Source organism: Lepidochelys kempii, chromosome 7 (genome assembly GCF_965140265.1).
Source record: "Lepidochelys kempii isolate rLepKem1 chromosome 7, rLepKem1.hap2, whole genome shotgun sequence".
Taxonomy (NCBI): domain Eukaryota; kingdom Metazoa; phylum Chordata; order Testudines; family Cheloniidae; genus Lepidochelys; species Lepidochelys kempii.
In genome coordinates, this window is record NC_133262.1 from 120,421,372 (window position 1) to 120,658,738 (window position 237,367).

The 237,367-nt window shown below is 44.2% G+C and overlaps 3 protein-coding genes and 1 long non-coding RNA gene across 9 annotated transcripts; 2 read left to right on the plus strand and 2 right to left on the minus strand.

Moving 5' to 3' along the window:
• Positions 1-1,338: 1,338 nt before the first annotated feature.
• On the minus strand, positions 1,339-21,805 carry LOC140915056 (uncharacterized). The gene is made up of 3 exons (XR_012160077.1): positions 21,763-21,805; positions 21,377-21,495; positions 1,339-1,495 (listed from the first exon to the last, which is right to left on the minus strand). It is a non-coding gene; the product is annotated as an uncharacterized lncRNA (long non-coding RNA).
• On the plus strand, positions 2,221-103,374 carry CFAP43 (cilia and flagella associated protein 43). 5 transcript variants are annotated; one of them, XM_073354439.1, is made up of 39 exons: positions 2,225-2,377; positions 9,789-10,042; positions 11,757-11,853; positions 15,210-15,377; positions 17,976-18,126; positions 22,182-22,341; positions 24,492-24,554; positions 25,325-25,401; positions 26,232-26,363; positions 27,359-27,475; positions 28,724-28,804; positions 32,167-32,315; positions 33,569-33,672; positions 37,321-37,461; positions 40,769-40,938; positions 42,021-42,173; positions 42,704-42,834; positions 45,913-46,078; positions 46,759-46,869; positions 50,952-51,029; positions 53,037-53,162; positions 53,718-53,822; positions 55,256-55,372; positions 55,882-56,094; positions 75,229-75,435; positions 76,955-77,044; positions 82,361-82,438; positions 84,855-84,980; positions 86,357-86,476; positions 86,551-86,658; positions 87,750-87,836; positions 88,304-88,392; positions 89,830-90,037; positions 90,913-91,025; positions 91,691-91,853; positions 94,206-94,370; positions 98,948-99,028; positions 100,223-100,376; positions 100,950-103,374. In XM_073354439.1, the coding sequence occupies exons 1-39, from the start codon at positions 2,316-2,318 to the stop codon at positions 101,120-101,122; spliced, it is 5,088 nt and encodes a 1,695-aa protein (XP_073210540.1). In that variant the 5' UTR covers positions 2,225-2,315; the 3' UTR covers positions 101,123-103,374. The 5 variants fall into 5 exon arrangements, with proteins under 5 accessions (XP_073210544.1, XP_073210540.1, XP_073210541.1 ...); XM_073354440.1 differs by having other exon boundaries at positions 45,916-46,078; XM_073354441.1 differs by lacking the exon at positions 86,357-86,476.
• SFR1 (SWI5 dependent homologous recombination repair protein 1) lies at positions 102,045-112,553 on the minus strand. 2 transcript variants are annotated; one of them, XM_073354446.1, is made up of 4 exons: positions 112,484-112,553; positions 109,010-109,125; positions 105,205-105,597; positions 102,045-104,031 (listed from the first exon to the last, which is right to left on the minus strand). In XM_073354446.1, the coding sequence occupies exons 2-4, from the start codon at positions 109,103-109,105 to the stop codon at positions 103,840-103,842; spliced, it is 681 nt and encodes a 226-aa protein (XP_073210547.1). In that variant the 5' UTR covers positions 109,106-109,125; positions 112,484-112,553; the 3' UTR covers positions 102,045-103,839. The 2 variants fall into 2 exon arrangements, with proteins under 2 accessions (XP_073210547.1, XP_073210548.1); XM_073354447.1 differs by lacking the exon at positions 112,484-112,553 and adding an exon at positions 112,245-112,463.
• On the plus strand, positions 103,465-221,594 carry COL17A1 (collagen type XVII alpha 1 chain). Its single transcript, XM_073354444.1, has 59 exons — positions 103,465-107,076; positions 108,630-108,717; positions 109,208-109,265; positions 164,257-164,322; positions 165,638-165,682; positions 166,878-166,973; positions 168,621-168,752; positions 169,210-169,257; positions 170,339-170,374; positions 172,301-172,348; positions 173,404-173,547; positions 174,673-174,828; positions 175,638-175,709; positions 176,767-176,838; positions 177,489-177,557; positions 179,327-179,491; positions 180,160-180,249; positions 182,897-182,941; positions 183,506-183,655; positions 186,024-186,239; positions 188,997-189,035; positions 189,497-189,523; positions 192,051-192,077; positions 192,777-192,839; positions 193,036-193,140; positions 194,308-194,370; positions 195,087-195,122; positions 195,262-195,315; positions 195,682-195,717; positions 196,443-196,478; positions 196,955-197,017; positions 197,391-197,426; positions 198,138-198,209; positions 198,508-198,534; positions 200,243-200,278; positions 200,818-200,853; positions 201,100-201,180; positions 202,639-202,674; positions 203,426-203,506; positions 204,850-204,903; positions 205,057-205,098; positions 206,032-206,094; positions 206,293-206,343; positions 207,157-207,183; positions 207,279-207,320; positions 207,523-207,597; positions 208,004-208,054; positions 209,284-209,406; positions 209,993-210,130; positions 210,952-211,038; positions 211,975-212,103; positions 213,062-213,151; positions 214,012-214,149; positions 214,461-214,613; positions 215,414-215,821; positions 216,804-216,935; positions 217,670-217,732; positions 218,001-218,072; positions 219,114-221,594. The coding sequence occupies exons 4-59, from the start codon at positions 164,268-164,270 to the stop codon at positions 219,161-219,163; spliced, it is 4,581 nt and encodes a 1,526-aa protein (XP_073210545.1). The 5' UTR covers positions 103,465-107,076; positions 108,630-108,717; positions 109,208-109,265; positions 164,257-164,267; the 3' UTR covers positions 219,164-221,594.
• Positions 221,595-237,367: the final 15,773 nt, after the last annotated feature.

A 237,367-nucleotide genomic window follows, 5' to 3' on the forward strand; every position in this document is an offset into this window, starting at 1 on the left:
AAACGATGAAAGCCACATAAATATGTAGATAAAGATTGCAAATCTATACATCTGGTGGTTCATTTTTTCAGCAGCTATCTTTACTTGAAACATTAGAATCACCACCAAATTTTGGGAGTGCAGGCTCTGGCCAGGAGGCGCCTACCTGCCCAGGCTCTGGCCAGGATCCCTGCCTGCCCTGGCTTCACGCGGCTCTGCTCCCCGAGGTCGCCAGCATACCCGACCCCTAGACAGAGGGGCCAGGCCACTCTGCACTCATACCTGGCCAATGGGAGCTGGGGCAGCGTGCAAAGATTCCCTGAATGCCCGTCACCATGGAGACTTGCCATGGGCTGGATGAAAAGAAGCAGTGGGCCGCATCCAGCCCACGGGCCTGCAGGGCCCCCTTTAGCCCAAGGCTCTAGGCTGCAGCCCCTAAAGCCCCTGCATTAATCCGGCCCTGCCCACACGCTGCAAAGAAAGGCCAAAAGCCTCCAAGGTCACTGCCAACCTGACTTGGGGGGAAATTCCTTCCCAACCCAACATATGGTGATGAGTTAGACTCTGAGCACGTGAGCAAGAACGAGCCAGCCAAACAACCAAAAGACAGAATGCTCAGTACCACCTCAGAGCACTGGCCCACCCCCTTCCATGTACCATCTCCAGCTACCACCATCTCTGTTGCTTCAAAGGAAAGAGACCAAAAAAAAAAAAAAAAAAAACCAACCAAACCACCCAACAACCCAGAATACATTTAGGGATGGGAGGAATCCCTTCCTGATCCTTGCAGGGGCTGGCAATAGTCCTGAAGCATGAGCTTTTAGGAAGAGAAGACACAAACTAGAAGTGAGCCCAAATGTTGCTAAGCTCTGCCCCCTACCATCACAAGCAATCTCATCATACAATTGCATTCATACTTTTCTCCAGCTTGCTCTTAAAACTAATTTAAGTTGTTTGCCCCTACAACTTCTATTGGGAGGCTGATCCTGAACCTCACATCTCTGAAGGTTAGATGATTTCCTCGGACATGTTGGGCAAAGTATTCATTGATGTTGGGCCATACCTATATTTATCTTTAATCTCCTTCCCCATGTCGGCTCCATAGCAGCCCAGACATCCTTCCTTATTCGTTTTTTATTTATATAACAAACCATTTTATTATTCAGTTTCCTTAGCAACAGCTAATTCATCTTGACTTTTAGCAATTCTAACTTTATTCCTGCATTATCTAACCTCCAAGATGTAGCTTTCTTTGCTGTTCCATTTAATTCCCTATAGGCTCTCTCTCATTCCTGATAGGCTCTCTGGTTACTCCTACTAAACTTTTTGAGGTGGTTATTCATCCACTTGGATCTCGTGCCTTTCCCAACAAGTTTTTTACCTTACTTGGGTTGCAAATTTCCATTTTTGTATAGTTGATTTGAAGATATTCCAAGCCTCCTCCATATTTATGTTCTTGAGTTCTTCAGCATGGCTGACACCTTTAACTAATTCCCTTGGTTTCCCAAAGACTGCCCTTTTCAAATAAAAAAAAGAGGATAATTACGTTTTGGGTTAGGATTAACCCTAATCAAGTTTTGATTATCCTTCCATTTAATTTAAACTGAATCATCTCATGATCACTTAATCCAAGATTATTTCCTATGAGCAGCTCTTTTATGATATCCTCTCTATTTACCAACACCATGTCTAACTTGCATCATTTCTTGTTGGTTTGGTGATGATTTGAAGAAAACGTATCAGATCCAGCAATCACAGGGCCCTACCACTGTAATTTGCTGTGAAGTTAAAGTCTCCCAGTATGGCACAATTCCCAATAGTATTCATTGCTCTGATATTATTATAGCAGTCTCTAGCCATACCCAAGTGGGATCCTGGGGATCTATGGCAGACCTCTGTTCCAATTGACCCTCTTTTACAATTCAAAGTGATTTTGACCCAAACTGGTCCTGTTTTGTCTACACTATCAGCTCCTTATTTCTCAGCTCTGCTGCTGTGCAAAGCTACCCGCCCCCATAGGAGTGGCTGGTAGAGGAGAGGGCAGATGTTGGGGTCAGTTGCCAGGCAGGGGATAAAGGACAAAGACCCAGGGCTCTGGGCCCCACCGTAGGGCCCGCCTACAGCCTCTCCCTCCCAATACTGCACTGGCCCTTTAACTGCCAACCCATCGCTCATTGGTTGCTGCCGGCAGTGAGAGTTTAGCCAATCAGCTACATGTTTGGAAGTTGGCGTACGGGGGAAGCACCGCAATAGCCAATGGCAGAGGCTGTTCTTGTTCCTAGGAGACCGATGTAAACGGTGCGGCCGCGGGGCCCGTGTTGCTGGGGTTGGGGGCTATGGAGTCTGACGCGGAGAACGGGGAGGACATCGGCCGCCGCGTAGCCGACCTGGAAGTGAGGTGGGGGAGGCCGCTCATAGCCCGCCATGACAGCCCCCAGAGCCGCCTGTGCCCTGCCCAGCCCCCCCCCTTAACTCTCAGGTGCCTCCCTGAGCCCCCTATGCCCCGCCCCTTAGCCCCCTGTGCCCAGCCCCCCTTAGCCCCACGAGCCTGCCTGAACGGCCTGTGTCCTGCCCCCATGTGCCCCACCCCCCCCCTTAGCCGCACGCGCCTCCCTGAGCTGCCTGTGCCCCGTCCCCTTAGCCCCATGTGCCTCCCTGAGCTGCCTGTGCCCCGCCCACTTAGCCCCCATGTGCTCCATCCCCAGCCCCCCTTAGCCCCACGAGCCTGCCTGAGCCCTACCCCCTTGACTCCCATGTGCCCCACCCCCCCTTAGCCTCACGTGCCTCCCTGAGCTGCCTGTGCCCTGCCCCCTTAGCCCCCATGTGCTCCACCCCCAGCCCCCCTTAGCCCCACGAGCCTGCCTGAGCCCCCTATGCCCCGCCCCCTGTGCCCAGCCCCCCTTAGCCCCACGAGCCTGCCTGAGCCCCCTATGCCCCGCCCCTTAGCCCCCTGTGCCCAGCCCCCCTTAGCCCCACGAGCCTGCCTGAACGGCCTGTGTCCTGCCCCCATGTGCCCCACTCCCCCCCTTAGCCGCACGCGCCTCCCTGAGCTGCCTGTGCCCCGCCCCCTTAGCCCCGCCCCCAGCCCCCCTTAGCCCCGCCCCCAGCCCCCCTTAGCCCCATGTGCCTCCCTGAGCTGCCTGTGCCCCGCCCACTTAGCCCCCATGTGCTCCATCCCCAGCCCCCCTTAGCCCCACGAGCCTGCCTGAGCCCTACCCCCTTGACTCCCATGTGCCCCACCCCCCCTTAGCCTCACGTGCCTCCCTGAGCTGCCTGTGCCCTGCCCCCTTAGCCCCCATGTGCTCCACCCCCAGCCCCCCTTAGCCCCACGAGCCTGCCGGAGCCGCCTGTGCCCCGCCCCCATGTGCTCCACCCCAGTCCCTCTTAGCCCCATGTGCCTCCCTGAGCTGCCTGTGCCCTGCCCCCTTAGCCCCCATGTGCTCCAGCCCCCCTTAGCCCCACGAGCCTGCCGTAGCCGCCTGTGCCCCGCCCCCGTGCTCCACCCCAGTCCCTCTTAGCCCCATGTGCCTCCCTGAGCTGCCTGTGCCCTGCCCCCTTAGCCCCCATGTACCCCTCCCCTAGCCCCTCTTAGCCCCTCTTAGCCCCATGTGCCTCCCTGAGCTGCCTGTGCCCCGCCCCCTTAGCCCCCATGTGCCCCACCCCTAGCCCCACGAGCCTGCCTGAACGGCCTTAGCCCGCATGTGCCCCACCCCCATTCCCCCTTAGCCTCACATGCCTCCCTGAGCCATCTGTGCCCTGCCCCCTTAGCCCCCATGTGCCCCACCCTTAGTCCGCCTTAGCCCCATATGCCTCTCTGAGCCACCTGTGCCCTGCCAGCTTAGCCCCCATGTGCCCCACCCCCAGTCCCCCTTAGCCCCATGTGCCTGCCTGAGCCCCTCAAATAACCCCCGTGTGCCCCACTCCCAGTCCCCCTTAGCCCTATGTACCTCCCTGAGCCTCCTGTGCCCCACCCCCTTAACTCTCATGTACTGTACCTCTCAGTGCCTCCAGTGCCCAGCCCAATTAACCTCTCAGTGCCTCCAGTGCCCTGCCCTCAGCTCCCCCAACCTCCATGTGCCCTGCCCCCAGAGGTGCCTATGCCTCCACCCCCTGAGCCCCTCAGCACCCCATTCACCCCATGTGCCCTGTGCTTGAGCCCCTCAGCACCCCATTAGTCCTGTCTGCAGCCCAGCCATTAACCCCATGTGCCCCCACCTGTATTAACCCCTAGGTGTTCTGCCCTCAGCCCCTGTTCACCTCCATGTGCCCAGCCCCCCATTAACCCTCATGTGCCCTGAACTCTCATGTGCCCCACCCCCATCCTCCTATTAGCCCACAGGTACCGTGCCTCCCGAGTTCCCTATTGATCCTCATGTAGCCTGCCCCCCAAGCCACCCTTGTGCTCCAACCCTGAACCCCCATTAACACCTACATGCCCTGCCCCTCAGTCCCACCCCATGCATCCCACCCCTTAAGTCTCTCATCCCTACCCCATTAACCACTATAAAAAGAAAAGGAGGACTTGTGGTACATTAGAGACTGACTAATTTATTTGAGCATAAGCTTTCATGAGCTCAGAGGTGTTAAAAATCCACATCTCTGAGCGGCATACTTAAGCCAATTTAAATCCCTGTGAATTCTTCCATCGACCTAGCTACCGCCTCTCAGGGAGTAGGATTACTTGCACCAGGGCAGGAGAATCCCTCTCGTCAGCATAGATAGTGTCTACACTGAAGCACCATAGCAGCTGCAGCTGTGCCACTGTAGTATTTCAAGTGTAGACAAGCCCTAAATGGTTATAAACTAATATAGTCACTGTAATATCTTAGTACTGTACCTCATGGACATGCATGAATTTATATTCATCCCCCACGCCCACCCCATGAGATAGGAATGCATCATCATCCCCATTTTAGACTGAGAACTGAGGCGCAGAGAGATGAAGGGTCTGATCTTTGGAGGTCCTGAGTATCCAGAATGCCCAATCTAAGCCAATGGCAACTAGAGGTGCTTGGCCCATCTGAGAATCAAATGCATCCGATGAAGTGAGCTGTAGCTCACGAAAGCTTATGCTCAAATAAATTGGTTAGTCTCTAAGGTGCCACAAGTACTCCTTTTCTTTTTACGGATACAGACTAACACCGCTGCTACTCTGAAACCATTAACCACTATGTATCTCACCCCTCAGCTCCACCCCACTCGTCATCCTCATGTAACCTGCCTCTTAGCCCCACCCCATTTATCCTGTTTCCGAGCCCCTCAGCCCCCTTGTTAACCACCTGTACCCCACCCTTTAACACCCCCATTAGCCCCTATAGACCCAATCCCGTCAGCCCTTTCCCATTAAACCTCAAGTACCCCACCCCTGAGACCCTCTTCATTAACCCCCGTATACCACGAGCCCCTCTCATCCCATTAACCCCATGTACCCACAGCTCAACCCCCTGTACCCTACGCATAACTCCCATGTGCCCCAGCCCATTAACCCCCATGTACCTCACCCCTCAGAGCCTGCCACCTCACCCTCAGCTCCTATCTCACCTGCTGACCTCCCTATCCCTGAACCCACATACTCAATCTGTCCCCCTCCCTCAGTTCCATCCTGTCCAGAACCGCTGAGCCCCAATCCCCTAAATTTCTGTAATCCCTCTATATCCCCTGAACTCCATTGTTTCCCACCCCAGTGGCTCTCAACCTCTTTATCTCCTTCCCTCCGCCCTCTCTCCCTGTCTCTGCCAGTCCCTTAAAGATCAGAGATTTGGGATTTTTTGATCCCCACAGACACTACAATTGTCCCACCTGTGTGCAATGAAAATCTTTTTCCTCTCAAAGCATATGACAGTCCCACAACATCCTTTTTGGCTTTGTGCAAAAATGAATTACAGTCAAATTAATCTATTGCACATGTATATTGGTTGAGATTTCCAAGGGATTTACATACATTTTCTGTTTGATTAATGGAAAATAAGTGTTTAAAACCCCTTTACTGTTTTGAGTATCTCAGCCATCGTGTCTACCATTACTGATATTTGGAAGCAGAGCCTGCAGTTAGCTTCAGCACTTATTGGAGAAGATAATCATTTAACACTTTATCATCTTCTCTCTCAAAAGCCTCACATTGCAACCACAAGCCTTCTGATCCTCAAATAGTAATATTCCTCTGTCTCTGAAGCTGGCCAGTGCTGTCGCCACCTTCAATCTGAGATCACTCAAAAGACTTGAGGTGACCTCTAGAGCTGGGTGGGAATGGGATTTTCCAATTCATGGAGAAATCTGTGATTCTGAATTTTTTTTCCTATTCTGAACTGGAATGAAAACAAAAAAAATTGAAAATTTCTATGAAACAAAATTCCAACTTTTTCTTTTAAATAAAATTGAAATAGTTTGTTCCAGTTTTGACTTGTTTTATATTATAATATATTTTATATTATATAAAATAATAAATTCAAATGAGAAGTAGTTTTGAAATGGAACATCATAACATTCGGTCTTGAAAAGGTCAAAATGGAAAGACCTTATCAGAACACTCCATTCTATTTTTTTTCAAAAACAAAGTTTTTTGGAAAACAGCATGTTGCCATGAAATGTTTCGCTTTTGCTGAATCTGCATTTTCTAACAGAAAACCACTTCATCTGACCAGATCTGTCACCTCCCTCCACTGAAATTGAGCTTGTTTGCAGATTGTGACCTGAAATTGAGCTTATTTGTAGACTGGTCTGATTGTGAAACGGCTTATGATACTTGTGGGTTCTATAAGAATAACATGTACTGCCATCATAGTGACTTTGTGCCTGCATATATGTTGAGACTTTTTTTTTCTCTACGCAGACATCAAAATGTTCTTTTTGATCACTGGTCCAGAACCAGTGCTGGGTAAAAGTGAGTTACTGGTCCTCTGAGCATTCATACAGGTCTGCCAACCTGCCCTGGCTGGCCATAAATCTGGTGCATCTGTAGAGGGCTCAGGAAGAAGCTTACGAGCTTAACTTCTCTTTTCTGATGCCGTGTTGCTCAGCTGATCTGTGAGCATGTGTTGATTCCTCAGGGGAGCACAAATGAACTTCTCAAGGAGCAGGTAGCCCTCTGGTGAGTGGGACAGAGAGTAAGAGAAAGCCATCATGTGGGGAAGGGGAGGAGAGCCCTCCACCCAAAAGAAACACTACAGAAAAGGAAAACAGAAAGTAGAAAAATTCACAGAAGTGCTAAGAGAAAAGACCCTGGCGTTGTCTACACTACAAACTTATGTCAACCTAAGTTAGATTGATATACAGCCACCACAATAATTACTGCAGTGATTCATGTCCACACAATGCCTCCTCTGTTGGTGGTGCTCATCCTCACCGGGAGCACTTCCACTAACTTAACTGTGTGAGGCATAGTGAGGCACTGACAGCTAGAGCCTCCCCACCCACCCTGGTGCCAAAAGCTTGAGCTGTGAGCCACATGCAATGGGTTTCACAGCCAACAGGTGATGTAAGTAACACAGTGTCTACACAGACACTGCATCACCCTAACTACATCGATCTAAGTGCTACACCTCTTGTGGAGGTGGAGTTATTAGGTCAGTGTAGTGGGCAATTTATATTGGCGGGAGCAATGTTGTAGTGTAGACACTTACAGAGTTAGGTCAGCATAAGCTGCCTTACGTTGACCTAACTCTGTAGTGTAGACCAAGTCTTAGAAAAGGACAGAAGAGAGGGAGAGATTAGGCACAGAATAAAGAAGAGAAGGTGCTAACTGTGGAAGGTACTACACAAAGGGTTAATGGGACAGTGAGGGAACCCGTCTGCCAATCTGTCACAAAACCTTATGACAAAAGAGGCTGAAGAATAAAGATCACAAGTATAAGGTATGTATTTCTAGCTTTAGTACAGTGTTACCCAAACTTTTGAAAGTTTTAAAGCACATACCCTTCAGGAAAATGAAACCAATTCTATCCTCATTGTAAGCCTAACCTGTTGCTAAAGGTCTACCTATCTTAATGTATGCATCTTCCCTGCCTCCACCCTGTGAAATACTTTAAATGTCTACACTGTTAACTATTGTTGGCATTTGAGTTAGCATGCATTGAAATCAATGGGGCAGTAGAGCTATTGTTTTAAGTCGTCTGTAAATTCGGGCAGATATTGTTGTCAATTACACTTGGATCAAATTTTAAAGGTTTTTTTTCTGATTGTAAGAGCTAAAGACTAAGGCCTTGTCTGCATTCAAAAGTTGCATCACTTCAACAATGCCGGTATAGTTGAAGTGGTATAGCCACCCTAATGTGGACACAGTTATACTGGGATGAAGGTGCTTTATACCACTATAACTGACTCTTGTGGGAGACCAGAGAGATTGAAGTGTTCTCCGACTGGTTTATGAATGTTATAATTCTTGACATCTGATTTGTGTCCATTTATTCTTTTACGTAGAGACTGTCCAGTTTGACCAATGTACATGGCAGAGGGGCATTGCTGACACATGATGGCATAGATCACATTGGTGGATGTGCAGGTGAACGAGCCTCTGATAGTGTGGCTGATGTTATTAGGCCCTGTGATGGTGTCCCCTGAATAGATATGTGGGCACAATTGGCAACGGGCTTTGTTGCAAGGATAAGTTCCTGGGTTAGTGGTTCTGTTGTGTGGTATGTGGTTGTTGGTGAGTATTTGCTTCAGGTTGCGGGGCTGTCTGTAGGCAAGGACTGGCCTATCACTTTAGATAAGCTATTACCAGCAGGACAGTGGGGTGGGAGGAGGTATTGTTTCATGATTTCTGTGTGTATATAAAGTCTGCTGCAGTTTCCACGGTAAACATCTGATGAAGTGAGCTGTAGCTCACGAAAGCTCATGCTCAAATAAATTGGTTAGTCTCTAAGGTGCCACAAGTACTCCTTTTCTTTTTGCGAATACAGACTAACACGGCTGTTCCTCTGAAACCAGTCTAACTACAAAGGCTTTTCCTATATAGCTGTAAGAGCAAGTCCTCTAGTGGAGATGCAGCTGATACCAATAAAAGGAGTCCTGACCTTCCCTGCAGGAGCAGTCCTAGCCATTTTGCTGGCCACAGCAGGAAAAAATTTCACCCCAAGAGGCCAAGCCAAAACAACCCCCACAAAGCTGAGTGGCACAGCAGTATGGTGCCACCTGGAAGTTGGCACTCAGGGAGACTGCCCTGCTTACCTGAACCTAGAACTGGTCTGCCTCCCTGAGTGACATAAGCTATATCAGGAAAGGGACTCCTATCAGTATAGCTGTGCCTACGCGGGTGGGGAGGAGGGTGAGGGGGGAGGCGTTGCTAGCATAATTATGTCAGTTGTGGTGTGATATTTTTCCCCCCCACACACTCCTAGCGTAGTCATGCCGGCAAACTTTGCAGTGAAGGTGGCACCTTTATTCTGGCATAACTGCATCTACACTGGGGGCTGTGCCATTATAACTCTTTCAGTGAAAAATCACACCCTTAACAGAAATGGTTATAAGCGCTGTGTGTGGACCAGGCAGATTTTTTAAGTGAAATCTGAAACTAGAGAAAAATGCAGACATCTGTCCCAGCTCCTCTTGCTGGTCTTTTGTGCCTCCCCAAATGGGGCATGCCTCATGCTTTGAGAAGTGCTGCTCTAGTGATTCGTGATTATGGATCGTGAAACTGTCTCTGGCCCTCCTACTGGTGTTTTTCTGACACGGGTCCAGGACTGAATATAGCAAGTCTCAGGCCTTGGATCACTATAATTTCCGTTTGCTGCCATCCTCTTGTTTCATGTTGTTTTTTTAAATAAAATGTATTTATGTCCAGTGTATAATGCTCCCTTGTTTTTTCCCCAAAGATGGGTTCAGGGATTCACAAACAGGAATGTTGGTTTTGTCAATGACAAGACTATCTGCTACCCCTGTGGCAACTACATCCTTTTTGTTGACATTGAAACAAAGAAGAAGACAGTGCTGAAGTGCAAGAATGGTCACGTTGGAGCCTTTGCAGTGAATGGGAAAAGTCAAGTGGTGGCATTTTCAGACCAGAAGCTAAATCCTGTCATCTATATCTACACTTTTCCAGGACTGGTTAAACGGTCAGAAATAAAAGGTAGTGATGGGGGTTTCCTTTCCTGGTTCCTATTCCATTAAAATAAATACTAAATCATCATCTCATGAAGGGCATTTTGGTAAGAACAGAAACCTCTTAAAATAGCATGGCAGAAAGGTATCTAATGACAGGAGAGATGCAGGGAGCACTATAAAGATCCCTGGACTGCTTTCAAATAAAGACCCAGATCTACAGCCCTTAGATCCACTACAATCCCACTGAATTTGTAAGCGTGGCTAAAAGCTGAATGAGAGGGCAATATTAAGGGCTTATGCGGTGCCCATGGAAGTCAGTGAGATCTTTGCAATGGATTTCAGTGGGAACAGGGACTGAGTCAGCAGTGCTAGCAGCTTGATTAAAATACCTTGTATTAATATTTGGTCTTTTCCTTCTGAATAAGACAATTAAAGAAACATGCACAATGATTTTCTCAGTAGGCAAGAAAATTCTCAATTGAATTGGGTTTTTTAGGGCATCTGCATCTGAAGAAGTTGGTTTTTAATGTTGTCCTATCCTGACTAAGAAGACTCCATATTTCTTACTCCGTAGAAAGGAACATTGGTTTTGCCACGTCTTACCCTGTTTTATTGCTGGGTATATTACTTTGGAGTACCATACTTCATGGGCTGAGTTAATCACTTGAAGAATGATGTCAGCCTCTCTGTCCTCACAATGGATTCTTTCAAACTATAGAAATCTGAATGGCTCAGCTAAATTCTTTAAAATGCAAACATAGCAGGCAAAAGGCAACCTTTCTTCAGTTAGAGAGGTGTATTTTGCTTAAGCCTTAAGACTAAGAGCCTAAAGACTCTTCCTTAAATTTGATTTGGTATGCTATGCACAGACTCAACCAGTTGATAATCATTTAGGAGTAAAAACACATACATGTATAGCTTGGTTAACAACTAAAGGGGAATATGGCAGTAAACATTTAAGGAGGAGGGCTTTAATGGGATGAAATTAATTAAAGGAAAACATAGGCTGAATAACGGGGAAAATTTCCTACCAATGAGATTAATTAAACTGGAGCAGTCTCCCAGGGAAAGTGGTGGGAAACATAGAATATTAGGGTTGGAAGAGACCTCAGGAGGTCATCTAGTCCAACCCCCTGCTCAAAGCAGGACCAACACCAACCAAATTCTGTTATTTGAGACAGCTCAGTTGATGGTCTTCTGGTTAAAGGGTTGAAAGTTAGGAAATTTGGTTTATATTATTCCCCATTCCACAGTCTTCCTGTGTGATCTTGAGCAAGTCACCTAACCTCTCTATGCCTCAGTTTCCCAATCTGTTGAATGGGGATCTTAATACTTCTCTACTGCCGGGGGCAGCTGGTGAATAAATAAATGTTTGTAAAGCACTTTGAGATCCTTGGAGGGAAAGCACCATAGAAGCACAAAATTTTAATAAAGCAAGGTGGAAAAGCCCAGGAGAATGTTCCATAGGGGGCAGTCATGTGTTGGCTTGGATTGGAGGGGTGAGTGGACATAGATACTTATGAGGACTATTCTATTTCTAGAACAGAAGTATAGAAGCAGTTTTATATCTTCTTTTTTTTGTTTTGTTTTTTGTTTTTCTTAAAAACCGTAATGAAAATTGTCTTTGTATGATCAAATCAAAGTGAATAATCATGGATGGAGCAAAGCATCAAGCTTGTGGTTGTCCAAAGTGAAGCCGAAGGCTGACTAAAATCACTGCTATTAATTTTATATTTTAGGGCAGGCTCAGCTGGACTACTCTTTACTTGCATTCAGTTACACGGGTCCTTATCTGGCCAGTTACTCTTCAGTCCCCGAATTTGCTCTTTCAATATGGTAAGTATCAGACCTGTATCTTTAATAATGGATACTCAGGTGAAGGTTTTTATATGTGCACTCCTTGAGCAGAGCTTCAATTCACTGACTTGCCAAGAGAAACCAGTAAGGCCAAATGATGCTTTGGCTTCCTCATTCCTCTCTGATCTGCCACTGTCTGCAAACATTCTCTGCCTGAATTGCCTTGCATTGAGTAGGACTTCATAAAAGATTTATTGTTATTTTGCCATAGCTAATTTCCAGACTGTTTTCTTCAAGATTTTACATTTTGATATATTTATAACAGGAAAATAAGCCTTTCCACGACTTAATTATGTGAACAGTCCTGGAAGCTGACTGCAGTGGTAATTGTGAGTGAAAGCTGCCTGCTAGCTAGAGCACAGGACTGGTAGCCAAAAATTGCTGAGTTCTAATGCTGACTTTCTCGATGGTCCTAGGCAAGCCATTTAACATCCCTGCTCAGCTACTCCCTCTGTAAAATGGGGATAATGAATCTTAATTACTTCATGGGGCTTATATGAGGATTAATTAGTTAAAGTTTGTAAAGCAGATAGGGGATATAAAATGCTTTTTAAATGCTACATATTTGTTTTCCAATAAAAAGTCTCAGCACTCCTATCAAATCTCTGAGAGTTCCCAGTTTCTCCCTCCTTAAAACACCACCATCCTTGTCACAACTTCCAGCTGAGAACAGGAAAGGGGCTTTAAAGCCCCAACCACTCTTTCATTGTCCTGAGGGTCACATGTATCCATTCAGTCACCTCAGCAGGATCAACCTCCCCAGCATTCACAGCTTTGGGATGAAGAGACCTGGACTAGCCCTTGAAGCCAGGTGTCTTTCATAGCTGTGCCAAACAGCAGCACTACATGAGGTGCTTGAGCCACTTGGGCTGATTATTTGAAGCTTCAGTGCCTTGAAAAGACATATGGTGAGATAGGTTGAGGATAATGAAGTAGAACTCATTGTTTATTTTTTAAGTTGATCTTTGTGAGCCACTTAAATCCTGCCCCTACCTTTGTTTCTGGAGTGGTTCCACAGCACAGGGAGGGAGGATCATGGGGCAAGCAGGCATTCACAAGAAGTGTCTATCCTGTGTACGGCTCAGCTCCAAGAGACCCTTGCCTGTACAGGGGCATGTGAGGGGTGAGAAGGCAACTGCCCCCTTGAGCAATTGGTCCATCAGCCCTCACAGATCACAACACATTGTTTGTGTTATTCTAGCCAGTCCTTCAGCCACCTGCTGGCCAGGCTGTCAGTGGCACTGGACACCGGATTGGCATAGAGCACCGCAGCTCAAAACCTGTGAGCAATCCGCCAGCCTCAGCCTCCCAAGTAACTGGGATTACAGGCGTGCACCACCATGCCCAACCTACTGCGGTGGTAATAAATAATAATGATTCTTCTTCTCAGTCCCCAATGGAGAAGAATAACATGCATCACGTACTCTAGCTGTGTGATTCAGCTCAGGATTTAGGCTGAAACATGCTTTACACCAGATAAAGTATGCCAATCACACAACTGACTCTCTGTCTTGAAGAGCAGTCTAAAAGGCATGAACAATGACCATTCAGAACAGAATTAACATGGTTGGCCCAGTTTATGCCTTGCGTACACTTTAAAAGTTCCACCAGTTTAAAAGATTCTGCCAGTCCTGTAAGATAGGAAATTCCACTGGAAATGGTGGAACCTTTCACAGTAGTGGAACTTTGTAAGGTCATCTGCTTTAAGTTTATTTAATCAGCAAAGTGACCCCAGAATGCATTTGACCCCGAGCAGCTAGTTGTCACAATGGAATGACCCACAATTCAAGTCTGAAACAATTTAATAAAGAAAACCAGGATGTTGTTATAATATTAGGCTTTGGTCCTGCAGTGAGCTCCAGTAAGTGCACCTGTGTGAAGTTCATTACAGAATCAGGGCCTTCATCTAAGCAGTCTGATTACCCATCAGTGTGCATTCTTCCTACTTTGAGAACACAGAAATAATATTTTACAGGGTAAAATAGAGCAAAATATTTTTAGTATTTGTTCTGCGATTTCAATATGATGATTGTACAATGTCTATCTGTATTGTAATCCTCAAATTGTTTGCTATGCACAGATAAAAGGGATTTTTTTAAAGTTAGCCTGGGCTTGAAGTATAGGAAGCTTGTGGATAATGAAAAGCTGCTTTTCATGACAGACATTTTATGCCTAGATCTTTCTTCTGTTCAAAGCAATGGCTTAGTGCCAGATGCTTTTTCAGACACATATGCCATATCACATCATATCTTAGTAAATTAGCTACAACAAAAGAAGCTTGGCACAGCTTGCTGTGTATCAGAGCACACGGACAGATCTTTAGGGAGAGAGCTACACTAACATCCTTCTATGCCAGAATTTCACCTTCTAACTTCCTTTAATATTAATGGGAGCTACTGAACATGTGTTAATACTAGTGCATCAAGATAAAATACACCCCTTAAATCATGTTTTATTTGTTTCCCAACACCCATTTTTTTTCCAGTGTGATATTAATATTAATAATTCTCTTGCATCCTGATCAATATCTATAAATGAATTTGTCACAAGCTAAACCAGCAGGATTATACTAAACTCATACACAGTAGCATGTACATGCTAGAGTTCTTCACTTCAACCTTAGTCATACATAATAAAGCTGAAATTCCAACTCCAAGTGACATGCTTTATCAATATATTTTTAAATTGCAAATGTTCATAAGACGTTAGTGTCAAGTATGATGTTCAGGAAATGGTGACTGTTCTCCTTCAATGATGCTAAGCAATTCCAAGGATAGCATGTGAAAACACAAATGTTTACCTTCTTACCTATAATAATTATAGGATTTTTATCCATACATCTTAAAGCTCTTTTTCAGAGGCCTGTAAGGATTATGGTCCCTGTCCTATAGATAGGAAGACTGAGGCACAGAGCTGGGTGGAGGGAAGTGACTTGTCCAGGATTACACAAAGAATAAATGACAGAGCTAGGGATAGAACCTATGTCTCCTGACTCCCAGCCTAATGCCCTGTCCGCAAAGCATAGCTGCCTGTGATGCACAGCAGCTCTATTTGTTTTGCATATTCTTGTAATGTTTCCTCTTAGTTAGTAGCAATCTTGGTCCTAAACAATATTCATTTTACATATGATTGATTATCCAGCTTCTTCTGTCATTCCCACCAAGAAGAATTAACTTGACTGACAGTTTTTGTGTGACAAGGTGCCAGATTCCTGAGGCGTGGAGCATCTGCTACTGCCATGGATGTCAATCGGCACTTCTCAGGATCGAGTCTAAATGGTCATTCTGAATTTTATGACTTATTTGATACGTTTTTTTAAATTCTCCTTTTTGAAGGGACTGGCAAGAAAATATCCTTTTGTGCAGTAAATCTCAACCAGGTGTGACAGTGACCTCTATGAGCTTTAACCCCATGAACTGGCACCAGCTTTGTTTGTCCAATGAAAACTCTCTTACTGTCTGGAATATCGAAAGGAATGATCAAGAGCATCATCTCAAGTCAAAGTAAGTAACAGACCTTCCAGGCTAAAAGAAAACTATAGAGTTAACTTTATTTTACTAAAAAGAAAAGGAGGACTTGTGGCACCTTAGAGACTAACAAATTTATTTGAGCATAAGCTTTAAGTGAGCTGTAGCTCATGAAAGCTTATGCGCAAATAAATTTGTTAGTCTCTAAGGTGCCAAAAGTCCTCCTTTTCTTTTTGCGGATACAGACTAACACGGCTGCTACTCTGAAACCTTTATTTTAGTGTTTAGGATCACTGACGTATATCCATTTACAAAGACCATGGATCCAATGAAGATTAACTGACAACCCTTTAAATCACAACCAATAAGATCTTTAACTGTCTGTCTCTTGAGTTTTGTGTGTTGAATTTGTGATAACATTTCCTAGTGCTCCGGTCTCCACATTACAACCATCACTATAGCTGATATGAATGGTCAGATTTGGTATCAGTCTTTGCTAAGAGGCCAAGTATTGAATGCACATGGAGATGGGACTATCTTCCCACTCCTGCAGGTGGCTTTGCCATTACAGGACTGAGGAATATTGACAGGGCAATGTAGGAAAGCTTGCACTGCTGCTGTTGCATGTGATTACCATGTTTAGATAGAGTTTCTTGCCTGCAAAGATCATTTAGTAAAGTGGAATGTGTGTATTTTAAAGCAGATGTGGTCACAGACTGGTCTGCAAAAAAAAAAAAACCCAGGTTGGGTCCAATGCTTGTTCTCTCTGTGATTAACATATCCTGTGTGATGAGTTTACAAGTCCAAAGGTGACTTTTCTAATGCTCACTGTAATTCGCCCAACACTACAGACTCAGGGCTTGTCTACACTTAATAGTTTTGCTGCTTTAACTATACTAGTTGTGTGAGTGTGTGTGTGCGTGTGTGTGAGAGAGAGAGAGAAAACAGCAAACCTTGTCTAGTGTGGATGTATAAAAGTGCTTATACTAGTATAGCTTATTCCAGTTGAAAACTGAAATAAGTTATACCGATAGAAGGTACCATTATATCATTATCGGGGGTAGCCGTGTTAGTCTGTATCCACAAAAACAGCAAGGAGTCCGGTGGCACCTTAAAGACTAACAGATTTATTTGGGCCACTAAAGCCTATGCCCAAATAAATCTGTTAGTCTTTAAGGTGCCACCGGACTCCTTGTTATTGTATCATTATAACAGTCTACACTAGGGCTTTTACCAGCATGCCTATGTCAGCAAAACGTGACAACCCTCACAGACACAGTTTTGCTGGTAAAATGTGTAAGTGTAGACCAGCCTTTAATGTGGGATCTGAAAATCAAGCTGGATTCTTTTTGCTTTTTATCACTATAAAGTTTACTCAGGAAGATGTATTTATTTTTCTCTCTCTTCACTCCAGTTGGCAGGAACTGAATTTGGTTGAAGGATTATTATTTATTTATACATTTTTACATAAAATTTCATTGTCATAAATCTGCATATTCCCCAAACTATTGCAAACTCACCCTCCCTTATACATTTTAATAGGTACTCTGCTATCTGATTGGTGATCATACACAAAAGACACTTTCTGAATACCACTCAGAATGCAACAGGAGAATAATATTTAGAGCATTTTTCATCTTTAAAGCACTTTTCAAACATTAGCAATGAATCTTCACAACTCCCTGCTGGGAGGGTAATTATTAACCCCAATGCACAGATGGGAAAACTGAGACCCAGGGTATGACTATACTGAAATAAAAAACCTGCAGCAGCAAGTCTCAGGGCTCAGTTCAACTGACAGTGGGCCTAAACATAGCAGCGTAGCTGCTCGGGCTGAAGCCAAGGCTCTCAGACCCTCCCCCCTCACAGGATTTCAAAGCCCAGGCTCCAGCCTGTGTCCAAACTTTTTACTGCTATTTTTATCCCTGCAGCCCAAGCGCTGTGACCCTGAGTCAGTTGACCTGGGCTCTGAGACTTGCTGTCTCTGGTCTTTCATCACTATGTAGACATATCCCAAGAGTGATTAAGTTACTTGCCCAAGACTAAAAGGAATCAGTGTCAGAAGCAGACATTGGGATAGAATACAGAAGTTCACCACTGCCAGTTCTGTGCTCAGACCTTCTCCTGAAGTAGAAAGATTATGTGTATGTCTACACTATGGAGACTATATTGGCATAGCTATAGTGGCACAGCTATGTCCACTTAGCCCCATAGCATAGACTCAACCTACACTGACAGAAGGAGTCATTGTAGGAACACTGCCTCCCTGAACGAAGTTAGCTATATTGACAAAAGCCCTCTTCTGTCTACATAGCTGCACCTATACTAGGGATTTTGCTGTCATAGCTACAGTGCTCAGTGGGGGTGTTTTTTTCCATGTCGACATAGCTATGATGATGTAACTTTTCAGTGTAGACCAGGCCTATTATTCTTTATTACAACAGTATCTGCCATTTAAACTGGTTGTTTACGTCACTCTTTCATTATTATAATAGAGGTAAAGTGTTTGCATTAGAACGTCAACTAAGGGTCAGAGTCTCCAGGTTTTGAAAACATACTTCCCAGCTATGTATGAGTGTTTATTTTCTGTAAGTGCTTCCTCAGCTCATATGCTATTTCTTTTCCTTTCTGCAGGCCTGTCAGACTCCCTGCCGAAGATGGGTCTCTGATGTATAACCAGGATGTCTTTTTTTCACATCCTGGTATCCAAGACCTCTACTATGGTCCTGTGCTGCCAATTTCAGCCATTGCGGGGCTGGCAGGGGATGAAGCAGAGACATTTAGGGTAATTACCCTCTGCATCTAACTGCTAATATAAAATGTTATGATTGTAATGATACTGACAGATATGAACACAATTCATAATTGAAAGCCTATTAAACTTGCCTGGTCTAGGAAAGGGATATATTCTCTCAGCAATGTTTGTGAAACCCATATTAGCATTAGAATTATAATCACGGGGATGGCTCACTATTTTGTCAGGTCTGAAACACCTAGAATCCCAGATAAATCACATGAGGGCTGACATAGCCCATTTTAACTTTCCAAAGTACCTTGTAGTTCTTTTTCAAGTGGCCTCTGTGTATTCCTGTTTGTGGGATATAATGCCTCTGGTGTCAAGCTGCCGAATTTTTCTATGCCCACTGGGGCCATTCACCCCACTCTTGCAGAAGATTTCAAGGGTATAAAAGGGAAATGAGGGGTGGGGGTCTCCATGCACTTCAATTCCATTGTGACCGCAGAAGGTGCAGAGCGATTGTATCACACACACTGTCCTCAACGCTTTCCTCATTGATTTCTTGTAATTTTGCCCTTTGGGGCTATTGTCTTTCTAGTTAGTTAAATTAGCAAATTGTTAGCAAAGGCTGCCTTCAGTCAGAAGAATAAAGAAGAAATGGTGCCTATTGGGCACTGGTACCCTCCGGAAATGCTGCAGGAGTGGGAGGGTCTCACATATGCCTACTGACGGGGGAGGCACCTCAGCCCCAGTCGATGAAGTCTGTAAATGTGTACATCCAGCGTTGACTTGGACATCCACTAGCCTAAGTGGCACTGTGCGGAAGATTTGTGCTCACCAAGGAATTCCCTTCTTACCTCCCTTACCATCTAAAGTAATATTTACCTATGGCAGATTGCAATGGTCACCTTGTTCTCCAGCCTTTTAGGGCCTCCAGGCTCTGGTGCACATAAAAGCTTCCCCACATAGGGTTCTGGAATAGACAGTGATTTGTTTAGCCGGTAAGACTTTCTCCCATTGATCAAGACCAGAAATTCATCTGCAGAAAAGCACAAATGTCTCACTTTGACAAATACTAAGGAATTTTTTCCTCTCTACTACCTCATATTCATTCATTCAATAAGGACATGTTCCTCCTCTAATTTAAGTTTGTGTGAGGTTTTTCAATTGAATTCAGAGGGAGCAGGAGCTTGCCCTCAAGGAAACATTCAACAGACAGGATTCAACAGAAAGGAAGATTTATGTCCTTTGTCAGTAGGTCTGAATCAGATGAGAGGACATTCTTAATATTTATATTTATAGACAACCACTTGCTCCAACTATGCTTCAGAATATGTTGTTGTGGCTGGAGTTGTAACCAAGTGATGCCAAAAAGAGGCAGCAGCATGAAGTTTTTAACCCTCTCTCTTCTTGCACAAGGAGATATTTTCTGTTTCAGTATCTCATATAGCTAAACCCTGAGTTTTCTGCAATTGCTCAGACTTGGTTTCCAAACATGACCCCTCTTTGTCACCATGCACTGTTAGAGGCCATCAGCTTTCCACAAAATGTTTCATGTCTAGGCTTCTGGGCTTTTCCTCTAGAGAGTGCTATTTAAAGGAACAGAGCTTTAGAAAGCTTATGAATGATTGTACAATTTCACAACACAAACAACAAATGGGAGTGCTTCCTGTGACTCCCTTGTCCTGGGTATGCACGGTGATGGTCCCATTCTGGAATCAGAGCTCTGTGCCTATTATGTATGTTGAGTCATGACCATGATTAGAAATTGACTTTATAACAGATGGCGACTGGACTTGCATAGGAAGCCTCTGAGTCAGAGTAACTCAGCTACTATCTTGCAAAAAAAGATGGGTGGATGTAAAATCTCACAAAATATGTAAAAATACCTGTCTGAAGTCTATGTCTGGATGATATAATGACCATTTCATTAAAGAATCACTAGCATACTCTAGAGTTTATTAATCTCATTTGATTTATAAAATAAATGAGTCCATTGTATTTCTGAAACATCTTCCCTCAAAATGCTTCATAGAGAATAATGGATTGAACCTGACAACACACCTTTGAGGTAGATAAATATCCCATTTTAGAGAGAGAGAGAAAGTGACTTAACCAAAATCACATAGTGAGTCTCTGCCAGATCTTAGAAATAAAACCTAGATACTTCTGATTCTCAGTTCTGTGTTGCCAGCAGAAGAGTATCCATCTTTCCTCTTCCTATACCTTTTGCAAGACTCTGTGTTTCGCAGAATTACAAACCAAGCATATTATTTCATTCCCCACTAAAATGAAGCTACTTTTGGAGTGGGATGTGATTGCTGTTATGGTCTCACAGCAATTCTACATAGGAGTTTTGGGCAAGAAGTGAAGAGTGAAACAACAGTGGAATTTGGCTAGGCAGGTAATCATTGACCAGTGTGGAATTAGGCAAGGAACCCAGGAGTAACACTTCCTACTTTCCATTGAATCTAGAGATGAAAAAGATCTCTTAGGTCATCCTGTCCATCTCTCTGTCAACATAGGATTATTCTCTATTTTACATTTGCTAGTGTTCTGTGAAGATCAGCTTTTCATGTGCCAAGCAGCAGGGTTTTTGCAACTTCTTTGGAGGGTTTATCTCACAGATAATATATATCACTCCCAGGAAGCTTCTCCTACTATTCATTTTAAATTTGTCCCACTACAATTATCTATAATCTGTTTTATTCTATTAAATACTTTTCCTCCTATTAAATACTTTTCCTTCCTTCATGCTTACACGTTTCAAATTCTTGTAGACTACATTGCATTACCTGGACTGCAGGATTCAAGCTACTATCCCTCATTTAATCACCACTTAGCCAAGCTATTAATATTTAATTCTTTTAATATTTTCTCTTAAATCAGTCCACCTAATGGTCTTTGTTGCTTTTCACTGAATTCACTTCAACTTAGGAATACCCATCTGTCCATACTTGTTGGCCCAACTAACAAAGATTCTGAGGCACTCACATACTATAACGCTCTTCTAATGTAGGGAAGTAATATTATCCCCATTTTATAGATTGAGAGCTTAGGCACAGAAAAGCTAGGTGACTTGCCCAAGCTTGCACAGGAAATCTGGCAGAGATGTGCCCAGAATTGATTTGCAGATGACACAAAGATTGGCAAAATGGTAAATAATGATGAGCACAGGGCAGTCTAACAGAGCAGTCTGGATGGTTTGGTAAGCTGTGCCCATGAAAACAAAATACATATTAACACTGACAAGTGCAAGAACATATGTATAGGTATAAAAAATGTAGGGTGTACTTACAGAATGGAGGACTGTGTCCTGGAAAGCAGTGACTCTGAAGAGGATGTAGGTGTCATAGTGGGCAAACAACTCGACATTAGCAACGGTGTGGCTAAAAGGGCTATGCAATCCTTCGATGTCTAAACAGGATAGTAGTGAGTAGAGGGAGAAAGGTGATTTTAGTTCCATAGATAGTATTGGTGAGGCTAATACAAGAATACTACATCCTGTTCTGGTGCCCACATTTTAAAAAGGGTGTTGAAACATTGGAAAGGGTGCAGAAAAGAGCCACAAAAATAATTGAAGGGCTGGAGAAAATGCCTTATAGTGAGATACTTAAAAAGCTCTGCCAGGTTAGTTTATCAAAAAGAAGACTGAGGGGTGACTTGATTACAGGGTATAAATACCTTCACAGGGAGAAGATACCAGATACTAAAGGACTCTTCATTCTAATGGAGAAAGGCATAACAAGAACCAACAGGTGGAAATTAAAGCCAGACAAATTCAAAGTAGAAATAAGGGACAATATTTTAACAGTGAGGGTGATTAACCATTGGAACAAGCTACCAAGGGAAGTAGTGGATTCTCTCTCTCTTGGGTCTTAAAATCTAGACTGGGCCCTTTCTGGAAGATATACTTTAGTCACATGCAAGTTAATGGGCTCAATTAAGAAGTAAGTAGGTGAAATTCTCTGGCCTGCATTATACAGGATGTCACACTAGATGATCTAATGGTACCTTCTGGCCTTAAAATCTCTGAACCTATATATTTATGTATACAAACGTTTGCCACTTTTAACTGAAGCTTGCTGATTTTTATATTGAAGCCTAAAGATGACATCCAGCCTTCAGTCCACCCTACTGTCCACTGCTGGACTGCGACGTCTGACCTGTATATGGGCTGTGAAGAGGGACATTTTTTGGCAATTAATGTTGAGACACTCAAAGCTTCTCTTCTCTATTACAAACCTCCACGAGACACTAAAGGTAACAAAGAGCTTCACTGAAGGTTTTTATAGAAATTACATGTTTCTCTTTGTATGTGGTTTCTTCCCTTTTCCATGGGCTTCAATATCTTTTTCCTCTGGCAAAAATATACAAATGCTTCAATGTTGTTTGGTCTTAAAAATGAACAATAATGCTGGTATTGCAGATCTCATTCACAACCCCACAGAACTGATGTAAAAGCACTAGTAGGCCAGACATATACAGACTTATATTATTATTGTTTATTAATGTATTGAGCACCAACAACATGTTTGATGTTGCACAAAACCCAGGGCTTGCCTTCACTAGAAAATTAGGTTGTGTTAGAACATGCCCTTGAGGAGTCATGCTAACTAACATGATACGTAACACTACTTTGCCGTCAGTGTAGACAGGGAAAGCTGTGTTTAATGTCATGCCAACTGTTCATGTTAACCATGTAGTTACAGACATGGAAAACATGTCAGTCATTGTCTACATTTACTGCAGAGTTGTGTTTAGCGTTAAGTTAGCTAACATGATTCTTCAAGGTCCTTTTCTAATGCTGCACCGAGTATTCCTGGCTTTCCAAAGTATTGTCCCTCACTTAAAGTGTGGTGATTAATCCAGATACAGAGGGTATTGTTTTGGAGGGTTTTTTTAACAAAAAGTGCTGTGTTAATCCCCTGGCTGTGATCTCATTATTTATTGTCACAAGTCAAACAAGGTAAGTATTTGGAGTTCTCCAAGAAAAGTTCGGGATTTGCCAATTCAGGAGGTTGCACCTTTCGGTGCTTCAGTTGGCCACAGTGTTCTTCTTTGCTTCCTGTTCTAAACTATTGTGCAGTGGTGTTATATGCTCTTAGGCCCCAATTCACTTTAAATTAAGCATGTGCTTAAGTAATTTGTATGTGATTAAGACCTTTGCTACTTAGCAAAGCACTTAATTACATGCTCAACTTTAAGCACATGCTGAAGTCCCATTGAATAAAAAAAAAACATTAAGCACGTGTTCAATCAATCCCTTTAACAGCTGCCACATTTCACCTGAACGTTTTTGGGGTAGCTGAAGTTCCTCTATCATAGATTAATCAAATATGATAACCTAAGTAAATAATAACAACATTTTCATTAGAATATATACTGATTTCCATCTATAGATCTCAAAATGGTGGGCAGAGACCTGTCAGGGATTTTCTAGACCAGGGGTGGGCAAACTTTTTGGCCCGAGGGCCACACTGGGGTGCGAAACTGCATGGAGGGCCGGGTAGGGAAGGCTGTGCCTCCCCAAATAGCCTGCCCCCCGCCCCCTATCTGACCCCTCCCACTTCCCACCCCATGACTGCCCCCCTCAAAACCCCTGACCCATCCAACCCTCCCCTGCTCCTTGTCCCCTGACCGCCCCCTCCTGGGACCCCTGCCCCTAACTGCCCCCCGGGACCCCACCCCCTATCCAAACCCCTTCTGCTCCCTGTCCCTTGACTGCCCCTCCCCCATCCTCACCTCCTAACAGCCCCCTATCCAACCGCCCTCTGCTCCCTGTCTCCTGACTGCCCCCCTGGAACCCCTTGCCCCTTATCCAACCCCCCAGGCCTGGCCCCCTTACTATGCTGCTCAGAGAAGCATGTCTGGCAGCTGCGCCACCCGGACAGAGCCAGACACAGTGCCGCACTGCCCTGCATGAGCTCGCAGCCCCGCCGCCCAGAACGCTGCCCACGCAGCGGCATGGCTGCAGGGGAGGGGGGCCAGCAGAGGAGGGGCCGGGGTCTAGCCTCCCCTGCTGGGAGCTCAGGGGCCAGGCAGAATGGTCCCATGGGCCGCATGTGGCCCGCAGCCTGTAGTTTGCCCACCTCTGGTCTAGACTCTAGATAATACTTAGTCCTGCCTCACTGAAGGGACTGGACTAGATGCTGTCGAGGTCCCTTCCAATCATATGTCTATGATTGTTATTCTCATTTTACTGATGGGGTAACTGAGCCACAGAAACATTGTGACTTGCCCACAGACACACAGATGAATTAATTGGTAGAAACAGGAAAAGAACCCAGGTCTCCTGATGCCTAGCTCTGTGTTCAGTAGACTAGGCTACAGCTAGCCCTTAGTGCAACATTCACATATTCAGTACATGCACTGTAGTTAACACTTTAATTTGTTTCTTTTTCTTTATGCAGAACGAAGGCGAACACAATTTCATTCCTTACCACTTCTTTCTGATGATAGTTTGAAAAACGAAGGTATTTACTTGTTTAAATGCAGTTGGGTTTTTGTTTGTTTTTGTTTTTTTAAAGGCTGCACCAGTGGCTGCTGAGAGTCATAATACATGTCAGTACAACTCCATCATAGGTAGAGCATTGGCTCTAGAAGGATACTGATGTTCAGTGACCTGCGAGAGACAATTTAATGGCATGAGGTCAGGTATCTAAATCACAAAAGTCATCAACACGATTGGTACTAATGGAAAGCCATTTTGACAGCCTCAACAGAGACAATGAAACTGGACGTATTTGTTTTGTGTTGATTCTAATTTACACTGATGTGAGATCAGACTCAGGCTCCTACATTTTGTTTAGAACCACTGAAAATTATTTGTTGTTTATATAGCACTAACTTTGTACGAGGCACTCTTTCTCAATTACTATTGGGAAACTTAAAAAAAATCTGTTTTGTCTTGGTGACTGTTCAGTGGCCTATACAAAATAAATGAATAATCTCAGTTCAGTTTGTAATGGACAGGTGTCCACATCACTAAAGCCACAACTGACACTAATTGGCCTTCTCCTTGCTAGACTGAGCTACTTCCTCACCCATAAATGTAATCCCTCTCAAATCAAGGTTGAGGCACATCCTGGGGAGTGTGGAGGTAACTAGCCCTGTGACTACTTGTGCTATAGTTTTTTTCAGCCTCCCAGGTTGTCAGTCTGTCATATTTCACAAGCAGTACATTCAATGAGATATTTAAGAGCTAAGCCATTTTCAAAAACATGAAATGTTTTTGCTTTTGCAGAAGACAAACGGAGAAAACAAAAACCTGTTCTGCTTGCTATGGCATATCATAAGGATGGACTATATGCAGCTGGAAGTGTAAGGCATCCCTCATTCTTTGAACCAGGCCTATTGTGTGAAAACCTAAACCGAAGCATATTCGAGTGAAATGCGCTCACAGAACCCCTAGCATGGGCAGAAGTGAGAAGAAGAAAAGAGCTGTAGAACTAGGAAATGTCTCTCTAGTGTTGTACGTACTTTGCTGTTTAAGATTTGGGACAACAAATCTGGAGGGGAAGAATCCATTTTTTCATAGTCTAACAAGCAAGTAGTGACTAAGCTCCCAGTGTTTAACAACGATAGGCAGCAAATAAAGAGCTTTTCTTTGGAGAACTCGTAAAGGGTTGTAAAGAGATATGAAAGAATTAGAATGGACGTAGAATGGAAGAGGAGAAAGAGAATTTCCAAGATAACTGCCCAGTCGTGTTGTGCTCAGAAGTCTGCTCTGCCTTTATGTATGATATAACTTAACGATACATGTCTTGGTTATTCTTTAACAAAAACCCATTAGGCCAAATTCAGCTTGTGTTACTCCTGTGAGATCTTAGTGAAATCAAATGGGGTACGTAGTATAACTGGTAACAGAATCTGACCCATTGCAATTAAACTTGAATTATTTTTAAGTCTAGATTTTTAAGAAATATTTTAGTTTATCTTCATTTCTGGCATCATGCAGTATTTCAGTCTAGGTGTCCCATACTCAGGGACAAGATAAAGGTTAATAAGACCAACAATGACAGGAATCAGTGGAATCATCTTGACCCTTCCCACAGCGTTTCTTAGATGTTTACACAGTGCAGTTTTGCTGTAACTGGTTAGGATAAGTGGTCTAGATCTGATGTGCATTTGCATTTATCTTTTCTGTTTAGGATGGTATTGTGCACTTTTACCAAATCAAAGGCACACACTATCAGATGGATAATTGCTTTGATGTATCAGAACCCATAATCAGCCTCGTTTTCTCCCCTGACTACAACATATTACTAGTAGAAACAGACAAGGTACAGTATTATGTAATGAGGTGCCCATGTCAGGTTACATAGCACCTGCATGACATTTTTAGTATCACTGAGCTAAATTCATCCCTAGTGTAATCCCACTAAAGTCAATGGCATTACACCAGAGGTGAATTTGGCCCAATGTGCATGTGTGAGAGAAGCACAAACCAATTGATTTCTGAAGATGGTGGATTGTACCATACAATTTTTACCTGACTCTTATGTATGATTCTGTGACTTACTGGTCAGCACGGAAGTCTGGAAGCCAATGGGATCACTTGAACTATGTACAAAAATCTGTGCAGAATTGAGGCCTAAGGGAATAATTCAATTCCCTCAGAAAAGGAAGAGGAAAATTTAAGTTCTCTCTCTTCTGAGAAGTCATATTTTCCAGTCATATCATTTTAGTTGGCTTTTTTATAATTCTACAAAGTTTTAATATTTTTAATGTGAAAACCATAATAGCACAGGAGAGAGAAAAAATAATATCCTGGGTAAGAGGATGGAGCAAGAGATTGGAAGTCAGGATTTCTGGGGTCTGTTCCTAGCACTGGCACAGTGACCACGATCATTCACTCGTCCTCTCTACGCCTGAGTTTCCCCTTCTGTAAAATGAATTAATATTGCATCCCTATCTCACTGGGGTAATGTGAGGATTAATTAATAAATGTTTCCCAAATGCCTTGAGATATTCAGATAAAATAATATGCACTCTAAAAGGTTTATGTTTTGTTTTGTTTTAAAATACTTTATTGGTTCTTGAAATAAATTAAACAGAGTTTGCTTTAATTTTATTTCAGTCATTTTCTGAAATTGTCCACTAACTTTGGGGGAACTACATTGATTTACATCAGCTGAGTCTTTTTCCTCAATTCGGAGACATCTGTAAAAGTTTAAAGAGCAAAGTTCAGAAAGATGGGTGGTTTTTGTTGGTGTGATTGAGGACTCTTACGGAATGCTTTATAGCCAAATGATGGATTGTCATTTATATTTGTCAGGGATCAGTCTATGTCTATAAACCTTCACAGAATGAGAAAGTCATCAAACTCTTGGATGCATGCAATGATCATTTCCTGTCAGCTGATTTTCTTACTCCAGGGAACAAGTATTGTGTGGTAAGGAACTCTCTCCTTTGTTATACATAAGTGGTTATCCTCAACTAGGAATAATAGATAACCAAAATATTGCTATGGCAACCTACATAGCATAGAAGCAGATGTGCTGCAGAGGCTGGGGCTCATATTCTGATATCAGTCACATCAGTGTAGATCCAGAGTAACTCCATTAAAGTGAGTGGAGTTATTCCAGGTCTAGGTTAGTGTAAACGAGAACAGACTCTGGCCTTGCATTCTTTGAAGAAATGTGGTTAAGCCACAGATTGTTCAGTTCTTATCTGGACTCTCCTATTGATTCACTATGTGGCCTTGGAAACGTCACTCTGTATGGGCCAAGTTCATAACACGGCTGGAGATGGGCTCAGTACAGAGAATGGAAGTTGAAGGAGGTAGCTTTCTAGCTCCCTAGCCACCACACCTGTGCTGGGACTCCCACTGGCCTCTTCAGCCCTCAGTGCAAGTTTGAGCAGCCTGAGAGACTATCTATCCTGTGCCGAGCTATCCACAGCCCCCAGGGGCCTTTTCCACAGCCAGGGCATAGCAGTGCCATGACCATGCCTCACTCATCATGAAAACACCCTGACATTCCCCATGTGGCAGGGACTTTTCCAGGAGATAGTGTACAGCCAGCTACCCTGATTCTTTACCAGCCAAGGAAGTCCCCAGAGAGCCAGCATAAAGGAGCCTTGAGGTGCTGATGAATCAGTTGTGTGGGTCTCCTCATTTTTAGCAAAGGGATGATAATCCTTACCTGCTTCATGGGAGAATTATGAGTTAATTAATTCATATTTGTACAGTACTCTGAAGATTTAAATAATTAGATGCAAGGTGCTGAGCACTTTTATGACATAAGTCTCTTCTTGTCCAAAGACCAAGTCCTCTTTTTCAGGCACGTTTACCAGGAAAAATTGTGAGCGTTTTTCTACACTGCTGGCTGAATGGTGGAGGTGGAAGTGCTAATGTAGATCAGGCACGTATGTTACCAGTGCATCATCTAATCCTGCTCCGAGCACCATCGCTGGAGCTGCACTGGTGCGAAAATGCTTACAAATTTTCTGAGTATAGATGCATCCCTAAAGGAACGTGATTAATAGCACTGTGTGTGACACTGCTGTGATCGTTCAAAACTAAACCAGCATCTTTTTATCTGCTATGCCCTGTCATCAGCCTGGTTAATTTTCCATAGAAAGCCACTGCCCACTTCATGTCCATTTTTTCCACTCTAATCGGTCTCTTCTTCTTTAACAGTCTGTAGCAATTTCAGGGGAAGTGCATGTTTGGCTGCTGGAGGATGGAGCTTTCATCAGCAAGCTCTGCCTGAATACACAGGTACTGATTACTGGAAATTGAGGTTTAAACCTTTTTTAGTCATCAAATAAAAATGAGAATATTTTTTTGCAAAATATACCAAAAAATGCCTTAGATTTACCATTTTAATAATGCTGAAAATTTGTTTCTGAAAAGCCCAGTGAATCATTAATATCTCCTGAATATGGGGATCTCATACCCAGGGCCCACAACTACAAAGATGGCCAAATTTTTTATATTGTTTAAAGAAAATAATTTCTAAAACATTGGTTGTGGTGGTACCGCAGTACCTTTCAGTCACTTCACCCAATTCATCTGTGTGCTATCTCCCAGGATTCTCCATAGCAAAAAACCAGAAGTCTCTTCAGGTTTAGTTTAGTCTAATAGATAGAGTGCTAGACTGAAATTCAGGAGATTTTGATTCTTTTTCTTGCTCTGCCACTGTCCTGCTGGATGATCTTGCCCAAGTCAGTTCATCACTCTGTTCCATAATGTCCCCATCTGTAAAATATGGGGACTTTGTGCTGACTTACACCAGCAGAGGAATGGCTAGTGCATTTCACTTGACTCCAGCTGGCCATATTTTACAAAATATCTGAAAACTGAAAACCATTCATCAGCAGTATTCTAGGCTTGTCCACCATTCAGCTGAACTGTTCCATGACAGTCTTTACCAAGAAGACCACTGGAAAGAAAATTATATTTTTTAAAATTTTAATTAAGATAATAATCCCAAAGGATTATTAGTAATAAAGGCTTCATATTTGCTGTGAGACAAAAGCCTTTGCACATGGTCTTTAGTGATCAGGATCTTAATAATTCTCATTCAGAGCAAAACGCTTTCTATGCATGAAGAAACCTCTGAGGATTTCATGACACTTTAAAAGGAGTTTTTGTTAACCAAAAGAAATGCTGTCCTTTGTGAAGAATAACCAAAATTCTTGCTGATAACCAAAGAATGATAGCATTTAGTGTTGAATTCAGACCTTTGTTTCATGCTTGGTGTTCTGCTTTCTGGCAGAGAGACCAAAAATTTCCAGTCCCACTTTTTTAGAATCTCAAGGTTGTAACTTTGTTAAAATACAAGACAGTGATAATTGCATTTTAACTATGATTATTTTGACTTTTTTGAAACTTTACAAAAGTATTTTGGTCTTTAAAAAACCAAACCAGCCAACCAACTTTACCATTCATCTTTAATTTAAAAATGTTGAATCAACTAATTTGATCCAAAGACCCTCTAGGTAGGGACCCTGCCTTCATTTTCAGTTTGGGAAGAATATACACAGTGTGAGTGCTACTGAAAATAAGTACTACTATCACTAATAATAACAATAAATTAATTAATGTTCTTGTAGAGATGCCAAAATCTCAAGCCAGTGGTCTATTAGAAACATGCCCAAAACACCCCTTACTGACAAGACCTGTGGACCCTACACATGCCTATCACAACACGTGGTGTACTTCATCCAGTGCACTAAATGGCTCAATAACAATTATGTGGGTGAAACCAGATAATCTCTATGCTCTCAAATGAACTCATACAGGAAAATGATAAAAGACAAGAACACCACCTGTAGGTGACTGCTTTTTACAAAGCGATCACTATATATCTGATCTCTGAGTCCTCATCCTCAAAGGAAACCTGCATAATACTTTCAAAAGATGGGCCTGGGAGCTTAAATTCATTACTGTGCTAGACACCAAAAATCATGGACTGAATAGGGACACTCGATTTATGGCTTATTACAAGAGTCTGTAACCCACTAATCGCCCTTTTTTGTTCTATGACTGCAGAGGAGTAAGCAGGCCGCTCTACCTTGAATGGTCCCTTACAATATGTGCTAACTACTTACGTTGAACAATCTGTTCCACCTTGCATTTAGCTGTGACACTGGGAGTTCCTTTCCCAGACCTGAAGAAGAGTTCTGTGTGGTTCAAAAGCTGTACATCAGCATAACTTAGGTTGACTTAATTTTGTGGTATAGACTTGCCTGAAGTGTATTCTGTACTAAATGAAAAGCAAAAAGCTTATATTTACACAGCACCTTCAATATGAGGGGTTTAAAGTGATTTATAGCCATTACTGATATCTCCTTAGTGCCTGAGTTTTACATCTGACAGAATGGAAGCACAGAGAGGTTAAGTATGTCCAAAATATTAGTATCAGAGCCAGGAATAGAACCTAGAAGTCCCATGTTCTAGACATTGGAAAACACTTCCTTTCTTTTAAACACCACTGTGTATGTTAGATTTGTTTTGTATTTGTTTTTGAATAATTCCATTTTACACTGATCTTTTTAAAGACTGATATATAGCACCCTAATTTTGCATGGGTCTCGAGTTAAAAATATCAGAAGAGTCAGGTTGCAAATCATGTAAGTTTCATGTGTAAAGTTATCATAGAACATAAGACTGTGACAGTGTAATCAACCAGTCCAACTTTTCTTTTTGATAGCTGTTTATTATTTTTACTTGTGTAGTTCTCTCCTGATATTTCATTTAAACTAAGCCTGTAGCATCTTTGCCCCAACAGTCCTTGACTCTGGCAAAGGGTCTGATGGTTTGATTGTACTAGAAAACTCCTTGCATGAACTGTTTGTTTACCCATTTACAGGAACTGCTCCCATTTACAGGAAAAGTGTTACTTAACCCCTTACAAAAATTAACAAATTAATCTACTCACTGGGCAGAATATTAAGTTCTTTGCCTTCACTGTGGGTTCCTACTTACTCTATCTGATCACTACTAATGGCGCACCAAAGACCACATACTAAACTACAATTTTGATTTTAAGATGTTTCCTATTTTACAACTGTGTTTTTGCTTTTTTGCATTAAAAGGATCTTAAAATACCAATTAAATTGTTGCATATTCTTGCATCAGCCTTGTACTAAAGTGTTGGACTACTATATAGGGTGCTCAGATTTGAGTCCTAGTCGCTTGCTTTCCTGGACTGGAAGTGCTGGGCAAGCTGCACATTATGCTCTGGTGGTTCTGATTTCATATAAATTTTTTTATTTTGAAATCTCAAAATTTTTCATGGATGGCAAAAAAGTTTCTGACTTGCTCTACTCATTAGCCAACCTCTCTGATCCGTTTAAAAGCACACTGACTGATTGTGGATATGATGCAGGGCCTTAAGGATGGGGGTATATAAACCTTGGGATGGGGATGGTCTTTAAGAATCTAGTACTGCATTCATGGAGAAAAGGGGGCATAATGTTTTTAATGACCCTTTTTTGTGACTCTGATTAAGTCAAAATTTTCTTTACATAGATCACTTATTGCTATTTTTTAGATGTGAGAGAACTTTGCATAATAGAGCAAGTTTCATAGTAAGATGTTGCAGTACAATTAAGTGTATTTTACTATTTAACTAGGCAACTGCTATGGTTTGCTGCCCCTCCTCATATAGTGTTGCTGTGGGGACCAAAGTGGGTCATGTCTATTTCATTGATGTTACCAAAGTTGAAACGCCACGTGTGGTTCACAGAGTTCTTCTTTCCAACTTACCTGTGCAGCATCTGCAGTAAGTATGTAGTAGCAGAGGGAAGAGGTATTGTCAGCAGATAGCCTGAACAATGTGTGTGTTGAGAAATCTATGTGCACTTTTTTGTGTATTCCTCAAGAGAGTTGTGCATGTCAGATGAGACACTGTGGACTAGATTCATGAAAAGAATAATGGATGACGATATAACATGCTATGGTGCTCATCATCCTGTAGGATCCAAAAGTGGCTTACAACTACAGACATGTAGCAACCACTTCATTGTTGAATGAAGCCACTTCTGCCAGAGTTGGAGTATAACAAACAGGTGGACAGCCGATGCAGACACACTACACAATAGTAGGTGGGGCGGGACTTTGGTTGAGGGCAATGGAATAAACCCATGTTCTTACGAAAAATGCCACAAAGAGCAGGAAATATATTAATATATAAGGTCCTATCTGACAGCTTCGCCACACACTAAGTTCCATGTAATTACATATCTAACTTGGGAGGATGAAGGGGTGAGTCAGTCCTGCAGTGATTCAGACCTGTGGTTCCAGGAAATGGAGACATCTCTAATCTGATGCTTAAAGCTCTGAGCTATCCCTTCTCACATGATGGATGTTTTTATTACTATTTATTATTATTCTGTTAACATTTCACAAATGTAATTATTCCTATACAATTAGCACTAGGGATTGTTGGATTTAAAAAAATGTCAATATTTAATAGTGACCCGTAGAGATAATCATTAATCTACTTTAACATTTTAATAAATGGGATTGATATTAGATTTGTTAAACATTAAAAAAAACTATTATTTGAGAGATCAATTGTGACATCTCTTCATTATTATCTCTAAAGTAAAACATTAACAATTCATATATTGAGTAAATGATTTTAAAGGTGTATCAATACATATAGAGACAGAGAGCATATAATATAAAAAGTCTGCTTAGAAATCTCTGAAAAAGAGGTGGATTAAAAGGAATGAAAGATTTTATAATGTAACCAAACTATTATGTAATATTACTAGGTTTACATCAAACGCCCACTGAAGTAAACAGAAATGGCTCCCATTGACTTTAATGGGCTTTGGATCAGGCCTGAGCCAAGTAAACCCTACAGGCTAAATCTCTGTTACAGTATGGACCCCACTGAAACCAGTAGGGTTACACGAGTGTAACTCAGAGCAGAACTTGGCCTTTTGAATTGAATTGTATCAGGTGAAATACTGTGATTAGACTATAATGGACAAAAACTGTGTTAAAGTGGAATTCTGTTTTGTCTAGATATGATCAGAGTGGTCAGTACCTCATAACTGGAGCTGCAGAAGGACATATCTTTATTTTAGATGCCCGGCCCTCAAAATTATTCCAGGTTCTTGGATACTTAGGTAATATATGTAACAGAATATAATATCTAATATTAATTGCATTGTATTTTGTTTATGCTGTTATTTAGAAACTAAAGTTTTTAATACAAGGATGGAATTGGGGTGAAGGATTGCAGCCCTGGTGACTTTACTTCTTTAAATGGTGCTCTGTATTTTTTCCCGATAAATGCCATTTTGTTGTATTGGCTTTTTTTTTTTCTTTTTGATGACTTTCTACAACAATCTCTCATGTGCAGTAGTCTTTTGTTTGGCACCTTATCACACTATAGCACTCTTCTGAACAAATACACTTTACAAGATACTGTTAAACAACAGAGTTTGTTGCAGTTTTAAATCCTGTATTCTGGGAGCTCCTCCATAACCTAGACACCTTTGCCTGAGGGTGCACATGTACTGCACTTGCAAATTCAGATATAAGCCATTCTGCATGAATGTTGTGTTTTCATCTAGTTGGGACTGGCCCTAACCATTTTTTTCCTCTAATTTTCGTTCCCACCAGTGTGGCTTCCCCATCATAGGCCAGAAGAGTTACTGGTGAGCAGAATAAAGCATTTGTTCCAGCTTCCCACCCAAGAAGCTGAGAATGGTGCCAGCAAAGCACTCCCAGTCTCTTATGGTCCAGTAAGTGAGGGACTGGGACTGATAGCAAGTCTGGCTATCATCTGTCCAAAGGCCTATCCCACATCACTTGAACATGGGGACTGACGGAACTGTCAGTTTTGTTGATTGATACTGAAGAAGACAAAATGATAGACTGGAGAACTACAAAAGTACAATGTGTAAATGCTATTCCCTTTGTTCTCAAATGCTTACAGCAAGTCTTATTCATCCAGTGATAAAGATACATGTAAGCCTAATGCTCTTACTTCAGTGATAAACTCTGATTTAATGCTTTGCTTTATTCATGTACTTAAGCTGAAATGTTCAGTCTCAGTTGACCTCACCCTGATATAGACTTGCTTCCCTTACTTTTTCTTTTGCTATGAAGGGTGATTTTTAATAAGGATTAGCCACATGCAATAAGCAAACACAACCTTTTGCAGACTGGCCGTGTTAACTTTTTCTGTTGATAAATCATCAAGGCCCCAGTGCTGCAGAACACATAAGCACATGCTTTACTCTATCCCTATTCAGCACTTAAGCATGTGTTTCAATTTAAGCAGGTGCTTAAATCCTTTTAAGTCTAAGTGAGCAATTAATTCAAGGTTAAAGATGAAATTTCCACCATGTGTCTTTGAGTTGGTTCTTTACGTACTTTAACTCATGAAAAGGATCCTTCTGAAAGCTGAAACCTTATATGTATATAACCCACTGGTGGTATTAATATTTTTAATGGTGTGGTATCCATGTCTTAATTTTGAGCCTAAATATGTTATGGTGGTGGTTTAATTTAATTTGAATTCCATTGTGGTGGCATTTGGATGGATCATATACAAAGTAGGGCTGTCAAGCAATTAAAAATTAATCGTGATTAGTCGCGCAATTAAAAAAATTAATAGAGATTAATTGTGCGATTAATCACACTGTTAATAATAGAATACCATTTATTTAAATATTTTTGGATGTTTTCTACATTTTCAAATATAATTATTTCAATTACAACACAGAATACAAAGTATACAGTGCTCACTTTATATTTTTTATTACAAATATTTGCACTGTAAAAAACAAAAAAATAGTATTTATTTACCTAATTTATTTAGTATATAGTTATTCACCTAATACAAATACTATAATGCCATCTCTTTATCATGAAAGTTGAACTTACAAATTTAGAATTATGTACAAAAAAACCCTGCATTCAAAAATAAAACAATGTAAAATTTTCAAGCCTACAAGTCCACTCAGTCCTATTTCTTGTTCAGACAGTTGCTCAGACAAACAGGTTTGTTTACATTTGCAGAAGATAATGCTGCCCGCTTCTTGTTTATAATGTCACCTGAAAGTGAAAACAGGCATTCTCATGGCACTGTTGTAGCTGATGTCGCAAGCTATTTATATGCCACATGTGCTAGAGTTTCATATGTTCCTTCATGCTTCAACCACCATTCCAGAGGACATGCGTCCATGCTGATGACGGGTTCTGCTTGATAACAGTCCAAAGCAGAGCGGACCGATGCATGTTCATTTTCATCATCTGAGTCAGATGCCACCAGCAGAAGGTTGATTTTCTTTTTTGGTGGTTCGGGTTCTGTAGTTTCCACAGTGTTGCTCTTCTAAGACTTCTGAAAGCATGCTCCACACCTCATCCCTCTCAGATTTTGGAATGCACTTCGGATTCTTAAACCTTGGGTTGAGTGCTGTAGTTTGTCTTTAGAAATCTGACATTGGTACCTTCTTTGTGTTTTGTCAGATCTGCAGTGAAAGTGTTTTTAAAATGAACCACATGTGTTGAGTCATTATCCGAGACTACTATAACATAAAATATTTGGCAGAATGCAGGTAAAACAGGGCCAGAGACATACAGTTCTCCCACAGGGAGTTCAGTCACAAATGTAATTAACACCTTATTTTTATAATGAATGTCATCAGCATGGAAGCATGTCCTCTGGAATGGTGGCCAAAGCATGAAGGGACATACAAATGTTTAGCATATCTGGCATGTAAATACCTTGCAATGCTGGCTACAAAAGTCCCATGCGAACCCCTGTTCTCACTTTCTGGTGACACTGTAAATAAGAAGTGGGCAGCTTTAGTTCCCATAAATGTAAACAAACTTGTTTGTCTTAGCAATTGGCTGAAAAAGAAGTAGGACTGAGTGGACTTGTAGGCTCTAAAGTTTTACATTGTTTTATTTTTGAATGTAGTTATGTAACAAAGAAAACTATTATTAAGTTGCACTTTCACGATAAAAAGATTGCACTATAGTATTGTATGAGGTGAACTGAAAAATACCATTTACCATTTTTACAGTGAAAATATTTGTAATGAAAAATAATATAAAGTGAGCAGTGTACACTTTGTATTCTGTGTTGTAATTGAAATCAATATATTTGAAAATGTAGAAAAACATCCAAAAATATTTAATAAATTTCAATTAGTATGCTACTGTTTAACAGTGAGATTAAAACTGTGATTACTTGCGATTTAATTTTTTTGAGTTAATCGAGTGAGTTAACTGGGATTAATCAACAGCCCTAATATGAAGTTTCATTGATTGTAATATCCCTGAGAATTAGATTTGGTCTTAAATGGTATCCCCTGGAATAATTTCAAAATTTGCATAATCACAGTCCAAATATGGATGGCTGACCTTTTCCATGTCTTGTCACGTTTCACCCAATGATTATCAGCAACATCTCTCCAGAATTGTTCAAATTTGCTCAAATTGCAAGTCACTTAACCTATCAGATCAGCTTAAGTCTCAACATTTCAGTGGGATGAAAAGCCTGAGCTTTTCAGAGGTGCGGAGCATCTGCAGCACCTATTGACTTTAGTTGGAATTGTGGGTATTTAGTATTTTTGAAAATCAGTTCCCAGCAGTGCTGATTTTCTCAATTTAAATAAAGTAACTTAAGTGCAAGTACAATATGATTATGACATGTTCTGAATCTTCATTCCCCAATGTGCTTCACGTGGGAGCTCAACAGAAACGAATACAACTTGATGCAATAACTGGCTTAAGTGTTGGTCTCCATCTACTTTCAGTGATGAGTAGTGAAGTCCTAGGCCTTTCTACAATATATGATGTGGAGAGTGAATTAGTTGAGGTGATGGCACTCCTTTGTCCACCAGACCTCAGAAGAGCAAGACTGGAAATCTTTTGTCTGCCTTCAGCAATCACAATAGGTAAAAATGAAATATGTTTCTTGTGTGATATTCCTTGAGACATGTGTACACTTTTGTCATCCCTTGCATAAAGCACTACTGCTCCAATCTGTTTTTTCTATCTACTTTATAGACCCTCCCAGTGTACCATGTCTAGTATCCCTTAATCAGCTGACTCATTTAACAAAATAGTACTGCAGTATGCAAATGAATTAAGGAGTGCGGGAGGCAAGAAAGAAGCGAGGGAATGGTGATTTACCTCTGGCATCACATTGCCACCACCCAACAATAAGATGTCCATAGGGCAGCAGAAGGAGAGGAAGGTGGAAGAGAGAGGTTAATCTCACCAGTCTGTCCGTGAATTACTATGGGTTCAAGGTGGCTTAATAGTGAAAATGTCAGCGGTTAATATATTAATAAATAATAATGACTGTCTTTCCCATAGCACCACTAGATAAAAGTTCATAGCAAAAAACCCAACAATTTAAAAAAAATCTTAACTTATATCCTAATTTAAGAATATTACAAAGAAACGTGGTGTGAAACAAAAGAACAGCATTGAGGGCAGGAGAGAGAACTAGAACTTACTTTATAGGCAGACTTTAGGGTTCTCAGCCATTGTAAATCAGCATAGCTCCATTCACCAGCTGAGGATCTGGCCCTAGATCTCTGCAGTCATAGATTTTCAGCAGAGCGCATATTGGGGCATCACACTGAAAGGGAACCTGGTGATTTGTGGGACGGGAGGAGGTTAGGCCTTCAGTAAACTGAACAACCATCCAAAAAGAGTTTTCAAAATACACCCCAGCCTTATTTTAGCTCTGTGAGAATTTATAAAATGGTCAGCACCGGAATACGAGTGATTTTTTTTTTTTTGTAACTTCGCTCATAAATTCATAAGGGTTTTTAATATGGCCAGAAGGGACCATTGAAATCATCAGTCTGACTTTCTGCACAACAGACGCCATAGGAGTTTCATATATTTGTTTGTGGAATTCAGCATGTATCCTTGAAGTTAAATTTTTTTAAGCAGGTCACTTCTTTCAAGTACCACAGATTCCAAGAATTGGATGCAGCATGACAAGACTGATCATTGAGCCCTTGGTTAAATGTACATATGAATTAAAAGATCTAGACAATGTTCTAGACAAATGCATATTCTTCATCACATTTTTCTTAAATATTGAAAATTAATTGAATGGCCATGAAAGTGTTTTAGTGGATTAGTGCACTATAAGGTGGGTAGAAAGCTGGCTAGATTGTCGGGCTCAACGGGTAGTGATCAATGGCTCCATGTCTAGTTGGCAGCCGGTATCAAGTGGAGTACCCCAAGGGTCGGTCCTGGGGCCGGTTTTGTTCAATATCTTCATAAATGATCTGGAGGATGGTGTGGATTGCACTCTCAGCAAATTTGCGGATGATACTAAACTGGGAGGAGTGGTAGATACGCTGGAGGGGAGGGATAGGATACAGAAGGACCTAGACAAATTGGAGGATTGGGCCAAAAGAAATCTGATGAGGTTCAATAAGGATAAGTGCAGGGTCCTGCACTTAGGACGGAAGAACCCAATGCACAGCTACAGACTAGGGACCGAATGGCTAGGCAGCAGTTCTGCGGAAAAGGACCTAGGGGTGACAGTGGACGAGAAGCTGGATATGAGTCAGCAGTGTGCCCTTGTTGCCAAGAAGGCCAATGGCATTTTGGGATGTATAAGTAGGGGCATAGCGAGCAGATCGAGGGACGTGATCGTTCCCCTCTATTCGACATTGGTGAGGCCTCATCTGGAGTACTGTGTCCAGTTTTGGGCCCCACACTTCAAGAAGGATGTGGATAAATTGGAGAGAGTCCAGCGAAGGGCAACAAAAATGATTAGGGAACTGGAACACATGAGTTATGAGGAGAGGCTGAGGGAGCTGGGATTGTTTAGCCTGCAGAAGAGAAGAATGAGGGGGGATTTGATAGCTGCTTTCAACTACCTGAAAGGGGGTTCCAAAGAGGATGGCTCTAGACTGTTCTCAATGGTAGCAGATGACAGAACGAGGAGTAATGGTCTCAAGTTGCAGTGGGGGAGGTTTAGATTGGATATTAGGAAAAACTTTTTCACTAAGAGGGTGGTGAAACACTGGAATGCGTTACCTAGGGAGGTGGTAGAATCTCCTTCCTTAGAGGTTTTTAAGGTCAGGCTTGACAAAGCTCTGGCTGGGATGATTTAACTGGGAATTGGTCCTGCTTCGAGCAGGGGGTTGGACTAGATGACCTTCAGGGGTCCCTTCCAACCCTGATATTCTATGATTCTAGTTTAAACAATCACATTGCAGGCTGGTGCTCTATCAAGCATCCTCCACACCCCAGGAGTACATCCCAGTCCTGATATGCAGTCACAGTCAAAATGGGGCTTTGTGCCACAATGCTGTCATTTGATTTATATCTATGTATGAATTGTTAGCAAAACCTCTTTTGGAGAAGGCTTTATTGTGTAAAGTTGTAAGAAAATATGGTGCAAGACTTTCTTATCACTTAAATCTAAATTCTAAAAGGAACTCGTTAACCGATTTAAATTTTTTATTAAAGTTTAATGTTTAAAAACAAATTTACACAAGTTAAGGAGGAAGGTACTGTACATCTGGGGTCTGGCTTGGGTTATGAGGGATTACAAGTGTCGGTTACAAGGTTCATAAGATATATACATAGCACATAACCAGCATAGACCCAGATTGGGGTGCAGGAGTTTTTAAAAAGTCAGTGGATAAGTGATCTTGGGTATGCCACCCACAGAATGTAGAGTCTAAGTCTGTATTGGTGTAGTGAATAAGTACATGGGTGGGGTGCATCCCCTACACTTCACATAGTTACTTTCACTGAGGCACAGATACTGAGGCAAATATTTTCTTTAAATGTCCACTGACGTTGGATGTCTCCAGTTGTGGGTGCCTAACTTTAAACACTTAAAGTAGGGCCTGATTTTCAGAAGTGCTGGCCACCTGCAACTTCCATTGACTGCAGCTGGAGTTGTGCGTGCTCACACCCTTTGAAAATCAAGCCCTATTGTAGGTGTCTCATGTTGGGCAGCCAAAAAATGGAGATGCCCTGGTGAAAAGTTGGACTTACGTAACTTATCCAAGGTCATATAGAGTCAGTGGTAAAGCTGAGACGCCAGACTCCCAGTCCCCTGCTCAAAATATTAGACCACCCACCCTCCCTGCTGAGATTAGCTGGTACATTAAAATTTGCTTTTGTTTTTCACAGCTACCATATTATTTTTAAAGGTGAAATGTCTGCTCTAGCATCAGTGATGTCTTTTCCATCTTGTCTCTTTCAATCCGATAGACAATGATGAGTGTATTGATGAAAGAGGGATGCTAAAGAACAGTGTCATTCAGAAGCACCAGTACGAACTAGAATACCCCCTGTCCTCAGCAGTCAGACAGAAAGGTGACACTGTGTATGGCTACTGCAAACACGCACCTTTCATCTGTAAATACCATCTCACCAAAAAGGTATTTCTCTGATGCTGCTTTTTGGGTGGAGTTAAATATTGTAATGTTGTCAACACAAGAAATGTGGGGCATGAGCACAGCAGTAAGTAAGCAAAATCTCTTCTACCTATCCCTGACACATATCAAATTGCATCATTCTCCACTAGCTTAATGTAAAATAGGTCAACCCTATTTGGAACCTACATGGTGCTCACTGCAGTTCTCCACCTCAGAAGTGTGTATCACAGGCATTAGATCAGCACGCCAGAGCAATGACCACAATGTGGCAGCATTCTTAAAATGGTACAAACCTGAAGAATGGCTGACACCTGTACTTCGAATAGCAATTCTTTCTCAAGAGCTAGAACTAGACATTAGGCCTCTGAATCCATGGATGTCTAGGGAATGTGTTGCTCTCTACATTTCCTTCCTGAGCCAATCTGCATAATTTCTGTCTGGCTCAGTCTCAGGTAGTTCTGAATCACTCAATTTCAGATTTCTGCAATATTTATTTGGATCTATAGGACACATGAAAAGGTGCATGTCCAAGTCTCTAGGTGACTTTTCACATATGTTTAAACATACAAACAGCTCCCACCACCCAGAAAATAATTATCCAAAAGTGAAAATTTCACTTCCTCCACAAAAATACCCTACTCCACCCACAAACACCAATCTTCTGAACTTCCCGACCAACCCAAAACCCTGCAGAAAGAGATGGACTCTTATCTAATATGCCTTGAGGGTCAACAGATCTGTGCTATTTCAGACCAAGTGGGAGAGTAAATCCTCATGGAGAAAACCTTGCTGGCAGGCTCTTCCCTTTTAAGCAGAGGGGCTCCAGCTTAGGCACCTCCATTGATTGCAACTCCTAAAACATCTACTATATCCCCTTCTGCAACTAGAGAGGATGAGATAACGTATTATCAGCATAGCAATGATATACCCACCCCCAGGCCCATAACTCTTATAAATAGCAACATATGTGAAAGATAATCCAACAAGCTATTTGTACCTGCCAGCATTATCACTCAGTTTTATATGGCCAGCTGTTGATACTTCCATCATCTCAATTGCTGTTTTGTATTTTGTTTGGTTTATAGAAAACCTGGAAAGATGTGTCAGTTACTTTATCAGAGAAGAGGATTCCAAGCCACCAGTTTGCACCAGGGTTCCTCCATTTGTCACCTAACAGCCAGCTGTTGGCATCAGTGGCTAAGGATGGAGTATTGTTTATCCATGATGCTGTTACTTTGGTAGGCATCAGTGCACAGGTCTCATTAAACCTATGTTGATCAGAGCAGTCGGGAGTTACTGCATGGATCAGTGTAATGAAAGCAAATATATACATTGCTACAGAAAAAGACTTGCTACACTTGAAGAGAAAAGGAAATTGTATTATACAATTGACTAGTCTGATGTTTATTTTTATGATGGATGCTTTTATTTTCAGAGGTTGTGTGTGTGTGTGATCATTTGCCGCTTATTTTCTTCTACAGTAAATCTTCTAGTAGATAATTTTGCTGTGCATCACAGACATCTGAGAAATTAACCTAATGGTTCAGTCCTAGGAACTTATTCCAAGGCCTGAGTCAAAACTTGGCCCACCTTTTAAAACCACACATTCTAGTAGTTTTTATACTCCTTAATGACATTTTGGATAAAGTTTTATCCTAATACAAAGGAGCATTTTAAACAAGGGAGCCTATTAACAGAATTTAGTGACATATTCCTGTAGAAAAACATATTTGCTCCTGACCTGATATTGTTTCTGTAACTCTTTCAGGAAACAGTTGCTCGGGAGCATTGCCATTCTTACCAAGGACAGGGAATTGGATCCTTGGCATTTTCATTGGATGGCCAGTTCCTGCTTGTCAATGGCATGGATGATGGTACCCTTGTATGCCTAAAATGGAAGTATGTATAAGTTTAACTGATTATATTGATAATATGAATACTGGTGCCCAAACACACTAATTTCTGCATGCAGTTAAAAGCTTTAGGCAATATGTTGTATTATGTGGAAGTTAGTTTTATTGTCTTCTGTACAGACAGATAGTATACAACCTAACAGCAGCAATCTGTGATTACCAAACCTGGGCAGTTAATCAGCTGAAATCACTTGACTAAGCTGATCAGCCCAGCTATGGCTGCAGTTCAAATTTAGGATTATCTTTAGGACTTAGTTATGTAGAGCATCTTAAGGCTAAAATAAAAAACTCAGGGAAGACAGACTTTGATGAATAAAAGTAATTAAAAAGAAAAAATGAAGGAAAATTTCCCCTTTTAAGAAATTATTGGCTTTAGGCCATTTGTAAGCTATTCTGGGGTAAGTATTAGAAAAGTGGTTTCTTTCCCATGGTGGAAACTGCAAACAGATATTGTTGTTTCACAGAAACATATTGATGCTGCTACTTGTCAGTCACACCAGAGAGGCTTTGGATTGAATGGGCTTTGGATATTGACTTCCCTTCCTCTCACCCCTAGAGGTTGTCCCACCAGATCATTAAGAATATAAAATCATTAAGATTATGTACATACACATAGTGACCAGTTCCTCTACATCTTGGACATTCGCATCCCCTACTGCATATTGTCTGTACTTTGTCTGTTGTCTAGACTACAAGATCTCTGGGCAGGAACTGTCGTAATATTTCTGACTAGTACAGCCCTGAATATATTGTTAGAGAATCCTATCTAACTGTGCCATATCCATCCTGAGAACTTCCGTCTCTGGTGCTGTAAATCTGACCCCTTTATCAGCCTTAAAACAAATAAAAGTTTAAAGACAGAATAATATAGTTCATTGGTCCTTGGCCTTTCCCATAGTGTGACCCCATATCACAACAGAAAAAAGCTTTGGGATCCCCATTCCATCTAGTTATAAAGAAAGGAAAAGTAGTTGTAACTTATAAAAAAAACTTGATCCCCCCCGCTTGAGAATTTGTGATATAATTGTGTTTACTTAGCTGTTTGCAATAATATGTGGTTGTAACTAAGCTTTAGAAGGAGGCATTCAGAAGCATTGAAAGGTTACAATGGAAAAGTTACTGGCCTAGTCGCTAGGGGGATAGCTGTAGATGTGATATATGCAGATTTATGCTGTATGTTCATAGTAAGACATTTGACATAGTCCCACATGACATTCTCATAAACAAACTAGGGAAATCTAGTTTTAGATGAAATTACTATAAGGTGGGTACACGCCTGATTAAAAGACCACACTTAGTACTCCTTTTCTTTTTGCGAATACAGACTAACACGGCTGTTACTCTGAAACTTAAAGCCTAGTTCGCTGTCAAACTGAGAAGACTTATCTAGTGATATCCCGCAGGGGTCTGTCCTGGGCCTCGTACTAGTCAACATTTTCATTAATGTCTTGAATAAGGGAGTGGGGTGTGTGCTTATAAAACTTGCAGATAACAACAACCTGGGAGGAGCTGCAAGCACTTTGGAGGACAGGATTAGAATTCAAAATGGCCTAAATAAATTGGAGAACTGATCTGAAATCAACAAGATGAAATTCAGTAAAGACAAGTACAAAATACTACACTTCAGAAGGAAAAATTAAAGGAATAAATACAAAATAGGGAATAATTGGCTAGGTGGTAGTAGTGCTGAAAAGGATCTGAGGGTTATAGTGGACCACAAATTGAATACGAGTCCAGCGTGATGCAATTGTGAGAAAGGTTAATATAATTCTGGGGCATATTAACAGGTGTATTGTATGAAAGACCTGGGAAATAATTGTCCCGCTCTACTCAGTGCTGGTGAGGCCTCAGGTGGAGAATTGTGTCCAGTTTTGGGTGCCACACTTTAAGAAAGCTGTGGATAAATTATAGAAAGTCCAACGGAGAGCAAAAAAATGATAAAAAGTTTAAAAAACCTGACCTAGGTGGAAAGGTTAATAAAACTGGATATGTTTAATCCTGAGAAAAGACGACAGAGGGGTGACCTGGTAACAGTCTTCAAATATGTAAAGTGCTGTTATAAAGAGGATGGTGATCAATTGTTCTCTGTGTCCACTGAAGCTAGGACAAGAAGAAATGGGCTTAATCTGCAGCAAGTGAGATTTAGGGTAGATATTAGGAAAAACTTTCTAACTATAAGGATAAGGTTAAGTACTGAAATAGGCTTCCAAGTGAGGTTGTAGAATCCCCATCAATGGAGGGTTTTAAGAACAGGTTAAACACCTGTCAGGATGGTGTAGGTATACTTGGTCTTGCTTCAGCACAGAGGGCTGGCCTACATGTTCTCTGAAGGTCCTTTCCAGCCCTATATTTCTATGATTCTATGATTAAAGATTTAACTTGAAATTCAACGCAACTCAGAGAAGATGCTCTGTTCACCTTATGGATGCACTTAAGACTTGCATAGAGAGTGGCAGGTATAGTAGCGACACATAGGGATCTCTTTATGCCACTGAATACCATACATGTGGGCTCCCTGCCAGCCAGCCCCAAATAGGCCATTTGGAAGAGGCTCACTGGATCCATACTTATATGGATTCACATAAGTCCCATGTAGCACTGCAGTGGCTCAGCCACAGGGATAAACCACCGTATATCAAGGGAGGTGAAGTCCAGCTGGGGAGCAGAGCACATAGTGTGGAATGGAGTTATGAGGCACCTGGAACTACAACTCCCATGAGGCACCACAGAGGCAAATGCAAGGATTAATGTTGACCCAGCTTGAAACAAAACTTTTCAATTTGGAACTGTTAAAACATTTCATTTTGATTGAAAATTTCAAAACGAAATGTTTTGATGTTTCCAAATCGTAATTTTTCAGAATTTTTCATGCTGTGAAAAATTTCAGTAGTTTGACCTTTAGTCCCACTTCGGGGTGAAAACGCTGAAATGCCTGTACTGGAATTTCCTGTGGGACAGAAACTCCAAATTTCAATCAGCTTAATATATTGTAATAAAAGGTTTTAAATTCTTCAGCCTTTTCCATAATACACAGAAAAACATGTCAGTTCCTCCTTTTTCCCAGTAGGACTGGAGAAGATGAAATTAAGGAAGCTACTGATGATTGGCGACTCATTCTCGCCTTTCTGAACAACTCAATTTACAATGAAAATGCTGTTTTAAAGTCCATGGAGGAGTGGAACATTGCAACAGAGTCCCTACTGGAATCATCCTTGGAAATGGAGTCTCAGGTCTGAAACTTTTTAAAAATTTGAAAAAAAAAATTATCTTTAAAGGGGTGGGGGAAAAGATCGAGATAATTCTTGAGACGAAATTTGATCCACCATTACAAATGTACAAAGTTTACCGTATCCTGAGACAGTGCTCTTCCCCTAGGAGAGTTTCTAGGCGAAAGGGGGAAAATCCTGAGAATAAGTGGTCTTTGTTTAATTATTTTACTTCTGGGATAGAATTCTCATGAAAATAAGAATAGTTTTAGGGACCAAGGTGTTCACATGTCCTCAGATTTCACTAAATCTATTCAAATCTGCCCTAGACAATTGAATTTATTAACGTCAGACTTATTTTTTATTGTGATGATGCAAAACAGTTTTTCCAGGTGTCATCTGTACTATAGTACATATGCACGGTAGCAAGGGTTTGCAGGTTCAGACCCTAACACAGAAGTTGCCAGGGAGATGAGAAGAACATTGTAATATATCTTCTGATGAAGTACTCCTTAAGAATTTACCTGAATTTTTCAATCTGCTATCTTAAATTTTCTCTTGTTTTCTCTGAATATTCATATTTGAGGCAGTTTTTATAAAAAGTGTGAAGTATGAATAAAGGATTGAGTGGAATATGTATTGTCTGAACTAGGCATTTTGGAAATAGATCTGTGTAAATGCCTGGCTTAAAATTTGAATGTCAGGAAATGCTCCAGAAGAAACCAAGTGTGGAAGTGATGGATGAAGATAGCTACCTCAACCTGAACATACTCAGTACTGATGAAATGACCTGGCTCAACCAGAAAGTACAGAAGGTATTTTTACAGAACAGGCACCAACCAGGGACAAAATATTCAAAAATGACGAGTGATTTTGGATGCCTCGCCTTGGGGGCCTAATTTTCAGAGTGGATACTCAGCATTTTCTGGAAATCAGGCCCTGTGAAGGTGTTGAAAGTTGAGCACCCAAAATCACTAATCAGTTTTTGAAAATCTTGGCCCAGGATTGTAAACTCTTTGGGGCAGGGACTGTTTCTTTGTTATATGTTTGAATAGTGGTAGCACAATGGGGCGTCTACACATTATTGCCATAAAAATAATAAAAAAATAAGACTCTTCGACAACTGGAGCCATTGAGCAGCAGGCTGATTATCCTGAAGCCCAGAAAGATTTTCTAAAAATATAACTCAGAAACTTGCACAAATGGATCAGCATCAGAAACCAAGCAAATGTGCTTCCTTCTTCCCATGAGCCATCATACCAAATTTCACTGCATTGTTAAATCAATACTTAGGATTGTGAGGTAAATCTGAAAGACCCTGGAGTTGTTCCAAGCCATTGTTGGAGTAAGACTCCTGTGCAAAGAAAGGACCACATTTTAAAAAGACAAATGCCTCGCAGGGCTAAGAAGGGAAGAAAGAAGATGTAGAGCTTTGTGACCTTGGCAACTGCTGATTTTATTGTTAGTACATATATTTTTCAAACACACAAATATGTGGCTGGTGAATGGTCCTCATGTAAGATAGAGCTCTATGTATCATCTGTGCTTTCAGGTGAAGGGTGGGGAGAAAACAAAGGAAATGCCTGACAATGTAAGGAGAGTGGTCACTTTGGATAAGCTATTACCAGCAGGAGAGTGAGTTTGTGGGGGGGGGGGGGGGGCGGGGGTGTGTGAGAAAACCTGGATTTGCGTTGGAAATGGCCCACCTTGATTATCATACACATTGTAAGGAGAGTGATCACTTTAGATAAGCTATTACCAGCAGGAGAGTGGGGCGGGAGGAGGTATTTTTTCATGCTTTGTGTGTATATAATAAGATCTTCTAAACTTTCCACAGTATGCATCCGATGAAGTGAGCTGTAGCGCACGAAAGCTTATGCTCAAATAAATTGGTTAGTCTCTAAGGTGCCACAAGTCCTCCTTTTCTTTTTGCGAATACAGACTAACACGGCTGTTACTCTGAAACCTGACGAATATCATTGTCTTCCTGGGTGATCTCAGGAAAGCGCACCATTCCTCATAGGGCTGACTGAGGGCTTTCAGACTATGGAGTCCATCTCGCATCAGGATCACATCCATCCAGTTGCCATTAATGGCAATTGGGCTGTGTAAAGTTTCGAATCCACTTTGAAGAAGAGGAAGGAGGGAGCAAATTCCAGAGTCACTGAGGTGCAGAGGAATTGTAAAATTTCCCCTAAGTGATCAATCTGCAAAACTTAGAACCCAACAGGCCACCATAGCTTTCAGAATGGGTATGATCTGTTAATTCACTTCACCTTTTAATTAGTCCAGAGGAAATTTTTTTTTCCCTTTCGAATCCACTAGTACAAGGCTAGGTTACGCTAAAAGGACTTGGTTCTAAAACCTTTGATTATTAGATCAGATAAGATGCTCCTATGCCTTCTGACACCTCAAGCAGCCCAATGTTTTCACCTCTGTATGTCAGTTCTCTGTTTCTTGCTGCATCATAATCTGTTTCCATGGCATTGGCATCTTTTTCAATAGTTTTCTCGTGTCTTCTGTTGTCTTCCTCTTTTCCATCTTCTAACAGGTAGTATCCAGACAAGGGCTTGTCTAGGAATAAGTTTTTTTGATATCTTTACAACATCTCCAAACCACTTCAGTCTTCTTTCTCAAATCAGTTTCTCTACAGTCTGTTGACCAGTCCTTTGTAACACTTCAGTGTTGATTATTTTATCCTGCCAGTGGACACCAAGTATTCTCCACAGATATCTCTGATGGAATGTATTAAGCTTCCTGTTGTGAGCTTCTAGCATTTGCCAAGTTTCAGAAGCATACAACAATGTAAGTATCACAAGTGACATCATATAATTTTATCTTGGTTCTTGTGTGAATCTCCTTATTTTTCCAGATATTTGCCGATCTTGAAAAGGCTCCACTTGCCTTTCCACTTCTTGCTTCTACCTCCTTATGGAGTTGCCCACCAGCACTGAATGTGCCTCCAAGATATACATGCTTGTTAACCATGTCTTACTTTTCACGATCAATCACATACCCACCATCATTGCTGCCTCCTCATTCAGCGATCATGACTTTAATTTTCTTCTGGCGGATTTTTAATCCTACTTTGGCAGACTCACATTTGACATTGATGGTAGTCTTTTTTCATGGCACCGTCACCTGTGTCCAACAGAACAGTGTCATCTGCAAAGTTTAGATCTTGAAGTTTTACTCTGTTCCACATAACTCCTGTATCTTCCTTTGATATTGCTATTTTTATTACATAATCTATAACAATGCAGAAAAGAAGAGGTGATAAAATGCAATGTTGCTGTACTTCAGTGACCATATCAAACCAATGGTCTCTCTACCTTCAGTCCTTACACAGTGTTTTGAATCTTCATACAGCATTGTGAGTGGTCACACTGTCTTTCTAGGAAGCCGATATTGTCTCAAGATCTTCCATAGTGACTCTCTGTGAATGCAGTCATAAGCTTTGGTGAAATCTATAAAATTCAAGACTAATCTTCTCTGGTAACCAAGCCCTTTCTCAATCAGTCATCTCAGGATAGAGAGGTGATCTATACATGATCTTTTTGGTTTGAAGCCTGCTTGCTCATTTTGCAATTTTTCATCTATATATTGATTCTGTTCAATAGTACACTGCAGAACACTTTCCCACATACTGAAAGTAGTGTTATTCCTCACCAATTATCGCACACCATTTGTTGGTAATTTACAGATCACACCTTTCTTCCAATCCTCTGGATAGAATTATTTTCTCCCAAACTGTATTAGGAAGTTTATGCATTTCATGTAGTACCACATCCTCCCTAGCTTTAAGCATTTCAGCGGTTGTCTTATCTTGACCAGGTGCTTTGCCATTTTTCAGCCGCCTAATTGCTTCTTTTATTTCTGCTTCTGAAATTTCTAGCAGTGACATATTTAATTCTTTACCTTCTTTGCATTCATCAATTAGTTCTGGTGGCTCTGGCTGGTTAAGTATTTCATTAAAATGTTCTCACCATCATTTATTTTGTTTTACTTTCATTGTTAACAATCTTTCATCTTTTGATTTTATAATACCACTGTGACTCTGTAACCGTGATGACAAATAGCCTACACATCTGAAATAGTTTCTTAATCATCGCTCACTGACGCTTCTTCAGCTTCTCTCGCTTTTTCATCAAGCTATTCTTTCTTATCTATCCAACATGACTTTTTTACTTCATCTTTCTTCACATATTCCTGTTGTAATGTACATTGTTCTTCTTGTCATGTTGCCTGTACGTTCCTCTTTTTTAAGGCTTTTCTTTCCTCAGTCAGTTTCCATGTGCCTGATCGTATTCACTCTTCTTTCCTTGATCCTCTTGGTCCGAATGAAGTTGTGGCAGCTTCCCAAAAAACATCTTTGAAGTGAGCCCATTGTTCCTGTATATCATCATTCATTAACCATCACTCCTGAAATCCCGTTATGAGCTGGATTTTAAAAACCTTCCTGATTTCTGGGTCAAACATCTTCTTCACATCAAATACCATCTCTCTTTTCTTCTTGGAATAAAGCTAAAAAGACAGGCTAACTGTTCCGATGAGAACGTAGTGGTAACTTCTTACATCAGCACTTGTAAAAGATTGAATATCTAGCAGCGATCTTCTCTGTGGTCTGCTGACGGCAATGTGATCCAGTTGTTTCTCAGTCATTTCATCATTTGACTTCCATGTTAGTTTGTGTTTTCTATGATGTGGGAAAAGTGTCCCTCAATGCACAGATTATACATGGTGCACAGTTTAATGAATCTTTTGCTGTTGTCTATCCGCTCCTTAATTCCAGGTTTTAAATGTGTAAAATGTTTGTATCCAAAGTTTAGTCATTTCTTTTCTTTTCTTGTTCTCCTCATCTACTTTTTTCCTTCAATCATATATTTATTGCACCCAGGCCATCAAAGAAGAGATCAAGAAGTTTGCTGATAAGAGGAAAGAACTGAAAAAAGGAATTAAAAAGCTCCGTAAAACTGTGAGTGTTTGAGACTGTTCACAAGTTGCTTCCAGGGAAATTGGTTCCACCTGCCACTTTTAGTTTGCTTCCATGGATGCTTTAATAATACCGACCAGGTCTAGGCTCCATTTGCCACAAGCCCTGAGCAAGGCATAGCACATAGGTGCACTGCACTAGGAACATACCAGGAACCAGACTTGAGTTCCCCTTTTACTTCAAAAGGGGAGTAATTTGTGTCAGCCCTATATCTTGTGTAGATTACGTCCCCTAGTATACTGGCCCCTGCATGTCCTCTCACCACCCACATGCAGAGGCTGCTGTCCCCTCCATGTTGCTGTCTGTAAGGCAGAGCCTTACTAGCTGGCCTTTAGTTTGGTTCACTAGTGTACATGTCACTGCCCCTCTGCTCTGCCTGACTTCTCAGGCTGTGAAGAGTTAGGATACTAAAATAGAAATGAATCCTGCAAACAAAGGCCCCATCTGGCAAGTTGATGCCTGCCTCCTCTGAAGTGTTCTGTGCTCTCAACTCCTATTGATGTACATGGGAGTCAAAGACACTGGAAACTCAGCACCTTGCAAACTTGATCCCGAAACAATCACCCTGAATTGTTTTGGCTGTGGGTTGTTCAACATCATAGGCCCTGATTCAGCAAAGAGTCTAAGCAGGTTCCTAACTGTAATGAAACTAAGAGTATATGATGTCTGCACTTCAAGCTAGGAGTGAGAGTCCCAGGTTGAGGAGACATACATATGCTAGTTCTGATCAAGGTAGCATGCTAAAAGTAGAATGTAGCCATGGCAGTACAAGCAGCGGGAAGAGGTAGCTGCCCTGAGTACTTACCCACCCGAGACCCTAGCCACATACTCGGGGTGGCTAGTCCTTCCTAACACTTGCACTGCCATGGCTACACTCTGTTTTTAACATGCTAGCTGGATGAGTGGGAGTATTTGTCCTTGAGCTGGGAATCTCACCCCAAGCTCAAAGTGTAGACATACCCTAAAGGCCTGATTCAGGAAAACACTTGAGCACATGCTTAACTTTAAGTTAACTTAAAGCATAACTTTGAGTTCACTGGGACTTAAATACATGCTAACACTAAGTACATATTTAAATGCCTTTTCTGAATAGGGATGCTTCACTGCATCAATGCCTAAGTGCTTTGCTGAAATGGATGGATTTAAGCAGGTGCTTAAAGTTAAGCATGACCTAAAGTGCATTGCTGAATTTGGGTCACAGTCAGTAGTATTTAATTAAATTTTACAGGCCTTGTGATTCAATGATTCAATAAGCTCTGGACTGGGAAATGGGAAATCCAGGCTTTTGTTCCTAGCTCTGCCACTGACCTATCCTGTGATCGTGGGGAAGTCACTACACACCTGTGGCTTAGCTCCCTGCATGTAAAATGTAGATAATAATATTGATAATTCAGGATCAAGATTTGCAGAAGAGAGTTTCACTTTTAGGATAGGTTAAATTTTGGGTCTGTCACCTTTGACAATGTCTCTTTAAAAATGCCTGCTGTCAAATAGAAGAAATAGATATTTATTATTATTAACATTTATATAAGTGATTTTCACTGTACTAAAAACAAAGCATCTCCCTCTTTAGAAAGTTGGCAAACTCATACTCATGTTATGAAAGGTATTCAAGTTACATGAATTAAGACAACCATACAAAAATGCAAATAAGCTATTTCTTTTAAGCTTATAGCCAGAATACTGAGTGTGCTGTACAATAAATAATCATGCTGAAAAGGAACTCAGACACTTATTTTCAAATGTCACCTCTAAACCAGCATAAAGAAAGAGGAAGAAAAATATTTATGTATATATAAACCCCCATGTATATATAACCCTCTTCAGCTGAGATTGTGAAATCTACATGAGAGTAGTTAAAAGTTTAATAATTTATAGAACAGCTCTTATCTGATACACAGTCTAATAATGTGCTAGAAAATAGTATTCCTTCTATTCATATTCAGATGAATTCACTTTTGCTCCTTGTACGTTTTAAATAAAATTCAGATTCAGGAAATGATGTATGAAAATGAACAGGCGCCTGATATTGAGAGACTGGATCAGCAGGAATTCAACCTGGACATCGAAGAACAGGAAAGGCTGCAGGTGGAGAGTGAACAAGAAGTGGCCAAGGTATGGTAGTATGGCATGAAAATGTTTTAAATGATAGGAATGGAAGGGAGAGAGAATTAGGTAGGAGGAAAGGAGAGAGAGCACGAAAGGAGCAAATCCAAGCAGCAAAGTTTGTAAGGTGTTAAATTAAGTAGCAGCATAAATGTGATTGCCCAACTGTAAATAAATAAATAAATAAATAAATTAGCATTATGAAAGATCTTGAAATGAACGGATCAGGTTGGTTATTTAACCTATCTTGCAGTTAAAAACCAAATTTGTGTAGAGAATATGGTCTGTGCCAAGAACTGCTGAGTTCTAATCCCTGACATTCCCACAGTGACCTTGGGCACATCACTTAACCTCTCTGCCTTTTTCTTCCTTGAAATGTTAGTTTAATATTTGTGGTGTGCTTTGAAGATGCAGAGTGCTACAGTGTTTTTAGTGCTGAGTACTAGTAATGCAGAACGTCTGTGGTGTTTACTTGAGGGACCCATTGAAAATTGCTTTATTTTGCATCCCATCCTTCTTTCTCCCTCTGCTCCCCCTCCCCGCCCCCGAAAAAAATCCCAAAAGATAAGGAAGGAGATTGAGATGGAGAATCTAGCCAAGTGCTATCTGCGTGACGTCATCAAAAAGGAATGCTGGGACTCCATGTCCATAAAAGGTCGTGCAATTAAGGTAACTTCTACTGTCACTTTATTTCATACCTTTCCCCTGTAGTTTGGGACTCATAAAGGTATTGAGGTTAAGTATGCAGGAAGCTTACCACAATTTGGGCTTGCAGAGCATATGGGAAAGAACTTGCTGCTTCCCAAAACACATACAACCAGAGCTGGGTGAATATTTTCAGTTCAGCCAGAAAACCAAAAAATCAAAGAAAAATACTCTGTTTTGAAAATGTTTAGAATTTGTCAACAAAGTCTGTTCTGAGCCAGCTTCAGATAACATGTATGCATACATTTCCCCCTTTTAATCTTTAGCCTAGTAGCTAGAGCACCTGCCTGGGATGTGGGAGACCCAGGTTTGAATCCCCATTCTGTAGCAGGAACTTTAACTTGGAGCTCCCTCCCGCCAGGTGAGTGGGTTATACTGGGGTGGGTTGCTCTCAGTCTCTCCTGTTGAACCTGTTCCACTTTGTATAATTGTTTAAATATTCATTTGGCCTGAGAATGACTGTATAGTCTAGTGATTACACATCTATGAGGCAGGAGATGTGGATTCAAATTGAATCTAGTTATACAGTTCTAATAATGTGCTAGAATATAGTATTTCATCTATTCATATACAGAAACATTTACTTTTGCTCCTTGTTCTGTTTTTAATTTGTATTATATGAATCAACTAATCTATTCACTCATTTTTTCTAAAGGTTGCTCTGAAAAACTTTTTTTCAACTAAAATGATCAGGTACAATTTCCAAATAATTTTGAGTCAACCAAAACTGCATTTTTCAGTGAATAACTATTCATGTGAAAAATTTTACCCAGCTCTCCATAGAAACCCTTAGATATTTTCCCCCCAGAGGTTGCAGAACTGCACAGCTCTGAGTTGGAGGAGCATTGGGTGTTGATTTGCAAACAAGCAACCCTGAAATTCCACTTAGTTACAGAATTCCTTTGTGCAGCTTGCTAGAACAAGGAGCTTCTGAAGTAGATTAGCATTTACCAAGGCTAACTGCTATTATATTTGTATTATTTGTTAAGTACTACTAGAAACACAAAGAAAGGCAAATCCCACCCCAGCTGAGCCTATAAATTAAACAGAAGGACAATGACTGGACAAATAAATGGAAGATCTCAGAAGATCCCGAGGATAGGGCAAACCTAAGCCTCAATCCTGCACTCTAATTCCAGTAAAACTCCCTGAGTAAGGAGCACAGGGTCAGGTTCTTGAGGGGGTTTATATTTTTTTTTTTGAAGACATTTTAAATCAATTTTTTTTAACTTCTAAAGACCCTCCAATATTTTATATTGCTCATGATTACTCCTCGGTGTTATTCATAGCAATAAAGCCGAGTCACTGTAACTGTTTACCAACTTGGAGTACAGCTGAACTGAATGCTGTTTTAACTGGGGAAATTTTATTCTAGTCTTTTTATCTCATTTTACAAGTGCTTCCATGCAGCCTATGAGGTGAAAAATTACCCAATGAAAGAACGTAGTAAAGAAGAGTTGGAAGCTTTGGAAAGGGTCCTGCAGTTAAAGAAGTTCGAGTCAGCTGATTTTAAGGTACAATCTCACTCCTCCCAATTCCCCAAAAAAGTAGGAAGAGATGTTAACTCCAGGCCTTCTTCAAGAACGTCTTAGCTATGCTTAAACAGGTAGGCGTTTGTTTCTAAGCTCCATTAGTATCCCAGATAAAACTTAAAGAAGAAACTAAAACAAATGGCATTGGTTATTTTAGTACAAAAATATATTCAATTTTAAGCATTTTGTCTACATCCTAGAACTAGGGGTTAATTGTAGAATTGGACCTCTTGAACTGATTACTTTTTGGAATCCTATTAGCTATAAATGGAAGGACTAAGGGGCCTTTTCTACGCAAATGATTCTGAGATAATGTATATAGTTGATCGACTTGACTTCAGGCTTGACAAAGCCCTGGCTGGGATGATTTAACTGGGAATTGGTCCTGCTTTGAGCAGGGGGTTGGACTAGATGACCTTCTGGGGTCCCTTCCAACCCTGATATTCTATGATTCTATGATTCTATGACCTGCTGTGTTTTTGGATATTCAGATTCGGAAGGAGATTGTTGAGTTTCAGCCTCAGGCTGTACCACCTAAGGAGGAAGGGGAGAAGGTGGAAGAAGAACCTGCGACTGATGAGGCCCCCTCCAGTTCCCTGATTGGGAGCCTGAGTGCTCAGTTTGGGGGAGACACATCCATCTTATACCACCAAATGGACCTGCACACTAGGGAGCAGAAGATTAACCAGATCATATTACTGCAGGTGACCTCTTCATACATTTGTGTTTCTGCATTGATACCACCAGATGTGCAGGTTCTCAGCCAATCAGAGTTGCTGTTAGATACTCTCTCAGCAATGTACTTTTCTGCTGAATGAAAGAAAGTTTTCCTTTTCCTCCCAGCTCATTACTCCACCCTTGTTTAAATCCCTAGATATCTCTGTTATTTAAGAACTCCTTACTAGATGCCTAAAAAGTCACAATCCCACAACTGAGGAAGAAGGCTTTGCTGGTTATGGTTTAGACGGGAAGTGAAGGTAGCTATAAAAAATTAAAATAGAATATATAACAAATGGAAGAAAGGGGAAGTTGATAGAAATGAATATAAATTATATGCTAGCAATTGTAGAACATTGATAAGGGGAAACAAAGAGACACAAGTTGAAATCTATGGCCAGCAGAGTTAAGGACAATGAGAAGGAGTTTTTAAAATATATTAGGAACAAAAAGATCCTGACAATGAATTATATTGTTACCTTACTAGATGGAAATGGTAGAATTATCAATAATGATGCAAAAATATAGAAATGTGCAATAAATATTTCTGTTGTGTATTTGGGGAAAAACAGATTATATAGTCTCATCACATGGTGATAACACTCTTTCCATTCCACTAGTACAGGCGAGTCGCATCTTACGCGGGGGTTAGGTTCTAAAGTCAGCGCCAGAGGCGAAAATCGCCTATAGTCAAAATTACCCTTGAAAATCCCTTAAATCGCCCATAAAGTACAGTACAGTATACTGTACATGGTTTTGTGTATACTGTACAACCCTGTACAGCAGGGGTCGGCAACCTGCAGCACACATGCCAAAGGTGGCACGCAAGCTGATCTTTGGCGGCACTCTGCTGCCAGCCAGGGTCCTGGCTGCCGGCCCCGCTCAGCCTGCTGCCAGCCTGGATGAACGGAACCCCGGGCTGGCAGTGGGCTGAGCGGGCCAGCGGCCGGGACCCCGGCTGGCAGGGGCCAGCAGACAGAACCCCAGACCGGTAGCGGAGGGTCCCGGCTGCCAGCCCTGCTCAGCCCGCTGCCAGCCTGGATGAATGGAACTCAGGGCCAGCAATGGTCTGAGCAGTCCTGGCTGCCGGCGCCGCTCAGCCCACTGCCAGTCTGGGGTTCTGGCCACCAGCCCAGGTAAATGTAAAATGTATTATTGGCACACCAAACCTTAAATTAATGAAGACTTGGCATGCCACTTCTCAAAGGTTGCCAACCCTTGCACTAGAATCCACTCAGCGCGGCAAGATGCTCACACTATGTCTACACTACCCACCGGATCAGTGGGCAGTGATCGATCCAGTGGGGATCGATTTATTGCATCTAGTCTAGACGTGATAAATCGACTCCTGAGTGCTCTCCCGTCTACTCCTGTACTCCACTGCTGAGAGAGGCATGCGGGAACTGAGACCAAAAGAGGGAACAGCAGATTCACGTCTCCCATCTCACGCTCGCTCTGGAGCATATGCTCATTGAGTGGAATGGTGGGCGGAATCATTCTTTTTCTTTTTTTTTCTTTTTTTTTTGCCAAGCACGTTGAATTCGCATAAGTTAAATGCGCATATGATGCGACTTGCCTGTATCTCTCAGAAGCAACTAAAGTTAGGCGTTTTAAGATCAGCAGGTCCAGATAATTTGCATCCACGAGTTTTAAAAAAGCTGGCTGAGGAGCATGCTGGGCCATTAATGATTCTTTTCAACCAGTCTTGGAGCACCAGGGAAGTTCAAGAAGACTGGAAGGAAGCTAGTGTGTGAAGTTTTTAAAAAGGATAAACAGGATGACCTGGGAAATTATAGTCCTGTCAGCCTGACATCAATCCTGGGCAAGATAATGGAGTGGCTAATATGGGACTCGATTAATAAAAAATTAAAGGAGGGTAATGTAATTAACCCAAATCAACATGGGTTTATAGATGACAGATCCTGTCAAACTTGCGGGTTTTTTTTTAATGAAATTACAAGTTTGGTTGATAAAGGCAATCGTGTGCATGTAATATACTTAGATTTCTATAAGGCTTTTGACTTGGTAGCACGTGACATTTTGTTTAGAAAACTTTAGCTGATAGGTCTCAAAATGTAATTGTAAAGGGGAAATTATCAGATGTTTTTCCGGTGGAGCCCCACAGGGGTCAGTTCTTGGCCCTATCCTATGTAACATTTTTATCAATGACCTGGAAGAAAACATAAAATCAATTATAAAGTTGCAGATGACACAAATCTTGGAGGAGTGGTAAATAATAAAGAGTTATGGGTCATTGATTCAGATTGATCTGGATCTCTTTGTAAACTGGGTGCAAGCAAACATGCATTTTAATATAGCTAAATGTAAATGTATATACATATATAAGAACAAAGAATGCAGGCCATACTTGTAGGATGCAGGACTCCATCCTGGGAAATAGTGACTCTGAAAAAGATTTGAAAGTTGTGGTGGATAATCAGCTGAACATGAGCTCCCAATGTGATGCAGTGGCCAAAAAAGCACATGGGATCCTGCAATGCATAAACAGGAATCTCAAGTAGAAGTAGAAAGGCTATTTTATCTGTTTGTGGCACTGGTGCAACTGCTGCTGGAATACTGTGTCCAATTCTGGTGCCCTTAATTCAAGAAGGATGTTGATAAACTAGAGAGGGGTCAGGGAAGAGCCATGACCCGACCCCCCTCAGTTCTTTCTCAACTATCATCGGCCTGAGATGAATCTCCCAGCAGTGTGATAGCTGATATCTTTATTTACTGTGTAGAATAGTTAGAGCAATTGTTTGTTTACTAGTTAGCATTGCCAGCAGATCAAGGGAAGTGATTATTCCCCTCTATTCGGCACTGGTGAGGCCACATCTGGAGTATTGCGTCCAGTTTTGGGTCCCCCACTACAGAAAGGATGTGGACAAATTGGAGAGAGTCCAGCGGAGGGCAACGAAAATGATCAGGAGGCTGGGGCACATGTCTTACGAGGAGAGGCTGAGGGAACTGGACTTGTTTAATCTGCGAAAGAGAAGAGTTAGGGGGGGATTTGATAGCAGCCTTCAATTACCTGAAGGGGGTTCCAAAGAGGATGGAGCTCGGCTGTTCTCAGTGGTGGCAGATGACAGAACAAGGAGCAATAATCTCAAGTTGCAGTGGGGGAGGTCTAGGTTGGATATTAGGAAACACTGTTTCACTAGGAGGGTGGTGAAGCACTGGAATGCGTTACCTAGGGCGGTAGTGGAATCTCTATCCTTAGAGGTTTTTAAGGCCCAGTTTGATAAAGCCCTGGCTGTGATGATTTCGTTGGTGTTGATCCTGCTTGAAGCTGGATGGTCTCCTGAGGTCTCTTCCAACCCTGGTCTTCTATGATTCTATACTTACCCTTTTTCTTCCTCCATTATATTTCTCGAAAAAAATTTCATGTATTTCTTACCCTTACCATAGTTTGTGCTCACACGGAGGGCTCAACTGTCATAGTTCAAACCATTTTTGATTCACCGGGCTTCAAGTGCTGCTTTTCTTGCCAGGAACCAATCCCAGTATTGGACGGTCACTTTCTATGTGTGCGATGCTTAGGTGAGACACACATCCCACAAAAGTGTTCTCACTACAGCAATGTAAAGGCTCACCAGGAAGGACAGAGACCTGCATCTAAAACTTATCCTTATGGCAAAGATTCTGCGCCCGGCATCTGATCCCAGCCAGCAGACGCTCTCTGGACAGAATTCTCCAGAGACTTCACCCTCCTCTCAGAGGAAGGCTCATTCCTCAAAAAGAGTAACAAGGAAAAGAGCAGCAACTTCTCCTTGGAAAGTGCCACTGAAAAAGAAGCAGTCTCTGGCTCATTCTTTATCCTCAGTACTGACTGCACCACAGCTGAGTACTTATGAAGCACCAGAATCCTCTGGTACTGCCCGTGCTGTGACATCTGACAAATCCAAGCCTGCAGACTCTGAGTCAAGAGGCAAACAAAAGCTCATCTCCTCCGTTGCGGTATCAATGGAACTGCCAAAAGACGCAGCACTGAGACTCTCCCCCGGGCACCACCACCTGTTCCGACAACGCAGAGCACACAGGTGTCCAGCGTCTGCAGCTGCAACAGCACTGTCGGAACTGAACACTTCAGTGCCAAAACTATCAGCAGCATGCCATTTTCTGCAACACAAGGACTTCCTTATATCATCAGCACCTGAATCCCTGCCTCTTTGGCATTGACATATCCTCGGTATGCACGATCCCAGGCAGGCCAAGCTGCTTCACCACTGGCCCCTCCATTTTCCTGCGAGGAGGAGGATAATGAGCAGCAGGGTGTTTTCTCATCGCACCACTCCTCTCCTGTCCAACCTACCGCAATAGGGTCACCTGTATGGCCGAGACCTCATCCCAGACCTGACATCCAGACCTGGTATGGACACCTGTGGATCCCTCCACCTGGGCCGTTCCCAACACCCTGGCCTTATTGGGACCCCTGGGCTGCATACAGGAGGCAATATCCCAAGCCCCTACAGGGAAAGGATTAGTTCTCCTCCACCATCCTCTGTGGGTGCATCATTAGAGCCCATTGAGGGAAAGCTTTGAGGAACAAGAGGAAGCCCTGGAACAGGACAGGACAGGACACCACCTGCCGGTATTTCCTCCTCTTCCCCAGTCGAGGCCATAATGCTCCACCACCCACAGGTGCGGACGATTTCAAACACTTTCAAGAACCCTTCAGGAGAGTTGCAGATGGCCTAGAGATCCCTCTAGAGGAGGTCCCAGAGTCCCAACATAAGTTGCTAGACATTCTGCAAACCTTGTTGGCTTCAAAAATAGCACTTCCAATAAACGATGCGCTCATGGAACTAGCCAAAACCATATGACACGCCCCGGCAACAATGCTGCCTACCTGCAAGAGAGCTGATAAAAAGTATTTTGTCCCCTCAAAAGGGATGGACATTTTATTTTCCCACCCAGCACCAAACTCTCCAGTTGTCAACCACTCAAGCAGCAATAACATTATAGATTCACCCCATATGACAAGGAGTGGAAACAACTAGACCTTTTTGGCCACAAGGCCTACTCATCAGCAACCCTGCAATTTCGAATTGCCAGTTACTCAGCATTAATGGTAAAGGACAACCATGTAAACTACTCCAAACTTGCAGAATTTATTAATGAGATCCCAGAAGAGAAAAGGGACCAAATCAAATCCTTTTTAACTAAGGGTCAGCTTCTGGCCAGAACCGTCCTGTAGGCATCCCTAGATGTGGCAGATGCAGTGGCATGATCTGCGACCACAGTCATTGTTATGTGCCGAGCATCGTGGCTTCACCTGTCCTGTTTGCCCAAGAAGTACAGTCCACAGTGGAGGACCGCCCCTTTGATGGCCAGAAACTGTTTGCCTCGAAGAGAGATGAAGCCCTCCACACCCTGAAGGACTCTCGGGCATCTCTCTGCATATTGGGGATATACACACCTGCAATGAACAGAAAAAAGGGTAGATATTATCCCTACCAGAGCACATGATATCATAGGTGCCAACTTTTGCAGGTGCCGGTGGGTGCTTGCTCCTGGCTCTGCCTCTGCCCTGCCCTGCCCCCATCCCAAACCCTTCCCCAAAGTCCCCTCCCCAACTCCGCCCCCTCCCTGCTCCTATTGGACCCCTTCCCCAAATCCCCGCCCCGGCCCCACCTCTTCCCGGAGTGCACTGCGTTCCCCCTTCTCCCACCTCCCTCCCAGCGCTTGCCGCCGCAAAACAGCTGTTTCGCATGGCAAGCGCTGGGAGCTAGTGGGAGAAGCAGAGCAGCAGCGCGCTCAGGGGAAGGCAGAGCAGAGTTGAACTGGGATGGGGTGGGAGCTGCCAGTGGTGCAGAGCACCCACCAATTTTTCCCCATGGGTGCTCCAGCCCCGGAGCACCCACAGAGTCAGTGCCTATGCATGATATGCCCCAGACACTCAACAACAGATACACTACAAGACACAGCAACAGAGGCAGAGATCTTTGAGGTGTCGACCACATCCACCTCAATCATCTGCTTCTCAACCATCCTCTGCTTTACAACAATTTTGAGAGTTTGGTTGAGAGTCCGAGCAACCTCCTCCACCCGCCAGTGCTGACGTCATTGTCCATCCCCCATTTTGGCCACCATTTGACCCCTTTCTCTTTGGCATGGACTTCCATCACCACAGACAAATGGGTCCTAGAAATAATCCATAAGGCTATGTGATACAGTTAATCTCCATCCCTCCCCAGTCCCTCTTTAGGGACCCCTCTCACAAACAACTTCTACGGCAGGAAGTAAACCACCTATTACATCTGGACACCATAGAACCAGTACCATCTCAACACTGAGGGAAGGGCTTTTATTCCCAGTACTTCTTAACCCAGAAGAAGAACAGAGGATGGAGGACTACTATAGACCTCAGAAAACTCAACAGATTTGTAAAGCTCCAACGGTTCCAGATGGTCACACTAGCAACAATAATACCAGCACGGGAACAGGGAGACTGGTTTTCAGCCCTCAACCTCCAAGACCCCTATTTCCATGTTACCATATACCCCACTCACAAGAGGTTTCTCAGGTTTACTCTGGGAACAGAACAATACCAATACAAAGTTCTGCCTCTCAGGGTATGTCTACACTACGGAATTAGGTCAATCTTATAGAAGTTGATTTTTAGAAATCCATTTTATACAGTTGATTGCGTATGTCCACACTAAGCGCATTAAGTCGGTGGAGTGCGTCCTCGCTACCGTGACTAGCGTCGACTTTTGGAGCGTTGCACTGTGGGTAGCTATCCCACAGTTCCCGCGGTCTCCGCTGCCCATTGGAATTCTGGGTTGAGCTCCCAATGCCTGATGGGGCAAAAACATTGTCACATGTTGTCAGTTGCCCCTCCCTCCATGAAAGCAATGACAGACAATCGTTTTGTGCCTTTTTTCCATGCAGACACCATACTGCTGACAGCAGATAGTGCAGTAGGACTGCTAACTGTCATCATCATCCACCGCTTTCGCTGCAACTATGCTCTCCTGGTGCCATGAATCCACCTTGCAGATCCTCTTGTCGTTCTGTATAAATATCTATTCTTGTGGCATCCGTCGTCATCCACCACTTCTACTGCAACTCTGCTCTCCTGCAGACACCATACCACGGCAAGCATGGAGCCCCCTCAGCTCACTGCTGCTGTTGTGAGCATTGAAAACACCTCGCGCATTATCCTGCAGTATGTGCAGAACCTGCAAAAGCAGGCGAGGAGGCGACAACAGCGCGAACACAATAGTGATGAGGACATGGACACAGACTTCTCTCAAAGCATGGGCCCTGGCAATTTGGACATCATGGTGGTAATGGGGCAGGTTCATGCTGTGGAACGCTGATTCTGGGCCCGGGAAACAAGCACAGACTGCAAAAAGAAAAGGAGTACTTGTGGCACCTTAGAGACACGGCTGCTACTCTGAAACCAAGCACAGACTGGTGGGACTGCATAGTGTTGCGGGTCTGGGATGTTTCCCAGTGGCTGTGAAACTTTCGCATGTGTAAGGGCACTTTCATAGAACTTTGTGACTTGCTTTCCCCTGCCCTGAAGCACAAGAATACCAAGATGAGAGCAGCCCTCACAGTTGAGAAGTGAGTGGCGATAGCCCTCTGGAAGCTTGCAACGCCAGACAGCTACTGGTCAGTCGGGAATCAATTTGGAGTGGGTAAATCTACTGTGGGGGCTGTGATCCAAGTAGCCAACGCAATCACTGAGCTGCTGCTATCAAGGGTAGTGACTCAGGGAACCCCACTGCAGCAAAGCCATGCACTATGACCTGCACATTTCCAAACTGTGGTGGGGCGATAGATGGAACGCATATCCCTATCTTGGGGCTGGACCACCTTGGCAGCCAGTACGTAAACCACAAGGGGTACTTTTCAATGGTGCTGCAAGCACTGGTGGATCACAAAGGACATTTCACCGACATCAATGTGGGATGGCCGGGAAAGGTGCATGATGCTTGAATCTTCAGAAACTCCGGTATGTATGAACAGCTGTAGCAAGGGCCTTTATTCCCAGACCAGAAAATAACCGTTGGGGATGTTGAAATGCTTATAGTTATCCTTGGGGACCCAGCCTACCCCTTAATGCCATGGCTCATGAAGCCATACACAGGCACGTTGGACAGTAGTAAGGAGCAGTTCAACTATAGGCTGAGCAAATGCAGAATGGTGTTAGAATGTGCATTTGGACGTTAAAAGCTCGCTGGCGCAGTTTACTGACTAGGTTCGACCTCAGCGAAACCAATATTCCCATTGTTATTGCTGCTTGCTGTGTGCTCCACAATATCTGTGAGAGTAAGGGGGAGACGTTTATGGTGGGGTGGAAGGTTGAGGCAAATCGCCTGGCAGCCGATTACTTGCAGCCAGACACCAAGGTGATTAGAAGAGCTGGGTCCCCTGCGCCTCAGAGAAGCTTTGGAAACCAGTTTCATGACTGGCCAGGCTACGGTGTGACAGTTCTGTTTGTTTCTCTGTGATGAAAACCCGCCCCCTTGGGTGACTTTACTTCCCTGTAAGCCAACCAACCTCCCTCCTTCAATCACCTCTTTCAGAGGCAATAAAGTCATTATTGTTTCAAAATCATGCATTCTTTATTAATTCATCACACAAATAGGGGAAAAACTTGCAAGGTAGCCCGGGAGGGGTGGGTGAGGAGGAAAGCACCAGGTGGGGTGGTGGATGAGGGGAGGCGGGAAGGACAAGGCCACACTACAGTTCAAAACTTATTGAATGCCAGCCTTCTGTTGCTTGGGCAATCCTCTGGGGTAGAGTGGCTGGGTGCCTGTAGCCTCCCCCCCAGCGTTCTTGGGCGTCTGGGTGAGGAGGATATGGAACTTGGGGAGGAGGGCAGGCAGTTATACAGGGTCTGCAGTGGCAGTCTGTGCTCCTGCTGCCTTTCCTGCAGCTCCACCAGACGCCTAAGCATGTCAGTTTGCTCCCCCATTAGACTCAGCATTGCATCCTGCCTCCTTTCATCACGTTTCTGCCTCCTCTCATTGCGTTCATTTAATGCTTTCCTGGACTCTGCCATTGTTTGCCTCCACGCATTCTGCTGAGCTCTGTCAGTGCGGGAGGACCACATGAGCTCTGAGAATTTTTCATCGCAAGTGCATTTTTTTCACCTTCTAATCTGCGCTAGCCTCTGGGACGGAGATGATAGGGGGAGCATAGAAACATTTTCAGCTGTGGGAGGAAAAAAAGGGAGAGTAGTATTTAAAAAGATACATTTTAGAGAACAAAGGAAAGACTATTTCACACTTAATCAAGCAATTCATATTACATAGCACATGTGCTTTTGGTACAAGGTCACATTTTGCCTCTTGTATTGAGTGCTTGCCGGTTTGGTGTGAGACATCACACATGCTCGGCTGGGCAACAGAATTCGGCTTGCAGGCAGCCATGGTAAGGCAAAGGGTTTTGACTTTTTCACCCTTCTTAACATGTGGGAACGGTTTCAAACAGCAGTGCCCTCCTTTCCCATACCAAGCAAAACCTGTTGAGTTGGCCATTTAAAAGGAGGGGCTGTGGTTTTAGGGTAAATGTGCAGCACAACCCAACCCCCACCCTCCAATTCTCTGGGGTGATCGCTTCACACACCACCACCACCCCGCATGGCTAGTATCAGGGAAGATCCCTGTCAGCCCAACGCGAATAGCTCAGCATGAATGGGCCTCCCCCCACCGCGTGGCTAACAGCAAGGATGATTTCTTTTCAGCCAAATGCAAACAGCCCAGCAGGAACGGGCACCTCTGAATGTCCCCTTAAACAAATTTCCTGTATTTCAACCAGTGACCATGAATGATATCACTCTCCTGAGGCTAACACAGAGAGTACCTCTAGAAGAGCTTCATGGAGATGTCCCTGGAGGATTTCCGCTCCATTCCCAGACATGTTAACAGACTTTTCCAGTAGCTATACTGGCCGCAAATGCATCCCAAGTCTTCAGGGCAAACTAATCATTAAACACACTTGTTTTTAAACCCTGTATTATATTTAGAAAGATACACTCACCAGAGGTGCCTTCTCCGGCTTCATGGTCTGGGAGTCCACCTTGGGAGGGTTGGGAGGGTATTGGCTCCAGGGTGATGAACAGTTCCTGGCTGCCAGGAAGAAGGGATTCTCTGCTTGCCTGGTGTGTGCTATCCTCAACCTCCTCCTTCTCATCATCTACAAAATCCTCATCCCTGTTGCATGAGATTCCCCCCTTGCAGGAGTCCACAGACAGTGGTGGAGAAGTGGTAGGGGCTCCCCCTAGAATTGCATGGAGTTCATCATAGAAGCGGCATGTATGGGGCTCTGATCCAGAGCGACCGTTTGCATCCTTTGTTTTTCGGTAGGCTTGCCTCAGCTCCTTAACTTTCACGCAGCACTGCTGTGTGTCCCTGTTGTAGCCTCTGTCCATCATGCCCTTGGAGATTTTGGCAAATATATTGGCATTTCATCTTTTGGAACGGAGTTCTGCCTGCACAGATTCTTCTCCCCATACAGCGATCAGATTCAGTACCTCCTGTTCAGTTCATGCTGGAGCTCTTTTGTGATTCAGGGACTCCATGGTCAGCTGTGCTGATGAGCTCTGCATGGTCACCTTTGCTGATCAGCTTGCCACACTGGCCAAACAGGAAATAAAATTCAAAAGTTCCCGGGGCTTTTCCTGTCTACCTGGCCAGTGTATCTGAGTTGAGAGTGCTTTCCAGAGCGGTCACAAAGGAGCACTCTGGGATAGCTCACGGAGGCCAACACCATTGAATTGTGTCCACACTACCCCAAATTCGAACCCACGAGGTTGATTTTAGAGCTACTCCCCCCACCGGGGAGGAGTTCAGAAATCAATTTTAAGAGCCCTTTAAGTCGACAAAACAGGCTTGGTCGTGTGGACGGGTGGAGGGTTAAATCGACCTAATGCTGCTAAATTCGACCTAAACTCGTAGTGTAGACCAGGGCCTAGTCTCTTGACAGCACTGCGAGTGTTCTTCAAAATTCTCGCGGTGGCACATCTCCGCAAACAAGAGGTAACAATACTCTCCCATCTGGACTATTATCTATTAAAAGCTCCCACTTGGACGCCCTTAACATTACTCAGAGGACACTCAACCTCTTCCTGAGACTGGGTTTACAGATAAGCATACAAAAATCAACTCTAAACCCCATACAGATGTTAGACTTCATTGAAGCCCAGGTAGACTCTCTGGAAGCCAGAGCATTGTTACCAACAAACAGGTTCATCACTCCAACCAACCTCATTTCTTCGTCACTGAAGTGTCCATACATATTGGCCCGAACCTGCCTCCAACTATGAGGACATATGGTGGCAACCACATTCTTGGTACAACATGTGCATCTTCACATGCGCTGTCTTCAGGGCTGGCAAAGAACCATCTATGTACCACATAAACACAGCCTAAACAGACGCCTGGCAATGCCGATTAAAGTCAGACTCTACACGGCTGGACGCAAACCAACTTGTGCGCAGGAGTCCCTTTTATCCAGACTCCTCCTTCAATAATAATCACAACCAATGCCTCCTTGATAGGCTGGGGAGCCCATCTACAACACCACACAATTCAGGGCAGGTGGTCTTCCTCCGAGACTCTGTAACACATAAACCTCTTACAATTGCATGCAGTTCGCAACGCAGGCTTGCATTTCTTGCCATTGATCAGGAACGAGAATATACTGTGGCAAAGCACCTCCAAGGCACTTCCCACTCTGGCGATGATGGGTCTCGGGTAAATCAGTCCCATGCTGGGCAGTGTTTGCCTTCCCTCTTCTGTGCTCCTTTGGCTGTGTTTTCAAGGTAGGTCCCAGGGTTGGCCTACGGGGCGATCCTTCACGAAACAAAAAGGAAACAGTCCTATAAACACAAAAACAAAGGGGGATATCTTTCTCTGACCCCTTGCTGGGGCAGGGTGTTGTTCTGCTGCTTGCCCTGGGCTGTCAGTCCTTCCCATAGCAGGCACTCAGGTTTGGCTGTTCCCCTATGGGAAGGAGCACAAACTGTCACCTTGGAGAAGCTTATTTCCCTGCTGACACTAGCCTGGCAATAGCTTGTCTCTCTCTCTCTCCCCGCTTTTTTCTGCCCAGAGGAGGGGTTTTTAAAGGCCTCAGGCAGCCCTTAATTGGATTCAGGTGTCCCTAATTGATCTGAGGTAACCCCTTCTCAGCTTGTAGGAAAAAGGGCCTTTAACATTCTAGGGCTAACATATCAGCCTTCCAGGACCCTTTTGCAGCTGTCCAGCTTGACTTTGTCACAATACAGATAATGACAGACAACATTGCCTGCATGTTTTATATAAACCGACAGGGAGAGGCCATTCGCACTCCCTATGCACCGAAGGTATGAAACTATTGTGCATCCGGCACAATGTCAGAATCTCAGCCTCATACTTTCCAGGTCGTCAAAATACTACAGCAGATACACTGAGCAGAGAATTTTCCCAGGATCATGAATGGGAACTAAACAATGTGGTCCTGTGGTTGAAGAAACATATTCTTCAAACACTGGGGTCACCCATCCATCGACCTCTTCACAACATCCCAGAACTACAAATGCCCACAATTCTGCTCAAGAGCAGGTTTGGGGCCCCAATCCTTGAGGGATGCCTTCCTCCTCAGCACCCTTGTGATACGCATTCCCCCGATCTCTCTGTTATCAAGGGTGATACACAAAATATGTACCAATGAGGCCAAAAACATATTGATAACCCCAATGTGGCCCAGACAGACTTGGTACTCGTACCTATTGCAGATGATGGTATACGCATCACACACCCTTCCACCTCTGCCAAACCTTCTATCACAGGATGCTGGACGAGTTCACCACCCATACCTGGAGAGACTTCATCTCAGAGTATGGCTCCTATATGGTTCCATCATGATGAACTGGCATGTTCGGAACAAGTTAAAGACATATTACTAAACAGTAGAAGGACAACCACATGCAATACTTACCTTCACAAATGGAAAATATTCCACATATGGTGCCAGAATAAACAAATTAGTGCCATTTCTGCACCCCTACCCTTGGTATTGGACTATATTTTAGGACCAAAGACATCTGGACACTCCATTAGCTCAATCAAGGTACATCTCGCAGGCTATTAATGCTTTTCGCCACAAGATAGGCAAATATCAATGTCCTGTCAATCTGATCACCAAACATTTCCTTACAGGTATCAAGAACTTTTACCCCGAAGTGCGTGTACCTACTCCACCTTTGGGTTTGAACTTAGTGCTATGCTGCCTCACCGGACCCCCATTAAGACCCTTAGCAACATGCTCTCAGATGCATCTATTGATGAAGGTGGTGTTTTCATTGGCTATCACATCAGCCCACCGAGTGGGCGAGTTATGGGCCCTCATGACACACCGACTTTACACCATCTTTTTCAAGGACAAGGTCACACTAAGACCCCACCCAAAATTTCTACCTAAAGTATCTTCCTGCTTCTACATAAATCAGCCAGTCCATCTTCCCTCATTCTTCTCCAAACCTCATGGGAACATGCAGGACTCAGTACTACATACTCTAGACATCGGGTGCACACTAGCATTCTACCTCGACAGAACCTTTTCAGAAAATTTCCAAGGCTTTTCATTTCCACTACATAACGTTCTTACAGCTCTCCAAATTGATCTCTGGGTGCGTCCACCTCTGTTATCAACAAAAGAATCTGCAATCCCCTTCAGAGATCAGAACTCACCCTACCAGATCCCTTTCAACTTCAGTGACCTTTCTAAACAACGTACCAATCATAGACGTATTTAGAGCAGCCACTTGGGCTTCCACACACACGTTGGCACAGTGTTTTGTAATCGACCAGCGTTCAAGATCGGATGCATTCCTAGGTCTTGCAGTGTTATCATCACGTATACAGGCAACTCTGAAGCCCCTTCCATCCAATGTGGGGTACTGCTCAATAGTCACTTGAAGTGGAGCACCCACAGAGATATGCCTCAAAGAAGAAGAGAATGTTACTCACCTTGTTCAGTAACTGAAGTTCTTCAAGATGGATGTCCATGTCCATGTGAGTGCTCCACTACCTCCCCTCCATGTTGGAGTTCAATTTCCAGACTCTACAGAAGAAAAGGAACTGAGGGTGGTTGGTTAGCACATGCTAGATAGGTGCTGACAGCGCTGTGAGATGGGGACAACGCATGTGTGACCCGGACGGACACTGCTGCTGAAATTCTCCGATCAAAGGCATAGGGACGCACCAACACCTGAAGTGAAGCACCCACAGAGACATCCATCTCAAAGAACCTCAGTTACTGCACAGGGTAAGTAACCTTCTCTTTCTGACAGGTTTCAGAGTAACAGCCGTGTTAGTCTGTATTCGCAAAAAGAAAAGGAGTACTTGTGGCACCTTAGAGACTAACCAATTTATTAGAGCATAAGCTTTCGTGAGCTACAGCTCACTTCTTCAGATGCATATCGTGGAAACTGCAGCAGGCTTTATATATACACAGAGAATATGAAACAATACCTCATCCCACCCCACTGTCCTGCTGGTAATAGCTTATCTAAAGTGATCATCAGGTGGGCCATTTCCAGCACAAATCCAGGTTTTCTCACCCTCCACCCCCCCACACAAATTCACTCTCCTGCTGGTGATAGCCCATCCAAAGTAACAACTCTTTACACAATGTGCATGACAATCAAGTTGGGCTATTTCCTGCACAAATCCAGGTTTTCTCACATCCCCCCCCACCCCCATACACACACAAACTCACTCTCCTGCTGGTAATAGCTCATCCAAACTGACCACTCTTCAAGTTTAAATCCAAGTTAAACCAGAACATCTGGGGGGGGGGGGGTAGGGAAAAACAAGAGGAAACAGGCTACCTTGCATAATGACTTAGCCACTCCCAGTCTCTATTTAAGCCTAAATTAATAGTATCCAATTTGCAAATGAATTCCAATTCAGCAGTTTCTCGCTGGAGTCTGGATTTGAAGTTTTTTTGTTTTAAGATAGCGACCTTCATGTCTGTGATTGCGTGACCAGAGAGATTGAAGTGTTCTCCGACTGGTTTATGAATGTTATAATTCTTGACATCTGATTTGTGTCCATTTATTCTTTTACATAGAGACTGTCCAGTTTGACCAATGTACATGGCAGAGGGGCATTGCTGGCACATGATGGCATATATCACATTGGTGGATGTGCAGGTGAACGAGCCTCTGATAGTGTGGCTGATGTTATTAGGCCCTGTGATGGTGTCCCCTGAATAGATATGTGGGCACAATTGGCAACGGGCTTTGTTGCAAGGATAAGTTCCTGGGTTAGTGGTTCTGTTGTGTGGTATGTGGTTGTTGGTGAGTATTTGCTTCAGGTTGCGGGGCTGTCTGTAGGCAAGGACTGGCCTGTCTCCCAAGATTTGTGAGAGTGTTGGGTCATCCTTTAGGATAGGTTGTAGATCCTTAATAATGCGTTGGAGGGGTTTTAGTTGGGGGCTGAAGGTGACGGCTAGTGGCGTTCTGTTATTTTCTTTGTTAGGCCTGTCCTGTAGTAGGTAACTTCTGGGAACTCTTCTGGCTCTATCAATCTGTTTCTTTACTTCTGCAGGTGGGTATTGTAGTTGTAAGAAAGCTTGACAGAGATCTTGTAGGTGTTTGTCTCTGTTTGAGGGGTTGGAGCAAATGCGGTTGTATCGCAGAGCTTGGCTGTAGACGATGGATCGTGTGGTGTGGTCAGGGTGAAAGCTGGAGGCATGCAGGTAGGAATAGCGGTCAGTAGGTTTCCGGTATAGGGTGGTGTTTATGTGACCATTGTTTATTAGCACGGTAGTGTCCAGGAAGTGGATCTCTTGTGTGGACTGGACCAGGCTGAGGTTGGTGGTGGGATGGAAATTGTTGAAATCATGGTGGAATTCCTCAGGGGCTTCTTTTCCATGGGTCCAGATGATGAAGATGTCATCAATATAGCGCAAGTAGAGTAGGGGCTTTAGGGGACGAGAGCTGAGGAAGCGTTGTTCTAAATCAGCCATAAAAATGTTGGCATACTGTGGGGCCATGCGGGTTCCCATAGCAGTGCCGCTGATCTGAAGGTATACATTGTCCCCAAATGTGAAGTAGTTATGGGTAAGGACAAAGTCACAAAGTTCAGCCACCAGGTTAGCCGTGACATTATCGGGGATAGTGTTCTTGACGGCTTGTAGTCCATCTTTGTGTGGAATGTTGGTGTAGAGGGCTTCTACATCCATAGTGGCCAGGATGGTGTTATCAGGAAGATCACCGATGGATTGAAGTTTCCTCAGGAAGTCAGTGGTGTCTCGAAGGTAGCTGGGAGTGCTGGTAGCGTAGGGCCTGAGGAGGGAGTCTACATAGCCAGACAATCCTGCTGTCAGGGTGCCAATGCCTGAGATGATGGGGCGCCCAGGATTTCCAGGTTTATGGATCTTGGGTAGTAGATAGAATATCCCAGGTCGGGGTTCCAGGGGTGTGTCTGTGCGGATTTGATCTTGTGCTTTTTCAGGAAGTTTCTTGAGCAAATGCTGTAGTTGCTTTTGGTAACTCTCAGTGGGATCAGAGGGTAATGGCTTGTAGAAACTCGTGTTGGAGAGCTGCCGAGCAGCCTCTTGTTCATATTCCGACCTATTCATGATGACAACAGCACCTCCTTTATCAGCCTTTTTGATTATGATGTCAGAGTTGTTTCTGAGGCTGTGGATGGCATTGCGTTCCGCATGGCTGAGGTTATGGGGCAAGTGATGCTGCTTTTCCACAATTTCAGCCCGTGCACGTCGGCGGAAGCACTCTATGTAGAAGTCCAGTCTGCTGTTTCGACCTTCCGGAGGAGTCCACCTAGAATCCCTCTTTCTGTAGTGTTGGTAGGGAGAACTCTGTGGATTAGTATGCTGTTCAGAGGTATTTTGGAAATATTCCTTGAGTCGGAGACGTCGAAAATAGGATTCTAGGTCACCACAGAACTGTATCATGTTCGTGGGGGTGGAGGGGCAGAAGGAGAGGCCCCGAGATAGAACAGCTGCTTCTGCTGGGCTGAGAGTATAGTTGGATAGGTTAACAATATTGCTAGGTGGGTTGAGGGAACCATTGCTGTGGCCCCTTGTAGCATGTAGTAGTTTAGAAAGTTTAGTGTCCTTTTTCTTTTGTAGAGAAGCAAAGTGTGCGTTGTAAATGGCTTGTCTAGTTTTAATAAAATCCAGCCACGAGGAAGCTTGTGTGGAAGGTTGGTTTTTTATGAGAGTATCCATTTTTGAGAGCTCATTCTTAATCTTTCCCTGTTTGCTGTAGAGGATGTTGATCAGGTGATTCCGCAGTTTCTTTGAGAGCGTGTGGCACAAGCTGTCAGCATAGTCTGTATGGTAGGTAGATTGTAATGGATTTTTTACCTTCAGTCCTTTTGGTACGATGTCCATCTGTTTGCATTTGGAAAGGAAGATGATGTCTGTCTGTATCTGTACAAGTTTTTTCATGCAGTTGATAGATTTCCACTCCATACGGCTAAATGCAGTGCCTTGCATAATGACAGGTTTCAGAGTAACAGCCGTGTTAGTCTGTATTCGCAAAAAGAAAAGGAGTACTTGTGGCACCTTAGAGACTAACCAATTGAATTGTATCTTATCTGCCACACAGGTTTGTTACTGATTATACCAGAAATGGTTAGACGATTATGAACAAAAATATTTATCGTTACACACAAATTGTACGTGGCTAGGTATCTTGAAACATGCATTTTGAATAGCCTAATTCAACCACTGATTGTTTCATTCTAGTATAATAGGCATAATAGGAAAGATGCATATTTTTCTTCTTAATAATCCAGTTCCACTTAGAATACAGGCTTTTAAAAATCATTATTTGGCCTCTGCTTTGTTTCATACACTTGAAACACTTCCTAATTTCATTGGTACTTTATGTGCATAAATATGTACTACAGGAACTCCTCACTTAATGTTGTAGTTCTGTTCCTGAAAAATGCGACTTTAAGCAAAACGATGTTAAGCGAATCCAATTCCTCCATAAGACGTAATGTAAATGAGGGGGTTAGGTTCCAGGGAAATTTTAACACTCACACTCTACAAGGCAGAAGGAAAGGAGGGAGGGCAGACAGAGACACCCACCCTGTGTGTGTTTGAGAAATAGAAATGTGCATTTTCCCTTTAAGTATGAAGCGTGGGGTCAGAAGTACACTGCCTTGTTAATTAGATCTCTGTCCATGTGTCCCCCATGCTCTATGGAAGATGGGGTAAGTGGGGTGCAGGAGCAGGGGGGAGGGGGATACTCTGCCATTAGCACCCTTCTTCTTCCCCTTCCCCCCCCCCACAGCAAGCAGGAGTCTTGGGGAGCAGCTCCAAGGCAGAGGGCAGGAGCAGCACATGGCAGTGGGGGGAGGGATAGCTGAACAGCTAGCAACTGATTGCCTGCTGAGCAGCTGCTGCACAAGGAATTTAGGGGAGCGGGGAGCTGACAGTGGGGCTGCCGGCCCACCCTGGTTCCAACCACGCACCAGCTCGCTGCAACGGGCTGCTCTTCCGGCAAGCAGTGGACAAAGCAGGTGGCTGCTAAAGGACTTTAGAAGGGAGCACTGCACAACTTTAAATGAGCATGTTCCACAATTGATCAGCAACGTAACAACGAAACAACATTAACCGGAATGACTTTAAATGAGGAGCTCCTGTATATAATGCTGTTCCATTCAGAAGCAATTTTAAGTTTGCAGACTACAGCACTCAAAAGCAGGAAATAAAATTAAGATTACCCACACATCCTAAACTCTGCTGCTTTGTGTGTATGTCTTATAATAGTCTCTCATCACAGGTTAGAAACCAATGTTTGCCTAATTTTCTTAATCTGTTTTTGACAGTGTGTTATTTACAACAGCAGCTTTGCCAGATGGTATTGAGGATCAGAAAAGGCATGGATTAGTTCTAAGAAATCAGAAGAAATAAGTTTTAGCTCTGCCTGCCATTTTTCCCATCTCAGTTAGCATTTGCATGCTTAATACAACTAGAATTTTGCATTTAGGGTTATTATGAAGGAGGTGTGGTAGTTTACACACACAGGCACACACAGACACACTTGGTTTTCTGTCTTCTGACTTGTTGGTGAGTGGTGTCCAGTCAAGACGGATGTGACCCTTGCAGTGTTTCCATTTTCTTGTGTGGTATTTCAGGACATCATTTACAAAGTGAAAACTGCCTTTAATAAGGAGTTTGACACCGTCGCTCGACAGAAGGAGCAGGAGATTGCCCGTGTAAAGGAAAGGAACCTGAGGATCCAAGAAATCGTGGAACAGCTCGAACTCCAGGAGGAGGTCTGGGAGCCAGCTCTGACAGATGATGAGATACCAGAGCGAGCTCTCACTGTCCAGGATTCAGAGGTATTTGAAAAATAAATCATTCCCTTTTATACGCTTGTGCAGACTTAGTTCTCTGGTTCTCCATCATTTCAAGCCATTATGTCAGTATACAGAAAGTAGCCATAAAACTGATGTGTCCATGTACACATTCACCCTTTTTTGTACTCTGCATTACCTTGGATTTTCCAGGTTTTGGGGGAAGATTCTGAATAATTCTGTCTGTAGAGTGGAAAGAAATTTGCAAAAATCTTTGAAGTTAAATTTGGTGCTTGTAAAGATGCTTGACTAACATCTCTGGAAAACAAAGCCTTCTGTTTATCCATAGACCATGTCCAGCATGGCATGGACAGTAGACTCATACAGTTACCCTGCCCAGACATTGTGCCTCAACCATGACCTGGAGGGAACACTTCTGTGGCAGTCAGAGCATGGTTTAGTTTCTCTGTTCATCTGTGAGTCGTCCCCCCCGCCCCCCATGCAGTAGTGATCAGTAAGGGTGTTAATTTTGAAGTGGATACCTAGCCACTAGAAACTGGACTGAGATCACAACTTTGTTTCATATACATCATTGAACAGCCATCAGATGGTAACTATGGATGGACTGTGATGGGACTTAGAGTAAGCGTCTCTTATGTAGTTTCACACATTTGTTTTTTCAATGTGATCTCTTCATAGGCAATCATCTGCCTTCTGTACAGTGTCTGAATTTATCCCAAATAGGCAGTTTTTGCAGGTGTTAGTGTCTATCATTTTGGTGTCAAAGCATAGATAGCATAGTACCTCTAAATTTAATTAGCAAGTTATGAATCATCACAGAATTCTTGGCACACGCTACGCTATTCATCTGATCTATACTTTTTCTCTCTGTCTTCTCTCCCAAAATGAGATTTGGTTGCAGGATCCTCTTTCATTTCAGATTCATGCATTCCTCTACATCATGTCAGTCCTGGAAACACACATGCCATCACCTTGTTTTGTGTGACGTACACACTAGTGGTGGTATTTTTGCCAAATGTAGAATGTACTAGGAGTCCGTGGGTTCTAGACCTAGAACAGAACTTGAGCCTTTTAATGTTTAACTTAAGCGTTGCTCTATAACTGGAGGCAAAGTAATACAAAACCTTGAAGGTGAGGAGACAGGGAGCTTGAATCTACAGGAAATAAAGGAGTCAGTGAAGGGATACAAGGAAGGGAGTAATGTTAGTAGTGTGGTTTTAGATAGATTGATTAGTTGAGGGAGATGTTCCAATCCCCTCCATTCCAGTACCATAAAACCCAGATGCATAACACACAAAACACAATCTACAGGAGAAAAAATGGGAAGAGCTTATGTTTTATTAGTTTAGAGCATGGCTATGTGCAGAGAAATCTGTACTGAATATTCACAAGAGAGTGAACATTTTGAGGAGTATTACTTAGATACAGAGAGCAGCGATACAAAGAAATAAGCATGCTAGCCCATATTATGATGTTTTTCTAAAAATTCTGTGAAAGAACCTACCCAGAGGAAAACCTGAGCTGAGTCTCTTTGTCTTCACAGATTAAAGTTGAAAAATACCTTACCCCAGAGCAGAGAGCGAAAGCGGAGATGATGGCTAAGATTGAAATGGAAAGACGTCTTGCTTCTCTGGTACTTTTGTTGAAGCAGTATTTTCCTTGCTAACTCACTTAGCATTGGGGACTTATTGCAATTATAATTAAATATATTACAGTCCATTTCCCTCACCATCCTTTACAATCCGAACTAAATAGCGATCTTATGGAGGAAGGAAGGGTTTAAGTTAGGGGTGCTATTTTAAAAAATATTTAGTGTTGGTGAAAGTCTCAGCTTGACAGATTTTAAGACTGGATAGTTTTCTAAAAGATATGCTCTAGCTCAATCAAAAGTTATGGACTTGATGCAGAAATTTGGCGGTGAGGCTTTTTGGCCTGAGTTTTGCAGGAGTCAGACTAGATAATCACAATAGTCCCTTCTGGCTTTAAAAAGTATGTATCTGCAACAGCCTGGAAGAAAGATCTGGCCACAGAATAGGTACACCATAGGCAGTGATAATGGAACCTTCCCAGTAAGTAAGTAGGTCATGTCTGTGCATCCATTGACATAACAGTTACTAACCTTTCCGTAACTTGTTCTTCGAGATGTATTGCTCATGTCCATTCCACCTTTGGTGTGTGCATACTGCATGCATAGTTGCCAGAGTGGTATCTGTCAGGCTGGCTCTAGTGCCCTCTAGTGGTGTGCACTCATGTGCCGGTATAAGGGGCTCAGCCAGTCTGCAACTTCTCAGTTCCTTCTTGCCAGCTAACTCCGACGGAGGGGAAGGAGGGTGGGTCATGAGCAACACATCTCGAAGAACAAGTTATGGAAAGGTCAGTAGTTGTTTTTTCTTCTTTGAGTGCTTGCTCATGTCCTTTCCACGTTAGGTGACTCCCAAGTGGTACCCAAGGAGGTGGGTTCAGAGTTCATGGACATGTGGTTTGCAACACTGCTCTGCCAAATCTGGCATCATCTCTAGCCTGCTGGGTGATGGCATAGTGGGAGGAGAAAGTATGTACCGATGACCACGTCGCTGCCCTGCAAATGTCCTGGATCAGGACCTGGGCCAGAAACCCTGCTGATGAAGCCTGAGCTCTCGTCAAATGAGCAGTCAAGATGGCAGGTGATGAAACCTGCCTATTAATAGCACGTGCAAATGCAGGAAGTGATCCAGGATTAAATTCTCTGGGCTGAAACTAGTAGGCCTCTCATCCTGTCTGCTACTGCCACAAAGAGCTGTGTGGATTTATGGAATGGCGTGGTCCTTTCTATGTAGAAGGCCAGATGTGAAGATGCTGCTCCTCCACATTCTTATACAGTTTTGGGAAGAAAACTGGCAGAAAAATAGCCTAATTACGATGAAACTGCAAAACTACCTTCGGGAGGAATGCGGAGTGGGGGCAAAGTTGTACCTTGTCCTTAAAGAACACCATATACAGGGGTTGTGATGTAAGGGCCCTGATCTCTGAGAGCCTCCTGGCCGAGGTAATCGATACCAGGAAGCCGGCCTTTCATGATTGATACGACAAAGGGCACAATAGCAGCAGCTCAAAGGGAGGACCCGTGAGCCTTGATAGGACCAGGTTTAGGTCCCACGGGGGAATGAGTTCACAAATTTGAGAGTAAAGTCTCTCTAACCCTTGAGGAAGCGTATCGACATTTCATGCAAAAAGACAGACCTACCATCCACCGGAGGGTGGAAGGTGGAAAAGGCTGCTAGGTGTACCTTAATCGACGAAGTGGCTAGGCCCTGTTGTTTCAGATGAACCAGATACTCCAGCACAGACCTAGTGGGTGAGAGGCCTCGTTGGGACGACCACACGGAAAAACACTTCCACCTGGCAAGGTAAGTCACTCTAGTAGATGGTTTCCTACTACCTAGCAATACCTGGTGGACTTGCTCCGAACAGCCAGCTCAACCATGGAACTTCCATGTGGTCAGGTGGAGGGCCTTGAGGTTTGGGTGGAGCAATCGGCCGTGATCTTGTGAGATCAGGTCTGGAAGGGGAGGGCGTGGCAATGGGGTCACTACTGACAGGTCCAATAACGTGCTGAACCAGGGCTGGTGTGGCCACGCTGAGGCTATGAGAATAACCTTTGCTTTGTCCCACTTGACTTTGAGTAAGACTTTATGCACGAGAGGAATGGGAGGAAATGCACAGAACAGATGCTTTGTCCAGGGGAGCAGGGAAGGCATTTGTGAGCAAGCCTGGGCTGCACCTACACAGAGAGCAAAATTGCTGTCTCTTCCTGTTTTGCTTGATTGTGAACATGTCTATGAGGGGAGTCCCTCACCGCTGGAAGATGATCCTGGCTATATCAAGGCAAAGGAACCACTCATAGTGAGAGGAGAAAAATCTGCTGAGGTGATTTGCCAGATTGTTCTGGGCTCCCAGAAGGTGAGAAGCTTCGAGATGGATCGAGTGCATCACACATATTCCCACAAGCGAATAACCTCTTACCAGAGTGGGGAAAAGTGTGCACCTCTCTGCCTGGTGATGTAAAACATGGCTGCCATGTTGTCCATAAGAACTTGCACAACCTTGCCTGCAATCTGGGGTAAAAACACCTGGCACGCTAGGTGGACCACTCTGAGCTCTCTGACATTTATGTGCAAGGAGAGCTCCTCCAGGGACCACAGACCTTGAGTCCTGAGGTGCTCAAGGTAAGCCCCCCAACCTAGCTCGAATGCATCCAAGATTAGGGATACTGAGATTTGGAGACTGATGAAGGGAATGCCCAAGCCTACCAACCAGGGATCCCCTCACCAGTCGAGGGACATGAGGACCTGTGTGGGAACTGTAAGCACCAAGTCCAAATGGTGATGGCTCAGCGAGTATACCGAGGACTGCCAAGCTTGAAGGGGTCTGAGTTGCAGTCTCGCGTGCTGCACCACGTACTGATCATAATGGTCCCTTCTGACCTTAATATCTATGAATCTATATGCATGTGGCCATGTGACCTAAAAGCTTGAGGCAGAAATGAGCTGTCGTGACGGGGTGGGCCTTGACCTGCTATATCAGAGATGACATTATCTGGAAGCGAGCCTCTGGGAGGAAGGCTCTGGCCCAGGTGGAATCGAGCACTGCACCAATAAATTCTATCGTCTGGCCGGGAATGAGAGGTGACTTCTGCTCACTTATCAATAGCCCCAGGGCTTGGAAGGTAGCTCTCACGTAGGCCTTGGACCAGCACTTTGATCAGCCAGTCATCGAAGTAAGGGCAGATTCATACCCCTTACCTCTGAGGAAGCCACCACCACTGCTATGCATTTTGTGAAAACCTGAGGGCCTGATGACAGGCCAAAGCGGAGGATGGTGAATTAGTAGTGGGTCAGGTTCACAATGATCCTGAGGAACCGTCTGTGGCCCCAAAAAGTGAAGATGTGGAAATAGGCATCTTTCAAGTCGAGGGCAGAATACCAGTCCCCTGGATTCAGGGAGGGAACAATGGACACCAGGAAGACCATGCAGAACTTCAGTTTCTTGAGATAACTGTGGAAGCAGTGCCGGCCTAGGATGGGTCAGAGACCCCCTTTGGCCTTCAGGATTAGAAAATAATGGGAGAAAACCCTTTCCCTCTCAAGTTCTGAGGCATCTCCTCCATGTCCCCTGGGAGGGCTTGCACCTTCTGTACTAGAAGTTGCTCGTGAGGAGGGTCCCTTAAGAGGGACAAAGATGGTGGAAGAAAACTGAAGGGTGTAACCTTCCTTCACCATACTCAGCACCCATGGTCCAAGGTGATGAGGGACCACGCTGGACTGAAGTAGAAGAGTCAGTGTGAAAACAAAGGGGAAGCAGGATCTGGTATGTGAACTGACATAACACCCTCGGGCACCCCTTCAGAAGTTGTGCTTGGAGCCTCCTGGATATCTGTGAGGGCCCAGTAGAGAGGCTGAAGCGGATGGGGGCAGTTGCCTATGCTTATAATCCCTGCTTCATTTCTTAAACAGGTCCAGACGTGGTGGCAGAGATGAGAAGCTGACCGGTTGCTGAGGTTGGAAGTGCTTCCTCAAAGGTGTTGGAACACAAAGGCTAGAATCCTTCAGGCCATGGAGCTTTGCATCTGTCTGCTCAGAGAAGAGGGAAGTTACCTCAAACAGGAGGTCCTGAATGGACAGCTGAATGTCTGGTGGTAGATCCAAGGCTTAGAGCAAAGAGCTCTTTTGCATGACTACTGCCGATGCCATAGCCATGTCAGCTGTGCTTAGGGCCATCTGGAGGGGGGCCCTGGCTATAGCCCGCCCTTCCTCCACAAGACTGCAGAAGTCCTGTCTGGACTCCTGGGGCAGCGAGTCCTTGAATTTTGACAGGGAATCCCAGACGTTATATTTATACCTTCTAGCAAGGTCCGCTGGTTGGAAATGCGGAGCTGTAACCCCCCCAGTAGGAAAAATCTTTCTACCAAACAGGTCCAGCTTCTTTGAATCCTTCACCTTGGGGGCTGCACCCTGCAGCCGTTACCTGTCTCTTTCGTTGGCTGCTACAACCACAAGGGGTCCAGGAGGGGGATGGGAATATAGGTACTCCTACCCTTTTACAGCAACAAAGTACTTTTTCTCTGCTCTTTTTGAAGTAGGGGGCAGAGAGGATGGGGTCTGACATTGGTTTCTGACTGGACCCGTAACAGTCTCATTGAGGGGTAGGACCACTGCAGCCAAGATGTTGATCAGGCTGTGGGAGGATTCTTTAAGCACCTCCACTTCCAGCCCTAGGTTCAGAGCCACCCTTTACAGTAGCTCTTGGTGAGCTCTGAAGTCACTTTGAGGCGTTGAGCCACTCAACCCCGACTGCTTCATTTGGGGAGGAAGAGGCCTGCACTGGCGGGAGCCTTCCCCCTCTTTTTCTGCACTGACCACATCATGTAGTCCCAAGTCCTGAATATTGGTACTGGGCTCGGTACCGAAGTCTGGGTCGGGTCGTGGTCACTGTGACAGAGGAGCCCATCTCTGACACCACCAAGTATGAGCATCTGGAAAGCAGGCCCGGTGCTGAGGGAAAACGCCTTGGATTCCAAAAAGGCCATTGAACCTGCATAGGCCATTGTCCAGTGGGCCAAGCGCCAGGAGGGACACCTTCACCAGGATCCCACCGGTGGATGCCACTGAGGAAAAAAATCTCCAGCGACTGTGCACAGCAAACATGGAATGGAAATGAGCAAGCACTCTAAGAAGAACCTCCCTTCTGAAAAAACTAGGTGCCCATTGTAGTGATAGTTACTTGATATGTGGGCATCTGTCCACCAAAAATCAGACTGAGATTGCTAGTGTATTTCCCATAGGTCACCAAACAGCATTTCATTCACTGGCGACATATCACAGATTCTCATTGGCACCGTAGAGGTGAAAGGCCTGAGCCATCCAAGTACCCTGTTCTGCAGCATTTTCTTTTCATTTGTTATCTTTTCCAGAACAGCGCAAGACAGCGTGCCCTTTATGACATGATGAATGGGGTCCTAGAAATCAAAAAGGAAGACATCTTGAAGATTGTGAGTTGTTTCTCTCATATGATTAAAGTAACAGTTGTTATTAGAACTGAATAAAATTCACCATTTCTGAATTCTAACTGGAATTCCAAGAATTACAAAAGGACAGAAATGGTGAAAATTTGCCTTAAGCACCACTCTTGAGAAAATGTTTTGTCATAAGAATTGTGTTGAAAGAGGAAACCTTTGATATTTTTGTATAAATACGAACTTTCACTAGCAGTGCAAATCTTTCTAAAGGAGTTAAGCAATGGAACAAGATAACCCAAGAGGTTGTGGAACTCTTATAATTGGAGCTATTCCAGGTGAGACTACACCTTGCTAACAGGGATGATTTAGGGACACTAAATCAATTCTTCCACTGTACAGGAGAATGGATGGGAAGATCAATCCACTATAGTTCCCTTTCAAATCAGATTTCAGAGTAACAGCCGTGTTAGTCTGTCTTCGCAAAAAGAAAAGGAGTACTTGTGGCACTTTAGAGACTAACCAATTTATTTGAGCATGAGCTTTCGTGAGCTACAGCTCACTTCATCGGATGCATACCGTGGAAACTGCAGAAGACATTATATACACACAGAGACCATGAAACAATACCTCCTCCCACCCCACTGTTCTGCTGGTAATAGCTTATCTAAAGTGATCATCAAGTTGGGCCATTTCCAGCACAAATCCAGGTTTTCTCACCCTCCGCCCCCCCACACACAAACTCACTCTCCTGCTGGTAATAGCCCATCCAAAGTGACCACTCTCTTCACAATGTGTATGATAATCAAGGTGGGCCATTTCCAGCACAAATCCAGGTTCTCTCACCCCCTCACCCCCCTCCAAAAACCACACACACAAACTCACTCTCCTGCTGGTAATAGCTTATCCAAAGTGACCACTCTCCCTACAATGTGCATGATAATCAAGGTGGGCCATTTCCAGCACAAATTCAGGTTTTCTGACCCCCGCCATCCCCATACACACACAAACTCACTCTCCTGCTGGTAATAGCTCATCCAAAGTGACCACTCTCCCTACAATGTGCATGGTAATCAAGGTGGGCCATTTCCAGCACAAATCCAGGTCACTTTGGATGAGCTATTACCAACAGGAGAGTGAGTTTGTGTGTGTATGGGGGTGGGGGGGGTCAGAAAACCTGGATTTGTGCTGGAAATGGCCCACCTTGATTATCATGCACATTGTAGGGAGAGTGGTCACTTTGGATTAGCTATTACCAGCAGGAGAGTGAGTTTGTGTGTGTGGTTTTTGGAGGGGGGTGAGGGAGTGAGAGAACCTGGATTTGTGCTGGAAATGGCCCACCTTGATTATCATACACATTGTAAAGAGAGTGGTCACTTTGGATGGGCTATTACCAGCAGGAGAGTGAGTTTGGGGGGGGGGGGGCGGAGGGTGAGAAAACCTGGATTTGTGCTGGAAATGGCCCAACTTGATGATCACTCTAGATAAGCTATTACCAGCAGGAGAGTGGGGTGGGAGGAGGTATTGTTTCATGGTCGCTGTGTGTATAATGTCTTCTGCAGTTTCCATGGTATGCATCCGATGAAGTGAGCTGTAGCTCACGAAAGCTCATGCTCAAATAAATCGGTTAGTCTCTAAGGTGCCACAAGTCCTCCTTTTCTTTTTGCAAATCAGATGATTCTAGGAGACCCAGATTAAGCAGTGGCCATAGGAATTTAGTGTGTCAGCTTCATTTGCTTCAGAGGTGATTTGCTAGTGCTGTAAAGTAGCAAGTATAGATACCTGACTTGGTGTTACTTCTTTCATGGCCATTTCAGAAATGGGTTTTGGCCTGGATCTTAGGAGAGGCTGCTTCGCTCTACCTTCTACAGCGAAGGAAGCCTGATCAATAATAGAGGGAGAAAACATTTGCTGTCCAAGTACAATGGTGCTCTAGAATGAAAAAGTAAAAGAGACCCAAGTACTCTATCTAAAGCTGATATGTTTTCAGGAAATGAAAGTTCATCTTGGCTTAGGAGTTAATTAAGGGATTTATAATGGAAAAACTGATCTTTTAGCAATAGTAGTAATACTGAGCTTGCTGAAAAATCTCACTTGTATTTTATTGTATCTGATGATTTTCTGTGAGAGAATGAAAGCAAAAATGGCCATGTTACTCACACCATAACCATTGGTGCTGCTAGGAGGTGTAGTTAGTGCTCCATCCCATGCAAATGCTGCAGGTTCAACACTGGTATTACTCCAGGAAGTCAAGGAACATAAAATAGGGCCAAAGCAGAGATATACATTCTTTGGGCGCAAGACTTGTGCAGTTCTTCCAGCTGCTACTAAGATGAAGCTCACAATAAACGTTGAGAGGTTTATTGCTGGTGCTGTACGTTCTTTTTCTCAGTGCTCTTTAATGGAGAATTGATGTTGCTCATGAATTGCATGGCTGTTTTGATATCTTCAGGAGATTCCCCCACCTCCTTTTGTTTCTAAACCTGATACCCTTTGGAATGAAGAGGAAAAGAAAGTATTCAAAGAATTTGAGAAAAAAGTTAAGGAGCTGAATGAAGAAAGGGAAAAATACAGAAAGGTAAAATAAAATGAGAAAAGGAGTGATTTTGTTCAACGTCCTTACACACAGTTTCTCTTTTTTCTCAGGATTTATTGACATGACCTCTTGGTTTCTTAAAGGGGGAAAACCCAGATCTATTTTAATAAAATAAAAAAATGCCAATAAGTGTTAAAAATTAACAAAGTTACCTGTGGCATTGTAGAAGCCCCAACTTAAAGCAGAAAACACGAGGTTTACCTGTGATAACTAGCACATTCTGAGTCTGATTAAACTGCTTTATTGCTTTCCATCACAAATGTACAACTATTTCCAGAAAGATGTTTGACATTCCATTAACAGAGCTGCAGGGAATATGGATATCAGATGCACATAATTTCACAATTTTTATTCTTCAAAGAGAAATTTGGGCAGCAGAACAGTCAGCCTTGCCACACCCTCATTCCAAATGTGTCATTTGTTGGGCCCTTTTGGCTGAAACATCCTTTCTTTTTCTACTGTCTTATAGCATTGTCTCTGATACTTTTTACTCAAATACAGCTTTTATGTGATGGTGGAAATAAAGGGCTTGATCCTATGAAGCGCTGCACGCTCCAATACCCATCATGCCTAGTTTAAACAAATCTTGGCTCCTTCTGTCTGTAATATTATCAATAATGTAATGACTCCCCAGAATTTAGCTGAATTTGATAGTTCAAAATAGAACCTAGCTAATTCTGAAACTACTTTCTCAGCTCAGTAATGCTAACTGGAATAAAAACTAATCTTTGGGTAATATTTTCAAGTGCCTACATGATTTAGGCTCCTGAGTCCCATTTTTAGGCTCCTCAGTTTCATTGCATGTCAATGGTCAAAGCTATTTTATGTAATCTCTCTTTTTAAACAATAAAATAAAAAACCTATAGCCACACACTTTGAAGTTTTGATTTAAATGACTAGGTTTGGGTATGATTCTCAGCTCCCATTAACTTCAACAGGAGGAGAAGGAACTCAGCACGTCATAAGACAGTCCCTATATTGTCAGACCAACATGACTAAAATTTGTTTTTTCATAAACCTGGGATTTCCACCTGAGCAGAAGATAATGAAGCTGGCATGCATGGCTTCTGAAGGGTAATGGTCTAATGATGTAAATAAATGAGCCATCATCAGTTTTTATTGTCTGTTTTCTAGATATGTCATCACTGAATTATATTATATTATTATTATTTATTTATTTATATTGTGGTAGAACCTAGGAGCATCAGTCAAGGAGCAGGATGGCACTGTACAAACAGAACACAAAGATGGTCCCTACCCAAAGTGCTCACTGTCTGTGCACCTCTCCAGCCACCCACACACTTAAAAGCATGCACGTTCTTTTAGCTTTCATATTCCTCCTTCCCATTCCCCCGCAGACACTAGAAACTGAACTGAAGAAACTTCAGACCTCCATTCAGGAAACAACACAAACTTTTGATGACACTGTGAGCAAGCTGTTTGAGCGGAAAGTTAAATCAGAGATGGTCATATACCAGGTAAGGCAGAGATTTTTATCTCCATCTCCCAAGCTGCAAGCGTGCTGATCTTTCCCCTTACAATCTTTCCACAGGAGGAACTCAAAATAAACAACCTCCTTTACTCTTTGCTGTTGGATGAAGAGCTGAGCACAAGAGAAGCTGGACTGAACCACTTCCTTGACAAGAAGCAGAAGGAGAAGGTGAGTCCAGTACTTGGACTATAAGGCTCCAACCATTTTCATATGGAACCTGCTCTTTACAAATAAAAATGTTGCCCAAGCTGCCACAGATAATTTCCCTCATGATTTACACAGCTGTTGATCTTTTTTTTTTTTTTTAAGGGTGGCAGAAGACTCCTATACTAAAGGCACCTCTTCTTGGGAATATACTTCTCTCGGCTTGTCTGGAATTACATGTGTAAATTTCCATACACTGAGGAAAGCATGACATTATCTGTCAAATACACTATTTTAGTATCCTGTGGCAGTCTGTAATTTGTCTGGTAGCACTGATAATGCCTTTGCTACAAGAACCCTGCACAAAAAGATATCTAATGTTGCCGTCTTTCTTAGAGAAGAAAATGGAAAATTCGGAGAAATTTGAATTAATTTCCTGAAACTGAAGTTGTCAGGGTTTGCCCACCACTGATGAGCCATGTATAAGCCAACATAGTGACTTTGGAGTTCAAAACAAACATTTCTGCACTTGTACACAAGTATATACAGGACTACAAATGTTCTATAAGATTCTGATTGCTTTATTCTGGAAGCTCACCTGTAAATCTGTTGTTGGACCAGTTCTACAGATATGCAAACCTAGGGACCTCTTGCACTAGCTGATCTCACCTGTCATGCTATTCAGGGAGAGAGGCAGACATTCAGGTAGCTGGGGACCACTATCATCAACATATTACATTGCACCCTGAATTGCATAGTGAGCCATTGCAGTCTATAGAGCACTTAAATAATGTGCTCCTTATGACAAACCTCATTAAGCAGCTGGGTAGCTAAATTTTGCACCTGCTGACCCTTTTGTGTGGTCTTTACAGGTAGCCCCATATAGAAAGCCTTGCAGGAATCCAATTTAGAGATCAGACAGGCACATGACATATTGAGTGCTGTCTGTGGTGTCTGCTTTGGAGCATGTTACACCAGAGGTGAATTTAACCCAATTGTTGTATCTTAAGCTGAGACAAGACATCTCTTCAGCATGTGTAATACATTTGAATAGCATTCCAGCAGCTGTGTTTACTTTTAGTTCTGTTTCTGAAATCCATCTGGTTTTGTTACAGCTCAGTACTGCACAGGCGGTCCAGGTTGCACGAGCACAAGATGATGCTTACAGGGAGACCTATGACAACTTAGCAGCTGAAGACAAAGTAAGAGTCCTAGTCATATGTTCAAGCAGATGCAATTGCAAAAAAAAAAATAAAAAGGGGTTCGGTGCTACACCTCCAGAATATACAGTATTTAGGCCCCAGTTCAGCAGCACACTTAAACATATGAGTAGTTCCATACAGATTGATGAAACACTGAAGTCAGTGGGAATACTCAGATGCTCCAGTTCTTGGCTAGGTCAGGATCATGCCTCAGTAAGTTTCTTGGGCAAGAACTGCGTCTCTTGCAAAATGCCAAGACCACTGTCTACGCTTAACCTGCTAGTCTCACTTTTTGTAGACACTTCTCTGGGTTTTAAAAAGCACAACAGACATGGTAAATTGTCATCTCTGAGAGAGGCAATCTATGAAATAGCCCAACTCCACCTAGCACCTTTTAGCATGCGTCATTATTCTATATTTCTAGGATATGTGCATGCTGAAGTTTTGCTGATTATTTTTCCTGCTAGATTCTGGAACGTGGCTTTAAAAAGGAATTTTCTGATGTTCCGGCGCATCACATTGATCATCTTTTCAAACTTTACAAACGCCGACCACGGTAAAATTCCCTTTGACTCAAACCATTTTCTACATGTTATTGTTTTTAACTTTATGATGGGAGAGGAGAGTCTATTTTCTAAGCTCTGTGAAGTATCTTAGTTAGCAGTAGGCCATTGATTACTAACCTGTTTTTAAAACTGCACCTCTGTAATGACGATGGTCATTAACCATTGTTGATGACCAACTATCATATGGATGACTGACAGACATTTTAAAGCAATCTTCTCCTCTCCCCACATTATATATGCTATTTAAAATGGAAAAATCATGGAGCAGGTCCTCAAGGAATCAATTCTGAAGCACTTAGAGGAGAGGAAAGTGATCAGGAACAGTCAGCATGGATTCACCAAGGGCAAGTCATGCCTGACTAATCTAATTGCCTTCTATGACGAGATAACTGGCTCTGTGGATGAGGGGAAAGCAGTGGACGTGTTGTTCCTTGACTTTAGCAAAGCTTTTGACACAGTCTCCCACAGTATTCTTGCAAGTTAAAGAAGTATGGGCTGGATGAATGGACTATAAGGTGGAGAGACTATAAGGTGGCCAGATTGTCGGGCTCAACGCGTAGTGATCAATGGTTCCATGTCTAGTTGGCAGCCAGTATCAAGCGGAGTGCCCCAAGGGTTGGTGCTGAGGCTGGTTAGGGGGAGGGTTAGCTCAGTGGTTTGAGCATTGGCCTGCTAAATCCAGGGATGTGAGTTCAATCCTTGAGGGGGCCGTTTAGGGATCTGGGGCAAAAAAAATTGGGGATTGTGTCTGCTTTGAGCAGGGGCTTGGATTAGATGATCTCCTGAGGTCCCTTCCAACTCTGATATTCTATGAAAATCTTCTGGAGGATGACGTGGATTGCACCCTCAGCAAGTTTGTAGATGACACTAAACTGGGAGGAGAGATAGATACGCTGGAGGGTAGGGATAGGATAAAAAGGGATCTAGACAAATTAGAGGACTGGGCCAAAAGAAATCTGATGAGGTTCAACAAGGACAAGTGCAGAGTCCTGCACTTAGGACGGAAGAATCTCATGTACCACTACAGACTAGGGATCGAATGGTGGTGAAGCACTGGAATGGGTTACCTAGGGAGGTGGTGAAATCTCCTTCCTTTGAAGTTTTTAAGATCAGGCTTGACAAAGCCGTGACTGGAATGATTTAGTTGGGGATTGGTCCTGCTTTGAGCAGGGGGTTGGACTAGATGACTTCCTGAGGTCCCTTCCAACCCTGATATTCTAGGATTCTATGATTATAATAATTAATAAATAACCACCCAAAACATGCCTTTTTATGTTTTTTAAATAATATTTCCTGGTTGCATGCTGAAAGAGATTAAGACAATGGTGAGAAGCGTTTTTAGTGCTACAAGACCTTGTTCTATGTAGCAAGTAAGAAGAAAGATAAAATATTTATTTTACTATGTATGCCATGGTTGATGACACCAGAGCCCAGAAGATCAAGATGCACCTTGACACTGCTAACCCTTATGGAGATCGGCCAGGCTCAGCCAGAGCTTACAAAGAGGCACTTGCCCATTTAATGAAAGCCATAGATGAAATGGATGACCCTGAAAACATGCCTGAGGGATTAGACCCGACGGTCTGGGAACGTTTCTGTTTGGCTAGACGAACAAAAGTGGAAAGCGAACAGCTGGTACGTCAAGCTATTTCCATCAGATTTATTTTGCTGTTGATTTACTGTTTTATACTCTTTGATGCTTTGGGATCTTAACCTAGAGCATCAAGTTCTGAGGACTAAGCAAGTGGCAGCACAGTGTAGGTGATCTGTGAGTCCCTAGCTCACTTCCAGAGTGTGAATGAGCTGAGTAGTCATCACACTCTAGCAAAGCTCCCTCTTTCAGCAGATACAGAGCAGTATGAATGGCTTCCGAGGAAGCCACATCCTGCTCTCCTCTAAAGAAAATAAGTGGGAAGTAGGAGCTGTCTCAAAGTATCCCTCCTCATTCTCCTTCCCCCATCCCCACCAAAACAAAAGCAAACCATCAAGGTGTATCCTACCATTCTGCATCTGTAACCTACGTGTAAATCTGCTGCATTTGTTTACCCTGATGAATGCTTTTTCCTTCCTAACGCATCAAGAGAAAATCCTAACATGTTGATAGAAAGCCCTGTTACACTATTAATTGATGTTAAGGTATATTAATATATTACATTAAATTATATTCTATTATACTAATATAATTAAGGTCACCAAGATATAAACCTTAAATATCCAAAGATGTAGCTAAGATCCGTTTTGCTTTGCTGAAGTGAGAAGGAAATGAGACCTTCCTTTCATAGGAAAAAAATATGCATCAGTAAAGGGTAAACTTTCAAAGAGCAGCTAAGGACTACAATTGTGGACTTGCGTAGACTTTAATGGGAGTCAGGAAGGTAGCCAGCTCCCTCATTCAGATCTTAAATATCTGTTCTTGTGAAGAATGAGCAAAAGTCTGTCTACCATAAAAGGTTTTCCTCTGTATTTGCAAAGTTCAGTGTGTTCAAGTAGTTGTGATGTTGTTTGTTTAGGTGAAACGGAAAGCCCTGACGCTAGCAGAGATGCAGGCCTTTCTCCAGAAAAGGATTGATGATGATGATAAGATAAGGATGGACATTGAAAAAATTTTAAATGAACTCAATACGTAATTTTGCTTATTATTCTTACATTCACATTCATCTACACTTTAGCACTCTGCTGACACAGAATTAAGTCTAGTGAGAAGTGTACAGTTCTGTACTGTATCACACTTCTCTCTAAAACTCATCTAAGAGACATAGAGCCCAATTCTGAAAGAGCCTTGACTTCAATGAGAGGTTCAAACACGTAATGCTGTATTTTTCTTATTCTATCAGCTACTACACCATCTGGTTCTCACCACATTTGAAATGGGAGTGTTATTTGGGAACAAACTCCAAGATAATTAAACAAAAAGAAATGTACTTGACTAGGGTGGGGGAGGTTTCTGTCATGCTTTTACAATTATTGATAAAGTTTTTCTTTGTTCAGTAGGGTCTTTCTCCCTTATAACTTCTGCTTGACCTGGGAGTGAAGACAAAACACAGTCTGTGTAGAAAGAAGCACTCACTGTAGGAGCAAATAGGAGAAAACAGGGTGTGAGGGAGCAAACCCTTGCTGAAACATGCATTTGGTCATTAGCAAACCAAAGAATTATGAAAATTGCAGTGACCCTTTCTGTTTTTCAGATGATTTCCTAATCTTTCTGTTACCCTCTGATCATAGAGAAGATTTAAAATACAAGCATTTTATCAATCACTAAAAACTACTATTGATTCTCTGCAATTTTAGGCTACGAGAGGAAAAGATGAGGTTTCAACTGGATTTGACTATCCAGTTTCTGCTTAAACAAGGACAGGTGGAATTGGAGAGTGCTGCTGAGCTAATACCAGATTATACTGATGCTATTCTCATTCACAAGAGTGTTATTGAAGAACTGAATTGCACAATCCGGGTAATTTACATTTTCTGGAGGAAATTAAGGGCTTTAAATGAATGGATTTTCCTTTGGAGACTGCAGCTTTTATCTCGTTTGACATCTCTGTAATACTGATTTAATCTCTTTTCATGCACTTCCATATACCAATGGGCTCAACTGTCACCTTTGTTTTGAAAGGTCCTTGAAGCTATTATGAGTTCTGTAACATCTCTAATATAAAGGCTACCATCCTGAGCACTGATCACTGGAATCCTGATCAGTGGAAAGGCAGCATCTTTAAGCACTATGTCCATGCTGTTTATAGAGAATTAATATCCTATACACCACTCCTACATTCCCCAGTTGTGCAATCATGTCAGGTAACTGAATGTTGGGTTACAGTGAAACTTCCAAAAATTAAGCGATTCTCCTTTTATATAAAGGTGAAATTGTGGGATCATACATGGCACATTTCATTTTTCATACTCACAATAAAGGTTATTTTCTTGCCATCCCAGCTGCATAAAAATTTGCTTTTTATTGCTACTGCATACAACCTTCAGTGGTAACTGCAAAATACCTGAAACTGGGACAAGTTCAAATATTGTAGAGCAGGGGTCGGCAACCTTTGAGAAGTGGCGTGTCAAGTCTTCATTAATTTAAGGTTTGGCGTGCCAGTAATAAATTTTACATTTACAGGGGCCCCCAACGGAACCCCAGACTGGCAGCAGGCTGAGTGGGGCCGGCGGCTGGGACCCCAGCTGGCAGGGGCCGGCAGACGGAATCCCAGACCAGCTGCCGGCTTGGATGGACGGAACCCTGGGCCGGCAGCGGGCTGAGCGGGGCTGGCGGCCAGGACCACGGCTGGCAGGGGCCAGCAGACAGAACCCCAGACCGGCAGCGCGGTTGGCAGACGGAACCCCAGACCGGCAGTGTGCTGAGCTGCTCAGCCCGCTGCTGGTCTGGGGTTCCATCTGCCAGCCCCTGCCAGCCGGGGTCCCGGCCGCCAGCCCTGCTCAGCTGGGGTTCCGTCCATCCAGGCCAGCAGTGGGCGGAGCGGGGCTGGCAGCTGGGACCCTGGCTGGCAGCAGAGTGCCACTAAAGATCAGCTTGTGTGCCGCCTTTGGCATGTGTGGAGGAAAAATGCTTAGGCCTACATTTTTAAAGGTATTTAAGCATTGCTGAGTTCACCATTTCAATGCCTACCTCATTTAGGAGCCTCAACGTCATTTCCAAAAAGGATTTAGGCACTTAGGAGCCAAAATTCCATTGACAGTTGATGGGATTTAGGCTCCCAAATCACCATTGAGAATGACAGGCTCCTAAATCAGTTAGGTGTTGCAAAGCTAAGCTCAGCAATGCCTCAATACCTTTAAAAACATGGGCCACAGCACTTATATAAGGTGGGAGAACAGATAGCTATTGACTGCAATTTGTTTCACCCTCATCTGTGATACAAGGCTGAAGCAGTAGCGTTAATTTAAAGTGTCAGCAACAGGCAACAAGTTCCATAAAAAAGAATATAAGAATGGCCATACTGGGTCAGACCAATGGTCCATCTAGCCCAGTATCCTGTCTTCTGACCGGCCAAAGCCACATGTTTCAGAGGGAATGAACGGAACAAGGCAATCATCAAGTGATCCATCCCGTCATCAACTCCCAGCTTCTGGCACTCAGAGGCTGGGGCTGCATCCCTGACTATCTTGGCTAATAGCCTTTGATGGACCTATCCTCCAGGAACTTATCTAATCTGTTTTTTAACCTGGTTATGAGTTTTGGCCTCTACAACATCCCCTGGCAATGAGTTCCACAGGTTGACTGTGCATTGTGTGAAGAAGTACTTCCTTTTTTTTTGTTTTAAACCTGCTGCTTATTAATTTCATTGGGGGACCCCTGGTTCTTGTATTATGTGACTGACTAAATATCACTTCTTTATTCATTTCCTCCACACCATTCATGATTTTACAGACCTTGATCATATCTCCCCTTATTCATCTCTTTTCCAAGCTGAAAAGTGACAGACTTTTTAATCTCTCCTCATCCAAAGCTGTTCTATACCCTTAGTCATTGTTGTTGCCCTTCTCTGTATCTTTTCTAATTCTAGTATGTATTTGAAACAGGGCAACAAGAACTGCATGTAGTAGTCAAAGTGTGGGTGTACCAGAGATTTATATAGTGGCGTTATGATATTTTCTGTTTTATCTCTCCCTTTCCTAATGGTTCCTAACATTGTTAGCTTTTTTGACATGAAGTCTGTCTGGACACCAGCCTCTGAAAATGATTGCAATGTAGCACATTAAAATTACTGAAATTAGAAGTCCTGTTCATCCTGTTACAGGAAAAATTATTCTGTAATCCATAAATTATGCTAAAATTAATCTTTTTCAGGCTCAAGGAGAAAAGAAAATTGCTAGCATGGTGGAAAGTAAAGACTTCTCTAAAGGGATATTTCAGCTGGAATGGGAACATAAAAAAATGAAGATGCTGATGGAAGATCTAAACCAGAAGGCTCGGGATATTCAAAAACTGCATGTTTCACGCGATCGCCAGCTCGTAAGTAACTCTGAAATTGAGATTTTATCTGGAGAAAAGCTGCTGCCCATGTTTGTACCATTATTTGTATTCTTCAGTTGTCCTACATCTATAGGGAAACCCAGCCCAAGCTAGGACAGCAATTTAACCTTAAGGACTAAATTTTTCTTTGACATTTGTGTAATTCTGAAGTCTTTGGAGTTGTACAGGTGTAACTAGGCTTGGGAAGATTCAATTAAAATCATTAGTCATTGGTAAATGTCAATTTCACCTGACACTCAGAAAGAGAACCATGCATAATGACAGGTTTCAGAGTAACAGCCGTGTTAGTCTGTATTCACAAAAAGAAAAGGAGTACTTGTGGCACCTTAGAGACTACCCAATTTATTTGAGCATAAGCTTTCGTGAGCTACAGCTCACTTCACTGGATACATACTGTGGAAAGTGTAGATCTTATTATATACACATAAAGCATGAAAAAATACCTCCTCCCACCCACTCTCCTGCTGGTAATAGCTTATCTAAAGTGATCACTCTCCTTACAATGTGTATGATAATCAAGGTGGGCCATTTCCAGCACAAATCCAGGGTTTAACAAGAACGTCCGGGGAAGGGAGGGGGAGGGTAGGAAAAAACAAGGGGAAATAGGCTACCTTGCATAATGACTAAGCCATTCCCAGTATCTATTCAAGCCTAAGTTAATTGTATCCAATTTGCAAATGAATTCCAATTCAGCAGTTTCTCGCTGGAGTCTGGATTTGAAGTTTTTTTGTTGTAAAATAGCGACTTTCATGTCTGTAATCGCGTGACCAGAGAGATTGAAGTGTTCTCCGACTGGTTTATGAATGTTATAATTCTTGACATCTGATTTGTGTCCATTTATTCTTTTACATAGAGACTGTCCAGTTTGACCAATGTACATGGCAGAGGGGCATTGCTGGCACATGATGGCATATATCACATTGGTAGATGCGCAGGTGAACGAGGCTCTGATAGTGTGGCTGATGTTATTAGGCCCTGTGATGGTGTCCCCTGAATAGATATGTGGGCACAGTTGGCAACAGGCTTTGTTGCAAGGATACGTTCCTGGGTTAGTGGTTCTGTTGTGTGGTGTGTGGTTCCTGGTGAGTATTTGCTTCAGGTTGGGGGGCTGTCTGTAGGCAAGGACTGGCCTGTTTCCCAAGATTTGTGAGAGTGTTGGGTCATCCTTCAGGATCGGTTGTAGATCCTTAATAATGCGTTGGAGGGGTTTTAGTTGGGGGCTGAAGGTGACGGCTAGTGGCGTTCTGTTATTTTCTTTGTTAGGCCTGTCCTGTAGTAGGTGACTTCTGGGATCTCTTCTGGCTCTATCAATCTGTTTCTTCACTTCCGCAGGTGGGTACTGTAGTTGTAAGAATGCTTGATAGAGATCTTGTAGGTGTCTGTCTCTGTCTGAGTGGTTGGAGCAAATGCGGTTGTATCGCAGAGCTTGACTGTAGACAATGGATCGTGTGGTGTGGTCAGGGTGAAAGCTGGAGGCATGTAGGTAGCAATAGCGATCAGTAGGTTTCCGGTATAGGGTGGTGGTTATGTGACCATCGTTTATTAGCACTGTAGTGTCCAGGAAGTGGATCTCTTGTGTGGACTGGACCTGAGACAGACACCTACAAGATCTCTATCAAGCATTCTTACAACTATAATACCCACCTGCGGAAGTGAAGAAACAGATTGATAGAACCAGAAGAGTTCCCAGAAGTCACCTACTACAGGACAGGCCTAACAAAGAAAATAACAGAACGCCACTAGCCGTCACCTTCAGCCCCCAACTAAAACCCCTCCAACGCATTATTAAGGATCTACAACCTATCCTGAAGGATGACCCAACACTCTCACAAATCTTGGGAGACAGGCCAGTCCTTGCCTACAGACAGCCCCCCAACCTGAAGCAAATACTCACCAGCAACCACACACCACACAACAGAACCACTAACCCAGGAACGTATCCTTGCAACAAAGCCCGTTGCCAACTGTGCCCACATATCTATTCAGGGGACACCATCACAGGGCCTAATAACATCAGCCACACTATCAGAGGCTCGTTCACCTGCTCATCCACCAATGTGATATATGCCATCATGTGCCAGCAATGCCCCTCTGCCATGTACATTGGTCAAACTGGACAGTCTCTATGTAAAAGAATAAATGGACACAAATCAGATGTCAAGAATTATAACATTCATAAACCAGTCGGAGAACACTTCAATCTCTCTGGTCACGCGATTACAGACATGAAAGTTGCTATTTTACAACAGAAAAACTTCAAATCCAGACTCCAGCGAGAAACTGCTGAATTGGAAGTCATTTGCAAATTGGATACAATTAACTTAGGCTTGAATAGATACTGGGAATGGCTTAGTCATTATGCAAGGTAGCCTATTTCCCCTTGTTTTTTCCTACCCTCCCCCTCTCAGACATTCTTGTTAAACCCTGGATTTGTGCTGGAAATGGCCCACCTAGATTATCATACACAATGTAAGGAGAGTGGTCACTTTGGATAAGCTATTACCAGCAGGAGAGTGAGTTTGTGGGGGGAGGGAGGGAAGAAAACCTGGATTTGTGCTGGAAATAGCCCACCTTGATTATCATACACATTGTAAGGAGAGTGATCACTTTAGATAAGCTATTACCAGCAGGAGAGTGGAGTGGGAGGAGGTATTTTTTCATTCTTTGTGTGTATCTAAAAAGATCTTCTACACTTTCCACAGTATGCATCCGATGAAGTGATCTGTAGCTCACGAAAGCTTATGCTCAAATAAATTGGTTAGTCTCTAAGGTGCCACAAGTACTCCTTTTCTTTTTGAGAAAGAGAACCCCCGTTCTCAAAAAAAAATCCATCAATAACAGTCAGCAAGTGCAGACCGCCCTGGAACTAGGCCCACAGGGCCCACTCAATTACTCAGCATTGGAGTATGCTGGACTGTCCCCAGGAAGCAGCCATTCAGCAGCAGGGTGGTATGCCCCATAGCTGGGGGTCTCTGCTCTGCTGGATGGGGACCACAGCCTCCCCCGCACTTGGGTGTCTTGGGCCCCCCAGCCATACAGGGAGCCTCTTGCAGCACTTCTATCAGTGCTGCCCTAACCCCTCACTTAATTTGATAAGAACATGAAAACAGCCATACTGGGTCAGACTAAAGGTCCATCCAGCCCAATATCCTGTCTTCCACCAGTGGCCAGTACCAGGTGTCCCAGAGGGAATAAACAGAACAGGGAATCATCAAGTGATCCATCCCCTGTCACCCATTCTCAGCTTCTGGCAAACAGAGGCTAGGGACATCATCACTGCCCATCCTGTCCAATAGCCACTGATATTGTCAAAATTATTTAAAAAAATTGAATTTTGTTAAGCCTAGGTGTAACTGCAGGCACAATTGGTTCTAAACTTCCGAGTATCAATATTGGCAGTTAAAGCAAGGAATCAGGATTTCACAGCCTTTAGTAATTCATCTTTAAATAAAACATTCTTGATCTTATAGAATCATAGAATATCAGGGTTAGAAGGGACCTCAGGAGGTCATCAATGAAAGTTCTGAAGTGCCTCCATTTGGTATGTCACAGAAAATCAAAACATTATTAGTGTGCTTTTTTTTTTTTTTTTTTAAAAAGGCAGCCACTTTTGAATTTTCTGACTTCAGAAGTGCAAAAAGGGGACTGATGCCAACAAAAGAGCCAACAGGTACCCAAAAGGTGACTGTAAGCTGGAAAGTTCCTGCAGCAAAATCACCAACAGTGCGCTGCTATTTGTTTGGGTGATCCCAAAAAGGCTTACCTGAACCAGGAAGTGGACAAGTCATCTACAAACATCTGATTGCTATTGGTCATGAGTTATTTAAGACTACTTTGTTTCCCACCTGACAACAAGATCCTTGGAAACAATATGCTACCTATTGGTGTCTCCCAGAGAAAGATTTTAATACTTTACTTTCACAGTAATTTTTCTAGATAATTTAACAAAATTCAGAACTATAAGGTGGTCACTTCATAAAGAAAAAGCGTTCCTTCTCAAAAGGTACCATCTGTTAGAACTGTGCTTATGGGCTCCGTGGGACATTAGTCTCTGTCTAGCTAGATTAGGCAGAAACATTTTGCATTCTCCCCCATGAACATGACTTGGGGAGTATATCACATCTAATTCATACAGTGTAAATGGACTTAGCCAGCCTGGTTCCGTCACTGGGAGAAGGGCTGGTAAAAGTGTACCTTTGCTACGTAGCGCATAACCTCCAGAGCCTTAGTCACCTAAACCATTGGACTTTCTTTTAAAACCTTTACTCTTAGAGATTACAGATTTTGAGAGCTTCTTCTAACAACAGACACACTGAGTATATTAGGGTTAACAATGCTAGACATAATGAATGCTTGAATAGAATGTTCTCAAATATTCAAGCAGCGTCTAAGACATCATCTTAGAAATGTTCATTTTATGGTTTATAGAACTGCTTTGTGCTATCCAAGATTAAAACAAATGTTTTTTCTAAACTTTATATAGCTTAACTGCCAACCTAGGATCTTGGAATGGTTGAAATACCCAGTAGTCTGATTTCTCTCTTTTTATTCTGCAGTTCCTAAGTGTACTAAACTATGACAGCCGCATCACCCAACAGGTTTCAGTAATGGAACAGACGCTTGGTGTGATGGATAAGGTAAATCCAAAATGTGTTGTACCTATTCAGTTCCTGGGGGAGGGCGGCCAGAAGCCCGCCCACATCTAAAAGCTCCTTCCCCAGCTGGAGGTTGACGAGGTCTCACGACTTCATGGGGTGTGCAAATACCAGAAGTTGTGGGGAAAAGTACAGCCAGAAACTGAGAAGGTTCTGGAGGAGCCAGAAAAGGGGCTGCAACCTGGCGCACTCAAGGCAGATGTACGCCAGGGTCTTCCTCATGCTGCAGAAGGGGTAAGTGTCAGGGAGAGTGCTGAAACATCAGGTACATGCCCGTGCTCACGGCTCCGTGAAGGAGCCGCCTAAATGTGTTGTAATTGAACAGATGAACCTGTGAGTAGCACTGTTCAACACAACTCCTTCCCTTCCTCCTCAACTAAGCCTCCCATTGCCCAAAACCTTGGTATTATCCTTGACACCGAACTGTGCTTCCTCACGTTTGTCTGCAGATCTGCATATCACTACCTGCAGAGCATTGTGTGTGTATTCCACTCTGCTCCATTACTAGTCAAGTTTTCCTTCAGGTCTTCATCTCCTATTGCTTTCTGTACTGAAACAGCTTTCTTTATGGGCTTCTCATATCCAGCCTCTCACTCCTACACATGCATAGTGCTGCTCGCCTACGTACAAAGAAGCATGCGCACAGCACCCATCCACTGGCTCATCCAAATAGAAATTGCCCTTGTTTTTAAAAGATTCCATGGACTTGCTCCAGTGTGCAATAACTGACACCATCCCCGACTTTGTCTCCCTATGCTCCTCCTCCCAGCTTTAGCATTTTCCGCCTTCCTCTCCATCCTTTCACACAATTTCACCAAAATTGGCAGACGAGTCTTTTTCTCTGTAGCTACTGCAATCTGAGATAGTGCTCCTGCATCTCTGCATCCTTGACTACACCTCTTTTCAAGTTTCATCTTAAAGTCTCTTTCCAGCTGGCCCATACTTCTTAGCTTTTTCCTGTCTGCTAGTGGTTACATTGATACTCCATAAAGAATGTTTGGATACAATTTGTATGAAAGGTGCTATGTAAAATAAAGTTGCATTGTACCAACTAGCCAAATATAAAAGCAAACTGAGCCCCAAGGTGGTGTTTTAGTTGATAGATTTCCATATAAAGTTTGTTCAGGCAGCTTTATTAAAGTCTCATATTTGCTTTATTCAACTGGAAATGGACAGTTGCACAAGAAGAATGTGAAGAACCGTCAGAAAGTATTTAAAGATCTGGAGAAGCGCATCTGTCTAAAGGAACAAGCAAACTACAAACTCAGCCAGGAGCTGCAAGAAATGCTTGTGTCTGTTTCAGAAAGGCGGCACATCTTTGAAGCAGCTGGTGAGTCCCATTCTATAGCACGCTCTAGGTCACAAGTAAAAGACATTCATAAAATACAGCTCCAAAGCTGGTCAGTTCTACTCTCCATCAGCAGCACTACAGGGACAAAACACTGCCAGCAGCAGATTTTTTGTATGTTACATATACACAGCTGGTATTGCCCTGCCTAAGAGAGCTATTTCAGTATCCATCAGACACTAAGGAGATGTCTAGACTTGAGATTTTTGCTCCTGTTGTAACTCAAGTTAATTAACTGTTGTTGGTATAAGTTTATGAAACTCCACTGAAGTCGTAAAACTACTCCCATTTGCATCAGCAGAGACTTTGGTACAATGCCTTTGTCCTCTCTAAAAAATAAATTCATCCCTCCTCCTCTCACCATTTGTGCCTGGGCAAAACAGAAGTAGCAGTACATTGCAAGAGCAAAAATTTGTCCCCAAGTGTGAGCTCTTTTGAAAGTTTACCCCAGACTGTACAATACTTGTCACTGAAATAATATATGCCCTGGGGCAGGGCCTACAACAATAGTTTTTTTTCTGATATGAACTATTTCTGATATTTTGCTTTGCACAGACACACAGCTGATTTCTGAAAAAGCTGCAAAGGACCACTACCGAGATATTGTGCAGCGACGACAGCTAGTGGATCTTGCAAAAGAACAGGCCCAGGAGATTGCAGTTCTTCAGGCAGAAGTTGAAAGGCTGAGAATGAGAACATTTCCTGCCCTTTTTGAAACAGAATATTAGCAGAAGCGTACTTCCACCAACATGAACGCATATGAGTTCATCATTGCTTATCTCCTTTGCTTACCGTAGATACATCTCTCCACAAAAGAATTGATTTCTTCCTTTATTTACTATTTTAAAATATTTTACTAGACTGAGTATGAAAGCTATTTTGTACATTTTATACCCAATTCTGGTGTGCCTGTTGTAAAACTGGAATTTATGATTTCACAGCTTAATGACAGACACGTGTTTATTACTATAGAAACAGATGTTTTGAACAACATAGTCACCTTGTGTATTCTGTGGTCAGCAATGTATGTTCCTATGATGCTGAAGAATGGAAGCAATTCAGGAAACCCTGAATTGTATTTACTTAAGAAAAAGATATAGGGCAAAACTGTCAAGTAGTATAACTAAAAATAGTTTTGTTGAAAATCAAATTACTAGTATACATGTTGAATGAAATCACAAATATACTGATTATTTTAAAAAAGAGATCATCATCATTGCTACATGATACCATCATAACAGGCAGCATTAGGTGCACTTTACCTTGATTATATAATTAAAAAAAAAACACTACTGCTTCATTTAACTCCCAAGTCTTGAGTTCAGGATCCCGTATTTTACCTCCTTAGTTGATGCCATCGCACACTGAACAGGTCAACATCTGTCATCACAGGAAAAAGACACATAAAAACAGTGCTGAGAGCAGTTTTTTCAACTGCTGTAATTGACATGATACCAAGCCTTCCACGTTCAGAATTGTGTAAGTGAAGTATCAACTGTTTTTCAAAACTCTTAAATTCTGGAAGATACAATTTAAGTCTACATACGCTGTTAATAATTTTGAATCCTAAAGAGTTGAACATCTTTTCCTTTTTAAACCATTATTAGATCATCTTATTTCTGCTCTTAAATTTTATTCCACTTCACTGTATTTAAAAAAAAATAAATCTCAGTCTGTAGATTAAATAAGCCTCATTAGAGCTACCCTACTGAACTCTTCTTAAACAGTTTCTACTGTATGCCCCACTAGTGGAGTCCAACTTCAGATGTGTTGGCATGAAATTTCTTCTCACACCACTTCTCCCCGCAAAAGAGATGGGAAGCAGATAAGGAAAAGAGGAACCTTTAGTAAATTCTACCATGTGGTTTAAGATGGACCTGCACAGGAATTTCCTGCCATTACAATTTCCCCCCACCTGTTCTAAATTGTTTCTTCCCTCATCTTTCCTAGGAAATATGCCTCAAGTCAGAGCCCCATTCCAAGGTGACATCACTAACAGCATTAATACTTTTGTTTAGGAAATACTACTTTTGTTATTAAAACTTCTCCATTGCTTTTGCTGCCTCCTTCTAGATCTGACTTCTGTTTATTGCTTTATCATTTTAACTATGATTCATAAGTAGTCTAACTACCCCTCCATGGTTCTTCCCAGATTTCTTACCTCGTACCAAGTCCTCATCAGGAGGCAGGGGTTGAATTCCAATCTAGCAGAACCGAAGAGCCCTAGGAGGGCAGCTAATCCCTTCTGGATGCCCCATCTTCTTACCCAAGACACTGTTTCAGTCCCTTTTTCATTTTGGTAACTACACAGATTATCAAATGATTTAATAATAAACACTGCTTATATAAATTCCCAGTTAGCAGTAAAATTCACCTTCTACCCAAGAGGGCTTTGCTGCAGAATTTAGGTCTAGTGTCACCTGATAAACAGGAGCATGGTAATCTGGAACAGCAAAACAAAAATATGCTACTTCTAAATTCAGATTTTTCCCGATTTCCCTGCAGGTACATCAGAAGTGTCTCAGTGTTGAGGAAGGGAGTATAGATTGTCACATGTACAATAAAACAAAGTTACAGCAGATTAGGAATCTGTATGTGTACAACGAATCGGTGCATTCTGGAGGTATGGGGGGCAGCTGGGGTTCTTATAAACTTACACTGGATGAAAAGTGTTTCAAAGTAAAAAAAGAAATTCAGTAAAGAAAGTAGCTAAAATAAATGGATTGTCAAGGAGGAGATAATCAACAGGGAATCAATTTCTCTCACAATCTCTAATTAACATAATAAAATACCACTCACAAATTGGAACTAAAACCTAAAAAGATGAAAATGGCTTTGGGATTTACTAAGAATAATTGCAGAAATGTCAATTAAATGCAGCCATTTAAACATATTAGACACAGTTCTGTTTTTGTTAAGCACCATAGAATATGTATTGCTTCTCGTATCACAAGAAATAAAGCCATGCACAAAAACTCAATATGCTTCAGTAATTGAGAATATGCAATGTGATTACACCTGAACTTAACCCTTAGAAAGGTCGCATCAATTGACTGGCAAACTGAAGAAACTTCCAGAATATGTATGTGTTGAATTCCTCAACATCTTAGTCTTAACTAGAAAAAAAACAGTTAACTTGACCCCATTATATCAAACGAGAATGTACAGTGTAAAAATGATATGAGAAGATACAGCCCGCTGCTTAATTACAATATTACTAGATTTCATTTTCATATTTCACTAATGGCAATTTTCTCAGTAAATAAGTTTCTATCATATAAGTCAAGAGATAATCCTTTCCAGAAAACTACATAAGCACAGTCTATTACAACAATCCACTACTGAAACAAACTATCATGATGGTTTAATACTTATGATGCAATCAGTTGATATTTAATCTTTTCTGAAGACTTTTTTTTATAACCGAGACCTTTGTAATGGTAAATTACATATCTGTAAAGTCGTCTTCTGCTCTGCTGTAGTGTAGTAACTTGTCTTCTAATCCAAAATTGTCTATCAACAGAGTGAGGCTCAGTTTACTGCCATCTGTAGACAAAGCTGACTGGAGTTCATAAAGCATCAACTGGGTGCTGCATCTCCATTTCGTTATCAAAGACTGCAATTCTGATGGGTTATTCTGAAACGGTGGGGGGAAAGGTTACTTACTGAGTTGCAGAAATTATAGAAAAATAATACTTGGAACTTTACAGATATTTATATAACTTAGTTAACTGAAGGCGCCCCAAAACAATTACAATAGAAAGCTATATGCAGAGAGAATTTCTGCCTCCTCTGGAGTGGAATGCAACAATTACTTCTGTAGTGGTGCTGTCCAGGACAAGAAGTGGGAAAACAGCTCATCCACTTAAAACTATGTGGAAGCTTAGGTATGAAGAATGTAATTAAGTGAATTAGAATTTGACCCCTCATCTCCTACAAAAAGTTGCATGGATCTTTATCATCTACATATAGGATCTCTGCACTTTCAGCAGTACAATATCCACTAACAATGATGGCAAATTAAGTTGTAATCGAACAGAGAAGTGCTATCTCGTGAATCAACACTGTTTTCAGCAATACCTAGGGCTGCATCAACATTGGCAGCATTCAGACCCAAGAACCTAACATGGTGGAAAAAAAGGGCCAGTGCCTTGTCTGTGGTTGTTTCTATTAGTAGAGCTGTACTGTTAGTAAATTGCACATCCAATTTTGTCTAGTGTAGATAAGCATTGGTAGTCTCCCAGTCAAGTGCGAACACTTTTCACAATAAAAGACAGAGGTCAAGAACAGTTAAAGATGTATTTGAAGTAAACATCAGGTTTAAAAGTCATTCTTAAAGAGCTACATTATTTTGCATTATTTTTTATTGCATTTCTTTTAGTTTGGATGATGAAAACAGAACAGTCTCATTTTGGTTTCTCATCAGTTTCAATTTCAGGTTCTCATGTATTAGCCCAATGCTGCAATCTTTAGGCTTGAAACACTACTAAGGAATGTTTTCGTTTTAAAAAAATATTTTTCCAATAGAATTTAAAAGAACACACAGAGAAACATTTCTACTGGAGTTGGTCACAATTTTTTGAATTTTGAAATTAAATTTAAAACAGAAAAACAAAAATAAATAAATCAACCAACTTTCTTCCCTGCTTTTTGACTAGCTCTAATTTCTGCTGGTTTTAGGAATTTATAAAAATGTCTTTTTACAGAACCAAAATTTGCCCTGATATTGTCCCTTGCCTGGCACCATTTCAAAAAAACATTAAAAGATTTAGAGCTGAGATAGTGTGACCTATTCAGAAACTCTTCTCACCTTGGACCTGTACATCTTGACCAGTTTGAGTCTTCGAAGCAGCTCTTCCTTCTCTTGGACCTGCTTCAGCAATCTTAATTTTTCCTCCAGTAGTTCTTGTTGACTAAGGTCAGCCCCCAACACCACAGAGTGTGGAGAATTCTGAACAAATCTACAGCAATGTCTCTCCTGTAAAGGACTACTCAAACTTATATCTGCAGCACAGTTCTTCTCCAGGATTTCACAACTATCTTGTAATCTAGAACAGGCTCCTTTTGCCAACAGAGCCCCTTCTTCAGAAGTACTGTAATCTTTTTCTTCAATATCTACTTTAAGGCGTTTTGCCACAGTGAAACTGGAATTAAACGAACGTCTTGCTTTCTTTAATCGCTCCTTAAGAGTTGTGCTCATTGGCTAAAGAAAAGGACAAAGGAACAAAAAAAATCAAACAATATTTTGGCTAATATAAACTGTTTATTTGGGAGAAGTAAGAACAGAAGTGACTTTAATATAAGTAGTAAGTTTACCAGTTCAATTTTTACAGTATATGTAAACCCCACTATAATGTAAATTTTCACAATTACCACTACATATTTCACAAATGTGACTGAGCAGTTATCTTCCTCCTCTCATGTATACCTACACACACTCTCTCAGCAGCTAGATGTAAGAAAGAGTTGTGGCTCCAATTTTCCTCACTTCATCTCTCAGGACTAAATCCTGCTGTCCTTATTCAATGACTCCAGGAGAATTTTCTTTAAGGAAGTACAACTATCCTAATTGTCTACTACAACTATCCTAATTGTCAAAATTTAGAAACTGTTACAGGTCAGTATGTTAACATCACTGTAAAAAAATCTCAGCATGGAAATCTACTCCTGGAGGCTTCAGAACTAGAGGGAACTCAAGATAACTACTGGATCAATAGCACAGCCTTGTAATTTCCCCCCACCTTTTAGTTTCAATATTGCTCACAATGTGCTATGTACTTTCCAAATATAAAGCCTAGCATGAACTCCCCAAAGTAGGAAAATTAATAGTTAAAAGAAAACTACAATGTGATATATTTGGTAGTACAATCACTATAAATATAATTATAAAGAAGTAAATCAATAAGTTTCTGGAAATAAAAACCAATAATAATTTTTTTAAAGAAACCTCTGCCTACATGACCAGTTAATGATGCAAAGTAGGACTGAAGGAATCCTTTCCTCCACTGGACAGCACTGCAAGTCAAGCATTTCAAAGTTATTTGTAAGGCAGATCCCCTGTTTTTTTGTTTAAGGGAAAAAACACAAATCTGTAAGTACTAAACAAAAAATTAAATGATAGAATTCAGCTTATAGTAGCTTTGAAACTGTTTTCAAGTGTTTTCTACTAGGAAAATTCTTGCAGGTCTATTCTGCAGGAAAGAAAGCTGCCTCACTAAATGTAAACACAGATATATCTAAATACTGCTTTAAAAATCAATTCAACATATATTCTTCTTATGAGCCTGATTTTGCCACCCTGACTCAAATTGGGTAGCACTCAAAATCCAAACGGGACTACTTGCACAGTAAAGTACTACTCAACATGTGTACGGGTGAAAGCTTTGAACCATACTAAATTAATTTAAAGTAATTTAAGTTAACTAATTCAAACATAATATACTCCTGGGGAAATTCTGCACCACTGCGCAAGCACAGAGTTAAGGTCCCTTGAAGAATAATTGACGCTGATGGGGAGGTGAAGGGAAGCCGCAAGAGAGGTCACGCTGCAATTATACCTTTCACCCAACAGGGGCTGATGTGCCAGAAGAGAAGGCAGCTGGCTCACAGGCTGGAGCAGCCAGCTGTGGAGAAGAAGGGAGCAGAGGCTGCCTTTCTCGCAGCACTCTGCCCATGAAGCCAGGTGAGAAGGCACAGAATATAGGGGAGACAGAGTGGTGCTGCTGGCGGGTGGGGGTGTTTACACAGACTGGGGTTCAGAAGGGCTAGTGGGGCGCATAGGAGCTAGTGGGGCAATAACACTGAGCCAGGGTCTGAATGGGAGTGGGGGTGCAGATATGCCTGGCTGAAAGGGAGATGCTAGGGGTCAGCCAGGGTCTGCATGAGGGAGGCTCCCTAACTCCTTAACAGTCCCTCCCCCTCAAATAAAACTGTTCCATACTTCTCCCACCCACACCCAGCAACCCTCCAGTTTTATTCCCAGGCTCCTTCCCAGCAATTACTTCCCTTTTTCTTAGCTCCTCCATTACCCTGACTCCCCCAAGCCTTTGCACTGCTTCTGAGGGGTGAGGGAAATACGTTTCTGTATTGTAGTTTAAATGAATTATTACTCAAAGTTCTGTATTAATATGCCTAGTAAGGAATCTATTTATCAAAAAAATTTTCCTGAATCTTTTTTGTTGTCTCTTTTATTACAGACCTGCTTGCTAACAGGTATTTTTAAATAAATTACCAAAATAACTGAAACTGGCATTATTATATTGTGTTATTTTGACATATAAAATATGCAGAATTTTTTAAATATTGTGCACAGAATTTTTTTTTTTTTGGCCCAACGCTTTTAATTTTTTGGCCCAGCATTCCCCCAGAAATAATAATAGGCATCTTCCACTGTTGCAGTTCTCCAGCTGTAATGGTTATCCCAGGTAGCCAGTCCTCAGATTTCTGTTCTATCTGAAACAAGCATTACCACTATTTCTACTACATCAACCATTGAACATCACTGGACCTCAGACATGGTCATCAGAAGAATCAAATAAGTGTCAGGCTTGCGGCCAAGAGACATTTATATTCCAAACTGCTTTTTAAAGACCAAGGCCACCATTTTAGAGTGGTTATGGTTTTGAGTGCCTCAGTGTTAGAGTGACTAATCTGAGGTACCTTACAGGGCTTAATTTCAGAAGGTGGGTGCTCAGCACTTTCTGAAAACCCAAAGTCACTGAATTCAAAAATCACTAGTTATCCTTGAAGATCTTTGCCTACTATTTTATATCCTTATAAAATATTTAAACAATATAGTTAAAAGACACATATCACAATCTGCCTATGCTGGCCAGGCCCCTGTTTTAATGTGTGCCATGGTCAATTTAACATCACTAACACGGCTCATGCAGGGGCATTACATCAGAGAAGGAATAGGCAATGTAGAGCTGAACATCATAAGACCTAATACATTGCATTTCTATTTTACATAGAGTTTTTCATACAAGCTGTGCTCCAAACTTAGAGTTAAATAATACCAATTTGATTTCAGGTATGATGTGAAAACAGATAGGAAAGTCAGCATGGAAAGCTGTCAGATGCAGCGAAGGGTAATGCTGTTATAACTGTGGTAAGACTGTGATGTGACAGACTAAACTAGTGCTAAGTGAGCAAAGGGGGGCAAGGTCGGGGAAGAGTGGGCTGGAGCAAGGGCAATGTGATTGTATTATTCTGCCTGTACTTTGACACATACAGAAGCAGCAGCACCATTCTGCATATGCTGGAGCCCAGAGAACTGAGACTTGGAGCCTTTTGTACAGATGGGAAGAAGGATTTTAAAAAAGTGAGTTTAAATAACGTCCTGAATATCTTTATAGGTATTTATAAGGTTTCTATCAGCTTTTAGCTCGGCATTCAGGGTGTGCAGCACTGTCATAATCAAAGCACACATACTTAGAGAACATTACCCATTAATTTTAATTCTGGGCATAAACTATCTGTTCCCACATATATTCTGTCAAAGTATTCCATAGACCGCCAAACATCAAGTAAAGTTTGCTCACTATTGGTGTTGCAATACCTAGCTACAATGGGAAAACCTCACTAATAGAATGGTATATAAAAGGTTTTCATACCTTTTTCCCTGAGCCACTGCTCTGAGGAGCTAGTGTCCCACAGTCCTTTGGAGTACTGCACAGTGATGTTGATTTGTCTAACAATGGTGTTTCCATCTCGAGAATAAGTTAATATACTGTAGAAATAATACAGAAACATATTAATATGAAGAATAGACATATAACTTGATAAGTCAGGTTTTTTTCCCTCTGCTTAAGGTTAGAATGTGATGAAACAGGACCACCAAGTGGCCAGGGAAACAAGTTAAAAGCAATGGTAAGAAAATACCAACACTAGGCTATTTTCCAGTTGTTCAGTTTCCAAAGTCATCCGTTTATATAGGGCCTTATTCTGCCAACCTAATTTCCATGGAGTCGTACATTGGTCTGTGAGTAGCCCTCTTTATTACAATAGGACAGCGTTTCCCAAACTTCTTTGGCCACGAAACACTTTTTAGCCTATTACAGAACACTTACAATATTATTTTGTAGTCGTTTCATTTTCAAATTAAAAATTGCATTATTTATGCTCAAATATAATTTTACGCCATGATATTCAATACAAGATCTATCAATAACCGGAAAAAGTTTTATGTTAAATTATAGTCACTCAAAAAGAGTTGTAAACTACGCTTCAAATATGCAAAATTTAGAATTAAAAAAAATTTAAAAACGCTTTTTTTTAATTACGATTCTTTCATAGAACACCTATTCACATCGTGCGGAACACAGTTTGGGAAACGCTGCAATAGGACAAATGGCAGTACTATTCAGTAGAAGGTTGGCAAAACTTGGCCTTTATTGTTAAGTTTTGTCTATTTATTTGTCTCTTTGGTCTTAATGTAGGATTAGAGATAATATACTGCATAGAAAGAAGAAAAATTAATATAAAATTAATATGGTTTCCAGTCTCCATCATCAGCCTCTGTCATTTGCACCAACACTGGTGGGCTCTCTCAAACTCGCCACAGGCAGTGAGTGGCATGTATTTATAAAGACATGGAATCTATTATCATATGCTCGGAAAAGGCTAGATCCTGCTATATCTTACTCATATGCATAATCCTCACTGCAAACGGACACCCCATCGACTTCAAAACTTGAGCAATTCTTACTACTTGTCTGAGTAAGGATTACTCCTATGAGTAAGGCCTTGAAGAATCAGTATCTTGGTTTGGCCATTTCTCACTTAGAGATAAAAGGTTGCTAAGAGCCACAGGATTTTTATTGTTCTACTGTACAAGCAATTAAGATTATTAAAAAAATAAAACAATAATTATATATACAGGAGCTCTGAAAATAATCTAGTATCTTCTTTGAAGTGTGATCCTTGTAGGCATGCCCCATGGATAAATGTATTACTCAAGTAAATGGAATTTTTAGATTAAAATGAAGATGCCCCAATTTGCTCATCAAAGCACACCGATTAACATGGTAAGTAGTACTTCTCCATACATACCAACTTTACATTGATTTGACAACATTTAATTTAGTTTATGCAGTGTAGTGTAGCTGTGTCGGACGATATTAGAGAGACAAGATTAGTGAGGTAATATCTTTTATTGCACCAACTTCTTCTGAAGTTTTCTTCTTCTGAAGAACAAGAAAAGTTGGTGAAAGAAAAAAAAAATTAACTCTCCCACCTTGTCTCTTCAATTTAGTTTGGCATTTCTGAACCACCTGCTAATGCCCAACATGCAGCTGGGAAGTTGTCAGTTATGCCTTCCAATGCCTAGAGACTGATATTAGCAGTTTACAAACAGAATAGAGAAGCCTTTTAAAATTAAGGATATTTAAACAAGTTACATGAGTAGTGTAAGATTACATGAGGTACTATCTCCCCACAGGCTGAGGGCACCAAAGCTGCAGCTCTCCAAAACCTTACGGTCTCAAAGAATGAGCTACAAGGGAATCCAAGTCAGGTCTGCATGGCTGCATAGACAAAGTATTAGCCCTTATTTGTCTTACTGCTAAATCAAATCCATGTTACCTTGTCATTCAAGATTCAGCACATAGCATTCTATTTTAGGTTAATTTTCTAAAAGGCTGTTAATCATGTGTCTTAGCAACTAATACATTCTGAAAATGCATTTTCAGAATGTAACAGTGATAAGTTATTTTCAGAGCATAGCAGTAAGTTACTTCATAGTTTGAGCAAGAGGCTAGGAAAAATTCACATCACACCTATACAATATTTCACAGATAAGTAGTGAGTCTCTCCCCACTAAGCAACAGAACATTTTAAAACCTGAAAACAGCCTTCAATAGAGCTCTCAGTCTTTCTGAAATCCAATGGCTCAGTTAGCCTTTACACAGGTTAGTTTTCTTCAGGAAATAATTTATTCTACTAACAAAAAATTTCCAAGGGAATTTCCAAAATTTCCAATCTGTAATTGCACTTCTCCACAGGTCTCTGCAACTCTGCCCTGCACAGTGAGAATCCTCCCCTTATGAATCAGGATCAATTTTATTCCCATGCAAAAACACCATTTAACATATAAAAACAGCTTCTTCCATTGTAAATGAAACCACTGGGAAGTAGGGGAGCAGTAGCTTTTCCTCAGCTCTGCCACTGACTCCCAGTGAGGCCTTGGGCTAGTCCCTTCTGTGCCTCAGTTTGCCCTATGGCACAATGGAGGTAATGCTGTTTACCTTGTGAACAGCTTTGAGATACACAGTGGACAAACATATTATCAGAGATAGTTATTACTGTCATTTCATGCTCAGCGAGCTTTGCGCCCTGATTAACCAAGGCAGAGCTAGGGGACAGACCATAGGCAGGGTCAGTGCTCTCAGCAGTTCGTCTGACACGTGGTAACCCCTGCCCCCCCCAAGCTGCCATCCCCTGGAGGGCACAGCCCCCTCCCAGGCAATACCAGTGCTGGGGTGTGGGGGGAAATCACCCCATTAACACGGGGTAACCCCCCCAAGCTGCCATCCCCTGTGGGGCACAGCCCCCTCCCAGGCAATACCAGTGCTGGGGTGTGGGGGGAAATCACCCCATTAACACGGGGTAACCCCCCCAAGCTGCCATCCCCTGTGGGGCACAGCCCCCTCCCAGGCAATACCAGTGCTGGGGTGTGGGGGGAATCACCCCATTAACCCGGGCCCCTCCCACCCTGAACACGCGGAGGTGGGACTCGAAGGGGCTGGACTAGCCCCCCGGTAGCTGGGGCCCGACCCCCAGGCAATGGGGGAGGGGTGGCTGACGTGACCCCCTCCGCTGCGAGGGGGGGAGGGGCTTTCCCCTCGGTACCTCACGCTCCTCAGCGGGGCCCCCCCCCCCCGCCTGACGCTGCGGCCTGACGCTCGCTCGGTCGGGTTAAAATGGCTCCAGTCCAATCTCCCGCTCGAGGGGGGGAGGGGCCGGGCTTGGGGGCGCGGAGAGGAAGGAGCGGTCGGGCGCGTGTAGGAAAGAGAGATCCCGAGGCCGCCCGTCAGCTCCCAGGGGGAGAGAGACACGGCGTGCGGTCGGGCGCGCGAAGAGAAACTCACATCCCGCTCTGCGGAGTGGCCACCGGCTGGGCGTGGCCAGAGGCGGGAAAGTCTCGACTCGCGGGCGGGCGGGCGGGAATGAAGAGAGGGGAAGGGGGCAGGGCGTGTGCACACACATGGGGCGGGGGCGGGGGGAGGAGGGTTGTGGAGCTGCCTGGCCCAGGCTGAGTTGGGAGGCAGGGAGGGGATTTCAAAATACCTAGAGGGGGAATATTGGGGGTTTATTTCTAGCCCTCCCCAGCATCATGCAGTGCCCCGCAAACCAGGGGGACACCCTTATCTCCCCCAAGCCAGGTAGCTGGTTATTCAGTGACATAGGGGCAGCATCAAAGTCATGCAGCTGGGTGAATAATTATACCCCTGTCCCCATTTGACACTCGCTCAGCTTCCCAGTTGGGCTACTGTCCACCCCAAATGCTAGCACGGTTCTGGATGTTTCATTGACAAAACTGGCCCTGGGCATCTCACGGCAACTCTCCCTCACGGCGAGGGAGATACTGCCTGAAAATGAGCCCCCGTGGGAAGCCATCTCTACTTGGGGCAGGCCTGACAGAACAGGCAAGAGGTAGCGTTACCACCCGCTATGCCCATGGTGAGGCCAAAAAATATCCCATGGAAAGAAGGACAGAAGTGCAAAAGGGCAAAGACAGGAGCAATTAGATTTTCCTAAAGTCAAAGCTAAATGAAATCATATGAAGAGTAAAGAAAAGAGAATATGGAGGGAAAAAAATGAAAATAAAGCAGCATGATTGGGGGAAAGGGCTTTGAGAGGCAGAAAATATGGATAGTTAGTCCATAAAGGGAAAATCAGAGGACCAAATAATTTTTAAAAGGAAGTAAGTGAGAGACAGACAGACACATGTCTATTCCTCACACCACTTCAATATTGTGTTCAATTTTTGGTCTTCTGTTGCAGAGCAAACAGCCCAAAACAGAACTCCACTTGCCCAATTTAAAATTCAATTTAAGAATGGCTATGCATCTAGTTGGTAGCATCTAATGGCAGAACTAGCCACTAAACTGTGCATATTTTTTATAAAAAGAAAAGGAGGACTTGTGGCACCTTAGAGACTAACAAATTTATTTGAGCATAAGCTTTCGTGAGCTACAGTTGCATCCGATGAAGTGAGCTGTAGCTGACGAAAGCTTATGCTCAAATAAATTTGTTAGTCTCTAAGGTGCCACAAGTCCTCCTTTTCTTTTTGCAGATACAGACTAACACACCAGCTACTCTGAAACATACTTTTATGTCACTGGACCCTGCATAAAGTTCTCTCAGTTCCATGCAATAGATCTCTGCTCTTGTATTCTGCTCTCCCCCTTTGGGTGTAGATCTCTCAGTGACATCAGAACATAATCTTGTATCCCATCAAGTAAAAAAAGTTCAAGTAGGATACGTTATTCTTGAAGCACATGCGTTTTTACTTATCATTTGAAGGGATCTTGCCACATCTGGTAAGCCCAAAATGTGACCTATGCCTCTTGTATCTGCAATAAAAATCTAATCATTTTTTAAAATATGTTAAAATCTGTCTCTTTAGACCTACAATGAAAGTTGGGTGTCATGTTTTAGCAAAACTCCTAACACAATTGCACTTTTCAAGTGGGTAGAAATTCAAATGTACAGTAACCATATAGCATGTCTCAAAGTTCTCAGCAAGTCTTCTTCTGCCTTAGTGATGATAACTTTTTTAGATTACTCACTCTTGGTTGTGCAGACATCCTAATATTTCAGTTGCACAAGATGAACGGAGTTTTAGATTTTAGATATTCTTAACTGCTAAGATTCCATTAAGATTTTACAAGAACCTATTGTGAAAAATGTAGATTACCAACAGAAGCATTATATACTTAATTATTATTACAGTAGTGTAGCACGTAGTAACGGCAACTGAAATCAGGATTCCGTTGTGCTAGGTGCCTATGCATGTAGAAAGTAAGACACAGCTGCATGTCCAGAAGAATTTATAATCTAAACAGACTAGACAAAGGGTATGAAAAAAGAAATATTATCCCTATTCGCAGGCAGGGAGCACAGCTACAGAGGTATTATGGTCTTGATTCAGCACGGTACTTATGCACATGCTTAGTTCCCCTGAAGTCGATTAACTTGCCCAGGGTCACACAGGAAGTCTGTGGTAAAGCTGGGAACTGAACTGCAATTTTTGTGCATCCCAGTCCGGGGCCTTAATCATAAAACCACCTGTCCTAATGGCTAGTATGGACATTCAGTACTTCAGGGTAGCAAGAGGGATAAAACTAAAATCCTCCCGCTTGAAAAGAACATGTTCCTATTACGTATGCTAGAGGAGAATCTTCATTATCTCTTACCAGCATTATAGGGTTTATGGCATATTGTAGAGCACTTCTAATTGCATCCAGTAGAGGGCATTGCTACATACACACAACTAGCCGCTTCATTACAATATGCTAGATTATAAATTAATAGTGGCTATTGTTTAATTTTTTTTTTCATTTCATAAGAAGAATGATTTTGTTTAAGCAAAACAAGACAGAAATGAAGTGAATTTGCAGGATGTTTTTCACCAGATTATATCAATTTTGAGGTCTAATTGCAGAATATGATATTGTCCCTTAAACCTCTTCAGGGATGCTTTGTTGACTAAAGAACAAAGGACCATATGTAACTCCAATTTAGTTTCCTCTATTCCTTGGCACTTTAATACATAAAGTGCCATCTGACTCTTCTCTCTTCAATTTATACCAGTTTACCCCAGAATCTAACTGTACATGTTCAGAGCCTTGTATGGCATGATCTCACTCGTTAATCTTCCGTTCCTAAGAAAGCACTAACATTCAAACACTAGCACTGATTGCACAAGAGCATCACCCATATTCTGTTCCAGTGTAAGAGCTTACATTGTCCATAGTAGCAAAACAGTTGATGTTTGTGAGATATGTGGGGCGTAAATAATCTAGATCCAGGATTTAGAGGACCCAGATTAAATGTCATGGATTCTGCATTCTAACAGTTCCTGCATCATTACAAAGCCTATTTTGAAACCAGTTGCAAGGCAGCTAAGATCTTCCCCATAAGTCTTGTGGATGCTGATGTTATTCAACATACTGAGCAGCAAGTCCAAATCCATGCATAGGTTAACCGCTGTTCTAATTTTCTGAGATCAGTAGGTTTTACGAAAAGCCATATGATTTATCCCGACAGGTAAAGCACACTGCACACTCTGCATATTTTCTATAGCTGGAGGCAGTAAGATGGAGTGTTTTTATGTACTCCACCACCAGCCGCTGCAGAAATTTCCGAAGTTCTTCCCATTACAGTGCGGGCCTAAGGCTGTGTTTTCACTGGCTGCACCGGCCTGAATAATATTTGCTCCTTGAAAAGTGTTCTGACTTGTTTATACCCATACGAGTGTAAGAAAAGATGACTTTATAGGCCACATTCATGGAGTTGTGCAAGCTGAGACCAGGTCTAAACTTGACTAAGTGGGTCAGAGTCTGCTCTCACAATGGTGTAAATGGGTAGCAATTCCACAAAGATCAATGGAACGGCAGTGTAAGACTAACACCAGAGCAGAATCTCACCTTCTCTGTCTTGGGTTTGAAGTTCGTTTGGGGCTTCTTTTACAATACTCTTCAATTTCATAAGAGATTCTTCCTGGAAAGAAAAACAAGTGTAATTTATTATAGCTGTGCAGCATTGCAACTCCTGATTAGAAAGGATAATCGAAATGCCAGCTAACATGGACTTCCTGATTCCTTTTACTGCTTTACCTCAGAATACCTAAGTGGGTGATGCCAGGTGGTAATAACAGGGAGTAGCAGCAGACTATGCCTTCTCTTTCTGTGTTTGTGGGATTTTCTCTGGTGTAGTCATGAAAAAAAATTATGAACATGTTTGAAGTCTTTACAAGATTTTAAAAGAAGAGACAGGGAAGGGAAACAATAAACAGACCTCCAGTGTTTCTGTGCTTGGCAGGGAACTGACTGAGCATTATTTTAGGAAAATTCAAACCTTTCACATTTTAACTTCAACCCTTTGCCCAAACTAGGCACCAGGCTAAAAAATGTTGACACTTGTGATGGTCTAAGCATGTGCTTGTTGTGTTAAAGATATTTGGTAGATGTTGGTTTTATTAAGAAAGGTTCAGCTTTTGCATTTTAATTCACAGCCCAGGAAAGTGTTAAATCTTAGTTTTGCATTCTGCTTTCAAAACTTCTTCAAAAACAAAAAGTGGCATTTCTGGGGGATGACCCAATGGATATTACCGGGGGTAACTATGTGAGAAACAAAGCTTTGACTTTCAAGCTTGACCCTTGTTTCTTTACTTCCTTGATCATAGACTTCAAGGCCAGAAGGGACCATTATGATCACCTAGTTCAGCAGTTCTCAAACTGTGGGTCAGGACCCCAAAGTGGGTCGCAACTCCATTTTAATGGGGTCGCCAGGACTGGTGTTAGACTTGCTGGGGCCCAGGGCCAAAGCCCAAACCCACTGCCCTGGGCCAAAGCCAAAGCCTGAGAGCTTCAACCCTGGGTGGTGGGGCTTAGGGTTACAGGCCTCCCTTCGGCTTCAGCTTTGGCCCACTCCATTAGACTTCTAGGATGGAGGCTGGCACAACTGATCAAGAGAGCTTTAAACTGGGAATTCGGGGGAGATGGTTGGGAGATGTCCAGCTAATCTCCATGTCAGTTATTCTCTTTGAGAGGGAAGAAAATGAAGTAAGAAAGGATACAGCCGTGGGTAGGAGAATGGACATAAGGTGGAAGGGCAGTGTACATACCAATCTAATAGGTAATATTGGTGGTAGAATGTCTGTGCCCAATTGGGTAAAGAATGTGAGCGAAGCCAAACGGCAAAAATTAAGATGTTTGTACACTAATGCAAGGAGCCTAGGTAATAAAATGGAGGAACTAGATCTACTGGTGCAGAAAGTGAAATCAGACATTATAGGGAGAACAGAAACATGGTGGAATAGTAGTCAGGACTGGAGTACGGGTATTGAAGGGTATGTGCTGTATAGGAAAGAGAAATAAAGGCAAAGGTGGTGGAGTAGCATTGTATATCAATGATGAGGTAGACTGTCAAGAAATAAGAAGTGATGGAATGGAAAACACAGAGTCTGTCTGCGCAAAAATCACATTGGGGAAGAAAGCTACTAGAGCCTGCCCTGGGATAGTGCTTGGGGTATGCTATAGACCGCCGGGATCCAATGTGAATATGGATAGAGACCTCTGTAATGTTTTTAAAGAAGTAAATACTAATCGGAATTGTGTGATCATGGGAGACTTTAACTTCCCAGATATAGACTGGGGGACAAGTGCTACTACTAATAATGGGGCTCAGATTTTCCTGGATACGATAGCTGATGGAGTCCTTCACCAAGTAGTTGCTGAACCAACAAGAGAGGATGCCATTTTAGATTTGGTTTTGGTGAGTAGTGAGGACCTCATAGAAGAAATGATCGTAGGGACAACCTTGGTTCGAGTGATCATGAGCTAATTCAGTTCAAACTAAATGGAAGAATAAACAAAAATAGATCTGTGACTAGGGTTTTTGATTTCAAAAAGGCTAACTTTAAAAAATTAAGGAAATTAATTAGGGAAGTGGATTGGACTGAAAAACTTGTGGATCTAAAGATGGAGGAGGCCTGGAATTACTTCTAGTCAAAGTTGCAGAAACTATCAGAAGCCTGCATCTCAAGAAAGGGGAAAAATTCATAGGCAGGAGTTGTAGACCAAGCTGGATGAGCAAGCATCTCAGAGAGGTGATTAAGAAAAAGCAGAAAGCATACAAGGAGTGGAAGATGGGAGGGATTAGTAAGGAAAGCTACCTTACTGAGGTCAGAACATGTAGGGATAAAGTGAGAAAGGCCAAAAGCCATGTAGAGTTGGACCTTGAAAAGGGAATTAAAAGCAATAGTAAAAGGTTCTATAGCCATATAAATAAGAAGAAAACAAAAAAAGAAGAAGTGGGACCATTTAATACTGAAGATGGAGTGGAGGTGAAGGATAATCTAGGCATGGCCCAATATCTAAACAAATACTTTGCCTCAGTCTTTAACAAGGACCTTAGGGATAATGGTAGGACGACAAATGGGAATGAGGATATGGAAGTAGATATTACCACATTCGAGGTAGAAGCCAAACTTGAACAGCTTAATGGGACTAAATCGGGGGGCCCGGATAATCTTCATCCAAGAATGTTAAAAGAACTGGCACATGAAATTGCAAGCCCATTAGCAAGAATTTTTTACGAATCTGTAAACTCAGGGGTGTACCGTATGACTGGAGAATTGCTAACATAGTTCCTATTTTTAAGAAAGGTAAAAAAAAGCGATCTGGGTAACTATAGGCCTGTTACTTTGACATCTGTGGTATGCAAGGTCTTGGAAAAAATTTTGAAGGAGAAAGTAGTTAAGGACATCGAGGTCAGTGGTAATTGGGACAAAATACAACATGGCTATACAAAAGGTAGATCGTGTCAAACCAACCTGATCTCCTTCTTTGAGAAGGTAACAGATTTTTTGGACAAAGGGAATGCAGTAAATCTAATTTACCTCGATTTCAGTAAGGCATTTGATATGGTTCTACATGGAGAATTATTAGCTAAATTGGAAAAGATGGGGGGGTCAATATGAAAATTGAAAGGTGGATAAGGAACTAGTTAAAGGGGAGACTACAGCGGGTCACACTGACAGGTGAACTGTCAGACTGGAAGGAAGTTACTAGTGGAGTTCCTCAGGGATCAGTTTTGGGACCAATCTTATTTAATCTTTTTATTACTGACCTTGGCACAAAAAGTGGGAATGTGCGAATAAAGTTTTGCGGGTGACACAAAGCTGGGAGGTATTGCCAATACAGTGAAGGACCGGGATATCATACAGGAATATCTGGATGACCTTGTAAACTGGAGTAAGAGTAATAGGATGAAATCTAATAGTAAAAAGTGCAAGGTCATGCATTTTGGGATTAATAACAAGAATTTCTGTTATAAACTGGGAACGCATTACTTGGAAGTAACAGAGGAGGAGAAGGACATCGGAGTACTGGTCGATCACAGGATGACTATGAGCCGCCAATGTGATATGGCCATCAAAAAAGCGAATGCGGTCTTGGGATGCATCAAGCGAGGTATTTCCAGTAGAGATAAGGAGGTGTTAGTACCATTATACAAGGCACTGGTGAGACCTCATCTGGAATATTGTGTGCAGTTCTGGTCTCCCATGTTTAAGAAGGATGAATTCAAACCGGAACAGGTACAGAGAGGGGCTACTAGGATGATCCGAGGAATGGAAAATCTGTCTTATGAAAGGAGACTCAATGAGCTTGGCTTGTTTAGCCTAACTAAAAGAAGGCTGAGAGGACATATGATTGACATATATCTATAAATATATCAGAGGGATAAATACCATGGACGGAGAAGAATTATTTAAGCTCAGTACCAATGTGGACACAAGAACAAATGGATCTAAACTGGCCATCAGGAAGTTTAGACTTGAAATTAGACGAAGGTTTCTAACCATCAGAGGAGTGAAGTTCTGGAACAGCCTTCCAAGGGAAGCAGTGGGGGCAAATGACATATCTGGCTTCAAGACAAAGCTTGATAAGTTTATGGAGGAGATGATATGATGGGATAGCCTAATTTTGGCAATTAATTGATCTTCGACTACTAGCGGTAGATATGCCCAATGGCCTGTGATGGGATGTTAGATGCGGTGGGATCTGAGTTACTACAGAGAATTCTTTCCTGGGTGTCTGGCTGGTGAGTCTTCCCCACATGCTCAGGGTTTAGCTGATCGCCATATTTGGAGTCGGGAAGGAATTTTTCTCCAGGGCAGATTGGCCTGCCTCTGCACTGTGCGGCACGGGCCACTTGCTGGAAGATTCTCTGCACCTTGAAGTCTTTAAACCACGATTTGAGGACTTCAATAGCTCAGACATAAGTTAGGGGTTTGTTACAGGAGAGCCTATTATCAAATATTTGTTCCCCATGTAGATACTTTTAGGCTGTGATCAAGTCACCCCTTAACCTTCTCTTTATTATGCTAAGTAGATTGAGCTCATTGAGTCTGTGACCATAAAACAGGTTTTCTAATCCTTTAATCATTCTCATAGCTCTTCTCTGAACCCTCTCAAATTTATCAAAATCCTTCTTGAATTCATGGGCACTGGAACTGGACACAATATTCCAGAAGCACTCAAACCAGTGCCAAATACAGAGGTAAAATAACAGCTCTACTCCTACTTGAGATTCTTCTGCTAATGCATCCAAGGATTGCATTAGTCCTTTTTGCTACAGTGTCTTATCATGGTCTGAAAGAAGGACACTTGCAATCTGCTAACACTCAGTGGGAGGGGCTGCTTAATATTTCTCTTGGTTGATGTAGGAGCTGCATTAATGTTCTCTGAAAGGAGTCCCATCTGACATTCCTCAGCCAACCAAGATCACCATGATATGAGACCTTTGGAAAGGGCTGGGTGAAAAACCAGGAGAACTGAGTCCTTCACTTAGGATAAAATAAAGGGACTTGCAGTCTATCTTTGGATTTTCTGTAGCACCATAATATCTAAGCAATGCCCAGGAAGATTTGTATGGCACAGACCCTAATGGATTTTATGGAGTCTTTTGATCTTCTCACATCCCTAGTATAGGAGATTGTAACTGGGATTCGTAAAGTCTAAAAAGTCTTGCCTACTCTTTGAAATTCACACCTTTCTGACAACTGGTGTAGCTCAACTCCTGCAGGACACGGTTTAACAGCAAGTGTAAATAAGAGCAAACCGTCCACTCTCGGTTCAGCTGCAGTTAGCAATGGGTAATTTTCATAGTGTATACAAAGCTATAGAGTGCAGCACCTCCCTACAGTACTGCAGTGTCAGCAGAAAGCAAAATTTAAAAATGCACACCCTGTTATTAAAAGAAAAAAAAATAGATCACTTACCTGAGGCTACAGAAAGACACGTGGTCATAAAACTTAAAAAATAAAAAATATGTCCTTTGTTTGAGACATACTGAAAATTTGGCGTTCCAGGGAGTTTTGTGTCTATGCACACAGTTGACTAGAAAGGCTCTTTAAAGTAAAAAGAGGCCAAGGTGTCAGATAGTCGCTACTTTGAAATCTTAGGCAAGGCTCACAATGTTAAATATTCTGGAAGAGAATAGTAAATACAGACCACGGCCTGGGACTTCTCGCTGTTTTTTTCTGTCATTTATGTCAGGAGTTTTCAAACTGTGGGCCACAATGCAGTCCTGGGTGGTCTGCCATGGGCGGAGTTGGAGGGGAGTTGCCCCCCAAACAGTATATGTTGGCAGAGTGGCAACCAGCGATGGCCCCTGCACAGGTCTGGAGGAGCCCAGCACCGCCAGCAGAGGGCAAAGTGGAGGCACCGGCCGGTGGGCGAGGAGAAGGGGTTGTCCCTGAGAGTTGGCAGCTCCCAAGGTGGCTGCAGGAGGCATTAATTTCTCAGCAACAAATTTAGGCAAAAAATACTACAGAAAAATATCAAAATATTTTAAATCATTTCTTTCAATACTTATTTTAAAATGAAAGAAAGAATTGTGAAAAATGGCTTCTGAGTTGTTTTATCAATTCAAATTGAAAACCCTGCCTAATATCTATCGTGAGCCCTGATAGAAAGGTGATAGTCACTACAGAAATTAAGATAGAAATTCAGGACTGCATCACTGGATTTAAGTGATTACTTATACTACTAATAATTTGTATTACCGTCGCACTTGCAATCTAATAGGACATATTTTAAGGAGACCCCCCAACATCACCTATCATTTTTCTGAACCTTGGGAATGACCTTTGTGACACATAAGTCAATGACAAAACTGTTGATTTCAGTGGGAGCAGAGCTGGTATTCAGTAAAATAACTGAAAAGTAAGTGATTTCATGCAGGGCCATACGCTGTACTGATTGATGTCAGAAAGAGTGCAGCCTATCGCATGCAAGTAATGGTACTCTTACTATTGCTACTGAGACCCTGCAGCAGAACTGCATCTTATTGAGTTAGCATCAGCATTTCACACTGTATTCAGTATGTATGAGTGTTTAGTCCCTCACTATCTCAGGGCATGAAGGAAACTGGAATATGGATGGAAAATATCTGTCTTAAATTGAGCTCAGGGAAGCCTGGCATGACACTGACAGGAAGAGGGAAATTCTCGAGTAACTGGCAAATACTGCCACATCATCCTTCATTGAAGACATTTTCCCATCAATAGAAAAGGTAGTGCACAGTCTGGGGATCACGCTGCGTTGATCAGTGACCCTATACATGGGGACAGTCACCCAAAGACCTTTTATCTGACTCTTCCGCTCTGCTAATAGCGTGGCCATAGTACTTTGTGTGTACATCACCTCCAGGCTGCTCTAGTGCAGTTCTTAATTTATAGGACTACATAAGAAGCTCACAGAAAATCTACAACTGTGATTCATGTAGCAGGCAACACCCTGAATGAGTTGAGCTGAAGTCACCATATTATGCCGGTGCTTCATAGACTGCACCTACTCGCCACTCACTGTCAAACCCATTTCTGAGTTCTGGTATGGATCTATCAAGCCTTTAAAATGGGATGGAACCATCATACATCAGGGACAGCCTCTCCCTCTACGGCTCATTTCAACAGCTCCAATTGTCTGCCACAATAAAACTGATACTGCTTAGGAATGAACTCAAGGGAGCCTGGGCCTAGCTACTACAGGGATAGGTGCTTTCGAAATGCTTAGATCAAAAGCAAACTCTGTCTTGTCTCTTCTCCCTTGTCTCTACCTTTCATTTCTCCCTCCCTCTTCTATTATTTCTTCAATTCTGTAAAACAGTTCAGGATATAATGGGGATGAAAGACTTTATATAATACTGTACAGAAAACCTCAGCGGGTTTTTGAGCTGACACATGTCCCTTTTATTGTGAATATGAGCCCATGTGTTCAACCAAACATGTCAGTCCTGGTGTTTGTCATATTTCACAAGGCCTGAGGGGTACAGTCAGTCAGTGATTCAGTCTTAACCCTCGGGTGTGTCTCTAGGAGAACAATATTTGAGGAAGGCGAAGCAAATAAAGACATTGCTCATGGTTATATCTTTGCTCAGAAATTTCTTGCTTTCTTTTTCTAAACAGGGCTATGAACAAGAACTATCCTTAGGGCTGGTGTTAGAGAAGTTGGAAACCTGCAGAATCATATAACACATTGTATTGTTAATGATGAGTTTGGAAAGTCTCATCCCAGTTATGCCCATAATAAAAGTTTTATTGCTGTGAAAGCTTATTTTGAAAAAGCAGAAAACATCATGGGCCAACTTCATCTCTGATGTAACTAACTCTATGGGCATCAGTGACGTTTCAGCAGCCCATCAATATGAAGACAGTCCTCTAAACCAGTTCTATTCAAAGTGGTGGTCTGTGGACCGGCTGCCGGTCTGCGCGCACATTGGGAAAAAAAATTGCCGGTCCCCCCATCAGGTAGCTTGTGAAGCACTGCTCTAAACCTTGGAACCTGAGCGGAGAGGAAGGAAGGGAGAGTAAGATAAAGGATTCTTCACATGTTTTTCTGCCATAGGAAGAAGTTAAATAAGAAATGTAGTTCACTCCAGAAATCCACAACAGAAACTAAATAACTATAAAATACTAAGTAATTAGTCATACTGTAGCCTATAGGTATCAGTATTTGCAAGGTGAGGCATAGATATAAGTTAAGGTAATAATATTTAAAAATCCTCAAGGCCTGTAAAGTAATAGTTTAGTTAAACTAATTAAGGCATAAGGCCCCAAAAGCCTTAAACATAAGTAGATAACCAAGAGTAACTCTGGATCATAAGATATTACAGCATTCTATTTTGTAATAATTAAAGTGTTGACACAAACACAAGATGCTAATTTATACCAGCTTGGGATATTTTAAGTTAGACTTCTGCTGATGTCCCTGACCACAGGAATACCATGGTAACGGATTGACATTGTGGCAAGGCACCTCCTTTGCCCTGCAGGCCTTAGCATTTCTCCCTCTGGCAGTGAGGGCCTGGAGTAAATCAGCGCTATTTTGGAGGGGTTTTGTTACTCATTCTGACTTATTTTTCAATATTTACAAAGTGGGCCTCAGGGTAGGCCCATGTAGTATTCCTCAGCCAGACAAAAGAAACAAACTCATAACACAAAAAGAGAATATCTTTCCCTGCCCTCTCTCTGGGATGTTGCCTTATTATGCCAGCTTCTGGGTGTCAGTCCTTCCCCGGACAGCAGTTAGCTTGGTTGCTTCTCCTATAGGAAGGAGCACAACCTTCCACCCAGCAGTAGCCTTTTCCCCTACCTGCCTCTAACCCTAGTGCAACTTATCTCTCCTTCCTCTCTCTCACCAGGTGTGGATTAAATGTCACAGGCAGCCCTTAATTGGACTCAGGTGTCTCTAGTTAACCTGAGGTAACCTCTTTTCCGCTCATAGGAAAGAGGGCCTTTACCATTCTAGGGCTGATATACCTGCCTTTCCTCACACTCTCATTGCCGTGAAGTCTGACTTTGTCACAACATATATTCTAATAAGCTAAAAGTAAAAGAATTAATAGCCTATGGGAAAAGGGCACCCCAACATTAGTAGGGTGAGGAACTACAAATAAAGAAAAGGGGCTAGACACCACTACTGAATGTGCATTAGGCATCGTGGCATAAGCATAACACATTATAAAAGCTGTACACCAGCCTGAGTGCCTGGCGAGATGCCAGGATGATGACCACTGGTGAGGGTGGTAATAGGGCGGAGAAGAGAACGATAATCATGAACACTGCAGGTTGTTTTGCAAGGGATGGTGTAAGTATAGGGATGCTCAGCTCATTCTGTTTTATCTCTACCTTTCTGAGCTACAGTGTTTGTAAATTTGCTAAGTTTATTAATAAAACTATTATAAGTATAGTGTAATTTCATAGAATCAAAGAATTGTAGGACTGGAAGGAACCTTGAGAGGTCATCTAGTCCAGTCCCCTGCACTCAGAGCAGGACTAAGTATTATCTAGACCATCCCTGACAGGTGTTTGTCTAACTTGCTCTTAAAAATCTCCAATGATGGAGATTCCACAACCTCCATGGGCAATTTATTCCAGTGCTTAACCACTCTGACAAGTTAGGAAGTTTTTCCTAATGTCCAACCTAAACCACCCTTGCTTCAATTTAAGCCCATTGCTTTTTGTCCTATCCTCAGTGGATAAAGAGAACAATTTTTCTCCCTCTTTCTTGTAACAACCATTTATGTACTTGAAAACGGTTATCATGTCTCCTCTCAATCTACTCTTCTCCAGACTAAACAAACTCAGTTTTTTCAATCTTCCCTCATTGGTCATGTTTTTTAGACCTTTAATCAATGTTGTTGCTCTTCGCTGGACCTTTTCCAGTTTGTCCACATCTTTCCTGAAATCTGGTACCCAGAACTGGACACAATACTCCAGTTGTCCTTATTTAATTTCATTCTATTTACTTCAGATCATTTCTCCAGTTTGTCCAGATCATTTTGAATTTTAATCCTGTCCTCCAAAGCACTTGCAACCCCTCCCAGCCTGGTATCATCTGCAAACTTTATAAGAATACTCTCTATGCCATTATCTAAGTAATTGATGAAGATATTGAACAGAACTGGACCCAGAATTGATCCCTGCGGATCCCCATTCGATATGCCCTTCCAGCTTGATGGTGAACTATTGATACTGTAACTACTCTCTGGGAACGGTTTTCCAACCAGTTATGCACCCACTGTATAGTAGCTCCATCTAGGTTGTATTTACCTGGTTTGTTTATGAGAAGGTGATGTGAGACTGTATCAAAAGACTTACTAAAGTCAAAATATACCACATCTACGCTTCCCCCATATCCACTTGTTACCCTGTCAAAGTAAAATAGTAGAGATAAGTATGAGTGTTGCAACCATGCACACCGGGGCTCCCAACTGAACAGTAATTCTCAAAATATTGGGCCTGATCCTGGGACAAGAACCTACTAAATTTCAGAGTGCTAACTGGGAAAACTAAATCATAATATAATCAATATTCAAGCAACAGTGCTAAAGCATTGCTTTATGTTTTAGACCCTGGATTCTCTATTTCTCCTTCCCATTTTACCTATCCCTCCTTTGACCATGTCCGATATTGCATTACTGATGTAATAACATACAGTCTGGGTACCCGATTGGAATCATCTCTACTCTTTTACAAACAGACAGTGACAGTGGCAAGAAATATCTTCTTCAACCGTTAGCCACTCAGTGACTGTTCCTCTGAGACAAGGATGCAACCACAATATTCAGATTTCGATCTGGAGCTGACTATGTAGGCGATGCAGAACCTGCCACTCAGATAATATTCACGATCCTGCCTTTTAATTAAGAAAGACTGATGAGAGCACATCACTCCAGTGCTCCACATGCGCCATTGGCTCTCCTTCAGTTCCTAATCTAATACGAGGCCCTGGTCCTACCAAGACCATTAATGGTTTGAGAGCTGACCATCAGCTCAGAGTCCTCCTCTCCGTCCATGACCCACGGAAACATCTACGCTCAATATGGATGCGGTGGATGATGGAGCCCTGGCTGAAGCTTTCACAAGCTGGGGCAGAGTGTTCTCAGCAGATGGTCCCCAATTATGGAAGTCATTAAAAAGAGAGATTAAAATGTGCCCAAGCCTTAGTATATTCAGAACCTAATCCTCTAATGGAGGATTACTGTGCCTTCCCACACCTGACCAGCTGTATGTCTTTGACTTTACTTCATGTGAGACATTCAATAATTCAAAGCAAGTTTATTAAAACAATCTTAACTAGCAAACTTTAGATAAAGCACTGAAGATCTGCATTAAAAGGGCACAAAGTATTTTTCCTAATTTTAAAAAGCTTTCTCATTCAGTTACCTATATTAATTCTTGGATCGTTAACTCTGAAATCTGATTGCTCAGTGTAATTGCTTCTCTCTCTCTCACACACACACACACCACTCTATTGTACTTGCAAATGTGGTTTTTAATTACTGAGTTGCTTATTGCTGGGCTGTCACACTGCTTTGTTATTGCAGAGTTGCTCATAAAGTGCAGGGCTCTGTCCAGCGGTTTATTATTGCAGAGCTGTTTGTGAATGCTAAGTAGCTGACAGAAAAAGGTATTGAAGAATTTGGTTTGGAAGAAGTTAAAGAATTACCTGGATTCTTAACATAGCTATAAAAATAAATATACATCATGTGCAGCACCACCCAATGCTAATAGTGACCCTTTCAAACTGATTTAATCACAGCGTACTGCCCTCCTTTATATGAGCTGATGGCCTCAATTGTATCAATAATTGCTTGGTCTCTGTTTCCAGTCAATCACTTCCCACCTGGTCTCTTTCTTCCTAATACTTCATTATATTTCAAATGCTTATATCAGCTTGTTGTTTTCTTTTTCTTGTTGTAACTCCCTATTCTTGGCATGTATTAGCTACACCAAGTCTTGTTCTTCTATTCACACAGTGTGTGTGGCGAGGGGGCGGTCTAACCTATCACTGGTACATAGATGGGGGCCATGCAAACTAATTATAGCTGAGTCAGCTTTTAACATTAGAAATGCTGTGTTATTGGGCAAAAGGCACAACTGTGATGCTGGACATATTAACAAGACAGGTTTAGCTATCAAAGCATTTGATATTTACATCCATGCTGTTAAACAAACACCTATGAAGCCATACACTAAACAGGATCCATCAGTAAAGTCAATGAGCTCTGCCTTCTGTTGGCACAGCCTGCCCTTCCTCAGCAAAACAGGATATCTTGTACCTGCAGTTACAAGTTTAAAGACTCCTGTAAGACTGCCAAATCGTTACTGTCAAACCAATCATTATCACAAAGCGTTGGCAATTAAGCTGGCCCAGGGTGTATTTCCCACCCTGTGCAATGCTATGAATTTAGTCCCCAAATCAACAGGGCATTTAAACATGCATATAGCTTTAAGCACATGAGTGGTCCCCATTATTGCCAAGGGAAGTCCTCAAGTGCTTGAAATTATAGATTTACATAAGTTCATTGCTAAATCAGGATCTTAGTAGGCAAGTACTGGTCCTCTGATTATTTAATTATTTCAAGTCCCCATGGTAATGTTTTTGCTCCCTAGTTTTCTGTTCCCCATCAGACCACAAGAGATGACATTCTCCTAGTGCAGATTTCTAATCTGTGAAACCATGGACAAATATTTATTTTTGATTACTTTAATTTATGCTGTGAAGCAAACTTCTTTATTGGCTGAAGCTACAAACCCTTCAGCCAATTACCTTAATTATGGACATTAACAAAGAAGGAGCCAGAGAGGGGTTCCTTCACAGGTGCTGGGGAGGTAACGCATCCCACAGCAACACAGGGCTGGCAACCCTAAGATAACAATAAATTCACCCAGCATGATTCATCCCTACAGGACATTTGAAATTTGTAACACGTGGAGCGAGGCGGGGCCTTGTGGTGCCTTGATGTTGATAAGCGAATGCTGCATGTTATCACAAGTTTCAGAGCCCGAGCTTGAGCATTAGATGAATTAATGAGACTCTGCATCGTTCTGAAATGAAATGTTTGAATAATAACTAAGTTTCCAGCCTTTTGGCTTTCCGAGATGGTGACATATAAGGGGGGCTGGCCTTTTGGGAAAGGGCAAGATTGTTGTGTCGTTGGTAATTACAGAGATTTTTCAAGGAGAGACATTTAAAAGTAGCTAGAGATGGGTCAAGCCACAAAGTCCAGACCCAGGTCAGAATGTCCCCAGATTTGGGGGTGTTTCGGTCTGGAGTTTAGTTCTGCCTATTATGGAAAGAAGGGGCCAGTCACAAAGCTTGGACCTGAGCTTCCTCAAAGTTTTGGGGACTCAGACCTGTTTGTAAAAATAATCAATTTTATGGGCAAGATGCTGAAGTCCTTATGAAGGATGAAAACAAAAGCTGCTTTGTCCCAAAGTGTTTGGTAAAGATTCTGTTTTTCCTCCTTGTGGCTGGCTGGAAAGCAGGTACACACAGTGTCACACCTTAGCTATCACTCTTTACCTGGTCTCCTTTTTCCTGTGGTTTTGAAGACATACCTCCTGCCTGGCTCTGGATTCTAAATGGAGGACAGGTCATTTGCAAAATTAGATTCTGCTGTAGGCAGGGTTATGCAAAGAAGATGAATAAGACAGGGTGATCCCAGGTGAGGTGTGTCTTTTACTTGTAATGGTTAGGATTAGGATCTGGAAAATGGCCGAAGTTAATATGAGAGCACTTATCTGCATAGCTCCAGAACCATATGAACCTATCTGCATTCAGCTCCGGTTTATACCAAAAATCGCAGAAGTTGTCACCAGAGTTTCGTTATTATCTTTTTTTCCAAGAACCTCCTTTCTCTCTGTTAAATGTAGCCTTTGACACTCTATGTCCTTCCTATCCAGAGGCAATATACTGATGAGGGCAGGACATGGGTGTCATATATGCATTTAGCCAAATTATGCATGTAAGCAATATGCACTTACATTGAACGGGAGCACATGAGCATCACTCAGGAAAAATTTGGAACAAGGTGGTGACACAAGAGGACTCTGCATTTAGGTGGAGTAGACTCTAAGAATTTTCACTTCCATGGATCCTTTATCCAAGGATCACAAATCACTTTAGAAACCACAAGTTTAACCTCACAACAACCCCATGATAATAATACTTAGCTCTTGCATAGTGATTTTTAGCTTTCGATCTTAAAAGCATTTAATAAGGGAAGATAAGTATCATGGTTTCCATTTTACAGATGGAGAAACTGAGGCACAAATAGGTTACACGATGTGCCCAAAGTCACACAGGAAGTTTGTGGCAGAGTCCAGAAGAGAATCCCAGTGTCCTGATTCCCAGCTGTGTTGTGTATGTGAACCACAAGATTATAGTGCATGACAGAGCAATATACCTACTGCAGACCTGAAGGCACATAAGATGATGTTGTTAAACAGAATTCAGTTTGATTTCCACAGATTGTATCATACCACTGTGGTTTCTTTTCTAAAGCATGAATAAATAATATTCAAAAGGCCGCAGACATTGATCTTTTGTGTACTGTTCTGGGTCATGAAGCTTCTCTTTGTATACCAGTTTACCCAAACAGATTTTGTCCGACATTATTGTGGAGTTTGAGGCTATGTATAGCAAAGGTGTGTCTGGCTAAGCCTCTACTTGCAGAAGCATGATCTCTGTTTGAAAAAAAGGAAACAGGGCGGGGGTTGCAGGAACATAGAGAAAAAGAAAAACAAATGATACTGAGTACTTCTGTCTTTCAACCCACATGAAGGAAAGCTGGAGACCAGTAAACACCTGACAAGGACCAAAGAACAGCAACTACAAAGGATTAAAAAACAGACTTAGAAAAAGTTGTTAGCCCACGGCCATCTATAAAGAAGGAGTATTATAGTATTCTGTGAATACTTAGAAGCATCATAGATATTGACAAATGACATGGTGTTAACTACCCTGTAATGCCATGCACGTTTTCCAGGTTTTGTTCAGTTTTTTTCTAACGTAACCCTTCTGCCCATCGGAGTTGGCAGCAACAAGGGCCAGGTTCAGTATCTAGGAATTCCATTCCAATAACACAATGCAAAACTGGCTCGAGCCCCCACCCAGTGACCTGGGACGAATACATACCACCCCCGCTGGGCGCCTCTAAGAGGCAATACTTCCCCTCTCGCAAGCACAGAGTCTGAGTGTAGCAAAAGCCTTTTAAACAGAAAGAAACAATGTGGCATTAGGTTGGGGAAACACCACCAACAGGATTCATAACACAACCCATGAGCCAAAACCCACCCCAAGCAAATTGGGCCGGGTCCTTTCACTTTGGTTCTTGAGTCCAGCAACCCAAAAGTCACCCAAAGTCCCAAAAGTCTTGTCAAGGTTCCTTCCCCACTCTGAACTCTAGAGTACAGATGTGGGGACCTGCATGAAAGACGCCCTAAGCTTATTCTTACCAGCTTAGGTTAAAAAATTCCCCAAGGTACAAACTTTGCCTTGTCCTTGAACCCTATGCTGCCACCACCAAGCGTGTTAAACAAAGAACAGGGAAAGAGCCCACTTGGAGACATCTTCCTCTCAAAATATCCCCCCAAGCTTTACACCCCCTTTCCTGGGGAAGGCTTGATAAAAATCCTCGCCAATTTGCATAGGTGAACACAGACCCAAACCCTTGGATCTTAAGAACAATGAAAAAGCAATCAGGTTCTTAAAAGAAAACTTTTAATTAAAGACAAAGTAAAAGAATCACCTCTGTAAAATCTGGATGGTAAATACCTTAAAGGGTAATCAGATTCAAAACATAGAGAATCCCTCTAGGCAAAACCTTAAGATACAAAAAGACATAAAAACAGGAATATACATTCCATTCAGCACAGCTATTTTACCAGCCATTAAACGAAAGAAATCTAACGCATTTCTAGCTAGATTGCTTACTAACTTTTTACAGGAGTTCTGAAGAGCATTCCTGATCTGGTCCCGGCAAAAGCATCACACAGAGAGAGGGAACCCTTTGTCGTGTCCCCCCCCATGCTCCAGCTTTGAAAGTATCTTGTCTCCTCATTGGTCATTTTGGTCAGGTGCCAGCAAGGTTACCTTAGCTTCTTAACCCTTTACAGGTGAAAGGGTTTTGCCTCTGGCCAGGAGGGATTTTATAGTTCTGTATACAGCAAGATGGTTACCCTTCCCTTTATAGTTATGACAAGTCCCAAAAGTCCAACAACCCAAAAGTCTCTGTCCCTGGTCAGTGCAGCCCCAGAGTTCAAAAGTTTATCTGCAGAGTTTTTACCTCCCAACCTGGGTGGAAATGGTTGGGGGTTTAAGGGGCACCTTACATGGTCCAAAGCCAACTGCCCAACCTCTCCATAGGGCTCTACTCCACCAGCCACCGCACAAATTGCTTTGCTCTACCAACCACTCCAGCATCCTGCAAACTGCTCCACAATACATCTTCAGACCTCCCACTACTTAACAGAATGCTCAGTGATTTCAGCTTGTAGCAGGGGAGCCTCAGTGCTACTACACCATTGGCCCAGAGTGAATTCCACTCAGCAGCCTGTAACTAGACTCCTAGTGGAATCAAAACTAGCTCTGATATTTCACAGTGGAGAGAGTAGAAGGTGCAATTGGCATGCAGAGCCCTCACCAGGGGGCACATACCACCAAATATTAAACACCTGTCCCCAACCTCTCTCAATTCACTGGGTTTTGGAATCATGACCCTTGTCTAGCGAGTGCTGCTTAGTTGATGGAGAGTCCCTCCATCATAACAAAAGGTCAAGTACAGTTCCACTGTCCTTGATTCACATAATCAGGATAATAACAGTTTATTCTTCCTGCCCCAATAACAGAGAAACTGGGGCTCCTACAGCAGCCAAAGTGACCATCTAGCCGGGGTAGGTGTGCCTATGCAAATGAGATCAGCCCCTGAAGTTCTTTTCCATAACCCGCCATGACTCGCCACCAGATGTCAGGGTAGAGCTCATCCTGACTCTGCTTACACTAACGATAGAAAGATTATAATTTACTCAGATGTAAAGAAAAAAAGAATTTACTCAGGATTGGCTCATCTGATTTTTTAAGAGTTTTCTGATAGCAGCTGTGAGCTTGTGTTTTCTGTGGCTCTAGACATCATAAGCCTAATCTGTAGTTCTTCTGCAAAAAAAAGTCAAGGCAAATTTTACCTGATTGGGATCTCAGCACCAGTGGTAGAATCAGTGCCTTATGAGGGCTGTGCATTGACATCATGATCAAAGTATGGAAAAATCCACATTAGGAGAACCACCTAGGCTTTAATAATTCAAATGCAAACATGATCTACAACTTGTATATCCATTTATAAAGCCTTAGAGATGATCACGAGAGCCTTAGAGATGAAAGGCACTGTGAAAAAATAAGTTACTGTTAAAAAGTTATACAGCAACAGAAGCTGAACATTATGGAACATGTACAAAGAAAAGAGGGAAAGGCAAACATTTTATATAAAATTTTAATATGCAGGAGTGATGTAAAATGTCCTTAACTGGTATTAGTAATTTACAAGCTTGTCATAATAGACTCTTCTTATTGTAAACGTGACTATTTTTCATGGATTTGAGGTCAGCTTTCTGGCTCATAACTAGAGATGATCTCAAGCCATAAAGTTCAGATTTTTCCAGGGTGAATATTTCCAGTGTTTGGATCCAGTATTTGGCATGGCCTACTACAGAGCTATGGCCCACCCACTGAATTTATTTGTAATGAAATTATATTTCTGGTCTGTATTTCATACCATTCATGTTACTAAGTATGACCTAAAACTGCTTACTTGACAAACCTTCCCTTACTGAATAAGAAAAGCTATTGTCAACATGTTCATGGTGATTGGAGAAGAGGTACCCATGCTAAGTAAAAGAATACATTGCTAACCTATTGTTAAGTAAAACATTTATCTGTCCCTCTTACTCTGGCTACATGTTAAATCTGTAGCCATATCATCTTGGCTATAGTTATGTCAAATATCATCAGCTAAGCAGGGTTGAGTCTCATTTTGGTTTTTGGATGGAAGATCCTTGAAGAAGTCCCAGCTGCGGATGGAGGTAGTGTGTGGCATTTCAGTAGGTGGCACTCTTTTTCTGGATGGGCCATGGAAAGTGAGCTGCCCTTTCCGCCACAGAGTAAGGAACACTTGTGGGGGAAGCTTGTGATGCCAGGCTCCCAGTATACCTGTCCTGAGGTTAAACAGCCCACCACATTCTTCTGGGCTGTTCTGCAAATGCTGAATTCATTTTAAATGTCAGAAGAAAAATATGTTCTAGACAAAGAAGCTTGTGCATCCCCTATAGGAATTACATCTTAGCAAGCATTGGCTCACCTTCAGATACGATGTACAGCATGACTTCTTTATTGCCTGTTCTTGATCTGCAGTTGCAGAGTCTGGCATTGATTATCATGCCAATTCCATGATGCTTGGATGGTCTTATGACTGATGACAAACAGCACAGAGCACATTGCCTTGCAGCGCCATCCAGACAGTACCTCCTCCACAATGCTGATCAGAGCAGCGTCTCCTGTATTGTTCATAGATCTGGTATTTAGAGTTCAGGCGAACCTCCCAAATCAGACTGGAGAAGAATAGATGAATGGATTTGACGTGTCTTGAGACCTGAGATTGTTATCATATGGTCTAAGGAAGGCAGCGTAGCCTAGGGGAGAGTTTAGCACACTAGGACTCGGGACCAGGGTTCTCTGACAAGCTTTATCACCGACTCGCTGCATGAGCTTGGGCATCATGTCAAAATCTATCTGCTTCCCTCAGTATAACAGGGACAATGGCATTTTGAGATCTGTAGATGAAAGGTGAACAAGTATGCACAACGTTGCACAACGCTGAATGAACCTTTGTGTTCTGCTGCTTTAAGGGTGTGCAGTGCCAGCTTTCTTGTAATTAAAAATGCAGTAAATAAGGGGTTAGTTCAGGTAGTCTCACGTGCTGTGTGCCTGCATCACTGCTAGGTGCAGTGTTGAGCACAGAGGCTTGGAAGGTTTTGTTCTTTTGTAGCATCTCATACGTCCTGAAAACAGCATTTTAAAAGAAAAAGATATTTTAAAACTTGTATATGACTCTTTTATTCTGGGGCCAGCTTTCTGTGTGCGTGTGATAACACCACAACTTAGTTTCCACAGATGCCTGAGTCTACATTTCGTGTATGTTTTACTAGCAGTGCAGATAAAAAGCCTTTTGTACACAAAGGGCTGTCCCTTTTGTGATCTCGCCTCACACATCATCTGAGGCACAATCCGAAGACATTTATTTTATGCTAAGTCTGTCTCATAATTTAACTAGGTGCATTTATTTTTTAAACAATAAAATATAGACAGCAACTTAAACAGCACCACATTTTCATACTTTCAGATATACTTCTATTGCAATTGAGGTCCCTTTGTGCGATACCTGGGATTTTGGATAATGGAATTTCACTCCTACCAAGAATAAAAGAAAATCACTAAGACTGAAATTTACCCCTATGTAGAGGTCAATGCCCCACTTAAGTGGGTTAAATTTCATTGTTAAGTGATTTTGTTTTATTCTTTGTGGGAGTGAAATTCAGTTATTTCAGCACAGGGCCTATGCATCACTTAAGGCCTCAAAATAGGTCTTAAGTGGTGCATTAGCTTTGTGCTGGCCCTCTGCACAGGACTGAATTTCACCCTAACAGAGCTGGGTAAATACTGCGAAAAAACCCCAAGTATTTGCAAATGTGAATTCATATCAACACCTTTTGCAGCTCTTTGTATACATTCTCCATTAACAATTGTACAGCCTGAGTGACTTTTTTGTTCTCAGGAATATTCATGGAAAGTGAAAGTCTCACAAACACTCGGATGTGCAAGTATTTTTATGGCCATCTTGAAATCATAGAATCATAGAATATCAGGGTTGGGAGGGACCTCAAGAGGTCATCTAGTCCAACCCCCTGCTCAAAGCAGGACCAATCCCCAACTAAATCATCCCAGCCAGAGCTTTGTCAAGCCTGATCTTAAAAATATCTAAGGAAGGAGATTCCACCACCTCCCTAGGTAACGCATTCCGGTGTTTCACCACCCTCCTAGTTAAAAAGTTTTTCCTAATATCCAACCTAAACCGCCCCCACTGCAACTTGAGACCATTACTCCTTGTTCTGTCATCTGCTACCACTGAGAACAGTCTAGATCCATCCTCTTTGGAACCCCTTTTCAGGTAGTTGAAAGCAGCTATCAAATCTCCCCTCATTCTTCTCTTCCGCAGACTAAACAATCCCAGTTCCCTCAGCCTCTCCTCATAAGTCATGTGTTCCAGTCCCCTAATCATTTTTGTTGCCCTCTGCTGGACGTTTTCCAATTTTTCCACATCCTTCTTGTAGTGTGGGCCCCAAAACTGGACACAGTACTCCAGATGAGGCCTCACCAATGTCGAACAGAGGGGAACGATCACGTCCCTCGATCTGCTGGCAATGCCCCTACTTATACAGCCCAAAATGCCATTGGCCTTCTTGGCAACCAAGGGCACACTGTTGACTCATATCCAGCTTCTCGTCCACTGTAACCCCTAGGTCCTTTTCTGCAGAACTGCTGCCTAGCCATTCGGTCCCTAGTCTGTAGCGGTGCATGGGATTCTTCCGTCCTAAGTGCAGGACTCTGCACTTGTCCTTGTTGAACCTCATCAGATTCCTTTTGGCTCAATCCTCTAATTTGTCTAGGTCCCTCTGTATACTATCCCTACCCTCCAGCGTATCTACCTCTCCTCCCAGTTTAGTGTCTCTTGAACTTCCCTCTTGTTTGTTAAAGGTTCAATCATCCTACTGTAAACTGCCTACAATGACATGTAGCCAATCTGCAACTGCCAGCAGCAAATATCTCCAATGGCCAGTGATGGGACACTAGTGGAGGAGGGGTCTGAGTTACTACAGATAATTCTTTCCCAGGTGTCTGGCTAGTGGGTCTTGCCCATGTGCTCAGGGTCTAAGTGATCACCATATTTGGGTTCTCGGGAAGAAATTTTCCTCTAGGTCAGATTGGCAGAGACCCTGAGGGTTTTTCATCTTCCTCTGCAGTATGGGGAACGGGGCACTTACAGGTTTCAACTACTGTAATTGATAGATTCTCTGTAACTTGAAATCTTTAAATCATGATTTGAGGACTTCAGTAACTCAGCCAGAAGTTTATGGGTCTATTACCGGAGTGGGTGGGTGAGGTTCACAGTTGCCAACTTTCACATGGTAAATAAGCACTCTGGCTTTCACAATAAGCCAAAAATCAAGCTAATCCCATTTTAAAACAAGGCCAAAAGAAGCCAGCCCCTAAGAACCCCAACACGCTATGTGACTAGATCCCCCCAGCGTGCAGTCTTGGACTGCAGTTGGCCCACTGTGCTCCCCTGACTCTCTCTCCTTGCCCTTGCTTACCCCCCTTACCCCTGCTTGCCGGGAGCCGATCAAAAAAAGAAGCAACAAGCTACAACAAGCAAGAAGCCAGAAGCCAAAAACTAGCCAACAAGCAACTCACAAGCCAATTAAGCCAAAAACAAGCCTAATTTCTGCATTTTTTTCATGGGTTTGGCATGTCTGGTGAGGTTCTGTGGTGTGCAATGTGCATGAGGTCAAACTAGATGATCATGATGGTCCCTTCTGGCCTTAAAATCTATGAATCTTTCCACTAAAGGAGCCAAAAACATACTGTGTAAATCAGATATCCAATCATGCTTTAGAAGTTGCAAATAGTCAGATATGCCCGAGTTGAACAGAACACAAAAAAGGTCTAAATAACAAATAAATTATTTAATACCAATAGTTCACCCAAATCTGTTAGTAGTCATTTGCATTTATTTGTAGCATCTTTCCTCCTATGATCTCAAAATGCATTAATTAATTAAGCTTTAAATCCATCCTCCCATCCCTACTAGGAGGGGAAGTCAAGAGAGAGAAGATATGTGAAGTCAGCTGAAGCAGGTCAATGGATGCTCAGATATTTAAAAGCATACTCAGTAGGTTAAGTGGAAGAGGAGGAGAGAAAAATGGTGATAGCAGTTAGTCCGTTATCACAACAAAGCATTCCATATAGAGGGGGCAACACCCAAGTTGTGTTACTATCCTCTTAGTATTAACTCATTTTTACTGGATATATAGGTTCAATGGGAGACACAGGTCTCTCTAAGACAAAACCAAGGAGTGTGAGCTTATGGTGAGGAATAAAGTACAGTTACCATGTGAGATGCAGACACAGATAGGGAATCTGCTGGCAATCTCTCATGTCCTGTCTTGTGTGCTGAGTGGTGAGAGAGGTTAGCAGTCTCCTGCCCAAATACATATTGGGTGATAATATTTTATACCTCTGGAATGTATTGTTTAATAAGGGAGTGCCATTAAGCTAGGGTTTTGCAAGCCTGTACATGGCAGATGAGGCTGAATGCCCCAGGAAAAGCAGGTGCAGCAATGGCAGAAGTCAGCAAGAAAAATTCAAGCCTTTCAGCAAACCAGGTAAACTGCTACATATGAATAGAAATAAGAAGAAAATCTGTTAGATTATAGAGTGGTTTCACATGATCACCCAAAGCAGCTAAAACAATGATAGAAAGTGACCAAGCTTAGGTATAACTGTGTACTCTGCACCCAAATTTGAGCTCATTTGCCCCAATGTAAATCCTCCCTTGCGCCACAATCAGTGGAGTTAAACCAGATTTAAGCCATTATAACTGAGATCAGAATCTGGCTTTACTCTAATATAATTGAGGTCTGGTCTACACGACAGACCTATATCACTATAACTACATTGCTCAGTGACATCGTTATACCGACCTAACTCCCTGTGTAGAGCTTCTCCCGCCGATAGAGCTACGACCTCTCGCACTGGTGGATTAACTGTGCTCTCTCCCATCGGCTTAGAGCGTCTTCATGAAAGTGCTACAGCAGTGCAGCTGCAGCATTTTAAGTGTCGACTTGCCCTGAGTTGAGAAACAGTCCCCCTCCACTTAAAACCCTTACTGAATCTTCACCTAAAGGCTTGCCTGAAAATGACTTTGGTTTGTGATATGAAACATCTGCTGGAATAAGAAGCAGCTCCACGGTGAAATCACCCATAGTGATGGATTTCACCCGTAGTCTTCATGTGGCCAGCAGTGGAATCCCAATAGAAAATGATCCAATGTGATACAACACTAACAGTTCTTGTAACACAGCCAGGATTTCTCACTTCCTTACCTGTTCTGGGTGGAGTAGTGAACCCCACCCTAAAAGAGAATGAATGTTTTAGCACACAGTAACAGGAAATACCCACTCAAGGGAGAAAGAGAGAGTCTAACAAAGGATACATCTACACTTAAAACACTACAGCGACACAGCTGCCGCGCTGTAGCATTTCAGTGTAGACACTACCAGGACAGAGGGGAGGGGTTTTCCCGGCAGCGCAGGTAATCCACCTCCCCGAGAGGTGGTAATTAGGTCGACGGGAGCGTTCTCCCATTAACCTAGCGCTATCTACACCGGGGGTTACGTTGGCATAGCTCTGTCTCTCAAAGGTGTGAATTTCACACCCCTGAGGGACACAGCTATCCCAATGTAAGTTCCCAGTGTAGACCTGTTCTAAATTAACAGGTGGCTGACTAGGCTAAGATGGATGGTCTCTAGGACAGAAATCTCACAGTACTCTTTAGTCCATTATCTTCCAGAGTCCAGTCATAAGAATTGCCAAAAATGGGCGCTGAGGGCACGCAGCACTTCTCAGGAGGTGTGCAGCACGTTGCAGGATTGGGTCCCAAGAAATCTGAGTCACTGACCATTTTGAGGCCTGGATCCCAAACAACATGGCATACTGAGTGTCTGCAACAAAGCATGCCACCTCAAATCCGACGGTGGTGGTGCTTAGGAAAAATGAAATCTTTTCTTCTGCAGAGGATCCAAAGCCTTGAGAATGAATTCCGTGGTGCCTCCAGAGCAAAATGAGAGGCCTTTTGCCCATCATTGTTAGAGTCTCATCCGTTTTTCAACAGCCTTCCTAAAACTATCCAGCTTTTGCATTCAAGCTACCTGTAACAGGGTCGTGTGACTCACTGCTCCGCAGCACTGCCTCGTGACTCCTCTGGGGAATTATCTCACCCCTGTCAGTGCCCTATCCTGTAGTCGTTCAGCCCTTTGCCCCAGCCAGTTGCTCTGTGGCCCCTCTCTCACTAGTCAGGAGCTGCAGTGCCTCTCCTTCATGCCTTAGCCTTCTGGCCAAGTCACAATCGTCCTCTCCTTCTGGGGTCTCATCAGAGTCTCTTTCCACAAAGTCTCAGGCAGTCTTCCTATCCATTGTGCTGTCTGCACCACTCCCACAGCAGCTGGTAGGGAACCCAGGCCCACCTTCTGCTACAAGTTCCAGTCCAGGGACCCTCAAACCAGCAGTTCAGGTCTATACTCCCTCGGACTTTACTGCTCCTCCCTGGACTGCTTCCCACACTGCCTTCTTCAGGCTCCTACTCCCAGGGAGTGTGACTGCAGGATAACCTCACTACAGCCCCCCTCTATCCTCAACTCCTAGGCTTAGAAGCAAAAATGTTCCCTCAAATTTTTGACAGGCTGTGTGCGCAAAAAATTTCTTCTGTGCAAATTGTTGTGTTTCTGTGCAAATTTTTGTGCGCATGGTGTTTCGCCCTGTGCATGGGGTTTAGGATCTGTATGCACGCTCACAGCTTAGAGGGAACAGTGCTTAGAAGCCCCTGCCTTTTCCTGCCCTGGTGAGCTTCCTTCTCAATCAGAATCATCCTTTCTTAGCTCCCAGGAGGTGTGGCTTATAGCTAATTGGCCTCTCTTGCCACCTTAACCCCTTCAGTGCTGGTGTAGGATGAACACCCCATCACACTATCACTTTACATACTGTACCTTTCGACATCAAGCAAAATAGGCTTAGGAAATCATACCATGCCAATGCCCAGTCAAGCCACCTTATACAGCACAGATAATATGACAGCACCTCCCGCCCCCGCCCCCAGTATCACCTTGTCTCAGTACAAGTTCTCCAGACTGTAAACTTCAATAGACAAAATCAGTCTGATGCCCAAATCTGGGATAGTGGTAGTAGGGGAGAAAAAGATCCTTATTCTCCACTTCTTTATACTAGATTTATGCCAGTAAAATCACAGTGGCATATACCTGGTGGAGCGGACTGGAGAATAAAGCCCAATCTCTGTATGTTTTTAAATTTTCTTTATTTCTTTGCCACTCCTAGAAAAGAATGAAAATATGGTACAATGTAGCTTTCTGTCATCGTCATAGAATCATAGAATCATAGAATATCAGGGTTGGAAGGGACCCCAGAAGGTCATCTAGTCCAACCCCCTGCTCGAAGCAGGACCAATTCCCAGTTAAATCATCCCAGCCAGGGCTTTGTCAAGCCTGACCTTAAAAACCTCTAAGGAAGGAGATTCTACCACCTCCCTAGGTAACGCATTCCAGTGTTTCACCACCCTCTTAGTGAAAAAGTTTTTCCTAATATCCAATCTAAACCTCCCCCACTGCAACTTGAGACCATTACTCCTCATTCTGTATCTGCTACCATTGAGAACAGTCTAGAGCCATCCTCTTTGGAACCCCCTTTCAGGTAGTTGAAAGCAGCTATCAAATCCCTCCTCATTCTTCTCTTCTGCAGGCTAAACAATCCCAGCTCCCTCAGCCTCTCCTCATAAGTCATGTGTTCCAGACCCCTAATCATTTTTGTTGCCCTTCGCTGGACTCTCTCCAATTTATCCACATCCTTCTTGTAGTGTGGGGCCCAAAACTGGACACAGTACTCCAGATGAGGCCTCACCAATGTCGAATAGAGGGGAACGATCACGTCCCTCGATCTGCTCGCTATGCCCCTACTTATACATCCCAAAATGCCATTGGCCTTCTTGGCAACAAGGGCACACTGCTGACTCATATCCAGCTTCTCGTCCACTGTCACCCCTAGGTCCTTTTCCACAGAACTGCTGCCTAGCCATTCGGTCCCTAGTCTGTAGCTGTGCATTGGGTTCTTCCGTCCTAAGTGCAGGACCCTGCACTTATCCTTGTTGAACCTCATCAGATTTATTTTGGCCCAATCCTCCAATTTGTCTAGGTCCTTCTGTATCCTATCCCTCCCCTCCAGCGTATCTACCACTCCTCCCAGTTTAGTATCATCCTCAAATTTGCTGAGAGTGCAATCCACACCATCCTCCAGATCATTTATGAAGATATTGAACAAAACTGGCCCCAGGACCGACCCTTGGGGCACTCCACTTGATACCGGCTGCCAACTAGACATGGAGCCATTGATCACTACCCGATGAGCCCGACAATCTAGCCAGCTTTCTACCCACCTTATAGTGCATTCATCCAGCCCATACTTCCTTAACTTGCTGACAAGAATACTGTGGGAGACTGTGTCAAAAGCTTTCTCCCCTTCCTATTGAAAGCAATCCTGAGAAAAATGCTCAGTATGAATAAAATTTAGACCTGGAAATTCGACAGAGTTGCCTCCGCTATGCCAGATCTAGGTCTAGCCCTACGCCCTGTTTCATTTGGGAAAACTAATATGCAGGTGTTGTGCCTAGAACCAGAATTTGGCCTAAGTAATTAGTTAGTAAAGGTGGTCTAAAAAGGTACGTATATTTCACCATTTTTTAATTAAATGAAAATTTTTCATTTTCTTTGAAATTTTCTGTGAAAGTTTTTATTTTTGGATGAAAAACTTTTAAATGAAATTTTGAAAAAAAGAATTTTGATTTTTTTAAAATTCAAAAAATGAAATTTGTTTCACTGCAGTGGGAAAACCCCACTTACTCCCACTTTCTTACTTTTTTTCCCAATGACAGAAAGTATGATGGAAAATTTTTAACCAGCTAGAAATTTTGTTCCTTCATTTGGTTTCATATCCTGTTAATACTGGAGAGAATTACTTTGATTCTAAATCTGTCTTTTTGTCCCTTCTTCTGACTGACATAAATTCTCAGTCATAGGACCAAAGCCACTCATTGGAAGTTGGCTTTTCTGTTACCTAATAATACATGTCACAGACCTTGCCAAATCCATGCTATCTTGCTTGGGTGACCTTCCCTGATGACCTTCCTTATTTTCTTTCCAATAAGCACTCAGCTCCTTAGCACACTGGTGGATGTCAAACATTTATAGTAATAGAGCAAGGGAATCTGAGAAAAATCTGTATGGCATGGATGTTATTTATTTTCTAAAATGACTGGCATGCCACATAACGAGGCACAGCTGAGACCTGTGTTAAGAAAATAGACTCGAGTTTCAGTCACCACTTGCTTTCTACCAGGAATTCAAAAACAGCAGGTACCTTATGTGGAAGTATTAGAAAGGATCATTGCAGGCTGCAGGGTGAAAGTAGGGCAGGAGTTTAAATGAAACAGATGCCGTGTGTTCTGTGCATTAGCCATATTATCTCTGAAAAGATGGGATTGGAGTTTTTCCATGATAGGGCCCATAACTCTCAAGTTTATTTATTTTTTAATTTGAACATATGTTTTTTAAAATCTCCCTTGGATCTCAGCTACTGTACTTTCCAGGAGGATTGTTTGTTCCTGTGTTAAGTTAAAACACCCACATGATCCAGGAAAAGACATTTCCTGGGTGTCCTGCAAAGCCATGTCATTGTGAGACCTGCTCAGCAAGGGGCCCGTTCTGTACACCCCTACCCTGGTACTGTGGGCCCAGCTTGCAGCGGAACTGGTGCGGTTTTGCTGTACAGGGGTAAGTTTAGGAGAGGCAGTGCATGGGGGTGAGCACTGTATCAAGTATGGCTCTTCAGTGGCTCACTTTGCTCTGTTGCCTGTGGTGGGGACAAGGAGAGGCTGGGAGCAGGATGGAGATGATGGATCTGCCATAATACAGATCCACTTACCATTGGCCCTCCTCTGAAGGCTGCCTAAGTTCTAAGGCTGGAATGGTAGGTATGGAGCAGCTATTACTTATTTTGTACTTTAAAAATGCCTTATAGGGAGAATCCTCCTCCCTTGCCCCTGTGGATTTCCCCGTGTCTAGTCAACTTACCGAGACCAGACATGGAGTATGGGCTTTGTCCCTTATTTGGTATGTAGAGTCTTGCACAGGCCCTTTTCACTGGGGTGAATTTCATTCTCAGTGCACAAGTACCTCAAAGAGTTAATCTTGGATTAAAGATATTGGGTGCAATTTTCAAATGTGCTTAAATGATTGAATGTCAGTGGGACCTGCACTTCTAAAATCTTTTGAAAACCCATCAATTCTAGATAAGAATCCACTTTATTAATGGAGAAGGGGAGTTTAAAAAAATAATTCTCCATGATACCCTCCACTTAATGTCATGATTCCATGTAAAAGGACAACTCCTCTCCTCCTGTGCATCTCCCATCCTGCCAATGAGAATCCCCGTCAGAACGTAGGAGGTGCATTGCCGCTGAATGAGTGTATTTAGGTTTGGCACAAATTTTCCATGGAGGGTGTCCCACTAATGTGGATTTCTATTGTTTTCTGATGGTGGTATAACCCTGGACATTTCTTCAAATCTCCAACACTCAGTATCTTATTTCCCAGGGAACCATTCTAAGAGACGTGCCTTCTCAGACTGCTGTCCAGCTTATCTTGTTGGGATTGGCCTATCCATTGCATAGTTTCCGTAATTATTTTTTTTAACAACTGTAAGACTTGTATCATGTGGCTAGGTAGACAACAGAGCTGGTGAATTGTTCGTTACCAATATATGCTGTGAATTTTGGCCCTTTTGCAGCTAGTGAACCATTGACAAACTGATCCTGATTTGCTTCAGTCTTGTTAGTTACTTGTAAGTGCTCACCTAAAGATTTGTATGAACAATTTTTCAGACAGCTAGTTCTTTGCAAACTGTTCACTTTGAGTGTTCTCCATTCACTATTTTTATTTGTGTTGTGCAGGTTGGTTTCCTAAGTCACATGGTATTGATTTTGACCACCAATTGGATGACTGAAGCATTTTAAACAGGAGAATCACTTTCTGGCACAAATTTTTGAACTAATAACAACTTGTGCTAAAATTTGTGAAACTTTTGGGATTCACAGGTTGCAAATAACCAGAAGTTGTCTAAATGCTAATGAAAAAGGAATTATATGACCCCCTTGAACCAGACATGTACTTTCATTCAGGGAAACATTTCTGGATCCATTTTTTTTCACTCTTTGACCAATTCCACTAGGTAGCTTTTCACCATCACGTGTAACTAACGGCATCAGACCAATGTCTTAGATATAAGTGACTGATAAAAGTCATATGCATTCAACACATGTTGCAGGGGGCTCATTTCACATGGAGACAAGGTGGGGGCAGTTACTTATCACTCGAGCTCTGTAATGAAGAGAAGGAAAGTTAATCTCAACCTTTACCCACAGCACTTCATTACAGAGCCCCAGCAATCAGATTCATTTGCTTCACTGCTGTATCCCCAGGCAGCTCCTGTGATTCACTGGGCAGCAGTAGCAGGTTTCTAATCACCAAACTCCCAGTGGAAGATAGGAATGTAAAAGGTCATGAGGAAAATACTGTTTTGCCCCACATACTTAGTTCACTAAGTAGTTCAGAAATAATTAACAATTGAAACTATAAGCCACGCTAGGCAAGGATGGCACTGGTGATGACTTCTGGCTCTGACAGTCAAATCCCAGCATGCAACCTGATACCTGTCAGGGCATAAATATGCCAGCAGTGGCACAGAGAACAAAGGGTACCAAAAGAAGCACAGGTCTATTTTTGTCTCCATCACAAAGGCTCATATTATCAGAGCCAATCCTATCGCCATGAGACACACTGTGCAGCACTTCAGCAGCCAACGCATCTTTCCCCAGCCAAGAAATAACTACAGATAAATTGTCTATTATTATTATTTATTATATATTTGTATTGCACTAGTACTAATGGTCTCCAACCAGTGTATGTAGCTGTATTATTATTTATTTATATTGCAGTAGCAATTAGGAGCCCCAGTCATGGACCAGAAGCCCATTGTGCTAGGTACTGTACAAACACAACACAAAAAAGTAGGTCCCAGCCCCAAGGATCTTACATTTTATAAGAAATGAGCATAGAAAGCAGATAGGCAGCATTCCCACTCTTGAATGTTGAAGTCGTGGAGTGCTTTGGCAGCCCACAGCTTCACGGTGTGAATAGTGTTGTTCTTGTATCCTGGCCCTGTTTGTGGAGGTGTTCCCCTCCAGGTACTCCAAAGGCAATGGCTAGTCACCTACAGGCTTCCTTTCATGCCTTGGGTTATTCATGATGAATTTCTCACGTGATGCATAAGATGCAGACTACAAACATTGAGTCAAAGAGTGAATAAGTGAATGAGGTCTGATGGGTTAAGCTGCTGCCATGGCTTGAATGTGCAAAGCAGAGGTTCTTTAGGAGCTGCAGTTGCTAACAGAGATAGGTGTGGTCTTCTTCTCCTTTTGTTAACAGTCTTTGTGTGGACATGCAATGTTATAACCAAAATCAAGTCTGAATCACTAGCCACAAACCCCATGGAAACACGTCAATAGGAACAGAATTGCCCGAACATTTTTCTGCAAGTGTTCCCTCTTCATCATCTGATATTCATCTCTCTTTCAAGTTGCGGACGACAACAATATTTGGCTCCCAGGCATATTTCCAGCGTATGAATGTACCATGTTTTCTTTAAGCTACGAGAAGAGAGCCAACAGCACACTGTGACCAGACCAGGTAGTTCAGTTTAACTGATTTATTTTTGAGCACACATTGTGTATAGAGAAAAAAAGATAGGGGCATGCCCTGGCAAAGTATGGAAGCCCGTTTACAGATATCATCATGAGTTTACCATATGTGACGATAACATCCTTTTCGGTGCAAGGTGTAAATTGCTGTAACTCCATTGACTCTCGCTACATCTGTACTCACAACAGATGCAGTGTGACACACTTGTTTTATTAACTTAAGAATGGCCATACTGGGTCAGACCATAAGGTCCAGTATCCTGTCTTCCAACAGTGGCCAATGCCAGGTGCCCTAAAGGGAATGAATAGAACAGGGAATCATCAAGGGATCCATTCCCTGTTGCTCATTCCCAGCTTCTGGCAAACAGAGGCTAGGAACACCATCCCTGCCCAACCTGGCTTATAGCCATTGATGGACCTATCGTCCATGAATTTATCTAGTTCTTTTTTGAACCCTGTTATAGTCTTGGGCTTCACAACATCCTCTGGCAAAGAGTTCCACAGGTTGACTGTGCGTTGTGTGAATTATTCTAACTCAGCGGTAGGCTTCTTACTGCTTTTGTGCTCATTGATTTATATTTCCAATGTATTCATGCATCTGACGTAGGGCCAGATTACAGGCCCTGCTCCAACTGCTTCACCACTACTCCAGTGACGTAAAGCATCCAAGCCAGTGTATCCTGCCACCCATGTGTAGGGGAGCCCTCACAAAGTATAGAGCTGCCATAATGACTCCTATGTCACATTCCTGCCAGCCTCTAGCTCTGACATCACACACAACCCCCATAGTCCTCAGCTGCTAGAATGGGTCTTTGGCTTCTGCTGCTATCTGGTCATCCAGATCAGCTGAGGACCCAGCAGAACCCCTAGATTGTGAACCTGTTTAACAAAAGGCAGGCGTGCTCCCATCATCAAAGGAGTCAATGTCACCTCTGCTTGTTTCCTTCATCCCATGAGCATCACCTGTGTTTTATCTGAAATGATCTTCAATTAACACTCGTCTAAGCCCCAGTTTTGGCCAGGTGCTAGGAAAGTTGAAAGGCCACGCTGGACATGTGTGATAAAAAAAGACTCAAAGCTGAGTGTCGTCAGGGGCCACTGGGACCGCAAACACCTTTCTGTCTCCCCGGTGGCACATTGAACAGGGACAGAACAGAACTGTGGAATATTTATCCTCTATTGAGAGACTCTTGGGGCAGAGGAGCAATAAGACAACCCTGTAGACGCTTTCAGAAATGAAAAGAGCCTCTCAAGAGTGATTCCATCTATCTCTGCCAGGATCTGTAAACCTATCGACACCACATAGTCAATGGGATGAACGCAGCTGAGGGAGCTAAAAGAATGAGCACAGATGCTTGAGCTTTGTCCATCCATAGAAAGAGATTAGAGACCATCAAGTCTAGAGCAATCTCCGTCCCATACCCAGGCCTGACACCAGAGTGAAAGCAGAAAAGGAAATCTGAGGATAGTGCCAGAGCTGCTTTGTCCGTAACCTCCTCAATAATCCTCCCCACAACAGAAAGGGTAGAGAGAGGCCAGTAATGGGTGAGATTGTCAGCCCTGACAAGTGCTTTTTGAGCATGGGTCTAGCAGTCCCTCATTTGAGAGATTCTGGCATCTTGCCCTTGCAAAAGGATGCATGGAAAGTCTCCCTCAATGACAGACCCAAAGTCCCTCCACTGGATTTTGCCAGCCTGGAGAGGCAAGTCTTTAATTGGAGATTGCACTCCAGTGCTGTCTACATCCCAGAATAGTTCACCTGTGCAAAGTTTCTTGGATGCTGCAGCCAGGGAGAAGAAAGCTTTATTCACATCCATCACAGCCAGAAACTGTTCATGTCAGACCACCATCTTCTCCTTTCCATCTCATCTTTCTCTGCGTCAAGTGGATCTGTAAAGATGGCTCAAAGCAAGGGACTGTTTAGAGTCCACTGTTTGACTATTCAAGGACAAAGACACAGATTAACTGGAATTTCCCCTGGGTAAATTGTCAAGACTCTCTTTTTTTTCTTTTTTTTTTGCTGTACTATGGACCAATGAGTGGGAGATACCTGTTAGAAACAGGTACACCCAATTTCCTGCTATTACAAGGGCAAGGGGTGGGTATTACTAGACCTCAGTGTCTAGTAATGGAATATGCTCAGTGTCATGGAGCACATTCCAGGAAGCAAACTTCAGAAGTGTCCCACAGTGTAATAATCACATCATGAACAGATCTCAGTTACAGAATTGCAAGTTGCTCCCACTCCAATACAAATGTCTCTTTTCCTTATCCTGAAGGGACCACCAGTATAGAGTGTTAGTTGAGTTCAGACTCCAGGACCCATTTAGTCTACAGCCTCTCCGCTGAGGCAGTCAAACTGGGAGGCAGTTAAGCCCTGATTTTCAGCAGTGCTGATTACCTATAGTTCCCATTTACTTTAGCTGGAGATGTGAATACTCAGCCCCTCTGTAAATCAGGACCTTGTGCCTTTGTGACCTTGTGATGAGTGATATGGATGGACACCTGCCTGTCCACTAGGAGCTGGATTTCACCAAGGCCATCAAACAGCCCTCAGATGACAACAATTTTACCCACCATCTAAGCCACTCAATTCCCCCCAAATCTTCCCTTTTAAGTCCTGACCCAGCAGTTTCCAACGTGTGAATTTTTTCTGTTTCCTTTTAAGGAATCTATGTTATCTCCCACACAGCCTTTGGAAGTTCAATAAGCAATTGACAAAATGAGTCATCGAATCAGCTCCACAAACAGTCTGTTGCCAAGAAGCACTTATCCGGTTTCTTAGTCATTGCCGTCACCAGATGATCCAAAATATGTACTTATGTTTTCTTAGTTTAGCAAGATTTTTATCACTTTTTATTTAATTTATTTCTTTTATGAAAAGTAGAAAATAAAGATTGGCGGAAGGGGGGTGTTATTCCAGTCCTGGAACAATTTCTGGGCACTATTTTAAAACGAAGGCCCAGACCTTCCACTCCAGTGCAGTTCCTTTGTGCAGCTCCAGTGACTCAGTGGGGCTGGGGAAGCCCTTGGTCTACATCTTTCTTGGTTTCTTGTTATAATTTTGCACAACTCTGTTAATGAACTTCTTGAATGCAATGCTTTCTTTGGTGGCTTCTCTTTCTTTCATCTTTGGTGGCTTCTCATGTGTCCGGTACTTCCATTCTTTCAATTGATATGCTCATTAGTTCATTCACATGATCAGGCAGAAGGCAAAACACAAAATTCTATTCAATGACGAAAAAGAACACTCAATGGTAGCTGTTGTGACTGGGAGTAGCAAGAGATGAATTCCTACTTCTTTCATCCCAGGAAACAGCACACAAAGGTCAGGTCGAGACACTAGTGATGATAAAAAAGAAGTTGAAGTCAAATCTTCATTCATTCGTCGTATGATATTCCACTCTGTGTTCAAATTTTCTGTTCTGACCTGATCACATGGCAGCCCCATTGCAGGTAGTGCCTCACTCCACTCAACTGTTGGCGTTTTATAGGACAGGCATCTGTAAAAGCTATGTAGAGGTTGAGTAGAATCTAGAAGTCGCTGTTGAAGATTTTTAAGGATCAAGTCTGTGTACTTTTTCAGTTGTCTTAACAAACACTTCTTGTCTTCTTCACTTAAGGATTCAATATAAATGCCTTCATTAGTCAACTTCTGGACTGAAGTCTTTGCTTCTTCCAGTACTTTTTCAATGGATAGCTCTCTGATTGATCCAAATGTAGCTTCTATTGCTGGACAAAGATCTACTACTGTTGTAGCAGATGCCTGGATGGCATTGTTTAATAACCCAAGTGGTTTCAACAGTAGACTTACGAGAGAGAGAATGGCAATAGTCTTCTCTGAACATAATAGCAAAAGTAATCCACCAGCCTCACTACTTAGATCCATCCCATCTTGGTAGATACTTTCCAAAGCCAGTAATAATGGCTGGAGTAATTTTAAGATAACAGCCAAGGATCGCTCATGAGAAAGCTAGTGGGTTTTCCCAGGTTGGACTAATTTGAACTTCAGTCCCAGTGTATCTTCTATATTTTCCAGGATATTCAGTCTTTTTGGACTCTTGCTGAAAAAAAAAATAAAACGAAGACATTACATTTATAGCTTTTTTAATGTCTTTTGAAGATTCTGCAGCTCGTACTAGTGCTAGTTGGAGTAGATGGTCTCTGCAGTGTGTATAGGAGAGATTAGGGTGACACTTTTCTCTGAGCAAAGCTTGTACTCCACCATGTCTTCCAGAGAAGTTTGCAGCTCCATCAAATGCACAAGCAGCCATCTGTTTGGGGTCCAACTGTCAAGCATTTAACTCTTCTAAGATGTGGGTTGTCAGAGATGCAGCCGATGTGTCTTCTATAACTTGAACATCTAGAAATGCATCTACTGGCCTACCACTGACATCAAGATAACGTACACTCAATACTTGATGCCCATTTGCATCAGTGCATTCATCAGCCATGTATGCAAATTTTTTGAATGTGCTGAGAGAGTTCTTCACTTTTTCAGCTGTGGAGTCTTTCACTGTTGCACCGCATGCTTCTAGCCTGTCAGTTGAGTTTCTTGCAGAAAGACAGTGAGCATTTGCTGGTCTTGTTCAGAACCAGTGTTCAACTTCAGGATGAACAAGTGACAATGCACTTCACATTGGCCTCCAGTTTGTAGTGTGTGGCATCTCTTGCGTAAGTAGAAAGTAGGAGGCCACAGCCATGTTTGTTCTCATGAACTGTGTTGTGTCTCCAGCATTCTTAACAGCCTCATTAAGTACTTCTAAAATGGGCTTTGAAAGGGGGCTTATAAGGCTTTCTGCATGTTGATGCACTCCAGAGGCCTGGTGTTCTGCTGCCTTTTCATGTAGTTTGTCAGCACTGGCTTTGCTGATCGGTCTGGCAAACCCAGCTCCTCCACTTTTACCAGTTACAGCATTGGGAAGCTTTCCTTCTTCGTAAGCTTTTTTGCAAGAGGTGCGCCAGTAGCCATCTTTTGTAACTTCAATAAATGGGAACACTTTGACCGACAAACATCGGGAAATGCCTTTAGGTTTTGGTTCTTCAGTAGGTAGCTGTATTTGTGCTTTGGGCTGGTCGGATGTAGATACACCACTTGACTGTTCAGATGACATGTTGATATGTTCTTGGTTCTTGATGTGTTCTTCACCTTGGTTAGTTTTTGAGGCCTTTGAGCGGAAAAATTGTACTGTTTTTTGTCTTTTCATTTTCACTTTGATCTGCAACAAATAAAAGAGATATGAATAAAGTAAATGTTTTGTTAGGATAATGCAAATTTAACATAAGGATAGTGCAAGTTACATCAAAACACATAACAGGTCTAGATTTTGAAAAAAATATAAATTTAAAAAAAAATATGTTTAATTTAAATTGACTTTTGAACAGTAAGCCATCATGGGAGAAGAGGGAAGTCCTCTCATGGATAAGTAACTGGTTAAAAGATAGGAAACAAAGTGTAGGAATAAATTATCAGTTTTCAGAATGGAGGGAGATAAATAGTGGTGTCCCTGAGGGGGGTCAGTACTGGGACCATTACTGTTCAACATATTCATAAATGATCAGGAAAAATGGGTAAACAGTGAGGTGGCAACATTTGCAGATGATACAAAACTATTCAAAATAGTTAAGTCCCAGGGAGACTGCGAAGAGTTGCAAAGGGATCTCACAAAACTGGGTGACTGGGCAATAAAATGGCAGATGAAATTCAATGTTGATAAATGTAAAGAAATGCACATTGGAAAACATAATCCCAACTATACATGCAAAATGATGGAGTCTGAATTAGCTGTTAACATTCAAGAAAGATCTTGGAGTCATTGTGGATAGTTCTCTGAAAACATCCACTCAATGTGCAGCAGCAATCCTAAAAGCAAACAGAATGTTGGGAATCATTAAGAAAGGGATAGATAATAAGACAGAAAATATTATATTGCCTCTATATAAATCCACGGTACATGCACACCTTGAATACTGTGTGCAGATCTGGTCACCCCATCCCAAAAAAAGATATATTGGAATTGGAAAAGGTACAGAGATGGGCAACTAAAATGATTAGGGGTATGAAACAGGAGGAGAGATTAAAATGACTGGGAATTTTCAGTTTAGAAAAGAGACGACTAAGGGGGGATATGATAGAGGTCTATAAAATGTTGACTGGTGCAAAGAAAGTGAATAAGTAAATGTTATTTAATCCTTCACATAACACAAGAACTAGCAGTCACCCAATGAAATTAATAGGCAGCAGGTTTAAAATAAACAAAAGGAAGTATTTCTTCACACAACATGAAGTCAACCCGTGGAGCTCTTTCCCAGGGGATGCTGTGAAGACCAAAACTATAACAGGATTAAAAAAAGAGCTAGATAAATTCCTGGAGAATAGGTCCATCAGTGGCTATTAGCCAGGATGGGGAGGGATGCAACACCATGCTCTGAGTGTCCCTAGCCTGTTTGCCAGAAGCTGGGAATTGGCAACAGGGGTTGGATCACTTGATGGTTACCTGTTCGGTTCATTCCCTCTGAAGCACCTGGCCTTGACCACTGTCAGAAGACAGGATACGGCGCTATATGGACCATTGGTCTGACCCAGTATGACCATTCTTATGTAAAAAATTAATTATAATAATAAAAATGTTTAGTACAGAAACTCCCCAACATAATGACCTCTCAAGATAGCAATGATGAGAGATAACAACCTTGGCAAATAATGCATTTTAAAAATCTTGGCCTACTAGGAAACATAAGTTTCCATTCCCAATCACAAATCTAGCATTCTGGAGCAAAGTCACTAGAATATAGTCCAACAAACAAATGTTTATTTAACGTGCCCCTCACTTTTCCCTCCACCACACCTGTCAAGGTTCCTTCTCTACTCTGAACTCTAGGGTACAGATGTGGGGACCTGTATGAAAACCTCCTAAGCTTACTTTTACCAGCTTAGGTTAAAACTTCCCTAAGGTACAAACTATTTTACCTTTTGCCCTTGGACTTTTGCTGCCACCACCAAACGTCTAACCAGGTTTATTATTGGGAAAGAGCCGTTTGGAAACGTCTTTCCCCCCAAAATCCTCCCAACCCTTGCACCCCACTTCCTGGGGAAGGTTTGGTAAAAATCCTCACCAATTTGCATAGGTGAACACAGACCCAAACCCTTGGATCTTAAGAACAATGAAAAAGCATTCAGTTTCTGAAAAGAAGAATTTTAATAGAAGTAAAAAGAATCACCTCTGTAAAATCAGGATGGTAAATACCTTACAGAGTAATTAGATTCAAAACGTAGAGAATCCCTCTAGGCAAAACCTTAAGTTACAAAAAGACACAGACAGGAACATCCATTCCTTTCAGCACAGCTTATTTCCTCAGCCATTTAAAGAAATCATAACCTAACACATATCTAGCTAGATTACTTACTAAGTTCGAAGACTCCATTCCTGTTCTGTCCCCGGCAAAGGCATCACACAGACAGACCCTTTGTTTCTCCCTCCCCCCAGCTTTTGAAAGTATCTTGTCTCCTCATTGGTCATTTTGGTCAGGTGCCAGCGAGGTTATCCTAGCTTCTTAACCCTTTACAGGTGAAAGGGTTTTTCCTCTGGCCAGGAGGGATTTTAAAGGTGTTTACCCTTCCCTTTATATTTATGACAACACCGCACTCACCGGTGTTGTCCTTGGTCAGTGGAGACTCAGAGTTCAGAGGTGCTTTCACATGAGTACACCTCGCAGGTGCGGGGCAAAAAGGCACCTTGCTCGTTCCTCCAGCTGCTCACTGTTCACTCTGGCCACTGCTGTTTGTTGTGCCACCGTTCACTCCACTGCTCTGTTTCCAATGGCCCTGTGTGGTCACCTTCTGCTGCCACCTGCCACTGTGACCTCTGCGAGTTAGTCTCTTGAGGTTCCACCCAGCTCTCAGTGATTTCAGCTGAGCTCTTAGGGGGGAACCTCGCAGCTAGTACAGTCTGAGCTGTGTCTTCCACATAAACACTGTCCCACAGCAGATCTAAGCACTTAGACCTGATTATCAGTGATTTCAGCTGTAGTTGTCACTTAACAAAACAAAAGACTATCTATGGAGCCTAATCAGCTCTATCTTTAAACAGTGGAGAAGGACAGGTCTCCACCCTCTCTCTTGATGCCCTCAATCAGCACAGGCTAAGTACAGTTCTACTTCCCTTTACTCATACAATAAGAACAAGAACATTTCATTCCCCCCCCCTCCCCCCACATTCAAGTCACCTTCTAACCCAACCCCAGCCAAAATCTATCACTTGGGCAACACAGCTCTGTTTGCTGGGTACCTAGGTAGATTAGGTGTGAATGTAAATATAATCTGGTCCTGAAGCCTTTCCCCCCAGCCCCAGCTCGTCACTAGCTGTCAGGGAGAGTTCATTTAGACTTCACTTACAAATCAGCATTTGAAATTATTAGGTTGGCCAATGTCACCAAAATGAATGCACTGACATTATCATAAAAAACAACTGTATAAGGAAGCTAGTCCATGTTCATACTTTTCAAATCTATGATACTTTTTCAGATACACGTATTTTATCATACACTGTATATGCTTTTAAAGTGTGTATTAATGTTTCAATTTCAATTCAGATTTCCAAACAGTCACTAAATTGGCATGTTTCTAGTTCACAAAACTGGGGGAGGGGGGCCTTGGGGAAATTCAGGGGGGGTGTATGGAAATCACTGGAAGCCTTCCCCCATCAGGTCCTGTGCTAAATGCAGTTTGGCCAGACCCAAGGATCAGGCCCCATGGCTCCTAAATTAATATAATTACTTTATGCAGTTTATCTGACTTGTACACTGGCCCTGCTCCTCCCTGAGGTAGGGTGAGTGCTTTGTACTGCTCTGCGGTTACCATTCTGAATGATCTAGGAGCTGACTTGATGAGCTCCAAAAAGATTTCCACCCAGCTCTCTGCAGCCAGAAGGCAGATGAGCTAGCTTTTGGGGTGGCCGGGAAGCACTGTGTCTGAACCACTATCCTATGCACTGCAGAAAATGTACTGCAAGGAACCAAAGATAATGGATCCCAATCTCCTCTCCATTACACCGGTGCAATTCCACTGACGTCAATGGAAAAGTAAAGATGCTGGGTTGAGTTCTTCTATCGATTACACCAAGTGCCAATCCCTCACGCAGTTGGGTTGCATAGGTGGAACCTGGCGGAGATGTTTGTCCTCATGATTTTGGTGCATCTTATCTATTATCAGAACTGCCTCCTGAATACTGCATAAATATTGATGGTGGTTTAAATACAGTACGGGGCCAATGACTTCAGTGGAGCTATGCCAATTACCCACTAGCTGTGGATCTGGCCCATTGCACACAAGTTGCATAACATTCAGCCTCAGTTACCCTTGCAGAGATGCCAGCTAGAATTCTACAAACCTTCTGTAAAAAAAGCTAACACAGATGAAATTCACACCTAAAATGTGTAGATCATGTATGAGGAAGCAAAGCCATAATAGGACATTTCCTCTGACATCAGCCTTTGTTCCCCATGTATCTAAATGGTTAATCTATCTAAGCAGGTATGTAGATGCTTTCTTGCCTTCAATAAAGTTTGATTCCTAGAGGCAGACTTTGTTTCACTGAGTGTCTGATAATTAGAAGGGTGGAGTGAGGCAGGAAACCATGACACACCTTTGTCAGGACTTGTTTAGAAGCAAAGAAATAGGAAAGGACCAGGGGGAGTGGGATAGAATATATTAACTACAAGAAGAAGTGAACATTCCTGGAGGATCACTCAGATTCAACACACCTTTGTAGGGATGTGGTATAAAGAGTAGGTGGCCAATTTTGATAGAAAGGAAACGGTTGAGGAGAAAGAGGATTTCCAGTCTTTAACTGAAGAACTGTAGGTAAGTAACATAAAGAAGAAGAAATAAAGTGTCCTGTTTTTCTTCTGGGGGAAGCCTGTATTCCTATAGGGGAAAAACCTGTATTCTCTAGTAAAATATAGGAAATGTACTTTCTACTATGGGACATACAATGTAAAAAGACTATCAAATCTTTATGTTCTGGGTTATTTTGGTTTATAAATTTGCAAGAGAGGGTTGCTTTTTAACTGGATGCTAAGTTAAAATGGTTGATGTGCTGAGAAATGGGAACTATAAACCAAGACATATTTGAATTTTTCTTTGAATGCTAATTGTGAACTCATTATGCAAATGGGATGGTGCATAGGTTGATGGTCTGTGTTAGGATCTGGAAGAAAGACTACACTGCAAAATGCAAGGAGCTTTGGGATTGCTTTAAAAAAATGAACATAATTGAAATGCATCAGAGGATTGACAATAGATTGTATGCTCTAGTACTGGAAGCAGAATCTGGTTCGGGGTATACTGGGGCACCAGGTGCATTGAGCTGCAGTTCAGACAGCAGCAGGTGCTACTTTAAAGTGGCGGTTTGTGCTGCTCCAACTCCAAAAGAGGCTCCAACTTTTCTTTAAGATAAAACCGTTCCAAAGAACAGTTACTTATCAGTAGTGAGTCATGTAGCACAAACTTTTGGACACATGTGTTTGCATTTAAGATTACAAGGCCAAGGATTGTATCACACTTTTAAAAGTTAGTTCAGTGAAAATGATCAAATGTTTGTTTACCAGTCACCTTTAATCCTTTGCACAGCATGATCTAGTGATTAGAGCCTGGTCCTGTGAGTCAGGAGTCCTGCGTTCTATTCCTGTCTCTGAAACTGATGCTCAATGGCAAGTCACTTCACCTTTCCGTGCCTCAGTTTCTCCATCTATAAAATGGTGATTATAGCAATTACCCACTTTGAGATCCACTGCTGGAGAGTGCAAAGTATTATTGCATAGGAATTTTTAACTCCCTCTTTAGAACAGGAATGAGTGACTTGTGCAGAACAAAATGTTCTTGCTTTGGATTTGGATCTGTTTTTCTTTGAGCAATGCAACTAGATGGACATATAATTGAAAGTAGCATATTATGCACTGCAAAGAAAATCCAGGCAGTGCCCCAAATCCTGCCATCAGAAACAACACACGTTGACTTCAACAAGGCTGCTGCTGGATGTTAGTGAAGAATCTGACCCTTACAACATATCGAAATCTTGGTTGTGCACCTCCCCCAATTCACCATTATTATCAACATTTAAATTAATCTATACAACAAGCAAACAGAACACACATAGGGTCTGATTCTGATCTTGCACTTCTGTAAATGCAGAATAACTTCACTGAAGTCAATAAAGTTATTCTAGATTCATGCTGGTATGACTGAGAGCAGAATTTGACCTGCATTTCACTTAATTGAGTGATATCATAGCATATAGGCTGGTATATTTATTTTATTCACCAAAGCCTGAGCAACATACTCACATTATCTGCGAATCAGGCACAGACAGGGAAGCATAATACACACTATCCAGTGGATTATGCTTCCACACAAATGGATGCCATTAGCTAAGGCAAGAGTTCCTGATACTTTTCCCACTTAGACTAGCCAGCTGTTTGCAGACCACACACAAATCAGATCTGCCTCAGATACCAGAACCACTGAGATAAAAAATGACTTGACAGTCAACTGAAATTGAATGGCTTTTAAAGCAGAATAGGATTGTCAGATTCCTAGACTATTGGGTCAAGGTAAGCATATTGCTGTTTTGTTCTGATATTAATCCAAGGACTGTGAAACCTGAAAAGGTTTGACTCACAGTAAGGAAACACCTTGAAGCATGTTAGATATCAGGGAAGGAGTGGCACTTGTTCCTAAATGAAATCCTCAGTGTTCTTTACAGAGCCTGTTTTATCCACAATCAGTGAGTTCTGTGGAATTCTTCACATAGAATAGGATGAAAGGTTTTCGGCTCCATTAAACATTTATCTCGCCATTTGATGAGAGTGTATTATTGCAGAAGTACAGGTGGGGCTAAGAGAATCGAGATGGGTTCTATCCACCTGACGTGAGAATGCCACAATATCTGATGTGAAAACAGAAATGATCCATGTAGGAATTAACAGAATGTGCACCATCCATGGCTATTTTAAATTGTTTCCATTACAATATGCTTGCATAAATATAAAATAATTTAGGACGTTGCCCTGTTGACAAGAAGTATGGAACAATCACTGTTAGTGTTGTGTGCAAGTAATATCTAGTTCCTAAAATAAGCAGAGGGATCAGAATATCCGGCTAATCAAGGCACCTGGGACTGGCTGAACATCCTTAGGTGCTTTATCATTTAAACTGTAAAGTAAGCATAAAAGGCCAGCCTCAGTGGGACTTTTCCTATGTTGATGAGTGCACATTGCATACTAAGACCAGTTAAATAGATTATAAAACTCTATATACAATAGCAGAGAGAGAGAAAGAGTGATTATCTGCAAAATATTTGCATGGACACCTGGTATGGCTCGACCATTATAATAACAGTTTGCACGCTAAGAGTATATCTACACTGCAAAGAAAAACCCATGGCACTGAGTCTCAGAGCCCAGGTCAATTGAGTTGGCCTCCTGGAACTCAGGCTGTGGGGCTGGAAATAGCAATGTAGACGTTCCTGCTTAACGTAGAGCCCAAGCTCTGAAACTCTCCCCCCTCCCCAGGTTTTGGAGCATGGCCTCCATCCTGAGCAGGAATGTCTACACTGTTACTTTTAACCCCGCAGCCTGAGCCTGGGTCAATTGACTACAATTCAGGGCCATGAGTTTTTCTTTGCCCTGTAGACGTACCCTTAGGGTCTGATCCTGCAAGGTGTTGACCACCCTCTGTTCCCAGTGAAATCAAACTGAGCTGAGGGGTTGCTTCTCAGAGAGCACTTAGCCGCCCACATGATGGGGACCCATACATTCCTCTCAACGCGTTTTACAAAGGTGGACGCCTATCAAGATCCCCATTTTTACAGACGCACGGAGGTGAAATGACTTGCACAGGGCTCATACTGTGAGTCAATGACAGAGCCAGTGAGAGAACTGGGGTCTCCTGGCTCCCAGTCCCAGGCCTCTTCTTCACTTGCCAGATCCCTGGGGCTGCTAGGGGCCAGTTCAGCCCCCATTGTAAGCCAAAGCATTCTTAGGGCCATTGCGAGAGAACTATGATGTTTCACAAGTCTCTTCTTGTAGCTCAGAGATAATTGCAGATGGTTTCTCTGATTCAACAGAGCTATTCCGTTTTGTCTCATGCATCGCCCGTAGCTATATTTATGTGAATCTAAGCAGGAGGAGTTGGTGCAGTAAGTCAACGCTGACAGCGACTGAAATCAAGTTGTGTAGCTGTGCTGGAGAGAGGGCTGGGAATTGTGTTAGTCCCACTGTGTGGGGGATAAACCTGGTACATGGAGCAAAATGCACCTGCAGTCAAATCTGGCATTAGGGATTTGTGAGCTGTCTGCAAGGATATATTTTAATGTGTTCTCCTTATTTTACCTGTACAGTGTTAAAGCAGAATGTTCCCAATTCTTGAGAGGAGGGGTGGCTAACTTACCCCATGTTTATGTCGGTTTCTGCCAGCATTAAACTCTGGGGCAGCTTGCGGGTGGTGGAAAAGGCTACGGTGTTGCAAAGCCAGGGACAACAGTCTTCAAAAGTCAGTGGTGCTGGCCAGAAAGCTGACTGGGCCAGGAAGTGAGCTCAATGAACACATCCACTCAATAGCTTCCACCCGCTGAGTTTAGTGCAGTGACGTTTAAAGCTAACCGCAAGTGTTGGTGGAAATTCCAAGGAAGGAGGATGGTGGAGACACCAGCTTCTCCTTGTGGTGAATGGTCAAGGGCTACCCTGCAGAGAGGTGTAAGTCACACCCTGGGGAAAGAAGAAGTCTTTTTTTCCAAATGTAGGCCCCAGTCCTGCTAAACTTAAGAAGGGGAGTAATTTTACTCATGTGAGTCAGCCCACTGAAGTCACAACTCCTGGTGATTTCAGTGGGAGTGGCAGGCCGCTGTGTGGAGTGGATGTAGTTGTTGTGTAAGGACTTGAGTGTGGTCAGTGGGACGGCTCACATCGGTACAGGTATGCACGGGCTAAAATGAATGCAGTCTCAGAGTCTTGGAACCCATTTGAAAATCCTGGGTTCTAGAACAGAATACCAAGCATTTGAGGTTTCAGATCCATTTATCTCTGGGAAAATGTGAACTGCCTTTAATTCCCCTCCACCCTACCCTGCTAGATCTAGAACCAGAGGCTGAGCTTTCCATAGCCACCTAGGTGATTTCCAATTCCCTCAGGCAGCTGGAAATCTCAGCCTGACTCTTTATTTATTTGGTAGCACAAATTTACATTTCTTGTGAAAAATATTGTTTCAAAATTAAATTTCCACTGGAGACAAAACAGTTTAAATTAGATGATAGAGGGAAATTATTTCACCAAACCCTAAACTGAAACTAAAGTCGTAGGGGCTTGCAGAAACCAAAATCCCCCTGACCTTTCTCTAGGCACAATACACAAGAGCCCTGATGCTGCGGGATACTGGCCCCCCTCTGACTCCCACTGAAATTGCGAAGGGTTGTGTGCCCACTGCAGTTGACAGGATCAGGCCAATGGTTTGGTTGGGTTTATCTGTAGAAACAAAGAAGTAGACAAGGGGATTTCAATTGGAGGTATGTGCCTAAATAGCTTTAAAAATCTGGCCCAGGTTAATTGATGATTGAAAGAGGGCACATTCTCCATGAACCTGCTATCACTTAAATTGAGCTGTGTAAGGCCATTCCTAAGATCTGTTCCGAACAATTACATAAAGCATAGGGTAGAGGAATAACTACCCTGTATCTAATCAGAGTGATTGATCGATATTTTCCTTTATAAACCCATCCTGTCTGTTTTCCTAGGCAGTTTTGTGCCTAGCAGGAGTTATTTAAAGACAAGCCACATCAAATGGGAAAGGTGAAATTTGTCAGTGACATTACAGCACCTTCTCCTTTCAGGTATTAGAGTAACAGCCATGTTAGTCTGTATTCGCAAAATGAAAAAGAGTACTTGTGGCACCTTAGAGACTAACCAATTTATTTGAGCATAAGCTTTCATGAGCTACAGCTCACTTCATCGGATACATACTGTGGAAAGTGTAGAAGATCTTTTTATATACACACAAAGCATGAAAAAATACCTCCTCCCGCCCCACTCTCCTGCTGGTAATAGCTTATCTAAAGTGATTTAGACAAGCTATTTGTGCTGGATTTGTGCTGGAAATGGCCCAACTTGATTATCATACACATTGTAAGGAGAGTGATCACTTTAGATAAGCTATTACCAGCAGGAGAGTGGGGCGGGAGGAGGTATTTTTTCATGCTTTGTGTGTATATAATAAGATCTTCTAAACTTTCCACAGTATGCATCCGATGAAGTGAGCTGTAGCTCACGAAAGCTTATGCTCAAATAAATTGGTTAGTCTCTAAGGTGCCACAAGTACTCCTTTTCTTTCAGGTATTGTGTCTGATTCTCCACTGCCTTTCACATGGTGGCATCATTTACATATGTGCAAAGTGAGGGTAACATGCTCTCCTGTCAGGGTGGTAGGATTTCACCCTCGCTTTTCACAGGTAGAAGTAAAGACACCCTGTGCAAGGCACTGAAGAATCAAACTCATAAACTATAAAGCGAACCACATCTGTGCTTGAGGGCCTGATCCTGAGCCCTTGCTCAAACCAAACACCTTGGAAGTTGGTGTAGAATTTTGCCCGAATCTTGTGCAGAATCAGCCCTTAAATATGATGCTTTCTATACGTCTTCAGATAAGATGGAGTCCCTGGCAGCAGTGGGGAGAGTTCACCTGCAGATTTGACTCCCATGCTTTTCGCAGATTAAAATTTCATTTCTAGCATTTGAGACTGCTCCTCAGATGCAGTGGAATCGCTTCTAAGTAAGACTGGGACTGAATGACTGCACTGTTCTTTCTCACAGCAGGATTTTTCTCCTGGCTGATGTTTGTTTTCCTACCAGCTGCAGTATTCTTGGTAGTACCGGTGTGTTATGAAACCTGGACAGACAGTACTATGGCTGCCTGGGATTATAGTTTTGGCTAGAGGAGGATACAAGGCATTCAGTCGGAGTGGTATTTCAGTAATGACTACAGCTGTCTCTGCACTTAAGCTCTTTGGCAAGGCGTTCCAGCCATGGTAGCAAGGTTGGAATCAGTGGGGTAGACAAAACTTCTGCAGCTGCCTGTGTTTTTAACATTGTGTGTCTAACCCTGCTCAGAGCAGATATGTGGGGCTGGGCTTTGGATCTTGTGTTCTGATTTAAGCTTACCTCAGAGGCAGGGCTGGAGATAAGCAATTATAGAGATACGCTAAAGTCATAAAATCATGAGGTTGGATTTGATCCAGATCTAAATTCTCCCTATGTTTTGAGCCAGCTCTCTTGCATCTCTGTTGTTGGCTTTATCATTCTATCCTTCTCAGTGTGCCTTCCCTGCATCCTCCTGGAACGCCAGACTAACACGGCTGCTACTCTGAAACAGGGCTTGTGTGTGGACTGCCCAGGATGGCTCTTGGAGTCAGCCCTGCTCTTGCTGGAACACCATAGGCTCCTACTGTTTCAGAGGAGGATAATGCCAAGCAAGCCAGTAATACTCATGTGGCAGTGTTAAATGGGGGGAAAGAGGGAAAGCGTGGGGTCCAGTTGGAATGTCCTCTGACTGTGATGATCTCTCTGTGACTAAACTGACCAGCCATTAGATGTCCCTGGCACTTCACACAGTGAAAGACTGTCTATAGGGCAGGAAGAAAATAACCCCACTCTTTCACCCTTAGGCCATGCAATTGTAAATACCATTAAACTCCCTCTTTCATAATTCATGCCATTAATTTCCACTGGACGCCAAGACACATGGGATGCATTCATAGGACCACACAGGCACATATAGAGAGCCACAGTGCCGTATGGGCATCAGTTTGGTGGACATATTTGCAATGCTGCCTGGCTCTGGATAGATATAGCTTATATGGACATACCCTGTGCTTCTATATAGGGTCCTGCATGGGCTAATTACTGGACCTATACTGTGTATCCATAGAGCCATGCATGTGATGGACAGAGGCCATATGGGTGGATCTACATTGTACATAGGATGAATTGTACAGGGTGGATCTACATTATACGGGATGGATTTACATTGTACATGGTCCATAGTGCAGTTAACAAAAATCTAATATCTCCAGATGTTCCCCTTTCCAGGAGATGCTGAGTGACAAGTGAGAAAACGAAGAGAAAAAAAATGAATTATGCTGGCTTTTAAATATTATGGCTGCAAAATCTTCAGCTGGCAAAGATGTAAGTTGGTAGAGAGGGTGAGTGAGTGCAGCAACTGAAGTCCCCCAGCAAGTCCTCGAGCACTAAGCGGCATAGTTAATGACAAAAGAAACAGAGATTTGAAAAAGGAAAGAGCCCCACTCAGGCTACAACCCTTCCAACGACTAGATGGGGTGCTCTGCACTAAGGTCCTTTGAGTGTCTGGGCAAACCATTCATCCCTGCTTCATTACCCGCTTGGATACTATTGGGGCTCTCAGCCAGCTGATAGGATGACAGGGCCTCTGCCTACAGCATGTCCTAGTGCTGATATTGAACGACTATGAAACAGTGTCCCTTTCAATGAGGTCTCTGTGCTTTCCCCTCAGGCGGCGATGGTATGGACTCAGTAACGAAGAAAACCAAACGGGATGGAGCAGAAGTCACTGAAAGACGTACGAAAAGCTTTTAAAACAAAATCTTGTTGTCAGAGATGGGCCCCAATCACAAAACCCAGATCCGAACACCCTGAACTTTAGAGGGGGTTAGAATCCGAACCTGGATCCAGAATTGAACTGTGCAGCTATCTGAGGTGTCAAGGCCCGATTCTTCCCACAGTATGGAACAGCATGAATTTCTCTAGTAACAGAGGCCACATTGTACATTCTGGAGCGTAACCCAGGCCTGCTTTTAGGGTGTGGTGCTCTGTCCCCCTCTAGTGGCAGCTAGACCCGCTAGAGATTGATGAGTCTGCTACAACCTTGGCTAAAAGAGAAGTGTCTTTTAGCTTATGCAGTAGAGATGGGGTAGTCAACGGACGGATCACGGCCTAATCTGGGCCTCCAGATGCTTTTGAATGGATCCCGAAATCTTTTTATTTACTGATTATCATGATTGTTATTATTATTTTTTCATTATTTTCTCTGGAGTCTGGACCTTGACTATACCTTGACCAAGAAATTGTGGACCTTGGAAAAAAATAGTTGACTACCCCTTCAGTAGAGGCTCGTGTGTTAAGCTCCAGAGATCCCAGGTTTGATCCCAGCCTACGATGACTGGGGTCTGGCAGCATTACAAGTGAGGGCTTGTCCAGTGTATCAACTGGGAAGTCTCTGAAGCTCGGGATGCACTTCCTCAACTAGGGGAAGTATGTCACCCATGCGTGCTTGGTGTGGTACTCTGTCCCCTTTCAGTGGCAGTGAGACCAGCTAGAGGCTGATGTATCTGCTGCAGCCTTGGTTAAGAGAAAAGTGTCTTTTAGCCCATGCAGTCGAGGCTCATGCATTAAGCTCCAAAGAGCCTAGGTCTGATCCCGGCCGACGACGACCGGGGTCTGCCAGCATTACAAGAACATTTAGAGTGCCCTCTCTAATTCACCACAGGGACAGCCTTGTGATTAGGGCCCTGGCATGGAACTCTGGAGATCTGAGTGCTGATTCTGCCACAGACATGTTGTGTGACTTAGGTTTAGGTGCCTCAGTGCTGCATCTGTAAAATTAACATAATAATCCTTCCCTTTTTCACAAGGGGTTGTTGTGAGGCCAGGTTCATTAATTCTGTGAGGAGCTGAGATACTACAATGACAAGCACTGGGTCAAAGCCTACAAACAGAGTGTGTGCTACCACCAAGCTGGCTGGAAAGCCATTTGGCTCTGTGGTCTTAAAAGATTTTTCTTTATTCGAGTCCCATTATTCCATGGACGTAAAATAAAACTTGCACCTTGCTTGGCTAGATTTCAGGGCCATAACCTCACCTTTTTCTTTCCCCAGTTATTACAGAGTCAGTAACCACAAGACTGACGTCCTTACCACCAAGTAAGTAGACATTATATGTTGTGCTGTCCATCCTCAGCAGTGTGTGTGTGCACACACGCGTGCAATTTATGTGTGTTGGTGCGGTTTGCACAAGTCCTCATGTATCAGTGCATCAGCCTCAGAGAAGCACTGTGCAGGTCTCAGAACCCCCCCACCTCCCAGAAAAAGTGCTTCTTGATCATTAGAATAGACAGGGTTTGGGGGCCCATTTGAGTGGGAAAGAAAGGAGCAAGGGATGGTCTGTGAAGACTCCCAGACCAGATCTATCAAGGGATTATGCCAGGGTGCAGGGTTCCAGAGAAGAAACATCTCCCAGGGATGAGGGTGAGAAATCTTAGGCCCATAGGAGACTAAGGCCACCCAAAAAACAGACCCAAAAAAGGGTGGCACTGGCTGGGGATGGGACAAAGATAGAGTGGCTATGGGGGTGCTGCTTTAGCTCATCTCCACAGCAGCTGCCACGGGCAGGGCTCCTATATCTCCCCCAGCTTCTCTTCCGCCAGTAGAAAAATGTCTACCCTGCCTATGTCAGCAAAACTTATGTCACTCAGGGCTGTGAATCTCCCACCCCTCTGAGCGACCTCAGTTATACTGACATAAGCACTCGTGCGCACAGCTATGTTGGCAGGAGAGCTTCTCCCACCAACACACCTTCTGCCGCTCGCGGAGGTGGGGTTTTTGTGCCGACGGGAGAGCTCTCTCCTGTTGGTATAGAGCCTCTTCAAAGCTTGGGCTGCCGTGGTGTACATATAGACGTGGCCTTAAAACCTGCCTTCCCTCAAGATGAATCTCCTCGGGGCACGTAAAGGGTCAGTTATACCTCCCTTTACCAGCCTGGGTGAATCTTATGTGCTCTTGGCACCAGCGTGCAATTGCTTGAGAAGAGACTTGAGAAGAGACTTGCGTGCAACCTGGATGGAAAGTGATGATCTGAGCACTTTCCTTGCTGTGGCAGCTGGAATGTCAGAGCCCGGAGAAAGAGAAGAGGTTCAGGCTGGCTGGCTTCCCCAGCACTGATAACTCCTTCCAACTACTGTACACAGTTCCAAAGACACCTCCTCAGCCATGGCCCTGGCTCTGTAACAGAGCATAACACCAGCTGTGGGTGCCTGGTGCCTCATCCCGCAGCGTCTTTTGCTCTTGTCCTCATCTCTTCTGGCCACAGAAAGTCTCATTTTGTGCTTGTCTCTCACAGAAGGAGGGAGCAGCACTGGACACAAAACAGCCCATGGCGGAGGGAGTGGAATGGAGAAGAGGACTTTCACCCACGGCAGCAGCTATGTGACTTCGAGTAGGTTGTGACGAAATGGAGAGTGAATGAACAGAAAGCAAAGGCCGCTTCACTGGGGTGGGGCACAGGGTCAGGGACGGGGTCCGAGCCAAGGGCAAACCCAGAAAACATTCATGGGGAAGTGGTGAGAGCACTTTCTGTGTAAGAGCCCCATCCCTACAAGGTGCTGAGAACTTTCTGTTCCCACTGCAGTCAATAGGATGGGTGCAGCACCTTTTAGGATTGGTCACGGTTTTTTTTACACAAAAAAATTTCCCATTAGAAAATGCTGCTTTGTCAAAATTGACATTTTCAATGGGGAAAATGTTGTTTTCCATGAAATTTTTCAATTTTCCTCTCGGAAGGATCAAGAGGAGAAGTGTCGTTTCCGCGGGTCAGAGTTGTTTTGTTTCGTTCGCAAACGCTGCATTGTCCTTTTTGATGCTTGCAGTTCTAAACTCGGGGGAATTTTTTGTCTGGCAAACATTTCCAGCGTTTCGACTTTTCGTTCCGGTTCAAAACCGAAAGTCACCTCAAAATTTCCCATGAAAGCCAGATTCCATCTTTCGAACTGCTCGGGCATTTCAAAAGGTCAGGCATCAGTTATCTGGAGATTTGCTTTATGTGCCACAATCACATTTTCTAAAGGCAACTGTGCAGTATGTGGAGGGATGGGGAGGAGTAGAAGGGAAAATGAGTACTTGGGTCCTGGCCCCTGCTCATTCTCTATTGAGATCCCAAGGACACATTGTCTTTGTGCTAATGGAAAGATGACGTCCACTGTCACCCTCACCGATCCCCATGAATACATCTTGCTCAATTGCAGCTGACACGCTATTCTGGGTTCTGACTCGAATGCCAGTGTTAGAATTCACACAGAGGTCAGGTCCTTCCACACACCACAGATCAGCGAAAGAGATGCTGGCCTGTCTCCCTTCTGCTGCAGCTCTGATGTGAGTAGGAAAGGAGCCCTCTCCTAAGCCTGAATTTAACAGCATCCAAGTTCCAGGCTCCTTGTTCATGACTCACGTTCACCCCTTCGCTAGTTTTCCAGGAAGCAGAGTAACTGAGCAACGGCAGAGTAAGGACACGGACCCTCATGCTGTCAGGAAGGCAGTCCCACAAATGCACACACCATCTTGTGGATTTATGGATGTGTTTTCCGTTTCTGTATCCCCCTACCGCATGGAGCTTGTGTTCCAGCAGCATCCCCTACTTGTTGGGATCAACTTAAGTACCCCACAATTTTTGTGGTCCGTTTCACACTGACCCTTAAATTTACATATGGGCCTGAACCTAAACCAACCCACAACCCTAGCCAATTCCCAAGATCTCCCATCTTTGGAGATGTGGCTGGTTCCTCAAACCTGGGCACAAACCTGCTCCTATTGATGTCGGTCGCAAAACTGCCTTTGGCTTCAAAGGTAGCAGGGGTTGTCTCTCTACAATGAGCTGAACTAAAACAACAGATATAAGCACCCCCTGAACTTTGGAGAAGCTCAACAGAGCCAGATCCAAACTTTGTGGCTCTAGCCCATCACTAGCCCTAACATACCTCTGCAACTCAGTGTGAGGTCCATCCATGCCAACACAGAAGAGTATAGGGCACCACTTTACATGTATGAGGCATTAGCTTTACTTTCTGAGGGGCGTTTGTTTTACCTATAGGTGGAAGTGGTAGAATGAATTCCTCCTCCTCCGGCTACAGACAAAGCCCATCTCCCTGCTCTACTCTCCCCAAATCACCTGGCTCAACCTTTGAAAGAAAAACCTACGTCACCCGCAATGCAACATATGAAGGTATAATAGAATCTGTTATAGAGATGGGGAATTAGAGGTGCCCTGCTAGGTTGTCTTGGCAGTTCCAACCTGCTAAAGCAGAATTGTCTCCTGGAGCATAAATCCCAATATGGGACAATTATGGAATAGACCACAAGGATGCATTTTAATGAAAATTACCCACAGAGTCCTATTTATAATTATAAAAAGAAAAGGAGTACTTGTGGCACCTTAGAGACTAACAAATAATTATGTTCATCCAAATAATGTTCATAGCTTATTGTGGTTGGAGGATGACAGCAGCTCATCAGTATAATACTCAGTAGTTCTTTTTAAATGGAAATGTTTGTTACCCTGTCACTGCCAGTACTTAAGATTTGGTAGATATGGACATGATATATTAAACAAGGTCTCTTAATGACCTTGGGGCATAAATATTTGACAAAGCTTTAACATAGAATCTTTTCTTCTTCTGCAGGGAGCTCCAGCGCAAATTCTTCTCCTGAATTCCCTAGAAAAGAGTTCGGTATGTTCTTACATTACAGTCACTATGAATGTCAGGCCAAGGGCATGCATGTTGGCAGCTCTATGGCTTCTGGCAGGACACATTACTGGAATACATGGATCAATAAAAATAATGCCATGCACATGACGAAGCATGGGGAAGAAGAAAAGGAGTACTTGAGGCACCTTAGAGACTAACCAATTTATTTGAGCATAAGCTTTCGTGAGCCACAGTTCACGAAAACTTATGCTCAAATAAATTGGTTAGTCTCTAAGGTGCCTCAAGTACTCCTTTTCTTTTTGTGAATACAGACTAACACGGCTGTTACTCTGAAATCTGTCATAGGGAAGAATGACTCTGGAAAGTCTGCCCATTGGGAAAGGGGTTGCAATGTCTTATTATGCCCACAATTTCCCCTCTGCTCGGGGGTTCTCATGCAGCCAGTACAGACAGACAGATAGATAGATCTATGACATGCATGGAGTTACTCCACATTTATGTTAATGTAACTGAGAGCAAAATTTGGTCAGTGTTTGTATTTAAAGACCATTTCTACAGATGCTCTATTGTATATCTGCTATCCCCAACTTTGTGCTGGTGATCTTCACTTTAAGGGGAGATCTCATTGAGTTTCCTGCTCCCTAACTGAATATTAACACCCATCAGTGCAATCCAGGCATTATTATTATTCAGTGAGATATTGTTGTACAGCCAGTACAGACACATACGCCTCTGTGATATGCATGGAGTTACTCCAAATTTATGTTAGATATTGTTGTATGCACACATCCCCTGGTTCTTCTCCAAGTTGGCTTCTGATTTACCATCAAGTTTCTTGATAGGTCATTAGGGGCATTTGCCAACCTTGGATGTGTTGAGGGAATTATTAGATGATCCAGAAATACTAAGTACTGTATATTTTCAGTTAAATATGCAGCGACCTAAGTGATGGTAGCCAAAATATTTGGGGATCAGCGTCTCCATGCCATGCCCCAGCTAAACAGAGCAACTGTACAACTCACATAAGAAGCTTGCATTACTTTTCAAATATGTTACAGTTGATAGAGTCTAAAATTTGCTTTTCTCTGATTGGTTTTCACAGCATCGTCCAATACCAGAGGGCGGAGTCAAAGCCGAGGTGAGTTGGGATGTGCTTTTTGGAGATCCTTTTGGAGATCCTCCTCCTGCTTCTCTGGACCAGTCCTGCAGCTGGCATACATCAGTTTGGCTCCAGGGAAGTCAATGGAGCTACATGTATTTATACCAGCTGAGGATCTGGACCACTAAGATTTGGGCAGCTGCACAAACAAGTGCAATGAGCAAAATGGAAAAATCAATAAGGTGAAGAAATCAGGAGTGAAGGATGTGGGCAATTCTTCATAAGGATGAGCTGGGGAGTTGGACGGCTGAGGGTGTTAGAAATAGACCAAAGAGATTCTCATCTTTAGTTCAAAGCTGGGCCAAGGTCATGATCTTGATCAAGATCAGACCCCAGGTTTTGTGTCCAAAATCTGTCAGCACTCTCTTTTTCCCTCTCTCTGTCTTATGTAAACATCACCTTCAATAAATCTATCTATCTATCTATCTATCTTTATGTGACCCATCTCTATAATAGCTGAGCACTTCCAAAGTATTTAAATATTGAAATAACAATAACCCCCTTCATCTTCCTTCCATTGAGATCTGTTATATGAGACGGTAGCTACATTTCCCTAAGAGGTATGCCCTAGTGGATGGGATGGCTAGGAAATCACTGAAGCAGTGTGGTCCATTTAGACACCTTCTTGTAAAAACTTGATTTGCTTAAGCTGTTAAATAGAATTTCCCTCCTTTTATTTCACTAATTAATCAGCCGTTTGGGGAAAAGTTGGATATAATTGATACTGAAGAGCTTAATTTATATTCCCAGCTGGTGAGAAAGCAACAGTAAAAATAATTTTATCCAAAATCATATGAGCTGTGGCTATAAATCAAAGGGCATAGTTACGGCTCCTCCAGTAGATCTTAGCAATTGCCAGTTACTTCTACCTGAGATCTTTGGAGTCTCTCCCAGCACTTTAGAAACCTGAGATCTCTGGGGAATCTTCCCACACATAATAAAGCAGACACAGGAGGATCATGCTCCAGCTTTTCATATTGCTTCAAAAAATAGCCCCAATCTATCATCTTCTCCACTCAACTGCCAAAAGAAGTGTTTCTTTCATAGAACATGCACTGTTAGGTTTCATCCGGAGGAACATGTGTCAGACACTCAGGCTGGCCAGTTGGCTCCTGGACAACTAGATTTAAAGTTTGTTTCAGCCCAATCAGTTTAATCCTATATTCTCTCATGCTGGAGAGTAAAACCCAGTAATAAAACTATCTTTTGCAACCTGGCTATTTTATTTCAAAGCACTTTTGAATCAAGCAAAACCCAATAAAAAATTGTATGGGAAAGTCTACACTAAATGAGCCAATAGAGAAGTCGTCTAATAATACCAGACCAGTCCTTACACAGGTAAATCTCCGAGTGATGAAAATGGGAGTTTTATCTGAGTGACAGCTGGGAAGGGCTAGAGGCCCAATGCAACTAGTAACCTTTAAAATTCAGAAGTCCTTTGTGACTCTGATTGTTCTCACATTAGGATAATATAATAAAAGTAATTAACTAATAGATGTCAATGAGAATATCCATGTGACTAAGGGCTGCAAGATTGGGCCTTATATTAATGTTGCACCTCCCTAATGAGGTACATAAGATGCTATGCAATATGACAAAAATCTGTGCATTACGATTATTTATTAATGTATTTATATGGTACCAAAAACATCTAACAAAACATTGTGAAAACTTAAAGGGCAATACTTCTCAGTGGGAGTGAAAGTATCAGAATCTGTCCCAAAAGTAAAAAGCCACTTCTAAAAATTCAGATCGATAAAACCAATCCATCAAGCTGTGCAAGCTGCCCAAACCTAACAGATAATAATGTATATGGACAGTGAGAAGTAGGGAATTAGCTTTTGCAGCCTGCTCGTGACGCCAGTTCATCTCGCTCCGTATTCATGACCCTCTTTTCTTGTGCAGAGAGCGAAATCCGAGTACGACTCCAGAGTGCTTCTCCCTCGACCAGATGTAAGTGTCCCTGCTGTTGTTTTAGAGTGAACACGGGGGCCTGGTTTTCCCCTCCTAAGGGATAGCCCTCAAGAGCCAACTCCGATGCTGACTATTTTGGTCTTGAGGCTATTTCTGCTCTAACTGTGCCGATGGCTTCTCTGGGGCTGCGCACTCAGGGTGGCACATGGGGCGCCATAAAATTTGCATGCGGTGATAAGAAACCGCCTCCCTTCACTCTCTGCAAGTAATTTTTAATTTAAAGTGTGAGGAGTGAGGAAGTTTGCTGTGGGCTAGACCTCTAGTTTACCAGGGTGGTTTTATTTAGCTTGAATGAGTCACTCCTGAATAGAATCATTTTGCCAATTGCTCCTCTCCTCACTACGGCCCCAGTCCTGTTCCCATTGAGGGGACTGGCAAACCTCCTATTGAGGCCAATGATGAAGGACCCTAGGTCCTCACTGCTGACTTCAGTTGCTTCCCTATGAAAGTGAGGGTCTTTACAAGAGTTCTTTGGCCTTGGTCATAGTGCTGTGCTGTTACTAGAGTGAGCCTGCACGCTAGTGGGTGCCTCTATACTCCGCTGAAAGGTGTATTAGATGAGACAGAAATTTGTGCATTAAAAGAGCACTTCATAGACAGGTTCAACACCTTCCACAGTCTGGAGAGTCACCAATGTTCAGTGATATCCCAGCTGGAGTTCCAGAGATATCAGTACCTCCTTCCAGGAACCGGGGGCAACCCTAGTCCCAGAAACTAGTCCTCTCAAAGACAGTCAGACAAGATTTTGTAGAAAGAGACGGGAAAGACCTACTGAGGATTCCCCCCCCCCCCAGCCAGTTTAGGGTTTTGTCCTGCTAGATATCCTCTGGCATTTTATCCCACCTAATCCACTTTCAGGGGGAAGTGCTGGAGATGGGACAGCCATTTGCCTAATGCAGAGTTCTAAGGAGCTTTGGGAAATGGCCCTGTTTCCTGCTGGACACCACCTCTCTTACACATGTTAAAGTAGTAGGAGCATCTCTATATTAGGTGATGGCTTTGGGCTTAGTCTGGACATCTGTTTTCTCTGCCAGGGACGGAACTGGATGATGTGAAGCGTTTGCTGAAGGGGAGTCGATCGGCCAGCGTCAGCCCCACACGATCGTCATCCAGCACTCTCCCCATCCCCAAGAAAGCTGTAGTGGAAACAAAGATGGTGACTGAGAGCTCCCAGTCAGGTACTTTGCAGAGGGGTGTTAGCAATGCCGGCTGCGCAGGGAGTGGAGAATGATTCATTTAAAGCATGTGGCTTGTGACATAGAAATTCCAGGCAATTCTTATAAAACTAAAGAACAATGCCAGGAACAATTCAGGTTAAAAATGTTTGCTGTCTTTTCCAGAGTGTAATAACAATGCAAAAAGGGGAGTTACACACAGGGTGCCCAGATACTGCCCAGAGCAGGGCCATAATTGCCAGTGTCCCCCTTAATTTTCATAAAACAGAGCAGATTCCAGCTGCCATCATCTTTAATTCAGAGTTGAGGCTGGTGGAGACTAAAGCCCCAAGCAATCCATTCTCTGTCTTGGTCTAAGCAGCAAGATGGAAGTTACCACAGGCCACCCTTTAGAATGTCCTACATTTGGCCCAATGGTCTGTGTCCCACGAACCCCACATGTTCACTGGTCAACAGAGCTATGCGAGTGACAAAAATGGTCCAATATATTATCTTTCATTTGCGTACCCATCCCTGCTATAGTGCTTTAGGCATCATGGGTCAACTTCACCCCTGGTGTAACACCACTGAACTCTACCAGTGTTTAACAGAACAAATAATGGCTCAACTCTCATATTTATCTGGATGCAGTGGTTCAAATACCCTAGTGAGGAGCTGACTCACCTGGTGTTTTTCCTAGTTGTTCATTAATGATACAATAGTTGCCCATGTGTGGAGGTTTCATAGAAGATCCATATTCAATGTTGGTTTCCTCACCAGGATGTGGACTGAAATGTGTTTAGTTTGTATTCTGCCATCATCATATGTGACTGTGATTAAACCCTTGAGGTGCTTTGCAAGTGGTTACAGTGAAGTGACACAAATTCAGGCAATCTCTGTATTTGTCCAATGGGTTCAAAATTGGCTTGGCTATAGCGGGCCAGGTGCTGATCTCAGTTAGACAGGTGTGAATCTGGAGTCACTCCATTGAAACTGAGGGAGTGACTCCAGATATACACTGGAGATCAGGAGCTGATCAGAAACTGAGATCGAAACCTGGCTTTGTGTGTCTTCTGCCTCTGAGTAGGTGGTCTGTTTTCTGTTACCAGAGCCTGCTCTCACTCAACCCCATTACTGTTTCCTCTCCAGTGTCGGGGACATATGACACAACCATACTGAATGCTGCCCTCCCTCCATACATGTGGTCCTCCACCCTGCCTGCAGGGTCTTCCCTTGGCAGTTACCACAACAACATGGCCCAGGGCTCTTCCCTGGTCAACACCATGTCCCATTCAACAGGATCAGGTACAGTAACTGCCCCACCCCATTGGCCACTTGTCCTAGGACCCTCTTTGTCCTGCTGCTGGTGTTTTGTGCATGGGATGAGGAGATGTTGAAGGCGGGGGAGGGATAGTGCAGGGGGAAGCAAATGCACTTGATTGTTCTCCATAGATTTCTGCCTCCCTGTACCCCCGGAATTACTTCTGCATTGATTATGCTTTGAATCCCTTATTCATAAAGATCAAACGTCCACAGTGCCTGATCCTGTTCTGCTGAGCTTTCCCATTGACTTCAGTGAGCTCAGGATCAAGCCTCTTAGAGAAGACAACATTGGATTGGAATATGGACGGTGTTTGAGTTATTACAGGGTTTGGATCCCACATTAGGACTATTAGGTGTATTCCTTGCACATCCAGAACTCCCACTTCAATCAGTGAATGCTGGGACTGAATGTTACGTCTTTAGAGCCATTTCTGAATGTCAGGAAGTGTCGTCCTCAATGACGCTGTTTTCTAGCTGCAAATGGAACGGTGAAGGATCCTCTAAAGTTTAAAGGACTTGGCATCCTAACCGTGTCCAGTCACTGTAACTTTTTGGAGATCAAAACCTTCTCCCTTTTTAAAATAGAGTAAAACAGAGTGTTTTGTGCAATGATTTTAAATTTCCCCCAGTGTGTTTATTGTACGTTTTCTAGCAGAATCTGTTTCTGATGAAGGAATGAAATTTCCTAGTGATCCATTCACTCTCAGGCTTTGGGGGCTGAGCCATCTGCCTGGATGCGCTGGGATCTCATTTATCTGTTTTGACAAATCATTTTTTTCCTCCTCTTGCAGTGTTTGGCATCCCAAATAACCTGGCTTCTGGCTCTCCCACTCTGAACACAGGGCTGAGCAGTTCCTCAACAGGTCAGACTTCTCTCTTCTTCCCTACTTCGTTTCACGGAGCTCAGGACATCAGCTGAAATGTATAACAAAAAAACACCTAGATTACCCCCTCCCTCTGTGCATTCTTTGCACCGTGTCCTGAGCTCAGTTACATCAGTCAGCATGTTCACTGGGAGTAACTCTTTTGGCTGAAATGGAGTTACTTCAGAGTCTGCCCTGAGTCATTGGCATTAGAAACCAGTGATGGAATATTTGGGGGGATGGAATATTTGGGGTCTCGGGAGAAATGTCATTTATTTGGAAAGCATCCATTAGGCCAACTTGTCTATCCTTGTGAGACAAATCCAGGATTGTATCCTACAGGAAAATCTCAAATGTTTCATTTCAAATAACTTGAACTTCCACTGTTTCCCCAGGGAGAAAAAATGAGTGTCTATCAGACCCTGTGGTTCCTGATGTTCAGCCCACTACAGTTCCCTTTGCTCAATCCCATCCCAATACTCCGGGCTAGACCCTCCTACCTAACCCTAAACATTTCTCTCCTTCATGGTGTCTACACCTTTCACATACTCAGTGTGCCTATCACATTGCCCCTCAGCTCTCCCTTAACCAGGCTCGACCGGTCTGTGAATTCAACCCTTTCTTTACAAATCGGCCCCTCCGGAAATGTATACGCAGCACAGAGACAATGCCAGGTCTCTTCACAGTCTGTTTAAGTCAAATGTTCCAAAATGGCTACCTTTATTTATCCTGAGCTGACCATGGCTTCCAGGACAGGGTGATATCGGGGCGGCCAGGGATCTGTGGAAGGGAAAGTGACAGGTGTGCAAAATTCTTATTAAAAGTAATGAACACAAATGTGTATGAAACATTCAGCTGGCCAGCTGAGTTCATTTAGAGTCCCCAGTGGGGGGGTCGTCTCAGGCCTGCTACTCTACCTTTACAAGCAGGAATCACTGTAATTACTATTATTTTCATTGGTCCTAGTTTTTGTTTGTCCAAATGCCAGTTGCAATGCCGACCTCTTGTTATTCACCTCAGGGCTTTTTTTTTTTTTTTTTTTTTTTTTTTTTTGCAGTGTTTGGTGTTCAAAACAACCTGACTCCAAGCTCTACAGCCATGACTCATAGTGCGATCGCAGCCTCCACAGGTCAGTGACATTTTAATCATTGAGAGGAGTGGCTGGGTAACTGATCTGTGTGGCTTTGTTCTGCAGTAGCGCTTCCCATGTCCCAGTAACTCCTTAATGATAAAATAATTCACATCAGGGGCCTTTCTCAGGATGCACAGTCTAAAAGACAGGACAATGCAAAGAGCAGAATCAGTGCTTTACATGAAATGTAACTGGGACTCGAATCGAGAAGGAAATGTGTTCAATTCTAATCTATCCTATTAAAGAAATATGAACACTGGTTCCCTCTGGCAGTTTTTCTGGTGTGTCATATAGGATGCAATGGGGTGTTCCCTTCAGCCACGCAAGTGTGAGGTCCAACTGTCAGCACCCAAGGCAAACAATGAGCCCACTCCTGCATGCCCTTAGTCACTGGGGAAGCTCTTACCTGAGCAAGTTGTCCCATACACTTTGCAAAAGAACTTTTCACCTGGGCAAAATTGCAGGATCGAGTCCAAGGTGGGTTTGGGTCGGCACCTCAGGATCCCCAGCCTCTTTCCTTTTGGGAACGGTTCTATTTTTTCCCCTTCTCTCAGCCTGCTTCTTTAGCAATTCTTCTGTGCGGCTTTTCCTCTGGCTAGGAGGGTTCAAGTTCTGTGGTTTTAGTCTCTGCTGATTTCTGTCTTCAGTATACGGAGTGAAGAAAAACACTTCCCAGAGCGCTGGAATGGCTGGTAGCGGAGTGTGCGCTTCAACTGGTGAGTCTGCAACTCATGGAAGTCCAGGTCTGACAGTATATAGCTGATGATTTGTGTGGGCAATTGTCCTCATGCAGGCAGATCGTGGTTTGAAAGTATCGGAGGGTATGATTGCAGCTGGTGTGGGCATACCCAGAAGATTGCAGCCCTTGTAGACATACCCAAAGTCACTTTAGTCTAGCTAGCTCAAGTGCTGCATGAAACTGCAACACCGTGTGCTTCGGCATTGGCTGTAGGTGCCGCGCCCACCTGGAACTCTGGGTAATCACACACAGTGCTAGCCCACACCAAAGCTCGCACTGCCACGGCTTCGCTGCTCTGGTACCCTGCTAGCTAAATTAAAGCTCGCTCCGGTGTGTCTACTCCAGTTGCAACCCCACCCTGTGATTGTGGTGTAGACATAGTCTCGGATTCACCCTCTTGGGCCACTGTAACTCATGGAATAGCCTTAGAACAAATAAACACTGATCACGAACCAAGTGAGCTGTAGCTCACGAAAGCTCATGCTCAAATAAATTGGTTAGTCGCTAAGGTGCCACAAGTCCTCCTTTTCTTTTTGCGAATACAGACTAACACGGCTGCTACTCTGAAACCTGTCCACTAGATGTCACTCTTGCTGTTCACAAATGAAAAGAAAGTTCAGCACTAGGAAATCAGAGACCTGATTCTGACCTGCCCCGTGCCAGGGTCATACTGGTGTAACTCAGTTGGCCTCACCGGCGTTAATCCTGATTTTAACCAGAAAAACTGGAAGCAAAATCGGGCCCATTATCTTTAATATGAAACCTGAAATTTTGCAAGGTTAGTTTTGTACAAAATTTTGCAGCATTATTGGCCCCAAGAGTTCAAAATTTATGAGATTGGTTTAACAATCGTGAGATTTTAACAAATAAATTCCAGGTTCTTTTGTTTTGCCTTCTTGTTTTTGAGCCTTTGGGGTTCATGTTTTCAAACTTTTCTCCCCAACTATGAGTGCTAGAAACCTTTTTTAAAATTACAGCCCAGCTTGTCATGTAATCACAGGACTCCAGAAGGTGGGGCTTTAAGAAAACAATAAAATATTGCAAAACTCACAGCAGAGTAGGCATTAGTGATTACTCCAGATTCACACCAGGATAACAGAGCAAAAGCATGCCCATTATCTTTAATCTGAACTTTGTGCCGGTACATTTGCAAGTTTAGTTTTGTACACCATTTTGTCAGAAGATCAAGCAATTCAGGGGATCTACTTTCCATTTGCATGTGAATGTATTATATGCCTACGCCACGCCATATATAGAGTTCTCACTAGCAATCAGCATAAACCGAAAACCTGTTCAACACTACTGCTCTTCTGCTAGCCAAAGGACTGATTGTTCCATAGCTCAGTGCTTATGGTAGCCATATTCCCATCACCAAGGGAGCCTGGGCTTTACCAGATGGTTTCATTTCAGCTGATTTGTCCTCAAGCTTCCTTAGCAAAAGTGCACTCTCTATCTTATCTGATATAGCCTCCTTACCATAATATAGGACTGCCTCACAGTCTTAAATGTAGTTATCCTCACAACACTGCTATGAGGTAGGGCACTGCTGTGATTCCTATTTTCCACGTGGGAAACTGAGGCACAGAGAGGCTAAGTGACTTGCCTAAGTTCACACAGGAAGCCTGTGGCAGAGCAGAGAATTGAATCCAGGTTTCTTAAATCCTAGGCTAGCATCCTAACCACTGGACCATCCTTTCTGCCCACTAACCAATCTCTCTCTCTCCCCCCACCCCCCGCACACCCCAGTTGGCAGCAATGTGAACTCCCAGAGCGACGACATCCTGCGTAAAGACTGCAAGTTCCTGCTGCTGGAGAAGGAGAATGTCCCTGCCAAGAAGGAGATGGAGCTCTTGATCATGACGAAGGACAGCGGCAAGGTCTTCAGTGCTTCCAGCACGGGGCTCAGTGGAGGTATGTTCTCCTCCCACCGTCTCCCATGACATGCATGCATGCTGGGGGCTTAGAAATGAATATTAATTGCTGGGAAATAGTTCCAAAGGTGAGAGTCTGGCAGGTTCTGGGAAATTGCTATTGCAATCTATCCAGCTGTGGAACAGTCTGCCCAGGGGAGTGGTGAAAGCCCTACCCCTTGGGCACATTTAAAATGACACTGAACAAAACCCTGGTACAGCAGGGAATAAATCTGTCTGAGCAGCGAGATGGACTGTATGACCTAAAGAGCCTCTTCCATCTCTAGAGTTTTCAGCTCTGTGAACTACAGAAATCTAGTGTCAAAGGGTTTGATTTGAAACTTTATAAGCCACGGGAATGCAGAATAGACATCTGGGCTGCCATGTCATCCATTAACCACACGAGGGCAGCCTCCCACACTATGTACACAAGGACAAAGTTCATACTCTCTGTATGAAACGCCATGGAGAACTTTACAAGGCATCCCCGCTAGCCAGCTTGCTGTTAAAACTCCAGGGCTTAAAGACCAAGGGCCAGAGCTTTGGCTGGTGTAAATCAGCATGGCCCCATTGAGTTCAATGGAGCTATGCCGGTTTACACAAGCTGAGGATCTGGCCCAGTCTGACTTCTGGTAAGACATATTTGACTCCTCTTTGGACTCCACACAGCGTCCTTTGCAGAAGACACCTTGAAGAGAGAAAAGCAGGGCTTCTCTTCCTCTTACGCTGCAGACTCCTACCTGAAATCTGAAACAAATGGTAAGAGACAATCATTCTGGCACCGATCGCCTGTTTGTCGCAGCACACAGTCTCCTCACTACCTGTCAGAGCTTCCTCTTCTGCACCATCTGGGACAGCCTGCCTATCTCACTGCACCTCACCTGCCCTCCAGATCTCCTTCCAGTCCCATCTGAACATATGCCTTGCCTGTGCCTCTTAATTTCCTCTCTAACTGTGTATTAGCCTTGTGGCTGAATGCATTGATTCACAAACCAGAAAGGGACCTATTCCATGTTGGTGGAGCTAGTTACAAAGTTAGTGGTAAACTAGGGATCAGGAATATTGTATGACCTATTAAAAAAAAGAACTGTGTCATATTATTAAGACAAAGCCAGTCACATGCTTGAGCCCTCTGTTTATGTCTTGCATTTCCTTCCTCTGTCTGTTGGTCTGTCTTTAGATTTTAAGCCCTCGGGGCAAGGACTGTAACTTCTTCTCTTCCTGGAAAATGCCAAGCCCATTGGGGTGCTACTGGAAGACATGCTAAATAATAATAGTAATAATAAATAATTAATAACTGACTAGTGCTGGCTTGTCACATAAGACCTGATTCAATATAGCATCAGAGGAGTTACACCACTGGAGTGACGCAGTCTTGAATGGGTGTGTAAAATGAGTGTGAATTATATGCTCTGGGGTAAAGAGATGTGCATGTAGCAGGAAGTTACTAACAGGGGTAGACTGGCCCCTACTTACACTTACACTTTCCTGTTAATTGCTTTTCCTGCTACACCATCCTTCCATCCCCAGGGTGTGTAAATTTCACTTGTTTTTCAGACTCAAGGAATGCCAAATCAGTACACGTCACATCACTTTCCTGCTTGCACCCATGTTCAGCTCAGCTTACCTGCAATATGCAATTTGCACCACTTTTGTTCCATTGTTTCCTGTAGTTTATACTATTGCCTGCTTTGGCATTGCATAATTTCATTCTATTATGGGAGAGCATGTTGCAAGCAAGTACAGGTCTTAGAATGCTGCCTGTAATGGAAGTAACAGAGGGATTAAATCTACCCTACTTAGCCAAGAGAGGGATATCAAGGTGGTTAGAATAAAGCATTGTCCAATACAGCTTGTACTAAAGACACACTGATAAACAGAATTGTATTTTAGCTGGTTTCAGAGTAGCAGCCGTGTTAGTCTGTATCCGCAAAAAGAAAAGGAGGACTTGTGGCACCTTAGAGATTAACCAATTTATTTGAGCGTAAGCTTTTGTGAGCTACAGCTCACTTCATCGGATGCATATGTGGAAAGTGTAGAAGATCTTTTTATATACACACAAAGCATGAAAAAATACCTCCCCCCGCCCCACTCTCCTGCTGGTAATAGCTTATCTAAAGTGATCACTCTCCTTACAATGTGTATGATAATCAAGTTGGGCCATTTCCAGCACAAATCCAGGTTTTCTCACCCCCCCTCCCACACACACACACACACACAAACCCACTCTCCTGCTGGTAATAGCTTATCTAAAGTGACCACTCTCCTTACAATGTGTATGATAATCAAGGTGGGCCATTTCCAGCACAAATCGAGGGTTTAACAAGAAAGTCGGGGGGGGGGGTAGGAAAAAACAAGGGGAAATAGGTTACCTTGCATAATGACTTAGCCACTCCCAGTCTCTATTCAAGCCTAAGTTAATTGTACCCAATTTGCAAATGAATTCCAATTCAACAGTTTCTCGCTGGAGTCTGGATTTGAAGTTTTTTTGTTGTAATATCGCAACTTTCATGTCTGTAATCGCGTGACCAGAGAGAGGCTCGTTCACCTGCACATCCAGCAATGTGATATATGCCATCATGTGCCAGCAATGCCCCTCTGCCACGTACATTGGTCAAACTGGACGGTCTCTACGTAAAAGAATAAATGGACACAAATCAAATGTCAAGAATTATAACATTCATAAACCAGTCGGAGAACACTTCAATCTCTCTGGTCACGCGATTACAGACATGAAAGTTGCAATATTACAACAAAAAAACTTTTAATCCAGACTCCAGCGAGAGACTGTTGAATTGGAATTCATTTGCAAATTGGATACAATTAATTTAGGCTTGAATAGAGACTGGGAGTGGCTAAGTCATTATGCAAGGTAACCTATTTCCCCTTGTTTTTTCCTAACCCCCCGCCCCCTCCTCAGACGTTCTTGTTAAACCCTGGATTTGGCCTTGTTAAACCCTGGCCCACCTTGATTATCATACACATTGTAAGGCGAGTGGTCACTTTAGATAAGCTATTACCAGCAGGAGAGTGGGTTTGTGGGGGGGGTGAGAAAACCTGGATTTGTGCTGGAAATGGCCCAACTTGATTATCATACACATTGTAAGGAGAGTGATCACTTTAGATAAGCTATTACCAGCAGGAGAGTGGGGTGGAGGGAGGTATTTTTTCATGCTTTGTGTGTATAAAAAGATCTTCTACACTTTCCACAGTATGCATCCGATGAAGTGAGCTGTAGCTCACGAAAGCTTACGCTCAAATAAATTGGTTAATCTCTAAGGTGCCACAAGTACTCCTTTTCTTTTTGTATTTTACCTGTGTCAATATTATCCTGGGTGTGGTTGGTAATAATTAAAAATAAAATAATTTAAAAAGATAATTAAAATCTCTTTTGTTGTAACAACAGGAGGTCTAAAATCCGTGTCAACAAAGGACAAAGCAACTTATGCAGGTCAGTAGTGCTTTGAAGATTCTTTAGTAGGAGGGGATATATTAAAGCACAGTTTACTTTCAATGAAAAAAAGAATAACCCAGCTGTGATATAAATAATCTGTAAGTGATCAATAAAGAGGGGAGGCCATTTTCATAAGAGTTGCTGTTTTAGGATGAGCACAGTCTGCACCTGCAAAATTTGCACCCGTAATTCAGATGTGGGTGCAAATCTGAGTAGATGCGCTTCTTGACTGGAGGGGTAAATCAAGTAGTTAGCAGAACAACTACACAGAGCTATGGCTGCGATTCATTGTGTCATCGTTGTGCAAGCACACAAATGTAGGGGCAACTAGCACCTGCAAACTGGAAGTCAGCAGTTCAAAAAACATTAGCCCTGTTGAAATCACGGGAGTTTTGCCATTGACTTCAGGATGCTCCGAATTTCACCCATTGTGTGCAAACTGAATTGGAAAGGTTTTTCCCTAGAGCACTGTATTTAATGGGCCTGCCCCTGCAGGCCTTATTCTCATACTGAAATCAGTGAGTTGTTTATTAACTTTGCTGTTGTCCTTTCCCACTTTAGAAATTCGAGGCGATGATGGAGGGGGAGGGATAGGGTCAGCCCCAGCTTGGTGTCCCTGTGGTTCCTGCTGTAGCTGGTGGAAATGGCTCCTGGGTTTGCTCCTGGCTGGGCTGCTCCTCCTTGGATTGCTCTTCGGACTCATCGCTTTGGGTAAGAGATCACAGTAAGAGCAGGCCAAAGGATGGACTATATCGTTCAGGTTCAGTGAAATCCAGATGTGATTCGTGATTGGCCTGAACCAAACTCCAAATCTAAATACCCGCCAAACTTTGAGGAAGTTCAGATCCAGATCGATAATGAAGGAAAGCAAAACCCTCCATCCAAACCCCCTTTAGAGGGACAACACAGAGGGAAACGAAATCATGGATGGTAGAGAGAATGTAATAGTATCTGTCCCATGCAATACTTTTTTGCAGCGCACATAATTAGCCTGTGAACTTCCATTCACTGAGCGCTTAGCAGGGCTAAGTAAAAGATAAAACAAAGATAAGGATAATGAGAACAACGGATACATCAGATAAGATAAAAATAATGTGTAAGGGATAGAAACCCTCTTGCTTCAGGGCAAAAGCCAACCTGTAAGTGACCAGGGTTAGGAAACTTCTCCTCTGGGCAGCATAGGCACGGGAACTAGGGGTGCGGGGGGTGCTGCAGCACCCCCAGGTTTTGCACAGGGCTCCACTCCCAGCCCCGCACCCACCCCCAGCTGTGGCCCCAGCCTCAGCCCCCTTACCCCTGTCCAGGTTCCCCCGTCCCAGAGACACGGCCCTGCTCCCAGCTCCGGGGCGGGAGGGGGGGGGCAAAGACTGGGATAAGGGGGCTGGCTTTCAGCACCCCCACTATTAAAAGTGTTCCAGTGGCACTGCTGGGCAGGCTATTCCACAACTATCGATTGTAGGGTTTCTTAGACCCTATTCTGAAGCCTCCAATGCTTGTCTGTCTTAGAGATAGGAGACTGAGCTGCATGGACCACTAGTCTGATCTGGTTGCACAGTTCTTGTGTTCTCCTCATCTTTCCCAAAATTTGGTTCAAGATCTGAATCCAAACCCAAACTGTGCTGCTGGGGCCCATCACTGTCCATGACGTGATCTGTGTCACCTCCCATAAAGAAGTGAACAGTGTTTGACAGAAACGCAGCAGGAGGATACTTGGAGTCCATCAGCTCTCCCATGCTGTACCAACACAGTGCTCACTGTCCCCAGAAGCATCCATGTTTGCTCAGCTTTGCTTTCAAATTTTCTTGGGTCTCGTATCTTTCACTTGTGAGGATTTAGCTACTAAATGCGCATTTCTTTGTCTGTGCCTTTAAGTATCATTAGAGAGCCTTGCACTTCTCTTGTGCTGTCCATCAAGGTTCTCAAGGCGCTTGACCAGCATTAGTGGATTAGGCTTCACAACAGCTGTGCGAGGGGTAGAAATCAGTACTGTTCCTGTTTTACGGATGTGAGGAATGAGGCACACAGGGTGCATATTCACGAGGAAAACAGTGGTGGTCTTAACTCGAGGTAACTAATGCAAGGTGAAATCCTAGTGAAAACAAGGCAGTGTGTCATTTCCACGTGTATAAACAGTTTGAATTAAAGACTATGAATTAAACCCTTAGGTTTTGCCTCAACCAACTAACTCGTGTGAAAGCTACAAACTGTCTTGTCCACCTTAGGATTTTGTCTCATGTTAGTTAACTTATGTTAGGAAAACCCCTTTTTTTCCTAGAGTAGATGAGACCAGAGAGGGGATGTAACTTGCTCGAGATCACAGAGGAAATCAATGGCACAGCTGGGAGGAGAATTTAGATCTGACTCCCACTCCAGTGCTCTGACCACCAGATAATTTTTGCCCTTAGAGCAGGGGTGGGCAAACTTTTTGGCCCGAGGGCCACATCGGTGTTGCGAAACTATATGGAGGGCCAGGTAGGGAAGGCTGTGCCTCCCCAAACAGCCTGGCCCCCACCTCCTATCCAACCGCCCCCTGCTCCCTGTCCCCTGACTGCCCCCGGAACCCCTTCCCCCTTATCTAACCCTGCCCCTGCCCCCTTACCATGCTGCTCAGAGCAGCAGGAGCTGACAGCCCCGCCGCCCGTCTGGAGCCAGCCACGCCACCCGCAGTGCCTGGCGGGAGCGGCGGGCCAGAGCGCTGGCAGCATAGCAAGGTGAGCCTGCTGGGGAGGGAGACAGGGGGAGAGAGCCCGGACCAGGAGCTCAGGGGCCGGGCAGGACGTTCCCGCGGGCCGGATGTGGCCCGCGAGCCGTAGTTTGCCCGCCTCTGCCTTAGAGGCTGACAGGTTCAAAAGATGTCTTTTCAGTCCAGTGGAAATCCCAGGTAAAAAGTTACCAGTTACAAGGAGCTACTAGATACACAGAATAACCCTACCCTACTCTCCCATCCCCTGCCAAATTAAGCAGCAGCTGTGAGTTGACAAAGAACTTTCCCTTGCTTCTTGCCTTTAGAAATAATTGTTATGGGTATCAACACACCTCTCATTCCCCTTTAATGGTTTACTTTAATTTAACCTTTCAGCGGAAGAAGTGAAGAAGCTGAAATCTCGTGTGGAAAACCTGGAGAAAACCCAAGCCAGCTACCTGTTAATTAATCCACACAATGCGGATATTAACCAACAGTACAGTATTTCTGATGTAGGGAAAGGTCCAGACTATGCTACAGGTTTCAGTCATAAAGATCAAGAGGCTCTCTGGCTGTTTATGAGGAGCAAAATGGCTTTGGAAAGAGGACGAGGTAAGAAGGGCAAGAGTCCAAGAAATTCCATGAGGCTGGATTGCTAAAAGATGCTTCACCAGGAAAAAAAGGCAGATCTGTCATTTGCACTGTCCACAGGACTTTGTGATTTAAGATTGCAATTAGGTAGCAAGAAATGTAGAACATGGTGTTACCAGATTCTGTATATATTATTGAAGAAGAGGCAGATTCTGATTTCATTTACATCACTGACAGGTTTCAGAGTAGCAGCCGTGTTAGTCTGTGTCTGCAAAAAGAAAAGGAGGACTTGTGGCACCTTAGACACGGACAAATTTATTTGAGCATAAGCTTTCGTGAGCTGTATTTTAGACTGAATGCATCCAGTGAAGTGAGCTGTAGCTCACAAAAGCTTATTCTCAAATAAATGTGTTAGTCTTTAAGGTGCCACAAGTCCTCCTTTTCTATTCACACCACTGTAAACCTGGAATAACTTCACTGGCTTTCGTGGAGTTACTCCAGATTTACATTTGTGTAACTGAGATGTGATTTTACCTCATTTCAGCCCCACCCTTGGCCCTGCAGTCAGATTGCACTGACAAATGTAAACTCTTGAGCAATTATCGTTCTCTTGTTGCAGATTTTCCAAATTCACTGTCTAAATTGCGTGTGTAAAATTTGCATTCACACAATCTACACTTACATTCAGAAAATGGAGAGGTGCATGCACTGCCCATGCAAAAATAGATTTGCTTGCACAGATGAATAGTCTGAACATGCAAATGTTGCATATGCAAGTTTTGCAGGAGCAGTTTAGGTGGCCATTTTTTGAAAATGTGCCCTGTTCACTGTCCCAGATAAGGGGAAAGACTTGCAGAATAGTCTTCCCAGGTAAGGTGTGTGACTCCGTATCTGAGTTGGCAGAGGCCTTCAAAGTACAGCATAATATATTCAAATTATAAACCCTTCCTATTATGGGAGAGCATGTTGCAAGCAAGTACAGGTTTTAGAATGCTGCCTGTCATGGAAGTAAGAGAAGGATTAAATCTACCCTACTTATCCAAGAGAGGGATATCAAGGTAGTTATAAATGTAAGAGGACTGTTGCCCCCTTACTAACATTCAGTGGGGGTGTTTTGGTTGGCTAGCTCCCAGTACTAAAAGGGGAAGGGTCTATGGGAAATCAGGACCCTGAGACTGACAGTCCCCAGGAACAATGGGGAGAGAGGCCAATGCTCCAGGTCAGCCTGAATGACAGGGAGGGCAGGCTATTCAGGGAGTCAGGAGGCCAGGGAGGTCCTGTCCTCCATGTGAGCCGGACTTGGCTGGGTCAGACAGAGTGGGGCCGAGCTAAGGAGAAAGAAAGCCGAGGCCCAAGCTGAACTGGGGAGCAGAGCTGGGCCAGATCCAGCAGCCCAGAGAGAGCAGACCCTGTCCTGGGAGCAGAGCTGCAGCCCCCAAGCCAGAGGCACAGCCCAGAGAGAGCAGACCTGCCCTGGGAGCAGAGCTGCAGCAACCAGAGCCAGAGGGGCCAGAGAAGCAGCCCAGGGAGCTGGAGGCAGAGCAGCAGCAGCAGCAGAGACCGAGCGATGGAGCTGGGGCTGGAGCAGTCCGGAGCTGGGTGCGGTGAGCAGCTGGGGAGAGCGAGGGGGGACCCTGGGCAGTGGGCCCAGCACAGGGAGACGCCTCAGCCAGGAGGCTGCAGGCCAGACTCGGAGGGGGATATGTAACCCCGACAGGGCGGGGGCGACACTGGGAAGAAGGGTCCTGCCACTTAGAACCTGAGGGCATGAGGCCACCACCAGAGCGAGTGTCCAACCCACAGCATCCCTGCAGCACAGCCAGGGCCGGAAAAGGGGCCTGGGGCTTACAAGGAACAGACTGTGAACTGCCCTGACGTTCCAGAGACACTGTTTGTGATGTTCCCTGCCACAGAGCGGGGTGATGTGTTTCCTTTAACCTTTCCCATTTTTCCTTATTCTTTTTAAAATTAATTGTTGATTAAATAACTTGCATTTGCTTTAAATTGTATGTAATAGTCAGTGGGTCAGAGAAGTGCCCAGTGCAGAGAGAGTACCCCAGAGTGGGGACACCCTAGCCCCTGTCCTAGGTGACCACAGCAGGGTTGGGGGTCGAGCCCCCCAGGAATCCTGGGCCCAGCCTTGTTGGGGTTACGAGGACTCTGCCAGACAGGAGAGTGGAAGGGGAGTCCTTAAGGGCAGGGAGACCACTGGGTAAAGGAAGTGGGAGCGAGGACTCAGATCCTTTCGCTAGCCCACCTCACCAGGGTAGTGCAGAAGCCAGGAAAGTTCCCCACAATAGTGGGACTATTCCCCCACTTACATAATGTAATGGTCCCTGTAATTATGAATCATACTTACAGCACTGATAAGGCTTATCATTTTTAAAGCACTGCACAAAAAGTAGCTGATTATTCCTTACAACACCCCTGTGAGTGAGGTCTGTATTTTACAGATGGAGAAAATAAGGTTACGTGATTTGCCCAAGGTCAGAGAGTCAAGAATGGAATTGGCACTCCGAGAGCATGATTTTCCTTCCTCTGCGAGAGATGAGTGCGGCTGATTTCAAAGCGAGTCACTCCTATCAGTCTGGGGAGCTCCTACTTTCCAAATCCATGCTCTGCTCACTAGATTATGCTGCCTCCAGCCTTGAAATCGAGTCAAAAGCAGCCTTGTGTCTTCAGAGAGAGAGAGAGAGAGAGAGAGAGAGAGAGAGAGAGAGATTGTTTTACTTGAAATTGTGTAATTAAATCTAACAACCATTTTACTTCCCATTGCAGGTTTCTTCCGAGGAGAGAAAGGGGAACCTGGTCTGAAAGGTACAGGAGAGTTTTGTTTCCCTTTCTTTGTTCTAAAAAAGAAAAGGAGTACTTGTGGCACCTTAGAGACTAACCAATTTATTTGAGCATGAGCTTTCGTGATGAAGTGAGCTGTAGCTCACGAAAGCTCATGCTCAAATAAATTGGTTAGTCTCTAAGGTGCCACAAGTACTCCTTTTCTTTTTGCGAATACAGACTAACACGGCTGTTCCTCTGAAACCTTTCTTTGTTCTGTGTCTCAGGTTCTTCCAATAATTTGCATGATGAATCCAGGGAACTGACTAGCACAACTACTTAAAATGGGAAAGGCCCAATCCTGCATTCCATGTTCGCCCCAAACTCCCAGGGGTCTCATTGAGAGTTCGGAGTGTAACAAGGAAGAAAGGATGGTCCCAAAATGAGCAATCACTGGGAATACCTCCTGGATCTCTCTTGATTTGATTTTTTTTCTCCTTTCTCAGGCGATATGGGAATGCAAGGTCCCAAAGGTGAGTCTGAAATTAGACATTTTCTCATATACCCGGACAAGGTGCTGTGAGAACTCTAGATTTAGAAGCACTTAGCTGAAGGAAGGCCTTTTGTTTCTCACAGAAGTTAGTTCTGTTGAGAGGCTGATGAAGTGGTGACTGCTTCTCACCTTCTAATGGTTCCCTGGGTCCAGTATTATAATGACAGGGGTTGGCTGTTCTCATGGGTGGTGGGTGAAACTTCCCCTGGGGGAGGCGAGCTCCTTGTCCTGCCTCTTCCACCCACAGCCCCCACCCACACTCCACCCCTGCTCTGCCCCAGGCCCTGCCCCCACCCACTGCTGACTCGCCACTCACCTCTTCACCCCCTCCCGAGATCCCCCCTCCACTCACCTGCCGCTCACTCACCTGCTGCTCACCTCCCCCCCCCCCGCCAGACCCTGACCCCCCACCACGAGACCCCCCCACCACCACCTGCTGTGCAGCTGGCTCACCTCAGCCCTTAACCCTGCTGCTGCCCCCTCTCCCCTGTGAGACCCTCTCCCTTTTTCACCTTAAAGCAGTAATAACATTCCCCATGGGAACTGAACAAGCAACAGGTGTAGCTCAATTACCAGATAGATTCTCCTCTGCGTGGCAGGGCGCTCGGTGTATGCTGTACAGAGACGAAACGCCAGGCTACCTGCGCCAAGCTGAAGCCTAATCTCTCCTTTTGAACAAGTGCTTGTCACTGACAGCCTGCATTAGGGCAATAGTGTGATCACCTTACGCAGAATTCCCTGCCGGACTCGTTTACTTAAACTGGGTTTGAGTAAAACGACTAGATCAAGAAATAAACTCTCTGGCTATGTCAGCTCCTCCTTGAGCCAGGTTAGCAGTTACTTAGAATCATAGAATCATAGAATATCAGGGTTGGAAGGGACCCCAGAAGGTCATCTAGTCCAACCCCCTGCTCGAAGCAGGACCAATTCCCAGTTAAATCATCCCAGCCAGGGCTTTGTCAAGCCTGACCTTAAAAACCTCTAAGGAAGGAGATTCTACCACCTCCCTAGGTAACGCATTCCAGTGTTTCACCACCCTCTTAGTGAAAAAGTTTTTCCTAATATCCAATCTAAACCTCCCCCACTGCAACTTGAGACCATTACTCCTCGTTCTGTCATCTGCTACCATTGAGAACAGTCTAGAGCCATCCTCTTTGGAACCCCCTTTCAGGTAGTTGAAAGCAGCTATCAAATCCCCCCTCATTCTCAGGCTAAACAATCTCAGCTCCCTCAGCCTCTCCTCATAAGTCATGTGTTCCAGACCCCTAATCATTTTTGTTGCCCTTCGCTGGACTCTCTCCAATTTATCCACATCCTTCTTGTAGTGCGGGGCCCAAAACTGGACACAGTACTCCAGATGAGGCCTCACCAATGTCGAATAGAGGGGAACAATCACGTCCCTCGGTCTGCTCGCTCTGCCCCTACTTATACATCCCAAAATGCCATTGGCCTTCTTGGCAACAAGGGCACACTGCTGACTTCTTCTGGTACAGAGAATGACTGAGGGGTCATCGTTTGGAAACTCTTTTTAACCCCAGTAACACATTTTCCTACAATAGAAAAGCCAGCTGAACATGGCCACAGGCTTCCCGAGGGCCTTGGCAAATGCCTGTCAAATGGCTTCATTACCACTTCAATGGCCCTTTAACAGTTTCAGTGATCTCTGCTACTAGGTCTCTGGAAGCCTTTTTCACTGTGTAAAGTAAGGGTATGCCTACACTGCATGAGGGGTGGTAGCCGTGCTCCCGGCGATAAAGCACTGTCTGTCCTGGCGCTTTTCAGCGCTAAAGCTTTTGTCGCTCCACTTTTAGTGCTGAAAGTGGCAGTGTAGACACAGCCCTACTCAGGGGTGCCCTCCACTCGCCTCCTCGCTCCCCTCGTCTGCCACTGACTCCCAGCTCGCACTCTCAGGCGCACACCCAGCCCGCGCCCCTCGGGGGTGAGGGCATGAGGAGAGGCGCAGCCGGCAGCTGCGGGGACCTCGGAGGGGAGATGGGGATGGGGTGGAGGAGAGAAGGGGAGGAAGATTCACCCCAGGCAAAGATTCACCAGCAGCAGCAAACCGTGGGAACCTTGGGGAAGGGTCAGAGCAGGGAGGAGAAGAGGCGGGGGGAGGGGGTACCACGGCCCAGGTGTCAGGCAGCAGGGACGGCTGTGCTGGGGGTGGCAACGCCTCCCCTTGGCTATTATACCTGCTGCCCATGGCTGTTCACTCGTCAGCACTATCCCCTGGCAAAGACCCTAGTCTAGAGAGCACTGTAGAGGGGATCACAGGTATTTGTATCCAGAAATACACTCACCCGTTTGAAAAGCAAGATGGGAATCGTACAGTATCTGGTTTAATCAAGATATGCTTTAGAGGAATGTTGGGGTCTTTGATTTGTCAAAGGCCAGGCACCTACCCCTCTGGTTTTTGGCAGAAGGGTAATAACTAGCAAAAGGAGGAAGGTGGGAACATAAGGCAAGATCCGTTTTCCCATTAATGGTCTGTTTCTTTGTTCTAACAGGAGATCAAGGACTTCCTGGTGCACCAGGTAGGCTGAGTTCAACAAGTCGCCAGCCTCCGTGGCGCGTCAGCTGAACACCACACACAGTGACATTGCAGTCAGCCAGGATTAATTCTGCACATCAAACCCCTCCAGGCTGGCTGTCCATGGAGTCTGAGTTTGACTCTTGTGCCATTGCAAATGTCTTATACTGCTTGAAGTTATTATTCCCGTAGTGCTGAAATACAGGCAGAACCACTGCCTTGCAGCTCAAAGGCCTTATTTGCCGCAAGGCCTCATCCTGTCCTGGCTTGTGTGTGAGCACACATTTCCCTGCACGATTTTGGTGCACTGAGATCTGTGAGCATGCTTGAAAGATTCTGGCCAATAATTGCAAACTGGGTTTTGCCTGTGACAGTTCTATCAGATGCCTGCATGAGTGATCATGCCTTGACATTGTGTGTGCAAAAGACAAAGTCATGTATCCTTCAGTATCAGCCGTGTTGGACAGGAATGTTCTCAGAGCCAGAGAATATTTATAGTTGCACCCTACCGTACCTACCATATGCTGCTAAAGAGACCCCTGCATATATACAGTGCTTAGCAAACAATATATTTTTTCAGCCCGGCCACCCTAACCCTGCAGTCCTGGGTTTCCAAATCCCTTATTTTCATATTTCTTAGACACCCACCCTTGGACCGTAGTCAGGGAAACTGCAGATTTACCACATTGTGTTTTGCTTACAGGCATGCCTGGTTTGATGGGGCACCCAGGACCAGAGGGACCGAAAGGACAGAAAGGCAGTGTGGGTAAGCAGCACTGACCCATCTTACTCTGAGCTTAGCACAGCTCAGTTACAGTGGGAGACTCGCACAGTATGTTCATACCCTCAACCTGCATGTGTGAAAACAGGACCCCGTCCTGCTGCAGCGGGGGAGGAGGAGACACTGAATTTCACTGCATGGAATGTATAAAGCTATATTACAAGCCATTTGCTTACCGTAGGTGATCATGGCATGGAGGGACCCATGGGCCAAAGAGGGCGAGAAGGGCCACCAGGGCCTCGTGGGGAACCTGGACCACCTGGATTTGGGGAGAAAGGAGACAGAGGTAGGAGACTGTCCTGTTCTGTCCCCAGTGCATAAAGAGATGGGCCATGGAGGCTGGGTCTCGGTTCTGGTTTTGCAAAAGCCTCAGTGGTCAGGATTTAGTTTTGATAGTTCAGATCCAGGTTTCCTGTTATCTGCCTCTCCACTTGGAATAGGGCTGAAAGATTTCGGCTTTGTGCCACCTCGACAACGGCCAAACCAGGTGGCTTTTGTTTTGCCAAAGCTCATCAGTCAGGGTTGGGTTTTGCAGAACCAGAAGTGGTTTGGCTCTCAGCTAATTTTTATCTTGTCCACACTGCCAACCTTGAGGCAAGAGTCACACCAAAGGCTCTGGCCCAAAGCTGCTACAGAGTTGAATAAATAGACTAAACCAGAAAACTGCTGACTGTGTGCAAAAAGGCAAACAGGTTGGTGCTGATTGTGTGTCCTACCAAAAAGAATCTTTTCATTTCTGTAGCTGCCGCAATTAATTACAAAGATCTGTCTGTTGCATTGGATTGACACGTCTTTTAGCACAGAATGACTGATAGATTTTTTTTTCACTAAAATATTTACTGACAACAGAAGACAATGACGCCAGGTGGTGTAGTGAGATAAGTCCTGGGACATTAGAAAGATTCAAACTCTGGTGTGTCGTAATGCCCAATGAGATGGGCTCATTTCTGGATAATGTGTTCTCAGTTGTCTTAATTACTGATTAATCATGACACTGAGTGACGGGAATCAGAGCCGTATACCAAAATCAGATCCTTACTAAATGGGCTGGTAACCCTCAGTCGTTCAAGGTGACTCCTAGAAGAAAACAGACTAAAGGTGGCTGGTGGTTTGTTTTGAAGCTGGGTAAACATACAATACCTCTCTGCAAAGCAGCATTTGCATGGGTGCACATAGATCTGGGGGTAGGATGGTGAAAGAGATGGCTGGACTTATAAAACAGGGAGCCCAGTTTAGGTTCATGGAGACAATTTGTTGATAGCAAGTGGATCCCACAGGAGCAAGCTGCAGGCTTGTTTTGTCTTGCTGCCCAGGAGGACAAGAGAAGCTCAGTGTGGTGCAGGTGATCCCCACGCTGTGGATACGTCCTTTTGAATCTTAGAGTTCCTTCTGGGGGTGGAGGATGGCAGCTGGCAGGCTGGTTAATGACGTGCTCTGATGCTTTACTCTCTAGGCGCTGTTGGTGATCACGGACCTGCAGGACCACCTGGGCCGCCAGGGTCTGTTGGCCTCAAAGGTAAATACAGTGGTGAACAGAAAATGGCAGCAGGATTGCATGGGCAATAGCCCTGATTAGGAACTGTGGGAGGATGCGTTGAAGGTTGTGGGTCCCGCTGTTTTTATTTGTGCCTCACTGCAGTGGGGAGATGAATGAGCTGGCTTGCCCCCAAATGAGCCACATTTCAGAACGAGACGTTCTAATGGGAAGAGGTGTATTTTAGACTTTAAAAAATGGCTTGTTTTATGGAAGTCTAAGTAACGCTGTAGATGATTGACTGGTGGCAACAATCTACCTGAGCTTACAGATGGCTTTTGCCTGCCTTTGAACCTTTAGAAATAATGGGACGAATCCTTATCTGTCTGTCACATAGGGGCCACTCCACAGACTTCAATGGGAGCTGACCCATGTAACTGAGAGGAAAAGTTTTGCCTATAAAGCGCAACTCCCCACTGAAACAAGGTGGAGCTCTATTCCTCCTTCCTTGGGCAAGGAGGAGAGGCTATGGCTTGGCCCACCAGGGAAAGCTGCTTCCTGTAGATCACAACAATTCCAGTTCAAGACTAAGTTTCTCTGATGTATAGGATGCAAATTATGTGAGATCGTCTAGTGGCTGGAGGACCCTGTTTAGTTAGGGGCACTCTGGAATCTGGTCACTTGTTGGCAAACCCAAGGAGATGGGTTCTCCTTCCCATTGCAATGTAGCTGAAATATTGTACACTTCTTATTTACAGGCATGACGGGTTCTCCTGGCCCACACGGTCCGCCTGGTGAGTGCCACATTCTCCTATTATACAGGAAACAAAGACAGAATGACAACTCTCTGCATGCTTGACTTCCTTAGAAAATGTGTTCAGCGGTGGAGTAGGCTGGACATGATTAAAACCCCAATTTCATTTTTTCTTGCAGGTTCTCCTGGCCTTCAAGGATTTAGAGGAGAAGCAGGTCTCCCAGGGGCCAAAGGTCAGACTTAGAGCCCACTTTCTGCTACACTGACGAGTTATGGTGGCTGTAACCGATGTTGTTGTGCTTTTCCATTACTGCCCAGAAGAGAACACCCAGCTGTGAATCAGAGTTATATCTGAGAAAGGTTCTGACCCTGGGGCCCAAGGATAATAGGAGAAAGATAGGAGGAAAAAGAATAAACTTAGTGATGGTGATAGGTACCCTGGAAATACCATAGATAGGTAGGAGCATGATAGATTAGATAAATGAAGCATCAAAAGAAGAGATGGGTCATGTCCTGTCTCAAGAGAGGAATGATGGAGGGAGACCTTTTTCTCCCCCTACAACATTTATACTTTAAGCCATTGCTTTTATATCTTTTAGGTGAGAAAGGAGCTTTGGGAGCACCTGGACCCAAAGGTATGCAATCAATTAAATTACTTTTGTCAGTACTTTCTTCCTATTAGATTACTCAGGATATTTTGTCCTGGTTCCCCCAATGTCAGGTTGGGATCAATCACATACCTCATTGGCTTTGGTTACTTGATGCTTTTGCCATCCGGTTTTCTTTTTCTTCGACAGTAAAATTTTTCAGTGAAACAGTTCTCATCCCCACAATTCATGAAGGATGTTGATAAATTGGACATGGTCCAGAGAAGAGCCACGAGATTGATTAAAGCATTAGAAAACATGCCTCATGGTGACAGACTCAAAGAGCTCAATCTCTTTATCTTAACAAAGAGAAGGTTAAGGGTGTGACTTGATCACATTCTATAAGTATCTACTTGGGAGAAAAATATTTAACAGTAGGATCTTCAGTCTAGCAGAGAAAGACATCACAAGATTCAATGACTGGAAGCTGAAGATAGACAAATTCAGACTGGAAATAAGGCATAAATGTTGAAACTAATTCATTATTGGAACAATTTACCAAGGGTCCTGGTGGATTCTCTATCACTGACAATTTTTAAATCAAGACTGGATGTTTTTTCTAAAAAATCTGCTCTAGGAGTTATTTTGGGGAAGTTCTATGGCCTATATTATACAGGAGGTCAGACTAGATGATTACAATGGTCCCTTCTGGTCTTGGAATCTATGACTCTATGAATTACATGAAGTTATATCTCCCCTTGTGTTTGCTTTAGGTGACCATGGAGAGAAAGGACCTCGTGGTCTGACAGGTCAGTATATAAACATTTGTTGTCTGGGGTCCTGGAATTAATACTGGCTATAAAATATGAAGTAGATTATTATTAAAAAGTGCATGCAGGAATAAAGGCTGCCCATCCAAGCTTGCTCTGCTTATTTTTCAAAGATGTAAAAATATTGTTATTGTTGACATTTTTGTTCATTAGAACATGAGGTTTGCCATATCTGATCATATTCTTGATTCATATAATCAGGTATCCCTGGGGAGGGATCCATACCTATTACTTCAGCGAGAATCCCCCTCACCTGGAATGCACTCAGTTAATTTGTGCATTTTGGAAAACTTCCTCCCAATGCCCAGAGGTGATCACGTGGCACCATGAATCATGAGACCCGAATGGCCTGTCAATACTACCTTTAGCTTGCAAAGCTGCAAATGTTGTGGATGGTCATGAACTCTACCCTCACCAACATTATTTGTATTCACTTTAATTTGATTTGATCGCAGGTGAGCCAGGCTCAAGAGGATTGCCTGGTCCTCCAGGGGAACCGGGAGCCAAAGGATCCATTGGTAAATAACAAAGACCTGATGCAGCATTTCTAGAGAACACACACAGATGTTGTTTCCGCCAGTGGCTAGTCCATTTCTGTGAGGACTGGAACGGAGATAACTGTGCAGTGGGATTGTACTGTATGTATTGCCAGGTCTTTCCCACAGATTTCTTTCATTAGATTATATTTGCATAAATGAGGTCCTTACCTTTAAGATTTAGGTGAAAGTTTCTGAACCATCAATGATCCCAGTCAAGGTCTTATTTAGACATAATATAATAGAAAGCCATAGTCTTGTGTTCAGCTATACACCATACAGGGAATATCCCCCCATACTGAGTATACTGTGGGACCATTCCGGCAATCCCTAATGAGCTGTTATCTTTGGGTAGGTCCAGCTGGCCCCGATGGACACCAAGGCCCACGAGGTAGGTGGCTATTTTTTCCTTCTTCTCCCCCATTGCCCCTCATCAGAGACAAATGATCACCTACATCGTGACTTGCCTGCAGCTTGAGATGGTGACTGATGTAGTAACAGAGTCAATGGAGTCATGACTTGGGGCCCTGGTCTCTCAACATAGTAGTACAGTAGTGTACCATCAAACATCTAACCCTGAACCGAGGGATGTTTACGGGAGGCTAACTATCCTTGTGCCCCATCATCCTGGCCTCACCTGCGATGGGTAGTCTGTGTCCAAGACACTAGAGTGAAGTTAAGAATAAACTATCGTATGCATTCTGTAGCATGAGCACCAGATAAATGTGTGTGTATTTTCCTTATGGTCACACAGTCACCTCCCCATTTCAAGCAAAAGTCCGAGTGACTAGATATACCGTATGCGATCTCCTGGAGATCACCTGACTCTTGCTGTGTCACAGCAGTGGCCTTATATCTTATATTGGACAGAACAACATTGTGACACGTCAAACCTGGTTGCCCACCTCCTAACTTTGGATGCTCAAACTGGCCATTTAGGCATGAAAGTACCCGCTTAATGTGCCAGCATGTCTGCTGACTTGTGGGAGGTGCCTACAATCGAAACGTTGGCACTTTTCACATCAACAGTCTCTAGACTGTAAATGGTTATTGCGCTACATGAATCTGAGTATGTATATGTTGTCTTGGTAACCGTCCCTAGGGGAACAAGGTCTCATGGGAATGCAAGGATTGCGAGGACCACCTGGACCCGCTGGCGATGCAGGACAGCCAGGTAAAAGCGGAAAGGAAAAAATGACTATTGTTAGACAAGGCCATTGAGTTACACATCCCATCTGGAGGAATTGCCTGCCTACCAACTCTATGGTTCTATGCCAGATAGTCATGCTGGGACATTGTAATGAAATGCGAAGATATGTGGATGTTGGGCCCTTTGCAATATGCAGATTACACACACGTATATGGATGCTGATTTGCACAGCTGAAGATCTGCCCATAATTATAAACAAAATTATTGTTTTTCCCCAAAGAAATTTTTCCAAACCTCAGAATTTTTGCCTTTATTTTTCCAGGTCTCACAGGACCGCAGGGACCCCCAGGTAAGTCATTTTGCCATATTCTGGCTTATCACCAACACGTTGTAGCACCTTGACTTTCCTATTAGCCTCACATTTGTAAGCCTATTATCCTTACGTGAAACACAGGTGTAGAGACCACTAAAATAGCCGAGATATGAGATTGACAGCATATATTCACGCATGATCAAGTCTCATTTATGGAGTTAGGGGAGCTCAGCTCACCACATTTTTTAAGGTTAACACAGATATTTTATTAAATGCTAGGAAAACCCAGTTTGAAATGTGCTGTAGTAATGAGGAATGGGCCTTCATGAGAGACGGTTTTTCTTTAGTACAATTTAAATCTACATTACCTCCTCACTAGCCTGGTAGCTGTCTCAGCCTCACAGCGTTCCACACATGGAACCCTAGGCAAGACAAGGACACATGAGAAGGCTGTCCTCTCCCAAATGCTAGGATCCACTTCCAGCCCAGTTTTGTAGTGACCAAGCCTTGTTATCATTTGGTGACTGCCCAATGGTCTTTGTGAAATCTGTTGATTGTTTCAGTCTAATTCCATGTCCCACATCACCAAAGCTACCACCACAAATGTCTCTAGCTAGCCCCATTGTTTGCATTTCCAGCCAAAGGGTGAATTACACCTCTACCCCGGTATAATGCTGTCCTCGGGAGTCAAAAAATCTTACCGCGTTATAGGTGAAACTGCGTTATATCGAACTTGCTTTGATCCACTGGAGCACGCAGCCCCGCCCCCTCGGAGCACTGCTTTAGCGCATTATATCCAAATTCGTGTTCTATCGGGTCGCGTTATATCGGGGTAGAGGTGTATCATGGTATGGGTTACTGTCTGAACCTTAGAGGTTGCACCTCCAGAACAGGGCTAAGTTACATTGGTGGGGTGCCATGGGGAAGAACTTTGCATTTCCTTTCCCCATAATGTAGATGTCCTGTAAATAAACGAAGGATTTCAACCTCCAGGGCTGTCAGCCTAGAAATTTTCACCAGGACTAAGCTCACTTACTTTCCTTTTTGTAAAACACTGGAAAAATGAGTTAATGCTAGTCAGCTGGTGAGGAGATGATAAGAGCTAGAAAAGGCCATGCAATCTCAAGGGTGCAGTGTATCCCACTGAGTAAATCAGAACACTGTAGGGAAAACTTTGTGGAGTGCTATGGGAAGGTCACTTGGAGGAGCACCTGGGCTGAGATGTCCTGAATAAATAAACAACACCCATCTGATAGAAAATAGATTTCTGCTGGATGTTAGTTCAGGAACTCCTTGGAATCTTCACCCTCATCAGGTCAAAATAGGGATTCTAATATGGTGACTCACAGGATTCTGAATCAAAGTGGGTGTTGAGATCGTTACTGCGGATGGGATTTTCACAACTATTTAGCAGCACCGTGTCCCATTACACTTCTGAAAATCCCACCCTGAGTTATTAGGAAGGCGTTCCAGGTCCTTGTGCATAATTGAACCACCCCGTTAGCCATCACTAGAAATCTGGGGCCATCTTGCAGTGGTATCTGGGGCCCTCTGATAAAGCAAAGGAGGTGCAATCAACAGCAGGAAATCTTTTTAAAACCACCTGCCATAAATGTAGGAGAATAAATGGTTGGATCAAGTGACTGTGTGGGAGGTTTTCTCACTAACCCACAATTACAATTCTGGGAATTATCTGGAAAAAAAATATTTACATTCATAATTTTGAATTGTTTCTTCATACCAGGACTCCCAGGCAACCCCGGTCGACCAGGGGCTAGAGGTAAGTTGGGATTCAAACCAGATATTCATTTATTCTCTAGGTACTTTGCATTAGTGAGGATTTTCTTGTCTCCTGACCAGTGCCTGGATCAACAGTGGCACCTAGTGGTTTCAAAAAAGAAAAATGGAGTTAACAAAAGTCTCCTGAAGCTCGTAGAAAACCGGGTGTTCTCCAAAGAAGTCATCAGCATAGCTCCCCCTCTGAAATGTACATATTGGACCCAACTCTGCCCCCAGATACATGATCACAAGCCCCAGTGACTTCAGTGGAAGCCGCACACTTGTATCTAGGATAGAACTGGGCCTGTTATGCATTCTGACAAATGCAGCATTTGGACATTTGATTAAAGAATCTTTTGGAGTTAGCTGAGTTCTCTCTTCTCTGTCTCTTTCTTCCCCCATTATCTCCCATCCTTATAATTTCTCTAACAAAAGATTGAGGGGAATGAGAACAGAAGCCAAAATGCTATCAGAAACTTATTCAGAATGTTTTGTTGATCTGTTAACTGATCACTCTTCTTCTGTCCCTCTCTCTCCTAGGTGAACCTGGTGCTCCCGGCCAAGTTATAACTGCTGGTACGTATGAGAGTGGGATTTTAAACAGGCCCAGTTTTTGATGATTTTCTCTAATTTCTATTATCCCTTCTATTTTCATGGTTACCTTGTGCCTACAAAGGATCAGGGTCTCTTTGTGTTTGCATCATTTAAGTCGGTTGTGGCAATGTAGACAGCAGAACTGGTCAGAGCGTTCGTTACAAATGATATTTGTTGCAGATTTACTTCTCTTCTCTGTTTGCCAACTGCCTTGTTTTTGTGTTGCAGAGGGTTCATCAGCTATTGCTCTCCCTGGCCCTCCAGGCCCACCAGGAGCAGTAGGACCACCAGGACCACCCGGTGTCCCAGGTAAGGAAACCCTGCTCCTTCCAGGTGCAGCATGCATCACTGTTTGTTGTGTATTTACTGAGCACTGTGCTTGGGGTTGTCTGAAACACAGAGAAAGACAGGGTCCCTGCCCTGGCAGGAATTTAACAATCTCAGGGTAAAATGCTTTTTCATCTTATAGGTGGGAGAGGGGGCACAAAGCAGAATTGGAAAATGCTGCTTCTGAGCAGCAGGCGGGAGCCCGGTGAACATGCTTCTTGGGCCGACAGGAGTATGGTCAGCCAGCCTGGGGACATGGCTAGGGTCCCCCTGCTCTGCCAGGGCTGAGTGGGGTCCACACTCTTCCTTTCTGGAGCATTCTGGAGTCCATGGTTTCCTATCCCTGCCAAGCTGTCCTGTCCTACAGGCCACATAGGTCAGGGACTCTCTATTCATTAGCTTCCCCATCTTGCCTGCCCTCTGTGATCTCCACCGTAGTAAGGCCAGGGTTTGGGCCTCACTTAAACAGGCAGCGCAGTGAGCATGTGTATTTGAAGGAGGGATTTTTGAAAAGGAAGACAGGTCGTTTGGAGCACGGGGAAGGGTGTGAAGATGGGGGTGGGAGACAGATACAAGAGAGACAAGTAGGAGGGAGGCTTCAGAAGAGTAGGAGGAAGTGAGGTTGTGGCCTGGAACCTCCCATTACATTTTGATCTAATGCACACAGTCTAGCAATGGGTCAAACCTGGGATTTCAAATCCAAGTCCCTTCACATTTCAAGAAAGGGAGGGGGGAAATACGCTGGATCTGACACCCCTCCCCCCTTCCCCTCCCCACCCACACACATACCCCATAGTTTTGTTTTCAGATCCAGACGCAGAAGGGGCTTATCTTCCAGTCCTGAATTGGGTGGGGTTGTCATCAGGACAGCAGAAATCTCGCAAGAACTGCTGACGAGATTTTAGCACTGCCCGCTCCAGACCCTAACACTAAGAGCCCCAGGCTCCATGATAACCCCCCAGCCTAAACCTCTTCTGAACAGTCCTTATTCAGTCATCGCCCTCCAGTATATGGAGTCATAGAGCAAACCTCAAAGGTGCCGATTCTTCTCGCACCTGTCTGCCTCTTACAGTGGTGTAACTCCTTTGGCTTCAGTGGTGTTATTCCTCAGCTTCATCAAGGGAAGGGACAAGGCAGACTAGATCAGGCCCCTTGTCTTTGTATTATACCCCGTACCTGCCTGGTTATTTCACCAGTCTAAATGGACTATGTGCTTTATTTGCCAGGTATTGAACTAAAAATCACCTCTCCAGAACCTCCAGTATCCACTGACATGCTGATTAATTCATGCCCATATCCTGATTTAATTTACTTGCGTGGACAAATGTATGATTTGATGTTCTCAGCTCTTTTCAAAGGCCTATTGATTGTCCCCTGATACCGTTAAATACAGCCATGGAAATCTAATGCAGTCGTTTTTTGTTTGTCCTTTGAAACCAGGTCCTGTTGGGCCAGCTGGTCTCCCCGGACTGCAAGGTACCGTACACAGTCTGCCTAGCACACTGTCTGCCTCTGAACGAACTGCATTCGTTTCTTTTCTTTTTCACAAACTCTTTCAGTCCCGCTCCTTATTTCTCAGCTTCTTGCAAAGTCTCTTTCTCTTTTGTCTCCAGAGCTTTTCATTTTGGCTCATTCGTCTGCGTTCATAGTTTTAATTAATCTTTTAAGAAATTCCCAATTTTCATGTCTCTCTCCCCCCACCCTCCCATAGAGGAGTGTGTGGGGAGTGCCCAAATAGCTTCTGTATGAAAGCTACAGCCACAGATACAGCTATTATTATTCTATCCGGGCGTTAGATCTAGCAGAGCACATTTCAATCAAAGCTGCCTTTCTGTTATATGGGCCCAGATCCTCAAAGGTATTTAGGTGCCTAACTCCCATTGGAACTGATTTCAGTGGGAGTTAAGTGCCTAAATATCTTTGAGGATCTGGATTATGGTCCTGATCTAGGGAATCCTGCTATGTAAAAAGGTGGGAGCTAGAGATGGACCCTGAACTGAGCTTGATAATAATGGCAGATTTATGCAGGAATTTCCAGATTTGGATGACTGTCCATCAAGGATTGAATTTGTGTCAACCAGTTTATTTTAACAGAAAGCAAAATCTGAAGCCATGTCAGAGGAGATCAGAAGCTAGTACATTAGCCTGGAGCCTTGCAGATCCCCCAAAAGGTAGAGCTCGTCCTCTATGGGCTAAATAACCCACACTCTCTCTGTTCCCAATGAAGGTCCACGTGGCGAGAGAGGGCTCACCGGTGAAACCGTTGTGGAAACCATCAAATCAGAAGTTGCAACTTCATTATCTCAAAGTAAGAAGAGATGCTGCTTCTGTTCTTTATTGGAAGCATGAAGAGTTAGTGGGTGAGACCAGCCCAGCTAAGGGAGAGGGTCCTTCAACTTGAGCTGTCTCTAGCTCAATATGTTGTAGACGAAGTGTGCACGTGGTTTAGTTGAGGCTCATGGTATCTATATGATGACAATAATCGTATTTAGCACTTTTTATTGGTAGAGCTCAGAACACGTTACAAAGGAGGGCAGTATCATTATCCCCATTTTACAGATGGGGAAACTGAGGCACAGGGCATTGACATGGTCTGCTCAAAGGAGAGCTAGCAGGCCAGAGCCAGGACTGAAACTAAGGTCTTTTTGAGTCTTACTGCACTACTCTGGCCACTAGGCCACAAGAACATGCAGCTGCCCTGTGCTCACACTAAAACTAATGCTAAGCCTGCTGCAAAGAAGTAACCAGTCCAAAATGACATGTTATATGGATGTGGAGGAGGACCAAGGGCTAGAGTCTCCCACATATTTGAGGACAAAATCATCAGGGAAAGAAATGTTAATTTCAAGGCAGAAGTGACAGAAACTGAATTGAGTTAACAGCAGTATCCCCTGCGGAAAATCAATTTGTTTTATGTAATACAGTATGCATGTTGCAACCAGTTACTATTACAATTATTTATTATACCTTGGATTATTCTACTATGCTCTGAAAAGCTTTTGTAAGTATTTGTAGGATGTTGATCAAGGATGGATTAAGACTAAAAGTGGTCCCGATCCGCTCCCCATATGCAAACACTGCATTTGGAGTAATTCAGATCTGGAACAGAACTTTGTGACTCCTCCATAGCTCTATAATGGGCCGAACCCAAATCCTGGATCTGAACACCCCCGAACTTGGGATTCACATCTCAGCTTTGAGGCTGGAGTCCATCTCTAATTAAGACTAGCTGGAGCCCAGATTCATGAAAAATTGGCCTTTTACCTTGCTCACCAAAAAATTCAGGCCCTCCTTTAAAAATTCTTCCTCCTCCTGAAAAGTCTTGTCATCCTAGCCCAGCATCTTTGGCCTCTGTGGTCTTTCTCACAGGTCCTCACTGTCCAGAGAGATTCCTTGCTGTTTCCCACCCTGGTGGCCTTGGCCATCCCAAACTCACCTGCCCCAGGTCTTGCTGCCTGTTCTCATGGTCCCCGAGGGACTATCAAGGGAAGCCCTACCCTGTCCTCTCAGAATCATGGGTGTGTCCAGGTCCCCTTTGACCCATGAGGCCTTGTACCAAGGATCTTGCCTTAATCCACCCCTGACTCCAATAGCTTTCATTAGCAACATCACAACAATATTTCCAGAGCAAAAATATTTCCTTTTTTTCAGTTTCGTCAGATTTACTGGGACGAGCAGGCCCCCCTGGCCCTCCAGGACCCCCAGGTATATATATTATAATAGAGTATTATATATGTGCAGTACATAGGAGAGAGCACAGGGGCCATAGGGGTGGAATAAAGCCTGCAGCATGCTTTCAACTTGTTCATTTTGCTATGAAAATATTCTTGAATATGTCTGATTCTTTTCTTTTGTCAGGCGCGTCCATCCAGGGACCACCTGGACCTCGCGGTCCAGCAGGTAAAACTTTGTTCCCCCACATCCATGGATTGTGGCGGGAGGGAGGGGCGGTTTACAGTCGATTTGTCATGTGCCCCCAGATGAGCAATTCTGAAACACTGTGGAAGAAATCTTGGCCCCATGGAAGTGAATGGGAGTTTTGCCGTTGACTTCCACGGGGCCAGGATTTAACCCCGTGTGTTCACACAGGCACACTTCACTAGAAGGGGAGTTTTACAATAATGGGAGAGGAACTGTCTAGCAAAATCCCTCCACACCCTGGACTTGCTGGTGGGCCTGACCTCTGGGGGAAGTCTGGTGGGGAAACTTTGGCCAGGAAAGTCATGTCTTCACCCTGAAAGGCGACAGGGTGCCAACTCTTCTTTGCAGTTGTAGCATCTTCCATCCTCCACTGCCCAGCGGTCTAGCCTTGGCTCCTTTGCACTCCCTGCCGGGAGCAATACTGGTTGCTAAGGATGCCTCCTTGTTCCCCTTTCGGTGAGCTAGTGGTAATTTCCCTTCCCCTTCTCACCCAGAGCAGAGGAGGCTGAAGAGTTGATAATCCTTGTGCAATGCAGCACTTAAAAACTAGCTGTTAAATGGTGATTGCTGCAGCCCCAGGAGCTGAGCAATGTGGGCCCTGTTTATTATGGAATGAAAACTCCTCTATAAGTAAAGCTTCACTAGATTAGGAGTGGAAAGGCTATTTGAATGCACTGAGGCACTCTGGGATTTTTCCTGCACCACACTGTAAATGGAGTTTCCCCCTAACTGGATCGTGCTGTGATCCTCCAGTATTACAGCAGGAAGTGACTGACTAATGTGGGATAGAGGTGCAGTGAGAAATAGGCAACTGGCACCAGGTTTGGCAATCCAGCGACTCTGCTATGTGGACTGCTGCATTCACCGGCCTTTGCCCTCCCTTCTGAGTATTGTTCTATCTCCCTTGCTTAGGAGAAGGATTACCAGGCCCGCCAGGCCCACCAGGAAGACCAGGCTCCTTCGTGCCCACCTCAGGTAGGTACTTTCACTTGATTCCTAACCCCAGTTCTTGTGCCTGATCCTTCTGAAACCTCTCTCTCCCTCTGCGGTTCAAATGAACCCCCAGCGATTCCTAGCTTCAGGAGGATGTAGACGGGGGGACACGTCATGGTCCTCCACTCCATGGCTGTGTCTGCTTGTGTACATTAAACAACCCTTTTGTTTTCATTACAGAAACATTCTTCGCAGGTCCACCAGGCCCACCTGGGCCAAAGGGAGACCAAGGTGAGTCCATTTTCTCAGATCCTACTGCTCTGACTGAGCATGAGCCTTCCCCAACAGCTAGCTTTTCAAGACACCGGTAAAGTGCCTCAGCACTAAACCCTCACACTGATAAGCAATGCAGAAGCTCTCTGGGGCAGGAACTGTCCTTTTGTTCTGTGTGTGTACAGCACCTAGCACAATGGAGCCCTGGGCCATGATAGTGCTCCAAGGAGCTACCACGGTACAAATAATAAATAGGATTCTCCCTTGACTCCATGGCAACTAACTAGATTCCAGTTCAGGAGCCAGGGCAGTGACAAGCCACGACGTTCCAGTCTAGATTTCGAGTGCCCGTAAGATTCAGGGGTGTTGGGAACCAGAGGTTCGGTTCTGCCATCAAAGAGACAAGATCCATTTGCAAAGCGTGGTTTCTGATGCGGCTTGGGTTGTGATTTGGGGCCGTTCATTGTTCTGGTCCAGGCCCATCTCTGTTCTGCCTTAGCCACAGAGCGATTCCATTCCGTCAGGTCCTGTCACTGACATCGTCAGAGGCGGCGCTCCTCCTCCCCCATGGCTTTGCTGCCCTGCAGGGTCCTCTGGGACTCAGAGGTGCTTAGTAGGGTGCATGGATGCGGGAGTGTTAAACATAAACCCATGCTCAGCAGGAAGCTGGCTGAATGCCCTCCCTTGCCTGGGTTAAAATACCCAGTTCAGCCCTGATAATCAGATGCTGTGATTGTGTTCTGCATACTCGATCAGGGCCTGGGTGATCTAGCAAATCCAAGCCAGGTGGGTGTGAACAGTCTAACAACGCCTCTGTTTTCCTGTTCACAGGTTCACCGGGCCCACGCGGATTCACAGGTGAATAGGATTCCAGCATACAGCGCTGCTGTCAGGTGAGGGATACTATAACAGCAGGAATGTGTGACTGCCCTCTCTCTGTGTGTTTCATGTAGGTGAACCAGGTCAGCCCGGCCTCCCAGGAATCTCTTCTTCAGGTCAGTGTGCACACACTTTGCCTTCTCTGCATTAGTTGCTCTTGAGCATTTAGCTGGAGCCAGGCAGTGAAATCCTGGCCCTGCTGAAATCGATGGCAGAACTCCCATTGACTTCAGTGTGGCCAGGATCTCCCCCAATCTCCCCCAAGGCTTTTCTGCCTGTGCACTTCTAACTCCTTTTCCTGGCATTCTGGTTGGGCAGGTGCTGGAGTTGCCCTCCAGGGACCTCCCGGACCCGCAGGGCCTCGAGGACCCACCGGACCCAAAGGAGACAAAGGTTTGTGAAAAGAAAACCCTTCCTCCTCCTCATGCCCTGAACCTGCAGCCCTTTCACACCGAGACCTCTCACTGAGGCAGCTTGCTCCTCCTGGGCTGGTGTGGAGTGAAAGCATGGCCCTGCTGCCCTCTTCGGGTGCACCAAGGGAGCCGGGACTGCACTGTCTTGAGCCACAGGGGCTGCCATTGCTGCTGGCCCTTACTCACCTCACTGCAGGGTTGTGCCCTGTCCCTTCACCCCAGTCTCCAAGATCATGCCCCTGGGTCTGGGATGACTCCATCTCAGACTGAATCAGTGTTGTGGCTGGAAGGGGACATACACATCAGCCATTATAAACTACCCAAGGGGTGAGTTAATCCCTTGCTGCCCAATCCAGGCTACCTGTGTCTCTCTCCCTTGTTTGCAGGTGATGCAGGCGTGCCAGGGGCTCCCGGCATCCCAGGAGGGTCTTCAGCAGGTAAGGGGAGCCTATTTGGGGATCAGACTCTATCTGGTCCCATGTAGCAGGAAGTGCTGACATTAATGGGGAAGAATTTCGAAAGGATTTAGGAGAGCTGGTCCCACTGAAAGTCAATGGCACTTGTGCTCATAAGCTCCTTAGGCACTCCTGAACATCTTTCCCAAAGTGGGCAATTCCAGAATCGCACCTTTCCGTTTTCTGCATCACAGGAGCCACCCAGTCCTTTGGAATGCATTGCCTCGATTGCCTGACTCACTGAGAGCCAAGTGTCTTATTCTGATCTCACTCACACCAGTGTCACTCCATTGACTCCTCATTTACACCAGTGTGAGAGGAGACTCAGGCCCAGGTCCTTTATATGCCATGGGCGCCTTGTAGCTCCATCATGGAGGGGATGCGTTGGCAGAGTCCCACCAGGGATGAATTTGGCCCAATATCTATTGCCAACGTTAAACCACAACACAGATTATTCTCCACCGTTCCTGTCCTCCACCTTCAGACTAAATGACCAGTGGCCTAAATCAACCATAAATCCAATTCAGGGTTCCCATAGAGGGGCGCTGGCAGATTGCAAGAGGAAGCAAATTCCAGAGCTTGGAGCTCATCACAGGAAATGCTTTGCTCCGGATTTCCATGCTGGTGACAGACAGCTGGATCCTATCAACTGATGGTGATGTTATAGGATGTGGGAGAGTAGGCTCAGAGAAGGGCATTTCGGGAGGGCATGGAACTGAAGCCTGGTCCAGTGGTGAGGGCACGAGCCTAGAACTTGAGAGACCTGGGGTCCAGTTACTGCTCCACCACAGACTTCTTGCCCAAGGTCAGGCAAGTCGCTCTCTGTGCCTCAGTTTCCCCCCTGTACAATGGGGATCAGAGGCCTGTCCTGCCATACAGGGGTGTTTTGAGGAGAAATGCATTAAGGCCTGTGAGGTGTTCAGATGGTGTGATGATGGGGCCAGAGAAATAGCTCAGATAGATTTAATAACAGCCAATACCCAGAATTGCACTTGAAAGAGAACTGGGAGCCAGTGCAAAGCCTGGAGCTCCAGTGTTATGTGCCTCTGTCATCCTGATTAGGTAATTTATTAAGGGTCCCTCCCAGCCCTGACCATACTAGCATAGCTCTTCCCATACCCAGGTGAAGGGATCAGGGCCTGCTCCGACCCTACCAGTCCTTGGTCTGGTCCCTTGATGCTAAAAGCCATTGGCCTATTTTATTTCTTCAGGCGGGTCTTCAAACTCAAGACACAGGCAGGGTCCACCAGGTCCTCCCGGCCCACGCGGTCCCCCAGGCCCAGCTGGAGGCTCACTGCAGGAGATTCAGCAGTACATTGCGGAGTACTTGCAGAGTAAGTAAAACCAGGGACGTCAGGCTTTGACGAGGGCCGGTTACTTAGCTGCTCCTGGCAGTCCCACCACCCAAGATCCATTGGCCATTGTGGTGCTGAAATTATTCAGTGCCCCCATCTCCAGCATGGGCCAGCAGGGGAGGGGGAAGCTAAACAGGACTTAGATCCACCAAAGGTTTGGGTTCCCTTAGACCCACCCTCTCCCATCCTTCCTGGATGGCTTCCAGCCTTCCTCCACTCTTGAGCCCTTCATAATTCTCCCAAGTGTGGCAGCCAACTCTGCATGGGCTGCAACCCAACCTGCTGCTCTGCATCCTATACACCGGTGAGCACTAGCCCCTCTGATACGGGCCCCCTCCTGCAAGGATCCTGCCTAAACCCTCCCCGGCAGGCAGGTACTGTTACACTTCCATGGGCCGTGGAGAGGGGAGTGCAGAGAGTGAAAGAGTGTTGTGTGATCATCCTCAGACACTCCGTAATACCCAACCAGGGAGGATACACATGACCAGGCTCCCTTCAGACCCCACTACGCAGTCTCTCCTCATGTCACACCGTTCTCACTCTGTCACCTTTTTTCCCTCATTAGGTGACACTATCGGGCGTTACCTGATTGGACCTCAAGGCCCACCAGGACCCCCCGGGCCACCAGGAATCATCACCACCGTTGATGGACAGTCCTTGGACTACGCCGAGCTGGCCAAGCGTGTTATGAGCTCCATGACGAGTAAGCCCCATGTTCCTGTCTACCTAAGCGCCGCTATGCACCAAATCCTGTTCTCGGTTGCATCTGTGCAACCTTCTTTGAAACTGAGATCAGCATAACTGAGATCAGAATGTGACCTGCCGTTGAGCCCAGGGCTGGAGGGGCTCCTGGTGTCTATGGGGCAGTGCTCCAGCATGATTGTAAAATGTCCGACTGGGGCTATGCAAAGAATAGCATGCTGCTCCACATGAGTGAAGGGGGCAAAATTGAGCCCTGTGTCTTGTCTCATTTTTACATTAGATTTAGGCAATTCTTACTGCCTTTTAGATACTCAGTTTGAACGCTAGACCCTCCTAAACTCCTGGAGGGTCAGAGGGGAGTGTAATCTGCCATTGTCACTGTGGGCAACATGTATGTGACAGCATTGCCATCTGCTTGCTGGGATTAGACTGTCTGCCATTGTCTTGTCCTTCAAAGACGAGGGATCTACAAAGAGGCAGAAGCCCCTGTGCTTCTGGCTGTCTATATAGAATCCATTCTAGGTCAAGAGAGCAGAGGCTCCATGTTTTCCCAAGTGGCAGGCCATTAGTTTCAAAGCTGTTGTCATGTGGATGATACTTACCTGCTGACCACGCTGTGATCCAGCCCTGAATTCATCACCCTGCGCACGAGTGGAAAGTCTTTCCCACTGAGCCACTAAATTCCTTTTAAGTTGCACCCCTTGATCCAGTGTTAGTCCGTTTCTTTGCCACTGCCTGGCACACCAAACAATTTCCTATTGAGCTGCCTCTCTGTATGTCGGTCTTCATTCTACATGACCTTAAACATTTCCATTCTCACAGGCTCCGGTTACAATTTTGAGATGTCAAGCTCTTCATCATCCTCATCAAGATTCTTGACTTACGAAGACATCCTGGCTATGCTGCAGAGTGAGTGCCCCGAGCAGTGAGGGCTGCAGATTCCACCACTGCTCAGGACTGGCTGGGTAATGCTTAGGAACGTAGGAATTGCCAGACTGGGTCAGACCAGTGGCCTGTCACTGTCACCAGCACCAGCTGCGTCAGAGGAAGAAACCCTGCAGCAGGCTGCGATGGTGAAACCTGTCCCCAGGGAAATTTTCTTCCTTGACCTTGTCTTCCTAACCCAAAATTAAGGGTTTATATCCCTTGCTTTGGGATGATTTAACTCTGGATAGTCTTGGCTCCTGTTTGAGAGTAAAGAGCTATCATCTCTATTATTAGAGCTGTCATCATGTAATCTCATCATGCCTCAGATCAGAGGGGAATCCCATGGCAGAGATGTTGAGTAGGTTTAAATCATGGTGACAGCTAGGGATTGCACAGAGCTCTACTCCTGGCTGCGCAACAGACCCCCTGGGGGAAAATCACTTGACCTCTCTGTGCTTGAGTCAATCCAGCTGGAAAATCCAATTGAAAAGCAGGAGCAGGTGCTGCCTCTGAGCTGAGCTTTCCCTGCTAGAAACTGACAACAAAGGAAATACAATCAGAACTTGAACTAATTATGAATTGTAAGAAGGATCTTGGTATGGGCGGATTCTGAAGAAATAGCTCAGCCTGCTAAATACAAGCAGAGCAGATCCCTGCAGCAGCTCAAAGCGAACAGAGCTAGTATGTCTTTCTCCTGGGGATCCCCACCTCGAAGGAGGTCCAGACTCTGTGAGCTACCCAGCTCCCAATACAGTACCCAGGCACATGTGCATGGGGAGCTGGTTTGAGAGTCCATCTTTCAGTGCAAGCCCCTGGCTAGGAAGCCCTGCTGTCAGACTGTGAATGCTTGCAGCCGATGCCTTCCCACTCTTTGGGGACAACCAGCAGCACAAGACGTATTTTCCTTCTTCGTTTCAGGAGAAGAAGTTCGTCGGTATCTAATTGGACCTCAGGGGCCCCCAGGCCCGCCTGGACCCGGAGGAGATGGCTTGTCTCTGTCACTGAGCTATGATGAGTTGACCAGCCGGGTTATAAGCTACATAACAAGTAATGATCCTTTTTAGTGTGTGGTTCTCGCCGTTCTCTCCAAGGGCCCATTCAAAAAGCCATAGAAGTCAATGGCAAGGCACCCATTGACTTCAGTGGCCTTTGTATCAGGCCTTAAGTGAGGGCATGTATTGCTGGTGTATATATAGTGACGGCCAGCACAGAGGTCTCCTTAGAGAAGAAGGATGGTCCAGCAGTTAGATTAGGGCTCCAGACACCTGGTTCAGTTCCCTGTTCTGCACCTCTTACAATCTGGCCCTGACTGATTGGATCCTATTAACCAGACAGTTCCGGGGGAAAAGCTACTTTTTGTCATTCTAGTTGGCAAGTGTTTGTTTAGTTGAAACCCCACTCGAGAGGACTTTAATGCCCTCTAGGAGCAGTTCAACCTGTGTGACCAAGTTTTACTGGCAGAAACATTTTGGCAAAGCAAATTTCAAAGCTGCGAGCTACCAGTATTTGCAGAAACCAAATTTTAAATCCACCCATTTGCGCTGAAATCATGGTATGCTTATCCAGTCAGGAAACAGGGAAGCAATACCATGTGCTTCATTGGCTCAATCACAGCTAACCCAAACAGGTTGAATATGCACGATCAGTCCATAGACTAAGAGATGCAGAGAGATACTTGAGGGGTAAATCTGAGGCTATTCCAGGAGCAGAGAAAGAGGCTAGATTCACAATGAGTGAAATTCCCATCTGGTGACGAGGGGCAGCACTAGACCTATGCATCAGCTGAGCCCTGATTTGAATGGATCGTAAGTGGTACATAGGCCTTAGCCTTTGGTTGGCCTTCTGCATAGAAGTGAATTTCACCCTACAGGAATTATTGGCTGTAAATTGTCCACCCAGCTCTGTTTGTCCCACTGCGATAGTGATCATGTTTCAGTGGCACATGTGACATGTAGCCGGCCAATGTTGCTGTAATCCTCACATCTAAATGTTTTTAATTTCCTAGATAATGGACTCAGTCTTGGGCTCCCGGGGCCCCCAGGTCCTCCAGGATTACCCGGCACATCTTATAGTGACCTAATAGCTTTACTCCAAGGTAAGCCCTAGCTGTCAGATCCTGCTATCCACATGTCAGGTAGTTAGTCAGTGATATTCTTTTACAGGCTGATATATGCTGATAGATTCCCACAACCAACAGCTGAGGGACAAACATACTTTTCTGGGGGAGGATGTTATAACTAAACTCCTCCCATCCAACCATCATCTACAGGAGAGTCAGTTGTAAGCCCAGAGTTTCCAGTACCACCTGTCATTATGGTTAACCCTCTGTAACCTCTGAGCAGTTCTGCTCTGCTTACAGACATGCTGTTGCACTGAATGAATGTTACAGTTCCATCAAACTCAAGGAATCCCTTAGGTACTGTGTATGGCTTGTACACAGTCAAACCCAGAAGTGTGTCCTTCGGGATCTTGCTCCATCTGATGCTGTGGAGAACGGCAGGTGAGGAGGTTCTGAACGGAACCCCACCTCTATCTGAAAGCTCGGGAAGTGTCTGTTCCATGTGAGGACTGGAAACACAGGCAAAGATTGACCCCAACCCTAATAAAACTATGGAGTGACGAGTGTGACACAAAGGAGCCTCTAATGCCATTGTACAAAACAAATACAAATCTGGTCCCTTGTTCTGCACTGGGAGGAACTGACCACAACACAGGCCTCTGCGCCCATTCGTCGTCCGTGCAGTCCTCCAGAAGCATGCGTCTGCGCTGGCGGGTCCCGATGCAGGCCATTCACAGCACAGTCTCTTGGATTCCCCACACACTCCTACCGCAAATAAACATGCGGGAGTGAAGCCCTTTCATCAGCAGAGAGGTTTCTGCCAGGGGAGCGACAGTTTGGTTGCAATGGGGTGGGAGCCTTGCAATGACTCTCTTTCTCTTCCATTGTACTTTCAGGCTCTGAATTTAGTGGCATTGTTGGGCCCCCAGGGCCACAGGGCCCCCCCGGAGTTCCAGGAGCCCCAGGAATCCCCGGAATGCCAGGCAGCTCTCTCTCCACATTCAGCCTAGAGGATGTCACCTCTTACCTACAAAGTAAGGAGTTTGCTCTTCTCAACAGCTGCTAGGAAGGGTTTGGGCCTGCAGAGGAAATGGCATTCAGAGACAGCAGGGAGATTTAGGCTGCGAGTTAGCTGCCCAGGAGATTTGGATGCGTAATTCCCATTAAATGGGACTGAGTCCCCAGGCAGCTTGCAAATCTCATCAATGTCTGCATTTCAGGGCACAAAGAGAGGTGGAATTTCGGGTTGGAATCTTGAAGCAATCAAGATTCCAAAACAAGTGTAATTGCCAGGTCACCTTCCATTCACAAAAATATTATTTCTCCCCATCCCTGCTCTCCCAAGGTGTGGGATATGCTTCCGTCTCTGGACCACCAGGACCCCCTGGACCTCCAGGGCCACCAGGGCCACCAGGTCTATCAGGAACTGGCCACTTCTCCTACACTGACAACGTGCTGAGCGACACATTTAGGAGCGAGCTGATCCAATATCTAACCAGTAAGGAGACTCTGTATCTGACGGCAATCTCACCACCCACCCACTCTGCTTGCTGTTGGCTCTGGTCAATGTTATAGTTGGCAAGTCTGATCTATGATCTAGTAGGATTCGCTCTGGGTGAAATTCACTGCAAGGACTAGGTATCATTTAAGGCCCCCAAAGGCTGAAGCGGGACTTAAATGGTACCTAGTCCCTGTGCCAAACCTCTGCCCTGGGCTGAATTTCACCTGTTGCATCTTATCTATTCTGCAGCAGACTGTGGGGCTAACACAGCATCTGGTGATCCCAAGATGCAAGGCATTGGAGAGACAATGAGTGTTTACTACTGTTGTATTTAAAGGTGGATTTGTCATAAGTTTTTTACTGCCCCATTTTTAATGGGGAAGGCATTTTCCTAATGGGCAATGGAAGGAGGTATGGGTCTAGCGGACTGAGCAAGCAGCAAGTACACCCTGAACCCAGCCTTGGCTCTGTCCTGTGCTGGCAAGTCACTGAGGGCAACCTTTGAAAAAGTGGCTTTTAATCTGGGGAGCCTCCATCTTTGGGCTCTGTGCCTCAGTTTCCCCATCTGGGGCTCAGGACACATGCCAGCCTCCTGGGGCAGTTTGCAGATGGAAAGTGAAGTGCACTGCCACATGCTGCATTCTGCAGACAAATCAGGTTGCAGATCTCAGCTACTACCCAGCATTCCCAGGCTGTCGGCCACCACTGCCAGTGCCCCATGGACCCTGTCCTTGTGAAGCAGGGTGGGTGTGTCTGTCTGCTAGCACAGCCCCATCAGCGCCTGTTGTGTTTTGCAGGTGATGATGTTCGAAGGTTCATCTCAGGGCCTCCCGGGCCTCCAGGGCCTATGGGCCCACCAGGGCCAAAAGGAGATAGCGGCATCATGGCTGGGTCATATGGTGGATCCCTGGGTGCAGGCGGATCATATGGTGGATCCCTGGGTGCAGGAGGATCGTACGGTGGCGCCATGGGCAGCGATGGGTCATACGGTGGCGCCATGGGCAGTGATGGGTCATACGGTGGCACCCTGGGCAGCGATGGGTCGTACGGTGGCTCGATGGGTGCAGGCGGATTGTACGGTGGATCCCTGGGAGCAGAGAGAGCACAGAGGAGATCGATGAGTTCGAGCGGATCCTATAGCGAGTCATTCACCGGATCGCTGGATTACAACGAGCTGGCACTTCGGGTGTCGGAGAGCATACAGAGTGAGTGGGAAGCCTTCTCCTGCTGCATGGTGAAACCTCAACACCTTCCCCCCATGTCCCCTGCAAATCCCATCTAGCACCATCCACCACTTTCTCTTCCTACCCACTTCCCATCAGATGGGACAAAACTCCTTCCAGCTGAGCAGTGCTGGATGCAGCTCTCGCCTGAGCCCATCACCACTGGGAGCAAGGCACAGAGCTACTGATCCCTGCCACTGGCAGTGCAAAGCACTGACCTGCTGAACCTGCCAACCTGTGAGTCCACGGTGAGGTTTGCTGTGCTGGAGGAGAATGTCTGTGTAACTGGGAGGAAATCAGACTCAGTGACGGTGCTACTTCTTCTCCTGAGCCAGTGGGAGCAAATTTCTGCAGAGCCACAAACTCTGGGTGCAGATTGATGTTTGAACTCTTTGCCGATTAAACATCAGCCAGAATGAACTGATATTCCTTATTTCTAGCAGTAGGCAAGGGGCAGCGCTCACCTGCCCAGGGAAATGAAAATAACCTGCTCAGATAAGACACTGAAATGCACAGCTCTGGGGGATTGGCCTCCCTCTGTCTTTGGGTGAAATTGACCCCTGTGCAGAGGTACCAATGCACCACAGAAGTCCCTCTTAAGTCCTCGCGTGGTGGCTGGGCTCTTGTGTTGGTTCCCTGCACAGGGGCCGTTGTTCTCTGGTGGTTTAGAAGAGAAAATAAAACCACAGTCCTCCAAGACGTTTAGTACAAACAGTAGCGCCAGCTGCACAACAGTGAAATCCCATGCAGCGCTGACCCGCTAAGATTAATCTTCTACTGCAGGAAGAGAGGGTCTCTGACAGGATCTCAGGGTTATTCCCGGGAATTCACCCTGCAGGGATGGAGATACGTTAACGGGCCAGGAACTTGCCATTCAAATCGCCCTAGGAACAGTGCTCCTCTGGCTGAAGGGGGTTCTCTCCTCTGTGTCATGCTATTTTAAACCCTGTGTTTGATTCCCCAGGCCGAGGCCTCCTCCGGGACATGGTCACTTACGCCGCACAAGGTCCACCAGGACCCCCGGGGCCACCTGGGGTCAGCAAGGTGTTTGCAAATTATGGCAACGTCACCGAGGACCTCATGGACTTCTTCAGAAGTAAGAGACACTTTGGTCCCTCCTTGGTCATCCCAGAACATTGTGTGTTCTTGCCCTCTCCCCATGCTGGCCCAGCTTTGCTGTCTGGGGCACTCAGCGAGGGTGGGGTTCCCAGTGCTTCTCTAGCTAGCAGCATCCCCTGGCCCTTGCATACTGCAAGAGTAGGAACCAAAATTCTCTGTCACCTGTGCCACAAGCAAAGGGAAGAAGACTTGTTCCATCTCTACCTCCCTTGCCGACCAGCACAGGGTCAGGAACAATCTAGACTTTAGTCAGAACAGCCACATTTGCCCATCATGTTTTGTAAAACCCTTCACAACAGCCTTAAGGGCACTCCTGCGCCGGCTCTGCAGGTTCCAGCTGCATCTATGTATGTTTAGCTAAGAACTCCCTGCTCAGCTTTCCACCTTGGTGACGTGACAGTGGCCCAGGCTCTGCTTTCAATGGCATCACTGCAGATCCAGAAAAGCTCGTCTGAAGCCAGCGGGATTATTCTAGAGCCACATCAGGGGAAATGAGCTCAGAGTCTGGCTCAGTGTCTCTTGAACGTACAAAACCTTAAAAAAAAAAAAACCCACCCCAAACAGCCCATCCAATACTATTTAAACTAGGAAAATGTTCCAGAAAACCTTGATCTGAGTCTCATTGCAATGCTGTTCAGTGTTTCTGCAATAAGAGTTAGGTCCTGTTTGCTGGCACATCCCACTGATGTTCTCATTCATTTTCCTCTACAGCATATGGTACCATCCCAGGGCCACCTGGTCACAGGGGGGAGATGGGCTACCCAGGGCCCAAAGGTAAGAATTGCAATCCTGCTACCTCCTTGCTGTCAGTTCCAGTAACCTCTGGCAACCAGCTAGCAGCAAAGCCTCTGTGAAGAGAAGTTTCCCTGAAGCATGCATCCTTCTAATTGAGCATTACATATGCCACCTTCAGTATCTGATCCCTAGTGTCGTTCATGTCCTTGTCCCTCTCGCCCCAGCCCACTTCTTGCTGCAAGCAACTGGGGACTGACCTGCAGAATAATCATGATGAAATGCAAACACGTTTCTCTTGTTCTTCCAGGTGAGGCTGGACCAATGGGGCCTCCAGGACCCCAAGGACCCAGGGGCCCGAAGGGGGAGAAAGGAGAGAAAGGTAGGAACATCCTCCCAGTGCGAGATGGGAGTTCTGCACTTCTTGTGGGTAGTGAGAGAGCAAAGTGTCTTCTGGTGGCTTGAGTAAGGGACAGGAGCCTGGGTCTGAATCTCAGCTCCAGCGCTGACTTTCTCTGCACCCTCGGGCGAGTCGCTTGACCTCTCTGCCTGGTGGAGAAGCTGAGAGGTGGCATCCACCCCTCCCACCTACATAAAGCCAGAGTAAACGGCTGGGGGCAAACCAGGCAGCGCAAATAAAACAAAATCCACTCCTGTCCGGTGTCGGGGAGCTGGGCAGCCCATCCCTGGGCTACAACGAGGCAGCAGACACTGGGTCCTCCCGTACATAGGGATAAGCAGCCACTAGGGGACGCACGTAACCACAGCCCCAGTGGCCATAACGCTCCCTCTCGCACGCTCCAACCCTCTTCTGAGGGGCGCTATGAAGAGCTGGCACAGAGCCGTCGTTCTCAGCTTGGACGCCCCACCACATCCTTTTGCTGCACTGAGAAGCTTCCCTGCTCCAGCCACCGATGGCTGAATTTTAGGGAGCACCTCTTTCCATCATTCCTTTATATTAACGATCCAAAGTGACTCGCACGTGAAGGAATCCTACAGACATCAAAGGCCTTTCCATTGCTGAATTCTAACCCAGGGACTGGTATGGCTCGCCACACAGTGGATGTATGTAGGATAATGGGTGTGTTCACAAAGCATAAAACTAAGGCCCAGACAGACAGGCTGCACACAGCCCTGGGAGCGCAGATCCCATGGTGATGGGAAACCTACATAAATAACCACTACTTAAACCCTGCCGTAAGGGCTTAAATGTTGCACATGCCCTCTGCACTGGGGTGAATGTCACCTGGAGGGTACATTCTTACCAAAAACAAAGGGTAAATATGCATCTGAAAGTGAAAGGTAGGGGAATGCTGAGTTGTCACCAGAACCACCAATCTCCTGTAACTGATGAAAAACTCACGTTGCCTTTTCGATACACAGCATTTCACACAATCGCTCTCTGTCTCCCTCGCTCTCTTAGGTGAACAAGTATTTGTTGGCAGAAGAAAAAGAAGAAGCGTCGGGGTCTAAGTTAAGCACCAGGATCAGTATTCCCTACCGCGGGATCCACAGCCGCCATTTTGGAATCCAGTAGAGAATTAGCCTGACTCTTTATCGGTTTCCTGCTAGAACACCTTCCTAGTCAGTCAACTAACCACATAGACTTGGTAGTTCAGGACGTGTCTTTATTTTTTATTTGATGTTGTTGGGCTTTGAATGACTCTAATTTGTACGTGTCCAACACAGAACTACCTGTTGGGAATATGCTCCCATTCATTCACAGTGCATTAATCCCACACACACTGTCCGCTGATGAGAATTGTATTCAAGTTCCTGCATTCGTATCTTAGGTCTCGGAAGGCCTTCCTTTGTCACCAATCCAGGTGTCTTGCATTAGAGCCAGACTTAGTTAAATACAGTGAAACCGGCTTTAACCAACTCCTCAAGCCTCCTGGAAAAGAAAAATCCAGTAGCCTGGAGATTAAGGAGGCAAGCAATTTTTCTGAAATCAGAATCTGAGCCAAGGTTGTGAACTGAAGCTTGGACAAAAGTGATTGGAGACTTTGGTGATCACAGAAGTAGGTTGTCTCAAGACACTGGGGTGATGTCCTTCATACAGGTTTCGTTGTACTTCCCACCAGTCGCTGTCGAATGGCTATGGAGAGTCTCTTCGTTCCATAGCCATGTTGGGTGGTCTGATCAGCAAGCACAGTTAATGAAAGCAGCAATGTAAGGAACTAGGCAATGTAAGGAACTAGGATCAGGGTTTCTTGGAGGGGAAGCAGGGTGGGTGAAAGCAATCGTGGAATTCTCTGTATCCATTGACAATCAAAAACTGGCAAGGATATATGCTGTCAAAAACTGGACAGGTAATTCACCAGCAATGGAAGTGTAAACAGAACTCAGACACTAGAGCACCCAGTGAGAGAAATACCTGACCCCTGTCTACGTTACAGCATCTCACCTGCACAGCGGCAATGGTGGGACATTACCATTTGACTATTACCAAGGTAGATGCACCCCTTATAAATTTCAAAAACATTTTATTAGCATCACCCATAAATGCATTTGGAGTTGGTTGATAAGCCATGTATTTATGCACCAGAAATGGCTACCATATCCTGTCCTGTTATAGGCCAATGGCACAAAGGGAGGTCATACGACACTACCCATATTGACATACATACACACACACAGGGTGGGTGCCCGTCCACTATGCAGGTCACTTTGCCAAATACGCTTTTAATTTCACTTGGTAACTGCTTTGCCACGATGTGAAGGGTGAGTTCGAACTTAAGCACTTTTGTTAAAACATAATTTGTTGATTTTTAAAAAAAATTATTTTTATATGGTTCTTTTTTTACGTTGGGGGGAAATTGCATTTTTAATGTAAACCTCCCAATTAAAGTGTGTTTTTAACCCTATGTTCTCCTGAGCAAGCTTACAATTGGATATCAGCGCTAGACTCAGTGTCACACTGGGTAGACACATCTAACAACGTCAGGGTAAATTGTCGCAAATAAAGCACAACACAACATGTGTCAGGAAGCTAGCTCTGGGCACGGCTGAAGAACCAGGCCTGTTTTCTGCACTTCCCATTTCATCAGGGCGAATTATCAGTGTGAGCTTTCTTTGTGACAAGCAGTCACTGTCCTAATTGATCATACAGTGAAGAGTCAACTTAAACAGCCAACTGGCTTCTGACTGAGCATGATTTCCATTAGTGTTAGCAGGGAATTACACACATGGCTCAGTGGGTGAATGGCCCCTTTGTCTCGGACATCATCTTCATTTCTTCAGCAATCCAATTATTTCAAAATCTTCAGTTTATCACATCATTGCAGGACTAATTTGGCGGGAAAAGAGTCAGCAAAACTGGCCATGTGATGGCTTAACTAGAAGGGCTTTATGAACTACAGAGATTAAAGAGCCAGTCATTTTAAGGCTGAATTGTATGCAGTTTTCCATTTAATACACAGTCTCACTTCACCATTTTCAGTGTGAGACACTTCAATAGCACCCCCCACTATCTGGTAGGACATTCTCACGTCCAGAATTACCCTGTGGTAATCCCAAGGATAGATGCTAGCAAAAACTGATTTTCTTCCATTTAAAGGTGTTAGACTGGAACTGGGAGCTTATCTGCTAGACAGATTTGGTATGTGAGCTTCATAGACCAAATCATATATCTTACTGAAAACAACCTTATTTCATTCAAAGCTTAAACACCAGCCATCAGTTTCATTCATTAACTCTAGTGAAAGTTTCAAAACAGATTTTAGCTGGTCCATTTATTTCCTGTATCATTTTGTTCTGAGGGTTTGGAACAAGGGCTGTGTTGAACAGGCCGGCTTTCTGAACACACACAAGCTTGCAATGTTTTTAAATAAATAAAGTCTACTATTGGGTTGTACACACGATGCCTGTACTTGATAAGCTGAGCCCTTCTCTTTGTAATAAAATGCCCTTAAAAATGTCATTTGGTGTCATGTTTAACTACTGCAACAGTGTTTCAGTCTGTAAATGTTTTTACTGTCATACTTGGAAAAACCTACCAAGCTTCTCGTGACAGGGGTGCTGATAAGCGCCATTGAACCAAACTGTAAACCCTGTATATCATGGAAACCACTTCAAGGTGGGGTGGGGGGAGGTTGCATCCCTACTTCCAGCACCTATGCCTCTTGGTGTGAGAGAAAGTTTTGTAGCTTCCAAAGTGGTTGAACCAGTGAAATGCTGCAGCCTTAACCGTATACACAGAGAGTTTGTGGACCTGTAACACTGAATTGCCTCACTCTCAAACAGCTATGGGTTATCCTTTAACTACAATGCTCTGGAGAGTGTTTGGCTAAGGGCCAGGAGAAAGCAGCTTAGCCACAATGGAAAGGCTGTTCAGGTGGCTACAGCACTTGGCCTGGCCATTCTTGACTCAGGTGCAGCCTCCCTGTGTGAACTGGGTCAAGCCACTTCCCCTACCCTGTGCCTCAGGTCTCCTCCCCCTGTATAACAGGGCTAGTGATCGCAGTCATGGCACAATACCATGTTAGCCACTGCCAGGCTCCCGGACTTAGCCCAGGGGTTTCATTTGTTCTGCCCACGTCCTGGAAGTAGTGTTGCCAGGTGTCCTGTTTTCCATTGACTGCCGGGTTGAAAAGAGAGCCTGGCGGTGCCGGTCAGCACCATCGATCAGGCGGTGAAAAGTCCGGTTGGAGGTGCTGCAGGGCTAAAGCAGGCTAGTCCCTATCTGTCCTGGCTCCGCAGCGAGCAGGTCCGGCTCCTTGTCAGGGGGGCCACGGGGCTCTATGTGCTGCCCCCCCCATCAAGCACCGGAACCGCGGCCAATAGGAGCTGGGGGGGAGGGTGCCTGCAGGCAAGAGCAGCACGCAGAACCTCATGGACACCCCCACCTAGGAGCCGGACCTGCTGCTGGCTGCTTCCGGGGTGCAGTGCGGAGCCAGGACAGACAGGGAGCCTGCCTTAGTCCTGCTGCACCGCTGACCTGGAGCCACCCGAGGTAAACTCAAGCCCCAACACCCTGCCCCAGCCCTGAGCCCCCCCGAAAACCCAGCACCCCCTCCTGCACCCCAAACTCCTCATCCTCAGCCCCACTCCAGAGCCTGCACCCCAGAGCCCATACCCCCAACCTCCTGCCTCAACCTGCAGGCCCTTCCCACACTCCGAATCCCTTGGCCCCAGCCTGCAGCCACCTCTTGCACCCCAAACCCCTCATCCCCCAGCCCTGAGCCCGCACCCTCAAACAGAGCCCTCACCCCCTACCCCAGGCCAGAGCCCCCTCCCACACCCTGAACTCCTCATTTCTGGCCGCACCCCAGAGCCTGCACCCCCAGTTAGAGTCCCAACCCCCTACCCCAGCCCAGAGGGTGGGGGAGAGTGAGCCCCCAAGGGCAGGGCTACAGTGGTCAGTTTTGTGCGATTAGAAAGTTGGCAACCTTACCTGGAGCCGGGTACTAGCTGTGACTAACACATCCCCCATGGCGTTTGGGGCGGGGGTTTTTTGGCCAGCACCTTGGGCATTTTCCGCCTGGTTTCCCCTCGTTGACCACTAGAGGTTGCTGCAACACGGCCCTGAGCAGGGCAGAGCCACCGCCGTTGCTCAGGGAGTCCCCGCGGCTGGGGAGCCAGGCCGCCGCCGCCGCCCTCCAGTATCGCACGCACCGGCGGGAGGCGCTTGGCGCGGGTCACGTCCCACCAGGGCAGCCCCTCCCTGCTCTGCAGGCCAGAGGCCGAGGGGCAGGAGAGCCGGGTGCTGGGGCCTTCTGGGGGGATGAGTGGGTTGCCTCAGTCCTGCAGGGGGGGGTTGTGGGGGTTGCTTGGGGACTGAGTGGGTTGCCTCAGGCCTATGGGAAGGAATGTGGGGTTTACTGGGGGGGGGGGGGGGGAATGTGGGCCTGGTGGTGGGATAAGGGGCTAGAGGGGAATGCTGGGCCATGCTGGAGTGGGGGGGGCTGTTGCTGAGGGGGCTGCACTTTGGCCATGGAATGGGGTCAAAACTTGGAGAAACTCCCTCAGGAAGCTTGAGACAGCCCAGGGGCTGCACGAGGGGAAGCGGGGTGTCCAAGTAGGGAGGAAGAGGGGGGTGGGTGCTCCTGGTTTGTGTTTCTTTTCAGGTTGAATTTTACGGCGAGACGTGCAGTCAGTCAGGCCCTTGGGGGAGGCATGTGTTCAACTTCTGTGGCGTTTAGACATCAGGATCAGTCCCCAAAACCCTAATTATTTTAAATCTCATGATTTTTAAGCAATTCACATGATTTTGAGGGATTTGTCATATGATTTTTAATGAGGTGGTTTGCAATAATTGTGTGCGCGCGTGTGTGTAGGTGTAGGAACCGCCCTTGACACTTCTTGGATGCCTCAGGACATTGTCTGCAGAGCTTCTCATCTGCAGATCACTGGTATTAATCGAGCCCAGCTCAGTAGGAGTTTGCATGTAATGGAAGTTTGGTGGGCCCTCTATGACATGAGTTTGATGGGTCTCTCTGCTCCAGCTTTCACAACACAAAGTGCAAAGCCTGCTGGTTAGTAATTGTCAGACTCACCAGCAAGCCCAAGAACCACATGGACCAGGGCGATTGCCTGAAGCTGGAGGGCCTGTTGCTGTGGATTAATTCCCAGGCTAAAGCATGCTGACAGGGCAGGGTGTGGGCATCTTGCTCTGCTTCTGTAGTGGAGCTCAACAGGGGCCTTCGTTTACCAGCACCGGGGTGGGGCTGTCTTTTACCATCAGTAAATCCACACTACTGTTTAAAGCTAAAGTTTGTTTCTATACAAATTATTTGTAAATATGCAAACTAGCTCATGAAATAATTTGCATAACACACCACAAAGGGAGCTGCGCAAAATTTGTGCTGGGGGCACGGCTGTTGCTGTATAAAATCCGAACAGATAATGGAGCTATCGCCCTCTGTCATGGAACTGTGACCAATCTGCAGGCAGGGTAACTTATAAAATGTCACCTAATTGTTTTGAAAACTTTCCCTGCATCTAACTCATTCACACAGCACTGGCACTTGATGCAATCTTTGTTTTTGTTCATGCAGAAGTATGTCTCGGCCAACACTGTGTTTGATGGTATTTACAGAAGAATTATTGCAATATTCTACAGGTAGCCATGGAATCAAATTACTTTAAAAAAAAACCTGTGATGAAAACCACCGTCTAACTACTGCAAATTCACTTCCATTCATTGTTTATTCATAGATTCTTGGCCAATTCGTTCAGCTGGTGGTGATGTCCCCACATCCTTCACATAAGGCAAAAATAACTTGCTTTGCGGTTACATAAAACATTCAACAAAAATTGTGATGAGACAATATTATGTTTCATGGGCTCCTTGATATATGCGGTGCCCTTTGTGCCTTTTATTTATCATAGACAAGCACAGTTTGCTTAACTTTCTTGGCAGACATAGTGAAATAAATGTTTGTATCAATTCAAGTTCCTGATTTTTCAACTCAGTCTCCACTTTCTGGTAGTATTAAAAATAGATGGAAGTCCAGATTTTTTTTAATAATATTTTCTCTGGAAATATTTTCTATCAGTCCAAACTGATGTCATCCTCCAAAATTCTGCTCATCTGTCAGGTAGACTGACCAATAATCAAGGCTTTTTGCACATACGCATGCTATTCTTTCATAGGGGCACAAGGACAATACTTTGCCTACGTCCCCAGGAAAAGAAAGCAGCAGAAAGAGGCCCTTCACTTGTCTTGGGAGATCTGCAAAGTGACAAGGGGCTGGGTCCCAGTGTTAGAAATCAGACACACAAAAGATCTCGGGACAGCCAGGCCACCCCTCTAATGTTTCATACAATTTGATATTCTCCACTTTTTGAGCAGTTTAATTTTAATTAAGTATGATGACAGTGTTTCCATCACTGCCCTGGGTAGATTATGAACTCTCATTGGTGGATATGGTTTACAAAACCTACATCTGCAGAAACCAAAAAACCCACAACTCCACCAAAATAGCCAGTTGGTTTGATAATCAGCTAAGAGAGAAGCTTTAATTAGGACTTGACAAATATAGATGAGAGTACTGTGACTATGATAGCATAGGCAATTTATGTGTGCTATGCTATATCCTTCTGCTTCAAACACAGTGGGGTCTTAGGTAGCATTATGTAGGTGCCTATAGGTGAGAGCCTTTTCAGTGGGTCCTTATTGTGATTACTCAAAGAAGGCTTTCCACTTCATCTCCTTGGATCCAAGAAATGCTATTATGCATAAATATGCAATTGTTCTAGAAATTGACAATAGATCACCAAAAACGTTCTCCACAGGCAGGGAGCAGGGATGCCAGAAGACGAGAAGAATTAAGTGTTGGCGAAAATGGAAGAATTGGGCTTTGGTGAGCACACTGGCATTAACTCTCTTGAGCTTAAAGTCTGAGCGTAATTGGCCAAATCCTCTGCAGGAATGAATATATTGACTGCAATAGAGTTACACCTGTAGAGAATGTGGCTCAGCCTAGCCTCTTGACTGTTGGATTTTAACCTAGTTACTGTGCAGAAGAGTTAGGGTGATCCAGTGAGTATCACCTACTTTGTTCTCTTACTTGTCAGTGGCTGAAACCTAGACCTTTAATACAACTGTAGAAAAATGAAGACCTCACTGCAGAAATTCTAGGAATGAGGTTACAGAACATAGTTTGGGCCTTACCGGTGGATGGTTACTTGATTTAACCTCTCTTTGCAAAGTGTTTGCTGGGTGCCTATTTCCTAAAAAACTATCATGACTCTGGTTCTGAGCTTGTAGTCCATTTCCCACTTGACAAGGCAGGGAGAATAAGTTTCCATTTTCTTTTTGTATGGATCCGTGCCATATATTAGCAGTTATCACTACCATCACTAACTCTGGCAGAGCTGTAAGGTCTGAAAATGAAACCCTTTGTGTCCAGAAAAAGACAAATAGGATTCTAGTGGGCCCTATTTCTCTGGTTGTCTTTCATAAGACTTTAGGGAATAAGTGGGGAGAGGCATCCAGAGCATGTCTATGGACTCTCTGGCCTTGTTCTCAAAGCCGTTGCAAAATTCTGATGTTTAAAAATAGGGCAAAGAGGGAATGTGTCTGGACTTATCAAGTTTTGGAAGTTTCTTACTGCCATTCCCCTTCTCCCGTCAGAGTCTCTGGCTGACTGAGGGCAGTGCTCAGTGTACGTCAGATGGGAATTGCTCAATGTGCCAGATGTTGGTCTGCCCGTAAATGCATTTTTAGAGACTGTCCAGCGTAGGGTGAATTTCAGGGTCACCTTGAGCGTGTTATAACTGCTGTTTTTCTTCAGGAGTTTGGGCCTACACTACGACACCCTCTCTAGCAGGAAGATTTTTCCCCTAGCAGCATCTGTAGGGTCGGCCTGGGCGCCCCCTAGAGTTGCACCATCATGGCACCCAATATAGAGCCCTGCTAGCCCGCCACTCCCTCAGTTCCTTCTTGCCAGCTACTCCGGCAGAGGGGTAGGTGGGAGGGTAATGGAATGGACATGAACACCACATCTTGAAGAACAACAGTTACGAGAAGGTGAGTAACCATTTTTTCTTCTTCATGTCAGTTCCAAATCAGGTGACTCACAAGCCGAAGTTCAGGAGGCGGGGTTGGAGTCGTCCCGTTTGGAGCACGGCTCGTCTGAAGGCTGCATCATCTCTGGCCTGCTGTGTAACCACAGAGTGTGCGGTAAAAGTGTGGTTGGAGAACCACATCACTGCTCTGCAGATTTCCTGAGTAGGGATCTGTGCCAGAAACACTGTTGTTGAAATCTGCATCCTGGTGGAGTATGCAGTGATTGGAACCCCTGCCAGGTTGTAGCATTCGCAGATGCAGGATGTGATCCATGACGAAACGTGTTGTGACAACATGGGTAGGCCTTTCATTCTGTCCGCCACTGCCACGAATAGCTGGACCGATTTTCTGAATGGTTTCGTTCTCTCTATGTAGAAAGCTAGCACCCTGAGGACATCTAGTGAGTGAAGTCTCTGCTCCCGGCCCCTAGAATGCGGCTTAGGGTAGAACACCAAGAGAAAGATGTCCTGGTTAATGCGAAACTGTAATACAACCTTCGGGAGGAAAGCAGGAGGAGGCCTGAGCTGCACCTTGTCCTTATAGAACATGGTGTAAGGGGGCTCTGAGGTTAGGGCCTTGAGTTCAGACACCCTCCTGGCTGAGATCATCGCCACCAGGACCGCCAACTTGTAAGAGGTATAGCAGGGAGCACATCGCCAAGGACTCAAAAGGTGGTCCCATGAGTCTAGAAAGGACCAGGTTGAGGTCTCAGACTGATGGGCATTAGGGTAGGCTGTTGAGCCCTTTTAAGAATTGGCTGACCATGGGGTTAGCAAACACAGAGAGGCCCTCCTCACCCGGGTGAAAGGCTGAGATGGCAGCTAAGTGCATCCTTATTGATGACAATGAAAACCCCTGCTGCTTCAGATGGAGGAGGTAGTCCAGAGTAAGTGGCACTGAGGCTAGTGTCGGGGACGAATGGTGCTGTGCTGACCAGATTGAAAATCTCTTCCACTTAGCAAGGTATGTGGCTCTGGTACAGGGTTTTCTGCTGCCAAGAAGGACCTGTCTAACCTGATCTGAACAGGAAAGCTCCATTGGGTTCCACCATGGAGCTTCCACACCATGAGGTGAAGCAACACAAGGTTTGGATGTTGAAGATGACCGTGATCTTGTGTCAGAAGGTCCAGGAAGAGCGGCAGGGTGATTGGGGCTTCCACGGACATGTCTAGGAGAAATGTGCGTCAGGAAAGAGTTAAAATTTAGCTAACAGCTAAGACAAAAACTGCAGAACAAGCAGGAATGTTTCAATAAGCATTCAGTAGCAAGGACATGGACAACTGTAAACAATTGATAAGCTTATATGGTCAATGCCTGCCCAGTAACTCAGCTCTTAGAACAATGCTAACCCTCCCTTCACAGCCCACCAGATATCTGTAAGCACTCATCCCTACCCCCCACCCCACCTCTTTCCCCCGCAAGGTAGCCACAGATGCTTGATGCAATAGGATGCCCTCTATACGTATGTACTGTTCTTAGTTATATCTTTGTTTAGGGTTCTCTCTTGACTTGTAACAATGTCTGTCTCTGTATGTTCAGATAAATGCAAATGAACTGATAAGAGAATGTATAGAACTGGCCACTATGGCCCCATATCTTTGCAGCTGCTTGTCAGTCTTCCCTGTATGGTAAATAAACCCCCTTCAGTGTTGTCTGTGCTTGCCTGATTCTTGGGAAAAAGATTCTTTTTCCTAACAGTTTTGGCGCAGCGAACAGGGTGTGATCGGGAATCCTCAGAGAGTTTCTCACAACCAGGGATAGAGGTGAGTACCTTTTTACTTACCACCTCTAGCGCACACCTTGGTTTGGGACTTCCCGAGGCACCCCTCCACGCCTCTTTTTAAAATGAACCACACATAGGATGCACAGGCAAGAGGACTGAACGGGACTGTGTTTGTGGCCAAGTACTGAGCACCAGAGTGTGTGTTGCAGTAAACTGAGTACAAGGGTGTGCTCAGTCAGTCTGCTCTGAAGCGCCGCTTAAGTGGGTTTCAGGAAGCTGGGATACAATGTCTTATGAATTGCCCCAGAATGCGTCAACGATACCCTCCACAGCGGGAGGACTCGTTGGCGTGCCGCAGTTATTGATAGTGCACCAGTTTATCTCCCATTCCTGATCCCAGGGAAAATGTCTGCTTAGTTTGTCCGTGGTGGTATTCAGGGCCCCGGGAAGATAGGCGGCTGATATCTGGATGATGTTTGTGAGGCACCAGTTCCAGAGCTTCATGGCTTCTGTGCAAAGCGAATGAGATCAAGCCCCTCCCTGCCTGTTGACATAGAACATGCATCCAATGTTGTCTGTCATTATCCGAACATGTTGGTTCTGAATAAATGGGAGGAAGTGATGGCAGGCATTGCGTATGGCTCGCAGTTCTAGGACATTTATGCGCAGGGAGGCTTCGGTGGAAGACCATAGCCCCTGGGCTGTGTGGTGGGACATGTGTGATCCCCATCTTGTGAGGGATGCATTGGTAGTCATTATGAGTGATGGGGAGTTCTGGAGAAAAGGGACTCCTAAGAAGAGGTTGGAGGGAACTGTCCACCATCGGAGGGAGTCTTTGACTCTGAAGGGTATGGATAGAGGCTTGTTTAGAGCGTGTACGTTTGATCTGCAAACGGTGGCCAACCAAGCTTGGAAGCACCTCATTTATAGGTGTGCATTTTTGACCACGAAAGTACACAAGGCCATGTGGCCTAATAGTTGCAGGCAGTCTCGTGCAGTGACCTGGGGACTGTTGCGAAGTTTTGTAACCAGGAGTTTTATGGTGTTGAAACGATTGAGCAGGAGAGACGCTATTCCCAGTCGGGAATCAAGGTGCGCTCCTATGAACTCCAGTTTTTGGGTAGAAGATAAGGTGGATTTGTTTTTGTTTATTTGCAGGCCCAGGGAAAGGAAGCAAGCGATGCTAAGCTGCGTGGATCAAAGAACTTGGTTGAGCATTTAGGCTTTGAGGAGACAATCATCAAAGTAAGGAAATATTATAACCCCCGGTTTCCTGAGGTGGGCAGTATCCACGGCTAGGAATTTGGAGAAAACTCGGGGGGCAGTAGATAGGCCGAAGGGCAACACTCTATTGAAAATGTGTCGAACCGAGGGTAAAATAAAGAAAACGTCTGTGGGCTGGGTGAATAGTCACATGAAAATAAGCATCCTGTAGGTCGAGGGCTGAAAACCAATCGCTCTGCTCCAGCGCTGGGATTGTGGTGGTGACGGTAACCATTTTGAACTTTTGCTTTTTGATAAATTTGTTTAGCCGCCTGAGGTCGAGGATCGGTCTCCATCCCCCAGTTTTCTTTTCTGTTAAGAAGTAATGGGAGTAAAAACCTTTCCTTCTGTGTTGTTCGGGCACGATTTCCATTGCCCCCAATTGAAGGAGATGATGTACTTCTTGGAGGAGCAGTTGCTCATGAGAGGGGTCCCTGAAGAGGGATGGGGAGCGGAAAGGGATAGAATAGCCAACTGTTATGACCTCTAAAGCCCACTTGTCGGTGGTAATATTGCACCATTGATGGGAGAATGGGCGTAGGTGGTGACCAAAAATAGAGGCAGGCAGTGTAAGCGCTGAAGGGGGAATATTGTTTTCTATACCCTTGACCAAGGCTTCAAATTTGCTTATTGGTTGGAGGGGGTTGAGACGCTGCTGAGTAGTTGGGATGGCAGCATTGGTATCTGGATCTCTGGCATTGCTGTTGTTGCTGTTTCTCGTGAGATCTATGGAATTGATCTATGGAAGAAAGCAGAAGGAGACTCCGCTGGTTGGAAGGCATGAGATGCGCTGTCCTGAGGTTGGGGGTTCCACGACCACCACCCCCAAGAGGAGAAGGCGGGTGGTGGTGGTCGGGGACTCTCTCCTCCGGGGGACTGAGTCATCTATCTGCCGCCCTGACCGGGAAAACCGAGAAGTCTGCTGCTTGCCAGGGGCTAAGATTCGTGATGTGACGGAGAGACTGCCGAGACTCATCAAGCCCTCGGATCGCTACCCCTTCCTGCTTCTCCACGTGGGCACCAATGATACTGCCAAGAATGACCTTGAGCGGATCACTGCGGACTATGTGGCTCTAGGAAGAAGAATAAAGGAGTTGGAGGCGCAAGTGGTGTTCTCGTCCATCCTCCCCGTGGAAGGAAAAGGCCTAGGTAGGGAGCGTCGAATCGTGGAAGTCAACGAATGGCTACGCAGATGGTGTCGGAGAGAAGGCTTTGGTTTCTTTGACCATGGGATGGTGTTCCATGAAGGAGGAGTGCTGGGTAGAGACGGGCTCCATCTTACGAAGAGAGGGAAGAGCATCTTTGCCAGCAGGCTGGCTAACCTAGTGAGGAGGGCTTTAAACTAGGTTCACCGGGGGAAGGAGACCAAAGCCCTGAGGTAAGTGGGAAAGCGGGATACCGGGAGGAAGCACAGGCAGCAATGTCTGTGAGGGGAGGGCTCCTGCCTCATACTGGCAATGAGGGGCGATCAACAGGTTATCTCAAGTGCTTATATACAAATGCACAAAGCCTTGGAAACAAGCAGGGAGAACTGGAGGTCCTGGTGATGTCAAGGAACTATGACGTGATCGGAATAACAGAGACTTGGTGGGATAACTCGTATGACTGGAGTACTGTCATGGATGGTTATAAACTGTTCAGGAAGGACAGGCAGGGCAGAAAAGGTGGGGGAGTAGCACTGTATGTAAGGGAGCAGTATGACTGCTCAGAGCTCCGGTACGAAACTGCAGAAAAACCTGAGTGTCTCTGGATTAAGTTTAGAAGTGTGTGCAACAAGAGTGATGTAGTGGTGGGAGTCTGCTATAGACCACCGGACCAGGGGGATGAGGTGGATGAGGCTTTCTTCCGGCAGCTCACGGAAGCTACTAGATCGCATGCCCTGATTCTCATGGGTGACTTTAATTTTCCTGATATCTGCTGGGAGAGCAATACAGCGGTGCATAGACAATCCAGGAAGTTTTTGGAAAGCGTAGGGGACAATTTCCTGGCGCAAGTGCTAGAGGAGCCAACTAGGGGGGGTGCTTTTCTTGACCTGCTGCTCACAAACCGGGTAGAATTAGTGGGGGAAGCAAAAGTGGATGGGAATCTGGGAGGCAGTGACCATGAGTTGGTTGAGTTCAGGATCCTGACGCAGGGAACAAAGGTAAGCAGCAGGATACGGACCCTGGACTTCAGGAAAGCAGACTTCGACTCCCTCAGGGAACGGATGGCCAGGATCCCCTGGGGGACTAACTTGAAGGGGAAAGGAGTCCAGGAGAGCTGGCTGTATTTCAAGGAATCCCTGTTGAGGTTACAGGGACAAACCATCCCGATGAGTCGAAAGAATAGTAAATATGGCAGGCGACCAACTTGGCTTAATGGTGAAATCCTAGCGGATCTTAAACATAAAAAAGAAGCTTACAAGAAGTGGAAGGTTGGACATATGACCAGGGAAGAGTATAAAAATATTGCTCGGGCATGTAGGAATGTTATCAGGAGGGCCAAATCGCACCTGGAGCTGCAGCTAGCCAGAGATGTCAAGAGTAACAAGAAGGGTTTCTTCAGGTATGTTGGCAACAAGAAGAAAGCCAAGGAATGTGTGGGCCCCTTACTGAATGAGGGAGGCAACCTAGTGACAGAGGATGTGGAAAAAGCTAATGTACTCAATGCTTTTTTTGCCTCTGTTTTCACTAACAAGGTCAGCTCTCAGACTGCTGCGCTGGGCATCACAAAATGCGGAAGAGATGGCCAGCCCTCTGTGGAGATAGAGGCGGTTAGGGACTATTTAGAAAAGCTGGACGTGCACAAGTCCATGGGGCCGGACGAGTTGCATCCGAGAGTGCTGAAGGAATTGGCGGCTGTGATTGCAGAGCCACTGGCCATTATCTTTGAAAACTCGTGGCGAACCGGGGAAGTCCCGGATGACTGGAAAAAGGCTAATGTAGTGCCAATCTTTAAAAAAGGGAAGAAGGAAGATCCTGGGAACTACAGGCCAGTCAGCCTCACCTCAGTTCCTGGAAAAATCATGGAGCAGGTCCTCAAAGAATCAATCCGGAAGCACTTGCATGAGAGGAAAGTGATCAGGAACAGCCAGCATGGATTCACCAAGGGAAGGTCATGCCTGACTAATCTAATCACCTTTTATGATGAGATTACTGGTTCTGTGGATGAAGGGAAAGCAGTGGATGTATTGTTTCTTGACTTTAGCAAAGCTTTTGACACCGTCTCCCATAGTATTCTTGTCACCAAGTTAAGGAAGTATGGGCTGGATGAATGCACTATAAGGTGGGTAGAAAGCTGGCTAGATTGTCGGGCTCAACGGGTAGTGATCAATGGCTCCATGTCTAGTTGGCAGCCGGTATCAAGTGGAGTGCCCCAAGGGTCGGTCCTGGGGCCGGTTTTATTCAATATCTTCATAAATGATCTGGAGGATGGTGTGGATTGCACTCTCAGCAAATTTGCAGATGATACTAAACTGGGAGGAGTGGTAGATACGCTGGAGGGGAGGGATAGGATACAGAAGGACCTAGACCAATTGGAAGATTGGGCCAAAAGGAATCTGATGAGGTTCAATAAGGATAAGTGCAGGGTCCTGCACTTAGGATGGAAGAACCCAATGCACAGCTACAGACTAGGGACCGAATGGCTAGGCAGCAGTTCTGCGGAAAAGGACCTAGGGGTGACAGTGGACGAGAAGCTGGATATGAGTCAGCAGTGTGCCCTTGTTGCCAAGAAGGCCAATGGCATTTTGGGATGTATAAGTAGGGGCATAGCGAGCAGATCGAGGGACGTGATCGTTCCCCTCTATTCGACATTGGTGAGGCCTCATCTGGAGTACTGTGTCCAGTTTTGGGCCCCACACTTCAAGAAGGATGTGGATAAATTGGAGAGAGTCCAGCGAAGGGCAACAAAAATGATTAGGGGACTGGAACACATGAGTTATGAGGAGAGGCTGAGGGAGCTGGGATTGTTTAGCCTGCAGAAGAGAAGAATGAGGGGGGATTTGATAGCTGCTTTCAACTACCTGAAAGGGGGTTCCAAAGAGGATGGCTCTAGACTGTTCTCAATGGTAGCAGATGACAGAACGAGGAGTAATGGTCTCAAGTTGCAGTGGGGGAGGTTTAGATTGGATATTAGGAAAAACTTTTTCACTAAGAGGGTGGTGAAACACTGGAATGCGTTACCTAGGGAGGTGGTAGAATCTCCTTCCTTAGAGGTTTTTAAGGTCAGGCTTGACAAAGCCCTGGCTGGGATGATTTAACTGGGAATTGGTCCTGCTTTGAGCAGGGGGTTGGACTAGATGACCTTCTGGGGTCCCTTCCAACCCTGATATTCTATGATTCTATGATTCTATGAATTGCTGGGTATATGTGGGGTAGCACGGCCACTGGTAAGGCTGGTATCTATATTGTCAAATTCTGGTCATAGGGGTTTGAATTCCTAGAGACCGGAGAGTTGCCCTGGAGTCCTTCATGGAGTTGAGTATGTCATTGATGGTGGAGGCGAATAGTTTGGCACTGTTGAAGGGGAGATCCTCAGTGGTACTCCGGACCTCCCATGGAAAGGAAGAGGACGAGAGCCAGGACCCTCGGCGCATCACAACTGCTGTGGCAGTGGACCGTGCCACAGTATTGGCTACATCAAGGGCAGCTTGAAGAGCAGTGCGGGAGATGGTTTGTCCCTCAGAAACTATGGCTGTAAATTGTTGTTTCTTATCTTCTGGAATGTGATCAATAAAGTCCATGAATTTATTATAATTTTTGAAGTTGTACTTTGCTAGAATGGCTGAATAATTAGCAATGCAAAACTGCAAAGTGGAAGAAGTGCATACCTTATGTCCAAGCAGATCTAGTCGCTTACTGTCCTTGTCGGAAGGGGTGCAGTGGGGAAATTGGTGTTTGTTCTTGTGGTTAACTGCGTCTACCACCAGTGAGTTTGGCGCTTGGTGAGTAAAAAGGAATTCTGAGCCCTTGGAAGGAATAAAGTACTTTCGGTCCGCTTTCTTACAGGTAGGCAGGCTTGCAGCTGGAGTTTGCCAAATGGCCTTGGCAGGTTCTAAAAGGGCTGCGTTGATAGGTAATGCAATTCTAGAAGAAGAAGAGGGCTGCAGGATGTCAGTTAGCTTATGCTGCTGTTCAGGAATTTCCTCCAGATTAATTCATAGGTCATTGGCAGCTCTTTTAAACAGGTCTTGAAATTTCAAGAAGTTGTCCGAAGACGAGGAAGCAATCATAGACTATCAGAGTTGGCAGGGACCTCAGGAGGTCATCTAGTCCAACCCCCTGCTCAAAGCAGGACCAATCACCAATTTTTGCCCCCATCCCTAAATGGCCCCCTCAAGGATTGAACTCACAACCCTGGGTTTAGCAGGCCAGTGCTCAAACCACTGAGCTATCCCTCTCCACAGTGCTTCATCAAGCAGAACAACTGGTTCTACCAGGTTAGAAGCAGGCCGTGCTTGCTCTTGCGGTTGTGACAGGACTGTCTGGAGTCAGTGGCAGGGCCGTCGGCTGGTGGTACCGAGCAGGTCTCATGCCTGGCTGCATTGGTACAACGAGTGTGGCCCTGAGTATAAGGAGCCCATGGAGCCCAATATTGCCACTGCGGTGGGAAGGGCATGGGTGGTGCCATCCAGGGGTTCATGCACCATGGGGCAGGACCCTCGGAGTAGGACGAGGCAGCTTTTCTATGACCTCTCCTGTGGACGGGAGATCTGAAATTTCAGACTTAAATAGCTAAAATAATTAAAATTTACCATTTTAAAAATCCTATGACCGTGAAATTGACCAAAATGGACCGTGAATTTGGTAGGGCCCTATAGATAATGGCCAAAATGGCCACTTACCGCTTTTGTGCTGCTACGACTCTCGCTTGTACCAAACACATCCACGCAGGGCAGGTCATATATAAGTAAGGCTCCTTGTTTGTCACAGCGGTCACGGATTCCATGACTTTCTGTGACTTCAGCAGCAACTGGTGTGTCTGGCAGCTCAGGCAGCCCCTAGGCCCGTCACACTGGCTGCTGCTGTTGCTGGGGCAGCCTTGTCCCTCCTCCTCCGCAGCAGAAGTTTGGGGAAGGGGCTCAGGACCGGGGGTTGCGGTACGGGGTGGTGCTTACCTAGGGCGGGCTCCCCGGAAGGGCTCCAGGAACTCCCCTCCCTCAGCTCCTAGCTCCATGTGCTGCCTCTGCCAGCAGGCACTGCCCCCGCAGCTCCCATTGGCTATGGTTCCCAGCCAATGGGAGCTGCAGAACCTGGGCTTGGGCGGAGGCAGCACGTGGAACTCAGGAGCCAATTAGGGAGCCTGTCCCAGCCCTGCTAACCCTCCCCCGAGCACCCACAGTGCTCCCCTGCCAGGCTGGCCCCCCCGCCCCGAGCACCTGGGACACCCCGAGCACCCGGGGTGCCCCCACCCCCTGTGATCTGTCCGTGATTTTTACTAAAAATACCCATGACCATTATTCGTGATGTACCATCAAGAAAAGCCTGAAGTACAGTTCAAAATTTTCAAACTTGGGTTCCTAAAATTAGGCACCCAAAAAAAATTATCTGGTTCTCAGAGGTAATAAGCACCCGCAAAATCACTGGGAACTGGGGTTTCTCAGCACATCTGGAAATCAGGCCATCCAGTCAGGTATCTAGATACAGATTTAAAAGCCTTTGCTTTAGATATCAAAGTTTGAAAATGTGGGCCTTTCTGTGTTGAAGCTGTCAAAATCTTGGTTTTTTTCCCCACAACTTCTGAGGGAGAACTAGCTGAAACCATCAATATGACTTGCCACCATAAACATAAGTTCCTGGTGGAAGTACTTTCAGGCACTTTCCTTGTTAAGGGATAAATGTTAAGTAAAAGAGTAGGATTTTTTGACAAATCTCTGTAGTACTGGGATGGAATCCTTTGAGCCTCTAGAGACATTTCTTATTTGCCAGGGATATTGAGATTTGGGAGACAAGATATCAAACTCTTCCTGTATAATTTGGGGGTGGCATTATTTTAAAAACGCTTGGCTGAAGAAAACTGATATAAGAACAGTACATACATGAGGAAAAGATACTTCATGCTTCCTTGAACCATAGGAAAAAGGGATTTTTAGTGAAACACTTGACTAAACAGACAATTCCTCCTCAAGCATAAAGGCCTGATGCATAATTTGAAATGATAATCAGCTTTCAAAGATTGCTGTGGAAAATCACTTTGA

Excerpts from the sequence above, each read along its gene's own strand:
- CFAP43 (XM_073354439.1), top strand. The coding sequence starts at position 2,316 with ATGGAGTCTGACGCGGAGAACGGGGAGGACATCGGCCGCCGCGTAGCC. Across the intron at positions 15,378-17,975 it reads GAGCATCATCTCAAGTCAAA|GCCTGTCAGACTCCCTGCCG; the intron begins GTAAGTAACAGA and ends TCCTTTCTGCAG. Across the intron at positions 53,823-55,255 it reads TAAAAGGTCGTGCAATTAAG|TGCTTCCATGCAGCCTATGA; the intron begins GTAACTTCTACT and ends TCATTTTACAAG.
- SFR1 (XM_073354446.1), bottom strand. The coding sequence starts at position 109,105 with ATGGAAACACCATTGTTAGACAAATCAACATCACTGTGCAGTACTCCA. Across the intron at positions 105,598-109,009 it reads GCAGTGGCTCAGGGAAAAAG|CCAATGAGCACAACTCTTAA; the intron begins GTATGAAAACCT and ends CCTTTTCTTTAG. Across the intron at positions 104,032-105,204 it reads TCAAGATGTACAGGTCCAAG|AATAACCCATCAGAATTGCA; the intron begins GTGAGAAGAGTT and ends CCACCGTTTCAG.
- COL17A1 (XM_073354444.1), top strand. The coding sequence starts at position 164,268 with ATGGACTCAGTAACGAAGAAAACCAAACGGGATGGAGCAGAAGTCACT. Across the intron at positions 207,321-207,522 it reads CCCAGGAATCTCTTCTTCAG|GTGCTGGAGTTGCCCTCCAG; the intron begins GTCAGTGTGCAC and ends CTGGTTGGGCAG. Across the intron at positions 210,131-210,951 it reads TGTTATGAGCTCCATGACGA|GCTCCGGTTACAATTTTGAG; the intron begins GTAAGCCCCATG and ends CCATTCTCACAG.